At 42.3% G+C, this 288,358-nt stretch overlaps 4 protein-coding genes across 6 annotated transcripts; all 4 read left to right on the forward strand.

Moving 5' to 3' along the window:
• The first annotated feature begins 50,646 nt into the window (after nt 1–50,646).
• On the forward strand, nt 50,647–185,858 carry fgf11a (fibroblast growth factor 11a). Its single transcript, XM_028564676.1, has 5 exons — nt 50,647–50,839; nt 126,932–127,042; nt 149,663–149,766; nt 182,319–182,517; nt 184,320–185,858. The coding sequence occupies exons 1-5, from the start codon at nt 50,647–50,649 to the stop codon at nt 184,457–184,459; spliced, it is 747 nt and encodes a 248-aa protein (XP_028420477.1). The 3' UTR covers nt 184,460–185,858.
• Nucleotides 185,859–198,277: 12,419 nt separating this feature from the next.
• Nucleotides 198,278–228,021, forward strand: chrnb1 (cholinergic receptor, nicotinic, beta 1 (muscle)). 3 transcript variants are annotated; one of them, XM_028564012.1, is made up of 12 exons: nt 198,530–198,589; nt 198,925–199,019; nt 201,768–201,901; nt 205,595–205,639; nt 206,233–206,342; nt 209,102–209,210; nt 209,305–209,449; nt 210,748–210,933; nt 214,969–215,192; nt 217,841–218,016; nt 227,089–227,236; nt 227,476–228,021. In XM_028564012.1, exons 2-12 carry the CDS (start codon nt 198,974–198,976, stop codon nt 227,620–227,622), a joined length of 1,470 nt encoding a protein of 489 aa, XP_028419813.1. In that variant the 5' UTR covers nt 198,530–198,589; nt 198,925–198,973; the 3' UTR covers nt 227,623–228,021. The 3 variants fall into 3 exon arrangements, with proteins under 3 accessions (XP_028419812.1, XP_028419814.1, XP_028419813.1); XM_028564011.1 differs by lacking the exon at nt 198,925–199,019 and having other exon boundaries at nt 198,278–198,589; XM_028564013.1 differs by lacking the exons at nt 198,925–199,019; nt 201,768–201,901 and having other exon boundaries at nt 198,513–198,589.
• Nucleotides 228,022–236,374: 8,353 nt separating this feature from the next.
• Nucleotides 236,375–255,080, forward strand: chrnb1l (cholinergic receptor, nicotinic, beta 1 (muscle) like). The gene is made up of 12 exons (XM_028563697.1): nt 236,375–236,399; nt 236,917–237,050; nt 237,537–237,581; nt 237,982–238,091; nt 238,682–238,790; nt 239,519–239,666; nt 240,194–240,379; nt 241,352–241,575; nt 242,197–242,375; nt 243,963–243,974; nt 253,720–253,849; nt 254,895–255,080. Exons 1-12 carry the CDS (start codon nt 236,375–236,377, stop codon nt 255,033–255,035), a joined length of 1,443 nt encoding a protein of 480 aa, XP_028419498.1. The 3' UTR covers nt 255,036–255,080.
• Nucleotides 255,081–267,634: 12,554 nt separating this feature from the next.
• cldn7a (claudin 7a) lies at nt 267,635–277,122 on the forward strand. Its single transcript, XM_028564615.1, has 4 exons — nt 267,635–267,857; nt 272,818–272,982; nt 275,272–275,356; nt 276,729–277,122. Exons 1-4 carry the CDS (start codon nt 267,635–267,637, stop codon nt 276,895–276,897), a joined length of 642 nt encoding a protein of 213 aa, XP_028420416.1. The 3' UTR covers nt 276,898–277,122.
• The last annotated feature ends 11,236 nt before the right edge of the window (nt 277,123–288,358 follow it).

Consider the following 288,358-nt stretch of genomic DNA (forward strand, 5'->3'; position numbering starts at 1 on the left):
GTCTGCACTCAGCCATATCATAGCACAAGTACCGCTTCGCTACAGCGCAATTTGTGGGCGGAGAAAGACGCTGATTGCCTGATGGGTGTCAGGGTTGATAAATACTACGCAAAATGTGGAAGCATAGCGTGCGCTATTACCGAACTCGCATAAACAGATGCAGCGCAAACTGCGCCAGTGTTATTAAATCTAGCCCTCTGACTTCTAAACATCACTATCAGCATGTGTTCTGTACACAATAAGCTTTTAAATCAGACAAATCACAGTTAAAATCCCTCCAAATCAAAATCAATAAAAGGTTTATATAATACGTCATCATGTTGAGTCGATTCTGAACCAATCAGCTGTTCGATCAGCTGAGAGGCCGGCGTTTCCCAGCATGCACTAGGTCCGCCTGCGTCCGCCTGGCTCTTGCAGTTGGTGAAAAGCATCTGCGCTGCCTGCGTCTCAGAACTGCGGCCGCCTTGGTCTCGTGAGGTTATCGTTGCCCACGTGTGCATGATGTCAGAGCAAGTCGGGATCAAGTCGGACACAAATCTAACCGGCATGCAACGGGTCGGCGATCGCCGGTGATCGATTCTGCGCAGATCTGGCTCATCTCGAACGAGCCTACTGTCTGCTTTCCCGCCTGTGTGATCACCTGCCCCGCCCTAAAGGGTTTCACCTGTGTCTAATTGTCTCCCCGCCTCCCTGAGTATATGCACACCCCCCTCTCACTAGCTTTTGTTGCCAGCTCGTTATACCCCAGTGACAGCGTTCTAGCATTCCCTCCTCATGTTTCTTGTAAGTTAAGACTCTTAAAGGAACACGCCGACTTATTGGGACTTTAGCTTATTCACAGTAACCCCCAGAGTGAGATAAGTCCAGACATACCCTTCTCATCTCCGTGTGTGTTGTAACTCTGTCCGACGGCTCCACCGCTAGCTTAGCCTAGCATGGATCCTGAAGGTAACCGGTTCCAACTAGCCTACTGCTCCCAATAAGTGACAAAATAACGCCAACATGTTCCTATTTACATGTTGTGATTTGTGGAGTCACAGCGTGTATGGCGTTATTTTGTCACTTATTCGGAGCAGAGGCGTTATTTTGTCACTTATTTGGAGCAGTAGGCTAGTTGGAACCGGTTACCTCCAGGATCTGTGCTAAGCTAAGCTAGCGGTGGAGCCGTCGGACAGAGTTACAACACGCACGGAGATGAGAAGGGTATGTATGGACTTATCTCACTCTGGGGGTTACAGTGAATAAGCTAAAGTCCCAATAAGTCGGCGTGTTCCTTAAAGGCCTGCTTTTTATTTATTTATTTATTTTTTTTTTTTTTTAACTCTGCCCTTGTCAAGTGATTTTGGATACCTCAGCTCAGTCCTTTTGAACTCTGCCTATTCTTTGGATGAGCCTTTGTTTTTACAGTTTGGACACTGTTGCTTACATTGTACTTTGTACAATGAATCTCATGAACTAAGTTGCCCGTTGAGTTGTGCATTTGACAAACACCAGGGCCCGGATCATCAAAGTCAATATCAACACTTTTTAATAATAAACGGCCAATGTAATATGTAGGGGAGAGAAAAGTGTCATGCCATGACAGTGCACTGTTAATATGCTAATAATTTGCAAAAAAAGTAGGGCTTTTGTACTTTTCTCTTGTTAATAACTACTTCTTCTATGGTGCTCCTGAGAGTAACAGTTTAAGAAAATGCAGACAGTTTAATATGGCTGCCAAAGGAAACATTACGCACCTGGAAGCCGTCTTTGGGCCTCTGAAATGACCATAGCTTCTCTTTAAGAAGTTTATGCAAAGTCAGTCAGTATTTTATGGTGTGGTCTCACCTGAATGACAGACCACCTGCACCCACCTTCCATCCTTCCAACCCCTTTCTCTCTCCCTCCCTCGTCCCCAACTCCATTTCTCAGTAGCCCTTCGTCAGTGCTGAATTATCGCGCCGTTTTATTATTCTCCAGGGGGCGGCCGGTGCTGACGCAGCGCTGAGGAGTTGTCTTGTACCGTCTGCTTCTCAACCCCCCCCCCCCCCCCCCCCCCCCCCCCCCCCCCCCCCCCCCCCCACCCCCTTCTTCTTCCACAGCCCTGGAGGAAAGGAAACGAGGGTGAGAGGAAAAGGGGAACAGGGAGGGAGGCTACCATCCCCAGAGGAGCCTCTGAGAAAAAGCAAAGGGATGCCCAACAAAGGTGCATGTGATGGAGAAGGAGAATGGGACACATTCAACTTCCAACAAGAAAAAAGATTAGACAGAAGGGGACAGATGGATAAAGAAGCCGGCAGAAGAACAAAATGATCCACCAGAGAATTTTGGCCTAAGCTCTGGCACACATTTGCCATCTAAAATAACTCAATCTTCCTTCGCTCGCTAATCTCTTAACTCTCTTCTTTTTTTTTTTGTTTCTCCTTCTCCGTCTCGTTCTCCGTCTCCTCCAAACATACAGTTCAAAGACCTCCCTGCTCCTCCCATCCTATTCCCACATTAATTAAATCTGTGTGTAATTACTATCGTCGAGAAGGGAATCTGAGGCGAGCAAGGAAAATTGGTCACGGTCTCGGTATCTTTGAAGTGAAATTACTTAAGCAAAGTTTACTGCCAGAATATAAAAGACGCGGAAACTGTAACGACATGCAGGGAGAAAGTGGGAGGCTTGAAATCCCCCCAAAACATTCCAGATTTGAGCTGAGCTCATACCTGTTGGTGGCTCAACCTGAGCTCTGAACTTACTGGGAAGACACAGCAGGGTAAAAAAGAAAAGAAAAGAAGACTGGCAGAGCTGAGAAAAGAGGTTTCCCCCACAGGGATCCATAAAGATTGTGTGACGATCCGTTTCTCTTGCAGAACATTCAAGCTGCCTGTCCTCATTTCATGACCTTACTGCAAGTGTTTCCCCTTGGCATCTTGTATAGCTTATTTATGAAAATAGCCTGTAATTATTCATCAGCTGCTTCAGGGACGGGAAGGCATCGATCTGAAGCCATGACTCTGTTGCTGTGTGGTGAGTTTTAAACCATGTAGACCGTAGAGTTATTATAACATTTCAACGCATTCTCATCAGTGGCTTTCTAGGACATCGTACGAAAAAGCCATGCACAAAAACTCGTATGACATCCTACAGAAATGATGGGTCACGTGATGACTGGTCACCATTGGTGAAATGTACACAACCACAGTGACTCGACTACCATACTCACTTTTTACTCCACTACATTCTTCTGACAGCTTTGATTACAAGTTGCTTTACAAATTGAACACAAAAAAAAACATCTAGTTTATAAAAATATGTTTATTCTAAATTAACCCAACAATATACAGTCCTACAAGTCCTGCTGAAATGATTAGACCATTAAAAATTTGTTGATTGACAGAACTGTTTGGATCGTTTCCAGTTTCTAAAATATGAGGGTTTTTCTGCATTGTACGTTTACTTTTAATACTTTAAGAACATTTTCCTGATGATGCGTACTTTTACTTAACTAACATTTGCAGGACTTTCTCTTGTAACGGAGTTTACAGTGTGGTATTAGTACTTTTACTTCAGTATAGGATCTGAATACTTCTTCCACCACTGCTGGTCACATGACAGTTAAGTTTGGCGGTCTTTATAGTTAGACAAAAGGTGAATGGGAGCCGGTCACCCCCCCCTGTTGGCCCTGTGTTTTATGACCCACCCATCCACTTCCGACCTCCTCCTCACACGGACCAGAGCGCTCTCACATAGCAGCAGTCCCTGTGGTGCATACAGCAAGACATACGTGGAATACATCCAAATTACATGACATGACTTTTGGTAGCTATATGTCATGAGAAGAGCTTGCACATTTGGAAATAGCTTACATGTCTTTGTAACAGCAGTTCATGGAGGCACCAGAGCCTCGGACTGAACTACCTTTGAGCTGTCAGTTGTCCCCTCTGCCTGCAGACTAACCTGCTGCCGTCGTCTTTTCTTCATCCTGCAATAATTCCACAACAGAGCTGTATTTATTATTGCACTTGGTTTGATAGGACCTGTGTGTTTGTTGGTTTGTGCGTGCATGCTTGTGTTGGGGAATCATTGTGGAATCTCCTCTCCTTCATCCATCCCTTTCTCCTCTAGAACTCCTGCTCTCTATACACATGGGAACGCACTGACATGAATAGAAATGTACTCACACACACACACACACACACACACACACACACACACACACACACACACACACACACACACACACACACACACACACACACACACACTATAGAACAAAAAATGTGCATCCTTGCACATGTAAAATGTAGATATAGATGGATATGCACACACACACGCACACACACACACACACACACAAAAATCATTTATACATTTGCACAGAAACACGGGTTCTTTATGCTAAACCCACACATTCAAACACACTGTGTACACACACAGCGTTGAAAATCCACACACAGAATGTGAATGAAATAAGACACGTGGTGAAGTTAAATGGATTTCTAATGTGATGCCCATTCCCTCCACTTTTAGTGTGTGTGTGTGTGTGTGTGTGTGTGTGTGTGTGTGTGTGTGTGTGTGTGTGTGTGAGCATGTGTGTGTGTGTTCTTGCAAAATGATTAGAATTTACATTATGCCCCAAAATGTACACGTGTGCATATTTTTGCAGACACTAAACACACACACACACACACACACACACACACACAGATGAATAAATCATTTGGTGATTGTCAATAACACACAAAGAGATGTGCAAAGAATCAGGCGGATAAACGAATTAATTTAAACAGTCTCCCACTTTTATTCATATGCCCTGTTGACACACACACACACACACACACACACACCAGGAGTATGTATGTGTGTTTAAAACGTGAGCAGCTGCACACATGACAGAATCCCCAAGGTCAGTTGGTGTGTGCGATTCTGTGCGTGACGTTAGATAACTTTATAAGTTGTGAGTGTGACATCTGCCTTTCCCTGTGTGAGAGCCTCTATTACACTGGTGTGGGGTGATAGTAAAGTAAGCTAGCAAAGGGAGAAACACACACACACACACACACACACACACACACACACACACACACCTGGGGTCGAGGTTCTAAATCTTCATCAGCAGAGCCACCTCGCCTGAGGATCAGAGCAGAATAACTCACTGATGAATGGGTCTGTATGAGAGAGAGAGAGAGAGTGTGTGTGTGTGTGTGTGTGTGTGTGTGTGTGTGTGTGTGTGTGTGTGTTTGTGGTTGTGTGTGTGTGTGTGAGAGGATGTATGTTAGTACTAATGTTCCTGCAGGGATTAGCTTCACACCAATCAGGACAGCACAGTGTGATTAACCCCGGCATGATTAAACCAATCACGGATATGCACAGCTTATGCACATCCACAAAGTAAACATCCTCCTTACATGGTACACATACACCTTTGGTCAGTCAGTGCATCATCCCTCAAGCATGGCTTTTCCACTTTTCTTTTTGTATTTTGACCTTTAATTACAGTATTCCACCAGGCCAATAAGTATAACATTTCGAGGCACAAGATCCAGCTCCCTAAACTCATGCCTCCAACTTCTGATAAATGACAATCAGCAATTACTGAGAGGTGACCAAATCAGTAGCTGTTAGCAGTGGTGCTCCTCACTTATACACACTGAAGTGCATTTAAATGGTGACTTAGCTTAAAGGTCCCATGGCATGAAAATGTCACTTTATGAGGTTTTTTAACATTAATATGAGTTCCCCCAGCCTGCCTATGGTCCCCCAGTAGCTAGAAATGGTGATAGGTGTAAACCGAGCCCTGGGTATCCTGCTCTGCCTTTGAGAAAATGAAAGCTCAGATGGGCCGATCTGGAATCTTCTCCTTATGAGGTCATAAGGAGGAAGGTTACCTCCCCTTTCTCTGCTTTGCCCACCCAGAGAATTTGGCCCAACCCTTAACGTACACATGTTCCATCAAAACAATTTCCTTCCCGAGGCTGTTTTGCAGAGGCACCGTGGCTCTGTCCGGTGCTTAGCCCCAAGATGATTGTGATTGGTTTAAAGAAATGCCAATAAACCAGAGCATGTTTTTACCCCATCCCGGAATTCTGTGCGGACTAGCCAGACCCTCCTCCTCCGCAGCGCTGTGAAGGAAGGTCTGGCAATGCGAGACTAGTTCATCAGAGATATTTCTCTTAAAGATGCTCTAAGCGATGTTGGGTGACGTTGCGTCTTGTTGACGTTCGAAGTATTGTCAAACAAAACGGAGGCTAGCTCGCCCCTTTCCCTGTGTGAGAGCCTTTATTACACTGGTGTGGGGTGATAGTAAAGTAAGCTAGCAAAGGGAGAAACACACACACACACACACACACACACACACCTACCTGGGGTCGAGGTTCTAAATCTTTATCAGCAGAGCCAGATCCTCATCCCATCCCCTCCCTTCCCGTGCTTCCTGAAACGCGCATTGTGGAAGTAGCTCTACGTGCCAACGCTTGCCGTGACTTTTATTTTTGATGGACCGCTAGAACGTGGTACTGTGTCTCAGTGGTTAGCACTTCTGCCTCAACGCAAGTTGGCACTGCAGAGATCGATCCCCCGGTCCGGCCAGGGCCTTTCCGGGTGGAGGGTGGAGACATGCATGCTAGGTAACTGGGACTACAGCTGAAAATTAGCCATCTGGCTAACACTGGCGCATTTACAGAAATGTTGATTCATGTGCATTGTCTTAAGCCCGGGACACACAGGGCCGAAAATCGGCCGTGGGACAGTCTGGTGAGGTCAGTGACTAGAGTCTGTTCGGTGTGTCCCGTGCTGTCGTCCATCTGGGGGGCTGTCGGCGTTCATTTTGGCCGACCTGACATGTTCAGTCGGCGAAAGGGCAGTCGGGACTCAACCGGAAATGGCGAGCGGAATGAGCCGACTAGAGTCTCTCAAAATCTGATGAAAATCTTTTAAACTGACCTTTGTTGAGCTGAAATGAAGACAGATTCAGCAACTGCACGGCCTATTTCTCGCTTAAAATGTTTTCAGAAACACATTTCAGTGAACTATTTTAGTACAATATGAGATTGTATTCTGAACGAGCCGCCATGACAGTCTGGCTTTGAATTTCCGGCAAAAACAAACCCATGTGACGCGTTCGTCCAATCAGCTGCTGGATTTCATTTCTTGGGCAACAATACAGAGTAGCGCCGCCTGCTGCTATGGAGACGTATTACGTTTCTCAAGTCGGTGTCGCCTCAGTGTGTTCCGAGACAGTTTTTTGGACCTCGTGGACCCGACTGATCATTTCAACTGGCTTTTCTGCCGAGGGTCGGCCATCTGGTTGGTGTGTACCGTCTTTTAATGAAAAAATACATCCTAAATGTGACTTAGAGACACAACAACAATCATTTAGTATGTGGCAGTAAACAACCTTGAAAGCAATGATGGCAATCTGCCATAAAACAGGAAGAAGAAGAAGCAATGTTGAAGCTCCATGATGGCTGATCAGAAGTGTTTTTGATGCAAAAAAAGGCACAAATTAGTGTGTAGAAATGCATCAGAATGCAGGAAATGAAGTGTTTGACAATCAAAATGTCCTGAGGGAGGACACCCCTCAATCAATGTTAAAGACGAAACCTACGCCCTTGGGTGAATTTGTGTGCTAAATGGTATAGGAGGAAAGTTTCAGCTAGTGAATTTTGGTATACCCCCCCCATACACACACACACACACCCCCGACATCAGTGCTACGCTGGACTGTATCATCACATAAATCCACTACAATGACTCTTCATACACTCTGTTCCCTCCCTCCTGTCTGGGACTGGCACTCTTCCCTCCTCCCACTTTCATTGACAGAATCTGTGGGGGACATCATGTGGTTGTTGTTCTTTTTGTCCCTCATTGAGTGTGTAATGCTTTTTCACCCTCTCTCACACACTCTACAGCCCCTCTACAGCCCCCCCCTCCCCGTTCCATTTCATTCACAGCGCAGTGCCGAGCCAGATGACTCATCCTACGGTGTGAAAGACGTGAGTGGCTATCTGTGTTTATCCTAGCACTCGGTTCTTTTCCAGTCACTCTCACTGTCCTTCCCCATCTCTCCCCGCTTCCACTCCCCCTCCCCCCCACCTCTCCCTTCGTCCACGAGGCACCGATCCATAGCTCGGCTCCGTCACATTTAGACGTTGATGGACGGGAGGGATAAGTGGCTGCGACAAAGGAGCACATTTTATATATGCAGAATCAGATGGAGCTGTCTGACAGTCACCTCATGTCAACCCTTGCTGCAACTGACTGTTACTCTACACATCCCAGCATGCCTCAGTGCCAGAGCCTGGACACGAGAGTCACACAGTCCTGTTACTTTCACATTTCACTTTGCGACAGATCCACTCTTTATAAAGGCTGCTGCCATTTCGGAAGTTTCCCTACCATGAGGAGGATGGATTGTCTACGATGTCATTTTGAATTTGACTTTTAGTTTCGAAAGATCCCAAATATGTAGACTTCCGATTTGCGAAATTGTCTCTAAACATAATAAACAGATGTATTTTGCTCAGCGTTAAATTGAGATTTTTTTTTTAAAGTAGCAGTTCGGTTTAAATTTGACATCCCCACGCACCAAAACAATTTCAATGAGGTCCTCCTGCGGCAGAGTCATCTCAGAAAATCTTTTAAGTGGAAATAAAAAGTAAGGGAAACCCTCTTAGGCCCTCTAAGTAAGCAACAACTAAGCAAAAACTGTTGTAGTGTTAATAATCGGTCAACTATTAAGGGACTACTCCACAGATTTAGCATTGCACTTCCTTGTCTAAACCATAGACTGTATATAAAGATGGTCTGTACTGTATCTAAGTACAAATGTTGAGGTACTTGTACTTTACTTGAGTCTCTTCTTTTCGTGCCACGTTCTACTTTTACTCCGCTACATTTCAGAGAGAAATATTGGACTTTAGACTCCACTACCTTCATCTGAAAGTTACTTTACAAATTAAGATTTTTCCACACAAAACACACGTAGTTTATGAAAATACGGTGTTTTATTATAAATTAAACCAACAATACACAGGCTTAAACATTTAGTGAATTGACAGAAAATTTCTAAAATGTGAGGATTTTTCTGCATTGAGTACTTTTACTTGTCAAACTTTAAGTACATTTTCCTGATGATACTTACATACTTTTACTTTAGTAACATTTTCAATGCAGGACTTTTACTTATTTTTACAGTGTGGTATTAGTATTTTTACTTAAGTAAAGGATGTGAGTACTTCTTCCACCACTGCAATTACAGCTGTCAATCATGTCATCGGGCTTCAGCCCGTTTTTTTAGAGCGTCAAATAACTAATAAAAACCAAACTTATCAGAAAAATGAAAACTTTAACAAATATTAGTGTGATAAGAACTGCCTTAATTGACAGAAACCATCTTTGGGAAAAATGTGTTTGACTTGTACTTGTATTTCTTAGTTTGGCCCATGTCCCATCCGCTAACATGGAGGGAGGAGGGTTTATGATTCTACACTGCAGCCAGCCACCAGGGGGGACATCCAGATGTTTTGGCTTTACTTTACACAGTCTATACATCAACCCCATGTCTAAACCTGGAGCATATTAACCCACAATGCAACTCAAAAAAGATTTGGGTGTGTTATGCTAGTAGTGGCTAATGTAGCCTGGAGCTGCTAGCCTCAAGCAGAGTTGAAGTGCGGACTACAGATGTCTGGTAAACTTACTTTTTGCTAACCCCACACCTCCAGATTTCTTTCTTTTTCAAACAAAATGTCGTTTTCAGACTTCGCACAGATAACCTTTTTTACAACTTTAGTCACATCGCTCACATTCGCAGTAGCCCTGCCCCGACCTGTAAACAGACTTTAATGTGTCAAATTGTTTGACTTCCTCTTTAACGTTAAGATTAGAATGATCTAAGATACATTTTCAAATTCGACTTTGTGAGATACTTGTACACGTTCACTGTTCATGGTTGTAATTCAAAGTCACACTTCCTTGTGTCTGCCCTCAATTATTCATTTGTACACATGTTCCTTTCTATTTAGAGGATAGGGATTTCTTCTGCATGAACGCTCAGTCTCTGCGTTGATACGTACAGTATGAATGTGTTTGGTTAATTGAGGCGCATGATGCATCATGCTTGACTTCCTGAGCACAGGCCCCTATAGAAAGACCTATTCCTGAATTCGAAGGCAGGCACAAGTTTTAGGGCCAACAAATATATGGTTTTAAAGAAGACATCTTCTGTCTTCATTATTTCAATTTAAATTCCTAACATTTGAAATGATACTTGCTGGAAACGACCGTGTTAACAACATTTCATAAGATTCAGACATCAATGTTTAAAACCATCCTACTTATTTGAAATGAAGGCTTAGGGACTGCATGCAAATTATTAGGTAGGGAAGTGGTAAAGAAAGGAGGATTATGAACATATGTAGATATGTGCAGTATATATTTGCCTTTTTTGCGAAAGCAGGTGGGTATATTAACTTTTTCTCACCCTAGATATATATTTAATTTCCATTTTCCCTTGTCGATAAGTAGAAGAAAAGAGAAAAAAAATATGATTCCGTAGCATATTACAGTTAAATGTTAAGATTAGGTAAGGGTACACCATTTTAAATTCTTGTTTATTTGTTGAACTGAGTTGTACCAATACTGTTCAACCAGTATAAGGTTGAACCACACTGCAATCATTTACACACAGTCCCTTAGTATACAGGTCCTGAGTGCATTGATTCCAATGAGAAGAGGGAGAAGTGAACGTGAACACAGATTGTGAGTGATTCTTTCGCCCCCATAGTCAACAAAGTAAATATTTTTCACAAGCCACATATCACCAGAACATTCTGACACTAAAATGGCATTTTTCAGACAGACACATCAGGAAAAAATGAACTTTGTTTGATACCTGTTTCTGTCTCAGGGCCAAACTGAGACAGTTAGCTCTGCTTAAAATGCACTATCTTTAGTATAGAGGATCTTCCATACTGTACATGTAAATGCAAAAGTGTCTGCCTGTCACACATTCATGACACTGTGTACTTCTAAGAACATGAAGTACGAGGCAGTGGGTGTGAACAGCATATTGCACTTAGGATGCCTGAGCTCTGCTGTAATGGTGTGTGTGTGTGTGTGTGTGTGCGTGCATGCGTGTGTGTGTGTCCATGTGTTAAGTAATGCATTCCTTGTGTCCTGTAATTTCTGTGTATGTTTGTGTTGTTTGGTGTTTTACAGTACAGATTCTAAAATGATGGATTGCCCGGAAAAAAACAACAACACATGAATGCATGAGTGCGCTATCACCATCTACCATGCTGTTGTAATAATATAAGTCTCACACCAGTGCCCTTACATAAAAAGGTATTATTAAATTCGGTGTATTACTCCATTTCATACCTCCACATTCTTCTACCTTCATCTCTTTCCATTATCTCTCCACCCAGTACTCTACTTTTTCTCCGATCAGCCTCTTTTCATTCCATTTTTCTTTACTTTTGTGTGTGTGTGTGTGTGTGTGTGTGTGTGTTGTGTGTTTCAAGGGTAGAGCCCGAGATGTATCAGAATGATTGGGTTAGAATTACACCACAGGGTAAATACTCTGCTGTGATTGGTTTGTTTTAGAGGCTTATTATAATAAAGGAGGAGGTGGTGCGGTGCATTTTGGTTATCAGTCCTTTACACTTCTAGGAAGATAAGGAATGTCCACTGGATGTTTTGGGATGTGTGTTTAACTGCCAGTGCATTAGGACATTTGTGCGTGCGCGCACACACACACACACACACACACACACACACACACACACACACACACACACACACACACACACACACACACACAGTTTCTGCCCTCCACATACAAAGAGTGTCCCCTGTGTTTGCCACTCAGGAGAAGGTCAGAGGAGGCATCTATAGAGTGTTCCTCCAGGTAAGCAGTCAGTCATAGTGGAGCTGCTGATCCACACACATCTGCACAGGTCATATCTGCAGGTCCCCAAAGCCCCGAGGCCTCTGAAGGAACATCAATCACTGCAGACCTTGGACACACGAACACACACCTCTACTTTCACACTATAGGACTATAATGTGCGCATGTGGCCACCCTTTTTTCATGGGTTAACACGGCGCTCTTTAATCATGTGAGATACCGTTTCAAATGGAAAAAAAGTCAGTTCATTATTGATGACTCCAGGTAATTTTAGGGCCAGTTTGGGCTTGTTATGTCATACCATTTGATATAGAGATCAAGGTTGTTTCTGATGTCCTCATCAGTCACGCTGACCTCTCCAAACCCTTCTCACCTTGCTGTGGAACATTTTGAAAGCACAAAGACAAACGGGGTGATCTTCCTTTCATTGTGCTTTGCTACTATCTAAATAATATATCAGAAATGATCTTTTATTAATTGAGTGCTATGTTTACCAACTAAAAAGAACTGCAAAGATCACAGATGTGTGTTAAAGGTTAAAACACACACACAGCTGAGCCGGGATGTGTGTGTGCGTTCATTTAAAACGCAGCACCTGACTGGGAACGATACAGAGAGAGTTACCAACAGCCGCTGGGGCAGATGAACTCGCGCTGTCTCTTTTCTGTAAATAGGCTACAATACTTATCTACTCTGCAAAAAGCAAATGTTTACAAATAAGCAAAAGAGTTGGAGTTCTTCATTCTTGATGAAGATGATGCTGGTTGTATTATTTTGCAACAGCATCTTTCATTGTAAATGAGGCATACGTGACGAGTGCATAGTCATTCATCATTAAAGCTGGGCTTTTGGCTTTTCCACCTCAACTTTTCCCTTCAGCGTCTTTGACAGTGACATGTTTACCTGACAGGAACAGCCTTTCTTTCTGCAAGCATTTTCCACCAATCAGGATGCTGCATAGGCTACTGCAATAATGTTTCCATAATCACAGACTTTAACCATCACTCCTCAGTGAACTGCCTCCTAGTCTGAGATCTTTTTCTAGTTAAAGAGCCAGTTATCATTATGGAGTTTCCATGTTTTTTTAGGAGTTTGCTCAAACTAATACATGTAAAAGAAAAAATAGCAATAGCATTAATTCAGTAGAAAGTGAAAATTTCAAACAAGAATAGGCGTCTTAGGTATAAATTCATTTTATTTTCTTTATTTGAAAGTCCGGCCCCCAGAGTGTCTGCTTAGAAAAATTCTGGCCCTTGAAAAAATGTAGTTGATGACCCCTGCTCTAAAGTTTCCTCTATTCCTCGCAAGATTTCCTCATTCTCTGCCATGATTCCTCGGTGGGACAGACTAAGATGCGAGGAAGGGAAGCAAGTGAAGGGAACGTGGATGCAATTTAAGGACCTGGGTCTCATTTATAAAATTGTGCGTAGGATCCTTAATAAAAGTGTACCAAAAATGGCATAGGGAAAAAAATCAATAATTCTGATTTATAAAACCTCACACTTGTAAGCAATGTTGCATTTATAAATCGCAAATTACCCACAAGTGTTTGCGTACGTGGATCAGCCTCTTATCCCGCCCTGTGAACGCCCATTTTTAACCATAAAAAAACACACACTTAGCTGTCTGCCATTTCCCTCTGGAAACAGCCGGTTGCCCCCAGAGTGGCGAGGACCTGTATTTGGACCCTGAAGTCTCTCTCTCCTGATTCTTCCATTGGCGTAGTCCTCCTGCAGGGCCAGCAGTGCCATCATGCAGCATTAGGCGCGGGGGTCAACCCAGTATTTATATGTTTACAACAATTAGAGTGATTGTTAACACCTTGCCAAAATCACAGCATCAACTAGTGTTATCCCCTTTCATAAATCAGTTATGAAAAGTAACTGAGGAAATAATTCAAATTTGTATGTATTTCCAATGCGGTCCAATCTGAAACCCATTTTCCTGGCAGAATGTGACGTAATAAAAACCAAGTAGTATCTTTCAATAAAACTGTAAGCAAGCGAGGTTTCACTCAGTGTTAACTAACATTTCCAAACAACTTGTTTTTTTTTTAATTCTCAGACAAAATCCAGAACCAAATGAATCAAAAGCCAAAGACAGGATAGGATGTACAGTAGGGGCAAAACTTCTCATCGGCTTCATGAGGTTTTAAAACTTCACACAGTAACTGGGAGAGCAAAGCAAACAGACACGATAAGTGCTCTGGCCTAGATTGTATGAGTTCTCTTTGTGCCTCCCAGCACAGTATCAGCAGTATGGTTACTTATGCATGCATAGCCTGGTCAGGGCTGCCCGGATGAGTTTGGCTCAGCTTAGCAGAAGCAAAAGCCATCTTCTAGTGATAACAGCAAATGTACTGAATTTATATAATGTAATTTATATTTTAATTATTTTTTTCTTTTCTTAAAATATTAAAATCCACACATACACACACACACACACACAAACAGTGGGAAGTCTTATGAATCCAAACCTTGTGGCAACGTAGGCCATTCGAACCAGAGAAGTGTTTATAGCTGACTAAAATACAGAGCTAAAATGTGTTAAAAAATATGAAACTACTGCCCAGTACAGTCAGCTGAATTTTTTGTCGCATGTACTGTATAAGCAAGGGAATGAAATACTGACTGACGAGTAGTAGGATATTATTTTGAAAGATGCTACCTAAATCAAACCAACCTAAATCAAACCAACTCTATATATGTATATTGAGGTTTTTGGAATTCATGTTGAAAATAATGGAACTTTTTGGGACACCGATGGGAGCGATAGCATTTCACTTGTTTTCAAGTGCATTCAAGAGGCATGTTGAACAGATTTCTTAAATATTACTCAAAATTGACACCTATGCAAAAAACAGTACATAAACAATAACTATAGAGAGAATTGTTAATGACAAATGAATAGTATTTATTGAATGTATTTAACAATTTTATTGCAGAGGGATTGGACTTATTGCTTAGTGGAAACACGAAAGCAACAGCAAAAGGCACACACTCCCTTCTTCTTCTTCTTCTTCTTCTTCTTCTTCTTCTTCTTCTTCTTCTTCTTCTCCTCATCACAGTCCTGAACCAGGAAGTCTTGTGTTTCATATACCTCCACTTCCTCCTGCTGCAGTACTTCCAGCTCATCATCCAAGTGCACGGCCACATTGGTCTCCAGTGTGACCATCAGAGAGGCTTACCATGGTGAACATCTGCTCAAGAGAGACTCATGGCAAAGCCTTCCTCTCCTCCCTCTCCTCCCTCTCCTTCCTCTCCTCCCTCTCCTCCCTCTCCTCCCTCTCCTCCACGAGTCCCTTTCCCAGCTCCTCTAAGGAAAAGACCTTTAAGAGAAGCCTCCGTCTTCTCCAGAAGTCCCTCTTTCAGCTGAAGGTGAGCCCGGCTGGATGCACCAAACTGCACTTTGTGGTCACTCTGAGGTGAAATGAGTCCAAACAGGAGGTTTTTTTTTCTTTTTTTTTTCGATCAGTCTGAAAAACAGTTAAAATATGGCTTGATTGGACATTTTCAAAGCCTTTAATTTGAAAATCCCCCATCAGAAGGGTCTGATATTACCCGAATGACGGTCTGGGGGTGGTGTACTATCACTCCGAGGTGAAATGAGTCTGGCTAAACAGGCAGTTTAGTTTTTAGAGAAGCCTGAAAAATAGTTCAAATATGGCTTTAATTAGCAGTCTGAAAAAGTTAAAATATAGCTTTAATTGGACATTTTCAAAGCCTTTCATTTTAAAACGCTACATCAGAATGGTCCAATATTACCCAAGTGACCGTCTGGGGGTGGTGTGCTATCACTCTGAGGTGAAATGAGTCCGTCTCAACAGGAGCTTTTGTTTTTAATTTAAAATTAAAGGCTTTGAAAATGTCCAATTAAAGATTTCAACTCTTTTTCGGGCTGATCGAAAAAAAAAACAACCAAAACCTCCTGTTGGGACAGACTCATTTCACCTCAGAGTGATAGTACACCACCCCCAGACTATCACGATGATGATATAATATAATACTATATAATATCGGACCATTATGATGTAGGATTGTTAAAATGTTAAAATAAAATAAAGGGTTTGGAAATGTCCAATTAAAGCTACATTTTAACTGTTTTTTTACGGTGGTCAGGGAAGCCGTCCGACTGAAGAAGGAGTCTTTCCGGGATATGTTATCCCGGAGGACTCCGGAGGCAGTTGCAGGGTACCGAAGGGCCCGAAGGGCTGCAGCCTCTGCCGTGAAAGAGGCAAAGCAGCGGGTGTGGGAGAAGTTTGGAGAAGACATGGAGAAGGACTTTCGGTCGGCACCAAAGTGCTTCTGGAAAACTGTTCGCCACCTCAGGAGGGGGAAGCGGGGAACCATCCAAGCTGTGTACAGTAAGGATGGGACACTGTTGACCTCAACTGAGGAGGTAATAGGGCGGTGGAAGGAGCACTTTGCAGAACTCCTGAATCCGACTAATACGCCCTCTATGTTAGAGGCAGAACTGGAGGATAATGGGGGATTGTCGTCGATTTCCCAGGCGGAAGTCACTGATGTAGTCAAACAACTACACAGTGGCAAAGCCCCGGGATTGATGAGATCCGTCCAGAAATGCTCAAGGCTCTGGGTGTGGAGGGGCTGTCCTGGTTGACACGCCTTTTCAACATTGCGTGGAAGTCTGGGGACGGTGCCAAAGGAGTGGCAGACTGGGGTGGTGGTTCCCCTTTAAAAAGGGGGACCAGAGGGTGTGTGCCAATTATAGGGGTATCACACTTCTCAGCCTCCCTGGTAAAGTCTACTCCAAGGTGCTGGAAAGGAGGGTTCGGCCAATAGTCGAACCTCGGGTTGAGGAGGAACAATGCGGATTCCGTCCTGGTCGTGGAACAACGGACCAGCTCTTCACTCTCGCAAGGATCCTGGAGGGAGCCTGGGAGTATGCCCAACCGGTCTACATGTGTTTTGTGGATTTGGAGAAGGCGTATGGCCGGGTCCCCGGGAGATACTGTGGGAGGTGCTGCGGGAGTATGGGGTGAGGGGTCTCTTCTCAGGGCCATCCAATCTCTGTACAACCAAAGCGAGAGCTGTGTCCGGGTTCTCGGTAGTAAGTCGGACTCTTTTCAGGTGAGGGTTGGCCTCCGCCAGGGCTGCGCTTTGTCACCAATCCTGTTTGTAGTATTTATGGACAGGATATCGAGGCGTAGTCGGGGTGGGGAGGGGTTGCAGTTTGGTGGGCTGGGGATCTCATCGCTGCTCTTTGCAGATGATGTGGTCCTGATGGCATCATCGGCCTGCGACCTTCAGCACTCACTGGATCGGTTCGCAACCGAGTGTGAAGCGGTTGGGATGAGGATCAGCACCTCTAAATCTGAGGCCATGGTTCTCAGCAGGAAACCGATGGAATGCCTTCTCCAGGTAGGGAATGAGTCCTTACCCCAAGTGAAGGAGTTCAAGTATCTTGGGGTTGTGTTCGCGAGTGAGGGGACAATGGAGCGGGAGATTGGTCGGAGAATCGGGCGCAGCGGGTGCGGTATTGCATTCAATCTATCGCACCGTTGTGACGAAAAAGAGAGCTTAGCCAGAAGGCAAAGCTCTCGATCTACCGGTCAGTTTTCGTTCCTACCCTCACCTATGGTCATGAAGGCTGGGTCATGACCGAAAGAACGAGATCCAGGGTACAAGCGGCTGAAATGGGTTTCCTCAGGAGGGTGGCTGGCGTCTCCCTTAGAGATAGGGTGAGAAGCTCACTCATCCGTGAGGAGCTCGGAGAGAGCCGCTGCTCCTTTGCGTCGAAAGGAGCCAGTTGAGGTGGTTCGGGCATCTGGTAAGGATGCCCCTGGGGCGCCCCTAGGGGAGGTGTTCAGGCACGTCCAGCTGGGAGGAGGCCTCGGGGAAGACCCAGGACTAGGTGGAGGGATTATATCTCCAACCTGGCCTGGGAACGCCTCGGGATCCCCCAGTCGGAGCTGGTTAATGTTGCTCGGGAAAGGGAAGTTTGGGGTCCCCTGCTGGAGCTGCTCCCCCCGCGACCCGACACCGGATAAGCGGACGAAGATGGATGGATGGATGGATGGATTTTAACTGTTTTTTAGGCTGCTAATTAAAGCCATATTTTAACTCTTTTTCAGGCTGCTCTAAAAACAAAACGTCCTGTTTAGCCGGACTCATTTCACCTCGGGGTGATAGTACACCCAGTGTACGTGAATGGTCATGTGATATGCGTTTTGGGAATGTTAGTGTTAAACGGAGATAAGTTCTGCTACTGTTGTGTGCACAGAGATTGTTTTCTGGCTCAAAACGCGACACACAAACCAAAACAAAGTAGTGTAAATGCAGCCATAGTCATTTGATCCATTGAAGACGAAAAAATATTTGCAGCACAGCTTTTAATGTAAGTTTACTTCCTAATGCCGACTCGGGTCCAGTTTTTAAACTGCACTTTGGCTTCACAGCACACGGAGACTGACATCCAAACTGTGATAGAAGATCCCAGCCCGTGAAGAGACATTAGCTCTCCTCATGTAAAACAGATGTTCGTCATTCCTCAGCCCTCACTACAGCTGCTGCTCTCCACCACGAAGAATACAAAATGGATAGGCTCTCCACCATATCTATCATTAAGTAATTGCACGCGAAATCAAGCGAGAGTCGTTATGCTGAAAGTGGAAAATAATCTGGGTGATTTGACTCCCCCCCCTCCTCTAGCCCTCCTCTTTCTTCTTTCTCCTCACCAACTGCTTTTTTCACCTTCCTCTTTCATCGTCCTACACCTTTTGCTCTCCCCCTTCCCCTCCTCTCTCCTTCACTTTCACTCCCTCTCTCCCCCCAGAGTGACCAGATGGCCGCAATTTCACGACTGTTGACTTATTTACATTTCTGCAGTCATGGGAATGTATGAATCATGGGAATGTATGAATATTTATGAAACTGGTCTCTTGCTGTGGGGCATCTGCATGCGTGTGTGTGTTTGCGTGTGTGCGCGTGTGCGCTTCTGTGCATAATATCCATAATATTTTGTTGAACTGTTGGCTTCTGTGTGTTCCTCAGCCATACATTTTATATGTGAATTTTTGTCAGAAAGTAGAAGAAGGTGAAACAGCTGTTCTGTGTGTGTGCGTGTGTGTGTCTGTGTGTGTGTGTGTGGTACTGTACTACAGATCCCTCGGCCTCTGAGCTGGGGTTTCTTCCTTCCTCTCTGTGAAGACATGCAGCTGTACGAGAGTACGGGGGAAAGACCGGATGGGGGAAGAAAAAAGCCAATCCATATTTTATGAGAGCTAAAACCTCACGGCACACACATTTTATCTGTTCTCTCGCTGAACACTATTCATACATGGAGAGCTGAAGGATGTTTAGTATGTTTGAGACGGTAAGTTGGTAGCCTGGTTGAGAGATGAGGGTGTGTTTTGGTCTGATGATAGCTTTATGTCACACTGACACACTGTTGAGTTTGCTCTTTTCTTTGGATTTGTTGACCATACAAAAATAATAAATCTCACCAGACTTAGCCTTTAACATTACTTTCTTTTAACCACAGTCTTTACTTTTAGTACACAGTACTTTTAGTTGCCTAAAGTTTAAAAAAAATGAAAATTGATTGTCGTCGATTTCCCAGGCGGAAGTCACTGATGTAGTCAAACAACTACACAGTGGCAAAGCCCCGGGGATTGATGAGATCCGTCCAGAAATGCTCAAGGCTCTGGGTGTGGAGGGGCTGTCCTGGTTGACACGCCTCTTCAACATTGCGTGGAAGTCTGGGACGGTGCCAAAGGAGTGGCAGACTGGGGTGGTGGTTCCTCTTTTTAAAAAGGGGGACCAGAGGGTGTGTGCCAATTATAGGGGTATCACACTTCTCAGCTTCCCTGGTAAAGTCTACTCCAAGGTGCTGGAAAGGAGGGTTCGGCCGATAGTCGAACCTCGGGTTGAGGAGGAACAATGCGGATTCCGTCCTGGTCGTGGAACAACGGACCAGCTCTTCACTCTCGCAAGGATCCTGGAGGGAGCCTGGGAGTATGCCCAACCGGTCTACATGTGTTTTGTGGATTTGGAGAAGGCGTATGACCGGGTCCCCGGGAGATACTGTGGGAGGTGCTGCGGGAGTATGGGGTGAGGGGGTCTCTACTCAGGGCCATCCAATCTCTGTATGACCAAAGTGAGAGCTGTGTCCGGGTTCTCGGTAGTAAGTCGGACTCGTTTCAGGTGAGGGTTGGCCTCCGCCAGGGCTGCGCTTTGTCACCAATCCTGTTTGTAATATTTATGGACAGGATATCGAGGCGTAGTCGGGGTGGGGGGGGTTGCAGTTTGGTGGGCTGGGGATCTCATCGCTGCTCTTTGCAGATGATGTGGTCCTGATGGCATCATCGGCCTGCGACCTTCAGCACTCACTGGATCGGTTCGCAACCGAGTGTGAAGCGGTTGGGATGAGGATCAGCACCTCTAAATCGGAGGCCATGGTTCTCAGCAGGAAACCGATGGAATGCCTTCTCCAGGTAGGGAATGAGTCCTTACCCCAAGTGAAGGAGTTCAAGTACCTTGGGGTTTTGTTCGCGAGTGAGGGGACAATGGAGCGGGAGATTGGTCGGAGAATCGGTGCAGCGGGTGCGGTATTGCATTCAATCTATCGCACCGTTGTGACGAAAAGAGAGCTGAGCCAGAAGGCAAAGCTCTCGATCTACCGGTCAGTTTTCGTTCCTACCCTCACCTATGGTCATGAAGGCTGGGTCATGATCGAAAGAACGAGATCCAGGGTACAAGCGGCCGAAATGGGTTTCCTCAGGAGGGTGGCTGGCGTCTCCCTTAGAGATAGGGTGAGAAGCTCAGTCATCCGTGAGGAGCTCGGAGTAGAGCCGCTGCTCCTTTGCGTCGAAAGGAGCCAGTTGAGGTGGTTCGGGCATCTGGTAAGGATGCCCCTGGGCGCCTCCCAGGGAGGTGTTCAGGCCCGTCCAGCTGGGAGGAGGCCTCGGGAAGACCCAGGACTAGGTGGAGGGATTATATCTCCAACCTGGCCTGGGAACGCCTCGGGATCCCCCAGTCGGAGCTGGTTAATGTTGCTCGGGAAAGGGAAGTTTGGGGTCCCCTGCTGGAGCTGCTCCCCCCGCGACCCGACACCGGATAAGCGGACGAAGATGGATGGATATCTATCAAATCTAGGATCAATTACCTGGCAGACTCTAGAAAGTTACTGCTCCACGCTAAGAAATAGTCCCTCTCATAAAACGAATTGCTGTTTCTACTTATATGTTTTGTACGCATTAAATAAATGAGATTATAACATGTTAATTTAGTATACTTAAGAGGTGCTGCTAGGTGGATTTTGTTGGACAGAACCAGGCTTAGCTGTCTCCCCCTGTTTCCATTCTTTGTGCTAACCCAAGCTTGGTGCTAAGATCAAGATTGCTTTATATTCAACAGACAGATATGAGAGTGGAATGGACGGACTGTGTCTGACTGTCCCGGGACACTCCTCAGGACACTACTAACAGGACAGGACAGTTTTTGCTGCCACTGCTGCTGACTTTAAAACTACCCATGTGTGTAGTATTCTTATCTGGCTTGGTTAAGTGAAGGCACTAAAACGATGTGGTCAGGCTGTGAGAAATATGATGGTGTTCAATGTTATGGAACTATTGTCATCGATGCCAGAATAAGTACTTGGTTAAACTGAGGTGAAGATGGTGGTCATTGTTAAGTCAGTAAGCTTTTTCTGCCATTTTTGAAGCTTTTTTCAACAATCTTTTATAATCTTTTTTCCCAAATGCTATAAAATTGAATAAAACACAGAAATTCAATGAAAGTAGTGAACTGATCTTTCATTTTACTTGTGTAGAGCGTTGTAGGCAGCCGTCCACGTGAGTTTTTTTTTTTTGTTGACAATTTATTTGAAAGAAACCCAAATGTCTGATATCGACATTTTTGGAAAATGGGTCAAATTAGACCCGAGGACGACAGGAGGGTTAATACAAACAAAATGACCTTTCCTCCCTGCACTCTTTTGTTTACTCAACCTCAATCAGCGTCAGTTGGGACTGGTTCTAACTGACGTTGTTTCTGTTGTTGTCAGGTGAAATTATCACAATATTACAAGAAATTTATTTTATAACCTATCCAATCCAATCCAATCCACTTTATTTCTATAGCACATTTTACAAACACAAAGTTTACAAAGTGCTGCACTGAAGACTCAGAACATACAAACAATTCATAAATATATATATATAAAATATAGAAAGAATAAACACCACAGTGGACCACATAACTCACACAGAGTTAAAAGCCAAAGAATAACAGTGTGTCTTTAGACGTGCCTTAAAACACTCAACTGTAGGGGCAGTTCGGATATGGAGCTGCAGGGCATTCCAGAGTTTAGGGCCAACCACAGAAAAGGCCCTGTCCCCCCGAGTCTTAAGTCTTGACTTAGGGACCACAAGCTGGTGCTTGCCCTCTGATCTCAGTGTCCGCCCTGGCGTATAAATTTGGATGAGGTCCGAAATATATGTTGGGGCCAGTCCATTCACAGCTTTAAAAACAAACAATAAAATCTTGAAATCAATCCTAAAACTAACAGGGAGCCAATGCAATGAGGCAAGAATTGGACTTATATGCGCACACTTACAACAATTACACTGCAATAAGAGTTGACGGTGACTGATTGTTGTCGGGATCACTCACCAACCTTTATATCTCCTATATTAGCCAATAAAATATCTACCAAAAGTAATAAACATTACTGTCGTCATATCAAACTCAATCATAATCTTGTGTTCCCATTAGAGCATGAGCTCAGGGCTGCTGCAAAGGGGCCGCACATCAATCAAGTTCCATTCTGTTTCATCAAAGAGAAAAAAAAAGAGATCAAAAATAGAAACTAGAACATCATCGTTATTGCCTCTCACCAAGAAGAAAAAAAAACTGTCACTAAATGAGGCAAAATTTCGACAGAACATTTGAAGAAATGAAAGGATGTTGCGTAGCTGCTGGTGATTTGTAAAATTGTTGATGACACGTCTCTTTGTTTTTCTTCAATTACAATTTTTTATTTTTTTTATTTTTATTATCTTGTGGAGTGCTACTCTCTACACCACTTATATGAGAGGGAACTCAGAGCACAGGTAAAATGTAGTTTTACGGGGTTTTTTCTATATACAATGTGTTTTTAGATTTTCACATGTACAGTATATTCCTATGTGTTTCTGTTGAAATATGGGAGTTACTTAATACTACGTAATACTGCATGAGTAACTGTGCGTGTGAGGAAGACTATCCTCCCCTGAAAAGCGCCCACATAAGCCATTTGTTCAAGCAGGTCCGCGTGCCCAGAAGTCAAGTATCGTAACAAACGTTCATGACTAGTTGTGGTGCCTAAACCTAACCGAGCTCCGATCGCTTCACAACGTTATAACGTGTTCAACACCTTTACCGTTGCGCTCTCAAGCCGAAGATGGATTTTTACCTTTTCCTGAAATACAATTTTAAATTGCCACTATTCAACGAACAGAAATGTACTTAAAGTGCTCATATTATGCTCATTTTCAGGTTAGAGGTTATATCAGAATAGGTTTACATAGTTTCCTTTTTAAAAAAACACCATTTTTTTTTGTTGTACTGCACATTGCTGCAGCTCCTCTTTTCACCCTGTGTGTTGAGCTCTCTGTTTTAGCTACAGAGTGAGACATCTCACTTCTGTTCCGTCTTTGTTGGGAGTTGCACATGCTCAGTAGCTAGGTAACCACTGCTAGCCAGTCAGAAGCAGAGTATGAGGGTGTGCCCTGACAGCAGCTAGGTAAGGACTACTAGCCAGTAAGAATCGAGTACGAGGGAGTGCCATGCTAGCAGCTAGGTGAGCATTATAACGTGTGTTACAAAGTGACACAAAAGTATGCGTGTTTGTCTCTGAAGTAAAGGCTGGACTACAATAGAGCTGTTCGGAGCAGTTGGTGAACAGTGTTTTCTGTTGGAGATGCTAAGTCCCTTTGGGCTGGACTTTGGGCTTTTTCACTTTGTAAACCTATAACCTGCACAAAAAAGATATATAACACAATAAAGGAAAGGGGAAAAGCCAAAAAGCATAATGTGAGCACTTTAAGCTAACTCTTTACTCTAACGTCACTGAGACGAGCAGAGACAGCAGAGTTGGATTCATTTGATTGGATTAGCATTAAATAAAATAAAGTTGTGTGTGAATATTTATCTCTGTTGACTTTTAATAGACTTTGATGAGCGTGATATATTACAGTGACTCAATCTTTTTTTATCCCGCTGCTGTTAAACCTCTCAATGAAGGTTAAAGACTTTGTGTGCATGTGTTTTTATATTGTGTCCGTGTCGGAGCCACAAAGGGAGAGTGCTGACTGTACAAATGAAGGTGACGTGCATGAAAAACATTAGTGCTATTTATTCCACTGGCCGAGAGAGCATGTGCGCACGGCACACACACACACACACACACACACACACACACACAAACACACAAACACACACACCCATGCTGTGCGATGACAACCGAGGGTTGCATGATTTAAGACTTTGGTCATCCTTCTCTAGCATGCCCACAACACACACACTTACAGTACACATTGTCCACACTCCCTATGGAACACACACACACACACACACACACACACACACACACACACACACACACACACACACATACACAGACACAACCTGTTGCATGATAAAAACACATGCCTTTCTGTAGAGCCAATCACATGCAGTGGTGGAAGAAGTATTCAGATCCTTTACTTAAGTTAAAGTACTGATACCATACTGTACAAATACTCTGTTACAGTTAAAGTCCTGCATTGGAAATGTTACTGAAGTAAAAGTATGTAAGTATCATCAGGAAAATGTACTTAAAGTATTAAAAGTAAAAGTACTCAATGCAGAACAATCCTCACATTTTAGAAACTGGAAATGATCCAAACTGGTCTGTCAATCAACTAAGTGTTAAATGGTCTAATGAGTTCAGCTGGACTTGTAGGCCTGTATATTGTTGGGTAGTTAGATTTATAATAAAACATTGTATTTTATAAACTACATGCGTTTTGTGTGCAAAAATCTTAATTTGTAAAGTAACTATTAACTAAAGATGTCATATGAATGTAGTGGAGTAAAAAAGTCCAATATTTCTCTCTGAAATGTAGCGGAGGAGAAGTAGAACGTGGCGTGAAAAGAAAAGACTCAAGTAAAGTACCTCAGATTTGTAGTAGAAATACAGTACTTGAGTAAATGTACTTAGTTACATTCTACTATTGCTCACATCCACACACCAGAGTAAATACCTCTGGGTTCATTAAAGCGGACTGAGGTTAACGCTGTGACCCCTGTCCAGTTATGGTCTGTCTCTAACAGGCAGCAGATTGACAGGGGTCACAGCCGCATTGAAGACTGAGACTTGAATTAAAGGGATAGTCCAGATATTTTAAAGTGGGTCTGTATGAGGTACTTATCCATAGTCAGTGCATACTGTACAGTAGATGGCGGTCGGCACGCCTGGCCATTATGAATGTTATTATGGAAATGGGCATTTCCATTTCAGTATCATCATAAATTAGCTCAATTTAGGACACAACTCCATTTTTCATTTACAAGTCCAGTTTAACAATCTTCTGAAAATAAAAATCTCCTTTTCCCTTCACCTTACGGCAGTGTTATGCCTAAATAACTTGTGAATAAAGACACTCGACACATTGGAAATTATTTGGTATTTCATTTTGGCATTAATGATGCATTTGTAGTGCAATTGTATTTATAATGTGCCCACAAATGGAAAGTGAACTTTCAATTTGATTGAACGATTTTCTTTTAATATTAGCAGCCCTGAGCTTCCATAAGCAGTAACATGGACTGTGGTATATTTTGGGACTCTTTAAATGGACACATTTTGTCATTAATCTTCCTTAAGCCTTCTGATTAAAATAAACTAGCGAGAATATGAATTCAAAATCCATACAAGCAACAAGGAAGCAAACAAATAAATCCAACAGACAGGAGATGACAGCTTTGTATCTTGATCCTGAGCTGTCACTGGCCAGCCAATCAGCTGCTCTTCGCAACCGTTTTTTCCTAGCTGCTGTTTGGCTCAGGGCATGGCCCACTCACAGTGCGTGGGCCTCACACCACATGCCAGAGCTGATCAGCTGTCAATCAAGCTACATGGGGGATTGTCCCCACGGCTACTGCCATCAGATGTGTAATCCTTGGTGATAATGGCTAATCCAATTTAGCAAATCCCTGCTGTTATAAACTCATCTATACAGTGCTTCATACAGTATAGAACATAAATATAGAATGCACATTCGACATCATGCTGTGTGGAAAAACTCTCCCTCTCTAACACACCCTCATGTAGCACAGAGCTAATACCATCAAAGGCCACTCTGCTGTGTTGATCTGTTCCTGTGCCAAGCACGCTGGAAGGCACTGGAGCACCTCCTATAGGACACGATGGGAGCAGAGAGCGAAGGGAACGAGAAAAGAGAAGAGAAGAACAGGAAGTTTCACACCAGGAGACAGTGTAGTAGTACTCGAGAGACTCAAGACCACCTTTTGAAGGTTTCGGCCTCGTCTCGGAATCAACCGCATTTTTACTCGGCCTTTTCTTGGTCTCGGATAAAGAGGACTCGGGATTTTATTTCAAGACCACAACTGCAGGGATATTGCTAAATTGCCTGTGCATTGCTGTAATTAGATGTAAAACATCCTGCTTCAAATGCAACCAACAACCTGGCTCATTTCTAATTTGAAATTTGTTACTGTTAATCACTTCTCCCAGCCCCTTTAACACGCACTCCCAAGAAAGTGAATGCGGGAGACAGGAGAGGCTCTGGCACTGGTCTGCTCATGGTCTTGATTCGGTCTCGCCCTGCCTTAGTCTTAGTCTGGACTCGGTCTGGCCCTGCCTTGGTCTTAGTCTGGACTCGGTCTGGCCCTGCCTTGGTCTTAGTCTGGACTCGGTCTGGCCCTGCCTTGGTCTTAGTCTGGACTCGGTCTGGCCCTGCCTTGGTCTTAGTCTGGACTCGGTCTGGCCCTGCCTTGGTCTTAGTCTGGACTCGGTCTGGCCCTGCCTTGGTCTTAGTCTGGACTCGGTCTGGCCCTGCCTTAGTCTTAGTCTGGACTCGGTCTGGCCCTGCCTTGGTCTTAGTCTGGACTCGGTCTGGCCCTGCCTTAGTCTTAGTCTGGACTCGGTCCGGCCCTGCCTTGGTCTTAGTCTGGACTCGGTCCGGCCCTGCCTTGGTCTTAGTCTGGACTCGGTCTGGCCCTGCCTTGGTCTTAGTCTGGACTCGGTCTGGCCCTGCCTTGGTCTTAGTCTGGACTCGGTCTGGCCCTGTCTTGGTCTTAGTCTGGACTCGGTCTCGATACACTGGTCTTTGTGTTTACTTGGTCTCGGTTTAGGTGGTCTTGACTACAACACTGCCAGGAGACGTCATAATTGTTGGTATTATACAATGAAGATAGCCTGAACAGCGGGGAGACACTTCCATGTTTCTAATGAGGGCTAATTTACCCAGAGGGTCGACTGGGAGGCGTATCTGCCTCGTCAAGGTATCATACCAAGGTATCATATGATGTCACGTGATGACCGGTCACATGACGAATGGTCACATGACAGTTAAGTTTAGCAGTCTTAACAGTTAAAATTAGCCGAGAAAAGGTTACTGTGAGCTGGGTGCAGTATCTGTTACATAAGCTTAGCCGACAAAAGGTGAGTGTCAAACACTGGTCCCCTTGAGTAGTACCCCTGGGACACGAACACGTCTTGTGTTTTCCCCTTAACTTCTCCCAGGACACAAACTCCGCTTCCCCGCTTGAAAGCCCTGTGTTGTAGACCAAAGCAGTCTTCTATAGCAGAAGTCACTGTGGTGCATACAAACAAAACACATGGAATACATACAAATTACAGTGCATAACTTTTTGTAGCTATGTGAGAACAGCTTGAAGTAGGCTATGTAAGGAGAGAATGTAAAAAAAAGGCAGAACATATCTTTCTCCCCTTGTCCACTTTTAAGAACCCCCTTCCAAATAATGAAAGCTGCTCTACAGCTCTTTCTCCGTTTCCCTCGCTTCCTCTTCCATCCCTCGTTTCTCCTCTGTGGATCATGGCAGGCTAATCTCAATCTGTTTCGCTGTGATATCACACAACAGCTCTATAGCTGCAGCGGTGCCAGCATCTCGCTGTCTGCCAGCCGGCACCGGCTCGCGGCACCGGCTCGCAGCTCTGGCGCTCCACACACTCCACACACTCCACACACTCCACACACTCCACACACTCCACGGTTTAGTGGGGTATTCTGTCCGCTGCATCTAAACGCTCAGTTCTGCTGCTCCAGAAGTGTGTCTCCAGCCACTGTGCTGCCCGTTACAACCCCATCATCCTCCAGGTTGCCATTTTCTACACATTCTCTTTTCAAATGCATCGTGTTACACTGAGGTGTCATGCTCTACTTCCTAATGACAATGAGAGCAATTAAGAAAACAAGCAGGGGCGTAGGCTTTTATGCAGGCCTCCGAAAAACCATTATCAATTTTCCAAAAGCAAAATGTGACCAAGCGTCGGTAATGAAGACGCAGTCGAACATTGATTTGGTCTGATGGGTTACATTTAAAGTTGCTAATTTTTTTTTTTAATTCCACTAGTCTTTAGTGGTAGTTTCCTTCCGAATAGCTCAAGTTAATATATCACCACTGAACCAGGTCCTGATGGGAGATCCTCTGTGAACAATTGCTAAAACCTTTTTAATTAGAAGTTACAGTGTGTGTGTGTGTGTGTGTGTGTGTGTGTGTGTGTGTGTGTGTGTGTGTGTGTGTGTGTGTGTGTGTGTGTTTTCGCTCTATCCAAGCTGTCTGTTTCCTGGAAGTGCGAGCGCAGTCTGTAAAACTGTTCCTCTGTTGGATTTCCCAGGTGTGCTCACCTTCATTTCTTTTAATTTCACTGCCGCGTTTTTTATTACCGTTGGCCAGGGCACACTGTTAATTACAAGTTAGAATGAGACGACTTTACGATTAGCTCATCAGAAGATCCCAAGTTTTCCCAACTGCACCAAGAATCTGCAACTCTTTGTTAAAGATCTTTCTAAAAGTTTGAATTTAAGTTCCAATCCTCAGGATAGAAACCACTGATTGACTAAGAAAACGAAGACTTCGCTGTGTCAAAACCTCCTGTATTGCACGTTGTCCTCTTGTTGCCTTCAGGGTCTCGTAGAGTTAAAATTGCTCCGGTTTCGGTAAAGGAAGAGTTAGAAAATGTAATATCCCAGTGTTTGTTGCTGCCAGCAGAAACAGCCTCTTTTCTCACATGCTTCTGGGCTGCCCTTGAGAAAACCATTGTGCAGTAATTTAAAGGTGTGCTACTTAACGCCGTCAGTCGAGAATATCTTTACTATAAAAAAAGTCCTTTCTCTTAAAGAGGAACTAATAAAAAAACAACTGCCTTTTCCTCTAGCTCCGACAAAAGGTGTGACATTTTGTGGGTTTTGTGTAAAACGTCTCAATAACTATTGGAAGGATTGCCGTGACATTTGATACAGACATTCATGTCCGCCTCAGGATGAATTGTAATAACTTTGGTGATGCCTCAACTTTTCTTCTGGCCCCATCATCAGGTGGAGATTTAAATTTTCCAAATGACATTCAGCCTCAGCTGTACTATGTGTACTTGTGTATATGGCTGTACTCTTGTTAAACGTTCTTGCTCGTGTCCCCCCAACTCCCAGGAACAGCCCTATTGAATTGATGGAGTGTCAACCTCCTTACGCAGAATCTGCCATTGTTATTAATCTCATACTTTCACCTTGTAGTCCTGCTTTGCTCCCACCATAATTACCACTGCCACTAAAGGGCACTGAAGCTATAAACCTAAATATGCATCGTAATTGCGGCTTGAACAAACAACTTTGATTACGCACCTGACGCAGAATATGACGTAGTTTCGTAAAGTAAAAAAAAACAAAAAAAAAACTTGCCATTTACTTTTAATTTAAAATGGTACACAAACTCCAGTCGCCTGAGTGAAAGGCTCTATGGTGTTTTTTGCCTCCAACGTCCCTAACCTTAACCCTCAACATAACCATTGCCGCGCTGCCTGGAAGGCGACTTTGGGGGCAAAAAACACCAAATACTGAGTGAGAGTCCTGTGACTTTTTGACTCATCCACATCACCTCCTAACAACGAAAACATACCGGGCGTGGAAGTGCTGCGGATGTGCTGCAAGGCGCCGTGAAGCGGAGCTATTTTCATTTTCAGTTTCTATATTTGCAGTGCGCTGATGTATGTTTATCGGTGTTTTTTGCCTGCAACGGTGCCTTTCAGGCAGCGCTGCCTGGAAGGCACCGTTGAGGGGCACTGGTTATGGTTATGGAGTCTGGATTAGGGTTAGGGTTAGGGTTAAGGTTAGGGTTGAGGTTAGGGTTAGGTGTCTTGAAGGCAGCGGTCGCAGCGCTGCCTGGAAGGAGCAGTTGGGGGCAAAAAAACACCATTGAGCCTGATGTATCTGGTTGTGCTGTGTGTATGTGCAGCGCGTTTGCTAAATGCTGTGCATGTGTTGTCAAATGAATGATGTTTACTTAATTAGCTTGTGTTTTTGTCTATTTGCGTGTGTTTTCTTGGGTTGCAGGGCGTTTGCCCCTATCGGCCACCGTATAGGTATGAGATGGATCCCGAAATACATGAGCACTGGATCAGACAGGTTTCACTACTGTGAACAAGTTTGCCTTTGACCATGAAAATTGTCCTCATTTCCCTCTGGATTGAATCCGTACTGCATTCATCTACTTGTGTTGTCTGTTTATGAACCCCCCCCCCCACCCCCCTCACGTATCTCTCTGGATATTGATGTCATCACTGCACTGTGCATCACCCTCCTAATCACCCAGGAGAAAACCAACCCATGCATAGACACCCAGTGCTTGTAATGCCATTATGTAACAAGTCATCAAACGCTTTGTTTCCCAAAAATGAAGAAATAAAGCTTGTTTGCGAGGGCGCAGTCACTCAACGGTGCCCTAAAATTGGTGTGAAAGCAAAGTTTTCCTCGCCGCGCAGCGTGCGCCCCACTTCTCCCACAACTCTCGGAGGAATTGTAGAAACTTCTAATGAACAGAATGAAGGCAGTGGGAGCCGGTGGGGGCCGCAGAGCCGAGTCTTGTGCTGCAGAGAGATTGTCCGCTTTGCTCAACTGGGTGTTTCTCCGAAAGACAACGGGTCAGTTGTCTTCCTCGGTCCCCTGTGGTTCGTTAAGCATTAGGATCCGCTCGCCGTTTCTTCCTCTCCTCTCTTCTGTCGGTTTGAGTGTCTCTAATGCTCCCTCCCTTGTCAGCTTCCCCTTCTTCATCTTTCTGTTGTTTTTTTTTTTCATCTCTCCCTTTCATTTCCTCTCACGTCTTCTTCCCTTCAGCAGCATATTTCTGTCTCTGGACATAATGGCTCCTCTTGTCTCCTTGCCTCTCTTTCCCTTTGTTTATTTATTTTCAAATCTGTGCTGCCTCTTTGTTATCCTGTCCTTTCACGTCCTGTCCTGTCCTGTCCTGTCCTGTCCTGTCCTGCCTCCTCAATAAAACTTTAATGAACCCTTCCTGTTTTTAACCTCTGCTTATGCGTCTAGACTTCTTGTCCATGTGTGTTTGTGCACACACATGAATTTTCATGCGTGTGTCTGATACACACAGGGTGATAGACTGTACGTGTGGAGGAGAGTGACTGGTTCACAGATGGAGCAACTGCTGTTCAGCTCAACTCTATTGGACATACAGTGTACTCAGCAGCAGGGGCGACACACACACACACACACACACACACACACACACACACACACACACGCAAGCACTGCAGATAAGAGGAAACGGCTGTTTCTTGATCCGTGCATTGTTTCAGAGATTGCCAGAGAGCCTTCTGAACAGAGTCCCTTTCATTTTGCTTAAAAGAGAGGTTTTAGGGGAGGATCAGCTCACAGGATCCAGCCTTAATTGGCTTGGTTCTTTAGGTATGTCAACCGCTTCATTTTAAAGTGTGTGTTTTTACATGAGTGCAGATCCACAGAGGGAAGTACTTTCACCCGCTACCCTGCAAAAGGCAACGAGCAGTAACTAAATGACACAGTAGCCATGTTTACGTTCAACTGTCAAGGACATTTTAAGGGGAACTTTTGAAATGTGGCAAGAAATGCAAATTACAGGTGTGTTTCGATCCAACTGGTCTGGAGCGAATGAACTAGGCTACACAAAGTGTATTTTTGCCAGACGTTGGCGGCTATGCATGGCTGTGATTCTTTCAATAAGCAGAGTAGAAGAAGTAGGTCGCGAACCAGAAACAAAACAAGTCTCCCTGGCCATCTAACCCATCTACGAGAGATAAAATGGAGAGAAGTCTTCAGGAATTTGGTTCAGTTGAAACTAGGTAGGAACTAGAAAGCACAGACCTCTGCCAAGGCATGCCCGATTTCGCAATGTTACAGTAACGCAGTGTGGATTTTCCCAGACAAATGCCTTACCTCGCAAAAGTGAAAAATAATTTGCGTTTCAACTTGTTTTGGATCTGCTCCAAAATGTAGGGGGTTCTTCCTTGGAGTGCAGATCAAATGCTAACTGCTACAGCTAGAGTGCAGTTACTGTAGTTTAGCTTTAGTTCAATAATATACAGTATATATATATATATATATATATATATATATATATATATATATATATATATATGCACTTTATATATGTACATTTACAAAAGTATATATGTACATTTACAAAATTTGCACATTTATAATATAATTCACCATAATTCTGAGTCTGTAAATAATGTTAATAACACATTTCTGTGGAATATTTGGTAAAAATGTCAAAAAGTCAGATCCTGGTCTTTATTCATGTTTGACCCTTGTGTAATTACTGCGTTTTGGTACTGCTCTGTTGGGCAGCATGGCTGTCACTGCTATACTTTAGTGTTGTACTCAAATGTTGGCCGCAAACTCATTTTGAGGGATTTCTCAACATTTCCTTAATGAGACAAGATGAGTAAGAACACACTCTCATCCACAACAAGGCTTTTAACAACTTAATAGCCCAATATATTTTGGGGGCTCTAAAAGAGGGCCAACAAGCTGTCAAATGAAGTGGGTAAATGTAATTATAACTACTATTTCCTGGTGTGATATGTGAAAATCTAACAACACTAGACAGTGGAAGGACACTTTAAAAGATGAGATTTTTTATTTTTTTTTATTTCTTAAACTGAAAGTAATGAATTGAGGATGAGTTGGCCTTATTCATGCTGCAGAACCTGACATGCCTGCCAACACCTGAGACTGTCTAATACACAGTCACAGCAGTACAGTGTGGATTCAGCCAGTTGTGGAAAAAGTATACAGATCCTTTAATTGAGTAAAAGTACTAATACCACACAATAAAATTGTCTGTTATAGTAAAATTCCTGCATTGAAAACGTTACTGAAGTAAAAGTATGTAAGTATCATCAGGAAAATGTACTTAAAGTATTAAAAGTAAAATGCAGAGAAATCCTCATATTTTAGAAAATGGAAACGATCCACTCTTCTGTCAATCAACAAAGTGATTAATGCTTAGGTGCGTAACTTTTTGATATTATGAGTTATGAGTATGAAATGAGTTGCTACAAAGCTAATTAAGACTATCAGACTATCAGACTTTCCCGCGCAGAAACTCAAGTGAAGATAATGACCTCTTCTGAAGAGTCCATCATGCTTTTTTTTTAATCCTCTAGCAACTGTGTGGTGGTGCGCGATCACCGAAGGCTTGCATCATGTCAACTTATTTTATAAACTACATGTGTTTTGTGTGCAAGAATCTTAATTTGTAATGGAAAATATTTGATTGGAACTTATTTGTGAGAAGGTCAACTCATGTTGAGTCCTTTACCTGTTTAATTTAGTGTATTGTCCTTTTGTAATGAAGGTCCTCTATCATTGAATGGCTCTCTTGTCCTTTACCGTTAGGTGTCCTTTTCTTGTCCTTTACCATTCATTTCTCTCTGCTGTCTGAATCGCCAAATCACATTAGTAAACAGCCAATGCCGGCATTTGGTGCTTAGAAAAATACTCAAACAATATTTCATCCTATCATCCCATCTTCTTTTTCAAAATCCTGATAGCTGTTTGGCTTTCTAAATTGCCACTGGCAGGAACAACAACCTTGACCAGGCATCATTACACCTTCACCTCTCAGTAAATAAAGGCACAGAAACAGTCCAAGGTGTGGCTTTGCTAAAATGAATGGCAACTGAGGGAAGTGCAATATTTATGAAAAAAACAAGTCCTGCCAAACCTCAAAGCTAATGAAGCTCTTAATAGCACGCAATGTTTGCTAGAGGCAAAAGAAATGGACTCTGTTATCTGAAAGTACAAATAGTGTTTGTTGAAACCGTTTTGTAGATGGCTCAATTAATATCAGGCGATGAAATAGGGTCCTGAATTCAGGCTTTAATTAAATAGAAGATGTCATACTTTCTTTGTAAAAAAACGCATTTTAAACAGATTGTATTCTTTTTTTCTTTTTTTTACAGCGAAGAAACAAAACAAGCAACAAGTTCAATGCCACTTTATATGGTTGGGAAGACTAATGGCAAACATCGCAATGTCACCCCTTGCACCTTTTCTTTTTTAATTAAACCTAACAGCACCTGTACTCACATTAATTGCCATTTTGGTTCCAGTCTGCAGCCCTGAGCTGTGTATGACACAGTGGGAGTTTGTTCATAGAATCTTGAATGTATTTCTCTGGGCCCCTGTCTTGTTACTTGTCTCGTATTGCAGACAGAAATGAGGGGAGCCATGCTTTACTGCACTCACTGACTCAGATAAACACGGTGTCTTGTCCTTGCACAGCCACAAATTAGAGCGTCAATTTGATGGGACTGGATGAATGATACTTGAAAAAAAGGCAACAAGGTAAATAGATAACTTTATTTCTTTCATTTTTCATAATAAGCAATAAACCCCAACCTAGAGGCCTTTCCACCCCCTTGTGTGGATTTTACTCTGCACTGTGGAGTAACGTGGCGTTATTGTGCTAGTGGCACTGTGTGGCTGACTAGCATTTGTTCTGGGTAAGAATACAGCTCAGCTCCACAAACTGCTGCATCTGGTTCTACCTGGCTGGTCGGTAGGGTTTTGGATAGCAGGCCGTTTCGCTCTCTCTGGTGTAGCTGCATGTTGGATGGCTGCCTGGTGTTTGGACCACTGACTTACTGGCTTGAATGGGTGTAAGATTAGCTGCTGTATAGGCAGAGTTAATCATACAGAGGTTGAGCTCTTTACAGAAGGGACCGTCAAAAGAGGGTCCAGGACCCCTAGGGCAGGGGTCATCAACTACATTTTTTCAAGGGCCAGAATTTTTCTAAGCAGACACTCTGGGGGCCGGACTTTCAAATAAAGAAAACAAAATGAATTTATACCTAATACGCCTATTCTTGTTTGAAATTTTCACTTTCTACTGAATTAATGCTATTCTTTTTTTTCTTTTACATGTATTAGTTTGAGCAAACTCCTAAAAAACATGGAAACTCCATAATGATAACTGGCTCTTTAACTAGAAAAAGATCTCAGACTAGGAGGCAGTTCACTGAGGAGTGATGGTTAAAGTCTGTGATTATGGAAACATTATTGTAGTAGCCTATGCAGCATCCTGATTGGTGGAAAATGCTTGCAGAAAGAAAGGCTGTTCCTGTCAGGTAAACATGTCACTGTCAAAGACGCTGAAGGGAAAAGTTGAGGTGGAAAAGCCAAAAGCCCAGCTTTAATGATGAATGACTATGCACTCATCACGTATGCCTCATTTACAATGAAAGATGCTGTTGCAAAATAATACAACCAGCATCATCTTCATCAAGAATGAAGAACTCCAACATAACGATCGCGTCATTCACGTGCAAATTAAGTAGCCACTTATAATACCTCCATAGATTTACCGCTCCAGCGGAGTTTGGTTTGTTCAGCCAGCAGTGAGGTTTACAAGAATTTGTCCAAATTTCCAGATTCCCAGCAACCTAAAATAAACAGTTAGACTAAACACCGCCGCCTTTTTTTTTTTTTTTTGCTTATTTGTAAACATTTGCTTTTTGCAGAGTAGATAAGTATTGTAGCCTATTTACAGAAAAGAGACAGCGCGAGTTCATCTGCCCCAGCGGCTGTTGGTAACTCTCTCTGTATCGTTCCCAGTCAGGTGCTGCGTTTTAAATGAACGCACACACACATCCCGGCTCAGCTGTGTGTGTTTTAACCTTTAACACACACACATCCCGGTGTGTGGAGCTCGGGCATCGCTGTAGAGAATCCCGGCATGTGAATAGAGATGTAAATACAGGAGGGCTGGGTTTTTGCTCTAAATGCTTGAAATGATAAATAACAGAACGCATTTTTTTCTCTTTACATTTTGTGAATTCATGATTACTCTGCGGGCCAGACCAAAGGCTTTGGTTTTTTTTTGGCTCCAAATTATTGTCAATTTTTTTTCAAAAATTGCTGTCTTAACACAAATCCAAAATATTATTAGCAAATATAAATCCACGCTGATGATAGGCTTAGTGGCCTATAGGTAAGGCAGTCACTAAGGTAGCCATCCACAGATACAGTTAATCCCCAAAGGATGCCAACAAGTATTAGGCTATTTTAATAGTTTAGGATTTTATGCAAAGAAGGTATGTACAAATGCTTTAGGCCGCCCTACGCGTTATTGTAGGCCCAGTTTAATATGCAACTTAATTTCATACAATATGTAGTAGGGGGGTCTCTGCTCCGTCTCTCTTTTAGTTATTGGGTCCTTCGCTTCAAAAATGTTTAAGACCCCTGCTTTACAGGATGTCACTTTTCAAATATGGAGGATATGAAGGTGTTTTCAGTGGCGTAACTGAAGTTCAATTAAAGAGAATAATTACTCTTCTCTGTTTACTTTATAGCCTACCTGTGCAAAAACAAAAACGTTTCTTAACCCTTATCTCTTGGCTTTTGGCTCTATTGTTGTGGGGGATCGCCCTTTTGCTCAACTATAATGTATAGCTTTTCTATTATTTGCCTTCACCCACTTACTTATTATATACACACATTATGATATAATAATGATGATTATTTATCAAAAATCTCATTGTGTAAATATTTCTTTATAAGCACCAATTGTCAACCCTACAATATCGCCGCAATATCGATACTGAGGTATTTGGTCAACGATATTGTGATTTTAGATTTTTTCCATATTGCCCAGCGATAGATATCTATGCCCAGTGCTTATGACACCTGTAAACCTCCTCTCCTTATAAAAATTAATACAAATGAAATTATTTCTTTTTAACCAAACATGTGTATGAAAGTGAATCTCACAAAATTAATTCATATTAAAATAAGTATAATAATTGTAGTAATTTAATGCGAAATTGACCCCAGTTTGACCTCGTCTTTTGATTGGGTGCTCAAAGCTCATGCGTGCTGTCACTCAGAGAGACGCCCACTTCACCGCAGGCTGTGCTAGCCAGCTACGTTTAGAGGCTAGCTAAACTAGCTACACGTTAGCCAAGAGTACAAATAATCTGCAGTTTTTTTTCGCTGTGTGGTAAGTTATGTAACGTTGTTGTTGTTCTGTTAAAAAGAACGACGGAGAAAGTTGATTCTGATGCAGACCAATGTCACAACATTATGGAGTAACTTGGCTAGCTAGCTAGCTAGCTAAGTGACGATAATCTGTCTGCTGAACTTCACCATCCCGCCCGGTGTTGTGTCGAAGTCTGTAAAAACAGAATGAGATTACCAATAACGCCATGTTGTGTATTTAAGGCGATATCAGGATGCTTTTCCCGAATATTAAAGCTCTGTGTGTCTCTTTGACATTGTCTGTCACATCAGCTGCACGCGAACGGAGTTTTTCGTGCTTTACGTCGGCTAAGACCCACCTGAGAAACCGGAGCGGTGGCGAGAAGCAGCTACCTGGGCTCCGTGAGGACTAGCTAAAGATGTGGACATTAAGGCTGTAACGGTGTTCTTCTGTGACCAGTGAGTACGTATTTATTTAATCTGACTACAATGTCAATTAAGGACCTTTTAGTATTATTGTTTTGACAGTTTATGTATTGTGTCATGGTTAATGTGTGTGCCAGCTCATGTCGTGTTTTCTGTATGTTGACCATTGGTAATGAGATAATAAGCCTCCGGTTAGTGCGGTCTTGCAGTTACAGTTGAGCCGAGTGTGCATTCTTGTCAGTGGGTGGTGCCTTTCCGTTAAAACGTGTTTGTCTAGGTTTGTTAGCACAAGGAAGTGATGATGGCTTTCCTGCTGTGAGTCGAATGCTGCTGAGTCGAGAACATTTTTCCGAGTGAAAACGTCATTATTCACGCCACTTTTTGTGGGAATCAGAGGTTAGAGGTCGACCGATATGGGTTTTCTCTGGCCGATGACGATGCCGATCTTTAGAAATCAAGGTCAGCCGATGGGCCGATAAATGCTGCAGATTTTTTTTTGCCCGATATTTTGCCGATATGTGCTTGTTTTTAAACCTCTATTTGAAAGATAAAATGTAACACTAATATACACAGAATTTCTCAACAAAAACATTTATTGAACACTTCACCAATCTACACTTGTATACTTCAATTAAAAATGTATAATTTAAAAACATACTGTATATTGTATAAATAATATATGAAAAATATATTAAATAAACGAAACAGGTAAGAAGAAAATAAACTTTGTCAAATAAACTTGTAAATGAAAAAATAAAGTTTAGTGCACTTAGCAGCATTTATTAAACTTCTGAGAATACAAATCTGCACATCTTCACAGAAAGTGACATGTTATTATTAATCTCAACACTATTTCCTACTAACTCCTGTCGAATCAAATCAGACTAGGGTTATCTAAAGTCAGTTCTTGTTCACCTTGTTTGTTAGATCATTGTTCATTTGTTGAAGTGTTGTATCTGTGTTTTGGGGATCCTACTGTTGCATGTCCTGTTGCACTCATTAGGATCAAAACTCTGAGTTGTAATTTAAAACTCGTCCAGCCAATTTAATAAAATTAAGGGTTTTATTCATGCTCGAGTCCATAGATGCAGTTAATGGATACAGGCTCTGTTAGCAACGATTAGCTCCGTTAGCGGTTAGCTCCGTTAGCGGTTAGCTCCGTTAGTGGTTAGCTCAAGTTAGCTCCGTTATAGGAGTGGATGAGACTGCCACGCACAGGGGTAACAACCAGGCTTTGATAAATGACATTCGGGGAGCTTCCACAGCGGTGTGGCCGCGATGTTTTGTACGGTTTTATTAGTACAGTTAATCCCAAGGCAAGAACACCAGCAATATGCTAGCTACTACTAACGGTAGCGTCGGAGCCTGAAGTGACTGTGCGAGACACACAGCGCAAGAATTCACGAGGGGAGGGGCTGGAGGCAGGTGGTCTGAGTGCGCTGTAAAAAATGTCGCCTATTCATGTTTTTAACACTAGGCTGCCCGCAGATGCGCCTGCCTATTAATCGGCTTGATATACTGGGATATTGACCGATGCCGATTATGTAAAAAAAATGCCAAAAATCGGCCGATTAATCGGTCGACCTCTATCAGAGGTGGGAAACTCGGGCTAGATTTTGCTAACCGAGTTCCCCATTTGGTGACGCGTTGTTGACAACTGACGTTTGATGGAGGCGACTTTGGTTCACTGAACATATTTCAATGACAATAAACTGTTTATTATTTATAAACGCCTCTGCCAAGAAACATACACAGACATATGTTTCAAATTATTCATAAATAAGCCTGTATAAAAAAAACTTTATCAGTGTCCTTTCCCGTTGGTTGTCCTCTAGATAACACAAACTCACACCTGTCCATGTGCTGTTTGAATGCTCCTATAAGAAAACAGCAGCAAATCTTTTGTTATTGTGGCCTCCATATTTTCACACACCTGATGATCTAGGCTACGGCCAACCTTTGGTGGCAATCAGGCAACAAGTTGTTATGCCAAACGCCAATATAACTGAAGAAGAAGAACACGCATCCCGACTATGTGAACGCTGGTGGTTCCCAGGTGGCATGAACGCAGCAATTGTAGCTTCAGCGAGGTGTCATCCATGCATCATCCATGCGACTTGGAAGTGTGTAGTCTTTGTAATTACGTGTTTTCACAGTCTTATACTTCAACAGTTTAACAATAAACTGAGACTTTCTTCGGTTGAAAAATTATCTTTTAAATTGACGAACATCATATTTGTAATCCATGGCTCAATTCAAACGGGATCAAAAAATCATTATTATCTCTCCATTGACTCCCGTTCATATTTTTTTCGAAAGATAGGTCCCATTGGCCGGAAGTAGAAGGGCGTGACTTTGGCTCTCTATGTGGAGTGGCATCTGACTGTATAAAAAGTGTTTTTTCTGTAACTGCGCATGTCTGCATAATTCATGGTGCAGTCAGTGTTTTAGTGCTGTCTGTACAGTCACAGTGGGTTTAATATACAAAAGCATGATGGTTTGATCAAATGGACGTCAGGACAAAATGTTGCTCTCCCTTAGCTCCCCCATCCACAGTTAGCTACTAGTAGTCTGCTGCCAGTACTGGCTGTAACTAGTGACTCATTATACTCCATTACAGGGTTGGAAATTAGCACCCGCCCCCAGCCAAATGCTGGTAAAATATGCAAGTGGCTTCACTCACCAGCCAACAAAACAATGGTAATTAATTCGGTGCTGGGTCAATTTTGGAATTCACCAGCCACTGTGGCAGGGGGACAAAAAAAGCAACCCTGTTCCATTGTCATTATTTTTTCTTTTTATTCAAACATGTCCATCCTAGTTTCCAAGATGTATCCCATAGTCCAAAGTGACATCTTCAAATCAATCAATTTTTTTTCCTGGGATTACATTTCACTGAAATTGTACAATTTCAGTGAAATATTACTGAAAAAAATGCTAACCACATATTAGCAGCATGGTCCAGTCTCGCTTGCTGTCACCAGTTTTATTTGCAATATCTAGGGAGCCCAAAGCCGCGCATACCTGCATTATGTGTTCATTAAATATCCCCGCACAGAAAATCCCTCCATATCAATCCCAATTTCGGGCCCATTTGTCTCGGACTGGTGCCGGTTAATAGGCACTGACTGACACAGAGGGATGGTGCGTTATTGCATTATTTGAGGGAGCACAGCGCAGCTGAGGCATAGTTTACGAGCGTCTAATCCACCGCTGTATCGAGGGATTTAGAGGTGAGCAGGGGGTAACGCACAGATGGTGCAACACCTACACACACACACACACACACACACACACACACTCAGTTCAACACAGTTCATAAAACACGCAAATGACAAACCTGCACTTTTCAAACTCTTGTATCGGCTTTGACATGGCTCTATTTGTGGTTTTATAGATGCACTGTGTGTGTGTTTTCCATCTTTTTATCGGGTATATTTATCTGTGACACCAATTTTTGGCAGGAGGTAGGTTGACGGCTAAAGCCATAATGTTTTAGCACCCTTGGCTCCCTCCATGTGATCGCGGATGTCGGGATGACAAATCTGGAGCTATATGTCCCATAGCTCTGCCCGCACTGTACAATTGTTCTCTATACAGCGTGATTGCTTGAATGTATGCTCCACACTGCTTGATTTTTGTGCATTTCCATCATGCGCCAACCCCAAATACCTTTCTTTGCTTTCTTCGCCAACATCAGTCTTTCTTTATGAATTAGCCTCGGGCTTCTTGCTCTCTGTGTGTCCCAATCTATCCCTGTTGTGACTCAGTTGACTCCTCCTGTCTCTGTACTCATCTCCTCAGATCAGTGCAGATTGGCTGTCCCATACTAATCTATATCATTCGAGGCTGCAACCTCCCACACTTCCTTCTGGCCTCATCTCTTCTTCTATCCTTCGATACACACTCATCCACCCCTCCCCCAGCCGACTTTGCTCCACAGTAAGAACCGATTTGAAAAGTGAATGATAACCAAGCATTGATGTATACAAATGGAGAACTGGTGACATGAGATTTGTTCTCTAGGGCTGCACGATATGACCTAAAATCAAAGTCCCGATTAATTGCACGTTTGACCTTGATAACGATAATTAAATTTTTTTGTGATTCGACAACGGACACTGCATTTTTTTGTGTGTAAAGTTTTAAAAAACGTCTTTTGCTTGATTAAAAATGTTAATAGGCTGTACAATCTATTTCTTAACTGCTAATGAACTTGTTAGTCCTAACTTTGAACCAGCAAGTTGCGTTTTAAGCTCTTTTTTTTTTGCTTGTGGAGAGCTAAGTGACACATGAAATTAAAGCTGCAAGCAGCGATGGACGGGCCCTCGCTCCTCTGCGTGTGTCGGGGTTACCGGTGGATGCCTCTCCTTGCGACTGTTCATTTGCACGGCACTCAGACACCGCAAATCGTCACCAATGAAAAGGGAATTCCCCGCTGAATTCAACAATACCTCACACAAGACTCTACGTCATTAGCTGTGAAAAGGGGCGTGGGGCGGGTCAAACCATCACCAATTAAAAAGGAACTCTCTGCTGAGTTCAATGATACCTCACACAAGACTCTACCTTAGATGGGTCAGCATTTATGAAAGGGAGCGTGGCTTAAACATAGGGGGCGGGCCAAACCATCACCAATGAAGCGGGAACACTCTGCTGAGTTCAGTGATACCTCACACAAGGGTCTACCTTAAACGGTTCAAATGTTATGAAAGGGGGCGGGGCCTGAGTAAGTGGGCATGGTAATACTATAGGGGGCGGCTCAGTATCACACGTAGACCACATTTAACAACTTTTCATCGTTAAGGTGTTGGGATGGTACAGACCAAGTTTGAAGTCCATCGGATGAAATCTGTAGGAGTTTGTTAAAGTATAGCACCTTGACTTTTAGGCCTACTTCCTGTTGCCACTAGGCGGCGCTATAACTTTAAGTAAATATCGGTCTTTATTTGTCCTCAGGGTTGGACTCTTATGAATCCTGAAAAGTTTCGAGCCAGTTGGACAATGTACGTTCGAGTTACACCCACTTCCTGTTTCGGCGGCGAAACACACAAAATGGCTGCTCGCCACGCCCTATGACGAAAAGTTTCTCTTTTAACAACTTTTCATCTTTTACTTCTTAAGATTCAAGGATGCTCCAGTCGCCTGAGATTTACTGGCTAAAAATTCAAACTTTTACGCAAGAAACTCTCAATTCACATTAACCTTCACAGTATATTGTTGTTTGCAAGTTTGTCCTCCTTTGCTGGATTTTCAGACGACCTATTCCTATACAAAATAGAAATAACTGGTATCACTGCAGTATCCTTACCAAATTTTGTACCCCTTTTCTTTTCTTTTCTTGTGGCATTTTGCAGCCCTCGCTGCACCACCGAAATCTAAATATCAGTGAGTTGCCCAGTGCCCAGAGCCAAACGCTCACACTATGATCAGTCATGCAAACTCAAAGTCTGAGGTTTTTTACCTAAATATTTCCCATCCCATCTGTTTCAGGGAAAACAACAAAAACACAACAATTCATGCCTTTTTTTTAACTTCTCAATATTTAAATAGATACAACTGATGCCACTATTTTGCCAAACAGTTTAATATAACTCATATCCATGCAGGTTATTTTTTGAGTCACTTTTTAGTATTGAAACATCTGTTACTTCAGAACAGAAGGGAGGAACCCTTCTCTAAGAGGGGCAGCGTTGCTATCATTAACGGCAACTGATAACGGGATGGAGGCGGAGAGAAGGGGGGGGGGGGACAAAAACCCCCGCCTTAATCAGGGTCATTGGAGCCAGAAATAACAAATGAGCCAACATACCTTTACATAATGAGCCCAAGATTAGACTGAGAGACGAAACAGGACCAGTCACCTCCAGTGTCAGAGAGAGAAATGAAGAGGGGTTACATGAGGAGCCACGATGGGGGGGGGAGAGAGACGATGAGATGGCTAATATAAAGAGGAGGAGAGGGATTAGGATGGGTTACATGTGGAGAGGAGGAAGTTGGAAGACACAATAAGAAAGATGACTGATGCATATTCTTTTTTTTTTTTTGGGGGATGCACGGTGTTTGTTTTTTTAAAAACATATTTTTATTGTTTTATATGCGACAAACAACCCCCCCACCCTTCCCCTTATTGCAGCATGAAAAAAATAAAAAATAAAACAAACTATTACCGACACTAAACATATTGACCAGGAATAGTTAAAAAGCTGACAAATAATTACAAACTTATAATTGAAATAATAATGTAGTAGAGTAGACACATTGGAAAATAAGAAATAAACAAAACTGTCAACTGTGACAAAATGACATGTTTATTTCTTTTCACTTATTGCCCTTCCATTGCCCCCTCAAGGTCACCATTTTTAACAAATCTATCGGCAATGTTAGTCATTTTTCTTACACATCGGCATCGATTCGATGAGGCAAAGTGGTCCGATGAGAACAACCAATGATTATTTCCGTCTAGCTGCTGTCGTGTGTTTCAGGCCAGCGCTGGTGTTTTTTTTTCATTTTTTATTTTTTTTTGGTTACGTGGAGTTTGTGACGCAGCCCAGGATTTATATGCTGAAGATGAACATACTGTGGACGTTTATCGCGGTGAAAAAAATAAGACTCCTTCAACACCACTGATTTGATCACTCATACGAAGAACCGACATCAAGTTTTTCACTAGCTGCTATGTGAATTGTTAACTGCTAAACAGTATCTTTTTTTTTTGATAAAAAAATTCATTCGTCATGAACAGGACGGTAACACAGTTTATTCAAAAGACCTATTTGTACCTTTTACGCCTGTCTGACTCTGCAAATAATTCCAGGATCGATCCGTTGACGCTGGAAATTCCGCCGCATGTCCCTCTTTTCAGCCAGATGTCCGTTACCGTCCTCTTTCTTTGTGTTGGCGTTCTAAACTCCGGTAGATTTCTGAGGACTATGGTTAACTTCTCCTCAGATCTCTGCAGGGTAAATCCAGACAGCTAGCTAGACTATCTGTCCAATCTGAGGTTTCTGGTGCACGACTAAAACAACCTTTGAAAGTACACATTGTTGTTCCACCAAAACAAGTTCCTTCCCGAGGCTATTTTGCAGAGGCACCGCGGCTCTGTCTGTTGCTTAGCGCCGCCCAAGACGATTGGGATTGGTTTAAAGAAATGCCAATAAATCAGAGCACGTTTTCTCCCATCCTGGAATGCTGTGTGGACTAGCCAGACCCTCCTCCGCAGCGCTGTGGAGGAAGGTCTGGCAAAGCGAGACCAAATGCAACTGGACAGTGCAACACAGCTAATGATGATATGCTATTATCATTTGGGACTCTCAAAATTCACCAGTGTTGAACCTGAGGGGGAATCTGTGGGATTCCATTGGTTACACTGTGAAAGTTTGATGTTTTTAAACATGCATTTTTCATGCAGAATCTGTCTTTGGTAAATGTATTTTTATTTATTTATAATTTGTGTAGTGTTAAAGGTCTCCTAACTTTACCACTAAAGAACCTTGTGAATGGAGCTCAGGATGACATGCAGACAGAACTGGGCCAGTCAGTCTGGGTGACAGGATAGAGGATGGAGGGATGGAGTGGAGGAAGGGGAGGGCGGGTGGAAAACAAGGCTGTGGCTGGCTGCCCTGTGGCTGGCCAGGCCTGATCACGGTGTCACCCTCAGAAGCATTCGCCGATGGAAACCGACTCGCTCAGGAAACAGATTGACGTCCAGCCACCCGTGGATGGCATTGGCACAGGCGCACATGTGCACGGACACACACACACACACACACACACACACACAGACACGCGCACACACACGCCGACATGCAGGCTTGCGCACTCAGATGTTGCACCCAAACTGACTCTGTACATATCGTACCTTCTCTTGCCCTAGGGCTGGGTGCCGAATTCGATACATTTCAGACACCAAGCATTTTGCCTGCTTAGTATCGAGTATCGAAAAATGCCTCGTCATTCAATACCAAATTTCAATACCTAATGGGCAAATCTCAGCGTCAGTGAGCCAATAAGCACGCAGCATGCTTCTACCAAGATGTGATGTTTGTGATTGGCTGTCTTAACGTCACACGTCGTAGAGACACACAGGAAACTCTAAATAAAAAGATTTTTGTTGAATTGGATTTTATAAAATTGGTATTGTAAAGGAATTGGTATCGGTACCGGTATCGAGACGTTTTGAGCGATACCCAGCCCTGTCTTGCCCTCTCTGTCCCTCTTTGTCTCTCTCTGTCTGTCTCTGTGGCTCTCTCCTTGGCAGCCCTTCTGACACTCTTTGCACCTCGTCTTGGCCCGCCTCTGCTGAGTGATGTCTTCATTGCAATTGACCAGGGTCTGTTTCCCTCCACACCCCCTCTAAACCAAATCTCGCCTCCATAGTCCATACCAGTTTCCATCCTCTACTTGCTTGTTGTAACGGTGTCCTTTTGTAAGCTGCCGGGCTTTTTCCCACAGTCTAGTGGACTGTCTGCCTCGGCGCTGGCCCAGCGTGTGATTAAAGAGGCGGTGTTGTCGCTGGAGATTGCGGGGCAATTTCCAGACTAGGAGGCTCGGTTTTGAAAAGAGGGAGAGGGTGAGGGATGCCCTTGCGTGGGGAGTTGGGAAAAGATAGCAATGGTGCAGTAACAGGAAAGGACAGGGAGAGTGAGAGAGAGATAATTACGTTATTTAACAGCTCAGGATACTGCAATACGTTAGCGATGTGTGTGTGTGTGTGTGTGTGTGTGTGGGGAAATCCTGCAGGGTTTTCTCTTCTCGTTTCCTGCTAGGCCTGCAGAAACGGCGAGGGAGAGACCAGTAGCAGGTCTGTCTACAATCACACAATCCCACTATCATTTCACATTTGCCTTCTCAGGGAAACGCTGACGGCTGCGGGGGCTGAGGCACAGTTGCTCTGCTGTCCTCATAGTTTAATTCAAAACTTGTATCACAAATGGGAGGGAATTCTATATTTTTACTATTTGCAGCAGTGTGGTCACTTTATCCTTGGAAGTCCTCTTAGTTATTCTTCACCAGTCTAGTGATTACTGACACAATATACCGGTAACTCCACACTTTCTGTGTAAGAGAGGATAATGGCACATTGTGATTTAGCTTCAGATGTTTTTTTTTTTTTTTTTTTTTTTTTTAAGTTCATTTTTTGGGGCTTTTTGCCTTTTAATTTTGACAGGACAGCTAGCTGAGAAAGGGGAGAGAGAGGGGGAAGACATGCAGGAAATCGTCACAGGTCGGATTCGAACCCTGGACCTCTGAAACAGTTGTCAATGAGCACGACACCAAACGTATTGTAATTGCTGGAAAATCAGGTGATTAGGTTTTTAGCTTACACAAATTAGATTGATTGAGTTTAAATCAATGTTTAGACTACAGTGCTATAATTTGTTGATCTTTTCAGATACATAGTTAAATGGGCTATGTATGCTTTTACATTTTCTATATTATCTTAAAAATGCCTCATCATCAAAATTGGCAGGACATTGATTAGTTCATGTCCTTGTATTGACGCTAATGGTGTCATCATGACTTTAATTAAACTCGTTTTTGGGAAAGATTAAAATGGAGACCTCTGCTACTGTCCAATAATTAGTGATGGATGGATGGAAGGGAGATATAAGATACATACTTTTGGCTTGATATGATTCAGTGATGTCTTTTCACTGTGTCCCTACATCTTTGGTCAAAAGCAGATGAAAATGTTGCCATGCTGCCAGTTTATCGCCAGTTATTGCAGCTTCCTCCTCACGGTCCAGCGTTTGAACAGAGACCAACAGAGAAGGTATGGAGAGATGTTAAATGAAGTCATTAAGGGGAAATACCAGCACTCCCCAGCACTCATTGCTGCAGTCCTGCATGCAGGATACATTCTGTTGTATCCCTATGAAAGGGATCTTATTTTTTATAGTAGTTTTGGCCATCTTTTATATCCAAAAAAAAAAAAAAAGAGTTGGCCTCGCTACATGCAACATGCTCACAGTGACGATGCTACCATGCTGATGTTAAGCCTATATACAGTATTTTAGCATGTTAGCATGCAAACGCACTAAACACAAAGTACAGCTATGGGTGATGGGAATGTGTATATCACGGTGGTGCTGGAGGGAAAGTCAAGGGGAGCACCAAGGCAGGAATACTTATCTGGGGACCATGAATGTCTGTACAAAATGCCATGGCAATCTATAAAATAGTTATTGAGATATTTCAGCCTGGACCAAAGTGGTGGACTGACCTATGAACACACTGACTAGCATGGCTTAGAATAATGGACTCACCAGGGAAACGCAGGGAGAATTCAAAGGTGAATTCTTAAATGATTACCGAAACTGTCGCTTGTAAACCTCCATCGTAGACCGACTTGGTTCAACTTTGACCTAACCCTGTTTGCTGCGGTCTTGCAATTGGGACGATTTTGGTCCCCTCTTCTAGATTTACCTCCAAAAAAGTGGTTCACATCACCTGACCAAACTGTTGCCGCGTTCACAACCTGTCTGATCTGACTGCTAGCTCCTTGCTCTATTGTGCTTGATTGTGTTCTGTATTTGATGGTGTGTTTGTGTGACTGACTGACTGCGTATTATTATTTTTTTTATAAAGACGTGTGGAGAATGTGACGGCAGTGACGCACGCTTCCGACTGACTGACTCCGACAGTGTCACGGCATCGATGCGTCCTTGTCGTAGCAGAAAGCACAGCTCTGCCAACCTGGCTTAGTTTGTCTCTTTAAGCCAACATCACATCAGAGAAGGCTGGGGTGGGACGGAAGAGTAAGAGGGTGAAGTTGGGGGGGTGGGAAGCACCCCAGCTCTGACCCAGCCTGGCCTGGTCCGGTACCAGAGAAGGGATGAAGAGAATAGGAGAGACGGGTGTGGGAGGAAGTGACTTTGAATCACAGACATCGAAGGAGGGATCAGAGTGAAAGAGGGGGAGGAAAAAAGGGAGGGAGAAAGAAGAGCAAAGGGGAGGGTTGAGAGAGAGAGAGAGAGAGAGAGAGAGAGAGAGAGAGAGAGAGAGAGAGAGAGAGAGAGAGAGTGAGTATGTGAAGCATGCTGCTGGCGCTCACTCGTAATGCACTGTGAACAAGCAAGAGAGGGAGTTACACACACACACACACACACACATTGACATACGCACATGCTGCCTCTGTCACACACCCTCACACCCGTACACCTTCACACTGTGTCGCTCCTTCATATATACACACACACACACACACACGCTCCCCTCACACGTGTGCGCTGAGGCAGAGAGGTGCCTTGTTCGGGAGACACACACTGTCTCTCTCACACACACACAAACACAAACAGACACACACACACACACACACACACATGGACACACACTGTGCAGCTAGACTCAACAGAACCAGTACGGCTACTGTCACCCACCGGTGGAGACTCGCATGAGCGGCAGCAATACAGCATCTACCGTAAGGCACGGCTACCTGGCAGCCCCCCCCCTCCTCCTTATTCCCCTTCACCTCATCTCCTCTCTCTCTCTCTCTCTCTCTGTCTCTCTCTCTCCCCCTCGGTCTCGCTCCATTCATTCACCCCCTGGTTCTCCCAGCTGTGGGGCGGCGTGCGTGGCTGAAGGACACAACGCTGCGCTCTGCTGTTGCGTGGCGCGCTGCCGACAGAGTTGGAGAGCCCGATCCGACCGGGGGGAGAGATAGACTCACTGCACTCCCTCCCTCTCTCCCCTCGTTCTCGCTGTGTCCCTGTCTGTCTCTCTATCCCCGCGCTCTCTCGTTCATGAATGTCACCTCTATCTCTGGGAAAACGCTGGATTTCTCAAGCCCCCCCTGTCTTTTTTTTTCTTTTCTTTTTTCTTTCTCCCCCTTCTTCTTTCAGGGTGTGGGTGAACGCAAAGGGTGATGCCAGGAGAGCTTGAAAGACAGTGAGGAAACAAGCCGCACTCCGTCCAGCAGCGTCCATCCGCACCCCCCCCCCCCTTCATCCTCGCCCCAACGTGCAGAGCTGGTACCTCAGGTCGGACAGGTCTCTACTTCTTCTTCTTTTTCTTCTTCTTCCACTACTTCTCTCGCTCTGACGTTGTTTCGGATGGGGACATTTTAAAGGTGATGGACAGAAAGAAAAGGAGCAGTGTCGCTCCTGTTATTTTTGGAGAGTTGACATTCGGGCATTTCTTTTCGTCCCGCTGAGTAGGTTCAGGCGTCTGATCTGCAGGATTAAGCGGGTTAAGAGGACTAAACGTGATTTTTATTTTTTTTTTTTTTTTTTTTTTTTTTTTTTTTCTTTTGATTCTTCTTCTTGGTTTCATCATGCAGCGAGTGGTTCCGTGGATCAATCCTTTCAGACGGGGTTGAGTCGGAACTTCATCGGCGCTCCAGGAGGAGGGTGCGGGTGCGCTCGGATCGGGACAGAGGCACCAGGGCACGTCGCTGGGCTACAGTGCTCTGGTTTTCAGGTGGATGACAACATCACTTGTCCCAGCAGAGGAACAGTGACGTTATTGAGGCTTCACCTGAACCTCACCCGGGACAACTAGAAGGACATTTTGAAGGCAAACGCCCATCGCTCAAAACCTCAACGAGGGCCAGTTTTCAGTTTTGGGGCGGGCATTTTTGAGGGAGCCGCCTTCATTTCCTCCACCTCCTGCTCGTTTCCTGCCATTCTTCCCCGCTGCTTTGGTCCGTCCTCAGAAGCCCCCCCCCCCCGCTCCCCCACCCCCACCCCCCTCTCCTCAGCTCTGCACCCCTCCCTCAGCGGTGCTCCGTCGCCCTGGGTGAGCGGGCAGGGGGGTGGCCCACGGTACCCCCCGACACCTGGGCGCCACCAAGCCGCCCTTGGCCGGTGAGGTGGCGGCAGGGTCAGCGCTGGGAAGATGGCCGCTCTCGCCAGCTCCCTCATTCGCCAGCGCAGGGAGGTCAAGGACCCCCAGGCAAACCGGCAGATCGCCAGCAAGCGCAAGCCCTGCCCAAAGAGCAACAAGTCGCTCTGCCAGAAGCAGATCCTCATACTGATATCGAAGGTTCGGCTATGTGGCAGTCGAGGGAGAAAAATGGAAAAAAGACCAGGTGAGACTTCCTCTCAAACTCTCCTGTTTTTTGTTTTTTTTTTCTTCCTCTGTCCTACACCCTGTTCCTCTTCTCTTCTTCTTTGCATTTCCGGCCTGTACCGGATAACTGGATTTTGACGGCTGACTTGCCAGACTACAGAATAATCCTCAACTGTAAAGCCTCAATACAGAACATCCCCAGCCTGTAATTTGTAGTGCAGGACTTAATCTGAATTTGGGAAAACATCCCAGCCCATCACTTCCTGGTAGCCGTACACAACATGTCCTGTATTTATGGTTGCACAGGACATGGACCGAGTCAAATCCAGCTTAATGCTCACCGATTTGTACCCCTGACCAGCCTGGCGTTGTGACCGTAGTGACGACTCTGTCGAGGCGCATGTCAACACATCCACACGCTGGTAATCTGCAAGCACACGGCGAGCGTGGCTCATACACACGGTGATTTACTGTGATATAAAAATGTCAAGAGGCGCCTCATTTGCAATTCTGGGGGCCATTACTCTCCCTGTGCTTCCCTCAAGGCAAGTGAAACACAGAGTGGCCTAATTTGTCTCGTGTGTTTGCATGTTAAATGGAATTGCAAAATGATTCATTTGAAGCTAAAGGAGACAGTGACCCTGTATGTGTGCGGCGAGTGTCTGTGCTACATGTGTGTGTCTATATATATATATATATATATATATATATATATATATATATATATATATAGAGAGATTACAAGCCAAAAATAAAGTAAAGACTACTTCTTCTCAGTGTTGATACTGTATCTTAAGGATGTCAAAATGTCGAGGCCTGACAATAACATGGGGTTTGAGAGGTTCCGTGGTTGTGGTGAGGCAGGAGAGACAGGACTGAACAGTAAAAAAACAACACACACACACACACACACACACACACACACACACACACACACACACACACACACACACACACACACACACACACACACACACCCCCCAGTGGAGCTGGCAGTTTGTCCACGAACGTAATGTGCGTTTGTAGGTCAGACCAATTTGGTGCCAAAGTTTGATTTTATATTTGTAGTATTAGTTTATTGAAAGCTTTATAAAGTTGTTATAGAGAAAGCTTTTTTGGAAGTTATATAGTCTTCCCCTCACTTTTAGTAGTCTTCTTAGCTTCTTTTGATTGGTAACTACAACAGTTTGTTCCCATCTTTCCAATTTTTAAGGTAAACACTATTTGACATACATCTTGGATCACTCTATGCATACAGTATATGTGCATCTTCATGTGAGCTTGTCCTCACCTGCGTGCGCGTACGTGCGTCCATTTCCCCACATCCACCTCCCTGCACTTCCGTGCCCAGAATGTGTGTGCGCTTTTCCGCTCGATGCGAGCGTGCTTGTGTGTCCCATGATATTTATTACCTCAGCGTGCCAAGTTCATCATGGTAATTACGTGGGGTACCTCTAACGTGGGAAGCAGCATCTGCCATCGAGGCGGCTGCTCTCTATATTGTAATTACGGTAGTAAAGTATGTTGGACAGGTCGTGGCAGTGCCAGCTCTTTTGGGGGGAGGCCACGCGTGCGCCATGCCCATTGTTTGGAGCCATTTCCACCCCGATTGGCTTCAGTGCTGCTCCCCCTCTGATGGATTTATTGTGGTACTCGTTGGGACTAGGCATGGGGACTGTGGTTAGAGACCCATTACCAGTTTTCATCATTTGAAGGTGTGATTTACAGGGGTTAAGTACCCTGTGTGGCAGTGTGTGTGTCTTCATCATTCTCTACGTGTGTGTATGTGTGTGGGCAGCATAGGGAAGACACTACTGGCCCCTGGCTGTGTGTGTGTGTGTGTGTGTGTGTGTGTGTGTGTGTGTGTGTGTGTGTGTGTGTGTGTGTGTGTGTGTGTGTGTTAGGGCTGCCACCTCTTAGTCGATTAGTCGACTCATCGGTCGTTTTGGTCTTAGTCGACTAAGATTTCTTTAGTCGATTAGTCATTTTTTATGCTTATTCATGCTTAATTACTCATTTCCAAGAAACTTATGAGCACATTTATGGTAAACACAAGATTTAAAGTGGTGCTTTTGCAGGATTAATTGTGGAGAAACTCAATTTTACAGATGGTTAATTAACTACATTTATATTGTGCTTTTCTCAAAGCACCTCTCAAAGCGCACAGCTCTGTCAATTAAATCAACTAATCGATTAGTCGACAAAATTGTATAAGTGTTAGTCGACTAAGAATTTTTTTAGTCGAGGACAGCCCTTGTGTGTGTGTGTGTGTGTGTGTGTGTGTGTGTGTGTGTGTGTGTGTGTATTCTCATCATGTGTGAGTTTCCTACCTCCTTCGCTGAGCTTCAGCCCGAGGCCACAGTTGACCCCTGGTCAGCAATAAACGCCCAGAATATTCCTGAGCCATAGCCGCCTCCTCTTCCTCCTCCTGGCAGCACTTGAGAGCAGCCTGCTTACAGCTTGCATTCACCTTGCCTCCAACTGGCTTCCATTGTTTCTACCGGCATCATTTTGTTCTGCTATTGGCTTATTCTGCATCCTGTGGCTTATAGTCTCTTGCATTGTCTTGTATTTTGGTTGGTTCCCATTTATTTGTGGCTAATGGCTTTTTTTTCACTGGTTTCCTTTGACTCTGGTAACCTTCTCTTGGCTTCTGTTGACTTTTGTCAAGCACAGAATTTTAAGCAGCAAAGCTCGGAATTTTCATTTTTCATCACACGCTTGGAAATAAAAAATTTAAAACGGGGACGTTAAGATTGTAGTCACCCCAGGCTTATAAGCACAAATTCCAAACCGATTTCACTACAGCCAACTGATAACAGTGTGATACATTATAGCATCAGTACTTGTACCGGCTTATAATTAATAATGCAAGATAAACGCCACATTTTTACTGTGATACACAGGGACAGGGTGTCAGTTATTATGGATGCGCCATTAACGAACATTATTATGTTTGCATCTAGCTTGAATGTCAAATGACGTCCACGTCGACACATGCAGTCCTACCCAAGCCATCCTACGGTTCCCAGGCAGGGAACAGCACCAACCCAATATGACCCCCCTCAGGTTGTCTGCATCGTGGAAAGTGTCACGAGGAATCCATTGGGGAATCGGCAACTTTCTGGGTCAGCTGTGTAACATCAGATTTACATCACATTTAGATCACATTTTTTACATTGTGGTTGTTCACTTACAATATCTGCCATAGGTGAAACTAGCCTACCCATATCAGAGTAGAGTTATTCTACTCTGTGTTCAGTTCTACTTTAAAATCATAATCAGGAGCAGGTAGAGGTAATACATAGCTGGTTACTCAGTAAGAGAATGATGTTCCGTTTTTTTGGGGTCAAATTTGTACTAGTCCACTTTCTACTTCTACTCTACACTACATTTCAGAGAGAAATATTGTACTTTTTACTAGACCACATTAAAGGGGAACTATGCAGTTTTTTTTTTTTAAAGTTAATTTACCTTAACTGAACAGCTTCTGAGTCATTGGAATGGTTATATGACTTTTTTTTTTTCGAGTTGAGTGGTGGTCGTCTCACTCCCTCCCCCGCGCCTGTGAGCGGATAAAACCACCCTTGCTTTCTGAATGTGTCCTGCCTTCAGTCTCCGGGTGAGCTGTTCAAAATCTGCACGGCTTTCTACGTCACTAGCCGAAACGAGCTGGCTAACCGCAACCGTTTGCATTCTAGCGCTAGCCTGCTAACGCTAGCATGATACCTCGTTATCAATGGCAAAGCACTGCTACAACACACACAAGTTCACCATAATCTACAAAAGAATTACTTACATGTGCACCCTCGTTTAGAAGAAGTCTCCCGGCTAATCCTGGCATGTAACTGACCGAAGTTGGAGAAACAGCCTTTCTTTTACTGTGTATGGAGCTAGCTGCCATGATCTACGATCTGAGCTACTGCGCATGTGTGAGTTATATATGTTATATTAGGGTTGCCCCCCTCTTTGACCAATTTCTCATTTTAGTCTTAGTCGACTAAGATTTCTTAAGGCGATTAGTCGAGTGTTATGCTTTTCATGCCGAATGACTTATTTCCAAGAAACTTGGGTCTCTGGTAAACACAAGCTTTCGAAAGTGGTTCTTTTACATCATTCTTTGCAGTGAAACTCAGTTTTACAGATCTGTTGATTTTAAATCAACTAAGCCATTAGTCGACAACATTTTTTTTTTTAGTGTAAGTCGACTAAGAATGTCTTTAATCAAGGTCTTTCCTAATGTTGATATATTTGCCTAGAGGTAATTGATGGTAAAAAACACGCTGATTAACCTTTAAATGTGCTCCATTTGAAGGCAAACAATACTGCTGTAAGATGAAGTCTTCAGTTTGTTTGGTTTGGGTCTATCCTCTACAGCAGGGGTCTTCACCGGTTTTTAAGTCAAGGACCCCTTAACTGAAAAGAGATGGAGCAGGGACCCCCAACTACATGTATTGTATAAAATGAACTGGGCCTACAATAACGTGTAGGGGGGCCTAAAGCCTTTATACATACCTCCTTTTTGCATAGAATACTAAGCTATTAAAATAGCCTAATAATTGTTGGCATGCTTTTATAATTCATGTTTTATTTTAAACATACATGTGGCACAGTGGATCCTTAGGATTAACTTTGTCTGTGGATGGCCTAAGTGTGACTACCTTACCTATAGGCCAGTAAGCAGTAAGGATTTATATTTGCTAATAATATGTTGGATTCATGTTAAGACTTTTTATGTTTTGAAAAAACTTTCAAAAATGAACAATAATTTGGAGCCCCCCCCCCTGTATTGACTCTGAGGATCCCCTAGGCGTCCTGGACCCCCTGTTGAAGATCTAAAGACTTCCCCACATATTTCACCTAATATTAGTCCCTGTTTGAAATTGTGTGCGTGTGCGTGCGGGTCCGTGTACGATTGTGTGTTTGTGTGTCCTCAAACATTTGCTACCTGCTTCTAAGTGACGGATGCGCAGGAGTGACGTTTGTTTGTGTCCCGGCCTGACCCACACACCTTCCGTCGCCTTACTTCCTCTCTTACAATGTCACCCCCCATCTCTCCCCACTCTGTCACCTCTACACACACGCACACACACCCTCTAACCCTCACCTTACCCATACTAATGATGCCCCAGCACTAAAGCCCACTCAGCTTATAACAAGGTCAGCTCGCCCTGCACAAACACTCACAAGCAAGCTAGCCTTAGTGGACACCCATATACACAAGTACTAATACCTATAATCACACACACGTGCACAAATACAAACATAAAACCCACACCTAGGCACTCAGTCGGACTAACACACTAATAAATCCACATGATAATTTAAGCAGTGAGTGTGGGAGAGAGATAATTTCGCCCTGGCTGTGTGTGTGTGTGTGTGTGTGTGTGTGTGTGTGTGTGTGTGTGTGTGTGTGTGTGTGTGTGTGTGTGTGTGTGTGTGTGTGTGTGTGTGTGTGTGTGTGTGTGTGTGTGTGTGTGTGTGTGTGTGTGTGTGTGTGTGGGACTGATGTGATCTAATGAGGATGTTAAGCCGCCTATTGGATATCAAAGGGAAACCAAAATAGCTTGTGTTCGTCCTCTGACTGCCGGCCGTAGCGGCTGTGGAAGCCCTCCTCTCTTCTGTTAACAGGATAGAATAACACTCGGAGTTGTTACCGCAGCACGGGGCAACTGTTCATCCAGCCACCGCAGAACGGTTTGCGTGACTGTGCGTGTGTGTGCGCGCGGGAGAAAATGTGTGCGCGTTTTGTGTCGGAAACAAATAAATGACAGTAGTCGGCACTCACACCTCCGCCAGTGTGCTCATTTTTGTGCCGTGATTCATCAGGCCACATGAGCTCCTCTCATTAACACACACTGATTTATCAATAATGTGCGGCAGCGTTTGGAGAGCACACATTGAACTGGGGGGGGCGATTTACTGCCTCAGAGGCCAGACACTGGACAGGCTACACCAGGGAGGACTATATTTCTCTCCCTCTCTCCTCTTTCCTCTCAATCCATCCTCCAGCTGGCTTTCTCCTCCTCCCTTTCTCCCACACAGCCTCGACCCCCCCCCCCCACCCCCCACCCCAACCCCTCATCCACACCACTCACTTATCTTCTCAAGGACATCTGGCTTTCTTATAACTGTCTCTCCCTCGGTGCGTGCCTGTCTCTCTCCGCTCGGCCGTATTTCCCCCGACTGTGTCTAATCATGTTGTCTCCGGGCCAGGCAGTTAGTCACTGGATGCTTCAATGGCACAAATACTGTAGGCATTGTGCTGCCGTGTTACGCAACCCGTGGTTCTATTGTGATATGATGGATCAGGAGCCCGTGTGATGCACGTCGAATATAGGGAACTCTAATCGTTCAGATTTGGAGTTTGTTTGCTATTGTTCTCCTTCCCTCTCGGCGTACGCAGCCTTCATGTTGCTATGGAGTTATCAAGGGTGTAGGTTTGGTTAGGGAGAGAATTATATTATCTAACAAATAACAAATAGTCAGACAAATTGCTGTATTATTAATATAGTAACACCACTGACAGCTGCAGCAAAAGCTGGATGGAAACTGAACTGAACACTCCTGATTTTAACCCTGAATACTTTTGGGAATCGGGCTCAATTCTTTGCAAGATTGTCGTTGGATGCTTAGTTTTAGGGGACTGGGGGATGACGCCTGATTTAATTGCCTGTGCGATCCGCGATCTGGTTGTCAAACGATCGGGATGGATTTCCAGAATGTTCCAAATGTTGGTCGGCCATCTTGCAGTTTGTGCAGTTTTGCTCGGTCTACTTTTCCACACGGCTGCAGCTGTCCAAAGAGCTGTTCTAAACTCTACTGAGCTCGTTGGACTGAAGAGGTATTTGACATGTTGTGGCTCCTGTTGTCTTGAGACTTTGCCTGAACAGAAATGAAACTCCACAGCAGAACAGCCCAACCATACTGTCTACATCTTCAAGTCATCTCCGTGTTTCCTTTTAGGATTTTTAAAAAGGCAACCGGGATTAAATTGTTTTTGTACAGCCCTATTTCTAATATCTTTTTTTTTTTTGCTTAGGGCTCGTCCTTTCTGTAGATTTGCTAGTAATGCTGTCGTTCTCTTTTGTTTTTTACATTAAGGGCAAAGCAGTAGTAGTGCAAGACTAATACAAATGTACAGTGTCTGCACAGCGTAAGACGGCATGACTCTCCATGATGCAGCGTTCAAGAGCGAGTCTGTTGTGTTAGCTCCGCCTACCCTCTCTGATGGACCAACAACTGCTCTGTGATGGAAAATGCATCACTAACCCGATTTCTCCACTGGGCGCGTCTGGGCTGCGTTCTGGTTTTGGTTCCATCCTCCGCGACGCGCCATACCACACCGGGAGCGTCTCAGTGGCGGAGCGTCTTGCTGCCCGACTCGCAGATTCTATTGTCTCTACAAGTACTTCACAGAACAGTTGCTTTCATCAGTGGGCTGTAGGCTCAATCACCTTTGGGTTACCTCATTCAGCGATTGATAGGACATTTATTTAAATGACTTATTTTTAGAAAATGAAAGATGAAAACAAAATAACAATAAAATAAAGCGAAGAACCCTGTACACAACCTCAATGAATACTAGGGTTGCACAATTAATCACAATTCTATCGAAATCTCAATACGAACTAGTGCAATATCCAAAATCGCAGGGGCGGCACAATATTTGTTAAAGGCAAACTATGTGTCAAACCATTCTAAAATAAGTATCGTAAAAATACACTTCAATCATTTTATATATATTTTTCAATGAGAATGATACAAAAATGATCATTCCCTCCAATATCGTGAATCATACCGCAATCACAATATCAGTCAAAATAATCGCAATTGGCTATTTTCCTCATATGGTGCAGCCCTAATGAATACATTCTCAGAAACGACACCAATTAAATTTGACATGTTTGAAAAAGTAGATCAGAGGAGCGAAAGCCAGCCAGAAATCGGTTTCAGAGTCAAAAGATGCTCCCTCCTTTTGGAAACCGTGCAGGGAGGGGGCAGAAAGTGAACAGCTGTACAGTAAAACCCAGCAAATAAACCTGCTCCAAGCCACTGGGCATTTAAAATTGCTTCATTACATCGATGTTTCCGAAAGGATGATCATGAAAGCATTTTTACAATAATCTCACGGTGGAGGTCCACCCGACTAAACATAAAGATGACCCCACCCCCCCCTCCCCGCTCAGCTCCCCCTCTGACCCTCCACTGCCCCTTTAGTGCCAAGTTTTCTGCAGCATCCACTGATAACAAACAGCAGGCAGAGATCTGATCACGTAGCTCCCATGAAGAGTTTTTTTTTGTGGAGACAATAATATCTAATTCCCAATGGAAATCATCTTGTAGTTGTGAGAACTGTTTTAATACTTTGAGTAGTGGCGGCTCTTAGATCTTTTGCTCATTAGCTACAGACCACCAACCGTCCCCCCATCCATCACCGGTAAGCCATATCGCCACGTGCTTCAAAGCGTGCAGCGGACGGCCTCCGTTGTTTCCTAACAGGTTCCGCCCTCCGTCTCTGCCAGTGTGCCAGATGTTGTGTATGAAATGGTGCCCGGAAGAAATGATTTTTTGACGCTAACATTTGGCCTGTGCGATGATCAATGTGGGCTTTCAGTGCCGCCCCGCCCAACCAATTGATTTATGGAGCGGCACACCATTTGTTTTGATGCGGAGTGGTTTTTTTTTTGGTTTTTTTTTTGGACGGGCATCAATCATCGTTATCAGACAAAATAGAATATTTCCGGTGCCTGTGCCTGATAATTTGTGTGTGTCTGTGTCTGTGTCTTTCCTGTCCTGTACTTCAGTGGGGGCTAAAAGTTTGCTCCTGTGTGTTCCACGAAATAAGTGTCATAACTGTGCGTGTGTGTGAGTGCTAGTGAGGACATTTTGGGCTTATGAAGGCGGCAGCGTGCCCTGGTAGGAATGAGGCTAGCAGCTCGGGCTCGGTATGGCGCGCTCTTGGCATGGCACGGCACTGAGAACACCAAAGTGCAATGAGAGCAGGGCAATGATGCCGAAGGGTTTAAGTTCTGAATATTTTGCTCTTCAGATGACCGCCAGCTGCGAGAGGCACACACCCACAGTGAAACATGTCTGCATGCATGCAAATACGCTGGCATTTAGCTACAGCAGCACTCAACATCTTCTTTTTGCATCAGACAATTTCCGCTCCGCTGGGATTCACCGTCTTGAGAGCCCAAGTAACAAATGACCGGCAAGCGTTGAGTCAGCATCTTGCACACCCCCCAACCACCACCAACTCAACCTTGCTTTTCTCAATGTCAATCCCCCCCCTCCACACACACACACACACACACACACACACACACACACACACACACACACACAGAAACAGCGCACTGTCCCTTTTAGTCAATGATAGTTAAATCGCAATATTAACATGCCGAGGACAGTAAAGCCAGCATTAGCATTTTTGTATGCAATCAATTTGCCGCATGGTTTGTGTGGAGAGCTGACGTGTGTCACCTCACATGGACATGGCGGTTTTAGGGACACACACACACACACACACACACACACACACACACATAAAGCATGAAAACCTTCTGGCTGGATCCCAAACAAGACATAGAGGCGCGCTAAGCCACAGAGAGATCCACAATGGCACTGAGAACACACACACACAACAACACACACATACACACACACACACACACACACACACACACACACACACACACACAAACGTCCTGACTCTCTCTCTCTCTCTCTCTCTCTCTCTCTCTCTCTCTCTCTATATGTGTGTGTGCGTGTGTTTACCGCTCACTCCGTCACACGCGTCACCTCAAACCCTTCAAACCTGCCACCGTGTGATGGCGAGAAGAAACTGGCCTTATGGGAAAAGCCCTCTGTGTGTGTGCATGCTTTCCTGCTTGTGTCTGGATCTGATTACGTTTTAATTTACTTTGATCCCAGAGACTTTGGCTCCCAAGGGTGGTGTAGAATTTACTGACAGGTGCTGTGTGGACCAAGAGGATCAGCACAGCCAAGGCCAGACTCTGACTTGTCATTGAGTGAATATTATTTCACTTCTAACACAGAGGGGATAGAGAAGAGAAAGTGAAGCTGTTCTTATTTGACTGACAGTCTGAGTCTTCAGTAGAATACAAATTCTTTGTCAATGATCATTAGCTCCCGGCAGCTGTAAAAGTGGATGTTTTTGTTTGTTTTAATTAATCTAAACCTGCCACTGAAATACTCCCTTTTTAGTTAATCTTTTTATTTACAACTTCCAGAGTAATACTTTAAAAGGCTGTTTCACCCAAATTACAAAGAAACTTATTTTCTCACCTAGGTTTTTGCATGGACTATTTTCTTCCAAAGTTTGTGTCAACAGTTTTTCTATGAAAACCTTTCCCAGTGAGGTCTGCGGATTATTAGAATAACAGATTCTTTCTTAAAAACATGTTGATTAAATGTAATTCATGAATCACTTATGCAACACAAATTATATTGCATTCCCCTCCGTTGTATATTGCGAGGCAAAAATGTAGAAACCCGTCATGATTGGAACTTTCTACAAGTGACGCTTTTCACACACACACACACACACACACACACACACACACACACACACACACACACACACACACACACACACACACACCACCACCACTACCACCTCTTTTCCCGCAAGTCATGGAATTTGCACCTCAACTTTTTCTGCTCTTTGAGGTTAAAAGAAACTTTTTTCTTCATCAGTCTATCTCTCGTCATCTCTTCGTCATCACCTCGCTACCATTCCTCCCCTTCCCGTCTTCCCTCCACTTGTCCTCCTCTCCTGCTTACATGCACACAGAGCACTTAAACATGCTTGCTGCATTTGCTGTACTTGAAGTGCTGTTGGCACGTCTGTACATGACTAACACTGAATAATGTAACTTGCCTGCGTCTGTAGACTGACAGCAGAGGCGAGCGTTTCGACCCTATAGAGATAATTCTTTTATTTTACTGCATACGTAACATTCCTGGCATTCGCATAATGCATATTCGCATGCAAACGCTGCCGGGTTGTTTTGAAGAGAAATGTGGCAAATTGCATAGACAGGCATGCACTTTACATTTGCAGTTGCTCCCTTGTTCACACTGACGTACACACACACAGATGGTAAAGGGGGGAACGGTGCACACAGAGCTGTGATCTATACTGTATCAACCCCCTCTAGGCTATGGTGTGTGCTCAAAAGCACAAGTGTAGTTATTGACTCCGGACCTACAGCACATGTAAGCCATCAACATGTGTTCTTTTTGTAAGGATTTGTAATGTCTTTGCTCCCTTTTTGCAAAAATAAACAAGTCAGAAACATTGGGAATTCCCAAGAGTGTGTTCGAGCTGTCAATCTTCAGACTGATCGCATAAAGTGGCGTATGTATGACACGCCAAGTCTAATGCCATTTTGGCATGTTATCAAGACGCATAATTGCTTTTTAGCATGTTTATCAACGCCGTTTGGCCTCCATTGACCTACATTATGTGTGAAATATCGCCTAGCGAGTAGTATGAAAGGACTGAAGTCCGCGTAGGGATGGTGGTTGTGGTGGCGGATGGGTAAAACACAGGACTTTCACCCACAAAGGCACTCTTTATCTTATGCCCCCATAACTGCCGTTTTAGCTGAGTGGGAGCTCTCGGCATTAGCTGCAGCAGCTCCGTGTTGCTAGCACCGATTCGGCTCATTTTTTTTGCTATCGGCAGTAGTCATATACATATAGCAATCAAGATTAAAGGAAAACTTGCCCGGAGTTCTCCTTTAATGCTCAAATACAGCCTGTTATTAATATATACTACATTACTATGGTTGTTGTTACACGTTCTGTCCACTAGAGGGACTTCAAAAATCAGCGTGGCCTTGAAGGGGATCTCCGTCATCGCGCATTGCATTTCTTGCACTCAACTTTATTTACATTAATTTTCCACCACGAGCGACAAACCCAAAACAGAGAACTCTGTAATGAAACATGATCTAACATGTGCAGTCAAGCGGCTCTGTTTTAAAGGCTAACGGCACTTTCGGTTAGCACAATGACATCACGTTAGAAAGCACAGCCGAAAAAGATTTGTCATAAACTAAGTAACAATCGTGTTAGCCACGATGCTAACGGCATTGATAACCAAGCCAAACGGTGCCGTTTCTTATTTTTTTTGTGATTTAAAAGCCGCCTGTTTCTTTCAGATTGTAATATATGAAGTGGAAGCTAACTCCGACAGCTGTAGGCCAGCTAACATTAACTTTATCTTTCTCCATGAAGCTCCCAGCTAAGCTCCTATAACTTCATGACGCTTGTTAGGAAACCAGTACGAGCTAATCAATAACCTAAGCATTTTGGCTGGGTGGATGTCGATTTTAATGTCATGTTAAAACTATTTCCCATCCTTCTTCTGATTTCCAGCCACAGCCTGTCTCTCCCCCCCTTTACAAATGTCATGGGGGACCTTGCTGATTGCAGCACCCTGTCTACCTGTGTGTTGTTGCCTCTGTGGTGCAGAAGCACAGGTGCGTGACGCGTCCTTCATTTTAATGTCCCATCAATCTTTAGCTGGAGAGCAGCCAGAGCGCGCGCAACCTCCCAAGCCCATTTTTTTAGTGGTGCCTTATTTTCAATCCAATGTTCAATTTGTTCAATAAAATAATGTTGGAAATTATTTCCTTGCATTTGTTTTAAATTCAACAAGAAATTGGTAGTTTCAGCAGAATACTGAAAGAAATGCAGAACTGAGTACACCTCAATATCTGTTTATTAATCTCAAGCAATATCGTTATCGCGATATTCAACAACGTTATCGCACACTTTTTATTATTTCTTGCAGCCCTACTACTTACATAATGTAAGATATTTTGCATGCAGATGAGAGGAGAACCTCTTTTAAAAGTGGGGCTTTACCTGTGCCATTGGATGATTCATCACGCAATTAAACTGCAGAAAGGGAGGGAAGGAACAACAAGAGAAAGAGATAGAAAGTACTCTCAGCTGTTCCTTGAGCCAAGCACCAAGTCTTTGTTAAAACTTTTGGTGAAAGCCATTGACAGCAAAACGCAGCACAAATTGTTAATCGACCTGCCACACTGCTTTTATTATTTCACCTCTTTAGTTTTGTCAAAGCAGTAACTTATCCAAATCTAGTCAATGCAAACAAAACCACGATTATGGGGGAATAGAGCTGGGCAATATATCAATATTATATCTATCGTGATATGAGACTAGATATCGTCTTAGGTTTTGGATATCGTGATATTGTAATATGGCATAAGTGTTGTCTTTTCCTTATTTAAAGGCTGAATTACAGTAAAGTGATGAACTTACCAGACTGATAATTGTTGTAGTATTTGCCTTTACCCACTTAGTCATTATTTTCACATTACTGATGATTATTTATCAAAAATCTCATTGCGTAGATATTTTGTGAAAGCACCATTAGTCAACACTACAATATCGTTGCGGTATCGATATCGAGGTATTTGGTCAGAAGTATTGTGATATTTGATTTTCTCCATATCGCCCAGCCCTATGGGGGAATCAAACTAACTAAAGACTTGTAGCAGGCAAACCTCCTTGCAACATATGACAATATACAGTTAATGAACATGTATTAATCAACTAATCGATTAGTCGACAAAATTGTATAAGTGTTAGTCGACTAAGAATTTTTTTAGTCGAGGACAGCCCTTGTGTGTGTGTGTGTGTGTGTGTGTGTGTGTGTGTGTGTGTGTGTGTGTGTATTCTCATCATGTGTGAGTTTCCTACCTCCTTCGCTGAGCTTCAGCCCGAGGCCACAGTTGACCCCTGGTCAGCAATAAACGCCCAGAATATTCCTGAGCCATAGCCGCCTCCTCTTCCTCCTCCTGGCAGCACTTGAGAGCAGCCTGCTTACAGCTTGCATTCACCTTGCCTCCAACTGGCTTCCATTGTTTCTACCGGCATCATTTTGTTCTGCTATTGGCTTATTCTGCATCCTGTGGCTTATAGTCTCTTGCATTGTCTTGTATTTTGGTTGGTTCCCATTTATTTGTGGCTAATGGCTTTTTTTTCACTGGTTTCCTTTGACTCTGGTAACCTTCTCTTGGCTTCTGTTGACTTTTGTCAAGCACAGAATTTTAAGCAGCAAAGCTCGGAATTTTCATTTTTCATCACACGCTTGGAAATAAAAAATTTAAAACGGGGACGTTAAGATTGTAGTCACCCCAGGCTTATAAGCACAAATTCCAAACCGATTTCACTACAGCCAACTGATAACAGTGTGATACATTATAGCATCAGTACTTGTACCGGCTTATAATTAATAATGCAAGATAAACGCCACATTTTTACTGTGATACACAGGGACAGGGTGTCAGTTATTATGGATGCGGCCATTAACGAACATTATTATGTTTGCATCTAGCTTGAATGTCAAATGACGTCCACGTCGACACATGCAGTCCTACCCAAGCCATCCTACGGTTCCCAGGCAGGGAACAGCACCAACCAATATGACCCCCCTCAGGTTGTCTGCATCGTGGAAAGTGTCACGAGGAATCCATTGGGGAATCGGCAACTTTCTGGGTCAGCTGTGTAACATCAGATTTACATCACATTTAGATCACATTTTTTACATTGTGGTTGTTCACTTACAATATCTGCCATAGGTGAAACTAGCCTACCCATATCAGAGTAGAGTTATTCTACTCTGTGTTCAGTTCTACTTTAAAATCATAATCAGGAGCAGGTAGAGGTAATACATAGCTGGTTACTCAGTAAGAGAATGATGTTCCGTTTTTTTGGGGTCAAATTTGTACTAGTCCACTTTCTACTTCTACTCTACACTACATTTCAGAGAGAAATATTGTACTTTTTACTAGACCACATTAAAGGGGAACTATGCAGTTTTTTTTTTTTAAAGTTAATTTACCTTAACTGAACAGCTTCTGAGTCATTGGAATGGTTATATGACTTTTTTTCGAGTTGAGTGGTGGTCGTCTCACTCCTCCCCCCCCCCGGCGCCTGTGAGCGGATAAAACCACCCTTGCTTTCTGAATGTGTCCTGCCTTCAGTCTCCGGGTGAGCTGTTCAAAATCTGCACGGCTTTCTACGTCACTAGCCGAAACGAGCTGGCTAACGCAAGAACCGTTTGCATTCTAGCGCTAGCCTGCTAACGCTAGCATGATACCTCGTTATCAATGGCAAAGCACTGCTACAACACACACAAGTTCACCATAATCTACAAAAGAATTACTTACATGTGCACCCTCGTTTAGAAGAAGTCTCCCGGCTAATCCTGGCATGTAACTGACCGAAGTTGGAGAAACAGCCTTTCTTTTACTGTGTATGGAGCTAGCTGCCATGATCTACGATCTGAGCTACTGCGCATGTGTGAGTTATATATGTTATATTAGGGTTGCCCCCCTCTTTGACCAATTTCTCATTTTAGTCTTAGTCGACTAAGATTTCTTAAGGCGATTAGTCGAGTGTTATGCTTTTCATGCCGAATGACTTATTTCCAAGAAACTTGGGTCTCTGGTAAACACAAGCTTTCGAGTGGTTCTTTTACATCATTCTTTGCAGTGAAACTCAGTTTTACAGATCTGTTGATTTTAAATCAACTAAGCCATTAGTCGACAACATTTTTTTTAGTGTAAGTCGACTAAGAATGTCTTTAATCAAGGTCTTTCCTAATGTTGATATATTTGCCTAGAGGTAATTGATGGTAAAAAACACGCTGATTAACCTTTAAATGTGCTCCATTTGAAGGCAAACAATACTGCTGTAAGATGAAGTCTTCAGTTTGTTTGGTTTGGGTCTATCCTCTACAGCAGGGGTCTTCACCGGTTTTTAAGTCAAGGACCCCTTAACTGAAAGAGAGATGGAGCAGGGACCCCCAACTACATGTATTGTATAAAATGAACTGGGCCTACAATAACGTGTAGGGGGGCCTAAAGCCTTTATACATACCTCCTTTTTGCATAGAATACTAAGCTATTAAAATAGCCTAATAATTGTTGGCATGCTTTTATAATTCATGTTTTATTTTAAACATACATGTGGCACAGTGGATCCTTAGGATTAACTTTGTCTGTGGATGGCCTAAGTGTGACTACCTTACCTATAGGCCAGTAAGCAGTAAGGATTTATATTTGCTAATAATATGTTGGATTCATGTTAAGACTTTTTATGTTTTGAAAAAACTTTCAAAAATGAACAATAATTTGGAGCCCCCCCCCCTGTATTGACTCTGAGGATCCCCTAGGCGTCCTGGACCCCCTGTTGAAGATCTAAAGACTTCCCCACATATTTCACCTAATATTAGTCCCTGTTTGAAATTGTGTGCGTGTGCGTGCGGGTCCGTGTACGATTGTGTGTTTGTGTGTCCTCAAACATTTGCTACCTGCTTCTAAGTGACGGATGCGCAGGAGTGACGTTTGTTTGTGTCCCGGCCTGACCCACACACCTTCCGTCGCCTTACTTCCTCTCTTACAATGTCACCCCCCATCTCTCCCCACTCTGTCACCTCTACACACACGCACACACACCCTCTAACCCTCACCTTACCCATACTAATGATGCCCCAGCACTAAAGCCCACTCAGCTTATAACAAGGTCAGCTCGCCCTGCACAAACACTCACAAGCAAGCTAGCCTTAGTGGACACCCATATACACAAGTACTAATACCTATAATCACACACACGTGCACAAATACAAACATAAAACCCACACCTAGGCACTCAGTCGGACTAACACACTAATAAATCCACATGATAATTTAAGCAGTGAGTGTGGGAGAGAGATAATTTCGCCCTGGCTGTGTGTGTGTGTGTGTGTGTGTGTGTGTGTGTGTGTGTGTGTGTGTGTGTGTGTGTGTGTGTGTGTGTGTGTGTGTGTGTGTGTGTGTGTGTGTGTGTGTGTGTGTGTGTGTGTGTGTGGGACTGATGTGATCTAATGAGGATGTTAAGCCGCCTATTGGATATCAAAGGGAAACCAAAATAGCTTGTGTTCGTCCTCTGACTGCCGGCCGTAGCGGCTGTGGAAGCCCTCCTCTCTTCTGTTAACAGGATAGAATAACACTCGGAGTTGTTACCGCAGCACGGGGCAACTGTTCATCCAGCCACCGCAGAACGGTTTGCGTGACTGTGCGTGTGTGTGCGCGCGGGAGAAAATGTGTGCGCGTTTTGTGTCGGAAACAAATAAATGACAGTAGTCGGCACTCACACCTCCGCCAGTGTGCTCATTTTTGTGCCGTGATTCATCAGGCCACATGAGCTCCTCTCATTAACACACACTGATTTATCAATAATGTGCGGCAGCGTTTGGAGAGCACACATTGAACTGGGGGGGGCGATTTACTGCCTCAGAGGCCAGACACTGGACAGGCTACACCAGGGAGGACTATATTTCTCTCCCTCTCCTCTTTCCTCTCAATCCATCCTCCAGCTGGCTTTCTCCTCCTCCCTTTCTCCCACACAGCCTCGACCCCCCCCACCCCCCACCCCAACCCCTCATCCACACCACTCACTTATCTTCTCAAGGACATCTGGCTTTCTTATAACTGTCTCTCCCTCGGTGCGTGCCTGTCTCTCTCCGCTCGGCCGTATTTCCCCCGACTGTGTCTAATCATGTTGTCTCCGGGCCAGGCAGTTAGTCACTGGATGCTTCAATGGCACAAATACTGTAGGCATTGTGCTGCCGTGTTACGCAACCCGTGGTTCTATTGTGATATGATGGATCAGGAGCCCGTGTGATGCACGTCGAATATAGGGAACTCTAATCGTTCAGATTTGGAGTTTGTTTGCTATTGTTCTCCTTCCCTCTCGGCGTACGCAGCCTTCATGTTGCTATGGAGTTATCAAGGGTGTAGGTTTGGTTAGGGAGAGAATTATATTATCTAACAAATAACAAATAGTCAGACAAATTGCTGTATTATTAATATAGTAACACCACTGACAGCTGCAGCAAAAGCTGGATGGAAACTGAACTGAACACTCCTGATTTTAACCCTGAATACTTTTTGGGAATCGGGCTCAATTCTTTGCAAGATTGTCGTTGGATGCTTAGTTTTAGGGGACTGGGGGATGACGCCTGATTTAATTGCCTGTGCGATCCGCGATCTGGTTGTCAAACGATCGGGATGGATTTCCAGAATGTTCCAAATGTTGGTCGGCCATCTTGCAGTTTGTGCAGTTTTGCTCGGTCTACTTTTCCACACGGCTGCAGCTGTCCAAAGAGCTGTTCTAAACTCTACTGAGCTCGTTGGACTGAAGAGGTATTTGACATGTTGTGGCTCCTGTTGTCTTGAGACTTTGCCTGAACAGAAATGAAACTCCACAGCAGAACAGCCCAACCATACTGTCTACATCTTCAAGTCATCTCCGTGTTTCCTTTTAGGATTTTTAAAAAGGCAACGGGATTAAATTGTTTTGTACAGCCCTATTTCTAATATCTTTTTTTTTTTTTGCTTAGGGCTCGTCCTTTCTGTAGATTTGCTAGTAATGCTGTCGTTCTCTTTTGTTTTTTACATTAAGGGCAAAGCAGTAGTAGTGCAAGACTAATACAAATGTACAGTGTCTGCACAGCGTAAGACGGCATGACTCTCCATGATGCAGCGTTCAAGAGCGAGTCTGTTGTGTTAGCTCCGCCTACCCTCTCTGATGGACCAACAACTGCTCTGTGATGGAAAATGCATCACTAACCCGATTTCTCCACTGGGCGCGTCTGGGCTGCGTTCTGGTTTTGGTTCCATCCTCCGCGACGCGCCATACCACACCGGGAGCGTCTCAGTGGCGGGCGTCTTGCTGCCCGACTCGCAGATTCTATTGTCTCTACAAGTACTTCACAGAACAGTTGCTTTCATCAGTGGGCTGTAGGCTCAATCACCTTTGGGTTACCTCATTCAGCGATTGATAGGACATTTATTTAAATGACTTATTTTTAGAAAATGAAAGATGAAAACAAAATAACAATAAAATAAAGCGAAGAACCCTGTACACAACCTCAATGAATACTAGGGTTGCACAATTAATCACAATTCTATCGAAATCTCAATACGAACTAGTGCAATATCCAAAATCGCAGGGGCGGCACAATATTTGTTAAAGGCAAACTATGTGTCAAACCATTCTAAAATAAGTATCGTAAAAATACACTTCAATCATTTTATATATATTTTTCAATGAGAATGATACAAAAATGATCATTCCCTCCAATATCGTGAATCATACCGCAATCACAATATCAGTCAAAATAATCGCAATTGGCTATTTTCCTCATATGGTGCAGCCCTAATGAATACATTCTCAGAAACGACACCAATTAAATTTGACATGTTTGAAAAAGTAGATCAGAGGAGCGAAAGCCAGCCAGAAATCGGTTTCAGAGTCAAAAGATGCTCCCTCCTTTTGGAAACCGTGCAGGGAGGGGGCAGAAAGTGAACAGCTGTACAGTAAAACCCAGCAAATAAACCTGCTCCAAGCCACTGGGCATTTAAAATTGCTTCATTACATCGATGTTTCGAAAGGATGATCATGAAAGCATTTTTACAATAATCTCACGGTGGAGGTCCACCCGACTAAACATAAAGATGACCCCACCCCCCTCCCCGCTCAGCTCCCCTCTGACCCTCCACTGCCCCTTTAGTGCCAAGTTTTCTGCAGCATCCACTGATAACAAACAGCAGGCAGAGATCTGATCACGTAGCTCCCATGAAGAGTTTTTTTTGTGGAGACAATAATATCTAATTCCCAATGGAAATCATCTTGTAGTTGTGAGAACTGTTTTAATACTTTGAGTAGTGGCGGCTCTTAGATCTTTTGCTCATTAGCTACAGACCACCAACCGTCCCCCCCATCCATCACCGGTAAGCCATATCGCCACGTGCTTCAAAGCGTGCAGCGGACGGCCTCCGTTGTTTCCTAACAGGTTCCGCCCTCCGTCTCTGCCAGTGTGCCAGATGTTGTGTATGAAATGGTGCCCGGAAGAAATGATTTTTTGACGCTAACATTTGGCCTGTGCGATGATCAATGTGGGCTTTCAGTGCCGCCCCGCCCAACCAATTGATTTATGGAGCGGCACACCATTTGTTTTGATGCGGAGTGGTTTTTTTTTTTTTTTTTTTTTTGGACGGGCATCAATCATCGTTATCAGACAAAATAGAATATTTCCGGTGCCTGTGCCTGATAATTTGTGTGTGTCTGTGTCTGTGTCTTTCCTGTCCTGTACTTCAGTGGGGGCTAAAAGTTTGCTCCTGTGTGTTCCACGAAATAAGTGTCATAACTGTGCGTGTGTGTGAGTGCTAGTGAGGACATTTTGGGCTTATGAAGGCGGCAGCGTGCCCTGGTAGGAATGAGGCTAGCAGCTCGGGCTCGGTATGGCGCGCTCTTGGCATGGCACGGCACTGAGAACACCAAAGTGCAATGAGAGCAGGGCAATGATGCCGAAGGGTTTAAGTTCTGAATATTTTGCTCTTCAGATGACCGCCAGCTGCGAGAGGCACACACCCACAGTGAAACATGTCTGCATGCATGCAAATACGCTGGCATTTAGCTACAGCAGCACTCAACATCTTCTTTTTGCATCAGACAATTTCCGCTCCGCTGGGATTCACCGTCTTGAGAGCCCAAGTAACAAATGACCGGCAAGCGTTGAGTCAGCATCTTGCACACCCCCCAACCACCACCAACTCAACCTTGCTTTTCTCAATGTCAATCCCCCCCACACACACACACACACACACACACACACACACACACACACACACAGAAACAGCGCACTGTCCCTTTTAGTCAATGATAGTTAAATCGCAATATTAACATGCCGAGGACAGTAAAGCCAGCATTAGCATTTTTGTATGCAATCAATTTGCCGCATGGTTTGTGTGGAGAGCTGACGTGTGTCACCTCACATGGACATGGCGGTTTTAGGGACACACACACACACACACACACACACACACACACACATAAAGCATGAAAACCTTCTGGCTGGATCCCAAACAAGACATAGAGGCGCGCTAAGCCACAGAGAGATCCACAATGGCACTGAGAACACACACACACAACAACACACACACACACACACACACACACACACACACACACACACACACACACACACGACCTCTCTCTCTCTCTCTCTCTCTCTCTCTCTCTCTCTCTCTCTCTATATGTGTGTGTGTGTGTTTACCGCTCACTCCGTCTGCAGCGTCACCTCAAACCCTTCAAACCTGCCACCGTGTGATGGCGAGAAGAAACTGGCCTTATGGGAAAAGCCCTCTGTGTGTGTGCATGCTTTCCTGCTTGTGTCTGGATCTGATTACGTTTTAATTTACTTTGATCCCAGAGACTTTGGCTCCCAAGGGTGGTGTAGAATTTACTGACAGGTGCTGTGTGGACCAAGAGGATCAGCACAGCCAAGGCCAGACTCTGACTTGTCATTGAGTGAATATTATTTCACTTCTAACACAGAGGGGATAGAGAAGAGAAAGTGAAGCTGTTCTTATTTGACTGACAGTCTGAGTCTTCAGTAGAATACAAATTCTTTGTCAATGATCATTAGCTCCCGGCAGCTGTAAAAGTGGATGTTTTTGTTTGTTTTAATTAATCTAAACCTGCCACTGAAATACTCCCTTTTTTAGTTAATCTTTTTATTTACAACTTCCAGAGTAATACTTTAAAAGGCTGTTTCACCCAAATTACAAAGAAACTTATTTTCTCACCTAGGTTTTTGCATGGACTATTTTCTTCCAAAGTTTGTGTCAACAGTTTTTCTATGAAAACCTTTCCCAGTGAGGTCTGCGGATTATTAGAATAACAGATTCTTTCTTAAAAACATGTTGATTAAATGTAATTCATGAATCACTTATGCAACACAAATTATATTGCATTCCCCTCCGTTGTATATTGCGAGGCAAAAAATGTAGAAACCCGTCATGATTGGAACTTTCTACAAGTGACGCTTTCTACACACACACACACACACACACACACACACACACACACACACACACACACACACACACACACACACACACACCACCACCACTACCACCTCTTTTCCCGCAAGTCATGGAATTTGCACCTCAACTTTTTCTGCTCTTTGAGGTTAAAAGAAACTTTTTTCTTCATCAGTCTATCTCTCGTCATCTCTTCGTCATCACCTCGCTACCATTCCTCCCCTTCCCGTCTTCCCTCCACTTGTCCTCCTCTCCTGCTTACATGCACACAGAGCACTTAAACATGCTTGCTGCATTTGCTGTACTTGAAGTGCTGTTGGCACGTCTGTACATGACTAACACTGAATAATGTAACTTGCCTGCGTCTGTAGACTGACAGCAGAGGCGAGCGTTTCGACCCTATAGAGATAATTCTTTTATTTTACTGCATACGTAACATTCCTGGCATTCGCATAATGCATATTCGCATGCAAACGCTGCCGGGTTGTTTTGAAGAGAAATGTGGCAAATTGCATAGACAGGCATGCACTTTACATTTGCAGTTGCTCCCTTGTTCACACTGACGTACACACACACAGATGGTAAAGGGGGGAACGGTGCACACAGAGCTGTGATCTATACTGTATCAACCCCCTCTAGGCTATGGTGTGTGCTCAAAAGCACAAGTGTAGTTATTGACTCCGGACCTACAGCACATGTAAGCCATCAACATGTGTTCTTTTTTGTAAGGATTTGTAATGTCTTTGCTCCCTTTTTGCAAAAATAAACAAGTCAGAAACATTGGGAATTCCCAAGAGTGTGTTCGAGCTGTCAATCTTCAGACTGATCGCATAAAGTGGCGTATGTATGACACGCCAAGTCTAATGCCATTTTGGCATGTTATCAAGACGCATAATTGCTTTTTAGCATGTTTATCAACGCCGTTTGGCCTCCATTGACCTACATTATGTGTGAAATATCGCCTAGCGAGTAGTATGAAAGGACTGAAGTCCGCGTAGGGATGGTGGTTGTGGTGGCGGATGGGTAAAACACAGGACTTTCACCCACAAAGGCACTCTTTATCTTATGCCCCCATAACTGCCGTTTTAGCTGAGTGGGAGCTCTCGGCATTAGCTGCAGCAGCTCCGTGTTGCTAGCACCGATTCGGCTCATTTTTTTTGCTATCGGCAGTAGTCATATACATATAGCAATCAAGATTAAAGGAAAACTTGCCCGGAGTTCTCCTTTAATGCTCAAATACAGCCTGTTATTAATATATACTACATTACTATGGTTGTTGTTACACGTTCTGTCCACTAGAGGGACTTCAAAAATCAGCGTGGCCTTGAAGGGGATCTCCGTCATCGCGCATTGCATTTCTTGCACTCAACTTTATTTACATTAATTTTCCACCACGAGCGACAAACCCAAAACAGAGAACTCTGTAATGAAACATGATCTAACATGTGCAGTCAAGCGGCTCTGTTTTAAAGGCTAACGGCACTCGGTTAGCACAATGACATCACGTTAGAAAGCACAGCCGAAAAGATTTGTCATAAACTAAGTAACAATCGTGTTAGCCACGATGCTAACGGCATTGATAACCAAGCCAAACGGTGCCGTTTCTTATATTTTTTTTGTGATTTAAAAGCCGCCTGTTTCTTTCAGATTGTAATATATGAAGTGGAAGCTAACTTCGACAGCTGTAGGCCAGCTAACATTAACTTTATCTTTCTCCATGAAGCTCCCAGCTAAGCTCCTATAACTCGCGACGCGGTTAGGAAACCAGTACGAGCTAATCAATAACCTAAGCATTTTGGCTGGGTGGATGTCGATTTTAATGTCATGTTAAAACTATTTCCCATCCTTCTTCTGATTTCCAGCCACAGCCTGTCTCTCCCCCCCTTTACAAATGTCATGGGGGACCTTGCTGATTGCAGCACCCTGTCTACCTGTGTGTTGTTGCCTCTGTGGTGCAGAAGCACAGGTGCGTGACGCGTCCTTCATTTTAATGTCCCATCAATCTTTAGCTGGAGAGCAGCCAGAGCGCGCGCAACCTCCCAAGCCCATTTTTTTAGTGGTGCCTTATTTTCAATCCAATGTTCAATTTGTTCAATAAAATAATGTTGGAAATTATTTCCTTGCATTTGTTTTAAATTCAACAAGAAATTGGTAGTTTCAGCAGAATACTGAAAGAAATGCAGAACTGAGTACACCTCAATATCTGTTTATTAATCTCAAGCAATATCGTTATCGCGATATTCAACAACGTTATCGCACACTTTTTATTATTTCGTGCAGCCCTACTACTTACATAATGTAAGATATTTTGCATGCAGATGAGAGGAGAACCTCTTTTAAAAGTGGGGCTTTACCTGTGCCATTGGATGATTCATCACGCAATTAAACTGCAGAAAGGGAGGGAAGGAACAACAAGAGAAAGAGATAGAAAGTACTCTCAGCTGTTCCTTGAGCCAAGCACCAAGTCTTTGTTAAAACTTTTGGTGAAAGCCATTGACAGCAAAACGCAGCACAAATTGTTAATCGACCTGCCACACTGCTTTTATTATTTCACCTCTTTAGTTTTGTCAAAGCAGTAACTTATCCAAATCTAGTCAATGCAAACAAAACCACGATTATGGGGGAATAGAGCTGGGCAATATATCAATATTATATCTATCGTGATATGAGACTAGATATCGTCTTAGGTTTTGGATATCGTGATATTGTAATATGGCATAAGTGTTGTCTTTTCCTTATTTAAAGGCTGAATTACAGTAAAGTGATGAACTTACCAGACTGATAATTGTTGTAGTATTTGCCTTTACCCACTTAGTCATTATTTTCACATTACTGATGATTATTTATCAAAAATCTCATTGCGTAGATATTTTGTGAAAGCACCATTAGTCAACACTACAATATCGTTGCGGTATCGATATCGAGGTATTTGGTCAGAAGTATTGTGATATTTGATTTTCTCCATATCGCCCAGCCCTATGGGGGAATCAAACTAACTAAAGACTTGTAGCAGGCAAACCTCCTTGCAACATATGACAATATACAGTTAATGAACATGTATTTAAATGTAAACTGTAAAACAGTAAACTGAATATCTCTGAGTTGTGGACAACACAAGACCTTTCAGGACATCATCTTGGGCTTTGGGAAACACTGATCGACATCTTTCTTCACAATTTTTTGATATTTTAGAGACAAAACAACTTATCAATTACTTGAGAAAATAATCGCCAGATTAATCGACACTGAAAATAATCATAGTTTCAGCCCATGTATTGGGTGCATGCATCGTTTTCTGTGGATCTCTGGGGCATGGGTATACTATATGTTGAATCCTGCCAGCAGTATCAATGCAATTTACCATACGCTGTATAGAAATGTGGAGGGGTCTAATGAACAAATTGAACTTCAAGTGTTTATTACCACAAGGAATCTGTGGCTTCTAGATATATAGATTTAAGATTTTTCCATGAATTGCTATTGGTAGTTCTACTGTATGTATTTCTCTTGCTGCACAGCACGTGACAGATGTTATCTCAACTGCCTTTCCTCACGATAAAAGTCCTGTAGGTTGGCGGGGGGAGTCAGTTAAAATAATTTCCATCCATTTGTGTCAAATTCTGAAGCCAACGGTTTCACGCTGGATATGTGACTCACACCCAGCAGCCGGCAGCTAAAGGGCAGAAGAGAGACCGAGGCGGTGGAGCACTGCTTGAAATCTTTTGCAAGTTTAGATGTCGCAGGCCTCTTAAGGGCCATTGGGCCATGAAGGGCAGCCATTTCACAGATATTTATCATCATTATTTTTGAAACCATTTCAGCTTTATTAGACGTTTTGAAGTGGTAAGTGACGGCATACCGCGGCGGCCGGGTGCTCACTTTCACAAAGGTCACACGACCGATTCAAGCCCTATGATGCTGTCTACCGTGATGACTCGCTTCTACCCAACATCCATCGCACAGTGCTTTAATCTGTGTTCCATGCACAAATGGACACATTAACAAATGTAGTCATGTTCAGTGTGTTTCGTGTAATCCATATCAGGACTTGCTGGAAATGGAGGGCAAAAGCATTCAAACCAGACAATATAACTTATTCATATCCAATTTTCATCACAAATTTATGTCATACTTTTAAACCAAGGCTCATTATTTTTCACCATGTCATATTGCCGAAGATCTCGTTCTCTCCTAAGACACTACTTACATCAGACGTTAGTGTTCATACTGTATGGTGCAGCATATTTCAGTGAAAATACAGATTACGTTTTGTTCAAAAGTATCCATCTACAGTATGTTGAAGGTGGCACATGGATCCTAGCTTGAAGGCGGACGTGGGAAGATAATGGTGACAGAGACGTAGAGCTACTCGGTAGCCGAAATTGGAAGTGACCGAGAACAAGCTGGATTCAGAGAGCCGAATCACAAGATCGTTGGATCGCAGCTCCATCACAGATTCCTACCGCAAAGTATTTGATTTGTGGGACTCTGTTTTTCACGGCTCGTGTTCCTCCTGCGAGCTGCTTGGCCCAGGATGGACTAAACTCAGGACGGCCTCTGCCAAAGCCTCAGCTGTTCACTCCGCAGAACACAGACTTTGTGGCAGGACGCCATCTTAGCACCCCGGCACTGACAGAGAGCGAGATTAATCTATTGCTTTCATCCATCAGTTTAAATTGCTTTTAGGAAGGCTGCCTTCACTATTTTGCACCTGCATCAAATATCATCTTCATCCTATTTTATTTTTTATTTTGTCAGTCTTCCACTAGTTTTCATTAAATATGCAAACTAAAACAGCTCTATTCAGGCCAAGCTTAAATTGATATTTTAATACTTTATACTGATTTTAAACCAGCTCTGTGTCATCTTTGTGTGGGCAGTGTGTTTAAACGGTGTGTTTGGCTTCCTTCCGTGGCGCCAGTGCACGATCCGGCACATTTTTCGGTAGACCTTTGCATGGCACATGAATTTCAATTTTGGTTTTCAATTCAGTTTCACTTATACTGTGAGATCATAACAGACGTTCTCTAACCCCTGAATATATTGAATGCAGTGCGATGTGATATTAAATCCCAAGTGCTATAATCTACAACATTAGAACAGTGGGCTTACCTATCCATACATGTGTAAGATGAGCAAACGCTAACATATTATAGGGAGCGCCACAAGTGCAGTAGCCTCAACACCACAGAATTGATTTTGTTTTGTGAATAGCAATTAAGAAACCATTGACATAGCTAGCTAGTTACTAGGGCTGCAGCTATCGACTATTTTAGTAATCGTGTATTTTACTGATTATTCCTTCGATTAACTGATTAATCGGATAAATACTATTGCTTTGCATACAATAATAGCATCTGTCAAAACTCAACCTTTTAGTGCATTTAAGTGCCATATTATGTTCTTGGTTTTAAAGAAAACATGTTCTATCTGACGGTCTGTCTCTGGAGACTCCCAGCGAAGTAGTAATCTCCTAGCGTCAGGGTGTGAGACAGCGAGACCGTGGAGTGGGCTAGTTTGTGGTCCGATGAACAGTAAATTCATAAAATCCGGTGCCCTATGTCGCCATTTGCCACCCTACCATGGTTGTCATATTTCACGGAGATGGACCTTCAGTTAGCGGCTGTATCAACTCAAAATTGAGCCAGTTCTAGAGCCAGCGCCGTGTGGCCAGCGGCAGCACTGGGTCTAACCTGATGTGGCAGGGGAGTTGGAGCGGGCTGCAGTGAGTGCATTGTTCATCTGTGCCAGACACAGTTCGCTGTTTAAAGTCATAAGATCTTTAGTAACCGAGTTACATGAGTTTCCTGAGGAATGTTTTAGCCCTACTAGTTGCAGCTGTACTGGTTGGTTTTTTTTCCAACCTGGACCCTATTTCCCCATGCATTTGTGTCTAATAGACTGATGTGAGTAAAAAAAATGTTGTCACTAAAAGTGATTGTTTTTAACACTGACAGGCTCAGATTGTTATTAACCGTGTGTGACAACATTATCGATCTCACGAGGTGACGTCTCGTCCGAAGACAGCGGTGTGGATCATAACGTGGGTCTGGGGAAGGGCTTTCTGGGAGTTTGTTGTTTTTGGAATGCAGAAATTATAGGCTTGAGTTATCTAAAAGATTTTCTGTGCCGTGGTTTAATACTTAAATGATATCGACAATGTGGATGAGGTCATCAATTCGCCTAGTTCAGTCAGTCTATTAGACACAAATGCATGGGGGAAAATGGGGGTCCAGGTTGAAAATGACTTTTTTGAAAACAATGTTTGAAACATTGTGTTTTTACATTTAAAAAAAAAAAAAAAAAAAGAATTCTATTTACACAACTATGCAATGCTTCTTAGTTGACACAAGAACATTTAGTATAACAACAGAAATGGTTTTATTAAAATAAGTGTGTGTGTGTAAATAATTTACATCAGACTTTTTCATCAAATGTGTGTAATGAAGTGAAGCATCTCCCTCCCCACCCCTTTCTCTCTCTCTCTCTGGGACTAAAAGTGAATTGGGAGATGGTATGATTAGAGCAGACAAGGACATACTGAAGGTAACCAAGAGGAAGGAGGAGGAGGAGGAGGAGGATGGAGAAAGGAAGAGAGATATAAGTGGGATGCCAAAAGTCAGGAGGTCTAGGGAAGAGAAAGACATGCAAATCTCTAAATGGTATATCATGCTAGATGGGGGGGGGGGGATCGATAAAGCATAGTATCACGATATTTTCCATCGCAATACTGTAGACACCATGTATCGATCTATTATTATATATGTGTTGGTCAGTTTGTCTACTTGACAATCACATTTTGCAATAAATTGCAGTATATCGCAGAATATTGCAATATGATTAAAATCGCGATAATATCGTATCGTGCCAGAAGTATCGTGATGATATTGTATCGTGAGGCCTCTGGGGATTCCCACCCACTGATGCTAGACAGTGTAGTGCAATCGCCTTACATTGTGTTCCCCGTTTACACTTTTGAGCCTCACTTCACTGAGCATGAATCGAACAGTTTGGAGCATTTCAGTGGTCAGACGAAAGTCTGTTTTGCCTGCTGCTTGCCATGTCTGGATTTTGTAGTGTCTCTTTTTGTGTAGGGTTATTGACTTTTTGTCAGCTCTTGTTTTTCAGGCTTTTAGCTTTCTAAACAGCTGTGATCTCAGGACATCTCTATTTGGGTTCGGAGACATAAAAGCATACCCCGAGCAACCGAGTGTGTAATTCCTATCAGAACTGTCCTGAGAAAGCTTAGTCCCAATCTTCATATATCTAATTGTACTAGGGCTGGATTCCAATATTCAGAGTGATCTCATGAAGTGGTGTATGTATGACACGCCAATTCGTATGCCATGATGTGCGTGTTATAAAGACGCATACTCGCTATTTCGCGTGTTTGTCTACGCTGTTTGGCCTCCATTGACTTAAATTACCTTGTGTGAATTGACGCCGTATGAAAGGCCGATCCGCATAGGGAGGTTGGTTGGGGTGGTGGATGGGTAAAATACAGGACTTTCACTTTCTTTAGAAAGACGATGCAGACTGCAGTCAGCTGTATACAACGTAGACATACACGCAGACAGCTGAAAATGCGTACAGATAACACGCCTCTTGGCTTTAGGAAAGTGGCGTGTATGTTTACGCAAAGTCATGATGTCACGTTACAATATTCAACATTTTGGATATATTCGTTCGTTTGGTAGGTATTTAAATTACAAATTTGGGATTTGAATATTGTTTTGTATTTCTTCTTCTTTTTTTTTCTCTTTCAATACTGTAATAAAGTTGAGACAGATTCAACTTTTGGAGAAACACAAACCCTACGTCACGCTGCGGTTGGCCAGTCGTGTAACCAGCGATCAGACATGTCTGTGTGTTATGAGTAGAGCTGGGCGATTTGTTTCCCTAAAAAAAATCTGCGATTTTTTTATAAAATTTAAAACAAAATAACTGCAAACTGTAAATATATTTTAAAAATATATATATTTATTGTATTTAATTAAAGTGCATCAACATAAACAAAATTGCAAAGGCAAACCCTTTCTCTAAGTGAAAAGTCACTGTGCAGTGTGCAACAAAGAATGTTAAACATCCAAATTATTGATACTTTATTTGGATTAAAAAAAAATAGATTTTTTGAAAATATGAATCGATTTGACCTACCAACTCGATTTTTAAATCAAATCGATTTTTTTCCCAGCCCTAGTTATGAGTTGGTGTGAGAGTCCCGTACAGGAAACATTACTGCCTCTATCGCTGCCACACGACGGTTTTAAACCACTATGAGGGTAAAAAAAACAAAACAAAAAACAACGAAAGGCAAGCACTGAACTGCCCGGGAGTTTGTTGAAAAAAACGCTGCCTGCCGGAAACTATAAACGATATGACGAAAAACTAGAGCCCGACCGATAAAGGATTTTTAAGGCCGATACCGATACAAATATTTGATGATTTAAAAATCCGATATTCCGATATATTGGCCGATATATATTTAAAAAAAAAAATATCCAGAAATGCGTAACAAAACATAAACAAATTTCCCTAACATTAGTTATTTGTAGTTATTTATGAATCCTCACTAAAATAATATGATAATGCAGTTTAAAAATAATAGTTTGTTTTATTGTCTCAACAGAGCAGAGGAACATCAAAATATATTAAAGTTATGAAAAATAAAATGTAAAACAATACAAACTTAAGATATTAAACTTAAAGTATAACAATAACAACAACAAAAATCAAAGAGTGTAGCCAACAGGGATGTTGTAGAGCACCCTCTGGGGGTCAAACTATGTAACGCCAACACTCAGAACTTGGCTTAAGGGTGTTTTGTCCATTTTTATTTTATTTTTTAAATATTCAATTATCAGAATCATTTGTAATTTCTCATTATAAATGATTCTGATAAATGAATATTATCAGCCATTATAAATGCCTATACTGATGGTTAGGAAAATGCCTAATATCGGCCGATATATTGGTCGGGCTCTACAGAAAAAACATTAGTTGTGAAATATGAAGTCTACTTATGCTACATGGGGGGGACGTCACACATGGAGCCGTTTAAATGACAATCCCACCCCCGCACAACCCTGCGGCGATCACTTTTGTTGGTCTGAACGTGCCCTGACTCCTGATCAATGTTCGTGGGAGAGTTATGTAGAGAAAAAGGAAATGTTTTGAACTACTTTTACCTTTTTTTAAAAAAGAAAAAAAGGCTATAAGGACTGGCACAGCTCTGCAGGAGCTGATGAGTCAGGTAAGAAAGGGAGGTAAGGAGGAAAGGAAGTACTAGCACACAGATATGTCTCGGAGAGCCACAGAGCGATGGAGAGATAGGGAAGAGGATGCACGAACTAAAAGCAGCCCTAAAATGGCGAGGAAGAGATGGTGTGATAGACAGATGGAAGGATAAATAGAGGAGGTAGCTGGGTGGAAGCAAGCAGGGAGGTAAGAGGGTCAGGCGCAGCGGAGAGAGATGGACCGATAAGGGGGGACGAAGGAAGGGATAGAAAGATGGAGGGAGAAAGATAATTACCAAAAAGTATCAGGGAAAGGCAAAGAGCGATGGGAGGAGAGAAAGAGGGAAGAGCGAGTCCTGGCAAAGATGAAGCTACCAGCAGTGCTCGTAATTTAGTCTGAAAAATGCAGCTACTTCAATGTATGTGTCTTTGTAATGAAGATTTCAGTGCTGGGTGGAAGACACAGTATAAGTTATGTATATAGAGTGTATGAGAAAGGTTTTAATGTAAATATGTACATAGTGTGTGTGTGTGTGGGGGGGGGGGAGGCCCACTCACTTTGTGTGCGTCTCTCATATTCCATATCAGGCGTATCTGCTGGCTGAGATAAGTTATCATTGTGAGATATGTCCTGCCTGTGACACGTACACACTGTCATCTCCGCGCCATTTGCATAAAGAGGGCTTTTAGCGATGCCCTTGGACCCTCAATGACAGTATTACTCCACACACACACACACACACACAATGTAAGGATGAACTCTATTACAATTTGAATTGAAATATATGTACCAATATTTGGCCTGTGTAAGCTACGTTTAGGAATTGAGTTGAAACTATTTCTTATATTTGAAGACATTTTTTAACTAACGACAGAGTGATCGGCCTCTCTCAGGAGTTTTCTGGAGTCGCATTGTCCATCCATCCATCCATCCATCCATCTTCGTCCGCTTATCCGGTGTCGGGTCGCGGGGGGAGCAGCTCCAGCAGGGGACCCCAAACTTCCCTTTCCCGAGCAACATTAACCAGCTCCGACTGGGGGATCCCGAGGCGTTCCCAGGCCAGGTTGGAGATATAATCCCTCCACCTAGTCCTGGGTCTTCCCCGAGGCCTCCTCCCAGCTGGACGTGCCTGGAACACCTCCCTAGGGAGGCGCCCAGGGGGCATCCTTACCAGATGCCCGAACCACCTCAACTGGCTCCTTTCGACGCAAAGGAGCAGCGGCTCTACTCCGAGCTTCTCACGGATGAGTGAGCTTCTCACCCCTATCTCTAAGGGAGACGCCAGCCACCCTCCTGAGGAAACCCATTTCAGCCGCTTGTACCCTGGATCTCGTTCTTTCGGTCATGACCCAGCCTTCATGACCATAGGTGAGGGTAGGAACGAAAACTGACCGGTAGATCGAGAGCTTTGCCTTCTGGCTAAGCTCTCTTTTCGTCACAACGGTGCGATAGATTGAATGCAATACCGCACCCGCTGCGCCGATTCTCCGACCAATCTCCCGCTCCATTGTCCCCTCACTCGCGAACACAACCCCAAGGTACTTGAACTCCTTCACTTGGGGTAAGGACTCATTCCCTACCTGGAGAAGGCATTCCATCGGTTTCCTGCTGAGAACCATGGCCTCAGATTTAGAGGTGCTGATCCTCATCCCAACCGCTTCACACTCGGGTTGCGAACCCGATCCAGTGAGTGCTGAAGGTCGCAGGCCGATGATGCCATCAGGACCACATCATCTGCAAAGAGCAGCGATGAGATCCCCAGCCCACCAAACTGCAACCCCGCCACCCGACCACGCCTCGATATCCTGTCCATAAATACTACAAACAGGATTGGTGACAAAGCGCAGCCCTGGCGGAGGCCAACCCTCACCTGAAACGAGTCCGACTTACTACCGAGAACCCGGACACAGCTCTCGCTTTGGTTGTACAGAGATTGGATGGCCCTGAGAAGAGACCCCCTCACCCCATACTCCCGCAGCACCTCCCACAGTATCTCCCGGGGACCCGGTCATACGCCTTCTCCAAATCCACAAAACACATGTAGACCCGGTTGGGCATACTCCCAGGCTCCCTCCAGGATCCTTGCGAGTGTGAAGAGCTGGTCCGTTGTTCCACGACCAGGACGGAATCCGCATTGTTCCTCCTCAACCCGAGGTTCGACTATTGGCGAACCCTCCTTTCCAGCACCTTGGAGTAGACTTTACCAGGGAGGCTGAGAAGTGTGATACCCCTATAATTGGCACACACCCTCTGGTCCCCCTTTAAAAAGGGGAACCACCACCCCAGTCTGCCACTCCTTTGGCACCGTCCCAGACTTCCACGCAATGTTGAAAAGGCGTGTCAACCAGGACAACCCCTCCACACCCAGAGCCTTGAGCATTTCTGGACGGATCTCATCAATCCCGGGGCTTTGCCACTGTGTAGTTGTTTGACTACATCAGTGACTTCCGCCTGGGAAATCGGCGACAATCCCCATTATCCTCCAGCTCTGCCTCTAACATAGAGGGCGATTAGTCGGATTCAGGAGTTCCTCAAAGTGCTCCTTCCACCGCCCTATTACCTCCTCAGTTGAGGTCAACAGTGTCCCATCCTTACTGTACACAGCTTGGATGGTTCCCCTTCCCCTCCTGAGGTGGCGAACAGTTTTCCAGAAGCACTTTGGTGCCGACCGAAAGTCCTTCTCCATGTCTTCTCCAAACTTCTCCCACACCCGCTGCTTTGCCTCTTTCACGGCAGAGGCTGCAGCCCTTCGGCCCCGCCGGTACCCTGCAACTGCCTCCGAGTCCTCCGGGATAACATATCCCGGAAAGACTCCTTCTTCAGTCGGACGGCTTCCCTGACCACCGTTGTCCACCACGGTGTTCGTGGGGTTACCGCCCCTTGAGGCACCTAAGACCCTAAGACCACAGCTCCTCGCTGCAGCTTCAGCAATGGAAACTTTGAACATTGTCCACTCGGGTTCAATGCCCCCAGCCTCCACAGGGATGCACGAAAAGCTCCGCCCGGAGGTGTGAGTTGAAAGTCTGTTGGACAGGGGCCTCCTCCAGACGTTCCCAATTTACCCGCACTACACGTTTGGGCTTACCAGGTCTGTCCAGAGTCTTCCCCACCCTCTGACCCAACTCACCACCAGATGGTGATCGGTTGACAGCTCTGCCCCTCTCTTCACCCGAGTGTCCAAAACATACGGCCTCAGATCAGATGAAACGATTATGAAATCGATCATTGACCTTCGGCCTAGGGTGCTCTGGTACCAGGTACACTTATGAGCATCCCTATGTTCGAACATGGTGTTCGTTATAGACAATCCATGACTAGCACAGAAGTCCAACAACAAACAACCACTCTGGTTTAGATCAGGGAGGCTGTTCCTCCCAATCACGCCTCTCCAGGTGTCTCCATCATTGCCCACGTGTGCGTTGAAGTCCCCCAGCAGAACAATGGAGTCCCCCACTGGAGCCCCATGCAGGACTCCAGTCAAGGTCTCCAAGAAGGCCGAATACTCCGAACTCCTGTTTGGTGCATATGCACAAACAACAGTCAGAGTTTTCCCCCCCACAACCCGCAGGCGTAGGGAGGCGACCCTCTCCGTGAACCATCACCTTATCGTGGTGGAGAGGTTTGTGTGTCTCTGTGAACCTGAGGGCTGTGTTGTCTGGAGCTTTGTGCTCCTGGTAGGGTCTCCCAAGGCAAAGTGGTCTCAGGTGAGGGGCCAGACAAAGAATGGTTCAAAAACCCCAATGAAAAAGCTAAGCAGAGATGGAGTGACCCTGCCCGGAGGAAGCCCGGGGCCCCGTCTGGAGCCAGGCCCAGACGGTGGGCTCGTCGGCCAGCGCCTGGTGGCGGGTTTGCCACGGAGCCCGGCCGGGCACAGCCCGAACAAGCTACGTGGCAACTCCCTCTCCATCCCATGGGCCCACCACCTGTGGGAGGAACCGTTGGGGTCGGGTGCGATGCCACATGGGTGGCAGTGAAGGTCAGGGGCCTCGACGGACCAGACCCGGGCAGCAGACGCTGGCTCTGGGGACGTGGAACGTCACCTCTCTGTGGGGAAGGAGCGGAACTGGTGCGGGAGGTGGAGCGCCACGGTTAGATCTGGTGGGGCTTACCTCTACGCACAGTCTTGGTTCTGGAACCATACTCCTGGATAGGGGTTGGACTCTTTTCTTCTCCGGAGTTGCCCAGGGTGTGAGGCGCCGGGCGGGTGTGGGGATACTCACAAGCCCCCGGCTGAGCGCCGCTGTGTTGGAGTTTACCCCGGTGGACGAAGGGTCGCCTCCCTACGCCAGTCGCATTGTACCATTCAAAATTCCATTCATATATCAATAGGGCTGTACCGAATAATTTTTTTTGGAGCTTTGCAGCTTTGGTGGCGGTAATTGCGGCGGCAGCAGCGGCGGGGGGAAACCAACATTTCCGACCGCACCTGAAAGTAGCTTTTTTAACAAAAAAGACAAGGCGAGAGATGAAGCGACTGCTTTCTTGTTGCAGGACACAGTCACCACAAAATCCTGGGCAGTTCATTGCCTCTTTTTTGTTTTTTTACATTTTCTTTTAATCTTTTATAGTGTGCTTTTCTCCAAAAGTTGAATCGGATTCAACTCTTTGCCGCAGGCGTTCAAAACAAACCGAAAGACCTTTGCATTTTTGCCGGAATGTCTGAAGAGTGATGACCTACTCTATGCAGTGTGTGTGTGAATGAATGCTCAGCCAGCCGGTGCCTCCACTGTATTGGCATTATGCACGGCCGTACCGTCTTTATCTTTATCACATCGCCTGAAAACAACACCAGACTGCTACAGTATAACCATATATACCTCTACACACATCACACTGCTACAGTATAACCATACAGACCTCTACACACATCACACTGCTACAGTATAACCATACAGACCTCTACACACATCACACTGCTACAGTATAACCATACAGACCTCTACACACATCACACTGCTACAGTATAACCATACAGACCTCTACACACATCACACTGCTACAGTATAACCATACAGACCTCTACACACATCACACTGCTACAGTATAACCATACAGACCTCTACACACATCACACTGCTACAGTATAACCATACAGACCTCTACACGCATCACACTGCTACAGTATAACCATACAGACCTCTACACACATCACACTGCTACAGTATAACCATACAGACCTCTACACACATCATACTGCTACAGTATAACCATACAGACCTCTACACACATCACACTGCTACAGTATAACCATACAGACCTCTACACACATCACACTGCTACAGTATAACCATACAGACCTCTACACACATCACACTGCTACAGTATAACCATACAGACCTCTACACACATCACACTGCTACAGTATAACCATATAGACCTCTACACACATCACACTGCTACAGTATAACCATATAGACCTCTACACACATCACACTGCTACAGTATAACCATACAGACCTCTACACACATCACACTGTTACAGTATAACCATATAGACCTCTACACACATCACACTGTTACAGTATAACCATACAGACCTCTACACACATCACACTGCTACAGTATAACCATACAGACCTCTACACACATCACACTGCTACAGTATAACCATATAGACCTCTACACACATCACACTGCTACAGTATAACCATACTGACCTCTACACACATCACACTGCTACAGTATAACCATACAGACCTCTACACACATCACACTGCTACAGTATAACCATACAGACCTCTACACGCATCACACTGCTACAGTATAACCATACAGACCTCTACACACATCACACTGCTACAGTATAACCATACAGACCTCTACACACATCATACTGCTACAGTATAACCATACAGACCTCTACACACATCACACTGCTACAGTATAACCATACAGACCTCTACACACATCACACTGTTACAGTATAACCATACAGACCTCTACACACATCACACTGCTACAGTATAACCATACAGACCTCTACACACATCACACTGCTACAGTATAACCATATAGACCTCTACACACATCACACTGCTACAGTATAACCATACAGACCTCTACACACATCACACTGCTACAGTATAACCATATAGACCTCTACACACATCACACTGCTACAGTATAACCATACAGACCTCTACACACATCACACTGCTACAGAATAACCATACAGACCTCTACACACATCACACTGCTACAGTATAACCATACAGACCTCTACACACATCACACTACTACAGTATAACCATATAGACCTCTACACACATCACACTGCTACAGAATAACCATACAGACCTCTACACACATCACACTGCTACAGTATAACCATACAGACCTCTACACACATCACACTACTACAGTATAACCATACAGACCTCTACACACATCACACTGCTACAGTATAACCATACAGACCTCTACACACATCACACTGCTACAGTATAACCATATAGACCTCTACACACATCACACTGCTACAGTATAACCATGCAGACCTCTACACATATCACACTGCTACAGTATAACCATACAGACCTCTACACACATCACACTGCTACAGTATAACCATACAGACCTCTACACACATCACACTGCTACAGTATAACCATATAGACCTCTACACACATCACACTGCTACAGTATAACCATACAGACCTCTACACACATCACACTGCTACAGTATAACCATATAGACCTCTACACACATCACACTGCTACAGTATAACCATACAGACCTCTACACACATCACACTACTACAGTATAACCATATAGACCTCTACACACATCACACTGCTACAGAATAACCATACAGACCTCTACACACATCACACTGCTACAGTATAACCATACAGACCTCTACACACATCACACTGCTACAGTATAACCATATAGACCTCTACACACATCACACTGCTACAGTATAACCATGCAGACCTCTACACATATCACACTGCTACAGTATAACCATATAGACCTCTACACACATCACACTACTACAGTATAACCATACAGACCTCTACACACATCACACTGCTACAGTATAACCATACAGACCTCTACACACATCACACTGCTACAGTATAACCATATAGACCTCTACACACATCACACTGCTACAGTATAACCATGCAGACCTCTACACATATCACACTGCTACAGTATAACCATACAGACCTCTACACACATCACACTGCTACAGTATAACCATACAGACCTCTACACACATCACACTGCTACAGTATAACCATATAGACCTCTACACACATCACACTGCTACAGTATAACCATACAGACCTCTACACACATCACACTGCTACAGTATAACCATATAGACCTCTACACACATCACACTGCTACAGTATAACCATACAGACCTCTACACACATCACACTACTACAGTATAACCATATAGACCTCTACACACATCACACTGCTACAGAATAACCATACAGACCTCTACACACATCACACTGCTACAGTATAACCATACAGACCTCTACACACATCACACTACAGTATAACCATACAGACCTCTACACACATCACACTGCTACAGTATAACCATACAGACCTCTACACACATCACACTGCTACAGTATAACCATATAGACCTCTACACACATCACACTGCTACAGTATAACCATGCAGACCTCTACACATATCACACTGCTACAGTATAACCATACAGACCTCTACACACATCACACTGCTACAGTATAACCATACAGACCTCTACACACATCACACTGCTACAGTATAACCATATAGACCTCTACACACATCACACTGCTACAGTATAACCATACAGACCTCTACACACATCACACTGCTACAGTATAACCATATAGACCTCTACACACATCACACTGCTACAGTATAACCATACAGACCTCTACACACATCACACTACTACAGTATAACCATACAGACCTCTACACACATCACACTGCTACAGTATAACCATACAGACCTCTACACACATCACACTACTACAGTATAACCATACAGACCTCTACACACATCACACTGCTACAGTATAACCATACAGACCTCTACACACATCACACTGCTACAGTGTCAACCATACAGACCTCTACACACATCACACTGTTACAGTATAACCATATAGACCTCTACACACATCACACTGCTACAGTATAACCATATAGACCTCTACACACATCACACTGCTACAGTATAACCATACAGACCTCTACACACATCACACTGCTACAGTATAACCATACAGACCTCTACACACCAGCCTCTGTTATTTGGATCAAGTAGCTTGTAAAATATAAGTTGTGCCAGATTTAGTAGGCTACAGCTTTTATTTTTTTGTTGTTGGGATCTTTTAGGCCTTTATTTGACAGGACAGCTGAAGACATGAAAGGAGAGAGAGAGGGGAGAATGACATGCAGCAAAGGGCCGCAGGTTGGTGTCGAACCCGCAAACCTCTACATATGGGCGCCCGCTCTACCAAGTGAGTTAACCGGGCGCCCCTACAGCTGTTAATTTGATGTTACATTACATTGTCCATTTCATTCGAACTACAGATCCGCTACCCGATCTGGCAAACTTACGTAATGTAATGGACAATTCAGCTTCCAGCCTGTAGGGGGACCGAAGCGGGAAAAGTTACCTAGTGTTGCTTTAACGCAAACTCCTTTTTTAACGTCATACAATTTTTTGACGCGAGATTAACGTGCGCGTTGTGTGATTGGGCTGTTCTGTAGTTTGGGAAATCAGGAAGCGATGCAGCAGTACTGCTGCGGATGGCTAGCAGAAAGCATAAAGTGCTCCGTGATAACCCGCCATCAGCTGTCTGGGTCGCCGTGTCGGATTTAAGTGCATCTCCTTCTACTGTCAGGTTAAAAAAAAAAAATCTAACTTTTCATTTCGATGTAGTTGTCCCCCAGCTAGAATTAGCATGACTAATAGGCTTATAGATCGTAAATGTACTTATTTTTTTTATATATCTCTCTACTACTACTACTCTGCAATCTCCGAGCACTGTTACAAAAAATGAAGACCAAAGCCGCAAGCTGGAGCTTAATAAAACATCCTGTCACATTAAAGTATAGCTATGACACAGCAGTATAAGCTGGGAGTAACTTATACATACAGCGCCTGCTACATGTCAAGGTAAAGTGAACACTCCAAGTCTTAGACGCAGCAGTTTCAAATATTAACCACACACACACACACACACACACACACACCCTGAGGGCTGTGTTGTGTTATGTGGGGCTTTCAGCGGAAGTATAAATGTTAGATTAATGTCAGTCAGGGAGCTGGGGAGTGCTTAAGTCAGAGAAGGATATGACATAAGAAGTTGAAGCATGTGTGTGCGGGTTGCAGTTCACGTTCGAGCACGTGTGAAGTTCAGAAAGGGTCGTGAAGTATTGGGGCCGGGGTTTTGCGTGCAGTGAGTCACTCAGGGGAACCACTGACAGGGCAGTAGAAAAGCGGAGAGTGTACTGCTGTCAATTTATCCCTCTCCGGTTTAATCTTATATAGCCTTGGACACTCAAGCAGCTACTCTGTGGAAGCCTGAAGCTACAGCGCCCATGCTGTAATCTGTAATGTCAACATGATGTACAGCCTGGAGGTTGTCCACTGACAATGACTTTGTGGACTCACACGATGTTTGTCTGGATTTATACATCCAGACAAGCTTTTTTGCTGTGGTATTGTAATCGATCCAAAAACAGAAGTACTTTTTGTAGAACACTGCCAGAGGCCTCCCTGCCCTGTGCCAGACCAAAGTCAAATGAATAAATATACACTGATAATGCTAAATGTATCTTGGCAACCTGCCATAAACAATTGCACCTGACTGCAGTACGCAGATCGGGGTGGGGCCACATGTGGGCGGAGCTAAACGTTTGACTCCGTGGGCGCAATCAGGCAGCACATTCTCAAACGTCAATGCAACACCTTTATAATATAATATATATTATATATAGATATATAGATTATAATACCTTTTATAATATAATATATTTTATATATAGATATATAGATTATAATAAATAATGATATTTGAATTGTAAAAAGGAAAAAAGAACGGGGTTGGGTTTAGGAAAAGAAGAAAGGGGAAAGCAAACATGACTCCTGGGAAATGAGCCCTGGTCTCTGGGGAACGCCAGACAACAACTGACGGTTGTTAAGGCAGAGGCGGCTGCCTGCCCGCGGACGGGTGCTGCCTGCCCGCGGACGGACGCTGTAAAGTACTTATTTTAAATTCTGATGGCAAAAACGGCAGCACTTTGTTCCCAGGCGTATTGCTGCTTCACCATCGCAGCTCATCAAGGCATGCTGTAGTCTGTAGGGCTGGGTATCGTTCAAAAAATGTCGATACGTCGATACGGGTACCAATGCCAATACTGTGACTTTGATACCGGTTCCTGAACGATACTTTTATCGCTACCAATTTCATAAAATCCATTTTAACAAAAAGAAATTACAACATTAAGGCACAAATCCTTTATTTATTTTTCAGCTCCTACTACGTGAGCCCAGTCTCTGTGCATCATATAGAGTTTTTCCTGCATGCCTCTCGTATAACGTTAGACAGCCAATAACAAACATTATGAGATCTTGGTAGAAGCATGCTGCGTGCTTATTGGCTCACTGGCGCTGATATCCCATCAGCGATATTACTCCTTAGGTATTGAAATTTGGTATTGAATGAATAGGAATTTTTTCGATGCTCGATACTAAGGAGGCAATTGAATTGAATTCGGTACCCAGCCCTAGTAGTCTGTTCATATTTGTCCGTCATCGGCGCTGTGTCACATGTTTCGTTGCTCCGACCGGTTGTGGGTCTTATCCAATCACGTCACAAGGCACTTTTTGGATATGTCAACACCTCCTTGGAAATTTCAAGTGATTTGAGAGGTTCCAGACTAACTCGCGTTTGCGATTTGGTCTGGCGATGTCAGGCTGAGGTTCTCGTGGAAAAGAACATTGTAGAAAGGTTTCCCCTTCACTACAATACAGTTCTCATTGGTGCATGGAGTGGCCATTAAAGGAAATTAAGGCCCTTCCATCTCGGTTTCAAAATGTAGCCAAGTCTGTTGATGAGCGTCTGCTACATTAGCATGTTGGCTAGGCAGCCAGACGACCGTTATGTTCCGGTTATTGGACCCGTTTCTGCTCAACCTACACTATGTTTTGGAGTAGAAGCCGTGGGACTAATGAACTCATCACTTTTACTTAAGCAACAGTATTATCATTTAACCTTCTTGTTATTTCTTATCTCATTTTGAGCCATTTTGTGTACATCAGGGTCTTCACTCTACCTCCATGACACACCGGCTGTTTGCTAGGTGTTTAATGGATAGGACAGCTGTAGACAGGGAAAGGGGAGAAAGAGAGAGGGGGCGGACGACATGCAGCAAAGTGCCGCGGGTTGGAACCCGGGACACTGCGACAAGGACTGAGCCTTGATACACACGGGGCACACGCTCAACTAGGTGAGTGCTAGGTGGTTGTGGAGCTTTCACTCCCCTTTTCAAATTGAAGCGTGTAATATCCTTTCCATTTCCACCTTCCTCAGCCACTCTGCTATCAAATCCTCCTTCACCCTAAAGGGGCTTTGACACAACTGTAATTACAAAAACCCTACTCCCCCTAGCCCCCACCCACCCCCACCCGCAGCAATTAGATAGACAAAATGGCTGAGGATTCCCTCCACCGCCTCACCTTCCCTCCAATTAAACCAGAGAGAGAGAAAATGGGATAGCTGATCACCTTATTGAAAACCTGCCTCTCCGTCCCTCTCCTCACCCCCCTCTCCTCACCCCCCTCTCCTCTCTGCCCCTCTAGAAGCCATCATTTATGTACACAGTAAATCTCCCAGGACCTCAGAAGGAAGCAATTAGTCCTGTTTTGCCTGTTGCATCACAGTGATTATGGCTTTCCATGTTGGCGTTGGTTGCCAAATCCTTTGCGTACTCCTCCTTAAACAGCCGTTAAGTCGGGCCACTAAAGAATCTCTGGCTCTTGAGGATTTTGGAAGATGATCTTAAGTAAGCCCCAGTTAATTCACCCCCGTTGGGAAGCATCTGCTCTTCTCAAGGGTCCACAAAGGCAGAAGCGTGCAGCTGCCACTCCCATGATGCTCTCTGTATGTGGCCTTAACCAGTCCCTCCAGAAAAACGTGATAATGCGATCGCATAATTCAATGCATAATCAGCCAAAGTCCGCATATTTATCTTTTCAAATATGGCGCACTTTCGCTGCGTAAATTGCCGATTTCCGCGCAAAATATGCGGGGCTTGCAAGATTTCAAAATCCCCGCATTTTCGTTGCAAAAAAGTCCCATATATCTTAGCAGAAAGTTGAAAAATTTTGCGTTTACTTCACGCAAGAGCAGCCGTTTCCCCCCTGTTGCCATGGGAACAATATGAAGTGACGTAATTACGCGACGTGAACATCATCGAAAAGCAGTGTTGGGGAAATCACTTTTTTTTTCTCTTTTTCACCATCCCGCAATTTTTGCAAGTTCCCGCATATTCATCGCATTTCTTAAGAAAACGTGCCGCGTAATCAAGGATTTTTGCCCACAACAATCACAAAAAAACTGGAAGGACTGCTTGACCTTGACCTGAAATGGGTAAAAGGAAGGAGGATTTTCCAGTGGGCTCAATGAAGTATTTGTAGCTTAGTAAAATGGTATTTTTTATTCATTGTAAAAAGGGGTTTTAGTTAGGGATGTCCTGATCAACTTTGTTGACCCGCCCGATCCGATCCGATATCGAATATCTGCCAGTAGAGTCATGATCAGATACTTGTTGTTGCTCAAATAATAATATTGGGCAGAATATAAGAAAAGTGTGATTATAAGACCCCTCTTTTTTCACCCCAATTACTTGGAAATGATTTAAAGGTCGTCAAGCGGACAAGATGGGGCGGTGGTGGCTTAGTGGGAGGTCGCCGGTTCAATCCCCAGATACCCAGACCACAGAAAAATCTGGGTGGTGAAAGTTTGTCCCTCCCTCATTACCACCACTAAGGTGCTCTTTAACCCAAAACCGCTCCAGTGGAGCTGCCCAGTGGCCAGCAGATCAGACTGTGGTTGTACTGGGCATCTTCCAGGTATGAATGTGGAACTGTGTGACTGTGACAGACAAATGACTCGACTTATCTGGATAAATAAAGGTTTAAAAAACAGTCCTCATCTGTGAGGCCCTTTCTAAAACATGAAATGTAAAACACAGGCAGAATGTGAACCCCACATAATCAGTCACACGCCCACTCAAGAAACTCACCTGTCAGGATGTTGAAGCACTATTCTTTTTAAGCTCCTCACTCTAACACTGGGTGACACCAGTAATTTCTTCTCTCGCTTCTTGACAGCTGATTATTTCCTCCCTGGCAGCGAAACACATTACGCCAGCTGTCAGAGAGTCCCGCATGTTAAACTGGGCTAACGGAGCACTTTTAAGGCTGACTAACTTCACAAGACTACAAACAAACTCAAAGAAAATGTGCCGGCCATGGCACTGAGCCTACAAACAGCCCATAATTGATGCTTGTGTTGACACTGCTTTTCTCCGTTCAAAGGAACCCGTTACGTTATCAATACTTAAATGTCACTGCAGCGCCTCTTGACAGCAGTATTTGCGGTGTGTTACAATTATTTTCCCTAGGTTTAGATTTGGTGAGAAGGTTGTACAGTAGAAATGATTTGGATTTATTTATTTGAATCCTCTGACTCCTGTCAGATGTGTGCGTTGGCCTGTGTCTAACTGCCTGAGCCAGCACGCTCAGACTTTATGTAGAGCAATGTTGATGGGGAGTGTAGCCGATTGTCAGACTTCACTTCATCACAGAAACAATGACGTGTGTGCATGCTTGAATAGTTTTTATTATGTATTTATTTTTTTTACTTAGATGTGCAGTGTTTTCCCTAGGTTTATGGAAGACTCAGGTGCACCTATTTGGCACGCGGTTTAGGGGTCCTCCCTGTAGAAACTAGAAAAAAAAAGAAAAAAAATGAATATTTTACATCATGTTGGGCCGTTATTATTAACATATCTGTTACTGTAACATCGGAAAAGCAGATAATAAATAAATAACACCGAAAATGCTTACACAAAACATTCTTAAGAAGTCCACTGGGGACAAAACTAGTCATTTAGTTAGTTTTGATGTTCACATTCATTTTGTGCGTGCGTGTACATGTATCATAGAAGAACTGTTATTTTCAGCGCTACGTGCAGTGTAGCAGCGCATGGCTACACTGCCTGCGTGGCGTGAGCGTGGCGTGTCAGTTGCTTGGCGGCTGCGTGGCGTTTTCTATGTCTTTGCACACCAGAAACGTGTCTGACGCAGCACTGCTGCTGCTAGCCTTGTCTGTACACATGTACTGTAGGGGACCACTAAGGTCTATATAAAAGAGACTTCAGATACAGTATTAGGGGACCACTAAGGTCTATATAAAAGAGACTTCAGATACAGTATTAGGGGACCACTAAGGTCTATATAAAAGAGACTTCAGATACAGTATTAGGGGACCACTAAGGTCTATATAAAAGAGACTTCAGATACAGTATTAGGGGACCACTAAGGTCTATATAAAAGAGACTTCAGATACAGTATTAGGGGACAACTAAGGTTTATATAAAAGAGACTTCAGATACAGTATTAGGGGACAACTAAGGTTTATATAAAAGAGACTTCAGATACAGTATTAGGGGACCACTAAAGCCTATATAAGGGCATCCAAAGAGCACAATGTCATGGGACCTTTAAACATGAATATATACTGATTTGATTAGAGCAAAGACAACGTTGGCAGTGTTGACGGCAAAATAGGCTACAGAATATTTCGTTCTGTATTGACGTGCAATATTTGAAAATCGATAATTATTATTTTTTCTTTTTAATTACATTTATATCTGCATTTATGTCAAAACCTAGAGACTTTCAAACATCAACATGTCATTTATTAATTTGTATTTGTGTCAGAATGACATATAAACATCTTTTCCTTTTCTATTTTGCCTGGAAACTCTTCCAACACGCTTGCGTGTCGCGTGAAAAATAGGCTCCGCTGCTATTTCTAGCAGGCACGCGTTTTCGCCGTGGCTCGAGCCTGCTAACATGGGAGCTGAAATATTAACGGAGCTGACACGCTCGCGCCACACAGCCGGTGTGCAGCTGGCCTAAATCTTGTCCTGCACCTGAACATCTCCGCAAATCCCTCTCTCTCAACTTTCCCTTCTCCAGTCACCGTGCTCCGTTACTTTCATCCTCTGTTAGATAACACAACACACGGGCAGCCCCGCTCTGCTGCAGCGTAATGGAGATGCACGACGCCAGTACATCGAATCACTAGCAGCGAGCCAGACGAGCTGACCCGCTGACAGAAAAAGGAAGAAGAGAGGTACTAAAGGGACGACTGGGAGAAGAAAAAAAAAAAAAAAAAACGACAGATGGACAGATGTAGGAGGAGATCACCGGGCCTGGCTGGAGATGATGGGGTTGCCCACATGGGTTTTAACGGGTGGCCCGTCTCCATACGCATAAAGGGAATTCTCCCCGTCCGGTTCAATAAAGCAGCTTGAATAATTACAGTGCAGTTTACTACCTGGAGGGAAATTGAATCCCTCAGAAGCCTCGAGAACAGTGCGGGGAAAAGAGGAGGAGGTAGATAAGCAGGTGAACAAAGAGGAAATTATAAAGAGAGGAAGAGCAGCAAAGACAGCGTAATGTCGCTTCACTTTTTTCTATTATCTCCGTGCAGTAAATTAGACTCGCGGGCACGGGAGCCAACTGTAGAACCCACGTGTACGTGCGTTTGCTCTTGTTTGCTGTGATTAGCCGCAGCAGGTTTAAAAAAATAAATCAATAAAAACCGAAACCCGCTGCTCTGCGAGGATGACCCCGTCTCGCTCGGTTCAATTTCCAGCCGACAAATGGACCGCACGAACAACGGGCCGGTGACAACTCTGGCCAGCTGTTCGTTGTCGAGTCGCCGCTGTTTGGTGTGCGCCAATCAAAGAGCGATTGTACTGGATGGGGAACAGCTGCTTCAGTGGGATCAGGGAAATAATTAGGAGTAAGTTTTTGTCAACCGCGTGGCATTTCGGTTGATTGCAGAGCCGGGCGACGAGAACATAGTGGGATGAGGATGTACTGCGCGTGTGTGTGTGTGTGTGTGTGTGTGTGTGTGTGTGTGTGTGTGTGTGTGTGTGTGTGTGTGTGTGTGTGTGTGTGTGTGTGTGTGTGTGTGTGTGTGTGTGTGTGCGTTTTGGTATGGGGGCATGAATGTATGGAGGACAGACTGGAAGAGAGAGTCTCTGCAAATCAGTTTAATTAAAGAGTACCGATGCATGAGATTAGATTGGGAGCCTATGGTGTAAAGGATATGATTACACAGTGAGAGAGACACAGATTGGAGAGAGAGAGACACAGATTGAGAGAGAGAGAGAGAGAGAGAGAGAGAGAGAGAGAGAGAGAGAGAAACCATGTCACACAGCAGACTTCTAAAAGTAGTTGTTGCCTGTGGTGATGCCAGTCCCTCATGGTGCTTCTTAGGTTGCCACGGCACCCAGGGCATTTACTGTCTCGGCAATGTGATACTACCCCCCCACCCCTCCCCCCCTCTGTGTGCGTGTCTTTGTTTGTGTGTGGGTGAAACATCTCTGGCTGGTCTGACGCTGAGAGCCTAATTAGTAGTGTCATACAGAATCTGGTGACAAGATGCAACACAACTGCTGCAGGACACACACACACACACACACACACACACACACACACACACACACACACACACACACACACTACTGTATGTCCTATGTCCTTCATGAGGATATGGAATCCCTCGTTGCACAGGACAAAAATTCTCACACCCCAGGCACCTTCCTTTTTTCTTAATGTCAAGGAATAAAAAGCATTTGCTGCATGGCCAGTTGACATTCAGTTCATTTAGAGCCAATCATGTTTCAGAATATCTCTATAGGAAAGACTACCTGCACTCAGAATGTTTTTGCTTCTTTACTTTTTAACATTTCTCACAAATATGCATTGTACCCTTAAAGGAATAGTGCGCCACTCAACTGCTGTTCCTGTAATTTGAGCGCTTTTGGGGGGATTTTAGCAGGAAGTATAGTGCTCCCATGGAGTCTTTTACTTTACGTTTGTCAAATTGGCGTCATTTTAAAGTATGCCGAATTAGCCATTAGCACTTCCTGCTTGCAATGTCCCCATGGAAGTACAGACAACTGTCACAGTATTTCTTTGATACTGAAAACAACTTAAAAAGCATGGTGATACTCAGGCCAGTTTTGGAGATTTAAGGTGCATCTTTATTCTACGAGTTCTAAGTGGATGTATTGATGTTTATTTACGACGGACATCTGAGATCAAATCCTCAGAAAGCACAAATTGCGCTGAATCTAAAAGTATGTGTGTCTGTGTGTTCACATTTTGCCAAGTTATCAACAAGGACCATGAATTAACGCGCTCTACAGCCAGCCGCCAGTTTATCTAAGTTCAGCATATGGACCGGAAGCAGCTAGCCCGGCTCTGTCCAAAGGAACAAAATCTACCTACAGGCAAAGCTCATTAAGGAACACGTCATATCGTGTTCGGGTAATCCACGTAATCCATGGGTAATCCCGTCTTTATGCAAATCCAAGATAACCGGCTGCTGACTGTAGCATCATATTCATCATACGGACATGAGAGTGGTATGGCTCGTCCCATTTAACTCTGGGCAAGAAAGCATTATTCTAGAGTAGGGATCAACCGATACTAGCTTTTCAAGGCCGATACCGATTAAAGCATAACTCTTGCCCAAATGCAACCTAGGGTCTTTTTTGTGAATGTACCCGAGTCAAACTTTCGTTTAAAAGCATGATTAGGACAGAAGCGCCACTTTTAAGATTGACCGTATTTTAGTTCCATATACATGCACGGATAATTTGTTGTTTTGTCGTTAGTGAAAAACAATATTGACCTTGTAGTCGAAAAAAGGAGCCTCATAAGGAGAAGATTCCAAATCGGCCCATCTGAGCTTTCCTTTTCTCAAAGGCAGAGCAGGATACCCAGGGCTCGGTTTACACATATCACCATTTCTAGCCACTGGGGGACCATAGGCAGGCTGGGGGAACGCATATTAATGTTAAAAAACCTCATGAAGAGAAATATTCATGCCATGGGACCTTTTAATGTTAATGAGCAGGGTTGGGTACCGAGTGCCTTAACGACTGTTATCCACCGGACCGAATAGCAACGCGGATTCCGGTGCCTCATTTCTGTGCCGCTTAAATGCCTGCACTTCTCGCTGACGCTCTCGATAGAGGCAACCGAAACATCGGCGCACGTCACGCTAGTTAACGCCACACTCGGCAGCAGGTAACGTTAGCCTACGGTTAGCTAGCAGCTGGAGTAAACACGGTTAAAATGCTGACCGCTGAACGGTGTAAAAGTGTCTCTGTATTTCACTGTCACCTTTTTCAGCCCTTCTGAGTTTGCAGGTGTGATTCTTCGTGGTTCCTGTAAAAAGTTTTGAAACTTATCTTTGGAATCCAATTAGTTTCAAAATTCTAACAGTGAGCTGAAAAGGCAATTTGGTTACTTAGGGCTAACTGGAACAAACTCAGGGGTGAGTAGAGTCATTTAGTCCCAAACACCGCTCCCAGGGAAAGGAAGCTGATCACACTACATACTCAGATATCACAGTCTCCACTTTTACATGACAGTGTGTGGGGGGGTATGTTAGTTAGGGATATGACCTGAAGAAAAGCAGTGCAGTCCTACTATAGTAGCTTGTGATTCCCTCATTTGGGAGCTGATGCTGACGGAAATGAAGGAGGGGTTTGAGCGAGAAGAGTAATAGTCAGAGCAGATAAAAGGCGAGGCAAAGTTTGCGTCTTTTTACGGCTCCTGACACTCGTTAGACAAGGTTTTCTATCTCGTGTGTGTGTGAGACTTTTAAATAAGTGAAAGAAAACATAATTTAAACCTCATGTGATGTTACGTTACAATGTAACAATATCTGATTTGTATCTAAAAGCCATTGTCAGCCAGAAACTCTGTCAAGCCTCGCACCAAGATATTCCAATTCATTTCTTGACTATATGCGGATGTTTAAATCCGCCACACGCAGAGCTGGGAAGGGTTTCTTATAATAACGCGAAAGCAAATTGATTCGTCCTCTTTTCTATCAGCCACTCTGGATGGGATCCAAGGGAAGAATTGAGCAAAGAGTCCTTCTGTCTTGTTTAAATTCGTCAAGTCATTGTCGATTCACCCTTGCCTCCAGCCTATTACCCATCTGCTCCAACACACACCGACTCTTCTTGTTCATGAGAAACCCACCTGTGTGTGTGTGTGTGTGTGTGTGTGTGTGTGTGTGTGTGTGTGTTGCGGGGGCAGGAGACAGAAATTGGTCATTAACTAATGCACGGTGGGAGAGCGTGTCCACCGCTGCCAGCCTCGCCGTGGTCAGAGGTCACCGACGCAAAAGCACACAAGTCCCTCGCAGGTCCGACTCTCCCTCATCCATCTCTGTCAGAGACTCAGCCAAGAGCGCACGCATTCACACACACGCTCACACACACACACACACACACACACACACACACACACACACACACACACACACACACACACACACACACACACACACACACACACACACAAGCATAAATGCATAAATGCATAGAGACACACGTGTAGGTGTTCTCAGGTGGATACGTGCACATAAACATTTACACGTGGACATGCGTTGCCTACGCACACGCGCACACACACACACACACACACACACACACACACACACACACACACACACACACACACACACACACACACACACACACACAGATGGAGCAACCTCAAAGCATCTGGTGTCACTTTCACATGAATTTTGTTTGCACTCCCAGGGGAGGCGATTGAGAAAGAGTGACAGCAGCAGGTGTCATGACCCATTTTTGTCACAATGTGTGTGTTTGTGTGTGTGTGTGTTTGTGTGTGTGTGATTCATGATGTTCCATCTTGCTTCAAAAGATCTGAGCAGTAACAGGATATTTAGCTGCACACATATGAACACACAAGACAATAGAAACCTGATTCCACTATGGAACTGGTTTCTACGCAAATGGTAGTATTCAGACCGGATTAAAACAAAAATTTCCGACTGAAATATTTCCTTCTGTTGCTCCGGACAGCGGCAGACTCTTTTTTTAAAAAGCGGCTGAGCGGCGCACTCTAACAATCCCTGCTGATAGACGGCTTTTTGTACACGCTCCGAAACGGACCAAAAAAATATCACGCTTTCTCTGTAGTCTACCGTTAGCTAGCTACCGTAAATGTAGGCTTACTTTTGAAATGACATATTTTCCCCTCTGGGCTCACCAGAACAGACATTAAAGCATATTAACCATTCACTGCACGTGACCACTAGTAAACATATTACACCTGGTCTGTTTATCGTTTGGGACAAGACCCTGTAGCCTGGTGGTAGGGGAGGCGGGACAGCCTCCCCAAATTGCACACCGTATACAGTCCACCTACAGTCAATATGCACTGTTAATTGCTGATCCCAAATGCGGCTGGAATCCCAATTTGTAAGTGTGGCTGTGAGTCACTAAAGTTTTAGGACTTAAAAAGTCAGTGTTTTAGCAAATTCGACACTTTGAGCCAATTAATTACACCAGAGTTGTAAACTTTGAGAATTTGGCCAATTTGTGTCTTGTTTTTTGGAGCATTTCTCTCCCATTTTCATGCCTGATATTTATTTCCTCCACTTGTGCGTTGCTGTGAGTTATGGCGTAATGCGCTTTAAGTGTCATCTAGAGAGCGTCTATGGACGGGGGATTGGCTTGTATTTGCCTCTAATGGCTCTTAAGGGAATCTTCCTATTTCTCTCTGTACAGGTCAGCACTTACCAGGAGGAGAGGAAATATAGCACAGCGTTAAAAAGCTCCAAGATGTAAGGTGTCGTTAAGAGAAGGAGGGAAGAAGAGAGCGATGAACTGAAAGAGCGTGCAGAGGAGAAACAAGGGGAAGGGTGTTTTTTCTTTTTCAAGAGCGACTAGAGAGATGTTGGTGATGAAGAGAGAAGTGCGTGGGTGGAAAGTTTAGTTCCTTCTCCGTCTTCCTTTTCAATGATACAACACCAGGGCCATTGGTGATTGATCTCTCCGCTCGCCTCCCACCCTTCTCTCTCTCTCTCTCTCTCTCTCTCTCTCTCTCTCTCTCTCTCCTTCCCTCAGTGATTGCCCTCCACTCTTTCCCCTTCCCTCCGCAAACATTTTCACACAGTTTATCTCCAATGTTTCGTCCTACCACCCAAATATTGACTTATTCATTACTTTTTTAAACAAATTATGAATTCCATGATACGTCTTTTGGTTATATATCACTGTTATGTGACCCGGATAATGTACTAGTAACACAGGTAGCTTTAGCTCAACAGTCCGACCAATAATTACTTACAGTATATTATTACAATTTGGCACATCTAAACAAAATCCCGAATTACCATCAACAGTCAAACCTAATGTCAGCAATTAATTGCGGTTAAACAAAGAATGAAGTCTACTTTAGACTCCCTTAAGTCTACTCGTGCTACATTGTGGGGTTAAATAACACAACAGGACGTCACACAAATGCCCCCCACCTTACTCTCCCTTACCTCTTTCCATCTTCACTTCTTTTCTTCCTGATCCTCCCTCACTCTATCCCCCCTTTCTCCCTCACTTTCTTTTGCCTTCCCTGCTTCCCTCTTCCACCTTCTTCCCTCTCTTCCCCTTTAACTCCCTGTTCCCCATCCTTTTTTCCTCTCTCTTATCCTGTCCTTGTGTAGTTCCCATTATTTCACCTCCTCTTCCTCCTTCACTCCTGGCTCACTCCATGTGTCCTTCTTCCACCAACGCTCCGCCTGTCCATCCACCCCTCTCATGCCTCTTCCCCCTCTCCATTTCCTTCTTCCTCCCATTTTTTCCCTCCCATGTCTTCCGCTCCCTCATTTCCACCTTGATTTCCTAACTCCCTCTTTCCCTCCCTCTTTCCCTCTCTCTCTCTCTATTTGTCCTTCCTCCCTCCCCCAAAGGTGATATCGGGCCCTGGCTTGGATCCACGCTGGGTGGGCGGCGTCTCCCAGCTGATCGTTAGTGTGATTAACATCAGTAAAGACGGGTCCTGGGATACTGAAAACCTCTGACTCACTCAGCTCTTTATCTCCGTCTCGTCCTCCTTCCATCAGGCCTCTGCAGTGTTCCATTACAACACAAGCCAGCGTTTTCCCTGCCGTTATACTGTAAGTTTTAGGCGCAGCACCTGAGCCGTTTTGGACACTACCTAAGCCAAATGAATGTAACTAAAAGACTTTTATCAGATCTAATGATTGTAGTTGGACTTCTTCAGCAAGTTTTGTCTTTAAGCTTGTTGAGTGTTTTTTTTATTTATTATCTGCTCAATCTTTTCCAACGTTTTAGACACAAATATGGTGATATGGGTCCACAATGATGTGATAAAGATACGCAAAACTACCCTAAAGGGTCACAAACCGACTACAAAGAGATGCCAGATGACCACAGAGACCCAAAACAACCCCAAAGAAAAAGAAAACCAAAAATGACAAAAAAAGACACAACACGACTAGATGATGCAAAACCCAAAAAGAGAATCAGCATCACGCTAAGAGAATCCGCATTTATGGGGAAATTGCATTCGTTTTTCATTGAAAAACTTCATATTTTCTTAAGGAAGGAAGCCTAACCCGACCACAAAGAGATGCACGATGACTACAAAGATACATAAAAACGGACTACAAAAAGAGGCAACACAACCGCAAAGAGACACAAAACGACCACAAAAATACCACAAAGAAAAACAAAACGGCCACAAAGAGACAGAGCTTCTGCGAAAAGACACAAAAGAACACAAAATGACACGAAAAGACTACAAAGACACGCAAAATGACTACGAAGAGACACAAAAACGACTACACAAAGACGCAAAACCACCACAAAAGGAGCACAACGATAGACAAAACAACCTCAGAAAGACCACAAAGAGACACAAAGCATGAAAGAAAGAGGCAAAAGTGTCTCAGAGTCTGGTTCTTGCTCATACAGAGATGGTGGGGCCTGTTGCATGTCTGCGCCCATGGGCCCCGTTATAATCTCATAATCCGTCTATGCATCCCATCAGCTCTATCCATCAGCTTCTGTAACTTAACAATACCACACTTCCTGCGCTGGCACTGAATGTTGGCACTGGACGTTAATGGCGAGTTGCAGATTTGTCCAATATTAGTCTATATCGACGAGGTTTAATTTCCGGGATTGTTCAGGTGCCGATGGAAATTCCGCCGGGTGTCCATCACCTTCCTCTTTCATTCTAAACTCCGGTTGATTTCTGAGGACTATGGTTAACTGCTCCTCAGATCTCTGCAGGGTAAATCCATGTCCATCCATCTGTCCAATCTGAGTTTTCTGTTGCACGACTAAAACAACCTTTGAACGTACACATGTTCCACCAAAACAAGTTCCTTTAGCAGAGGCACCCTCCGTCCTACACTTAGCACCTCCCATGACGATTGGGATTGGTTTAAAGAAATGCCAATAAACCAGAGCACATTTTTCTCCCATCCCGGAATGCTGTGTGGACTAGCCAGACCCTCCTCCGCAGCTCTGTGGAGGAACATCTGGCAATGCGAGATTAGTCCAATATGGACATGATTTCTGGTTATCCTAGTCCGGGCTAACCTTTATGGTTGGCCCTGGGGCAAAAATGAGCTGCAGTGCCCCCCTAAACCTTCCACTCTGTGCATTGTGTACAGTGTTTCTGTGCTAGAGAACTGCATGGTCCCATGATTAGCTGTGTGGTATTTTCAATTTAAACACGTGGATTTGGAATAGGCAACACATTAGCACAAAACTCAAATAATAAAGGCCTTAAAACTAGATTTTGACACAGGTAATGAAGTAAGACCCACCTTCTGGCACTTATCATGTCAGCTGATATAGTGCTTTAGTTATGCATGTTCTCAAATGTTAATCTAAAGGTCCCATGATATAGTGCTCTTTAGATACTTTTATATAGACCTTAGTGGTCCCCTAATACTGTATCTGAAGTCTCTTTTATATAGACCTTAGTGGTCCCCTAATACTGTATCTGAAGTCTCTTTTATATAGACCTTAGTTGTCCCCTAATACTGTATCTGAAGTCTCTTTTATATAGACCTTAGTGGTCCCCTAATACTGTATCTGAAGTCTCTTTTATATAGACCTTAGTGGTCCCCTAATACTGTATCTGAAGTCTCTTTTATATAGACCTTAGTGGTCCCCTAATACTGTATCTGAAGTCTTTCTTTCCCAAATTTCAGCCTTCGTGCAGAATTACAGCCACCAGAGCCAGTCCCACAATGAGCTTAGGATGTGCCATTTCTGTGTCTGTAGCTATTGAGGAGGAGGAGAGAGTGGGGGGGCCAAGGTGGAGGGGTGGGGGTGTGGTCTTGACCAACTGCCACTTTGCTCGTTTGAAAGCCATGATGTCTCTCTCTCATGGGTGGGCCAAATTCTCTGGGCGGGCAAAGCAGAGAAAGAGAAGGTATCCTTGCTCCTTATGACCTCATAAGGAGAAGATTCCTGATTGGCCCATCTGAGCTTTCATTTTCTCAAAGGCAGAGCAGGATACCCAGGGCTCGGTTTACATCTATCACTATTTCTAGCTACTGGGGGACCATAGGCAGGCTGGGAGAACTCAACTTAACTCATGTTAAATTAATTAACCAGTTTCTTTTCTGCTGTCTGAACAATTCTGCTGTCTGCATTGTGCGGCCCCCTAGTCGTCACATTATGCCACATGACCTCAGTCTGTCAAAAATGCCAACTTCCACAAACAACCTGGTTTGTGTTTAGTTTGGACGACTTGTATGTTGTAGCGCTGGATCTTTTTGTACTTCTGGAGCAGGACCCGTAAGTTCTTTGTACAAGTGTCTCTCTTACATTTCCTTTTTGACACTTGTGCTCTCTCCCGTCCTTGTTTTTCTGTCTCTCTGTGTCTGATCTAAAGCTGTTTTTTTTTTCTCGTTTTCTTTCCTTTGGTTTATTCTCTTACCCACTTCTCCCTCTCTGATCCAGGTTAGGACTGTCTCAGCGGGCACCTCTCTTTCGCTTTCAGCCATTTCTTTGCTTCTTCTCTCTCTTGGTCTCCAACATCTCTCTCTTGTTTGCCTTTTTCAAACACAGCCACCCCAAGGGTATCTTTCTTCTAGCTTCTCCAAAGTGTCGTCTCCTTCCTTGATTTATGCTCTCCATCTTTGTCTCACTCTTTTTCCTTCTCAACCCATTTTCTATCTTGTTCTTTATCCCCTTTCCTTATCTTCCTCTCCGTACTCAATCTCTCGCTCACTTCTGAGACAGCCGCTTTTGTTTCTGTCCCTCTCTCTGGTGCTCTCTCTCCGACTTAATCATTAGGCCAATTATTTAAGCTTTAAATCATTAAGCTTTAGAGCACAGACTGAAAAGTTTGCCCGTTGCTTTTCTTAATTAATCCACAACGTCTCCCTCTCCCTGACGTATTTAGTGTGAGTTGTCTCACTTTTTGTTTGAGTGGTTTCTTGTTCCTGATGAACATCTTTCCCAGTGTCTGCTCATGGGCCAACGTGTGCCTGTCGTCACGGTGATTACTGTGGTATTCAGGATCCCATCCAACTTTCCATGGGAATTAATGGGAATTAATGGGAATAAACGGGAATAAACGTGAATAAACAGGAATTAACGGGAATTAATAGGAATAAACTGAATAATTTTAATATTGCTTGTTATAATAGTGTTAGTCTATAACAGGGAACTTAAATGTAGTTGAAAAAAATCCCATCTTGATTAAAACAACCTGATTTAATGCAACTTCAATTGAATGTCCTCCCTATATTTGTCAATGACATGCATGCATGCAGTAATACATAACCCATTGCTATTAACCTATGTGTGTTAATTGTATAGCCCACTTGTTCTTGATAGGCTCAAAACAATAGACAGCAAGCTGATGGTTAGCTTAGCACGCATATAACCATAACCATAGTAAATCAGAGGCAGCTTGCTAGCTACCTTCATATGTTAAGCTAAAAGTTAATGGTTTGGGCTACTACTTAGTCTACTGCAGGGCTATTGAGGCCTCACAGATCATTTCTAGAATCCAACATTCAGTAGCAGATTGAAGGCAGTACTGCATTTGAGCCCAAGGACTACATCTCATCCAAATTCCCATAGTTTCCATTAACTCCCATCAAATTTTCCAAATTGGAGTGTTTCCAAAATTCCCCAGCTAAACTTTCCATGGAAAGTTTCCGGAAATTTACCAAAACATTTCCGCCCCTTTGCAACCCTAGTCATGACAGTGCCATGTCTTCGTGACAGTGCCATGTCACTCTTATGTAGATACCTTCAAGTAAAATGTTACCAAAATATGTTTCAGACATTTAGAAACTAAAAACTAAAAAGAAACTGGCTAACCTATTGGCTTCTTTTCATCCTGTCTGATCATCTAGTTCAGCATAGCAACTAGATGATTCCAGATCTCAGCACCAACAATTATATAGTTATAGTAAACAAAAATTATTCTTAAAAAAAAGGAATCTGAATGGAATGTTCCAAATCAATAATGTTCTGTCAGTTGGCAATATCCTGACAGTTATTTAATCTAATGCTTCTATGTCATTGCTGTATTTAGGACTACATTTGCTGAAAGTAATTTAAATAAGGCTTTGCTCTCTCCTAAATGTAATCGCTTTACATGCATCACATTCTTACATTCTGTTTTGTGTATGTCATGGCTTCAAAGTAGGGCCGAGCGATATGGGGAAAATCAAATATCACGATATTTTTGACCAAATACCTCGATATTGATACCGCAACGATATTGTAGTGTTGACTATTGATGCTTTCACAAAATAATTACACAATGAGATTTTTGATAAATAATCATCTGTAATGTAGATATAATGACTAAGTGGGTAAAGGCAAATAATAGAACAGTTACAACAGTCTGGTAAGTTCAGAAAATGACATCACTTTACTGTAATGCAGCGTTTAAAACCAGGAAAAGACACCACTTAAGCCATATTACGATATTAAGATTTTAAAAATCTAAGACGATATCTAGTCTCATATCACGATATTGATATAGTGATATAATATCAACATATTGCCCAGCTCTACTTCAAAGTTTCCCATAATGTCATGAAAGTGGCTGGAATGCAAGCAGCTAATAGGGATAAGAGAGACTAGTTTTATAATGTGGTAATTGTAACCCCATAACATGTATACAATATTCTTACAGCCAGAGCCTTATACAGGCAGCTCTCTTCTTCTCTGCTCTATTGTGTGGAGCTGCTGTGTGTCGGGGTGGCATTGATCTATTTTCTGGAATACAGACTCTGACACATCATAATTTGATTTTTTTCACAAATGTCAACTTGATCCTCCCTTTCCAAGAAAGTATTGTTCTCCTCCACTTTAGCCCATTCCACAGCCAGGAAATGTAACGGGCCAATCACAAGGCTTTCAACCAAGTTCACAGTTCTTGTAATTTTGTGAAATTTCAATTGGTAATTTTAATTACAACAAAAAAAAAAACATGTCTAACCTTGGAGTTGGGTAAAGTTTCAGCAGGATTGCACTTCATCACTGTTGGTTTTCCTAAAAGCTAAAGTTCAAAGGGAGAGGGAGAGAGAGGGAGAGAGATGGAGATGGAACGGGAAAGAGGGAGAAGCAGTTTGTTTTGAAGGCGTCCCCGCCCCTTTCTGTCTCTCCATCCTATGAGGGATGAGGCTGCTGGTGGTTTGGAGATGATTGATAGTCCTTGTAAATATGGCCATTAGGCTGCCATGTAGGCTCTCCCTGCCTTTATATCCATTATTCATTGTCAACTGGGGCCACTGCGAGCCCCTAATTTTATGCAATTTAGCTGCGCACTTAATGTGAACAGTGAAATATCAGAACACGTGGAGCCTCCTCATCCTGAATCAGGATGTTTCTGAGCTTTAGTGTACATGCAAAAAAAAATGCAGCAACAAAAAAAACTTAATTGTGATAGGGAAACAACTACATACCATACTCCACTTCACATGCTCATTTCAATACGTGATATTTTATTGCTTTGGTGGCCGCCGTCGAGCGCTGTGGATGCAATAAATGCTGGGAGATGAAATACTAGCAGTTGTAAAATCCATATGTCCATGGATTAATAGCTTCAGGCGCCCATGCTGGCGGTGAGAAAGACAATATTAGAGTCAGTGGGGAGTAACAAGCTTATTAACTCCGGAGAAAGCGGAGAAGTGTTTCTGGGTCCAGTGTGCAGAGGCATGGCATGGTAAAGTAGCAGCAACCAAGCAGGAATTAGCCCACAGCACTGAGAATAATACTGAAATGACCTTTGTCCACTGGCTGAGGAAGGAACATAGACGATGCGAGCTTGAAGAAAACGAGTGCACAATTCCATCAAGTGTCCCAGTAAGCTATTTCAGTGGGTCAGCATGCACAACACCAGGGCCTCTCCTAAGTGGAATGCAGCCATCATTCATGGTTTTGAATACAGCTGTGCTTCTCCTACTATGACATGTCAACATGTCCGGTCTATTGCTGCTGGGAAGCTTCATTTTTGGAGGATATGACAGAGGGTACAAAACTCTTACTGTAGCGGAGCCGCACCAGACCAAGGACCCCTATCTGCGTCCTGATGGAAGCAGTGTGGAGGAGGGGTAAGTGCAATATTTGTTAGTGGCAAAATATGTGTCAAACCGTACTGAATAAAGTATGGTGGTGCTGCAGAGATGTCCATACGGACTTAAGAAAAGATCTTTCTTTGGTACAGATCCTCGCAAAAATGACACTATAATCATTTAACATATTTAAAATTTTTATATTTTTCAATGACGACAGTGATACAAAAATGATCATTCCCTCCAATATCGTGAATCATATCGAATCGCAATATCAGTCAAAAATAATCGCAATTAGATGCTTTCCTCATTTCGTGCAGCCCTATTGCACAATACACTAAGTTTGTGCATGAAGATGCATGCATATTCTGGTGTTCTACAAGCAGAGCTGCAAAGATCAATCGATTTAATCGAATTGTTGCCTACTATTAAATTAATAATTAATCTGTGACAGTAAACTGAATATCATTGAGTTTTCACCGTTGTCTGACATTTCATAGACCAACCAACTAATTGATTAATCGAGAAAATAATCGCCAGATTAATCGACCATGAAAATGATGGTTAGTTGCAGCCCTAGTTAGTAGTACAGTGGCAACGGTGCAGACACAGACTAGAAAGATTTCACTCTTTCACTGCAGGAACAGCATGCAACTGTAAATTGCTGCCGCTCCGTTGCTTGGCCTCAAGGAGTAATTACTTGCAAAAGTCGACTGTACTTTGTTTCCACCTATCAGGCAGCACAAAGGACATTCTGTCTGCCAGATGACTGAGAGTTTTGTGTTATAACATGCCTATTCAGTTCTGCTTGATGGCTAAAGAATGGAAGGAAACTACCTCTGCAGCACTTAAAAATCGATATAAATGTGTAAAGATTACCACCGGTTGAGATAAAAAAAAATGAATCACGGTGCATTTTTTAAACGGCCTAGGGCGTAATGTACTTTTGATTTCACTTTTCTGACTTCAGACATCACGTCTTCTTATTTTATGTATGTGAAGAGATTTCTTTCTGTTTATTTTGTTATTTTGATGTGGGATTTGTTTTATATATCTACTACATTTTTTTATTTTTATTTGTCATTTAGGATAGACTACAATTTCAGTTGCACTTCTGATAAGAGGACACATCTGTTGTTTTGCACAGTTAATATAAAATAATCTTGAGAAAATCCTATCATGAACTTAAAATCGTGAATTGTGAGTTGAGCGTATCGTTATATCGCTAGCGCACTGTTCATTGTGACATATGAAGTTTTAGTCTGTGGATGAAATGTGCAGAGTTTTAGTCAGATTTTATCATGCCCTTTAAACTTTTTGAATTACACCCTCCTACATTACATCCCTATGTTAGAGCTGCACGATTATGGCCAAAATGATAATCACGATTATTTTGATCAATATTGAGATCACGGTTAATTATCGAGATTATTTGTTGATTTAACCAAAACAAATTTTATTGTCACATAGGCTAATTATAACTGCTTTTACATCCATATTGTGCTACATTCCTGTTAATACATCCATATTGGGCTACGTTCTTTATTGAAGGATACTGTGAATGAGTATGCCATTTCAGCTGTTGTGCGACCGTTTTCCATACATGCACGTTTGCCGTAATGTATCTACCTGACGAAATAGCAACGCAGATTTCATTGGCTCATTACACTGCTACTTACATGTCTGCGTTGCGCTCTGATGCTCCGAAACCCACGTTAGAGGCAACATAAACATCGCTGCATGTCAAGGTAGTAAACACTAATAACACGTTACACAGCAGGTAGCGTTAGCCTACCGTTAGCTACAGTAAACGCTAATAACCCGTTACACAGCAGGTAATGTTAGCCTACTGTTAGCCACAGTAGTAACTGGATTAAACACAGCTAAAATGCTGACAGCTAAACGGTGTAGTGTGACTGTATTTCCAACAGCGGGATGTCCAACAGTCTGCTGCTAAAGCTATGAGCTAACCGACACAAACTCGCACTATGGTCACTGCTGTTGTCTGAAAAACAAAACAGATGGGACAAAATGTTGCGTTTACTGGTAAACACTGTGACCGGCTTATGATGACCGACTGCTACCTGTTGTGGAATTTTCCTCACGGTACTCTGTCCTCTGACTGTCTACATCTAGAAACTAAGCTGCGTGGTGCAGGGAACAACTCTGATTGGCTCACGGAGGCACGTGATCAGACAGTGATTTATGGAGCGCTAGAGTGGCTTTGCAAAAACTTTGATAAGGAGCGTTCTATGACGCATTTTAAATATCGCTCGATCACGCAAATTTGATCGTGGGAAGCCAAAATCGTGATCGTGATAAAAATTGTATTAATTGTGCAGCCTTACCCTATGTTAACATTACATCCACGCTAGGGCGTGACAAAATAATAATCTCAATTATTGTGATCAATATTAAGATCAGGATTATATACCACGTCCTTGTTGTGCTACATTCCTGCTAATTAATTCCTAATAATTAAGTAGGGCCGGACCCAAATATTAAGATACTCGTTTGTTTGGTAGGTAATCGGTTTTCAAGTTTGGGATATATATATATATTTTAATACTGTAACAAAATTCTTAAAAATGAATGCCTTTAATTACTGTCGGGATTAAGCTATGGGCAGAGGACTTCCGCTAGCCACTAGCCACTAGGCTAATGCCAGTGTAAATACTGAAACAGTGCAGCGTTACCCCATCCATCTCAGCTGAGAACGGAGAAACGTCTGGCGGGTTATAAACGACCAGTCGGATGCGTGGAGAGGTCTGATGGGTTACACCGCAACAGCCTGGTGTTGTTTTCAGGCGATTTAATAAAGGTAACCCGAGGTAAACGCAGTGGACGGCCGTGCGTGATGCCACTGCTGGCACGCCACTCGGTCCTTACCGAGTCACGTTGTCAGTTTTGGAAGCGCTTCATTTCATAAGCAGTTTTTTTTAGGAGCGGAGCACGCATTTTAGACGTCGATATCGCAGTCAATCATGTTCATTTAATTGTGGCAATCCAACGTCCAATGTCGTCTTAGCGATAAATATTTGATTAATAGTGCAGCGCTGATCCACACTAGCTTGGTTTTCTATAAATGCCTGTGTACTGTGGTTTGTCCCGGCCGTTTTGGTGCCGCCTCTTGTCTAATTCTCAAGGGATTGTAGATGAATTTAGTCCATAAATCTGTTTCTTCCGAGAAGCGCTCATGCCAGAACATTACTGGCAGAGACAGAACGTTATTAAATGCAAGATACTCCATATTAACAGTAGTGCATCAGGTCAAGCAGTTAAATCATCTTCTGAACAGGACATATTATTGGGCTGCGGGGAATACGGTCTCACTTCTCGGGAGATACAGTGTGGGATTCCACGGATGCATGCAGACGTTGAATAAGACTAGTTAGTTTTGGTCGTGGAGAAACCAGACACCAGTGGGTCAGATTTGGAAGCCAAAACGGGGCATTGAGCCAGAGCCAAAGCTGTCAGAGTTCCTTCATGTTGGAACATGTGGAAGGGGATGAAAAATTCACTTCAAACATGTTGATCTTGAGTAAATCCAAAGGGACACAAACGCTCTTACATTGACGTAGGGGCTAGCTGTTGCAACTGGAAGAAACAGAGTCTGGGGTCTGCGGCTGAATAGTAGGGCTGCCACCTCTTAGTCGATTAGTCGACTTATCGATCGTTTTGGTCTTAGTCGACTAAGATTTCTTTTGTCGATTAGTCATTTTTTATGCTTATTCATGCTTAATTACTTATTTCCAAGAAACTTCTGAGCACATTTATGGTAAACACAAGATTTAAAGTGGTGCTTTTGCAGGATTAATTGTGGAGAAACTTAGTTTTAAAGATGGTTAATTAACTACATTTATATTGTGCTTTTCTAGTCTTAACCACCTCTCAAAGCGCACAGCTCTGTCAAATCAACTAATCGATTAGTCAACAAAATCGTACAAGTGTTAGTCGACTAAGAATTTCTTTAGTTGAGGACAGCCCTACTGAATTCCATACTACACTAAGTTTTCATTAGCACACACACACACACACACACACACACACACACACACACACACACACACACACACACACACACACACACACACACAAACAAACACACACAAACACACACACACACACACACACACACACACACACACACACACAAACACAAACACAAACAAACACACACACACACACACACACACACACACACACACACACACACACATACCACCAGTGTGTTAGGGTGTTTTCACATATAGTCCTCTTTAAACGAACCACACTCAGTCCTCTTAAAGTGGACCAAAGAGTGGACCGACAGAAAAGGGACTCTTTTTGCGTTCACTGAAAGGTGACTCAGTTCTCTTTCTAGTCCACTTCAGCTCCGATGGGGCCTCCCGGCTCAAATACATTGGCAAAAGACAAAAGGAACCTGAAGCGTGTTGTGTTTACAATGCACAGGTAAAGAGAACCGCAACATGGGCTTTCACATCTGCCTTATTTAGTTTGGTTGAATCGCACTAGAGTTGGTTTTTTCCCTCCTTGGCGCGGTTCGTTTGGGCAGGTGAAAACCCAGCAGTCGCATTCGGGTGCGCACCAAAAGCGGACCAAACAAGTGTACCGAGACCTGCTTGATGACGGGGTCTCGGTACGCTTTCAGTCCAACTCTGGAGCGGTTCGTTTGTGGTGAGAACGTGATCCGACCTCGAGCCCTAACTGTTGGTACTCCTCAAGTCTAGCTAATGTCTCCTGTAGTCAGGTGTGCTTTTGCAATCTGCGATATGGCAGATCATGCAAACTGTAGCAGCTTTCAACGTTTCTCTCCCAGAAATGGACTGTGGTCAAGCTCGCTGTCGCTCGCATCTCTGTGTGCAGAGTGAACTTTCTTGCACTTGCTTGTAATGACGCATTTTGGTACGCTTGGATTTTTCCAGGTGTGAAATGAAACCGATCCAAGGGCAAACCGCTTTAAGTTTACAAAGTCATCAACTGGTTTGGACCAGCGCAAACGAACTACAGGTGTGGAAACGCCCTTAAAGCGAACCTTATGGAGTACGGTTTGTTTTAGAGAGGTCTGAGTCCCTTTTGGAGGGCTGTTGTTCTTCCTATTAACATTTGTCTTTGTAAAGTCTGGTGTAAATGGCTAACTCTTAAAGTATCACTTTCCCTATACAGTGTTACCACCTCGACTTCACCAGCAGCCTGTACACACACCCCATTCATTTGGGCTGCTGTGATGCATGAAGCTGCTGATTTTCTCAAACGACGTTTTTCAAGCTTTAATGCTCCCAAACGCTGAAACGGTTAGTGAACTACAATGACCATGATTCATCAGCGCTGCGTCAGTGGTGTAGCACATCTGTTCTCCCCGGAGTCTGCCTGCGTCGGCGCTGACACAGACCCAACGGAGAGCATTTGGGATGACGTCTCGACAAACAGATGGAAGTATAATAATCAGCAATTGTCGCAGTGTTGCCAGCCTCAAGTGGTTTGACAGACTTCAATGCCTGGAAGAAGAAGAAGAAGAAGAAAATGAATTACCGGGCTCGCTAAATGAACAGTCAGTAGCAAGTCGGCAGTGTATCCCAGTGCTGCTGCTGCTGTTGCGGTGAACTGGCTACCTGTTGGAAACATGTAAAGGCAGAGAGATTTACCCTCACTTTTCCCCCGATATCTGAAATGTTATCTTATTTTCCTCTCCATCTTCCTCTGAAAGACATGTCAGTCATTCAGGCGAGTCTCTGTTGCTTTTAAGTGACGTTTTATTCCTCTTCGCCCTCTTTTCACCGCATCACTCCTTCGCCCTCTTTCAGTCTTTAGAAAGTGCAAAAGTAAGGACTTCTGTGCTGATTGGATATGCATTTCTGCGATGCGATAGGGAGGACGAGAGGGAGGGAAAGAGGGGAAGAGAATGAAAGGGAGGGAGAGAAAGAGGGAAGGCAGTTGGAGGAGGAGAAAGGGTGAAGAGAGGAAAGTGGAAATGAATAAGGTTGGGCATAGCCAGATAAAGCTGTTAAGGAGGCATCAGGCAAACATTTGCTGATGGACTCCTACTGACCCTCCCCTCTTTGCAATGTGTACCCTGTGGCCCCCAATTACCGTTAATTCCAGTGCAACCGGTGCTCTTATGTGGGAATAAAATGTAATTTGTGTTAGTTTGTAGTAAATTAGTTGAACACCGCTATGTTTAGGAATATGTACCATGTAAATACAATAGCTCTTCAAACTCAAAAACTGGATTTAGACTTAGGTCCCCTCTGCAAGACATAGACACAAAATTACCTGATAATGCTGGACACGCCTTATGTGATATTTGTTATTTTAGTGACGCAAACTCCAAATTCCATTGCAGATAATCAGATTACTAAAGAAACAATTGACATGCAGTGAATCTGAGGCTGGTAACCCAGCCTTGGGGAGAGGGAGGAAACGATAGAGAATGACACATAAGCTAAAGGAGATGAAGAAAGAGACCGTGATCTAACCACCCCCCCCTCCCACCTCTACACCCTTTACTTTCCGCCTCGCTACATATCGGGCACACTACTTCCTCCACTGGTAATGAACGTTGGCACCGGTCGTAAATCGGGCCCTGCCGAATCTTCCAATATGGAAGGAATTCCTAGTGATACTGGGCCAGATCGTAAATAGTGAGAGGACACTTGAGAGGAGAAAGTAAGAAAGAGATGGATGGACAGAGGGAAGGACACAAAAAAGTGTTTGTGTGTGTGTGTGTGTGTGTGTGTGTGTGTGTGTGTGAGACGGAGAGAGAGAGTGATGACAGACAGACGTTGTCCTTGGCAGACAGTCTCTGCTTCTTCAGCCAAGCCCATTCTCTTGAAGGTGTCAGACACACACACACACACACACACACACACACACACACACACACACACATTTAGAATTGGAGTGTGTCATGGGGGTGAAAATAACACTTGCTGCTGCCCAGTTGTCTTCTGACTTGAGGCAACGGGCAGCCGGAGGGTTCAGGGCAACTTTTAATGGTTGAAATTCTTAATAAATCAAATTAATCCTGCTCTTTTTTAAGGTCACTCTATTATTGGCATTGCATGTTTGTGGGATTAGAAGCACAAATCCTCCTCATGCATTAAACACACACACACACACACACACACACACACACACACACACACACACACACACACACACACACACACACACACACACACAAACCACGTGTTGTAGGATATTAGGGCTGTCCCAAACGATTGCTTTTTAAACGATTAATCTAGCGATTATTTTTTCCGATTAGTCGACTAATCTAATGATTAATTTTTCAATTATTGATTATTTTCCCATTGCTCTATTATTAACAATTTACACAAAAATAATTTCAATAAGGTTCTCTATTTATTAAAATAGTTTAACACTGCACTGTTCAAGTAAAATGAATTAGTAGTGCAACCTGAAGCCAAATGTAGGCTATCAATCAATCCAACCACAAAATAAAGTCACCTTCAGGAGGAATACTAAAATAAAACTGAAAGTAAACAGAGCGCGCGCTCGTCCTTTCGTGCTGCTATCTCTGACTCACTAACTGGACCGTCGACCTGACAAAAAACTGCATGAATGCGGAGAAGCTCGGCTAGCTTCCGAGCTAAGGTGGGGCTACAGTTTAGGTGTCCCTAGAACCTGCGTATCTAACAGTAGTTCTGCATTACATTAGTTCTGCATTACGTTAATTAATTTGCACGCAAGTTTTATTATTTATTTTATTTATTGACGCGTCGACGCAAATTATTTGTGTCGACGCATTTACATAATCGATGACGTCGACTACGTCGACGAATCGTCCCAGCCCTATAGGATATGATAACTCTGATAACAGATCTGTTGTCTGTTGATTAATGCTATGCAGTCTACACGAGCATGTATTTGTTTTAGTCCCGTGGTTTTAATGCCATTTCAGACGCCTTTTCACACTGCCAGGAATAAAACTGTCGGGGAAACTATGCATTGTTGTTATTTTGGACACATTTTGGACACTTACCCTATGTTAACATTACATCCACGCTAGGGCCGCACGACATGAAACATGTTAACATCGGAAGCTTTAATTCCAAAATGTCAGACTGAGTTTTTTTAAGCCTTCTTCAGTTAAACCCTAGGCTGGATTCAGGCTTCAACTGCCCCCTGATTCAGGCACCCGTCCTCAGCCAACCGTTGTATGTTTCGGGACACTGATGCATAAACGCAAGGCACATACAGTACAGCGGAAAAACGCAGGGTGCTCAGCAACGCAAAAGCAGCGAGCAAAGCTCTTTAAAAAGCTGCCCCAGGCTGCTAAAATGCACTCTGATCGGGGCCCCACTCTGCTGATGACACTCATGCAAACCATTTTTTTAGCCTCAGCTCTCCACCACCCCAACCTCCTCCTTATGTGATAAGCTTTGTGTATTGCTGATGTACCAATGGCCCCCTTTACACCTTGCATTAAAATGTGCTTTAGGTGATTGCATTGCAATTGGATTGAGCTTTACTACAGATAGTGCAGGCTTTTTATTCACATTAAATACATTGAGGGCGGATTGTGATGTGCTAAACCACCTCCAGAGGTGGTCAGGGACGCATTGTGACCACATTGAACACGTGTAAATGCAAATGCATTTTCAATCCACATACAACTACTACCAGCACCGGCCTAAGTCCTGACACCGGGGTGCGCACAACTTTCAGCCCAGACACGAAGAAGATCTCCATGCAGCAACAAGAGCAAAGTTCCATTAGAGAAATAAACTCCTAGTCATTAGGAAGTCAGTGCTGGGAGCTGAGGCGAGAGTGGCCACTCCTGGTGGACGGTGCACCTCCGAAAACACCCCGAAACTGCATCTCAAATGGCAGACATCTATCCGTCCTGTGCTGTAGGATGCTGCCTGTCATTGCTAGAAACGGTTAATTCCTTAATGCGATGTCTCTGGCTCGATCATAACTCCAGCAGGCCACCCCATTATGCATGTGGAAAGTTTTCACATCTTGCCCAAATCAAGTTTGACTTCTGCATACATTATGCACATCACCACCCTTAGAACCCCGCAGATATACCATCTAAAGTTTACCAAGGAGCCAAGCAGACTGCTGAAGAAGCTGCAAAGGTCATCCCACTGGGGGAATGGATTGGTGTAAAAGACATTATCACATGCCCTGCTGATTATTCGTGCGTGACTAGTGATGGAGCGCAAGGATGTTAGTTCACATCATCCAACTGTCTGACATTTTGCTATATCTACTGGCTAGCTTTGATAATGAACGTTCCTAGTCCCCAAAGGATGATTTCTGATGCTTCTAACTCCTAACCTTTGTTTGGCATCACAGTCAAACGCCAAGATAGCAAGTTTCTGTTCTTAAAAATGGATATCCACATGGCCCAGTGGATCAATCCCAGTGCCTTTTGAACATTAAGCTTTTTTCCCATTGACACCATTTGATCAAAATGTTGGCGTGGAGACGTCAGAATATATAGGTCTCAGGTTGTGTTGACATTGTAAGGACAGAATCGCAGAATTCACTTTGGAAAATCTTGTCTAACAAGCTGTCATGGAGTAAGGCGAACTACTGTAAAGCTACACCCCAAAGCAATATAAGTCTATAGAGTTTAGTCAGTTATGGTAGAAAGGGTTTAAACAACAATTCTCTTGTATTTTGGTTTCATGTTATAGGTAATGATAGTCGTTTCTTGCATTTTCACTCGAGACCTACTGTCACAACACTCCACACACATTGACTTAGGCAGCGTGTGGGTGTGGCTGTGGCTGTGTAAAGGCTCTGTACATGCCCCAGTAGTTTTGCATGTCCGAGCAGCGCTTTTTGGATTACAGCATCGTTACCAAACAGGGACGCACGAAAGCCGATTCACGCCAACATGCGCCCTCCTCTGTGCTCTGCTCTGGACTGTGGCAGATCTGTTATGCAGCACATGGCTGTGTGGTCTTGAGGCTTAATTTGGGATTAACATTCAGGATATTACCGATTACCACACCCCACATTTGACCTTCTGTGTCTAGTTCAGCCACCGCTGGATGGATGAGCTTTAATCTTTGAGTAGTTACAGCGACTCAACCTCGCGGCCGAAGCCAGAACGTCCGATGAAAAGCTTTCAAAACATGTTGTGTCACGCTGTCGGAATGAAAGGGAGGATTACACACCAGCATTTCTTTGACCAATTTGCATCCAAGGCTTAACTCAAACCCTAATGAGCTTCAATTCAACTTCTCAAGGATTGCAGAAAAATTTGCTAGCTTTGCAAAAAAAAAAAAAAAAAAAGAGTATTTGTATAACATTTTTAATCTAACATTATGTCACCTTCTCTTCAAATAAAAAACAAATCCCGTCAAATTGATGATAATGAGATTGTATGTTGGGAAAACAAAGTGATGGGGATACAGTGCAATAGAATAATATAATCACAAAGCCAAAAAACAATTTCAGACCTATCTGCATTGATTTTTGTAAAATATATAATTTAATGCTTTCATTTACACATCAAGGGCAATTTACTTGTTATCCTCTGTTTCTCTGGAGGGAACTTTGGGAATCATATTGAAAGACATGGGCATTTAACAGACATGGAGGGTCTACAAAAGGTGTCAAACAAGCTGTTTTCATAATAATAAAAAAAGACCTACTGTATACACATTTTGTAACTGGCAGTAGTTAAACTGCTACAAATATGTGACCCATTAAAATAGGGGATGAAGGCTGAATTCCTTTTTATCTGATTCTAACAACAAGGCCGTGGTTAACCAGCTCAGAATGATGCGAGTTATTCCAACTCCCAAGTTGGATTAATATGAGGTTGTCCTGTTCTTTTCTCATGATGCCAACATTTCCTGAATACAGCAAACACAAAAAAAGACACACTTGCATTATGGGAAGTGTGGGATTACCGTTTTTATGTGGCACGACTCAAATGATTGGGTGTAAATGTCATGGTATCTCAGTCTGTTGTTATATTGAATTTTTAATTCACTTTTTCAACATTATATTTTGACTTCCCCTCTAACTTTATGAAAGTGCCATGGATACACAAAACATACTCAAATATAGTGTCTTCTCCATAATGTATTCATTTTCTGTGTATAATTAATTTTGAGTGTACATTTTGGGATTGTTACCTTTTGCAGTGCTCTCTCTCTCTCGCTCTCGCTCTCTCTCTCTCTCTCTCTCTCTCTCTCTCTCTCTCTCTCTCTCCCCTGCTGTCCACCAAGGGCCAACTGCCAGCTGCCCCCGTACTTCTCTGTCTCATCCATATTTGATGCATCTCATTAAAACTTGATCGTGGAAACACTTCAGCATTCTGATATTCCTGCTGATCCACTATTTAGTCTCCCTCAGCACTTTGGCGTGAAAGGGCCCCCCCTCAGTCATGCTTGAGAGAAGAAACTTAACACAAAAACAAAGTTTGAGAAAAACACCCCAAATTATCTCTAGAGCGGTAGCGGATGACGGAGTCTGATCGGTTCGGCAAAACAAATAGTTAGCCCTGATGTCTCCAAGTGCACCGCGTAAATGGCGATTGGTATTTCAGAGCAGGGCAAAACGACGACAGGAGATGGCTCGTTAAACATTCAGTGTGATGGTAAAGTTGGTCTGGTTTGTTTCTTGAGTTTTTGCCACCTTACACGCAGGGAAGTGAGCTTTCTGCTCAGTTCAAGTGCAGCACCCCGCTGTAGTTACACTACAGGGTGCTCGTCGCTTCATATTTCCAGGTAGCTACCCAGAGCCGATCCGCCCTATACGCTCACTACGCAAGCTGCGTAGGGCCCCGCAAATTACTCGAGGCCCCGCCTCCCCCTTGTGTCATAGCGTGTCAATTAATCAGCATCCATGACAAAATGAAGCAAAACTATCCTTCTGGTCAAGAGAAAACACCATGAGAGTGAATTGCGGGAACAACAATCAGGTAAACTTGTGTTCTCTCCTCTCCAAGTTTGATGTCAGCAAAGTAAAGTTATGTTTATGTGCATTTCTATTGTGTTTTTTTTCGGTCTTGCTAACCTAGCTGGGCAGGCAGGCAATGCATGTCTTGATCTGTGTCTAGCTGCTAATGCCAATCACTTCCAGGGCTGTGTTTTGTGACTTTGTGCCTGACAAAGGTGAGAGTAAAATACATTATATATAACGTTTGATAAACGACAAAGTGCAACGGTGTTTGTTTACTGCAGCTCGGAAAAGATAACCACGTTGGGTGTGTTATCATGCGTTAGGCGCGTGCACGAAATGAAACGCACATTTTTCAAACAGAAATATATGTGAAGACCAGACAGACTGTAGGCTACAATATATGGGCGTGAATGATGGCACTTCTCATCAAAGTACACATTATACATTATACATACACTGATTATCTAGTCTCAGACAATGTGTAGTTAAAAACTCTAAACAACTGCACTAATTATGCAAGATGGAAAGCAATGTATTGACAATTTGACATTGATTTATAAGCTATATTGAATTTAAAATGTTAATTAGCTGGACATACTGGTCAATAGGGATGCACATCCCTCAGTAAATTATAACCATAAATCAAGAATTGCTTCAACATACATAATAAATAATAATAAAAAAACTTTAACATGCTATGGCAAGCCATTTTAGCTTTTATTCGTTCACAGTTTATGCATTTTTGATATCAAGACTTAGATTTTTTTTACTATTTGCAATGTGAATTCTTGATTATTTTTACTAGTAGGGCCCCTTAGTTATTTTTTACCTACTAATGTCTATTTTTGATATCAGGTATTACATGTTTACTTGTACAAAAGTTAATTCTTGATATCACTCACAGGGATTATTAATATCTGCATCACTAGTTCACTATTTAAATATTACAAGAGCCAAGCCATAGTATAAATAGTATTTTATATTTGAAAATGTATAAAAGGAAATTGGGAGCCAGTTTAATTGGGTCGGATGCAGCTTATAAAAATGAGTTCTCTATAATTTGCAGGTGCTATGCTTAAGTTTGTCAGTAGAGGACATGCTGGATCATCAGCCAGTACAAGCACAGACTCAGTTGTTACACATCCAGCCTCCACAGCCAGTACTAGCACAGACCCAGTACAGCCAGCTTCAGCAAAAACAGCACAGCCGTCTTCAGCAAGTACTAGCAACACAGACCCAGGTGAACTGGTGACTGTGTGGCAATGGCAAATGGTTTACATAGCTCACGGCACCACGGGTCAGGTAGAGGGCCCCTTAGCAGAATTTTGCTTAGGGCCCCAGGGAGGTCAGGATCGGCACTGTAGCTACCACAAAAAGTGTACCTCTGTGAAATAATCACATCCTACAGAAATAACTAAACAACTTCAGGGGCCTATTCACTTTCAACTACACCTTTTTTTGTAAATAACTGACCCCAGATACCCTGAAGAAAAAAATAACTGTCAACATAGCATCATGACTTTGCGTAAACATACACGCCACTTTCCTAAAGCCAAATGGCGTGTTATCTCTAAGCATTTTTGAGCTATCCGCGTGTATGTCTACGCTGTATACAGCGGATGTTATCGCGAGAACGTGCCGTGCTATCGCGAGAACGTGCCGTGCTATCGCGAGAACTTTAAAAAAAAATAGTAGTTTTAAGCTATTAAAGGCTTTAGTAACACAAAAAAACCCCGACAAAAACATGAAGGTGACCAATGTCACACGCTTAGGAAAACAATAAACGGCTGGGTTTAGGAAAGAAACATTGTGGAAGGCTTAAAAAAAAAAAATTATTGAAAAACACCACACGTGGGACGCAATCCCGGCTCTCCTGGGTGAAAGTCCTGTGTTTTACCCATCCACCCCAACCGACCTCCCTCCGCGGACTTACGTCCTTTCATACTACTCGCTACGGCGAAAATTCACACGTAATGTAGATCACTGGCGGCTGAACGGCGTTGATAAACATGCTAAAAAAGTGATTTTGCGTCTTGATAACACGCCAAAATGGTATAAGAATAGGCGTGTCATACATACGCCACTTTATGAGATCAGTCTGTAAGCATGAAGTGGCAGCTCAGTTCTGAATTGGGTGCTGTACTGAACAAACTTCAGTCCGGGCTGGGATTCTGAGTCTGGGCCAGGGACGGCACATGGCTTTCGCTGCAAACACGGTGGTGGCTGAGCCGTAATGGCGGTGGCCTGCACTGCTAGCCGCGAACTGACAGTTGTCATAGTGCTCCCACTGCCTAGCGCAGTGGTTCTCAAACTTTCTTTTACATCGCATACCACTTCAGAAAATATTAGGCTCTCTAAGTACCACCATTATGGCCCACATCAAAATAGAGTAGCATAGGCCTATATCAGTTTCAGCTACGGGTAGTTCACACAGGAGGTAGGTTCATTCCTAAAACCAATATTTGTTGTCGACAGCCACGCAGTACTTCCTCCGTCCCGCTCCAACTGAAGCCAAATTTGAGGCTTCTCGGTCATATCTTCTTACTGTTTTGCGTAATTTGCCGCTAGCAGTTGCTGTGGAGGCTCAAAATAGTCTCCTCTTCATAACACACTTCTCTTCCTAATAGTTCAAGTTTGAAGCCACAATTGCAGTGTTTTGAACCGTTGATTATACCTCTGCTTACTATAGTGCCATCACATCTCGTAACTAGTTATGGATGTATGCGGCGCCCCGTCCATGAACCTAACTATATAGCAAGTTGATATCGAAACAAAAATATTACACTTAAACATGTATTTGTAGTATTTCTATAGTATTATTATATATATTCTTTTATATATCAGAGATTCCATCCACATACCACTAGAGGGAGCTGCCCCTCTGCTCTGTATGGAGGTTACCGCTGATCACTAGCAGATCACAACGGGAGGGGGAAATGGGGAGCGCTAACAACAACAGTTAGTTAGTTAGTTAGTTAGTTAGTTAGTTAGCTCACAGCGGTAACGTTAACCTGTCCCGACCAGAGCGCCAGCCAGCGGTACATTGGACACGAAGGGAGGGGCAAACGGGTTTCATCATTCATTCCCAGGTCATCAATGCCAAAGGACAGGACTAACATGCACGTACGTGCACGGGGGCGGCAGGACCGGCTACCAAAACCAAAACAAAGAACCGAGAGGCTCGGATTACAACACGCACAGAAGGCAGCGTGACTTCATTCTCCGCTCAGGACGCCATTACCGATTACTGATATTAATGTTCTGAATGTTGAGTACAGCCCATTTTTTTTAACCTTAAATAATGTGAAATACTAAAACTAGCAATACACTTTACTAATAAGCAAAATAAAACCCCAAAAAACAACCTTTTATACCTCACAAATGCAAATATGAAACAACCATATGTCCCTATAAAATCAAATAATTGAAGCTTCCCTTTCTCTTGCTATCTTAGCACTAACGTCCTGCCTAATTACCTGGTTGACGTTGTTTGCATCCCCCAGTTGTGATGCTCGCCCCATTGTGGGCAGCTACTTGCGCACACATGTACATGAGGGCAAACACTAGGGGTGGTAAAAAAATATATATATATATTGAAAATTGTATGTATCGTAATTTTTTTTGCACAGTATTATATAACAATAATATTATTTATTTATTTTTTTACCAATGATTAACCCAAATCATTTTCTGTTTATACGGTACCGCCGACGTCGACTACATCATATCCGTTTCCAGCAAAACAGAAAGCAGAAAATGCAGAAAGTCCACGTTATGTACTTCTTTAAAAATGAAATGCATGTCAGACCGACTGACTGACTGATGTGTAATGTGCATTCTAATTTTAGAAAGCAATTAGTTTTTAGAAATGTCTCATGATATATTGTCTCTGGGAGTGTATTATTCAACTTTTTGTTTTTTTTTATCAAAGAAGGAAAAGAAAATCGCAAAACTCAAATGCTGTCGAATCGCAATACAAATCGCATGGGCACACATGTATCGTGAAGGAATCGGATTGGGACAAAAGCATATTGTCCCAGACCTAGTAAACGCACACACACACTCACACACACACACACGTACACACAGCATGCAAACACATGGACTGTACCTTGCCTCACTTGAACACGTGAAAGATGCTTCTCCTTAGCAGACGCCGGGATCCCATCAATCCTGCTGAAGGCCACAGTCACACACCAACATGCAAGTGCACACACTTCACTGTTTGACTATTTCACAGTGTAAATATCAAGACGTGCCTCTTGTTTAGTCAATGTGTGTGTGTGTTCCTGTTCCTGTTCCCCGGACACTAACGTGTGCTTAACCCTGTGTTTGCTCTGCAGAGCCCCAGCTGAAGGGCATCGTCACGCGGCTTTACTGCAGACACGGCTTCTACCTCCAGATGCTGCCGGATGGCACCATGGAAGGCACAAAGGACGAAAGCAGCTCCTTCTGTAAGTGAACAGTCGGACGCACAGAGATCAGACAGCCAGTTTAAAGAAGGCGTGCATTTCATAGCTCTCTAACAGTCACCAGTGGTTCTCAACCTCCTCGAGTTGCTCCCTAGTCTAGAATATGTCATTTCATATTTATTTTTTTTGTCCCCCAACCATCTGGCAAACCCCCAGAAATGATCTTGCGATCCCCATGGGGGGGTCCCCCGACCCCCAGGTGAGAACCACTGATTTGTACAGCACTGGGAATTCCCACTGCTTTGATGCCAAAAGGACATTTAAAAAAAAAAGAAATAATAGAAAAGGGAGTTCCTGGTTGGAGAGTGGTTTATCTGACTAACGTCTGGACAGCACATGGATGCAGGATAACACTGCCATGCTTTTCTGGTCTGATGATGATGATGGCATACATAATTGCTACCTGGATGTGTTGTCATGGTTTCCCATATTCCTATAGCACTATTTCGGGGCGAGTATATGCACTCAGCTTGTAACTGCAGTGTTTTAAAGTCACTTAATAGCACCGGGAGAACCCTCTGGGGATCTGAATCAAGACTTAAAGCTCTGCCTATTAGTACAAAAACGTGTGACACACACACACACACACACGCACACACGCACACGCCACAACCATGTAAACACATCTCACTCTGCGAGAGGTCATCACCTGGGTGATTACTGACCAAAAACATCACACACTCCTGGACTACCCTCCAACCCTCCCAAAGAGATCAATTTTGTGTTATAGGATATCCCTGATGTGGAAACACACCATATTTTTCTGTAAAAAAAAAAACAAAGAAGTTTGGATGGAAACCATGAAGCCTGCACATTTTCGGATTTACGGTCTTCAGAGAGAAGAACAAGAATTCCCACTGACTCTCAGTTGTACTTCCCTCAGCATTTCCTTGAGATGTAGCCGTGTTAATAGCTTTTAATAACCTGGATTAAACCTCCAGGCATTTTTTGTGAGGTTTTCCCCTTGGCATTTGTCCCGGAGAAAACATTTAACAGTATTTTTTTTAATGTGATTTAGACATTGCCAGGATTATGTTTGATGAGTGGAAAACTTGCAGTGGGATTGGGACGAGTAAAGGTGACTACACAGCGAGCCGATAATCGGCTGTGTGACAATTTTAGTACAATATGAGATCGTATTCTGAACAAGCCACCATGACAGTCTGTCTTTGAACAGACCCCCCTCCTCCTCACCTCTCCCTCTTATGTAACAGCACACCTACACTGAGGCAAACATTGCTGCACTGTGAACTTTAAACGTTCTCACGACGAGTCTGAAATATTCATCACGTAATACCGTTGGGCACATCCGAAGGTGAACGGTGCTCATTTCCAGACCTAACAGTGCTTCCTAGTGTGTCGGGATGTTTATATTTTTTTCATCAAGTCAGTGGGGGTCACCTCGCAAAGTGCGTGCGTGGGTTTGACTTATTGTTTATTTTATAACAACTTTAATTCCATCAAACCCAGGATCTGGTTTAATGTTGTCCTGGGCTCTTTGCATTCTCAGGGGACTCTGTGTGTGTGTGTGTGTGTGTGTGTGTGTGTGTGTGGGTGTGGGTGTGGGTGTGCGTGTGGTGTGTTGGTGGGGGCTGTAAAAAAAAACTCTAAAATTGTGCACTTTTTTTATTTTTCTTATCAAAGTCTCGTTATTTAGTTATTCATTCATTCAGTCATGCAGGAATTGTTGAGTGATGGACATCAATGTAACTGAGTATCAATCAGCGGCACTATCATCTACCTGACTGCATAGAATATTGAAAGGGTACAAACAGCTGTGTGGGCATACTGTAACACACTGACTGTCAGGCTAAGCTTCTGTACTCTCCCTGGGAGCAGAGAGCTTTCAGTATATTGCAGACTGGCCTGGGAAAGACCCGACAATTCAAGTAATTCCCCCAAGTGCAAGCATTTAGTGCGACAGTGGTGAGGAAAAACTCCCTTTTACATGTCAGTCCATTATAATTTCATTATTTTTTTGTGTGTTGCTTTTTAAAAGCCAACAGCGATCATATACTAGTCAAGTCTCTATCGACGACGTTTTATTTCCGGGGATTGTTTGGTGCCGCCGGAGGTTCCGCCAGATGTTCCTCATTTTCAGCCGGACGTCCCTCAGCTTCCGCTTTCTTTGTGTTGGCGTTCTAAACTCCGGTCGATTCGGGAAACGTCCTCCGAGCTAATGAAATTGTATTTATCTTCTTTTTTTTTTTTTTTTTTTTTTGGAGTAAAATTCTCATTACGCAATCAACGGCCATTTCAATTCCAGAGCCCACCTCCCTACGTGCACATGCACAAGTTCCTTCCCGAGGCGATTTTGCAGAGGCACCGTTGCTCCGTCCGGCACTTAGCGCCGCCCAAGACGATTGTGATTGGTGTATAGAAATGCCAATAAACCAGAGCACATTTTTATCCCATCCCGGAATGCTGTGTGGACTAGCCAGACCCTCCTCTGCAGCGCTGTGGAGGAAGGTCTGGCAATGCGAGACTATGTAGTGTCAAAACTGGATGGACGATGAACGATTATGTGAGCTACTCTGACCACTTTTCCCATCTGTCCAGTGCATAAATCCTGGCCCTATTGCTGTGTGAGAGTTTGATTAAATACACATTGATTGAGGTGCCTTGTAAAGGAAAATATCAGCTTAAATGTAGGTCTGAAAACTAGATTGTGACACAGACAGTCAAGACAGAGATAAGGTCATAAAACAGGCCCTTGTGTCAGTCGAAATCTCGCTTTTAGTGGTTTCTTTTATGGTATTCCCATATAGAGTTATGATGAATCAAATAGCCATGAATCAATTACCAGACAGTGAACCTGGGGCTCTTTGAGCCCTGGGGGTCTGGGGCCCACTCCCGCTGGTGATCAAGCCTTGCACCATGGTTATCAATACACATTTATTTCTCATGATTTTCCACTTATATGGGACAAGTAAAGTTCTATGGGTATCCACCAGTCTCCACTTTGCAGACATCTGCATTGCTATTTCGTCCGGTAGATACCGTTAACGTGAACAGAAAATTGCGTCGCCTGTATTTTTCGCGGCAAACGTGCATGTGTGGAAAGCGGTCGCACAACAGCTGAAATGGCATACTGCTTCATAGTATCCTTCAATAAAGGAAGAGGAATGTAGCACAATATGGATGTGAAAGCAGTTATAATCAGCCCATGTGACAATACAATTTGTTTTGGTTCAAATCAACAAATAATCGTGAAACTTAATCGTGATCTCAATATTGATCAAAATAATCGCATTGGCACATAATGCATCAATAATTATAATCCAGTAATATAATACACATCAGTTTGAAATGGGCCCTTCTGTATAATAAGTACTTTTACTTTTGGTACTTTAAGTATATTTTGATGCTACTACTCTTTGACTTACTACTGTAACTACTCTAGGGCTGTCCTCGACTAAAGAAATTCTTAGTCGACTATCAATTAAATGATTTTGTTGACTAATCGATTAGTTGATTTAATCGACAGAGCTGTGCGCTTTGAGAGGTGGTTAAGACTAGAAAAGCACAATATAAATGTAGTTAATTAACCATCTGTAAAACCATCTGTTTCTCCACAATTAATCCTGCAAAAGCACCACAATAAATCTTGTGTTTACCAGAAATGTGCTCATAAGTTTCTTGGAAATGAGTAATAAGCATAAATAAGCATAAAAAAATGACTTATCAACTAAAGAAATCTTATCGACTAAGACCAAAACTACCGATTAGTCATCTAATCGACTAAAAGGTGGCAGCCCTAAACTACTCTACTTCTTCTACCACCGCATGCAACATTTGAGACCTCACAGCCCCGTACAAATGTCTGTAAAGGGGGGGGGGGCACTAAAACTGGGCTAATGGACAATGGATGTGTTTTTTTTCTGATCCAAACATGTGAAACAAAATAAAATCCTGAGGCATGCAACCCTTATTGCACCATGTAACCTTCCCCTGCCCTTCACCTCTTCAAAATGTGTGTATGCATGTGCGTGCACTAGAGAAGTCCTAAAAAAAAAGGGCCAAATCAGCAGCTATAATGTGATAAATAATTCAGGGAGCAACCACATGATTCATGACTGAGGCCCTCGCCCTGACAGAGTTCTTGGCCAACTGTGGTACTGATCGTAAACGGGTGTGTCTCTAGAAGTATACATCGACGCAAGCACACCTTTTTCAGACATGTACAGTACTTGTCTAACAGAAACATTCTCAAAGTACAGTTGCCCTTTTAAAGGGCCTCTCCCAGAATTACCGTCTCTCTCCCATCACCTTTTTCCTCCCCCTTGTCCCCTGACTTCTCCCTTTTATCCCGTGATGACATGGACCCAGTGGTCTGCAACCTCTCTGACCCCCCAGACAGAAATGTGTCGGGAAGGCGAAAGGTTGGTGTTGGGACAAAAGTTGGGAAGGAGGGTATGGAAGCCTTGAGGGGGCGGGGGGGTGGGGTGGGATGTAGCAGAACAAAAATAGTTACAAGTGTGGCTTTTTCTTTATGGCCTTGCAATACTTTTATCACTTTTTTTTTTCTCCCCCTCAGGGCTCCCATAACTAGGCGATAGAGGAAGTTGTCACAAAGCTGGACGTGATTGTATATTAAAGCAAAAAAGCGACAAAAGGAAGGAAACGGAGAATAAAAGGGATCAGAGAAGAGAAAAAAAAAAAGAGGGCATTGTGGAATACGCCAGAGAAAAGTGAGCTACCGAGACAAGGCGGGTTGGCAGAGGAAGAGAGAGAAAGTGAGAGGGAGGGGAGAAATGTGAGGATGACAGAGAAAAGAGGGCTAGAGCGAGAGAGAGAGAAAGGAGCAATAGGGAGCAGGAGGAGCAGCTGGCACACAGCTGATGGCTCCTCCATCACTGTGTCTCCCCCCTCTGGTGGGAGGTCAGAGGAGCTGCCCCCCCCCCTCTCTGCACCTCTCCTTTTCTGTTCTCGGCTCTTCCAAACTGTTATGTAATGAAGCTGGAAGAGGAATGAAGGCAGCAGAGACGAGCGTGGTAAGGGAGTTGAGATTTATTGTCTATTTATTGGGGAAGAAAGTGCTGTTAAAAGACTATACTATTATAAGGGCTGCACAATATATTTATTTTTTATTGTCATTGCGATACTTGCACAATATACACATCGCGAAAGGCTGCGACCTATTGCAAAAGACACTCCGAATTTTTTTTCTGTTTGTTGAAAGAAAATGTCAGTGGCAAACTGCATGTTAAAATGTAACTCAATCAAATGCATTTAAGGTGTAAAATCACCACTAGACATGGTCTCAGTGTACTTTACAATTAAAGGAACACAGCGATAACAGACAGCAGCAAAACAACTGAACAGCATTAAAGCAGTAATAATAAACAATACAAAACCAGCAACATAAGAGAACAAGTGAAGAAGCTGCTCGATGGTGTTTTAAGCCCCATGCATTGACTTCAAGGCAGAGCGGCAACCGTTGACTTCAAGGCACCTAACCTTAACCCTAACCATTGCCTAATCCTTGTGCCTACCAGGCAGCGCTGCCTGGAAGGCGTTTATGGGGGGTTAAAACACCAAACACAGCAAAAGCATTGTTTGTGCAGGACGCAGAAAGGATGGCATGTTATGGTTGGCTGTAGTATAATGAGTAGAGATGGGTTTTCAATCTAGATTGAAAATTGTCAACTGAGTAAGCTTCTTTAACATGTAGTGGGAGGCCATTCTAAAGATGAGGTATGAGAATGCTCTATCACTAACAGATTTGTTTGTGTACTAGGGGAATAAACTGTCATTGTTTTTTAGTGGTGCCCTTTTATATTGAATTCAATTTGTTCAGTAAAAGAATATTGAGATTGATTTCCTTTCATTTGTTTTAAATTCAACAAGCATTTTGTTGTATTTTAGCAGAATACTGAAAGCAGCAGAAATGCAGAACTGAGTAGACTTAAATATCGGTTTGTTTATCGCAAGTAATGTCGTTATCTCGATGTTCAACGTTTCCTCAAATCGTGCAGTCCTATTACAAATTTTGTGCGTTTTAGCCAGTTTACTATGGTACTATAAAGCTTGTTCTTTACAGTTTGCCAACCATTTTCCTAACTACTGTGCAGACAGATTTTTTTTTGTAATGCCGTTTCCTATGTGTGCTGATGAATGGGTAAGAATGGATTGATTTGAAAAGTCTGTGTGTGATTAAACCCATGGAGTGGAAAGTTTTAATTTGTAGCATTTCAAATCATTCTGATGACATGAGTTGTTAATTGTAGTGTGCCAAAGCGTCTTTTTTGTGATTCTGTGGGGGCTCAAGGCTATAGTTAGGAATGTTAAAACTCTGCACACTGTGGCTGTTACTTGAGGAAGTCTCCGGCTTTATGAACTCACTTATATGAGTGGAAACATAGCTTGAAAGGTACAAAAATAAAGCCATGCTTAAAAAAACAACAAATGAAAAAAAAGTTATTTCATGTTTTACAAAAATTAAAAAAATAAGACTAGAAGAACATCTGAAAAAAAAGTAAATATTAGAGATGCAGTAATAATAAATATAATTTTATGTAGCATCATTGTTTCTGCTCATGACCCGTCCATTTTTTGTGTCAGGCCCCTTGGAGGCCAACGCGCTGTTTGAGGAATCGCAGCTTTAAAAGCCCCTGAAGACATGGTTTCTAATCTTTTTCTCCATAGCATAAATTATTCATGACTAAATAAACAACAAACAACACTGAAGTTTGAAAAAAAAAAAATATTCCAAGATATCATTTATTTAGAGATTTTGATTGACAGTGTTTGTAATAGAAGCAAATAACTGATTCAAATGTAGCTACACTTTGGTTGGTGCGCGGTGGGTGCCGTAGTGCCAAATATTGGGCCAATCAAAACCACCAATAAAGTGGCAACGGAGGTGAGACAAGGACAGGGGTTTGGAGGGTTCTGTCACTAAACCGATTAGGAAACAAACCGGGAAGGAAACCGATATCAAAGGTAAGAAGATATAAAAAAAAAAAAAAGAAATACACAAAAGAAAGAACAGAGAGAATAAATGCACCGAACAAGTGATGATGAGGGATGGAGCTGCTGCCTTGATTGTCACTGGATTTCTGAATTCGGTTTCTCAGCAAGGAAGAGAGAAGGAAAAAAACAAAAAAACAACTGAATGCGACAGGAAGACAGACAGTTTGACAGACGGGAGAAGAAAAGGAAAAAAACGGAGGACGGAGAGATGAAAGCTATTGACTCTCAGTGTGTACACCGAGAAGCCGTGAGGAAAAGCTTCATTCCCCTGACTTTTATCCACTGTAATTACCATCTCCCACTGTTGAGAGGGAAATTTCACTTATCTCTTTCTCTGCTCTGGAAAAAAAAAAAGTCTGCTCTTTCTCGCTCCGTCTAACTTTCCCCAGCGCTCGATAACGCTCCCTTCAAAGAGGGCAGAAAGGAATCCAAAAGACTTGAAAGGCAAGATGAGGGAAAAGTTGGCTCCGTGTGAGAGCCGCAGCTTTCAAGGAGGGAAGAAATGTGAACATCGAAAGCAAATGCTCCGTCAGCCAGATGAGGAGGGTGGGGGGGTTGGGGGGGGGGGAGTGCCAGGGCAGGCTCGTGAGGATGAGAAGCAGAGCACGAAGAATACCAAACGAGGAGAAGTAAGGACAGAGGATGCAGAGACGAGACGAGTGATGAAGAAACAGGCAGAGAAGGCTGCAGGGTAAAATAGGACAAAGATGAATGGACTCGGATGGAAAAGTATTGGTTTCACAGGATGGCGGGGCGGGGGGGCGATGACAGCAAGTGAAGAGGGAATTGAAAGGGAACAAATAAGGAAGAGAAATGGAGAAACGTATTAAAAAAAACCACACTGAGATAAGAAAAAGGTTGTTAATTCATGACAAGGCAGGGTTGAAAAGACAGAAAACACCAGGGAAAGAGAGAAGAAGACAGATGGACTGAAAGGGAGACCGATAAAGGCTCAGATGAATCGGCTGTGGAGAGGAAAGCCTGGGGGAAGAGGTGGAAGGTAAATAACGGGAGAGTGAAAGGTAGTTGTCTTGTCATCAACCACGAGGGAAATCAGGCGTGAAGCTCCTCTACGCGTCTTTTTTTTTTTTTTTTTTTTTTTTTTTAAAAGTCCTTAAAGCTCATTTTTTACATCCCAAATGACAAGCGTGTGAATTAGTTCCACACGTTGCCGACGCAAATCGACTTGTTTTTTAGCAGTCCAAGTGTCATTTTACTGATGGCCAACTGATTGGCCCATAATGCATTGCACTGCACATCCATGGTTAGATGGCAGTCATGTACAATTGGTAAAACTCTGTTTGCCGACCACCAAAGAGGGAGAGGATGAGTAAATTGAGTAAACTCAAGTCTGTAGGTATTTCTGATGACTAGTTAAAAGGCATAGTAATAATTAAACATTTAAAAAAATTATGTATATAGCTCCTTTTCATACAAGCAATGCAGAACAGCTTTGCAATAAGGAAGTTGCATGACAGACATACTTAAAATTAACATAAAAACAGGGATAGAATACCAAAATGAATGGATATTAAGAAAATAAAAGACTCTTAAAGCAGTAGCGCTAAGCCTACAACAGGCGGTCGTTCCTGTAATGAATAATTTGGGCTGAAAGTGTTCAAGAGCAGGTGTGTTCCATTTAAATCCCTCGCTCCTGCCCCGTCCACTATCGCTCTGCTCTCCAAGTAGCCTCTGTGCAACATATGCTGTTACCTAATGGTTTGAAACTACTACTACAAACGCAGCAGCCCATGTCTTGTTTCAAGATGTAGATATTTTGGGCTCTATTTTAACGATCTATCCGCACAGCGTGAAGCACCTGGCACAGGTGCGTTTAGGGCGTGTCCAAATCCACTTTTGCTGGTTTGACGGAGGAAAAAAGGGTCCGTGCGCCGGGCTCATGGCTCAAAAGGGTTGTACTTAGTGTCTTCATTAATTCATAGGTGTGTTTTGGGCGTAACATGCATAAACCAATCAGAGTGTCATCTCCCATTCCCTTTAAAAGCCAGGCGCGTTTGGACCTTGGCGCATTGTTATTATGATGGCAGATTTGCACCGTAATATTTTTATTTGTTGTCTTTTGCATGTGTGTGTGCTGCTGTACTTCCCTGTGTGTGTGTGTGTGTGTGTGTGTGTGTGTGTGTGTGTGTAACAAGCATAGTGTGTGCGCGCTGTGCATAAGCCTAGGCGCATTTTACTAATTTGTTAAAATAACAATGAAATGCTGCGCTATTGACTTTAGGTTTTTGTTGGTTAATGGCACGATCACTTCCCATTGCCTCAAGATGGCAATATGCCAAGAATGCACCTGAACACACCTCCCTGTAAGACCAGCACACCCATGGGCGCAAAGATGGTGCATTTGCTATTTAAACAACGTTGCGCTGGAGGGGGAATTTTGGCATTTTGGTAAATATTCACTTATTTTGAATTTGATGCCTGCACCACGTTCCAAAAGAGCTGGGACAGGGGCAACAAACGACTGGGAAAGTTGAGGAATGATACAATGCAATATTACATTACAATATTGTATTGATTCTTTGGACAACACGATATTTGTGCATATCACATACTCAGCCTTTGAATCGAATATAATTTCCATTAAATTTAGGGGCCTGCGATCAATACGAGGCAATATATGTCCATTTTACACAATCGGTTCCATTTATACCAACTCATGAAAGACAACTAAAATATGATTTGACATACATATTACTGAGCTCCTCCAGACATTTAAATGAAAAACAAACTGTTTTTGATAAAAATAATAAATATAAAGTGGGATATAAAAATAAAGGCCCATCTTAAAGATGATTATATGTATGGATATTTTCACTTTGCATCCATATATTGATCCAGGTCGATGTATTGTAAACACCCCTAGTAATTTTAAGCCTATAGACAGGGAATATGGAATACTTTGATTACTTTCAGTTTGTTGCATGTTTGAACTGCTGACAACAACGCTGTCAGTCACCAGTGAGGGGAACTCCACTGTTAAAAAGCTACACTGCCCTACAAAGGCAAAACGACGTAACATCATATTTGGGCAAAAATGAGTTAATGTCACTTTTGGGGTATTTGAGACCTCCTTTATCATGTGAATAAATATCGTGAGTCAATTTGATTGTTTTAACGAGAAAATAAAGGGCTATGACAACCGTAACATCCAAAACCATACCACAGCAGAAACCACAGCAGAACGCTATAACAGCTGTTACGGCTCTTTGCCTTTGTTCCGGCACGCTGAAGTTGAGTTAAGGTGTTCTGACTTTGTTTAGCCAGGCATCAAGAGAGATGTTACTGTGCCGCCGTGATGTTACTGTACTCTGGTCTCGTCATACTGTCAAAGTTTGCCGCTTTTAATTGTCACCAAACCCCGTAACATACACACGACATATCTTTCAAATAAAGTGGCGATGATTCCTATACTGTCAGTGTCAGTGAGAGCCCGGAGCTAGCTAACTTTAATCTGTCACGTAGCGCTAACTGCTGACACACCTCCTCACTTGGCGGAGCCTCACATCAGATGCTGAAAACGAATTATTAAATACACAGGCATCCTACCTTTCCATTCAATCCGATATAATCCATGGAAGATAAAATCCATAGCAAAGCATGTCATCTGCTGTATCCAGAACAATCTTACACAAATCCATAAAAGCACTAAGCTAGTTATTGCTAACGTCCGTACAAAGTAGGCTAACCTAAATCTTATCTCAGAATTAAAAAGTAGTAATCCAAGTCAAAAACAACCAAAGGTCTTCTATATAATTTAAAACAAATACCATGATGACTAGACCTTGGTTAGGTGTTCTTATAATGGATGTAAGTATGGTGAACAGCAAGCACATATTGATTATATGTCAGTTACTGCCTTTTGGCTTTGCATGACTCCTTTTTTTTGGCACATGATACAAAGGCGGAGTACAGTAACTGCCAAACAAGGGTCAAAGGTCAATTTTGAACTCAAGATTTTTTGCACACAAACATTTCTTCATTATAGCAACTAGTTGTCAAATTTTGGGAGTTCTACATATAATACTTTTGTATGAAACTCACACTCTAGCGAGTTAAGGTCTTTTGCCTTCGCAGGACAGTGCAGTAAATGATTCATTAGTTCAGCTTGAGGATTCTGTGTTAAAGGATGTTAATGCACTGGCCACCCAGCTCTCTGGTCCCTTTTACCAAAGAGGACTTGGTCTCCGGGAGTCTAGTTTCACATTGCCAGACCTTCCTCCACAGCGCTGCGGAGGAGGGTCTGGCTACTCCACACAGCATTCCGGGATTGGAGAAAAACATGCTCTGCTTTATTGGCATTTCTTTAAACCAATCGCAATCGTCTTGTGCGACGTTATGCGCCGGACGGAGCAACGTCGCCTCTGCAAAATCGCCCTGGGAAGGAACTTGTTTTGGTGGAACGTGTGTACGTTCAAAGGTTGTTGTAGTCGTGAAACAGAAAACTCTGATTGGACAGATAGTCTAGCTAGCTGTCTGAGATCCAAAGAGCAGTTAACCATAGTCCTCATCAATCCACCAGTAGGCCTGTCCTCGACTAAAGAAATTCTTAGTCGACTAACACTTTTGTCGACTAATTGATTAGTTGATTTAATTGACAGAGCTGTGAGCTTTGAGAGGTGGTTAAGACTAGAAAAGCTCAATATAGATGTAGTTAATTAACCATCTGTAAAACTGAGTTTCTCCACAATTAATCCTGCAAAAGCACCACTTTAAATCTTGTGTTTACCATAAATGTGCTCATAAGTTTCTTGGAAATGAGTAATTAAGCATGAATAAGCATAAAAAATGACTAATCGACTAAAGAAATCTTAGTCGACTAAGACCAAAACGGCCGATTAGTCGACTAATCGACTAAGAGGTGGCAGCCCTATCCACCAGAGTTAAAAATTACAACGCAAAGAAAAGCGGAAGGTAACTGACATCCGGCCAAAAAAAGAGTGACATCCGGAGGAATTTCCGGCGGCAACGGAGCAATCCCTGAAGTGGAACGTCGTGGATATAGACTACCTGGAGTCCAATAACTGTGTTTTGTTTAGCCCGTTGGACAACGAGCGACAGAAGACAATTCCATTTTTAGAAGTCTAAGTTCCTATCACGCCGCAATGCTTCCGTCCAGTCAGATCCATTCCACTAGGAGAAAGAATAAAGAGCCTGCGCCTGTCCAGAAGTTAAACTCTGCGGGACTTCTCACGGACGACTATAATCCTCTTCTCATTCCAGTGGAGACCAACTGGGCTACACAATACAACCCAGCAGAGCGCCAGCCCTGTGTGCAGGCCTGCAGATGCCCTCTGCATAGCTCAACTCTGTGTCTCTCTCTCTCCCTCTCACCCCATCTCCACTTTCTCCGTGCTTATTTATTGTGTAGATGATCTCAAGCCTCAAATTGACTTGTGGGATTGATTTGGCAACGCCCTCCACCCTCCCCCTTCATTTCCCTCCACCTCGTCTTCCTTTCCCTCCCTCGAAAGACTTTTGATTAATCCAGCGGCCTCCTATGTGAGTTGCAGAGAAAAAAAGCGAGTCAAACGAAAGGACAGAGAGAGAGAGAGAGGGGGGATGAGGGAAAACCAAAGAGAGATGGGTTGCCTCTTATTATCCAAGCTGAAAGTTATGTGATCCATTTGATAAGAAAAGCTCTTTTTGATTGAGGATGAGAAAAGAAAAAAAACTTTCTTGGGAGGGAAAATAAAGAGAGAGAGAGAGATGAAGGAAACAACTGACAATGGAGAGTGTCTGAGAAGTAGGGAGTAATTGACCATTCGTTAAGCCCTGCTACTGTTGCTACGCCTGCCAAGCTTTCCATTCTTACACAGTACATCGTTAACAAAGGAACTCTGGTTAACTAATGAAGCTACCATTAGTTTGGTGGCATGGTTGAAAGCATTTTCTTCCAGCTGAGTAGTATTAAAATAAGAATCCCGTGTGCGCTCAGTGAGTAGCAGGCTATGTGGGTTCATCAACACCACAGCAAGACTGCTGGTAAATGTAAGGCTACATCCACACTAGGCAGCGTTATTAGGGGAATGTGCGATATGCGGTGATGCTGATGGATATCGCGATAACGATATTACTTGCCATCAATAAACGGATATTAAAATGTACGCATTTCTGCTGCTTTCAAGATTCTGCTCAAACACAACAAATTACTTGTTGAATTTAAAACTAGGGCTGGGTATCGTTAAAAAAAATTCAGTACCAGTACCACTACCAATATCGTGACTTTGCTACCGGTTACTAAATGGTACTATTTTTGATAGCAATTTTACAAAATCCACTTTAACTGAAAGAATTTACAATAGGTCACATTGCGGCACACAGTTGTATTTATTTTTCAACTCCTACTACAGTACGTGAGCCCTGTCTCTGTGTGTAACGTTATTCCTGCCTGCTTCTACTGCGCGTAACGTTAAGACAGCCAATCACCAGCTTTATTAGATCTTGGTAGAAGCATGCTGCATGCTTATTGGCTCACTGACACTGATGAGATTCACTCGTTAGGTATTGAATGACGAGGCATTTTTCAATACTCAATACTAAGGAGGCAGTTTGGACGGTGTGAAAAGAAATGAAAGGAAATCATTTCCAGCATTCTTTTATTGAACATATTGAACATTGAATCTAATAAAAAGGCACCACTAAAAAAACATGAATGATAGTTACATTTTAAAGTGCAGTTTTCTACTGATATTTACTGATATAACAAAGTCTTTCGCGATATGTCGCAGCCTTTCGCGATATGTCGCAGCCTTTCGCGATATGTCGCAGCCTTTCGCGATATGCTGTAGCCTTTCGCGATATGTTGCAACTTTTCACTATATGTCGCGGTCTTTCGCGATATGTCACAGCCTTTCACAATTTGTCGCAGCCTTTCGCGATATGTCGCAGCCTTTCGCGATATGCTGCAGCCTTTTGCGATATGTCGTAACCTTTCACGATATGTCGTAACCTTTCGCGATATGTCGCAGTCTTTCGCGATATGCCGCAGCCTTTCGCGATATGCCGCAGCCTTTCGCGATATGCCGCAGCCTTTCACGATATGTCGCAGCCTTTCGCAATATGTCGCAGCCTTTCGCGATGTGTTTATTGCGCTAGTTGATATCGCAATGACGTTAAAACAGCTATATATTGTGCAGCCCTAATCCACACTACTACTTTTTGGTTTGAAAACAATTATCTTTTGCTACGTTTACGCCTTACGTCACACTACCCTGTGTTTTTTGAGCCCCTAAAGAGGCGGAATTTCGGAAAAACTGCTGAGCCAGTTTTAGTTTGACAACTCCGGGGTTGTTTGGAGTTTGGCAGGACGAAAACGGAGACAATTGGAAATGACGACACAGTAAGTCTTCGGTCAGTGTTATCGGTTAGGTAGGCTTTACGTTACATATCTTTGAGGAACCGTTCCACCTCGCCGCTGGTCCAAGCTAATAAATCCCCTGCTCTTACTTTTCGTTATTTGTTCTTTTTTCCCTAAGGTATTTTCAATCCTTGATTTTCAACTTCAGAGTATTGCCGTACAATCTGCTTGTTGTTTAACATGCATCCCTAGTGCATGCGAATGGTCCTGTGTTATGCGTCGCCAGTCGTGTTAATGTGGACAGAAATTAGTTCTGCTACGGAACTACAACGCTTGCGTGTACGGAGATCGTTTTTGTTTCCAAACACCGTTTCACAAATGGAAACGCAGTAGTGTGGATGTAGCCTTAAAGACTGAGGGAAAACTAGAGAGAAGGGAAAGGGGAGGGCAAGGAGGGTGGCGGTGTGTGTGCGCGCCATGCTCTATTTGTCATCCCGGCCATGGTCTTTGGTGACACCTTGTTCATTTGCCAAAGCGACTGTTTGAGATGCAGGCATCGATCGAGCAAACAGAAGCTGGGCCCTGAAGATAGAGACTGAGGGAGAGAGAAGCGTGTGCAGTTTCATTACCAACGTTCAAATCGCACCTTCAAACCGGACAGACATCCCTATCTGTACTGTGTTTAGTGCAGAAGTGGAAAGTAATACAGTAAGTACTGTACTTAAGTACAAATTTGAGGTACTTGTACTTAACTTGACTCTTTTCATGCCACTTTCTACTTGTACTCTACTACATTCATCTGACAGCTTTAGTTACAAGTTACTTGCAAATTAAGATTTGTGCACATAAAACACATGTAGTTTATAAAATACAATGTTTTATTATAAATTAAACTACCCAACAATATACAGGCCTACAAGTCCAACTAAAATGAGTAGCCTATTAAACACAGCACTGTTTGGATCGTTTCCAGTTTTCTAAAATGTGAGGATTTTTCGGCATTGAGTACTTTTAATACTTTAAGTAAATTGTCTTGATGATACTTACATACTTTTACTTAAGTATCATTTTCAATGCAGGACTTTTACTTGTAACAGGGTATTCTTACAGTGTGGTATTAGTACTTTTACTTAAGTAAAGGATCTGAGTTCTTCTTCTACCACATGTCATTTATATTGAAGTGACAGATTACAGTTAAAACTGACCATATACCAAGTGCCCATATTATGAAAAAAAATCACTTTTTCTGGGATTTGGGGTGTTATTTTGTGTCTCGGGTGCTTCCACACTAGAGCTTAGATCGGGCCCAAAAAAAATCCAGCCCGTGCACGTTGTGTCCGAGCCCGGCCCGGCCCGACACATTAACTGGAATTATGAGCCCGAGCCCAATTTCAACCCGACACTTTTTTAATCCGTGGGCCGTCATAACTGACGTTCTCAACTACGCTTCAGAGTTGTTTGAACTGCAGAAATCTGTTTAAAATGATCTAAATGAATAATGCAACAAGAGCGAAGCATGTAAACTGCGCTGTTTGTTTATTATGAATGGAAAGGATCGCAAATGGATCTGAATGAAGAAACTTAAAAAAAAACTCAACGTAGGCTATTTCTATGGGAGGGCTTGCCTCCTAGCCTCGTGAGACCGTCCTGATCTCGCAAGCTCCAGTTTTCCACTCGCAGATCAGTCTGGCATCTTGAGGCAGAGAAAATTTGGAGCCGTTAGCCAAACGACCGGGCCAATGAGCGTTGGTTTTGAGGTGGGTTAGGTGGTGATAGACCGATGGTTTATCCAATCAGCTAACCAGTATTATCAGCCAGAGGTAGCCCTAATTCTGTTAGCCGCTCGCTAATGCTTTTTTTCTCTTGGATCCTTCTTTTGGAATATGGTCCGGGAACCTGAAATGGTGCCTTTTATTCCTAAATTCTCGTTACACAAACGGCAAATCTCCTTTACCGACATGTTGCTTGCATGCTGAGCTTACGAGCTATGCTTTGCCTGCAGCAGCAGGGGCGGGCTTGTGGTTGTATTTTCATACGCTTCGTGGATCTGATTGGTTGATTTGGCCCGTCTATCACCAACATAGGTGATAGACAGATGGTTCATCCAATCAAATAACCAGTATTCCGCCCCTTCCCAAAAGTTCTCCAACGGAAAGTTCCCAGATGGATATGCCAAGCAAATGCGAAGCAATCCATCTGGCGGAGTCAGGTTACTTGCCTCCCCCTCGGGGAACCTATGCTTGGAGAAGTAACAAAAGAGGGCGCTGAAGGCTGACTATCATCTTTTCTGCCATGGCGAGCCTGCTTCATGTGTCTGTTCATCATCCACTTCTCCGTTTTATTTCCTGTCATAGGCGAACAGCGGCCGCACTTAATGCACTCAACAAAGCCGACACATATGTTGTCACTGCCCACGACTTGTTTAAAATGGTTCCATACTTCCGACTTTCCTCCAAACTTGCTCAAAGGTAATTCTCCTGTTTTTCTTTTTTTCTTTACATCCTCAAGCTCCATGTTGCACTTAAGCTCCACAATACAGCCCAGCAGCCCCGGTGTGATGTGTGCGAGAGGAGGAGACTCGGCGCATGATACATGTTGCATTTTGTAACTGTAGTCCAACTTGTGTAACTTTTTGGACACATTTGTTACTTTGGCCTAAATATAGCCTATATAGATACTAGTTCTGATTATGGCATAGCTCTCCCCACCCAATTAGGCTAAAGTAATGATTAAAGAAAACACAAATGCTTGATCAAGGGCCTGGCCCGGACCGAGGATAGTGGCGAAAAATAACAGGTCGGGCTCGGGCTCGGGCTCGGGCTCGGGCAGAGAATCTAAACTCTATTCCACACGCATACAAACTTGGGAAAAACCTGAGTGAGATACGGGTTTCTGAATGTGTCCTGCCTTCAGTCTCCGGGTGAGAATCTGCACGGCTTTCTACGTCATTAGCCGAAACGAGCTGGCTAACCGCAACCGATAGCAATGGTTCTCAATGGCAAAACACTGCTACAACACACACAAGTTCACCATAATCTACAAAAGAACTACTTACATGTCCCTGTTCTGCAAAGTTGGAAGTGTGCCCTTGTTTAGAAGAAGTCTCCCAGCTAATCCTGCCTTGTAACTGACCGAAGTTGAAGAAACAGCCTTTTTTTTACTGTCTATGGAGCTAGCTAGCGGATAAATGCTCCTTACCTAGCTACTGTGCATGTGCGAGTGCCAACAAATATGATACAGAAGTAAGATGTCTCACTCTGTAGCTAAAACAGAGAGCTCAACACACAGGGTGAAAAGAGGAGCTGCAGCAATGTGCAGTACAACAAAAATATGATGTTTTTTGAAAATGAAACCATGTAAACCTATTCTGGTACAACCTCAAAATATTAATTATGAACCTGAAAATGAGCATAATATGAGCACTTTAAACATTGAAATGTACAACTTTTTAAATAGAATCCAAGCTTGTAAGTTTTCCTTAAGTGGAATGGATGTTGCCTGAAAACTAGGACAAATAAAGTTGTATGTTCTTTTTAGTTTTTAACTAATTACTAATGACAAGAACAAGACTTTCTTGAAGCTTAAATAATTCACTTCAAAACTCAATAGTTCTGACAAGGTTGAATTTGAGTATACATTTTTTTCCCCCATTATGGTCAGCATTGACTTTCTATCTCCGTCTGATAACTTAACTTCCATCCATTATGTTGGCAGAACTTTTGATTTGAAATTGATTTGTTTAAAAGAAGCTAATGGCTCCATGAATCTAAAACATTCTCCTGAGACTTCATCTTTCATCTGAGTAAGAGATCCGTCATTTTGACAACCACGCTGCCACCTCATAATGCATTCCTATCATTTGTCAAAGAAAAGCAAAAAACCTCACACATGCTGCAAACTCTTACAATGATGCTGCTTTTGGTATTCTCACCAGAGTTTGGTAGTTCAGTAAAAGCTGATTCCAAGACAGCGCTATCTGCTAGTGCCTTTTTTTTTAAATGACCAGTGACACATTATTTAGGATTTTATAATGTTGGAGTTGTGCAAACACAAGTCGGAAGTTTCCTGGTCTTCATTGGCAGACTTTTGTCATGATCATCCTAAAATATAGCTAGTAGTTTGATTTTCTCAGTAATCTATTCCATCTGCTGACAAAGAAAGAAATGTTGAAAGCTCCAGAAAAAGTTAGTAAGAGGGCCTTGAGTTATAATTTCTTTTTGTCAACCTACTGTTTCAAAAGTCAATGATTACTATTTTCAAGCTCCACCTGAAATTTGAAAGGAATAGTTTAAAATACTTAAAGGACATTTAAGGAATAGTTAACACATTTTGGAAAATACCCTTCGGCAACCGCCTAGATGCAAACACTTTCTTGCAGTTCTTGCCGTCCGGCGGTTACTGCTAGAAGTTCAGCACGGTGAATTCTGAGGGCCCTATCTTTTACCCGGCGCAGCGCAATAATATGTATCCAAAATAATCAAAGCCTAAGCTTGTTGGTAGTATCCTAATTCTGATGTTTAGTAAATGTCTATGTTTAAACATTCGATTCCAGTTCCAAAGACTTAAAGGGCCCTATCTTGCACGACTCAGTTAGTGTCTTTGCTAGTTTAAGACCGACGCAGTTGTCAGTTTCCCGTCCAGCGGCCACGTTGTTTGAATAGCAAACGCACCTGCGCCCATCTTTGCGCCCATGGGTGTGCTGGTCTTACAGGGAGGTGTGTTCAGGTGCATTCTTGGCGTATTGCCATCTTGAGGCAACAGGAAGTGATCGCACCATTGACCAACAAAAACCTGGTCTAAAGTCAATAGCGCAGCATTTCATTGTTATTTTAACAGTGCATTAGTAAAATGTGCCTAGGCTTATGCACAGCGCGCGCACACTTTGTTACACACATACAGGGAAGCGCAGCAGCACACAAACATACAAAAGATTATGAATAAAAAATATTACGGTGCAAATCCACCATCATAATAGCAATGCGCCAAGGTACAAACGTGCCTGGCTTTTAAAGGGAATGGGAGATGACACTCTGATTGGTTTATTGCATGTTACGCCCAAAACACACCAATGAATTAATGAAGACACTAAGTACAACCCTTTTGAAACATGCGCCCGGCGCACAGATCCTTTTTTCTGTGGTTAAACTAGGGTTAGGGTTACACCTCGCATTCACACGGCTCTTTCAGAGCCCCTAAACCAGAGACATTTGAAAACACTTCTGAACCCGTTGTTGCGGTTTCAACGGCCAAGGAAAAAGATCCATCCAATACACAAAAAACAGTTTTACTGGGAGTTACGTGCTGTAACTGTTTCTCAGTGACCAACGGGCAGCCGCAGTGACTTCCTGGACTCTCGAGAAGATTCCAGGAAGTCACAAGACCTAAGTCGTTACAGCACATTAGTCCCAGTCCACAGACTGAAAGTGGTATCGATTTTCGAACTAATTCTTGGCAAAAACAAGCCCATTTTCCCAAAATGTTGAAAGATTCCTTTTAAGTAATGTAATTACAGCTGTTGTGTGTTCAGCCTTGTGCAGCTTGTCTGTCGGTGGTTGTTTTTCTCATCCCAGGTCCCAGTCCAAACGCTTCAGGGGCTTTAATCGTCATGGTAGCATTTGGCCATCATGACAGTGTGACCGTGGAGCAGCTGGCAGCGGAGGCTGTGTCAGTTTCACTCGGCTCACCGTGTCACATCTTATGAAGGCACTGTTAGATGGCATGCACTCGAGGTGGTCTGAGAGGGATAAACACACACGTGCAAACACACACACAGGGCTGGACAATATTTGTTATTGCCATCGCAATATCAACTGGTGCAATATACACATCACGAAAGGCTGGGACATATCGCGATAGACACAAAAAGGATTTTTTTGTGTTGGTTGAAAGAAAATATCCGTAGAAAACTGTACTTTGAAAATGCATTCTTTGGTTTGGTGCTGCCTTTTATATTGAATTCAATGGTCAATTTGTTCAATAAAAGAATATGTTTATATATATATATATATATATATATATATATATGTTTATATATATATATATATATATATATATGTTTATATATATATTTATATATATATATATATATATATATATATATATATATATATATATATTTATATTTATATTAGGGCTGTCAATCGATTAAAAAAATTAACTAATTAATTGCACAATTTGCTGTAATTAATCGCGATTAATTGCTTTTTTAAATTGAGACTGAATCTTATAATAATGGATATTTAAATGCTAAATCACTTAACTTTGCAAAAAACCAAACAAGGAAAGGTTCCGCTAAGTTCAGAATGTTTAATATCTTTCAGAACAACAGCAGCAACAATTTGGCTTATTTAGTCCTGCTGAAGGCTGCTGAAACGGCTACAAACTGTCTGACTTGAGAGCAGATTTTTGTCACCGTCCCCGGCTGCTGTCGCCTGCTCTCGTCTACTTTACAGGCGAGGAGCAGTTCATCTCCAACGAGCCGAGAGTTCAGTCGGCGGCAGGGCAGTCGGGACTCACCCGGAAATGGCGAGCGGAATGAGGTGACTAGTCTCAAAATCTGACGAAAATCTTCTAAACTGACCTTTGTTGAGCTGAAATGAAGACAGATTCAGCAACTGCACGGCCTATTTCTCGCTTAAAATGTTTTCAGAAACACGTTTCAGTGAACTATCTTAGTACAATATGAGATTGTATTCTGAACGGCCGCCATGACAGTCTGGCTTTGGATTTCCGGAGAAAACAAACCCATGTGACGCGTTCGTCCAATCAGCTGCCGGTTTTCATTACTTGGGCAACAATACCGAGTAGCGCCGCCTGCTGTTATGGAGACGTATTATGTTTCTCAGTCGCCACATGAAGTAAACAAACACAGCTGCGTTAATTTCGTTAATTTTTTTTAACGAGTTAAATATTAAAAAATTAACGCGTTAATTTTGACAGCCCTAGTATATATATAATATGTATATGTATATATATATATATATATGTATGTATATATATGTGTGTATATATGTATATGTATATATGTGTATTTTTATATATATGTGTATATATATATATATATATATATATATATATATATGTATATATATGTGTATATATGTATATATATGTGTATATATGTATACATATGTGTATATATGTATATATATGTGTATATATGTATATATGTGTATGTGTGTGTGTATGTGTATATATATATATATATATATATATATATATATATATATATATATATATATTCTCATATCGTGCAGCCCTTACAGACATGGATTTGGACTTGGACAGACAAGCACCTAACAAATTACATTCAGGCAAGCCCACTTCTGACAACAGATTCAAACACACTTTGTGTGTGTGTGTGTGTGTGTGTGTGTGTGTGTGTGTGTGTGTGTGTGTGTGTGTGTGTATGTTCTTGTTTAACTATATTTGTGGGGTCCAAAAACCGGGAATACAGTATACTTGTGGGGTCCGGACAACTTTGTGGGGCCAAAATGCTGGACCCCACAACTTCAGAGGACTGTTTGAGGGTTAAGACTTGGTTGTAAGATTAGGGATAGAATTAGGTTATGGTTAGGGTGAGGGTAAGGGTTAAGGTTAGGCATTTAGTTGTGATGGTTAAGGTTAGGGTAAGGGGCTAGGGAATGCATTGTGTCAATGACGGGTCCCCACAAAGATAGTGAAACGCACTGTGTGTGTGTGTGTGTGTGTGTGTGTGTGTGTGTGTGTGTGTGTGTGTGTGCTTGCGTGTGTGTGTGTCCCTCGCTCCAGTGGCTCAGTTGAAGTTAGTTTATATGGAGAGTTATGCACATAAGAAATCCAAGGTTCCACAGGAGGGGTATTCAGCAAACTGCATTACAAAGCGCTGTTTACTGTGTCGGGACAGACCAAATGAATTCAAAGCAAGCTCGGGCAATGTCGCCGTCTAATGTATTCCTAAAGCTCTCCGCTAAGCTACACTCTCTCGCTATCTTTCTCTCTCCAGCAGGGGGATTCTCCGTGCAGTCACTCCCACCCCATCCCCAGAGCTACCAGACTTTATTCCTCCTAAATTTCCCTCTCCTAATCCTTTCATGCCTCTCCATCTCTTTGTTTTTTTTTTTTTTTTTTTTTTAACACACTTCCCATTCCCGCCTCCGACTGATCTACTGTACAACAGGGAGGATGACATATCAGACTGCTGGAAAGCAATTGTCTTGTTATGCTGCGAGGAAGCACCGTGAGCACTGTTAAGAGAGAGAATAATTGCTCTAACACCACTCCTCCCTCTCTGTTTTTTTTTTTTTTTTTTCTTCTTCTTTTTCTTCCAGTGCAGTTCAACTTGATTCCTGTGGGGCTCAGGATAGTGGCCATCCAGAGCACCAAGACGGGGCTCTACGTTGCCATGAACAGCGAGGGCTACCTCTACACTTCGGTACGGTCAGCACATACAGTACAGTAACACCGTAAGCCTTTAAAGACTCCAATCACCATGTGATTTCTAGAGCTGCAAAGATTATTTCATTAGTTACCAAATATTAAAGTAATCGCCAAGGGGTTTGTAGATAGGGAGTAAATTGTGCTTGCGAATTTGAAATTTTACTGCTACCAAGGATCTATAAAAGAAGACGGTTTGAGTTTATTGCCAAGTTAGGGCTCAGCAATATATCCATATTATATCAACATTGATATATGAGGCTAGGTATCATTTTAAATTTTTGATATTGTAATATCGTGATATGACACAAGTGTTTTTTGTCTTTTCTTAGATTTAAAGGCTGCATTACAGCAAAGTAACAGGGTTTCTGCGGTTCTACGTCCATGCAACGCTACCTCTTATGCTTCCGCAGCGCTTTTTTTCTTCTTTTTTTTTATCCCGTGGTGTTGTAGTTCTTTCTTTTGCTAGTCTAAATATAATTTGCTGTATATTCATAGACTATTATTACTCTGTTTCACTTTTATTCAATTTGAATAAATTAATTTACTACAACTCTGCATATTTTTATGTTGTGATATAGGTCTTATACAGTCCCTCCAGGTTTTCACGGCCTTTTTTTGATTGTTGCTGCCCAAAATGCCTGATTTTGCGGGAGCTTTTGGAAAAAACGATAAAGTTGCGATGTCTCCTGTATCTTTGTTGCAATGAAGTTGCAAGAGACAGTGAAAGTTGTAAAAAAAAGATAATTTTTTTGTTGTATAGTTCTTTTGAAACAGCGGCAGCTTTCAGCGACTTTAGAGAAATCGTTACAGCGTACTTTGATGTTAAAATTTCTACAGGTTGGCAGGACTCAATGAAATGTCTTTCGCTGTACGCTTTGTTGCTAAATGTCAGATGTTCGAGTCACACACATCTTGTCTTCATATCAGAAACGAGGAAATGAATTTGGCGACGTGCGCGTGTTACGTCATCCCATCCTCACTCCCGCTTGGTCAGTGGCTCTCAGAGTCACACACTGATACAAAGTCTGGCACGTGGGACTGCTGGGATTGGTAGAAGTTGCGGGAAACTCCGGTTATTGGTCAAATCAGCGGAAAAGTTGCGGTCATTGGTCAAAATTGTGAGTCGCACCAAATTCACTCCGATTGGTTGAAGACTCGTGAATTGTTGCGATCGCGACATCGCGAAATCCCGGAGGGACTGCTTATATTTAATTCATAATGGACTTCAAAAGTCTTACATTTGACTCGGTGAAACCTGCAGAAACCCTGAGTAATGTCATTTTCTGAACATACCAGACTCTTCTAGCTGTTCTATGATTTGCCTTTACCCACTTAGTCATTGTATCCATGTTATTGGTGATTGATATCGGGTGATGACTCAGAAATGATGTTGGGAGACCTCAAAGATGACAACATGTAGGCTGAAATATCCAACCTATCAGTGATTATTTATCAAAACTTTCATTGTGTAAACATTTTGTGAAAGCACCAATAGTCAACCCTACAATATCGCAGCAATATCGACATTGATGTATTTAGTCAAGAATATATATGTGATATTTGACTTCCTCCATATCGCCCAGCTCTATGCCAAGTAAGTACTTACAAGGAATTTGCCTTGATGGTTGGTGCATACATAAACAAACACACATATTGGGGACATTATGAAATAAACAATAAATACAGAAACAAATATATACAAGATAGCTGTTTAACATATGGAGGAAAAAAAAGTGGCTGAATAGATTGAGTGCAGAATGTGCAACAAATATATAGTATGTGCAATTGGCAAAAAGTTAAAGAAAATGTATCTGATTCCAGCTTCTTCAATGTGAATATTTTCTGGTTTCTTCACTCCTCTGTGACAGTACACTGAATATCTTTGAGTTGTGGACAAAACGAGACATTTGAGGACGTCTTCTTAGGCTTTTGGGAAACACGGATCAACATTTTTTCACCGTTTTCTGACATTTTATAGACCACAACAACTAATCGATTAGTCGTGACAGCAATAGGCCGATTAATCGACTATGAAAACGATCGTTAGTTGCAGCTATAGATATTACACTGCCGGCTTTGGATTTGCTTGTGTACAAGGCAGTGTGTGACAGCAACGCATGCATTCTATATGTTGTTTGTAGAGTTTGTTGAAATGGAAGTAATAGAGAAATATATGTTGGGTTACATGAAAGCTTTTAAAGTCAGTCTGTGTGGCAGCGTTAGTTACAGTAGATAGATGTGTGTGCTAGCCTCTAACACACTACTTGTTGCTGCCTTTAAAAGTAACGGAAGAACACAATAGGCCTGTATATTTATCATTTATTGTCATATTAGAGCTGAATGTATGTAATGCATGTACTGTAACTTAGCACACACAGTATGATTTACAAAAAAGGGATGATAAAGTTACTCCGTGTGTAGGATACCGCTGGGCTCGTGCTTAAATCGGATATATGAAAATGTTAACATTTGTGTCTCATCTGCTTTGCCAAGGCTTCATTTTGGATATACATATAGTATATAGTAACTGTCAAGCAAACCCAATACAAACCACGTCACCATTCATAAAAAAAAATTAAAAAAAATGTCACCCAGTCTTCATTCACAATATATGTTCACCATGTTATGATAATTAACCATATGCATATTAATTATATGTTACTCCAGAAGCTTTGCAGATACCAGTTTTGCACTGTGAACTGTTAAAAATGGCAACACACACACACACACACACACACACACACACACCATGACATGACACAGTGCTGAGACAAAGTCTTTTCACTCTGACCTGGTTCCCTTTTACTCACCCAGTTACAGGCTAAGGTAGGGAAACTGTGGTTAACGTCTGCATGCGTCTGTGCTAGCAGTCTCCCATTCTCGGTCACAGCAACACTTGTAAAACTGCTACAATTTGTAAAACAGCTCACACGGTACTTGCAGAGAGTTGTTTTGCACTGATGTACAGAGGAAAGCGGAGGCAGATGGAAGAATAGGCGGAGAGACAGAGGGTGGATCAGAGTGCACTCTATCAGGGTGCGGGGAAGCTCTTTTATTTCTGCCTTTCTCCTCTTGGCACACAGGCAAAGTGTGTGAGATCTTGTTTGAAGTGCATCGGTGCGCTCACTTCAAAGTCCATCTAACGCTGCCTGCATGCATACTATACTGCCAGAGACAGGGAGAGCAGATGCAGGGTTTCCATCAGGTGGAACAATGCAAAATCAGCCCGGGAAAGAGCACACATACACTGATATACACGACGGCTGCCGCCGCATATACAGTATTAGAACATCTTTAAGTTGAAACCCGCACATTACTTAATGTCTGTCCTTAATTCTAGCAGCTTCCCACTTTGCCAACCACAAATTGCAGTGAGACGTAACAGAAGTCTTGAAAGTCCAAAGCCCTTCTTGGTCCACAAATCACATAACATGACTTAAAGTAGTTGGAAAATCTGGCTTGAACTGAGTTCTTGTTGGCTCTTTAAGTTTTGTTGCTTGGTGATTGTACAGTCCTGAGCCTCGGTTTCAAATCTCTACTTGTGATTACTTGGGACTTGGGAAATGTCAATATTATTTTAAGCAGGGTCTTAAAATTGTGGTCAATCAGACCATAGGTTGTGCCAGAGACGAAGACGCCCCAACTAGTAGTTTCCTGTATCTGTGCCTCGTGGGCTCCGCCATGGCCACGCCTCTTTAGGAGACTAGCGGCAGGTCCTGAGTGCATTGATTCCAATGGGAGAAGTGAACGTCAACACAGATTATGACCGATTCTTTCGCCCCCATAGTCAAGTAAATATTGGAGCCATTCTTCACAAGCCACATATCTCCAGCACATTCTGACACTAAAATGGCATTTTTCAGGGAGGACAAATCAGGAGAAATAAACTTAGTTTGAGACTCGTTTCTGTCTCAGGACCAAACTCTTGTTGAAATCTGGCCGCACAGAGAAGCTAACGTCTGTGAATGTCCTAACAAAACAATTTTTTTTTTTTTTTTTTGCTGTGTAAATATCTGTTAGCAGAAGAAAATACTAATGAATTATACGTATCGTATATATGTATCAATTTTCATCCATCCACATGACGTTCATTACTTTTTCAAATGAGGCCACGCCCATTTAGGAGACCGGAAGTGTGTACCGTGTCATATCATTGGCATTTTAGTGATCTTTAGTAAACTTTTCACTTGTTGTAGAGATCCTGGACACCCTGGCAAAACAACATACAGCATCAGGGAAAGTTGCTAAAGCTTTCCGAAAATAACTGAAATTTGATCATTATTATATTATAAAAAGTTTGTCTGAGTCAAAACTGAAGTAAACACAGAAATTAGCTCCCTGGATTAGCTTGCCAACTAGCAAACTAATGCTCCATATTAATCTGAAGTAATAATGGATATTTATTATGCATTCTTACACATAGCATTAATCTACTCCCTTTTAAAATCCAACAATTTCTGAGTTTACTAAAGACCAGCATTTGAAATGTCAGATTAAATTTTCTTTGGGAGGCTTTAGGGAACGCTGCTTGCCTCAATAGATGATGTAATACCACAGTCGTGTTTATGCTCTTGGTAAACCCACTTTGCCAGACCTTCCTCCACAGCGCTGCGCAGGAGGATCTGGCTAGTCCACACAGCATTCTGGGATGGGCTCTGGTTTATTGGCGTTTCTATAAACCAATCACAATCGTCTTGGGCGGCGCTAAGCACCGGACGGAGCAACGGGGCCTCTGTAAAATAGCCTCGGGAAGGAACTTGTTTTGGTGGAACATGTGTACATTCAAAGGTTGTTTTAGTTGTGCAACAGAAAACTCAGATTGGACAGATAGTCTAGCTAGCTGTCTGGATTTACCCTGCAGAGATCTGAGGAGCAGTTAACCATAGTCCTCAGAAATCCACCACAGTTTAGAACGCCAACACAAAGATAGCGGAAGGAATATCCGGCAGCACCGGAACAGTCCTGGAAAGGAAACGTCGTAGCTATAGACTATGCTCTTGGAGGCAAAATTATTGAAAAGTTTCAGGATTTCCTTTGTCTTTTATCACGATAAATCGTCAGGAGCGTTGTTTGAACTTGCTGAAATGTCAGAAGTAGCCCCAATCCATATTTTAACCTAACTCTACCCCTACTGTACTATGACCCCCCACCCCCCCTTTTCACCTAATGAGCCCCAGAAAATGGTCCTTGCACATGACTTTTCCAGGGCTCGGAACATCCCCCCTAGACAGTAAAAACCTTGCATGCATACACACACACACACACACACACACACACACACACACACACACACACACAGAATATAGAGTCTATACTTACCCAGGCATTCTCCTGACAGAAGAAAGGTGACCCATTTTCACTAAGGGAAATAACCAGAGAGAGCGAGAGAAATGTTCGAGAAAATCCCTCTGAGATGAGAAAGCAGGGAGGACAAACGAGAACTTTTTCCCACCCCTCTCACCTTAAACTACCTGCTCTGCTATTGTTCTGTGCAAATGTGGACACCAGAGAGGGAGAGAAAGAGAAGAAGGCCGAGAACAGAAATAGAGGATGAAGCCATGCATTCGCTCTCGCTGCCCTCAGGGTCCGGAGAGAGGCAGTGCAGAGCCTTAACACCATGTTATGCAACTGTTAGCATGTGCTGGGAACAAGGCCCCTGCGTCATACCCTGAAGGGTGAGGGGATTTTTAGCAAGCAGTCAACAAAATAATCTCAATATTAAATCTTATTTTGAACATGTGGAAATTTGGTGTGATTTAGGGTTGGGCGTATCAATTTCCTTTTGCTTTCTGTACTGTGGACTGTGAGAGAAGGACAAGAGAAAAAGAAGCGGTACGAGTAGCAAATGGGACAATATAGGGGTTGGCCAAACTGATTGACCTGAAATATAATGTTAAAGGATGTTGCTGTTCTCTTTTAAAGCTGCTATACTGTAATTAATATTTGCATAACAACAGATCAAATGATGCGCAAAATATGTGTCAAACCAGTCTGAATGAAGTATTGTGGTGCAGGCCTACAAATCCTATCCTACAAACTAAAGAAACATTTTTTTTTGTTTGGTACAGATCCTCGCAAAACTCCCACTATAATCATTAAATGTTTTTTATATACTTTAATAAAATGATCATTCCCTCCCGATATCGTGACTCATATCGCAATATCAGTCAAAATAATCACAAATGGATATTTTCCTCATATCGTGCAGCCCATTCGGAGCGCTCTCATCAGCCTCGTTTCAAAATGGAGCCGAAAGCTGCTTTCAGCTAAAAAAAAACGCTCTAAATAAATCCACTCGCTACACGACCTGCCCGCCGCCAAACGACAGACGGACAAATGCCATGTTTCCATCGTATGGTACGGCTTTGGTCGACTCAACACATTTTGGTTACACTTTAATTGAAGGGATCTAGATATAAGAGCAACATGACACTAGAGCTGGGCGATATGGCAAAAATCAAATAATCACGATATTCTTTTACAAAATAACTCAGTGTCGATATTGTGTCGATATTGTAGTGTGTAGTGATTAATGATTAGGTGGGTAAAGGCAAATAATAGAACATTTAGAACAGTCTGGTAAGTTCAGAAAATGACATCACTTTACTGTAATGCAGCCTCTAAAACCAGGAAAAGACCACCTGTGTCATATCACGATATTACGATATCCAAAATTTAAGACGATATCTAGTCTCATATATCGATGTCGATATAATATCGATATATTGCCCAGCCATACATGACACTGTCATGGACGTGTCATAAACATTATAAACAAGTCATAAACATTTATGACATAACGCTTCTTTTAGTAAGTGTGTTTTTTTTTTTTTTTGTCATGACAAGTTAAGATTAAGGCTACAGTTAGGGTTAGAGTTAGGGTTCATGTGTCATGACCGTGTCATGTGTTCATGACAATGTCATATGTTCATGACAGTGTCATGTCACTCTTACGTAGATACCTTCAAGTAAAGTGTTACCCAACTTTATTTTGGTACCAGTTCTTTTCTTGTTTGCTTTCCCATTGTGACCGGTAACGGTAGAGGTCAGTGTAGATGGGATTTTCAGCTGATCGCTGTAGCGATGCCACGTGGAACTGCCGCGAGATCATCCCTACGCAACACTCAATTCCTTTTTCTGTCATCGGAAACTAAACCGGGGAACATCTGCACTTTGTCAATTGTACAGTGTAGTGTACAGCGTTGTTTCGCAGGCTGACATATATATATATATATATATATATATATATATATATATATTTTTTTTTTTTTTAAACTCGGTCGAGCGAATAAAAAAAATGTGCGGTCGGCAATGCCGGTAGCTTGGCTTATTTAGAAATGGCGGGTTTGTGCTGGCGGTTCTATCTGACCAATCAGTGGTCTGGTCAACTTCACCTTCTACTGTCGACTCAGCTCGCTTGGAACCTCGACCGAGGTGGTACCAAAATATTATCGGGTACTATTCACAACTTTTTGTTAATGGTAAACCAACAAAGAGAGTCGAGTAGAGTCGACATGCAGTGGAAAAAAACAGCAAAAGTTAGCATTTAACTGGTAAACGTGGTGAAGCATTTAGCAGCTTTTAGGTGCCAGATATTTTCTTTAGGATTTGGTGCAAAGTACAATAGCTAAACGGAGATTAAATATTGGTCTTAAATTGTGTGTGTAATTTAAAAATAAGAAACAGCTTGCCAAAAAGTGTAGCCTACAGCTTTGTTTCTGCTGCCCTAGTGGACCAAAAAATTAAGATAATTCAGGTTACAACCTGTCTCATACATATTGTTTATATACTGCTAATGTTATTGCCAAATACGTTTTGAGCGAAATCCTAACTTGCTGGTGGGACATTTATCTACTCGTGCAAACACTATGCTTGTTACACACAGGGACGCACAGCAGCACACAAACATGCAAAAGATTCAAAAAAAAAAAAAAAATTACAATGTCAAATAGTATTATGATAGGATCTGCTCGCGCGCTTTCACTTCACGCACGAGCAGAGCAATTTCTTCTCCTGAAAATCTCTACTTCCTGCTTAGCAAATCCTCATCATAATAGCGATGCGCCAAGGTCCAAACGTGCCTGGCTTTTAAAGGGAATGGGAGATGACACTCTGATTGGTTTATTGCATGTTACACAAAAACACACCTATGAATTAATGAAGACACTAAGTACAACGCTTTTGAGCAATGCGCTCGGCCTTTTTCAATATTTAACCTAGACAATGATCTTTCCCTCACCTTAACTGTGAGTGCCTTAACATAACATATATAAAAAAGTGAAAAAATGTTTTAGCTGCTAAGGGAATGATTTGCAAATACTACTACTACTACTAGTAAGCTCTTGCTATGCCAAATAGGTTCATCTATAATGGTTTCCTAATTATGCGGATTCAAAAACGTAATACAGGCAGCATTATGTTGCAAAGCAGTCGTACACAAGTATTTTCTAGGTGACCGTTACAACGTGATGATTTGCTTGTTAGGCTCAAGAGAGTATTCCCCAGCAACAGAAAACCTAAAAACTAAAAAAAACATGTAACCGAGGTGGAGGTCTTCCCTTTTACCTTTTTGTAGCAATAACAAAGGCTCGCTCCGGCTGCGGCAGTGTTCCAGTGGCTACTCAGCATTAATCTTTCATGGGCTTCTGTGGCAGATGTGTTCCCTGCTGCAACCCCACACACACACACACACACACACACACACACAAGCAGATAATTACAACACTTGTTTAAAGTATTTGTAAAATGAAGTACCCTCTCCCAGCTGTACATTTGCCAGTAATGGCTCAGAGGAAAGTAGTTTTCCAGCTCGGCCCTTCTTAAGCATAACTTATCTTGATTTATCGGTTGCATCATTCCAATTCCAAGCTCTCTGTTGTTTTTTGTTGTTTTTTATTATTATCTTCAGTAGTTTCTGTTTGTTCTTTTCTTATTCATGCTCTCTACTCCTCCGCTGCCACAACTCATTTTCCCCATGAGGATCCCCGACATTTTATCTAATCACCTGTTCTCATTTAACCAGCCTGAAACACAGCGCAGCAGTGTTTATTTATTTCCATTTGTTGTTTAATCTATGATACACTGGAAGAGATGAGAGGTCCTGGATCTTCTAGTTTCTTGTGCAATGACCAGCGTTGGGTGTAACGCGTTACAAATTAACGTAAGTAAAAAGTAGTGTAATGCGCTACTACTGAAAATGTGGTAACGAAACGTGGTTCCTTTTCCAATTCGGCGCAGTGTTACTATCCCCAGGGACAGATTTGACGGCGACGCTGCCCTCTCAGCTGCGCGCTCACAAGCTCCACACGGGACGAGACGGAGGCTGGTAGCAGAGCAATCACGGCAAGCGAGAACAAAGCTGACTTTTTGAGAGCAATTTTTAAGCTTCGTGGCTTTTTTTTCTGGCGCTCTGAGCCAGGCAGACACAAAGCTGATAACCTCACAGGTGGATGGGGTGGAGACGGACTCATACACACACACGCAGCGGACCGCTGTGGACTTGTGTGTTGATCGCACGGACACGCAAGGATTTCCAGAAAAGAAAGGCTGCATGTGTCTACGACAATGCACGGACCATCGTGGCTGCACGACCGCTACATACATTACATAGTACACACCAACACCGTGTAACGCCGATGACCTGCCGATGTGCATTCAACCCGCGCTGGACTCGTCACCCTGTGAGTAGAGAATCCAGTGTGCAGTGTAGTTCAGACACTTCACTGATAAACCAGAGTTTGGCTTGATGGTCAGAGATAGGATATGTTTAATTAACTTCAGTCTCTGCCAGAGACGTCCGCTTTTAAAAGTAACGTACAAGTAGCGAGTAAAGTATAAAGTTACTTTCCATAGGGAGTAACTAAGTAACGGATGACTTTTTTTAAGAAGTAACAAGTAACGAGCAAACACTACTTTTTAAAAGTAACTTCCCCAAGGTTTTGAACCAGGTTCCATTAGTAGAAATGTAGTTTTAAGGGCTGCTAAGAGAAGTAATGTTTTGTGGGAATCAGTGCTACCGTTAGCGAGCTGGTGTGACTAGGTTCCACTTTGTGAGGGGAATAAAACGTAACGTCATATGGGGCCTACCAAATGCTAAATGATGTAAGGGACAGATGGCTTAAGTAGTCGATAGCTATGTGGGGGTGGAGCCTTATATCACCGTTTGTACGCTTTAACATCAAAGGAAGACACAAAGAAGTTGAAGGCTCGTATGGTAGCGGAGGCAAGTCAACTCCTGCCATGAGAAAAACAAATCCCATCCAGAGGCATGACGCTTAGAGGCAGTTCCGTAAATATGTCCAAAGACTGTTTCCTTCTCACACATATGCTGCTGTCTCATTATACACATGAGTAGAATTCAATTCCCAGTTAGACTTTAATACACATTCAATATCAACTCTACGTACATCAAGTTTGATTGCTTTCGTTTGCAGTGGTGTTTCCCCTGCAGACACACAACATGAATTATAGATCACACACAAGCACCCCCCCACTGACATAGATTTATTATTTATTTTCTTTTAGATCGCGAACTCGTATAAAAGAATGGGGCAGATGGACGTGTTTGTGCTAGTTACAGACCTAAAGGGGCTTCCACACCTGCCTCACATACAGTAGTTCAGTTGAATCGCACTAGTGTTCGGTTTTCCCCCTCGGTGTGGTTCGTTTGGGCAGCTGTGAACGCGCAACACGTTGTCGCTCCCGTCGCGTCAAAAAGCCACACTTGGTCAGGTGTCTTTGGCGTGTGGTATTGACGCAAAAAGTGTCCTCTAGCGTCATATTTAGACGCGCTGGGTCGGGACTCTTGGTGTCACTTTTTGACGCCCCTGGTTGCGACGTACGTTCAACAGACATGCGGCAAAAGAAACAGGGAACAGAAAAGATGGTGGGTGGGGTTATAAAATGTACGTTTCGGCGACACGCGGGACAAGAACGGGACACAAACCCCCCGGTCTCTTGGGTGAAAGTCCTGTGTTGTTTGACCCATCCACCACCCCAACCAACCTCCATACGCAGCATCGGTCTTTCATGTTACTTGCTACAGTTGTCGCTCTTAACACTACGTCATCTAGCTGTTGCTATGCCCGGTCTGTTCCATACGGACGCTGAAGGCTGCTTTTTGCATCGGTATCTAACGCTAGCGTGCGTCAGTATTTGACGAGTTGGGACTGAGAACGGGTTGGAATGAGGCAATCGCACTCGGGTGCGCACCAAAAGTGGACCAAAGAAGCGTACCGAGACCTGCTCGATGAGGGGGTCTCGGTACGCTTTCAGTCCAACTCGGGAGCGGTTCGTTTGTGGTGAGAACGTGATCCGACCTCGAACCGCACCAACTATGTGTACTCCTCAAGTCTGAGCTAACTGTCAACTGTAGTCCGGTGTGCTGTGCAATCTGCAATATGGCAGATCATGCAAACTGTAGCAGCTTTCAAGACTGCGGTAAAGCTCAGCGTCGCTCGCATCTCCGTGGTCGAACCAGCCGCCTCTAAAGTTGGAGACATACACCGGCACGGCAGAGCAAAGTCTCGGTGACTATGTCTGATTATTTAAATGAAATGAGCTAATTTGACCAGGGAGATGCAAGAAATATACACTAGTCCAGAACACGGGACCTTCTTCCTGTATTTACTATCTTGCTCCCGCCAACAGCGCCAACAGCGCATTTAATGTTCTTGCGTGGTTTTTTTAATGGTGCATTTTGGTACGCTTGGATTTGTCCAGGTGTGAAACAAGACCCAAGCAAGGGCAAACTGCTCCAAGTTTACAAACTCCTCAACTGACTGGGACCAGAGCAAACGAACAAGAGGTGTGAAAACACCCTAAGGCTTCCCACAATAGCACGTGCTATAACTTCAGACAATCACCTCAAGTGACCAAAATAGTTTGTTACAATGGGTAAGGTAATGGGTAATGTGTTTTCACAAATTCCAGCACATTTCTAAAAACTACCTTTAAATAACTAAAAAAAAAAGTACAATCATGGTATCATATGTCTGTGTGAAAACACCCTCAGACCCCAGAGGGTTAATCTCTTTGTGGATTCGTGAGCTGGTAAATAAAAAAAAGGGGAGTAAGAGCGAAATGATGGCGCGAATGTCCTTTTGTCCTTTTCATGAGCCTCTTGTTTTTCGGGAGGATGGAACAAGGCGATCATAGAGGCGAGACAGAGAGCAGAGGAGTGAGACACTGCAGAGCATCGGTGTATCTGCATTTACATTCAAAGGTGCAGGATGGAAATTGACTTTTGCAATTTTTGACCTTTTCATCACACGCAATGTAATGCTTCCTTGTGTGTACCCATACAACACGTGTGTGTATGTGTGTGTGTGTGAATTTGTATTCAAGGCCAGGGCTTAAACTCCTTGAGGATAGGAGGGGGGGCGGGGGTGGCAGGGCAATTTGATTGACAGGACAGGCTGGATCTTACCACTAGTAATAACAAACAGGGCTGATCTTAGTCACTGTCTTGAGAGGAACAAAGATGGAAAGAGAGAGGGGCAGCAATGGATGCTGGGAGGGAGAGAAGGAAGAGAAGGATGGGCTGACAGGCCCAGACTCATAGCGAACATAACGTCTCCGCTGGGAGCAACAACCGCCGCCATGCTCATCTTTCTTCCCCTGTCTCACTTGTACAGCTTTTACTCGCCTGTCAGTCTGTCTCGCTCCCCGTCCGGCCATTTGTGTCTGTTGGCCTCTCCTGTGGTTTGTCTTTTTCTTCTCCTTTCTTCTCTTCCATCACTGTTTTTTTGTCACGTTTTTTATTCCAAAATATATATATATATATATATACCCCCGATAACAATTTTATAAAACCAGGGTTTTCCCTATATTTATAAGTCTCAGGCGCTGCACCAAAGCTATTTTGGCCATCACCTAAGCCGAATGAATGTAACTAAATGACTTTTCTCAGATTTAATGATTGTAGTTGTTTATTGTCTGCGCTAGCCTTGCCAACATTACATTTTAGACACAGAAATGGTAATAATAATGGTCCAAAATTGTGTGAAATTGCATTTTTTTTTTTTTTTTTTTTTTTTTTTTTTTGAAAAGTAAGATTTTCTTGAGGGCCGATCATAAACCCCCGACTAAATACATGTACCTTCAGACTTCAACAAACCTAGGGAACACACTTAAAACAACACATTGCACGTTACGTCACAAATCTATTTATTTATTTTTCAGCTCCTACTACGTGAGCCTCGTCTCTGAGTTTTTCCTCCCTGTCTCTACAACTTGTAATGTAGACAGCCAATCGCAGACATTACGAGGTCTTGGTAGAAGCGTGCTGCATGCTTATTGGCTCACTGACACTGATGAGATTTACTCCTTAGATGTTGAAATTGGGTGTTGGATAACCAGGCATTTTTTTGATTCTCGATACTAAGGAGGCAATTCGGTCGGTGTCTAAAAAGTATTAAATTCATTACCCAGCCCTACCATACACAGAATATACCTTCAGACAAATCTGATTTCTAGACGTCTGTTTGTATCTATTCAAGGACTGAATCCATTCCGTAAGCTTATATGAGCTGACACTAATGTAGAAAAGACGTGTAGATGTACTAAAACATTTCTGAATGTTTTAATAGTTCTGTGACTGCATGTTCCTGCATATTTTGACAGAGGTAAAGCATCTCCTCGGATATCAATCAAGGCGTGCTAAGTGATGTCTTCCATGTTAACGCTGGCTCGGCAAAACCGCCACGGTGCCAAAACAGTGACAGCTGTCCCAGGTGAGATGCTAATGCAAGGGCATAATGCGGCAAGTGCATGACAGTCGTAGGCGGCATGCTTTGAGGTAACGTTCTGCGGCATAGCTCCAGAAATATGACTCGCACACTGATTTAGAAATGTGAGACTTAGAAGGTAGAGCCGGCCTCCGACGATTATGAAAACAAGAGATTCGAGATTGCCGATAATTGTGCCGCATTCCAATTTTGCAACGATGCTCCTGTTTTCACTTGTGTTGAAAATCCAGTGTGCCCCTTTTTACGTATGTATGTCATTTATTCTTTTTTTTACTTTTATTTGTTTTTCCAGTCCAATTGTTTTTAAAGTTTTTTAAGAAATCCACTGTTGAAAAGATTCTTAAGTTGAAGGAATGCATGATGTTTCCAAAGTCAACGAGTTATCATTTTAAATTAGCCTGGTTATAATTTTTGCCTAAGTCCAGTGAACGTGAGACCTGGGAATATAAACTATATATAAATACAACTAAACAGTCAGTGGTGGAGAGAGTATGATCTTTTGTGATCCCGAATGTAAAAGTACTCCAGTAGCAGTTGAAGACCTGTATAAAAAGGGGGACCGCTACAGTGTGAGAGAGAAAAGACTGAGCTTCCATCCAGTCCTCCTGAGTGACCTACATCTTAGTCTGAGTGACCAACATTTCACTTTGCCCGCAGTGGGGTGATAATAATAATCCGTAATAACTAAAGCCTGTAACTCTGGCGATGCACCGACTGAAACTTTTTTCAGCGCAGAGCTGGATAGTCCAGCTGTAAGAGGCCAGATGGGCTGTGTGTATCCATCTGTCTCTACACATCCCCAACAACACACACACCTCTTCATTATTCCCTCACTTCACCTCTGCGGTACCTTTATTCATCTGGCCTGCCGCACATTCTTTTAAATCCCCAGCCTCTGCCTCTCGTTCCGTCATGTCGAACGCCCTTGCACATCTCACATCACTAAAGAGAAAAATCATTAATTGTGGTCAGCAGTCATGTGTCCATTGTGTCTCCACGAAGTCAGGCATAATGAATGGTTTGTGGAGGTCTTGATATTAATACAGGCACATTGGGCCAGGTCTATACAGCGGCTGTGTAATGCTCCTGGGCACTCAGCAAAGGTTAATGGCAGGGGGGTGGAGGAGGGGGAGGGACTCCCTATCATGGCTTTATTGTCTGAGGCGCTGGGACCCGCTTACCTGTGGGCACCTCCTGAAAATTGCTTTCTGATAAAAAATAGTGCTCAAGCCGCGGATCTGGCCCACTTTATTAGCCGTGTGCTCTGGAAAAGCCTCCTGGGTAGAGAGACGGCAGTGGGGAGGGAGGAGTGATGTGTGGATGGTGGGAGGGGTGGTTTTTTTGAGATGTTGTCAAAGGCACACACACACACACACGTCACACACACACACACACATTCCCACTCCCCTGTGCAATTTAGCCACCCTCCACATCCCCACAAACACACATGTGCAGCCAGGTATAAACAATTTGACAGAGGCAGGCAGACATAATTGGGCCGGACTCCGATACCCGGGACCAGCTCTGGCCAGACTCTACGCAGTTAACAGGGGAAAGTTGGGCAAAGTAAAACTTTCCTCTGCCGGATGTACACTCGGAGGATAAATAAAACGCATCGCCACTCGCGACCCAATACTGAGAGTCATTGGCGGCGTGGAAGGGAGGCAGAAATAAAAAAAATACATTTTCTGCCTCTTTTCTCGTGTAAATTTCAGGGGAGAGACAACACACAGCTACAGCAATTGTATTAATGGCATGTATGGATGCCTGAGGAGACATTTCTAATGTATAAGATGTAACAACTTTTCATATGTAATGCATAGGGAGTCCAGAGAGAGTTTAAAATGAGTTCAACAACGGAATGAGCTTCACCAACATTACATGCAAGCCAAACATCTCCTTAAACTACATCCAAGTAACAGTACTCAATGCAATACAATATTACAACGCTTGTTGCCCCGGCTGAGAAAAGATGGTGGACGTAATCGCTTTTCAAATCCATGTTTAAGCCTTAAAGTGCCCATATAATGCTCACTTTCAGGTTCATAATTGTATTTTAAGAATAGGTTTAATTTTCAAAAAACGCCATATTTTTGTTGTACTACACATTGCTGCAGCTCCTCTTTTCACCCTGTGTGTTGAGCTCTCAGTTTTAGCTACAGAGTGAGGCATCTCGACTCTCTTTGTTGGGAGTCGAACATGCGCAGTAGCTAGGTAAGGACTACTAGCCAGTAAGAATCAGAGTAGGAGGGAGTGCCATGCTAGCAGCTAGGTGAGCATTATAACGTGTGTTACAAAGTGACCACGTTTGTCTCTGAAGTAAAGGCTGGACTACAATAGAGCTGTTTGGAGCAGTTGGTGAACAGTGTTTTCTGTTGGAGATGGTAAGTCCCTTTGGGGTGGACTTGGGCTTTTTCACTTTGTAAACCTATAACGTGCACAAAAAAGATATATAACACAATAAAGGAAAGGGAAAAAGCCAGAAAAAGCATAATGTGAACATGAACTGAATACCGGATCCCGAAATGGCCACCTATTCAGTTCAATGGAGTTTTTTGCCTGGCTCATACACCCAAAAAAAAGGTTTACTTCCGTGATATGTGGCCCACAGAATATGCGCAGTAGTGTTTGTCCAAAGACTTTATGTTGTGGTGACGTTACAGGTTTTTTTTAATTGCTTTTCTCTGCTAGAGGGAAGTTTTTCACATGTAAAAGTCTGTGGATTAAAAATTCTGAATAGAAAGAGTGCTAACCGACCTTGCAGTTAGAGGTGTCCTGGCAGCAGTTTTCCAGGCGTCTCTTTTACAGTGGTGGTCTATGGGGGAAATCCTTGGATTCAGGGGGATTTTCCACTGGCCAGTGCGAGTGGCCACTGGACAAAATTGTCTGCAAGGCTGAACGCTCTCCCTGGGGGCCTGACCCCGACCTCCTCCCTGCGCTGACTTTTTGGCTCTATAATAACATCCTCTTCTTCCTTTCTTTGCTTCCATCATAATTACTGCGCCTGCTAGAGAGCTCTGTCACTTGGTAGTAAATGTCTCTTTTGGGCACTTGCTGAGTCCACTGATTCTGTCGTTCTTGGGAGGACAGTCTCCGAATCTCTCACGGCGAGTGCAGCCGTGCTGACCTTTGAGCCACTAATTCCTGCAGTCGACCAATAGCGAGCCGTCCTGACGGTGCTGACCTTTTGTGGAAATGTGGAAAGCACAAAATTGAGGATGCTAACGTTGAAGGTTATTATCAGCGTTGCACCATCCGCTGTTATGTAAGCGTCCTCTCTCAGAGCATAAACTGCTTCTTTAAAAGAGGAAAGGTTTATGCAGACAGTTACGAGACGAGAGTTTATGGGACTAATGTGTATTTTGAATAAACTGTGTGACGTTATTGTCCCATTAGCGGAGCTAATAAGCCAACTGTTAACAAGCCTGTTAGCCTGGTCAGCTTTTTTTTGTCCTCTTCAGTAAAACCTTTCATTGGATCAAATAATGGACAATCCCGAGAACAAAATGCCAGGGGGGTAGTACACAGTAAATGCAGAGAAAATAGAAAGAACCCCGGAAGCTGTTGTGACTGAATAGTGCTAGCATGTCCCGGCTGGCTATAGCAGTTAGGTTACCAGTAGTCTGGATCGACGAGAGCATTTTTCCAGGATAATCGCCGGATGTCCCTCACCTTGCAACACGTTGTTTCGGGAAACAACAGCAAACTTGGAGCTAGCAAGCTACACTCTAACCCTAACCCAATGGTAAGTTTTGAAGAAAATTTGGATAGTTCAACAAGGCACGCTGCTTAGTTCTTTCGGGGAATGATTGTAAAGATTTACAAAGAATAGGTTTACGGCATTTACTCTGTTATTGGGACGTTTTGGGACCGATTGGCGGGATTGATGTGGACGAAGTAACGTCACACAGGTGAAAGCAAATTCCGTTTAACCACGTATGCAGCTAATTTAAATAGCTCAGTAACAGTTAACTTCATTTTATATCATATGTGGCTTTTCATTTTAATGGGGTGCAAATGTTCCACCAAAACAAGTTCCTTCCCGAGACTATTTTGCAGAGTTGTTGTCGCTGCCACCGGAGTTTAGCGCCGCCCAAGACGATTGTAATTGGATTAAAGAAATGCAGCCAGCTGTGGAGTAAGGTTTTGGCAATGCGAGACTAGCTTCCCAGCAACGGTAGTTAACCAACTACTTCAGCAAGTAGTCCCTATGTCACCAAACTTCTAGAACCAAATATTTCCCTGGTTATCTTCCTCTACCATGTATTAGGCTACAGTTACATTGCTACGTTTTGGTATAAAAACATATCTTTTGCTACATTTACACCCTGCATTTCCCCTGCTCTGGTGTATCAGAGCCCCTAAACCGGAGACATTTGTAAACTCTTCTGACCCCGTTTTGGTTTGGAATCTGCGGGGTCGTGTTGCAGTCTCAACGGCCGCAAACGGAGACCTTTGGCGACACTGACCCCAGCTTTTCGCTGCCTGGTTGGGTCACGACGTCTCGTTCGCTATGACTAAGCTAGTAGAGTTACCATGGCAACTATCAGCAACGGGCTGAGTAGACATGCTGCCTCCTGTTTACCCCAGCATGCGTGCGTGCCCAGTATATGAGAATGTTGATGAGATATGTGGTATTAGGTGTGTTAGTTTAAACAGAGATTAGTTCTTCTACTGGAGCTAAATAGCTATTGTGTGCACGGAGCTCGTAGCCTTAATCTACCGGTTCTCCCTGCCTCTAATGTGCTTGTCGTTCATTTTTTCTTCCTCCCCTCCCCTCCCGTTCTCTGCACTGTTTGTGGCCTCTTCTCAGCTCCCCACTGGGGACTCCTTTAGAGAGGCACCGGCCGCTAAATAGGAAACGCCTCTGCTCACATGAGCAACCTCCGAGAGGAGGGGAAGAGGGAACAAGGGAAGGGAGAAGTGGGAAAGGAAGGACAGGGGAATTGGCGAAGCAAGATGTGGGGCATCGTGAAGGATGAGGATGAGGAGGTGGAGGCGGAAGTGAAGTGAGACAGGATTTCATATCCACTTTGAAATGCCGCAGCTATGGCCAGAGCCAACGCAGGAGCTTTGCTACAGTCTGACAAGAGTTACGGCTGTCCCCATCAGCTGAGGGAGGCAATCCCCGTTCTGCATTCTGATCAGTACTAACAATCCATAAAAAAAACACACACACACACACACACAGGGTGAATACACACAAAAAGACAGGGCTGCACAAACACGTGTATACATAGACACGTTTTATATGATCATTTATAGGAAAGCAAACATAAATGGGTAGAAAAGGATACAGTACACACACTTTTTATTGTAAATTTTTGCCTGACTGGAGTTCTTTATACGTTTCATGCTGTGCCATTTTGCTGCCATGTCTTACAAAGCCAGTTATTTGGGATGGATGGTCTGTGGTGATAAAGAGAGTTGCCGCATCCATCATCATAACAGCGAGCAGTTCCTTTTTCTGTGGAGACTGGCAAAGAGAAGTCGTGTGAGAGGGAGGGTGTGTGTGTGTGTGTGTGTGTGTGTGTGTGTGTGTGTGTGTGTGTGTGTGTGTGTGTGTGTGTGTGTGTGTGTGTACAGTATGGGGATGGTCTCTTCAAGACATTTAGTTCACTGGTTTTTCTGCAGAGCTATTGTGAAGAGTAGGTCACTGGATTCATGCAGGGCTAAGGAAAAAAGTTGTAGTTAACTTCCCCGTTAACTTCTGAAAACAGACAACAATAACGCTCTTTGGAGTTTTGTTTGTGTCAATTTTTTTATACATTTATTCAGGCACCACAACTACTTTAGTTTAGAAAAACATTTTGGTTTGGGTTAAAATCGGGCGTTAATTCACTTCCGCACGCGACGCTGAACGTGACGTAACTTGTTCTGTACTTTGCTCCCGTCATAATTACTTAAAGCGCCGCCACTATAAACACGAAGAGGAGCTGTAGTTGCTGCTTGAACAAACAATCTATGGGAGCGTTTTTAGGTGGAGGACAGTCTTTGTCCACCTGATGATTGCAAGTCTAATATTCACTCTCTTTTAGCTCTGTTTTGGTCTCCAACCAACTCCTGATGAAAATATGTGGCTCTGCAGCTGCTAAATGCTCCACTATCTTTGTCTTTCGCCTTACTCTGCCTTTTGGTGCTGGTCAGATTACGTGCAGTTGGGCGCTGTAAAACCTAAACAATGACCTGAAAGATGCTACCAAAGCTCTGTAAAGCTGAGAGGAACTGCAGAGTAAGGGATAGATCTACTGTATAATTAGACATATTAGGAAGTAGGTAAAGGTAATGACATGACGTGTAAGTTATTTGGCCAAAAATTCCAGCTGGCTACAGAGAGAGAGTGCAGCCTGGATAGCTCCATAATGCCAAAAACACACCAAGCGGCGGCAAAGTGGAGCTCGCAGTGATAATCAAATGTTTTTGGGAGACGTGTTCATGTGTTTCAGGCAAAGGAGAAATTATTTGTAAACATAAATCAAAATGTCACAAGAGTCACAGGATCATGTTATTGATTGGCTGCAGGTATTCTCTGGCCGCACTTTACCCCTCAAAGTTGAACTATCCCCCTACTTTTACGTTTGGCCGAGCTCGGAGCGGCGGCCGCAGCTTTCCACAGACACGCATGCCAGCTCGCAGCCGGCCGCACTTTGCCGCTGCGTTGTGTGTGTTTTTTGCCAGTTTCTTGCTTCCTGCAGCAGGATCAGCACCTTGGAGAGCGCCACAGCACAGCCTTGAATAGTAGTTTGTAAAAACGATTATATTTAAAGATTAGATTATTATGTTATTGCATTTCGTGTATGCTGCCTACCAAGTATGTTAGCTCATGCATTCTCTTCCTCGTAATGCTTTTTTTTAAATATTTTGTCTTCCTTTCCTTTTGCATTTCTGGTAGTCAAAAGCTGCACTTGGTACCTTTAAGTTCAGCTAAATGCTTTCTTCTATCCTGGAGTAGTCAGTTAACACAACATGAACAGTTAATATTTCTATAATTAAATAAGATCACTTCTATCTATATATATATTTATTCTATGATTAATAAAAGTGGCTACCATTAGCACAAGATATAGAGGTAACTGTAAGTTTGGGCTGCATGTCTGACAGTTTGGCTTTAATGCAGCTTCTTATGCAGAAATCATTACTATAGGTACCACTTTTCCTCATTCCAAACCACACACACACACACACACACACACACACACACACGTGACAGGTGGCAGACTGGCAATTAGTCAGGTCCCTCAACACAACTTTTCAACAAGGTCTTCTTACAGTATGACCTGAGAGGACCAAGCTGCCAACACACACACACACACACACACACACACACACACACACACACACACCACTCCTGCCTCCACCTCCTCTCCTCTGACCTTCCTTACCCGCCCATCGAATCAGAAACCGCTTGTCTTTTTTTCTTTGAGTCAGCACTCTTATTTCCTTTCCTCTCCTTCATTTCCTTTCTCTTTCTCTCCCTCTTTCACACTCTGATCGACCCCCCCCCCTTCCACACACACACGCGCACATACACACACACACCCCTTGTCACACTCACACAACACACACACACAACAGACACAAACATCTTCCTCCTCTGATGTGGCAGTAAAAGCGTGCAGACACACGTGGCCCGTAGGAAGGAGATGGGAGGTAATGTGAAGGATGGGGGTAGACGGAAAAGATGCTGAGAGAAAGAGGGGATGAGAAAAAAGAGAGAAAATAAAGGAAGACAAGAGAGGAGTGGACAAGGAGAGTTGGAAAAAAAAAGCAGAGTAGAGGTAAGGCAGGTTATCTCTGGTTCCCTTTGGAAAATCCCCAAACGCACAGCGAGAGTCTGGCAGTCAAGGTGAGCAGCAGAGGACATCCCTCTCTCCCTCCCTCCCTCCCTCTCTGCTTCCTCCCCCTTGTGCACCCGCCTGCACCCTCTCCAACTGTTCTCATTACAGTGTGCGTGCGTGTTTCTGCTTTTTCACCTCCACTCATTTGTCCGCATGTGAGTTTGTGTCCGAGTTAAGCCCAGTTCAGACCAAAGACGTAAAATAGAATGCCACACTGTTGAGCGCTGCTCACGGTGCTCCATGGCTGTAACACAACAAGCACCGGCTTTAGGTTTACCTAGCGGCTGTGGAAAATCAAATTTGCGCATGTTAAATTTCAAAACCGACGATCGGATTCGATTCTCGATGCCCAATCCTAGTCAGAGGGTTGTGTGTGAGTCTTAGTTTATTCGTTCTTTTGTGCAGTCAGATTTTATCCACCATGTCTGTTTTGGGATGTTTCTTTTCTCTTGCTTGTGTGTGTGTGTGTGTGTGTGTGTGTGTGTGTGTGTGTGTGTGTGTGTGTGTGTTTTTGTAAGATACCATTTAGTCTGTGTGTGTGTGTGTGTGTGTGTGTGTGTGTGTGTGTGTGTGTGTGTGTGTGTGTGTGTGTGTGTCAGAGCTCTGGTCGAGCTCCAGCCCTCCTCAGGGCGTCCCTGTAAATGCCAGAATGTTGGCACAGATGAGGACCCCTCTCCGTCTGAACTGCTAAAAACTTTGTTCTCTTCTCTGCCGGTCAGCAACTCGCAGACACTCACAAGAGTTCACCAGAGCACCGAGAGGCCGAGAGGTGGAATCTCTGACAGAGGAAAAAGACCTTTCAAGCCACCCGTTAGGTTGCTGTGAGGTCGTTGCTGTGATTCGTGGTGAGCTGGGAGAAATGTCAGATCGTTCCAAAATCATTGCTTCCTTGAGAAGGACTATGCCATTTTGTGAGTCGAATTTGGAGAAAAAAATGTCAAGCCTAGATTACAGTGTGCATTTGAAATTACATCCTGTAATCCAACAAAATACTGTGCCGGTTTAAGCTGGAGTAGTTTCCCTAGATGATGCTCTGTCTGCTAGCTATGACTGCTCATGCTAACTCTTCTTAACTTGGGAAGCAGAAGTAGACCAAATAATTCCACCCTAAGGTTTGATCATATCACATCTTCTTAGCAGATGGAGTTTGCTCAGCTTTAGGGGGGGGGTTCTGACCATTTTAAAGCTGATATAATCAATATTTTTATGTTTAGAATGGATCAAATGTCTCTGTGCACATGAGGAGCCCAGACAGAATTAGCACCCAACTCTGCAATTCCCATTTTAGCGTCTTTTAGCTCATTGTTTCTGCTTTATGACCCCCAAAGTTTTCTCATCAGCCTTGGTTTCAAAAGCAAAAAAAAAAAAAAAAAAAAAGCTGTAGAGCAGAGATTCTCAGTTTAGAAGATAAAGAAAGGAACCCCCTCATGTGTCCCTTGGAATGATGTGGCCCGTTTGTACACTTTTCTCGTCCTAATTATGTGAAAGAACAACAAGAGAAAAGTATTAGAAGCAGATTAGACATGGATTAAACAGGTTTGCTGATTCTAAGAGTTATAGATTTCTTAGATAAGAACGTACTCTATGAACTATTATAGATTTCATAATGAACATTATCCATTACTTTTGTGACTCTGAATTTCGTTGTACTTCTATGTCGTGATATACAGTAGGTCTTGCTTTTCATTCATAAAGGTCTTAAAAAGTCTTAAATTGTACTTGTTGAAACCTGCAGAAACGCTTAATATGATCTTATAGAGAAGAACTCACAATACAAGGCATTTCAAAGTAAGATGAGTGATTAAAGACATTTGTGCTTATCTCTAGAAATATCTTGAATTTTGATTTTCTTTCATTTAATCCAGCAACATTATCTACTTAACTGCTATGTAATTATTTCACAAAAGAATTATGTTATAGGCATAATCTCTAATATCACTGTATAAAAAAGGGTCTAAACTGGATTAGAGCTTGCTAACTCCCAACATACACCCACACACACAACAGCTACATTGAAGGTATAATTCTTTTCCTGATGCTCTTAATCTGTTATTATTACAAACAGCAATACATCTCAGATATGATCAGCTCTGTTCTTTACATCAAACTCTACATATATGTGCAATACATTGAGTCAAAAAACACTAATCTATTAAAATGTGCCTGCTATGAACTACAATCGTTGGCCCTTCTTGTCAATTTTTTGCAGCGTGCTATCCCACAGTAATACAGCACACTCACACACAGCCAGAGTAAGGATGACACATCCCTTTTTTCAGAGTGAAGCATTTGCTAACAGCACTGCTTACAAGTTGTAGTGCGAGTCAGCCAGACAAATGTTGCTTTTCAGACGCTTTTGCTGCTGCGACTGTTGGACTTGACAGAGCTTGTTTTTCACTTAATACGTGCAGATGTTTTTCTAACACTTGAAATGGCTATAGGTTATCCACCCGAGATAACAATGCTGGCTCTGAAATGGAAGGTTTTTTTTTTCATGTAGACTGTTTCTGAGTTTCCTTCCTTTAGTGCTGAGTGATGGTTTCTACTAGGACTGAGTATCGCCAATGATTTCCCCATTTGATTACATTTCTGATTCAATTCTGTATCTATTCAAGTAGGGACATTTCACTTACAATACCAATTTTGCTTGGATATAAAAGAGATTCTCAGATAACCTATGCTGTAAATTGTACAAACAAGAAGACACCCTGAAATATTTCTATAATGCACCAGGTTGATAGCCTGACAAGCCAGACCCACATCAAGATGTTGGGTCTGGGAACTCACCATTGACGGAGCTCAATCCCTCTGCACGCAATAGGATGCAAACACATCTTCCTTTTTTAAGAATGACTTTAGTGCCGTTCTTTGTTTTTTTCTTAAAGAAAAGATTAACTCCAAGTCTTCCAGAGTTGCGGCCAAAGCCGATTCGAAAGGCTGCTGTTCGCCAGCAGCAGTATGGATCAATATCAGTGCACTCAAAGTGATTATTGATGTTATTTGACCAATATAGTGATCATTATTTTAACCGAGACGCGGTGCTAATACGTTACCAGTGCCTCAACGACCGGTATCTACCGGACAGAATAGAAACGCAGACTTCGGTGCCACTGAAATGCCTGCTCATCTCTCTGATGCTCTGAAACGGATGTTACAGGCAACAGAATCATTGCTGCACGTGATGCTAGTAAACACTACACTTGGCAGCAGGTAATGTTAGCCTACCGTTAGCTAGCAGCTGGAGTAAACACGGTTAAAATGCTGACAGCTAAACGTGTAAAAGTGTGATTGTAATTCACTGGAGAGGATTCCAACAGCGGGACGTTGACGTTCACTTGAAACAGGTAGCCTAAGCCTCATGGTGCATTCAAAGTTATTGTAAAATACCCTTTTCCCATCTCGTGGTTGTTTTTGTCATTTACCAGCAATTTCACGTTACTGGTGAAATAAGTTCTTGTTATAAGTTATTGTTATTACATTTTTAATCAATCATTTAATCTTGACCATATGGCCTTAGCAATAAACAAGCTGTTTTTAAATGTTTTGTGCTCCTTTTCTTCTTCTTTTTTTAAATATATATTTCTTTTTCTTTTTAAAAGCATCGGTTCAGGCTTCGTTTAGGCACCGTCACCGTTTTAAAATAATATTTTAGCACCGGTATCGGAAAAAACCCAAACAATACCCAACCCTAGTTTCTACAAAGCATTTGAAAGAGCAGTGCTGATGGCAACACAGCGGGGCTACATGTTGTGCATAAATTAACGCATGATAATTACTCCTATCTTTAGACAATTATTTTGCAAGCTCCTGTGCTGCTTTCCTCAGCCGTTTGTCCTCAATTAAAGTTGTTGTTTTTTTGTCTGCTCATTTGCTCAGATAATAATCAGAGTTGCTGCTGAACAAGCTTGTGTAAGCCTAACCTTGCTCTGTGTTCTTTTAGTGCTGATTCTTATCCTTCTGACAAGAGTCGCATCTGCAGGTAAATATTTCATCATTCACTATACAGGGACAGCAAAAGGCCCCCACTTTAAACGGTTATCCTCAGCCCAAATCTTGTATTCCCACTAGAGTTGGGCAATATATCGATATCATATCGATATCGTGATATGAGACTAGATATCGTCTTAGATTTTGGATATCACAATATGGCATAAGTGTTGTCTTTTCCTGGTTTTAAAGGCTGCATTACAGTACCAGACTGTTGTAACTGTTCTATTATTTGCCTTTCGCCACTTAGTCATTATATAGTCAACACTACAATATCGTTGCGGTATCGATATTGAGGTATTTGGTCAAAAATATTGTGATATTTGATTTTCTCCATATCTCCCAGCCCTAATTCCCACTGCTCCATAGTCTTTTCAGTAGCTTCATGATTAAGCACAAAGTAGCACAGAAGCATAAACTTGTATTGCACTGCTATTGACTCATCTCAGATCGTCAGATATTCTCAATGTAAAGTTATGATAGAATAATGCTTTACGTATAATTGCGTCATACACAAACTTTCTTCTCGGGGCCATTGAATCCCACTGAATCGAGGGCTTTTTTGGATGAAAGAAAAACAGCTCTCAGTTCATCATCAATTCAGTATGTTTTTTTTTTTTTACAACCCGAGCCATCCCTCAAAAAAGGAAATGTTTCCCCGCAGGATATTTTAATGACAGTTTCTTCCTTGTTTTTGGGATTGTGAGATGAAGAGACAGGAGGGACAGGACAGAGACAGCAGGGCTGGAGATGGGATCTGACAGACGGCCGCTTGACTCACTCGTTGTGAAGCAAACTTGACCTGTTGGCCTTTATCATGACATGACCCTCATTACTTCCCCTATGCAACAAAGACACATGATTGCTTGTACAAACTTGTTTTTGAAAATAACTGTGTGTCAATCACTGCTCAGGAGCACGCATTTCATAGCGTCCTCCCCTCCCCCGCGCATGAGCTGCAGATAGCTTTCCTCCCCTTCCCCCCTCCTCACACGCGCACCATCGTGTACAGCTCTCCCTTGTGGGGGGAGGGGCTTAGGAGACCGTTTGGGCTTTAGTGGAAAGGGGGGAGGGACTGAGAAGTTGTCAATGTTCAAATGTTTTGGCTAAGTCCTGGATCTTCACAATCCAACCTACGGCATCTTTAAGTGGAATGAAGTGCAATATTCCCCTCTAAAATGAGGACGACTGTAATGATTCAGTCACAGAAAAATAACATACAAAAAGTTGAAGCTGCAGTGAGTAGAAAGCAAAAACAAAGAAAAACGCCAAAATTTGAAGTAGAGTAAGACCTCTTCCTGCAGCTCTCCCTCTCCCCTCTTTGTCACACGGGCAATACATGCACAGAACAGCCAAGAGGAACTCTCTCTCTCTCTCTGAAATGACCTGTGATTGGCCAAAGTCTCCCATCACAGGCTAGATTTTCTAAAGCCTGAAAACAGAGCCAAAGGGTGGTGCAGAAGTCTAGTTTTCTCTCAGACCACTTGAATCACTATATGCTGAAAGATTTATTATATAATTTTGGGCCAAACAATGGCAAAAACATTTTTTTTTTAAAGGAATCATTGTCAAATATGTATGTAAATTGACTACTAACAAATGAATCTATTTAAATAAAGTAAAATGGCATTACATTTGGTGAGGGTGCGTCATCGATTTGTGTTGGACTTGAAACACAAAGATTGGACTTGGGACTTGTTGGTCTTGACAATGGATCTCCCTGTCCTAAATGTGGACTCGGCTGAGAACTTCATAACACAGACATTGTCCCACGCTTATTGGCCTATCTGTCCGATCCATCATAAACATTGGCGCCGGCCTGCAAAAGCCCATTTTGCTTGAATGAAGGCCATCCGTCCTCCCAGTGTGCATTTGGTGAGCGGTACATCTGTGACAGGAGAGCCAGTATTGATCCGTTGTAGTTGCTGACACATGTTACTGCTGACATCATTTACAGAGAGCTGTGAAAACACAACACATCTCTAATGCCTTTCCCTTGTCGTGTACAGTGAGCACACATAACAGGCCCCGGTCATACGTGGGCCCTATCGACACGCGGTAAAATCCGTTTGTCCTCTGGGATGGGGTCGATAAGTGGCCGCGATTGAAAGCCGGCGGATCAACCTGTGGTTTGCTCGATCGCGGAGTGTAAATCGTTTTTAAGTTCTTCACACCCGGTAGTGTCGCCGCGTCGCGTGTCCAATCAAAGACTAATCCTGGCTTTTTTTTCTTATTCTCTGGACTAATGCCTATTGACTTTTCACATTGAATCAATTCCCCAGCTGAGTGCATGGGGGGGATCAATGGTTAATGGCAGCCTGCGAAACGGGGCGGAATGATATCTTTAGGTGTCCATGGATGGAAATGAGACGAGAGGGGGGTGTGTGTGTCATTACTGGAGAATAATCCTACTGTACCTTCTCTCAGTCTCCTTCCTCGCCTCTAATGCCGTCTTTTTCGCCATTTCATTCTTCTCTCCTCATTCTCTCGTTTCGTCCTGTCCTCTCTCTTCTGTCTGTGGGGGGTGAGCGATGACGGGAGGCAACCAGTCCATCCGTCACTGTTGGTTGTGTGTGTGTGTGTGTGTGTGTGTGTGTGTGTGTGTGTGTGTGTGTCATCTGGCGCCGGGTGGCCTCCCACTGATGTAAGAGGGATCCGTCATGTCTCTCTGTCACAACAGCAGACACGCATGAGTGGATGAACAAACACACACACACACACACACAATCTTCTTGCCTCCTCTAAAAGGATCTGTGTGTTTTTTGAGAGGATTTCTTTGTAAATGTAAGTGTTTGCTTATGGATATTTTTTTTACTGGCCCTGATTTTATCTGATTAGCGAGTGTGTGTCTGTCTCTGTTTTCCTGAGTGGACTTTGTTTTGAAATGTCTCTATGTCCATGTTCTTGCGGTCTCTTTCTTTTTTTTTTTTAAATCTACTCTGGCAAATACTTTGATGCAGCATGGCTGAGTCAACAATTCTGTGAAATCAACACAAAGTCAGTTAAAAACAGCTTTTAGGCCCTGGAGTTGTACAAACAAGCAATGATATCATACTGCATTTTTTTGCTTGTTTGTTTATATCCGTCTGCATCCTATTTCGTAGAATGCGACATGATGGGACGTTTCAGCAAATTCTGCCTAAAATATTTAGTAAAACAAAACCACACACAGGGTTTGGTGCATAAACAGCAGCACAGAAAGAAATCCTTGTGTGGAGTCGTAGCTGCACTGAGACCTCGAGTGGTTTTAGCGTGCTAAGAGAGGCCCTTTGGGGACAGCTGAGCATTATGGAGTGGCAAGTAGACACCGAGTTCATTTTGTGCAGCAGGAGACAGGAGCTCCAGACCAGACCGCCTGTGTGTTTGGAGCAGCCCCTGCTGGACACAAGAGGAACCGCAGCGGTGAGAATTAAGTCTGGCTTGTCTTTCAGATGAGGGGGAATGAGAGCTATTGGACTCAGCTGACAGTAGTGGAAGAAGTATCCAGGGGCATGGCACAAAATTCTGGGGCCTGTAGAAAGGCATTTCTATGGGCCCCTCCCCACGTCCACAGGTTTATCTGTGTTTTTTGCCCCCAACGGTGCCTTCCAGGCAGCGCTACCTGGAAGGCACCGTTGGGAGGCACTGGTTAAGGTTAGGGTTAGGTACCTTGAAGGCAGTGGTCGCAGCGCTGCCTGGAAGGAGCAGTTGGGGGCAAAAAACACCATCGAGCCATCCACGGCTATTCATTCTAGCATCTTTTTGGGCCCTCCTCACATGAGGGCTCTGGGTACTCAGTCCCCCAACAGTCCGACACCCCTGGAAGTATCCTTTGCTTAAGTGCTTTTTCAAGTCCTGCATTGAAAATGTTACTTAATTAAAAGTATGTAAGTATGATCAGGAAAATGCACTTAAAGTTTTAAAAGTGAAAGTACTCTATGCAGAAAAATCTGTATCTTGTTAGTTGGACGTGAAGAGGTGTAAGGAAGCCCTGTTCTCAGTTTGCGATCGAGAGGAAGCGATCAAATCAGCCAAGAGTAAACGCTCTGCAGACAGATGTGCGTCCGTCGCCTGTGCGTCTGCTGTGTGTGAATAATGGCTCTCTATAAATGACTGCTTAATAGTGTGTTATCCTATTAAGCTGCAGCGCTTGATGGCACGAGTGTGTGTGTTTGGGACTAAGTACATGTGGTTGGCTTCGGGCCAGGACAAAAGATGGGAGATGGGACTGATTGAATTAAAATACATTTAGGTATGTGGCGGTTACAGAGACAGGTGGGTGGGGACAAGCAGGTCAAAAGTTGCAAAGAAACTCCCGCAAACTGTCTAACTTGCAGAAAATAAATAAAAGTGAAATAGTCTGCAATGTTTTTGTACTAAACCTTCTTCAGGCAATATGTGACGGTTGAAAGTCCCTACAAAGTAGTCGTTTTTTTATATATTTAAAAATGCCAGATGAAAAAAGAGTATAATGATGAAAGGTTTTGGACAAAAAAAGAAAGAAATGAAGTCCCTGCATGCTTGCAGAGGTGAGTGTGCTTGAGTCTTTCTGTTTCCCTGCTGGGGGATTCTGTCCGTGTAGCACCACGCTAAGCATTACGCAGAGTTAAAATACATGAAATATTAAAGGTGTATTTTACAAGGGGAAATGATAAATGAACGATTCTCTGAAAACGGAGCAGATTTGTGCTCAGGTTTGTTCCTTGCCTCCTTATGTTTTAGCATTTAAAGTGCTCATGTTATGAAAAACTCACTTTTTCTGGGATTTGGGGTGTTATTTTGTGTCTCTGGTGCTTCCACACGCATACAAACTTTGAAAAAAAATCCATCCATGCTGTTTTGAGTGAGATATGGTTTCCGAATGTGTTCTGCCTTTTGCCTTCAAAATCTGCACGGCTTTTTACGTCATTAGCCGAAACGAGCTGGCTAACCGCAATCGTTGGCATGCTAGCGCTAGCATGCTACCTCGTTCGCAATGGCAAAGATGTCTCACTCTGTAAAACAGAGACCTGAAAACAAGGTAAAAAGAGGAGCTGCAGCAATGTGCTGTACAACAAAAATATGGTGTTTTTTGAAAATTAAACCATGTAAACCTATTCTGGTACATCCTTAAAATACAATTATGAACCTGAAAGTGAGCATAATATGGGCACTTTAAGGCTTAAACATGGATTTGAAAAGCGATTACGTCCACCATCTTTTCTCAGCCGGGGCATCAAGCGTTGTAATATTGTATTGCATTGAGTTCTGTTACTTGGATGTAGTTTAAGGAGAGCGAATCTGCTCAACCTCTGTGTGGGCAAGTGTTATGTCTTTGCGTTTGTTTGCTGTCAACACTGTAGACACTTGAGATGAGATGAGGACACAGCTCGACAAAAGACACAATAGGTGACTCTCACTTCAGAAGTGAGAGTCGCGGCGGACCTGCAGATTTCTGGGAGTTAATTCCACTATGTGGTGCAAAAAAAAAAACACAGAATGCTGCTTTTCCATGTTTAATTCTGACTCTGGGAACAGAGCACAAAATCTCTAGAACAAAAACACGACCACTGGTAAATTTTTATTTGCATCTACAAACAAAAAAATATAGAATCAGAAAGCAGTACTGTATGTATGCACAATGGTGCATACATACAGTAAACAAACATATTGAACATTGATATGAAATAAACAAATACACAAAGAAATACAAAATAGATTTGAATCCTGGCTGTGATGAAACATCAGGTTCATTTTCTTATCCAGTTTCTCTCTGAGTAAAGTCTAAATTCTTATTAAATGAAGATTCTCACGTCAAGTACAAGTACCTCCAAATTGTACTGAAGTCCTTGAGTGAATGTACTTACAGTAGTTACTTTCCACAGTTGCTCCACTGGTCCTGGCAATGTGACCTCTTTTTTTAGGCTGTGAAAGCACAAACAAACTTGACCTTTGCCATATATGATCTGTTCCAGTAGGAAACTGTGGAAATGTCCTTCCAAAATGTTGGAACACACACACACACACACACACACACACACACACTGCAGTGCAAACACGGTTAATGATAGCAATCTGTTATTACACCTTCCGAGAGACTCCAGACCTTTGGATTTCACTCTGTGCTATTAGAGCTAAGTTAATGGGTGGGCGAGGAAATGAACGGCTGCCTAAGTGAATGGATGTGTAATTAAAGAATGGGGCGATACAGTCGATGTAATTAGCTTGTTTATGTGCGGTACAATGGATATAGGCAGACGTTAGGGCCCTGCAGTGGCAGACAAGCAGCGAGAGAAGACGGAGAGCGTGGGGGAGGAAGGGTGGGTGAGAAATGAGAGAGAGAGAGAGAGAGCGAGAGCAAACTCCTTATTCAGGCCTTTTCCGTCACATCAAGGCTCCAAATCAATCCTGCAAATTGGTTTGTTCCTCAACAAGGTTACCAAATGACGACGGGATGGGGGGAATGAAGTGGAGAAGGAGAGGCAGAATATGAGAGAGAGGGAATATGTGAGAGCGGTAACGAGAGGGAGATAGAGGGAGGAGGGTGGGGGATGTCCCGGACTGGTGTTGACGTACTAATGCAGTGCTGTTGTGTGTTTGTGTGTGGGTGGGCGCTGAAGGCCAACAGTTAAACCATAGAGGGGTGAAGGATCCGGGCGATTGTTGTTTGTTACAGGTAAACCGAAATCGGCTGAGTTATGGCATCCCATCTCACAAACCGCTTGGCAAACAGGCAGTGTGCACATGTTGGGATGAGTGTGTGTGTGTGTGTGTGTGTGTGCGCAGTTTGTTAACGCAGCCACAGCTGCTCCTGTAACCCTGTCACGATGAAATGTGGGGCCCATTTCCTCCCATTCCCAGCTGAGTCCAGTGGAATTGCAGAGTAAATATATAAATAATAGAACAGATAACAACAACAACAAAAATAGCAGACACACCAAATGTGTTATTCTTCTCCTCTGACCTGATGTGTGTGCGTCTCTCTCTCTCCGTGTGTGTGTTTGTGTGTCTTTCAGGAACACTTCACGCCCGAATGTAAGTTTAAGGAGAGCGTGTTTGAGAACTACTACGTCACCTACTCCTCCATCCTGTACAGACAGACCCAGTCGGGTCGGGCGTGGTACATCGGCATCAACCGAGATGGACAGGTCATGAAAGGGAACCGTGTCAAGAAGACGAAGGGAGCAGCGCACTTCCTGCCCAAGCTCATTGAAGGTACTACAGATTGGTATATACTGTGCACGCTGTTCCAGAGTCAGGGACCAGTGAGTGTTCAGGGTTCCTGAGAGGTCTTAAAAAGTCAGAAATTTCAAAATCAAAATTTTAGGCCTTAACAAGTCTTAAATTCGCTGAAGTGTTGCATTTCGATGTACTTTTATGTTGTGATATAAGAGGTCTTAAAGATGCAGTAGGTAAGACTTATAAAACTAACTTTCTGTCGTATTTGCTGAAACTGACCCTATGTTTGAGTAGAACTACATGAAGCAGGTCATTAAAAAAAGAATATTGCTCCTCTGGCACCACCTACAGCCTGAAGTGCGATTTGCAAAAAATTCCACAGCTCCCTGTTCAGATGCACCAATCAGGGCCGGGGAGACGGTCTTACTGTGTGTCAATCACTGCTCATGCACACGCATTCATTCTCCCTTGTGGGGGGAGGGGCTTAGGAGACCGTTTTGGGCTTTAGCGGAAAGAGGGGGAGGGACTGAGAAGTTGTCGATGTTAAAATTTTTTGGCCAAGTCCTGGATCTTCACAATCCTACTTACGGCACCTTTACATTCATAATGGTCTTAAAAAGGTCTTAAAAAGTCTTACATTTGACTTGGTGAAACCCGCAGAAACCCTGGTGTTGTCACCATACTTCAAGAACGTAGAGATTAACGTTGGATGATCAGTCAGGTATTCAGTCATCATTGTGTTATGGAATTAGCAAACAGACTTTGATTTAAGCGTTAATGTTCAATCTTGACATTGAAAATAGACATTGGAAATATAAGGCTGACAAGAACAGTCTCATTTACCTCTAGAAAGGAATAAAGTGAGTGGAGCTGGAGCTGTAATTGCTTTAATAGCTTTTACAGGCAAATAATACACATAACCCAGGGCAATATGATGACATAACAAGATAACATCACAAAAGAAAGAGAAAAAAATCATTAAGATCCCTTGAGTAATTTAAAGAAAAATTTACATACCGGTACATTTAAGAACTGCAATATACATGTGGGCAAATAACTTAAGGGTAATGAACATTGAGTCAGACAAGACGGGGGTATTCACATGCTCTTTATACATTACAGTTACTTGTTGTCTGCTAGAAATACAGTACAGGGTGCCCAGATAGCTCAGCTGGTAGAGCGGGCGCCCATATATAGAGGTTTACTCCTCGACGCAGCGGGCCCGGGTTTGACTCCGACCTGCGGCCCTTTGCTGCATGTCATTCCTCCTCTCTCTCTCCCTCTCTCCCCCCTTTCATGTCTAATAAAGGCCTAAAATGCACCCAAAAAATAATCTTTAAAAATACAGTGCTGTATTATGTAGGGCTGTCCTCAACTAAAGAAATTCTTAGTCGACTAACACTTATACGATTTTGTCGACTAATCGATTAGTTGATTTAATTGACAGAGCTGTGCGCTTTGAGAGGGGGTTAAGACTAGAAAAGCACAATATAGATGTAGTTAATTAACCATCTGTAAAACTGAGTTTCTCCACAATTAATCCTGCAAAAGCACCACTTTAAATCTTGTGTTTACCATAAATGTGCTCAGAAGTTTCTTGGAAATAAGTAATTAAGCATGAATAAGCATAACAAATGACTAATCGACTAAAGAAATCTTAGTCGACTAAGACCAAAACGACCGATGAGTCGACTAATCGACTAAGAGGTGGCAGCCCTAGTATTATGTTATTTTATTATATTGATCTGTACTGTAGTCACCTAAGCTTTAGGTGACTACGTTATTGGTAAACAAGGTGCAAGTCTAACTTAACTATTTGCACCCGTCTACCTCCCCAGTGGCCATGTACCGGGAGCCCTCTCTACACGACGTTGCCGAGCAGAGTCCGCCCAGGAAAACGCCCAAGACCTCCAGCGAGTCGCCCGTGCTCCAGAACGGCAAGAAGGACCCAAAATCCAAAACCAAAACAACGTCCTAGCGCTTAGAGACGCAGGTGGGGAGGAGGGAGGGGGGCGGGGACAGGAGAGGACACAGCGGACACCTGAACGCGGTTGTTAGGGCTACCCTATGCCGCCGACACTGACCCCCTTGAGAACTATGCGTACCACAATGCAGTGGTGTAAAGCTGGAGGGAAAAAAAAGAAGGAGCAGATCTGGGAAGAGTTAAGCTCACACACACACACACACACACACACACACACACACACGCACTCACACACCAGCCCATCCACCTTCTTATTGGATTGTGATTATCAAAGCCTGGGATATAAAAGCAATAACTCCACGAAGAGTATAGCATGTCAGCGCAGCGTGTTTGACCTGCTGGAAAGGAAGTCCTACACACACCCTCTGGCCATCTTCAGCGACATCCTTCCAGCCGACCAAACGTCCTAGCAAAAAGTCTTCCTGGTTCTACCACCAACGGGTGCAACGGTCAACTCTGTCCCTCTGCAGCGCACGCTCTACAACTGGGGTTGGTTTTTTTTTTTTTTTTTTTTTGCCCACAGGGCTCCGTGCTAATGTTAGCCGCACACGAAGCCATGCTGAAGCGAGGCAGTCACAGAGACCCTTGCAGACTTTTTGTTCTGCAGCCATCTGCTCAGTCCACATCTTCTGTGTGTGTCAGCGACTTTGTGTGATGGCCTAGATACTTGTCAGCCCTGTGTGTGTGTGTGTGTGCGTTTGTTTGTGTGTGTGTGTGTGTGTTCCCTTCTTCTTCGATCCACCTTTGGTACGATTTGATTAGTTTGCGACATGGACTCAATTTTCCACTCGGCGGCACAAGAAAACCCCTCCCGTCCTCCCTGGCTCTGTTAATGGAGTCTGGGGCTGATCAGAATCTTTCGACCCTTAAACGAGGGGCCAAGCGCTCCCTCGACACAATGCATAACCACACACACACACACACACTCATTATTACACTGACATTTACGCGCACACGCAAAGGTGTGTGTACTGTGCGCACACACTTTGGCGTCCCGATATCCATGAGCAACGATGGCAGAAAATGATCTCGCAACTTAACCCACTTAACATAATGACATGCATTAACAAACACACTCACACACACACGCCGACGTGGTGGTGAGTGTGTGTGCAGGTTGTGGGAGAGAATGAGGAAATCATCAGCGTGATGGGGTACTGATGGAGCCTGACGGTGTAGCTTGTGATTGCACTGCAGGAGCTGTTCTTACTGTGGCTGGCCAAGCATTGCACAAACCCCCCCCCAACCCCCGAGGCCTGCACATTATCTGTGGACCCTCTATCACTCAATGTGCTATTCTCGTCTAAAAATACAAAAAAACTCAAATAGTTTTTAATTGCTACCCCATCGCTGTCCCCATGCCATAAATATTCCGTGTAATGTATGTACTTAAGACAGTTACCCTAGTGACATCACTTGAGTAATGTTGGGTTTGGATTGGAGACTTTAAAGTCTAACAGGAAGACTGCAATGCAAACTGGAGGTGTGGAGTACAGCAACACAAAGACCTAAAACTAAGCCCGAAACCTGGGGCCATACCGGCATCTTCGAGACATGACGTGACCCAGCTGGTACTGCCAGTTGGGCAACCAAAAGCCGTGGTTCTGCCCAATTTAATTCACTAGTCCAGGCCGATCGCTTGGCCTGTTGTGTTGCTTGCAGCTTTCTTAAGAACCGCTCATGGAGATTTTTACACTCGGCACTGCGCTTCCTCGGGTGCAGAGCAACACACCTGCCATGACATAGTTGCGTCACACGCCCAGGTAACGTAGCTGATGTATTCATTCACAATGTACAGTTTAATAATAAATAAATAAAATGTATGACTAAAATATTATGAAGTACTATGAATTATATTACCAGCAATATCATCTTTTTTTTGTTTTAGTTTTTTTTTGTTTTTCCAGGCAATCCTTCTTTCACCAGGCCAACATTAACCACAATGCCACTCGGCCACCGATCAGTTTAGTTGGAGATTGTGCTGTATTAATGCTAGTAGAGCAGAGATGAGGAGCGGGCTGCGGAGGTTTAGTGACCTCCCTTCTTTCTGACTCCACACCCCCAGATTTCTTCCATTTAAAAAAATAAATAAATAGTTTTTTAGCCCCACCTGCCGTCACGGACTTACGTGACATCACTCGAGGCAATCATTCCGGCAATCATTAGCACAGCTCCTTCTGGAGCCACAAAAAGGCTTTATACAACTTGTTTTGAAGATATGCAGTCATACTTCCCAATGGGATTCCTGTTTCAAATAAAAACCAAACATGAACCCAACCCAAGCTGAAACTCCACATTTCCCGGGTCGGTAGGCAAGAGTAAGGAAATCTGGACTGTATTTATATAGCGCCTTTCTAGTCTTAACTACTCAAAGAGCTTCAGCAGAGTACAGGAACCGTTCACCATTCACACACATTCGCACACATTTGCACACCGATGGTGCAGCATCGAGAGCAATTCGGGGTTCAGTGTCTTGCCCAAGGACACTTTGGCACGGAACTGCAAAGGCCAGGGATCGAATCACCAACCTTCCGATTGGTAAGCGACCGATCTTGCCACCTGAGCCCCACAGCCGCCAATATGTGGGTGTGTACCAGACACGGAAGGTCTAAAAAAAAAATAACATGCCAACACATTGCGTTATGGGGGGCTTGACCCATAGTAAGGACTAAAAGTCTGAATTTCTCAGCCTCTGCTGCTTCAATTTTGAGCATTCATGTTTTGAACCCGTCTCTTGCAAGTCCCCTAACTTTACGGAAGTGCAATACTAAATCCCTGGAGCGGTCCTTTAAGTCTTTATTTACACATGGATTAGTCAACTAAGCGCCTCTTGTTCGTGACATGCAAAAACACCGTGCTTCACATGGATCGCTTCCTCCGATTTTTGTGTGTGTCTGTTTCTAATTGTGTTCAAATGAATTGCCATGAATCTCTACTGGAGACTTAGGTTATGATGCAAAGGAATTCAAGCCTACTTTACTCGTCATTTCACACGTCTCATACGTTTCTGATTGAAGAGGCCATCGATCAGGATTACTTTGACTGTGACTGTTTTGTTAGGAGGACAAATTTGAAACCAAAGTCATATATAAATAATAGAAATTGATATCCGTAGTAAATGATAAGGATGGTGAATATAAAAGATAGATGTGTTATATTTACTTTGATCACATTTTCTTCAGTGTTTAATGTGGTAGACTCCCTTTGGGAAAGAAATATTTCGCCGTGCTCATTGGAGAGACCTTGTCTCGTGTGTTTCCATTTTGTTCTTTCCGTTCAACACAAAAAGCAATCATTTTTCATATCGAACTTTCTCGGTACAATATGCCAGGCGGGGTAATTGTTTCTGCCTAATGTTTATGTATTGTGCGAAGCGAGAGGGTCCTATGTTTTCAGGAGGTAGAGGCGAGGTTTAGATTGATGATCAGGGCTCGGAGAGAGGGGCCATCCAAAGTAAAGCGAACCGAGATGGAGAGAGATTCTTGGGGGGGGAAATAATTTGTGGTGACGAGCAGAAGAAAAAAAAAAGGGGGTATTTATAATGTGGACCGCGTTCCCTGAACACACACACACATTCATAATCCTCTGTTCCCCTGTAGCCTGTGGTTGTAAATAATAATAGCTGATAACCTGTGCAGAATAGAGGCGAGCTGCTGAGTAAATTAATCTGCTACCTGAGAGATGAAGCAAACTTTACGTCTGTTTTCCTGGAGGAGAGAAAGAGCACAGATTAGTTTGCGGAAGGAGATTGAAAAGAGGTAGCTTGAGAGGGGGTGGGGGGATGGAGGAGGGGAGGAGGAAGTGAGGATGGGTGACGGAGAAAGACAGCTGATTCGACAAATAAACTAAAGAAAAGAAAATGCGAGTTATTTCCATTTTTATTTTGTGACACAAGCTACTGTTATAACCTCGCATACACACTAAAGACCTTAATTAAACTGTTTAACAGACCCTCAGGTCAGCGTGTGCGACCAGTCACCCACCCCGTCGATCGCTAAATCCAGAATACATTTTGAGTATTATTCGCAAAAGTAATTACACAAATGTTTAATTAAATAAGGCCCACTGGAATAGAATTAAGGGATGCGGTTCTGTAAAAGGAAAGGAGGAATCCAGCAAACCGACAAAGCCATGACTTCTGTTCCAACTACTACTGTGTGTTTTAAGGGCTGGGAGATCTACGTTGCAATATTTTCTTATGTATGTGTCATGTTTTGTTGTTTTCAGACTTTAAATAAAAATAAAAAAAAGAGTCAAAAAGCTGTTAAGAAGAGTTAAGGGCTAACGTTTTAGTTTATCGATCTACGTGGACTATGGAGATAATGAAAAAAAAATGTAGATACTGCTGTAATTTAGATAAAGTTCAGATTAGTGGGAACCGTGCACACAAGCCTGCATTACACACTGGAGGTGTGGAGTTTTACATACGTGAGTATTTAAGAGGCATAGAGGTAGGGCTGGGCAATATATTAATATTCTATCGATAGCGATACACAAGGCTAGATATCTAATTTTGGATTTTCATTTAAATAATTGTGATTAGAGGTCGACCGATAAGGGTTTTTCTCTGGCCGTTGCCGATCTTTAGAAATCAGGGTCCGCCGATGGCCGATAATAATATAATAATATTTGGCTGATACATGCTTGTTTTCAAACCTCTATTTGAAAGATACAATGTAACACTAATACATACTTAAGATACACCAAATTTCTGAACAAAAACATTTATGAACACTTCACCAATCTGCACTTGTATACTTAAATAAAAAATGTATAATGTAAAAACATATATTGTATAAATAATGTATAAGAAATATATTAAATAAAGGAAACTGGTAAGAAGAAAATAAACCTTGCCAAATAAACTTTTCACTGAAAATATCAGGGTTTAGTGCACTTAGCAGCATTTATCAAACTTCTGAGAACAAAAATCTGCAAATCTTTGTTTTAGGTCTGAAGAAAATGTATAACACTTGAACACAAAAAATCTTCACATTGGCTTGGCTACTTAAACATTTTAACAACATTAGGCTTCCCGCAGATGCGCCTGCCCATTAATCGGCTTGATATGCTGCCTGTCGTTGGGCAGTGGTGGCCGGCCGATTAATCGGTCGACCTCTAATTGTGATTCCGATCCCCGTTCTTCCTTTCGATCGCAGCTCTTATCGATTCCCCATTTTGATTCTTTGAGGGGTGGAGTTGAAACGGGCCACATGCTTATTTCACAGATAAGAGGAACATTTTATTTTTGATTCGATGGGGATTTACAGTTTTACCGGGCTTTTTTAGCCACACTTTAGAGCGCCGCTTTCTGTGCTCCATGGCTGTAACAGAACAAGCGCCTGGGCCGCTACGGAAACCAACACTACATTTGGAACCGATGATCGGATTCAAAACCAAATTTTCCAAACGATTCCAATAAAGAAACGATTCCATTGGAATCACAGTTTTTGAACCGGTTCCGTATTGGTACCGGTTCTCGATGCCCAATCCTTTCCTGGTTTTAAAGGCTCATTACATTACAGTAAGTGATGTAATTTTCTGAACTTACCAGAGTGCTCTAGCAGTTCTATTATTTGCCTTTTACCTACATTATATCCACATTACTGATGATTATTTATCAAAACTTTCATTGTGTAAATATTTTGTGAAAGCACCAATAGTCGACCCTACAATATTGCTGCAATATTGACATTGATGTATTTGGTCAAAAATATCGTGATATTTGATTTTTTTTTTTCCATAGTGCCCAGCTCTACATAAAGGGGCTAATGAAAGATGAGTTGCATTATGGGAAATGTAGGATCCCGCTTTTTATCGCGGCTTCTGCATGACAATAAAAGTCAGGATATCTCAGCCTCTGCTGTTTCAATTCCGACCATTGTTTATTTAATTTTTTATATGCCTCTGGTTAGTCCCCCCAACATTATGGAAGTGCAAAACTATATTTCTTGAGAAGCCCTTTAACCTTTCAAATAAATGCATAAATTAACTGTACAAATGCACACAAAAAAAAAATAACACACAAGGTGGCATTTTAGATAAGACTTTATTCGTTTCAGATCTTTTTTTTAGGGCTACAATCATCCTATTTCCTGCCTCAAACTCTGTGTTAAAGTGACTTCAAAGCAACGAGGGCCAAGACTCTTTCAAACCGAGCCATCAGATCTCGGGACTGAGCGTCAGTCAACGCTGGCATCTAGTGAGTTATGGATTCATATCTCAGATTGCTGAGATATTCATACTGTGTGTGTGGACTCCGTGATAAACATGCAATCGATTACGAATGGTCCATCAGCCACTTAATAATTGCATCAGTCATTAGTATCTGTTCATTTTGCCAGTGTAGAATACGCAGCTTGCTTAGCTTTTTAAGATGAGCCGTTTTATTTGAATACGCATCCTCGTTATGTTAATATTAATATGTGGCCATACTTTTCTGAACAGTCTGACAAATAGTCTCCTATTTTATTTTCTCCATACACATCTGTGATCTAATTACTGTAATTCTTTACAGAAGATGTGACAGATGTCGTTTGAAAATCAGATTTAGATGTTCGATGTTGCCTGTTATTGGAGTTTTATTCATATATTTGGGTAGGGGAGGTAAGGGTAAAGATTTTAAAAGAAGATGCGTGAAAATGTGTATCCCTCTGTGTTTGCAAAAAAAAGGTAGATTACAAAATCATTTGTTGCGTGTGGAAAGATGTTATAATGATTGCAAAAGTGTGTGTGTGTGTGTGTGTCACAGACTCGTGTGTGTTTTGCAGTGCACCCATTTGTCTTTTGTGAAGAAGCCTGAAATCAGCTTCTCTGTTCCAGGCCTGTCTGCTCTCCGTCCTTCGAGGCTTCACTTCATACTCTTCTGTGTGAAACACGGGGCTGTAAAGAGAGCCGTTTATCTCGGCGGCCGTCCTTTTCGGGCACATGTTTGATTAGCGACCCCGCACCCCACCCTCTATTAATTTACTGCTTTTAATTCACTGAGAAGTGTCTCGGGATTCAGCTCTAAATGTTAAATATTGGCCTTTGGGCTTGGCGTCGCTGTTTCTTTTGAGTATATGAAGAAAAGAAAGAAGAAAAAAAAAGGTGGGAGAGATGTGTGTGTATGGGTATCGGGGGGGGGTTTAAATGATGTGTATCTGATTCCGCTGCACGCTTCACACACGCGCATGCACACTTCTCTCCCCGGGGGACTCCCCTCCCTCCCGTTTCTTGCGAGTCAGGGCCCTCCCTGCTTACTGAGCGAATTACAACTGCAGTGGGGGTCACCCGGGGTTGTGAAGAACTCACAGAGAGACAGAGATGGGGGGGGGCAAGTGCCACATATTGTAGTGTAGCTAACTTGTGCCCTCCCAGCCTCTCTTTGAAGTTTCACCTCCTCTCTCTGATCCCTCTTGCAAACACAATTTCCCGTTAACCTGGAGGCAGTATGTATCTGCGTGTGTTTGTGTCTGTCTGTGTGTGTGTTTTCTAGATCTTGCTCATTAGCTTTGGTCTGTGTGTGTAATCGTTTTGTAACTGTGATTGAATATCTATGTGTCCAATATTTGCGAGGGGGAATAAATTATAGGCAGAGAGAAAGGGAGGGAGGAAAATAGAGGGTAAATCAGAGGCCAAATCAATGGGTACGAGTCCTTGGGCAGAAAGCAATAAACTCCATTAACAAGGTGCAGCCACATAATTGGGAGAGTGTGAGAAAAAAAAAAAAGGATTAATATTGATATAGAAATCAACTGCGTGTTTTATTAGAGCTTTTATTTTTCTAAAACGTTTCCCTTTTTGTGAGCTTGGTTGCTGTTAAGAGTGTGTGTGTCTGTGTGTGTGTGTGTGTGTGAGAGTGCGTGCGAGTGCATTACTTTGAGGTGGAGTCCCTTCACCACATCTGCAATGCAGCAGAAAACACAAAAAAGAGAGGGAGGAAGAGAGAAGCTCACGTGACAAAAGAGTGACGCTGTCCTCAGACAGATTTTCTCTCTCTCTCGCTCTCTCTTTCTCTTTTTATTTTGCTTTAGCTGCTTTATAAAAAAAGTGCTTTTATACTGGAATCCAATTCACCTTGTGTCACATCCTGTATAGTATTAACCAGCACATTAACTTCATATATATATATATATATATATATAAATAAATAAAGGGATTGTGTTTTTAAAAGCACACTCACAATCCCCGTAAACATCTGTATCACACACACACACACACACACACACACACACACACACACACACACACACACACACACACAGCACCCTGCACCAAGCCGGTGCAGATGTGGCTAAATGGGGGTGACCTTTACAAACCGATCATTGAGGGACTTCACCTCTCACAAGCTAATGCACCAGCAATGTTTTAGTAGTGACCTTACACTGTACGCTATGCTAAAATGTCTTAATTTAACCCTTCTTTCAAGTGTTTTTTTGGTTACAAAAATAAACAAAAAAACCCAGTATGGGATTGTGTTTTGGGGTATTTCTCAGTGGACGTACTGTGACTTGTAATGAAATATGAGGAATTCTGATTGTATTGGTATGAATCATTGTTGGTCTGTCCGTGTGTGTTTGTTGATTTGACGTGTTCATTTAGCTGTTTGAAGTGCAAATCTGTGTCTGTTCTCTTATCACGTGTTGGGATGTTAAACAATAGAGCTCAATCTATAAAGAAAGGAAGAATTAAGTACGCCAAGACTGTAGAGTCTCAAACCTCCGGATCCCCCACAATCCTCCAGCACTCACCTGTCAATCAAAGGCCGACTGACTGACCTCTGGCCTTTGATCACTTAACAGGATTTTAATTGGCGGCATGTGGACTGCTCATTCACCGTCTTGTCTCTCCCTCAAAAACACACACACACACACACACGCACACACGTCTTCTACCTGTGTGCGTGATTCTGTGATCGATCTTTAGGGATTTTTTTGACTCTTTTATTTCCTTTGCTCTTCTTTGTACTGCATGGACGATCCAAGTTATTGTGACAAAGTCTTCCAGAAAAAGATGTTAAGGAAATCACCATATTCTTACTTTCCTTCTTGTCTTCCAAATGCAAAAAGAGTGCTTCAGTCTTCCAGCTTACAAAGCCACAATGACACTATTTTTGTATACAAATGGGGCAAAAAAGTATATCTATATATAAAAATATATAAATATATCCACGCAAAATGTGGTTGGGGTGCAGTAAGGTCCCCTGTTGCTGGCAAGGTGGAATAATACCACTACTATGCGCCATCCGAAACCCATGGATCCCTTTTGGAGGAAAGAGCTGAAAAGGACTAGAGAACCATTGGGACTTGTAGTTTGAAACTCCTGGGTTGGGGTTAAAGGATCACAGACAGGCGGGACTACAAGCATGCATGCGCCAATCATTTACTGGACACCTTCAAAGAAACTTTACCCAATATTTACTCTTTAACCCCTTAAGCCCCCCATCCTCAACACTTTATTATCCCAAAACTCTTGTCCCTGCATTTGCAATATGATCTGTATTTATTTCTATAATAACTTACACAAAGTCAAGGGAGACGTATTATTGGATATAATTGAATAAAACAAACTAATATATTTGTATGATTGTAACGCTGGTCTGCTGAGAGTTTTTCTTGGTGTTTTGATGTCATTCCTACTGAAAAAAACAACAACTACATTTAAAATTGGATATGACAGTACTGAGTTAATATAATCTGATTTACACTATACGATCGTATGATCTGTCATGGTTTGGGCCGGGCCCCTTTGGTCGCTTTCAAACCTGTAGTTCAGTTGGTCTGGACTAGGGGGATTGAAAGTTGGACTATGTAATGGCCCCCCCTATCAGAGAACATCACAAATGTGACAGGTGAAGGTCTGAGAGTTCTGAAAGGTGCATCATTTTTTCTGTTTTCTAAGCAAATTTATGAGTGTTTTCTCCATGTTTATTCATATAATACAATGATATCTTTGGAAAGTGTAAGTCACTCTGAATCTAAAAAACAATGTGTGTATTATGTCTCTGTTTTCAGATTTGACTAAGTTATGACTCCGAGGAGAAGCGCGATTTTTGACGCAAACTGCGGCAATCGGGCGCTAAGGGTTTAAAAGTGCCTTGAATGCCTCCACTTCAGCTCTCCCTGGGGATGCGCAGCTAACAGTAAGCCTCTGGTCTGGACCAAGGGAAAAGATTATACATTCTTGGCTTTAGTTGTAGTTGCTTTCATGTTCACACCAAACAAACCAAGAGGTTTAAACATGAAGTCAAATCCATTGGCAGAAACGTATTCGTTGGACGGTTTTGTCATCCTGTGTGGAAGCATAGGAGAAAATCAAATTCCAGTTACTGGGTTATGCAGCACCTATAAAGCACTTAGACTGCTTCTTTATTTAACAAAGTCTAAAAAATTACTAATAACTGAACTTACTCGGAGCATTATTGCTCAAGACTCCAACTGGACTTCAAATGCTAATTATCTTTCGTAACCATGATCCCTAATACACATTGGTAGATTACTTTCTTGGCAGTTTATGGACAGCATATGGCTTTAATAAAAGTTTAGCTTTTCAATGTACATGCTAAAATCTCATATCCTCTAACACAAAATCATGTAGCTTTTGCCCCACAAACAGCTCCAGAGTTTGATTGACAGCTTTTGCACCAGGCCAAGCTAACTGAACCAACGCACCAAACCAGATCCAGGTTAGTTGTGAGACAACCCTTAGTTCCAGTTGAGCAAAGTCTTAATGCTAAAGCATACAATTATGTTTTAGACAATAGTGTGCTCCAATTTTGTGGAAACAATTTGTGTTTCTCCTTTTCCCGTTTCAACATGACAGTGTGCACAAAGCCAGCTACATTAAGAAATGGTTTTCCCAGTTTGGTGTGGAACACCTTGACTGGCCTGCACAGAGCCATAAACCCCATTATAAAGCTTTAAGATTAATTGGATTACCTTGTCTCCCAAAATCAGTGGCCGACCTTACAAATGCTCTTGCGGCCCGGTCCCAACGTCCACTTAAAGTCCACGGTAAATGTCCACTTATTACCTTACCAGGAGAGTGGAGGCTTGTATAGCTGTAGATTAATGCCTGTGGTTTTGGAATAAGTTCAACAGATTAGGGTGTTTACATGCTTTATTTAGGTGTCCACAAATAGTGTACTATGATCACTGTCAACTGAAGTCTGACTCTGAACACAAAATTCAATTGGCAGACATTTAATTTGAAATCTCAGATAAGACCAATTTTATCTCTGTGGGGTAGTTAGCTAAATAAACAACTTTGACTGGAATGAAATATAAGAATCCTCTCCAACATCAAACTATATAATCTTATTAAAACATTTGTTACATTGACATTAGTCTATATCCTTGATGTTCCGCTTCCGGGATTGCTCCATTGCTGCCAGATAATCTGCCAAATTTCACTCATTTAGGCCGGATATCCGTTGCCTAGGGCTTCCTTTGTGTTGGCATTTTAAACTCCGGTGGATTTCTGAGGACTATGGTTAACTGCTCCTCAGATCTCTGCAGGGTAAATCCAGACAGCTAGCTAGACTATCTGTCCAATCTGAGTTTTCTGTTGCACGACTAAAACAACTTTTAAACGTACACATGTTCCACCAAAACAAGTTCCTTCCTGAGGCTATTTTGCAGAGGCACCACGGCTTTTCTCCATGCCAAGACGATTGTGATTGGTTTTAAGAAATGCCACTAAACCAGAGCACGTTTTCCTCCCATCCCCGACTGCTCCCTCCAGCGCGCTTCGGAGGAAGGTCTGGCAAAGCGAGACTACATTTAAATCTAAATGATTACTTTAATCCTGTTACATATTATTTGTTACCCATGAAAATAACAATCATGGGTAAGCGATCAATCTAATTTAACCTAACTACTTCTGAATTAAGGAGTGATCTATTATGGTTGCCCTAGGAGAGATCCCTGGATTTGAGTTACTGCCAACAGGGGCTTTATATACACTCCCTTATGACCACAAATTTGATGTGTGACTTGACACTAGCTGCTAGCTGTTAATAGTTAGCTTCTATGGTAATTAAATTGGCGGCATGCCAAATGGCAGTGACAGTGGATCGTAAATTACGGCAGTGTGGATGGCCGACGAATGTGAGTGAGAGCAGAGTGGCATGAAGAGACGAGTAAAGGGATACGCAGGGGAGGATAGAGATATTTTACTGCAGGGGCCTTCAGGAAATACAGCAGCGTGGCTGTTAAACGGTTTGATCAACTTAGCGTTATACTGTAAGAATAATGGCTGCTGAATCACCTCTAAATGTCCACTTATTACAGTGGGTGACTAAGACCAAGGAAACGTTTTTATCATCACACAAGAATATAGACTAGACATTATGTAACAAACCAGATTGTATTTATTTCCATTCATGGAATCAGCAGCTTGGCGTTTTAGCCACTAAACTGTTTCTTGGCTAGCCTTTTCATAGTATTGCTAGAAAGCTCCAGGAAATGTATCCCTTAATGGAATTGTCCCCCATATTATGCTCCACCACCCGGAGGTGTTCCGTGTTTAAAGGAGCGAAACATCTGTGAAGGGTGGCTCCCGGCTGGGTCGGACCAAAAGGCACTGGCGGAAGTGTGTCAGGCAGAAATGCGTTGCAGGTGGTCTCACACTGTGCTTACAACTAGTACAGTGCTCCCAATTCAGAGATACGATTTACACTTCTGGAGAGCTGAGGAACTTACCAAGGTCAATGACACTTCCAAAAAGGCAAGATTCCAATTGATATACGCTGTCAAGGTAGCTAATGTATCTCTAGGTGACGAACAGTTTTATTTATGAAAAACACCCCCTTTTCACTTTACTACATAAAGTTTCAGTCCCTCCAGAAAAACGTGATTATGCGATCACATAATTCCATGCATAATCAGCCAAAGTCCGGATATTGATGCAGGGGCTGAATTTTTTCAAAAACGCCGCACTTCACATATATCTTAGCAGAAAGTTGAAAAATGTTGTGTTTACTTCACACAAGAGCAGCCATTTCCCCATTTCCATGGGAACGTTATGAAGTGACGTAATTACGAGACATGAACATTGAAAAGCAGGGTGTTGGGGGAGAATCACTTTTGCAGTTTTTGCAAGTTCCCGAATTTTTGCAAGTTCCCGCATATTCCATCGCATTTTTTAAGAAAACGTGCCGCACAATCAAGGATTTTGCCCGCAACAATCACAAAAAAACTCAGCATTTTTCTGGAAGGACTGATAAAGGAAACACTACAGTACTTCCTTGGCACTGGACGTAAGTTGTGAGGTGCAGAATCCAATATGGATGTAATTGCTAGGGCTGAGGAATAAGAGAGAGAGAGAGAGAGAGAGAGAAAGAGAGAGAGAGAATGGGGGCCTAGCTCAGGGGGAAGAACCAATGGTCAAATGTGTATCAATGTACCTGAAGGTGTCATAGCTAGGGACCACATGTAGTAAGACTCAGGGCTGCGTCAACAGTTTGATGTGGTATTGTAGCTTAATTGTTTCCCTTGTGGTTCCTAGTGAAAGGGAAGAAGGTGGGAAGGCAGGAAAGTGGATTTTGGAGAAAATAGGCACTTGGAACAGGGAAAGGATGAACACAGGGCATGTTCTTTGTGCCTGAGCCTAGGTAGGAACAGTAGTGAGTTTTCATCTGAAGCATTTTATTAAACCAGCCTTTCCCATTCCATCATATCACTATGCCTACTATCCTCCAATGAAATTTAACCTTCACTGTTTTTCTTGACGAACTGCCTGGAAACCCAACAATGACTTCTGTGGGTAGCCTACCTCGGCCACAGTTTGAGAACCAGTGGTGTGTGCGGTAGGCCAAAGTAGAGCCTGGTCCACACCATTAGACTGACTGAGGGGGTGAACAGTGACACACACACCCCTCCTCCCCACGGATGTAATTGGAGCAGACAGCAGTTGGCCAGGCTTGCCTGACTGACAGACAACAACAGTCCAAACCAAAAGTTACACTGAAGAGTTCCAGTGAGCTGCACTGGAAAAGGAATAGAAAGGAAGAATTAAGTTTGGATTAATCGACGGAGGATCTGTTTAGCGGAGGAGAGACCTTTTTGGTTTGGGAGGTCGCCATGAAAGGCCTGGATCTGTTCCTGCTGACATGTTGCTTATGCTGCTCGAGCACATTGGGAGGTAAGGCACAAGCTGACACAATACACCACTACACGTCACTTCACTACACTAATATCACGTAGAATGCCACATGGAACGAAAAAAAAGTTATAACCTAAAGTTCACTAGAATCCACCAATATTGTGGGACACTGTACATTCTTTAGGACTACTAAACGTTAACAACAGTGATATTTCAGTTGGAGAAGGATCAGAGATTGACTATCAATTGTGCTTGGCAATACAGGTCTGGCCCATGTAAAAAGGATAAAGATTTTCCAATAATAAATAAAACTAACTTTTGTTAATCTCTTATGCTGATGTTGATTTAGTGTTTTTGAATGCCTTTCCCTACAGCCTCATTGACAAAACTGAATCACAGTAAAGCATTCTTAGCTACATAGTTATGTGTCACAGCAGCAACACAGCGATGAAGATGTGTATAAAGTCTGGTAAGTAGCCTAAACACACCACAGACATACTTTGGGAATATTAATCACATTATAACGAGACTGAGGGCCCTATCTTGCACCCGGCGCAGCGCGTCGCAAAGCCCGACGCACGCCTATTTGCTAGTTTCAGACCGACGCAGTTGTCAGTTTCCCGTCTAGCGCCCACGTCATTTAAATAGCAAACACACCTGTGCCCACCTGGCTTTTAAAGGGAATGGGAGATGACACTCGGATTGGTTTATTGCATGTTACGCCCAAAACACACCTATGAATTAATGAAGACACTAAGTACAACCCTTTTGAGCCATGCGCTCGGCGCACGGACCCTTTTTTCCATCGACAAACTAGCAAAAGTGGATTTGGACACGCCCTAAACTCACCTGCGACAAGCGCTTCACGCCGTGCGCTTATCGTTAAAATAGGGCCCTGAAAGTCGACAGTCATGTCAGCAGCTCTATGAGGCAGTACACAGCAGCGTTTTGAGCTAAATGCTAACATGCTCGCTGTGACATGCTAATGTTTAGCAGGTATTTTACAGATAATTTACAGGTATTTACCAGGTTCACCCCCATGGGAGTTGTGTGTGTTAGTATGCTAGCACACTCATTGTGACATGCTAACTTGCTTATGTTTAGTAGGTAATATTTACCAGGTTTACCGGTTGGATAGCATGCTAACTTGTGCTAATTAGCACTAAACAAAAAGTACAGCTGATGTGAATGCCATTAGTTTTGCAGGTATTTGTTCATTAAAAAAAGAAAATTAGAATTTTGACCTCATGATGACGCTAGAAGAACAGTCAGGGGATTCATAATGTCTATCTGAATTATTTCTCTCCAGGGACCTTGAATATCTTTAGCGAATTTAATGCCACTGGATCCAATAGATGCCATTATATTTCACTCAAAATCATTAATGTCAACCTCATGGTGGCGTTTAAAGTCAGGGAATCTGAAAGGATTAATTTCATCCTTAAGTGAACTAGCCTGAGATAAAAGAAATAACTCTACAAAAATACAGTAACTAAATATCATCAGACATTAAAGCCCAAACAATAATTGACAGGCAACCATTTCACCAGAGAAATCAATTTTTCAACAACGTTCTCGTCTTGAGCATTTGATTTGATAACAGACCGCTGTTTCCTGAACAAGAACATTGCACTCAAACCCCTTAGAGAATGATGTAGCTCATAGTGAACCATTTTTAAATCATGTTTATCACTACTCAGCAAGTGCACTCACTTGTTTTTTTAGTGAAGTTATTGTGTGGGAAAACAGCTGAAAGCACATTTTAAGTGCCTTTTCGAATAGGATGACTCATCCATTCTTCTTCTGTCCTTTATCAAAGTGACTTCAGAATAGCAAAGCTTACAAATGACCATTCAAATTTGCTCTGTATTTTATTGCCATCATTTATATTCATTGCAAGTACCCTTCACATGCCCAACGCTGGCCTTCAGCATAGTCTTACCTCATCTGATGTCATTCTACTTGAATCTGTCTTGTTTTCCAAGTCATCCTATCTGGGCAGAGAGAAGAAAATGCTAAAATCTAGCCTTCTACAACAGCCTCCTTCTACCCATGCAGCCTCGGCCATCAGCAGCCATGCTTCCCTGTGCCTAGCTAATGGGGGTGCCTTGCTTGGTGATCGTTGTCATTTTTTCCTGTCAGCTCGGATCCTGCCGGGGCCACAGCTATGCCAAACGTGATGAATGCGGCATAAACCAGAGCTGCTGATTATAAATGTGTCTAACCTTCCAACACTGAGGAGGAAATGGGTGGAAATAAAGCAGGAGTTATGTCTGAAACTGCTGTTGAGTGGTACAGGCCTGTAGTGAGACCCCTCTATAACTGCTACTGCTGTTTATGGTCTAAGGGGTATTTACTATATGGATTTTGACAGTTTTGACAGAGCGTTCATGTGGCATATGTATTGCAGCTGGGCTAAGTGTTGCAGTAAATATGTTGGTAAAGGATACATTTCTAACAGCATTTTTTATTGTTATTTTCCATGTTCATCATCCTGAATCTGCAAATTGCATTTCACCACATCATTGCTCCTTTGCAAAATGTCAAACTCTGCCCAACTTAGCAAGTCACTGAAAAACTCTCCACAAGCCGCTGCTTGACTCTCTCACCCGTACAACGCTCATTTGAATCGTGTACCTTTTTAGGCAATGTGAGTGGGTGGTGACGAGGCAGAAAGTGGGACTCTTGTCTAAATTAGTTAGAAAAACGGGAAGATGTTCCGTTGATTTCATCAACTCCCCTAACATATACACAGTGGTTACAACTAGTCTGGCTATCTCCTGCTGGGCGACACATCCGGCTGTAATAAACTCATTCTGGGAAGCATCCGCTAACTGTAGACTCGGCCGCTGAGCTAGAGGGTTCATTGGTGGCACAACACACCTTTCCTGCCAGTCAGTTAGCTTCGCCCTCACTTGTCACCAGTGTGATGAGTTTTGCACGGAGCAGCAGAAACTTTAGTTAAAAGTGTTTGGGTTCATTTTATGAATTTGAAGATTGTGAGAGAGACAGGCAATGGACAATATAAATGGTAATTGGTTTACAATAGTAGCCACATTATAACTACCACCGTCTGCTGATGGGTTATGGACAGCTACTAATAAATGAACGATGCAATAATGGCTGCCTTACTTGGCTGATGTCTTATCTGACTTTTGAATTAAAAAGGACTACAAGGAAAGGGTTTCTCAAGACCTCTAATCTATTTGTCATACAGGTTCGTCTGAAGTAGAGAACGCTCTGTTGAAGCAGCTCTTTACCGGCTACAACCTTAAGGTGCGGCCAGCATCCAGCCCTGAAGAGAGGGTGGTGGTCCGTGTGGGTATGGTCCTCTCCTCCTTCGTTGGACTGGTGAGCCACGGGACCCTAACATTTCACGTATATATTTACATACGTACATGCACAACCACAATGTGAAAGACAGTGGCAGATGTACAGGATATGATAAAAACAGAGGCTTGTCCACCCATGATTTCTACGAGCTAAACGGTTAAATAAGAAGTGCTGTTTCCTTGTCTGACAAACCTTGTTTTGAGCTGAGTTCAAAACATTTCAAACATCAGAAAAAGAAATAGCTTAAGGATAGTCTGGCTATTTTTTAGGGTTACTATACAATTAACAAAGGCTTCAAAACCCCAAATTGTACAATACCTAGTTTGGTATATAGTCTGTTTTAATCAATCTATTTCCTAAATGGCCACCAATCTTGTAAAGTTGAAACAAAAGCCCCATTCGCCTGAGACTGGTATTACCAGGGCACATCATCCATCCATCCATCCATCCATCCATCCATCCATCTTTGTCCGCTTATCTGGGGTGACCCTTCAAAATTGGGATTATTGAGGGGTTTATTGTGACAGTCACTAATGCTTCATTTCCACTGCATGGTTCTGCTCAACTTGACTCGACTCCACTCACTTTTGGTAGCAGGTGCTTTTCTCTATCTTGTTTTCCACTGCAGATAGAAGCCTACCCCCTCAGTGTAGGCGGGTTTCTCAGCTGATCGCATGAAACTGCCGTGACTTCATCTTTAACGCCACACTCGCTGGATCCTTTCATTGGCAAAGATGTCTGCCCTTTGTCAATTGCCACAGTGTAGTGTACGCCGTATTTTTACGAGCTTTGGTTTTTTTTAAATCTGGGGAGATGTGAATAAAAAAAAAAAATGCAACTGACGGTAGCTTGGCTATTAAAAATGGCGCTTTGGTGCAGGAGGTCCCGTGTGACCAATCGGTGGTCTACCATTTTTAAACTCCACCTTTTTAGTATCGGCTGAGCTCCCTTGGAACCTCGAACCGAGGTAGTACTAAAAAAAAGTACCAGGTACTATCCAAAACGTTGGCTAATGAAAAACCAAAGGAGAGGAAGTGGAGTTGAGTAGAGCCTGGCCCGTACCATGCAGTGGAAAAGTGGCATAAGAAGGTGACCCTTATGTGACCTCTTCAAAATTGTGATTTTTGAGGGGTGACAGTTAACTCATCAAATCTCCTTTTTCCTACATGTTACTGATCTTTAATACTATAACTTATCCAGAAAAAAACTAGGGGTTCTCTGCCTCTGATAAAGTACGTATTTAAAAATCAAATCTGATTTCCACAGACAGATGTCTCTGAGGAGGTTTTATAAGCACGGTGGTTGCTCCCCCATGCAGAGGACCACTGTGCTCCAATAGTCGCCCGGATCGTGACAGGATAACAGAATACCTAATACCTGTAAATGTCGAGCTGAAGTTTTAAATATTCCAAACTGTGACTATATCTGAGAGCCATCTGGTTCTGCAGTCAGTGCTTGCTAGGCCTGCTGAGTCAAATGGCACACAGACGTATCCTACTGATGGGGAGTACTGGATTTCTATCCACCCATGCTGGTATATAGTGTTTTAGCAGCATGCGCCGACTGGGCTTCTTTCTAAGTGACTGCATATAAACCAAGCACACACTTAAGCAAGCAAACATACACACACCAGGTCACTTTATCTGTTCCTTAATTCCCCCCTTGGCTGTTTTCTTCGTAGCACACGCCGACACACACGTGCCCCACACACACAGTGTCACATTTACATGCTCATCTACAGTGAGCATGCTCCTTACACCTCCACTCAAGGTCAGTCTCCGTTCTGGAGTGGAACGATGTTGAAAATTGACCCACTTGGATATGCTCCGTCCCCGTCTGCCCAGAACTAGTCAGCTGGATAACAGCAGTGTTATTATTAACATCCCCCCCACATAAGGGACACCCTGCGGTGAATTCAAACAGTTACAGGAAGAATCAGTAAGGGATAGGTCTGTAATGGGATAGTTATTTGTGTGTTTGTGTGAGGGTGAGAGAGAGCGAGATGGTTTAAGTCAGCCTCCCTTTACCCTGCCCCACCCCTCCCTGTTTGTGTCCCAGCTGTCTGCCTGACATTCCTCCCAGCGTTTTAAATAGCAGGCCCGGCTCCGGGAAGCTCCACCTTCCTGCTGGATAGACAATCACATACATGCACGCACGCACGCACTGAAATCCCGCCACCTCCATGTTAGCGGATGGACTAAACTATAAAATCCAAGTACACCTCAACTTATTCTTTCTTAAAGATGGTTTCTGTCATTTTAGGTAGTTTTTATCACGCTGATGTTTTGTTTAAGTTAATAATTCTGATATGTTTGGTTTTTATTAGTTATTTGATGCTATAAAAACGGGTTGAAATGTCATGACTGAGAACTGTGATTGACTCGCGATTGGTCAGGCAGGTGTATGGGCGGGACTTTGATACCGCGGCTCCACCGCCCAAACACTACTGGGCAGTTTCTGGCTCCAATATTACAAGATGGCGGCGCCCTTATGCAGATATTTTGGCTTCACTTTTTGTACAGTAGAAGGAAGTATGATCCATCTTTTTTCACAGTCTATGGTTTCGATCAACATGTAGAGGCTGTGCGTGTATACAGTCATGTGAAAAAATTAGGACACCCATGCTAAAGTTGACTAAAAAAAGGAATAAAAAAAATCTTTTGGAAATTGATCTTAATGCCTTAATTAAAGAAATTAGGAAAAATCCAGTCTTTAAGGACACCAATTTTCTTTGTGAATGAATAATGTATCGTAAATAAATAAATGTTCTTCCTTAAAATACAGGGGGCATAAGTGAGTACACCCCTATGTTAAATTCCCATAGAGGCAGGTAGATTTTTATTTTTAAAGGCCAGTTATTTCATGGATCCAGGATACTATGCATCCTGATAAAGTTCCATTGGCATTTGGAATTAAAATAGCCCCCCCACATCATCACATACCTTTCACCATACCTACAGATTGGCATGGGGTACTTTCCATAAAATCATCTCTCAATGCAAATCAAACCAGCTATTAGGAAACTGAAATAAAACCATCATCTATCACCATACATCTAGATATAATATAGTCATATTATGGTTTTTGGCTTTTCCCCTTTCCTTTATTGTGTTAGATATCTTTTTTGTGCATGTTATAGGTTTACAAAGTAAAAGAGCCCAAAGTCCACCCCAAAGGAATTTACCATCTCCAACAGAAAACACTGTTCACCAACTGCTCCAAACAGCTCTACTGTAGTCCAGCCTTTACTTCAGAGACAAACGTGGTCACTTTGTAACACACGTTATAATGCTCGCCTAGCTGCTAGCATGGCACGCCCTCATACTCTGATTCTGACTGGCTAGTAGTCCTTACCTAGCTACTGCGCATGTGCGACTCCCAACAAAGATAGGAACAGAAGTGAGATGCCTCACTCTGTAGCTAAAAAAGAGAGCTCAACACACAGGGTGAAAAGAGGAGCTGCAGCAATGTGCAGTACAACACAAATATAGTGTTTTCTGAAATTTAAACCACATAAACCTATTCTGGTACAACCTCTAAATACAATTATGAACCTGAAAATGAGCATAATATGAGCACTTTAAAAGTGTCCTGTGAAAAAGAAAAAAAAAGCTCTTTGCAAACTCTATTAACAAACACTTGTGCCCCTAGTGTAGTTAGCTGGAAAGTTGCCCCAATAACACATTCATTTTTTTCTACTTTCCGTTCCAGAATATGAAAAATGAAGAAATGAGCGTGGTTGTCGTCATGAATCTGGTAAGTGTGTTTGTGTGTCAGCTCCTTTCTCCATACCTAGCATTTCTTACTGTGTGCTTGTTGCGCTGAGGCTTGCAAATGCAGAGTTTTTTTTAGTTTTTTTTATAAATGTTGCTGGTACATTTTGAGCCTTTTCCAACACACAATGAATGACCTGTCAGACGGTTGTGTGAGACACACAAAAGCTGCTTGTTTTTCTAAAACAGGAAGTTGCATTCAATTATTTTGACCACCTCAACACTGCAAATAAGTGTATTAATGTGATAATGACCTTCTTCTTTGTGTACAGCTCAGTGCCAATGCACTACACATTAACCAAGCAAGAGCACTTGGGAGTCGTCCTGATAATACATTACACAGTGTATGCAAATTGAAATATTATGCAAATGGGGTTTTGTTATGCAAGGACAAATGCACAAGGGAATCGTCCCTGTGGATTCTAATTACAGCAGTGGAAAAAAATGAAAAAATAAACTGATGAAATGACAAATTGGTTACATATGTAATTGTAAAGTTTCCTCCTCCTGTCATTTTGTTTCCCTCTTGTCCCTGCCCTTTTTATGCATCTTCTTCTTTTTTAACTTTTGAAACAGGAATGGACAGATCATCGGTTGTCATGGAAACCCAAGGAGCATGATGGGATTGAGGTGATGCGTATCCCCTCTGCGAAGGTTTGGCTGCCTGACATAGTTCTCATCAATAAGTAAGCACAAGCACTGCACTCACATTGGCATGAATTAACCAGCGCTAAAGAGCACAGGAGAAACAATTTGGTCACTTCCCTCCTTTTTTTCTTTTTCTGCTTTTTTAGATATTTTGACTGGGATGGTTTCTGCGTCGACCCTAAGGGGGTTTAGTTTTGACCCTCCTGTACATATTGATGCAAGTGCTCCCTTGGTGGCAGACATGTAGAATAAGACATTGCAACAGTATGACAAATGTTTTATGAGGACAAACGTGGGCTGGGCACAACTTGGTTTACTCCAAAAAAAAAATAGTTCTCTCTTTCTCCTTCCGTTGACATGGGGCTAAGGTCATGTTATTCAGTCAGAGTTGATATGCATCCGCCCTGCTCAGTCCACTGCTCGTGTCGTACAGCTAAGTTAGTTTCCGTTGCCTGTTGGTTATAGAATCAACTCTGAGTGTACTCCTTGCACCTCAGCGTTCTCCTGGCTCAAATCCCTGAGTTTGTCTGACCCCCATCCATCCATCCACGAACTCCACCCTACGTGGACTTTCTACGTGGACTTTCTCGGACTTAATTAGAAACGTAATCAGAGGCAAAATTAACCTGACTCCGCCAGATAGATCGCTTCGCATTTGCCGGCATATCCATCTTGTAACTTTCCGTTGGAGAACTTTTGGGAAGGGGCGAAAATACTGGTTAGCTGATTGGATAAACAATCTATCACCACCTATGTTGGCGTTAGACGGGCCAAGTCAACCAATCAGATCAAACTCTTGCCGAAACCAGTCGGGAGAAGAGTAAAAACATCTTTTCCTCCGAGAAAAGCCTCCAGTGCCGTTTTTCGCTCTCCTATCAATGAAGGAATACTTTCTAATTTGGATAAAACGTGCGCGATAGCTACGCTCATCTCATCCGTGGAAGCTACCATGTTGTTTAGACTGCTCCCCGACTGAACAGTCGCCTCTCGTTGCGTCACACCTAACCCGCCTCAAAACCAACGCTGATTGGTCGGTCGTTTGGCGAACGGCTCCAAATTTTCTCTATCTCGAGATGCCAGACTGATCTGCGAGTGTGTGGGAATGTAATTCTTAGGAGACAGAGCTGGTTATTGACTTATCTTAATGTATATTTAGCCAAACTAGTTTTCCGTGTTTGTCATTTCTCCATTCAAGAAATACAGATACAAAATAAAGATAAGACAAAGTGCTTTGTACAGTAATCAAAACAAGTCAAGTGCAGCCACAAAGTACTTGTTACCATATTGATCATGCACGAGCAGCAGATTGTTTGAACGTGCAGCCGCACCCAGCGGTTAAAGACCAAGCACAGTACAGTACAGTGACTACTGTATATAACGGAAAAACTCTATGTCACAGCATTAAATTAGAGAATTTAGATACTAAGAACAGCAAGCGGGGTCTCTTTTTCTTACACCCCGGCACACATACAATACACACTCCAATTACAACGGCTGTAAATATCCCCACTGCTCCATTCATCAGCACTTTATAGGCAATTAAGCAGCATGGCTCCCTAAAAAAAAACCGGAGCTGATGGCAGTCAGCTACTTCAGCCTGGGAGGCGCTCACTTGGAACCACACCTCACACACACACACACACAGAGACACAAATCCAAAAGTGTGTATACAATTCTGTGTGTGTGTATGATCAATGCTGGCCATTTAAGCAGCGGAAGCAGCACCTTCACAGGGACAGTGTGTTAGGAGGGCCCGCTTTAAGGACACAAGCTTCTCCTTGTTAAATTAGCAGAGCCATAAAAAGCCAAACGCTGCACCCTGACAGACTGCTACATCTGGGTCTAATTGACTTGATGTCTTTGTTATGAGTTTAACAGCCCAAACAGCTCTGTATACATCCAACATTAGTGCTGCACTTAGAAGTGTCCTGTGAAATGTGTCGAGTTCCTGCATTTCATCCGTGCCAATTATAATGTTTTAGTGGAGTCTTGCAGGACGGGGGCCGCAGCCAAATGTTGATGTACTGTACTACCACAGCTGTGCTGAGAGAATGGAAAGAACACTGTGACTGCAATAATCAGACATACCAGATCAAGTTTTTATATATATATAATTACTCACTCTGACCACAGCTTCACCCTATTTTTCCTTGAGGGTAATTTATGATAACTCTGCTTTATTTCAAAGAGCAAAGAGACCGAAAGGTTGACTGAGAGGAAGTATGCAGGATGACATCAAACAAACGCTTCAGGCCAGATTCAAACCTGGGATGCTGCTATTACATGATATGAGTCAGCAGTACTTTAAACTGCCTGTCACATTTAAGTCTACTGGAAATTTCTTGGACCCAACTTTTGTGATTGAAATATCATCTATAGGCCTCATATTGCCAGCCCCTACTGTCACTCTTGATCCGGCTGTTTATTCTTTGTGTCCGTATGTGGAAGTACAGTCTGTAGTTGAAACCTCCCAAGTGATGCATTTTTGGCATCAAACCTGCCTGTGAGTAGGGAGAAGTAGGGATGTTTACCATAGCTCATTTACACATACTACCAAGATTATTATTAATATACAATGCTGGTTGAATATTGGCAAAGTATCCCTTTAAGCAGGGAGGCTGTGATCAGCGATCTAATAACCGCTAAAAATGAGTACTTGCACAACATGAAGTGAAGAAAGAAGCAAAATACCTCAGTATTAGTCTATAAGGAACTTGTTTCGAGTGCAGTCTTCTACTGTCCGTAACATACAGGTATAAGAAAAGTTTTGAAATCATACTTTGTTCTCTGTTTGCAGTAATGACGGGGTGTTCGATGTGGCCCTGCATGTCCATGTGCAGGCCTATAGTAATGGCAGAATAACCTGGACTCCCCCTGCTCTCTACTGCAGCTCTTGTGGAGTTAAGGTGAACATCAGCACATATACAAACACAGACTTAACATTGTCCTCCTTCCGAGTTCATGTTTCCCATTCATTTCCCTGTCTGTTTCTGTGTCTAGGTAGCGTATTTCCCGTTTGACTGGCAGAACTGCACCATGCAGTTCCGTTCCTACACATACGACTCGACGGAGATCGATGTGCAGTACGCACTGGACTCAAACGGCAACGAGATCCGGGAAATCCAACTGGACGAATCTTACAGTGGTGAGAATTTGGTGGGGAACACATAAAAAGAAGGGTTGGATGGACAGATAGATAGAGCGGTAGAGAGTATAGGAGTGTTTTAGGAAGAAAGTAGTCTCACATTGCCAGACCTATCCCTACAGCGCTGCGGAGGAAGGTCTGGCTCTTCCATGCGTACATTCTGGGATAGGAGAAAAAAAAACTCAGGTCTCAGCGACAATGGCTCTGCAAAATAGTCTCGAGAAGGAACTTGTTTTGGTGGAACATTTGCACCCTGCAAAAGAAAACACAACATACAGTATTAAAGGTCCTATGACATGTTGCTTTGTGGATGCTTTTATATAGGCCTTAGTGGTCCCCTAATACTGTATCTGAAGTCTCTTTTATATAGACCTTAGTGGTCCCCTAATACTGTATCTGAAGTCTCTTTTATATAGACCTTAGTGGTCCCCTAATACTGTATCTGAAGTCTCTTTTATATAGACCTTAGTGGTCCCCTAATACTGTATCTGAAGTCTCTTTTATATAGACCTTAGTGGTCCCCTAATACTGTATCTGAAGTCTCTTTCCCTGGGCAAAGCAGAGAAAGGGGAGGTAACCTTTCCCCTTATGACATCATAAAGGGAAGATTCCTGATCGGCCCATCTGAGCTTTCATTTTCTCAAAGGCAGAGCAGGATACCCAGGGCTCGGTTTACACCTATCACCATTTCTAGCCACTGGGGGATCATAGGCAGGCTGGGGGAACTCATATTAATATTAAAAAACATTTTCATGCCATGGGACCTTTAAATTAAGTTAACTGTTTACTCAATATAATGGCCATGTGTATTTTGTCCACAGCAATCCCTGCCAGTCGTTCCCAAAACGTCCCAGTTAGAGAGGAAATGCTGTAAACATATTCTTTTTAAATCTTTACAATCATTCCCTGAAAGAACCAAGCAGGCTTGCCTTGTTGCACCATCCAAACCATTTCCAGCATGCAGCTTGCTAGCTCAACGTTTGTTGTTGTTTCCCGAAGAGAACAAAGTTATACAACGGCAACACAGAGAGCGGCGCAACCGGCAGCGGCGGCGATTATCCTGGAAATTAACTGTCGTTGATCCAGACTAGGAAGAAAGGGAAAAGGATATAAATAGAAGTATATATTCATTTGCATGATACAGTGAATTTCCTCTCTATTCTTTTTGATTTTCTCTCATTAGACTCATTTTTACTTGCTCGACTGTGTTTGCACTTTCACTTCCTCTTGTGGTATGCAGATCTGTTGCCCTCGTTTTGCTGATCTGAATTTCTTAAAACGTGAACGTTTCCCCACAGAGGGCGGCGAGTGGCACATCCGACACAAGCCGTGCAGGAAGAACATGAACGATGACCTATATGAGGACATGACTTTCTACCTCATCATCGAGAGGAAGCCCCTGTACTACGTCTTGAACATCATCCTCCCCTGCATCCTCATCACCATCATCGCCATCTTTAACTTCTACCTGCCTCCCGACGCAGGTAAACCAACGATACAGAATAATACCAGTTTGCTACTGTATGAGACGGTCTGGCTCATAATGCACACAGGTTCCACTTTGATCTAGCGTCGGTTAGGATTATACTGCCTTATCATCGCTCTCTAAAACTGCTTATATCATTTCCTAAATGTGTTGAATTGGCCAATCGCACATTTGTCCAATTATTGTCCCAAAAGGGATTCAGATGAGATAGCTGTTTCCCATAGAGCACTGCTGAAATCAGTTAGCTCCAGAATGAAACAGTAGAAATCCGCTGAGAGTGATCATCTTAAGACTGTACGGTAACGCTTTACTTGAAGGTATCTACATAAGAGTGACATGACAGTGTCATGAACACATGACACTGTCACGACACATGAACTCTAACCCTAACCCTAACTCGTCATGACAAAAACTGAATGACTCTTAATGGCAGAAGTGTTAGGTCAAACGTTTATGACTTGTTTATAATGTTCATGACACGTTCATGACAGTGTCATGTCACTCTTATGTAGATACCTTCAAGTAAAGTGTAACCGACTGTACTTTGTCACACATGGTTTTAAACATGATTTATGTAATAGACGTGTTTACATGGATTCACTGGCTCAATTTGGATACTTCCGTGACTGCACTTACATGTAGTAGACTGTGTACACTTGTGCAGTGCGTACATTACGACAGGGTATTGGTGTCTCAAATTGCAGGCGGACATTATGCAATAACCGGAAGTGAATCTTCTTCTTCTTCTTCTTCTTCTTCTGTTTAATGGTAAATTGCAGCCGTTGCTTTTTGTTGAAATGGATTTTTATAAAATTGGTATCGTTCTGGAATTGGTATTGAAGTCATAGTATTGGTGTTTTTTTTTAATTAACTACAGTGGTACTTATCGAGAAAAAAAAAGCACATGTATATATTACATCTGTAAAGTTTGTGTTTCGGAAGCTACGGGACTGCCAACTTATTTTTAAAGTTGTGAATGTGGCGGGCGAGGAATCTGCAGCGGTTACTATTGAAACGGCAAAACACAAACTTTACAAATGTAATATATACATGTGCTTTTTTGGATAAGTACCACTATAGTTAGTGAAAATAACAAGCCAAGTATTTTTTCTTAAATATTTAAAGGAAAGAAAAAAATATCTAAAGAAAAGCATACAAATTCCAGACTAGGGGTACTACAGATAGAAAACAAGTAAGAAAAAAAATCAATAAAAATATTACAATAACATATTGACACTGCGATTAGCCTATACACGTATCATAACTAAATTTGCAAACTGTTCTCCATCAACAGAAGTTGTTTGAGATATTTAAAAAAAAATCATGAGGAGTGACTGCGAGGGGAAAAAACTCTTCTCTGTTCCTAACCGAAAACCGGCCAAGGTTAGTTCTGTAGAACTGACTTTGAAGATCAACAGACCTGGTGTGATAACAATGGAAACTTTGAGAAAAAGGATAATGGCACGGTCTCCATGCTACACTAATACTAGTAATAAGGCTTTCCTCTGTGTACACATACAAGTACAATTTTGGCTGAATTATGTGCGTCCCCTTCAAAAATTGAAAGGGAAAAGAAATTGTAGTTTTATTGACATTGATATAAGGTAGAAAGTGGCGCTACATTGCCGTTACAATCATTCCCCGGCTGTAATGACTGTGCAGAGACGCCAAGAGCGGAAGACCTGAAAACACTGACCAATCAGAGCAGATGGGCGGGGGGGCTTAAAGAGATAGGCACTAAAACGGAGTGTTTCAGACAGAGGGTGAATACAGGTATGTTCAGTCAGACAGCATGAGAAAAATAATGTGTTTTTTGAACATTAAAACATTTAAACATGTTCTAGTAGAAAGCCAAAATACAAGTATGAACCTGAAAATGAGCATGATATGGGACCTTTAAGCATTCTCCACCTGAAACAGCATTTAGATCATCATGTGGGGACATAGATATTATGTAGAATCAAACGGTTAAAAGAACAAAAGAATAAATATGGAAACACATCTGAAAATTTTACAGATTTCTTTTGGTGGCTAGTTCCGGGAGTTGGGGTAGCTCCGGGGGAATTGGGACACCAGACCACAGCTAAAATCCTGGTTACAACCCTGAAGAGGGCATGTGTATGCATAAAGCTTTCTCCTTTTCCTGCCCCTGTGTTTTTTTTAATCTTTCACCCTCTGCTTGTGGGACCTCTCAAGTTCTGCATACATAAAGTATGATCCTCCCCTCTGACATGGAGACAAGTCAAGGACTGTGAACAATTTTTCTTCTTTTACAACATGTTTGCTGCCAATCAATATTATTTGTGCACTGTGTCACAAAAACTCTGACATGATGCACATTTGTGTTGATGCAATGCGAGGAAGTGAGTGAGGGAAATGCCTCTGCTTTGACAGTTACTCTCTGTTGGGAGCGTGCGCTGCCATAATGCACATCAATTTCCAATTACCTAGCAACTCTATCCAGTCTGTGGTAAACCCAATTTGTAAGTGACCACTGAATCCTCCTGTGAGGCCCTGCTCTATTGGTCAATCAGCTTCACTTAGAATGGGAGATGAATTTTCTATTGGAGTCATTACTGGTGAATTAAACGGGCTGCTGCTAAGATAGCAGATCAGCTGAAGGAGGAACAAACCTTGTCGTGGTGAAAAGATGAGCCGTAACACAGACCTAAAGGAGTGAAAACAATTACAGACGTTGGCTGTTAGAGACATTGTTAAATATGTTGTAGGGTTGGGGGCGAAAAAAATCTAAAATCGACGATTTTTAGAATCGATTCTTTTAATCAATTCTATAATTTAAATTTTTTATCAATAATTCACCTAAATATTTTCTGTTCATACAGTACCGCCGATGCAACTACATCCTCATATATCGGTTTCCAGCATAAGAGAGCGAAAGTGAAAATGAAAGTCCATCTTATGTACTACTTTACAAATGAAATAAATGTCAGACTGACTGACTGACTGACATGTGATGTGCGTTCTTCTTAGAAAACAATTAGCTTTTAGAAATGTCTCATGATATATTGTCTCTAGAAGTGTATCGTTCAACTTTTGTTTTTCTTAAAGAAGGAAAAAAAAATCGCAATTCTTCGTGAATCGCATATGTGAGGGACCAAGCAGTAAGGCACATGGAGTCACAGATCATTTTAAAAAAAGGGTGTTATATTTACCCAAAAATAGCAAGAATTATCAAACCACAAAAGGAAAGATTCTGGGCCCATAATAGAGGTCAACTAAACAGAACTTAACTAAATTACTTAACAGACCAAACTTAACATACAACTGACCGGACCTGACAAACATAATACCTGAATAACAATATTGGCTGATTAGAACAGCTTTGACACAAAAGGGGAAACTAACAATAAAACTGTACGAATTAAACTAAAAATAACAATCAAAACAAAACAAACACTTATTCCAAAAACTATATACCTTACTTAACATGAACCGAAACTGAATTACTTAATATAATGTTATTCAAGCAAAAAATAATGTAAATAAAAAATGAAGCTCCCCCATGACACAGCGAGCGGTGGTAGTGTCCAATTAGGCCAGCTCCCCTATAAAACAGCTCTTGCTCCAGCAGGCTGCCTGGAAAGATCTCTTAGTGTGGAACGTCCAAACTGGTGAGCTCAAAAGAAATAATGGTCATAAGAAAGAAACAGACAATTCAAGAGTAACTCCATGTGCGCTTCAAAAAGATGCCATGTACTTTAAACTAAACAAAGTACTATATGTATGTGAAACAAAACCATAACCTGTACATTATTTGTAATTAATACATGTTTTAATGAAACAAAAGCATGTATGTATAATGTGTCTGGGAAATGATATGACCCAATCTTTAAGAAAATAAATGTAAGTGCAAGAGGTTACCACTTTGTAAGATGGCTGTGTGGTCATGGCTGTGGCCATCACAGCAATCACAACACAAATCGCATCAGCACCCGTGTAGTGTGACAATCGGGACAAAAGCATAACGTCCCAGCCCTAATTCATTGTATTTTCATTTTTTCCCCCATACCAGGAGAGAAGATGGGTCTGTCGATCAACGTGTTGCTCACCCTCACCGTGTTCTTGCTGCTGCTGGCTGATAAGATCCCAGAGACTTCACTCGGTGTCCCCATCATTGTGAACTACATCATGTTCACCATGATCCTGGTCACGTTTTCGGTTATCCTTGGTGTGGTCGTCCTGAACCTGCACCACCGCTCACCCAACACCCACGTCATGCCCATGTGGGTCCGTAAGGTGAGCTCCCTGATTCGGGTACACCCCTTCTTTACCATAAAGAGACCATAAAGTCTCCATAGTATATGCCTACTATACAATGTCAAATGTAAGAGCTTTGTTCATCTAACTTTATATATTATAACAACAGAACTAACTGGTCAATAATAGAAATAAGACAATGTTTTTCCAACTAATTATAACAAATATGTGGAATTAGATCCAAAAGATTTACAACCATTTCATTGCCTTGTGGGCACCTGCATAAGCAGCCCTTTCTCTAAAATAAAAAAAATGAATAACGAAACGCAGTATGTGGCGGCCGGTGTTGATTGTGTGGCGCACCGCCACAAATTAGTCTATGTGTTGGAAACACTGGTACATTACAACACTGGTTCTCCACAACCTGAACGTCATGTAAAACCATTAACCTCCATCAGTGGCTGTTGCCCTCACTGTACATTATGTGAAGCCAATTACAGGCCTCAGCAGCAGCTCTACACTTTGCTCCAAGTTCTGTCACCCTTTCAGGGAGCACCCACCTCAGAAAGGCTTATACACCGGTGATTTGCATGGTTTAATGGAACTAAACTGCTTGGTACTGGATTGATGGGAGGAGAGAGCATTAAAGGTTTCTGCTTCTTTTCACTGCTACTTTTTCTGACTATCAGTGTCATGAAATGTGGAAGTGAAGGATTTATGCACAGAACGGCAGTAGTGCGAAATGTAAAGGCGTTCAGGTACCCTGTTCTTGACTCCAGAACTTCTTGTAATGCAGTGCAAAATGCAAACAGCTGAGAACAATAAAGGTGCCTGTAATGGGGTTGTAGGCCCCGTTGAAAATTACTTTTGTAAGTATGCCAAATAATCCCAATGTGTCTTTAATGTATCGGTCTAAAGCAACAGAAAAGTGGACACTTTGTGGACACCAGTGTTCAGTCTCTGGACCGACGTCATCTCTGCTGCTTTTTCTTCCTTCTCCATCATGACGGTCTTATTTTCTTTCTCAAGTCACTAAGTCTCGCATTGCCAGACCTATCTCCACAGCGCTGTGGAGTAAGGTCTGGCTACACCACACATACAGTGTTTAATGGGATGGGGAAAAAAAACACTCTGGGTTGTTTGCATTTCTTTAAACCAATTGCAATCGTCTTGGTGCCACGGTGCCTCTGCAAAATAGTCTCGGGAAGGAACTTGTTTTTGTGGAACATTTTCACCCGATAAAAGAAAACGCCACATATGATATTAACTGAAGTTAACTGTTCATACAATACAGTAACGTCAGCTATTTAAATTAGCTGGACAATTGTGTATTGCCGTGTTGATTTTATCCATAGCAAATCCCACCAATCTGTCCCAAAACATCCCAGCTAGAGAGGAAATGCCGTAAACATTTTCTTTGTAAATTTTAACTATCATTCCCTGAAAGAACCAAGCAGGCCTGCCTTTGTTGCACAATCCTAATTTTCTTCAAAACATGCCTGCCATGACCGAACAGCCGATGTGAGGCAATTATCCTGGAAATGTCCAGTTGTCATTCCAGACTACCAACAGTAGTCAAATTTAAGTGACATACATTCTGAAAACCGCCATAAGTATCAGAGTGTAGCCATGCTAGCGTCGTTTAACATACACACACACACAAATATAAATATACCAGGTGTTGCAGTATGCTGGGAAACAGGAGGATAGAAAGCTCACATAAGAACATGGACATATGTGATGAATGAAGGCTAAGTCACCCTTTTGTCTTTGAAACTATAATAACATACGATTCAATAAGTCAAGCTGCTTCGGCTCATTCTACATTCTCCATTGTAGCTACAGTACAGTATGGTCCCTGCCAGGGGCCGAGTATTGACACCCATCTGTCAATAAAGGCAAGCCAAGAGTTACTTCAAAAGAAGGATACCCAAGCACTTTGAGGTGCAAATAAAAGAGCCATTAACAGAGGCAAACAGCACTTATGATATTGATCAGGACTAACATTTGGCCCAAGTTTTGCTGTTATATCAAGTCAAATTCCTCTGCTATTACTTTAAAGGAGAGCTCGAGGTCTGACAGCCAAGGAGTGTCAAGGAGTTTAACAGACATGTATCTCTATTTTAATTACACCCATCTGGGAGCTGCCCACTACAACTACCGGTCTTTACTTAAGAGCTCCACTGGAACATCCAGAGTTTATGTTCTTTGCTTAAGGACACCTTGGTGGTTGACATTGAGGAATTGGAAACCATTACACATTTGGTTTCCCTACCCGCATCATTCAGCTTCAACTGTTCTCAAAGGTTATCTCACTGCTAAATTCAACATTTTGACTCATTTCTCAGCCTTAATAGGCAAATACATGGCAATTACATTTCAGCTGTCCCATCAATCACGGAACAGGAATCCAAACAAATGGATTTTTTTATTACCAGGAAAGACGGCAGATTTTGGAGGACTGGGCGAGCCAACAAGCTAGTGACTGAAAGTGGAAAGTTCAGTTAAATAACTGGTTCCCGTTGTGGTTTTGAATCAAAGAAATATGCATGAAAGAGTATTTTTCCATTTGGAATTTCCAGTTTTAAACTCACATCGCGTCAGTGGAAGTGAAAGCGCGAAGAAATTGATTGTACTGGATGTTGTTGAGGTAACTCTCGTGCTTTTCATCTTTCCTTTCCCCCTAGATCTTCATCCACATGCTGCCTCCTTACCTGGGCATGATGCGGCCAAAAGTAGAGACGCCCCTCTCCCTGGAGACCATTCCCCGCCGAGAAAAAAAGATAGTCACCATCAGCAAGGTGGCTGATGAATACTTCATCCGCAAGCCCGACTCCTCCATCCTGTTCCCCAAGCCCAACAGGTGAGACCAGCACCCGCTCTGGGGTCCAGGGACACATGGGTGTATGTATGGTAGGGCTGGGACGATATGCTTTTGTCCCGATTCGATTCTTTTGCGATAAATGGGTGCCAATGCGATTTGTGTTGCCATTTTCATTTCTTGCTATTCTAGAAGTATTGAGTATTTGTGATTTTCTCTTCCTTCTTTAAAAAAACAAAAGTTGAATAATACACTTCTAGATAAAATATATCATGAGACATTTCGTTAAAACTTGTTTTCTATAAAGAATGCACATCACAAGTCAATCAGTCTGACATTTATTTCATTTGTAAAGAAAAACATAACACAATTTTCTGCTTTCGCTCTGTTTTGCTGGATTTTTTTTATTCCTAATGTATGGTAGTGATGGCCGAATGAAGCTTTGTGAACCATTTTTTCTTTATTTTCTGAGCCCACTAGATGGGGCTCTCTCTTCAACAAGGGTTGAAAATACACTGAATTCCTTTAACCTTTGAACCTCTTTGAACAGAGAGCGCCATCTAGTGAGCTCAGAAAATAAAGACAATGGTTCACAAAGCTTCATTTGACCATCACTAATGTATGGGTATGACTTTTGGTCTGCATACATGGCAGATTTACACAAGCTTTACACAAAGCTTTCTCTCTTTGTGAAAGTGGACTTTCAGACTCACTTTGTGACCTCAGCAAATGCAAAACACTACACATATCCACCTGTAATACATAATCCATATGATGCTCTTTAACGTGCAGTAGACGTGATTCGAAAGTAATTAATAATTGGTTGGATTGCAATATGAAATGAAATTCAATAGTAATATCTCCTCCCCTGTGTGTAGTGTTCATGGAGTTTCAGGTTAAAGTCTGTGTAAGAAGGTATCTTTGAAGTCAGCTGTCTTTCCTGTTTTCCAGCAGCTTGCATTTGTCCTATCAAATCCAATTCTCATTCTACATTAATAAACATCACCAATCTTAGAAGTTACCTAAAAATATGGAGAGACAGGATGCACAGTTATACACATTTTTTCTTCCTACCAGTGCGTCAGTTGTCTAGATTAAGAAATCGAGATGACAGTGAGGCGCTTTAGGCTTTAGGCTGCCATATAAAGTTATTCTCATTTTTGGAGAACTGATCAGGGAACAAATTATTTAAGAAGTCAAAGTTAGCTCATCGCTTTCTGGCCTTTGGTGTGGACTGTGGGAGGTGCTTGCATCAGGACAGTGGTGCATTTAGATTCAAATTGTGCGGTATTTTGCTAGAAAAGTACAAAAAGCAGCAGCCTTTAAAAAGGGATATAGACAACAAGTCCTCCAACCCATACGACCACATAGGTTGTTGGTTCCTACGCTCTGATAAGACCCACGGGAGCGTTTTATGAATTAGGTAGGAGATTAATAGTTCCTAAACGTAATCTCAGCTCTCGCAGTTTGAAACACGTGGTTAACGTCACAGTTTGGTTAGATTTAGGCAACACAAATACTTGATTAGGTTTGGGTAAAGATCATGTTTTGGCTAAAATAAGTCTTTGTCGCATAACTTGAGTTACATGCGTAATACGAATATGAATACCTTTATAGTCACTGTGCTTGTACAAGATTCAGTGTGTGTGTGTAAGTATGTGATGTACGTACGTAACTCAACTTACAAGTTAACTTCACATCTGGTGACTTTTGGTTTCACCAGGACACGACCAGCGGTCTCCTGGGTGAAACTCCTGCTTTTGTTTGACCCATCCATCCCCCCCGACCTCCTCTCTACGGGGACTTTGTTGCTCTTTATATAGTCTCGCGTAGCCAGACCTTCCTCCACCACAGCGCTGGTGAGGAAGGTCTGGCTGGTCCACACAGTATTCCGGGATGGGAGGAAAACATGCTCTGGTTAATAGGCATTTTCTTTAAACCAATCCCAATCGTCTTGGGCGGTACTAAGCGCTAGACGGAGCAACGGTGCCGCTGCGAAATAGCCTCGGGAAGGAACTTGTTTTGGTGGAACGTGTACGTTCAAAAGTTGTTCTAGTCGTGCAACAGAACTGTCTGGATTTCTGGAGGATCAGTTAGTAACTATAGCCCTCATAAATCGCCCCGAGTTTAAAATGTCAAGAAAACGCAAAGAAAGCGGAAGTTAACGTACATCCGGCCGTAAAGAGTGACATCAGGCGGAATTTCCGGTGGCACCGGAGCAATCCCGTTCATTCATATCGACGTTAGAATCCAAACACTTACAGTGGGCCTGGGCAATATATGGATATTATATCGACATCGATATATGAGGCTAGATATCGTCTTACATTTTTGATATCTTAATATGACACGTGTTTTCTTTTCCTTGTTTTACTGGCTGCATTACAGTAAAGTGATGTCATTTTAGCTGTCTATTATTTGCTTTTACCCACTTAGTCATGACATCCACATTACTGATGAGTAATTACCAAAAATCTCATTGTGTGAATGTTTTGTGAAAGCAGCAATAGTCAACCCTACAATATCACAGGCAAACCGCTAATCTTAATGTTGTGAAGTCCTGCTGTAGTGGTGTCTTAATGTTGTGATTTTACAGTTGGGACTATTGCTCTAGTGTGTTAATGCTGTGAAATTGAATTGATGTTGTTGTGTTTTCTTCATGTTGTGGTTTTTGTTGTCAAAGTGGTGTTTTTACGTTGTGGTTTTTGTTGTTGTTGTAGTGGGCGAGATTTATAATACTGTGAAATGGGATTGTTGCCCTATGCTGCTGCTGTTAGCGTTTTCATACTCCAGTGTTAGGTTTCCCTTCTGACAGAGATGTTATTGTCTGTTTCCTACCCAGGGACTACAGATGAAAATGAGCTTATAGCTAACTCTTGTACTGCTAAGGAGCTGTGCATTGTCCCTAAATACTGAAATCGATATATTTGGTCAAAAATATGTGCATATTTGATTTTCTCCATATCGCATATAGCTCTAACCTCCAGTTAAACCCATAGAAAAATAAATAAGCGACAAACCTCTTCTATCTTCTATCAGCCTAACCCTAGTCTCCATACCTTGTCCACAGGTAATGGGTGACCTTGCTCAGGTGAATTTGGTAAAACGAACAACTGCAGGTCCTGCGACTCAGCTACTATGTGCTCTATTAATAACAAAAGGTCTTCCTCAGAGTCTGTAGCTGCCGCTCCCTCTCTATCCTTCACCTTCTCCTGTGAGAAATGGAATGTGTCTCGAGGGAAAGACTGAAGGCGGCACAGAATCATCGCTGAAATAATAATGACCCACACAAATCGACTGCGACACATTAGAGCGGGACGTTGCGTGTCTAGGCGAACTAACGGGTGACAGAAAAAGAAGGGGGGGGAGGCCTCTATTAGAGCAATTTGATGAGACAGCAGTATCTTTTCTTGAACCCATGGTACACACACATTCACAGTGACCTTCTTAATTGGGTTTAGTGCATGTCTTGGCACCACACAGCCAGTTTTAGTTGAATTAGTCTCCTGAATAGTCATTTACTTCTCGCTGATGAAGTGCTGCTCTGAGCCATGCAGGAGGGGGAAGGGGCCGAAAGGCCAAATTGTGCCCCCCCCCCCTCTCTCTACCTCCCTCTCTTATCTGTCTTTCGAACGAAGAACGAAGAAAACATGTAGCCAAAGCAGTTTACAGAAAATTCATATATAGTACATATCACATATTAAATACATACAGCAGGTGTCACATTAATTCTATACTGTACTGATCGCTGTACACACAACCTTACAAAACAATTTCATTGCACTAGGGCTGGGTGATCAGAATCAAATATCACGATATTTTTGACCAAACACCTCAATATCGATAGTGTCGCAATATCGATATTCAGGTATTTGGTTGACAGTGGGTGCTTTCACAAAATATCTACACATTGAGATTCGTGATAAATAATATCATATAATGACTAAGTGGGTAAAGGCAAATAATAGAACTGCCAGAACAGTCTGGAGAGTTCAGAAAATGGCATCACTTTACTGTAATGCAGCCTTTAAAATCAGGAAAAGACAACACTTATTCATATCATGATATTACGATAACCACAATTTAAGACAGCATCTAATCTCATATGACGATATTGTTGTTTTTTGATATATTGCCCAGCCCTACATTACACGATAGAATGTTACGGTTTTGTACAATATCATATCGTTACTGTACAATACTAAACCATTCTGTCCTTTAGGGATTCTATAGTCCCTCAGGCTGTGGCAGGCAGATACATATTTAGCTTCCAGCGGAGCTGCTGACCCTTCTCCTAGGAGAACTTCCAGCTTCTTTTCTGGTGTTTACATTGGGAAGTTTGCTATTTTTGGGGGGATAATTTTCCAAAGTGTAAATCGCTTAGTAAAGAGAATTTTTCACAGTGGAGGAGTCTTTCTCTCTCTCCCTCTTTCGATCTGATGAGTCTCCACCTCTCTTAGGTCACAACCTCTTCACCTGCCACACTCTGCAAGTGCTGCATTGTAAACCCCCCAAACGGCTGCACTGAATACCAAGCAGCTCTATACTCTGCCCCGGCTGTCACTTTACACTCTTTTTTTTTTTTTTTTTAAACGTTTGCCAGTTAAAGACACAGTGCCGCACTGCCCTCTGGTGGTCAGCTGCCTAGCCTGGCTGAAACTAATTTAATCTGTTAATTTTTTTTTATATGATCTAAAAAAAAAAAAAAAAAACAGCAAGGTGTTTAATATTTGAGGTGTTTCATAAGAACAGATGTTTGAAAAAGGCAGCTGTTCTGCAAGGAGAATAATGTTAATTTGTCAGGGTGTTTGTGAGTTTGGACGTGGTTGTGGCAAGGACCAAGGGTAAATGGGTTTGTGAAAAGTTTAAGTGACTTTGTTAAAGGGAAATACTGCTCAAAATAAAAAAATAAAAAACAATACATTATATCACGTTTAATATACGGCTTTTATAAACCGTACACGCAGGTACACACTTAGGAAGCAATGCCCCATAGCTGAATGAGTGTTCTTTGTGCGCACGTTAACTTATTTGCTACTTCTTTTGAATTTAATACGCCCAGAAATTTCGTTACATTTATTTTATATTCGTTACCCTCAATCCTATGTGTAAAAATAACATTCAGAAAATAGGTCTGATTTTCAACACACTTTTTCTTTTTAACCTTTATTTATCTAGGTAAGTCGATTGAGAACAAATTCTCTTTTGCAACGAGGACCTGTCACATTCACACAGTTCCACATTCCTACCTGGAAGCTGCCCAGCACAACCACAGTCTGATCTGCTGGCCACTGAGCAGCTCCACTGGAGCGGTTTTGGGTTAAGGGCCTTGCTCAAGGGCACCTCAGTGGTGGTAATGAGGGAAGGACAAGCTCTGCTCTTTCACTTCCCCCCACTTTGACCTACTGCACATGCCGTTGTTATGTGTACACTGAGGTATTACAACAGACATTTCGGTTCAACACACACAAGGTTTTACCAACAGACAGTATAAAAGAAGTCGACGCAGCCACCGTGACGTCACCCGTTGGTTTGTGGTCTACCGTTTTGAAGCCTCGAGGTTGGCATTTTGGCCGTCATGATTTTTTTTTTTTAAGCCTTAAGTGACCATATTTGGACAAGAGGATGGAGGTGGAGCTACATTAAATGACTAGCTTAGTTAGCAAGTTGCATCCATGATTCACGTTAACTGTGATATTAATTGGGAAATTGGCTTGCGTAAGACAGACTGTACTTAACGGAAATAATTAACAGCCGTCTTCTTAGATTATTTGAATACAACCCAACCCTGAAGAAAACATTTTTTAGGAAACAACAATGTTACAGTTCACTTTCCAGAACTGAAAACACACTGTGAAAGGGTCAAAGTTCTGATACAAAAACACAGACAACACTCAAAAACCGCTATTTGAATGTACACAGTGATATGGTTGCTAAGCCTGTATCGTGATTGACAGGTCTCCGTGGTAGCGACCAGCCAATCACAAGGTAGCCACTCCCAAAAGCATCCCCTGCTATATTATATATTTAACTCTAACTGGGACCTTAATTTACAAAAGGATCACCATGCTGTATTAAAGAAGACTTGAAAGTAGCGATTGATACCATAATCTCGTATGATGAGGATGAAAATGTCTACTGAGGTAATAAATCAAGTGAGAAGTAGGATCATTTCTCATAGACTTCTTTACAATCAAACTTCTTTTTGCAACCAGTGGAGTTGCCCCCTGCTGGCCATTAGAACAAATGCAGGTTTTAGGCACTTAGGCTACGTCCACTTCTTTTAAACAGTCTATGGTTTAACCTCTAAATGAAGCCATGCCCCATTGAACATTTTTGTATAAGATTTCACAGTAGAGAAAGAGACAAGAAACATGGGGAGAGAGAGGTTAGAAGACGATGGCCAAAACTACAAATATACGTAATAAGCCAGAATTATCCTTTCATTTCATTTCATCCTTTTACCTGTGACATCCTGCAGAGAGAGCCGTGCTGTATCACTGCTTAAAGGTATAGGAGTAGATCTCTGTGTCTGACGCTCCACTGGAGGCAGCCAATGAAAAATCCATGTGTCATTGCTCAATGACACTCTGTACAATTATGCGTAGAAATTCAGCAGGGAAAATCAGAGCCCAAAAGATGAATGAGTTATGCTTTGAGTTTCTTCAAATAGCTGTGGGTATTGAAGCGAGACTACATAGAGATCCGTCCTCTTACAAATGAAAAGTTGAATTCATAAGCAATCAAATGTTCCTTTCCTCAGTTGAATACACTCACGGGTTTTGCGGCTACGGCCTTACATCGCTGATGTTCTTTGTTATGATTTTAATCAAGAAAGTTTGAGCCACTGTTAGGAGGAGAGTTACTAGGACACTCGCAGCAACCGCTGGCACACCATCACAGCTGTGACCAAGGGCAACAAGTAAACAGAAACATGCACATGCAGTACTGAGCACGCACTCGCACACGGAGCAGCCCAGTCAGCAGATGCAGAGCGGTGACTCCCACACCCAGGAAGCTCCGCTGACCTTTTCTCCCTGAATGACAGAAGAGTGCAAAGGAGACGTGCAGCCTGCCTGCCTGCCTGCCTCATAAACAAATGCTTTACTATTTTACAGCGTTTAATTAGTCTGCTGGGCCGGCTCGCAAGTCGCTACATTCTGCAAGCCTGTGGGCGTTTGTTTAGTTTGGATGTGGAAACTTTATGTACTGTTCACTCCAATTCTCCTCGATCAATCCTGGGATGTATTTTGATAAGATTATGATATCAAATATTTTGCATTATGGATATTTGTCTAGAGCTGTCAAAATGAACACAATAATAAGTCCTCTAATTTTGTTTCACGTGCAATTAAGCCTCGGGCCGCTCTGTAGTTTGGGAAATCAGGAACCGATGCAGCAGTAACGTTGTGGGAGGCTTGCAGAAAAAACCTAGCCTGGCTATCACCAGACCAAGCTCAATCTTTTAAGATTGAACATTAGTCCGGGGGAGTCTGCTCTGTATTTTCTACTGCACAAGAGGCCATAGTTCAAATGACTCTGTACGCAACTGGATAGTCCTTCAACCAATCAGACCAACGATCCGGGTGACGTTGCAGCGACAGCGGCACCAACAAGTCGCTGCGCTTTGGTGGCCGCTATGTTGAATGTAAACAAGAAGCTGCTCGGTCGCTTCTCTGTCGTCATCGTGTTAAACCCGATGATAGCGCGCCAGGTGGCTAAGCCAGTTTGTGATTGGTCCCCGCAGATTTGTAACTGAAGCAGGATTGAAAAAATGTACAGGTTTGCACCCTGAGCTGCAGGGCGAAATCAAATCGCCGGCAGATCAGGCTGGGCTTACCCAGTCTATTAAAAACCCTCATTGAGCAGAAATGGATAGAGCTGTTACTATTCCAAATTTTGCCGTGCAATTAATTGTCTCAGAAGTAATTGCGATTAACAATATAATTGTCTTTTGGTCAAAATTGTTTTTTTTAAATTTATTCATGCATTACTTTTGCAAACAAACTAAAGTTTTGAATGAATCCCAGAATACATCTTTTGGTTATATCACTGTTATATGACCCAGATAATGTAATAACACAGGTTAACAGCCTATAAAGTAAACCACACCTCTTTATTGTCATACAACATTCACATTTTTTTTCTTAAATGAACATTAAACTGATAATTACCATCAACAGTCGTACCCCTTAGGACCTTAGTTAATTTTAGCAATTAATTGCGGTTAAACAAAGGATTGTCAATTTTGTAAAGAAAACATTGCTACAGGCCTAGAAATAGATAAGGAAAAGGGACTTTTGAATGGCATGTTGAGTTCCGAAGCCCTTCCAGATGGTTCTCTCAATAAGACTAAAGTTATTTGCATGTACTGTCAATGTGAAGTAACTTACCACTGGAGTATGCCTCCCCCTCACCAAAGGCAGGCCATGCTGGGTAGTTTGCAACAGAGATGCCTTTTTTGTCTTTTATTCTGGAGAATATATTCTAGAAAGTGTTTTTCATTCTTTTGCTATTGTTGCAATAATTACATATACATACTATATTAATTACTTATATTTGCATAAAGCTCCCATGTTTATAAGAGCAATACAAACTTGAAAAATGTCCCTTTTGAAGTACACTTAGAACAGATAAAAAATGTGCGATTAATATCTTTTGATTACTTATCGAGAATGTATGCATTAATCACGAGTAAATGTTTTAATCGATTGACAGTCCTTATATTTATTTCTGTGACATTAAAGGTAGGATTGTGAAGATCCAGGACTTAGCCCAAAAATTTTAACATCGACAACTTCTCAGTCCCCCCCCCTCCTTTCTGCTAAAGCCCAAATGGTCTCCTAAGCCCCTCCCCCCACAAGGGAGAATTAATGTGTGTGCATGAGCAGTTATGGGCCCTGATTGGTGCATCTGAACAGGGAGCGGTGGATTTTTACAAATCGCACTACAGGCTGGAGGTGGTGCCAGAGGAGCTGGATTCTTTTTTTTTTTTAAATGACCCGCTTCATGTAGTTCTACTGAAACATAGGATCAGTTTCAGCAAATATGACAGAAAGTTAGTTTTATAAGTCTTACCTACTGCATCTTTAATGTTTGTGTCTTTTCGTTGAGGTTTCATCCCGAGGGCATGTGTACAGATCTGAGAAAGTTCATCGACGGTCCCAGTAGCTACTTGACACTACCCGACGAGCTCAAGTCGGCCATAGTTGCCATCATATATATCGCCGAGGCTCTTCAGGCTGAGAAGGACTACGAAGCTGTAAGTTTGCCTATCCGAGTTAGCTGCAATGCTCTTGCGTCTTTTTCTTCCTCACTCATGTATTCCTTTTCCAAAGACCATTTTGTTCCTATATATATATATATATATATAAATGATACCCAGTCCTAGTCCCGCCCTCCCAACTCTACTTCCTTGTATCCACTCATTCACTTCCTGTCTTCTTCTTTCTTCCTTCCATTCTGTTTTTCACATCCTCCCTTTCATCCATCCTGGTCCAGCTGAAGGAGGACTGGCAGTATGTGGCCATGGTGGTGGACCGCATGTTCCTCTGGCTTTTCGTCGTCTTCACCACTGTGGGCACCTTGGCCATCTTCGCGGATGCCAGCTTCAACCACACCCCCACCGACCCCTTCAAAGCTCCCTGAAGGAGCGGGACGTTTGGTCTTCTTGAGCTGTACCCATCCTGATTTACCACCACAACAAATAGGGACAAAATAAATTGCTGTACTTAACTGCCAAAATGATTCTCTGGGTGTGATGATTCACCATCAGCCAATCATTTAGAAACTCTGACAGGTACTCCAGGCAAGAAACTTGTCCAACGTACAGTACCTCACATGTTTTCCACACTCATCTGTCATCAAGCACTGCCAATTTACTTTAATTTCACATGACTTCAAGATGGTAATTTGCCTTTAGTGGAGACAGAATCAAATGTTAAAATAAATCTTCACAATATTCCACATGACGATAAACTATTATTTGTATTACAACATTGCCATTTTTACGGAAGCCCGGAATAAAAAGAATTCTGGTGATTCATTTCCTAAGTCTAATCTAAATGGTTTTCTCCTGTTTACGACCTAAAGTGGAAAGATAATAATCTTTCTAAGTTTGGGAAACAGGTGGGGAAAAAAAAGTTTTGCCAGATGAAAAAATACATTTTCCTAGTTTCCACCTGCCAAAAATAAATTGCACAGATGAAATAAAAACTTAAAAAGCAAATTAGAAAAATTATCCTGGCACAACTATTTCTTTCTCACCTGGCAAAACGTTTTTCCCATCTGTTTCACAGATTATTAGGGGTGCACCGATCCAATATTAAGATCGGATATCAGTCCTGATATTGACAAAATAGCTGGATCCAGTTTTGTTAGTTGTTTTTTTTCCTCTGTCGCACATGAGTCGCATGCTGGAAGAGTTGAGTGTACAAATAAATAAGAATTCAATACATTACATGCATGTTATTTTGTCTTAGTCAGGAAAGTCTGGTGCCTTTAGTCTCCTCCACATGGTGGAAGGAAGGTATAAGGTGGAAGGTATACAGTGTATTATTAATTCAACAACAGTATCGGATCGGTATCTGGTATCCACAGATACACAAAGCCCAGGCATCGGTATCGGGACTGAAAAAGTCAGATCGGTGCATCCCTAAAGATTATCTTGTTATAAGCTTAATTTACCTGTTTACCCTGTAAATCAAAGTCCTGTGAAACCGCTAGCTGCACTTCTTCAAGACCAAAGTTGACAAAATGCCAAATCAGGTCAATTAAAAACCATGAGCAGAAGAGCTTGTATCTTTATTCTAACTACCCTTAGAGGATGGCATGTTGTTTGCCCAGCTGAGATTTGTCAGATTGTATGCTGTCAAGAATTCCTTTTGTTTGGTTCCAAATGATTGAACATCTTGAGGTTTCTTCACAAAGACACGCTTCGCTGCCAAGAAGTATTTGCACATATCTCTTGACATAGTTCATTCATTTAACTAGCCAAAAACTGGATTATTGATTGTATATGTGTGCAGGGGCATTACTCATTGCATGGAATATACCAACCAATCCAATGTTAGCGTACCTGACATGGAAAATGCATAAATCTAAGCTATGTGTTTTTTAGTGTATTAGCTACAGGAGGAATCTGGGTCTGAGTGTGGATCCAGAGTTGGATATTCATATGGGGTGTTCACACATAAACACCAAGACAAAGCAGATGCTATAATGAGCACGCTGTATGACTTTCATTTCCCTGTCAGAATGTGCTGGAGTGTGGCACATGCTTTGTGGATATTTCTGAAACCACAGTAATCCCCTTTGTATTTTCGGCACCGGTGTATTTGTGCGTTTGCATCGAGAGGCTATTCTTATGTCGGAGTGTGGAGTGGAGTACGCCAACTCAATTCACCAGCTGCCTGTGGAATTCCCATTATAGAGGAGACCTGTGCCTCTCGCTGACATACCAATCCGTTCTCACTCCCAACTCGTCAAATACTGACGCTTGGTCAGCGGCTCTCAGCGTAAGATAGCGACAGAAAAATCACCCCTTTAGTGTCTGTATGGAATGCACCGGGCATAGCAACCGCTCAACCGCGGTGCTGATGACGTAGCATTAAGAGCGACAACTGTAGCGACTAGTACGAAAGACTCCGTTTAAAGCGGCAGGTTGCGGTGGTAGATGGGTCAAACAACACAGGACTTTCACCCAGCAGACCGCGGCTCATGTCCCGTTCTTGTCCCGAGTGTCACTGAAATGTACATTTTGTGACCCCGCCCACGATCTTTTCTTAAACCTAACTGTCCCGTTCTCGTGCCGCATGTTGGTTAAACATGTGTTCCGAGCCAGATCGTCAAAAAGTGACGCCAGGAGTCCCGACCAAGCGCATCTAAGTATGACACCAAAGGCACCTGACCAAGCGTCGCCTTTTTGCCGCGCCGGGAGTGAGAATGTGTTGGACATACACACGCGTGCCACACGTCCTTTTTCTCTCACACGACATAAACGCACACCTGCCCTTTTATTCTTCTGTTTCATTTTGTTTGTTTTTTTAAAATAAAGATCTGAAGGGAAGATTTCAAAGGCTCCATCTGTTGTCAGAATGCTGCCCTGAGAGTTGCAACCTTGCTCGCCTTGCTATTAATAATCTTACACACACACACACACACACACACACACACACACACACAGGCATTGGTTACCAGACACCCCTGCATGGGCTTCCCTGATATTTTTGTGTGTGTAAATGCACTTATGCATATACGCAGTAAGGGCTGTAGCATTCAAAGGGTGAAAATCTGCAGAGACGTTGGACAGCTCATTGTGGTGACAGTGCTGATAGAGCTTTAGTATTAAAGACCTGCCAGCATTATCGGCGCACGTGTTTTGAATCACACTCATTGCGATCCTCAGCTTATTATCTAACGTTTTGACCTTGCATGAAACTGTAGCATCAAGAAGACGGGCTGTTTAACCGATACACAGAAACACGTTAGGTCGTTTGTAAAAAGCAGCTTATTATGACCCATAGTTACGGCCCTAGTGAAAATGACGAGAGCAAAGGAGGAAGTCAGGTGACATAGTACAAAGAACGACAAAGTTTGTGTAGGGAGGAAGTCTAGGTGGTGGATGGGTCAAACAAACGCAGGACTTAAGAGGCGGCTGTTCGTGACCCGCACAAAACTAAAAGTCTTAACTAGTGAACGTAGTTAAGTCATGTTCTACGTCCTTAACCACGTCTCACAGTTGCGTAACTAAGTTAAGTTACGTAACAAACTTACTTATTTTAACCCAAACCACAATTGTATTCCTGAACCTAACAGAGTAGTTTTGTTGCCTAAACCTTCCCAAACTGCGACCCCTGATTGTACGTTTAGGTCTGAGGATGGGTTGATCTGCTGCCACCGGTACGGGTGCTAATTTTGGAAATCCTCCTGTAGGTCGTATTAGAGGGTAGGACCAAACGAGAGTGAGCCAGCAGTTTATATCAAACTTTTTAACATCTTTAGATTCATCGTCTGTAGGGATAGAGCCCAAGAAGAGATTAACAAATCTATGTCAAGATTGAAAACGAATAAAATGCCAGGAGCCGATGGCTATCCATCGGAATGGTATAAGACCTTTAGAGAGATATAAATAACTGTACTCAAGGAATGTTTTAACTCTATATCATGGGGGTGGGGAGACTCCGTTGTCCTGGAGACATGCGGCCATGTCAGTAATGCATAAAAATGGGCAAAGATAAAACTGAATGTAGTTATAGACCCATATCTGTCCTAAATATGATTTACAGATTATATGCATCAATATTAGCAAAACGATTGGAAGACATAATCCCCGAACTGATAGATCAGACAGGCTTTTTTAAAAACAGGAACAAACGAGTGTATCTTTGTTCATGGGGTTCTATACTCGATACATGGTCTTATGTTTCTCAGGTTAATATCCTCTTAAAGGACAATTCTGGCGCAAAATGAACCTATGTGTACCTATTCTACCGTTCGCTGGGACATGTTTTCATGCTATGCATCGAATGCGTCTCTAGCTTGAGACAAGCTATCGGCAAACCGGTGGTTAGCTGCTAACGCTACCTTTCGGGGGCAGAGGGTAAATCACTAACAAGGCTCAAAATAGCACCACACTTCAGCGGTAGCATAATGAGGGTCCCTGCATGTAAACCAAAGCATTGAGAACTTTGTAAGTGTACAGACAGTTTATTAAAAAGATAGATTACAAAGACCGTTTTGTTCACGTTTACAAGCGGGTGCCATCTTGAAAACGGTCATGAGCAGTCGAATCACGAACGCTGTGTACGAGCTATGTTATTGGTTACTGGTTGCAGCTAAACACCGGTTTGCCGATAGCTTGTTTAAAGCTAGATATGCATTTGATTAGCATGAAAACATGTCCCAGAGAACGGTAGACTAGGTACACGTATGTTATTAACCCCTAGGTTCATTTTGCGCCGAATTGTCCTTTAATATGACACATTAAGGAGACCGTTTAAAGGTTTTTATGTTCTCAGCAATTGTTTTTTCCCCGTGTTTAACGTATGTTTCCCCGGGTTATTATGTAAAAATCACCCACCTACAGCTCAAATCCTACTGATGTGTTACTAAACATCTGCCCTCAAATTTGCGACTTGATTTTAGACATTGGTATCTCCACAGTGGCTGAAGGGATTTTTACTGTCCGTGTCCCTTTGTTCTTTTGCAATTGAACTTCCCAATCTCTTACAGTTTTAGTTTATATCAAAAACATAGGACACTGGGAACATAGGGATGACCCCGGGGGTAAAAACGACCAATATGGTCCTATGGGTTGGAGGCCTTGTTGGCGCTGATTGATGTATTTACAGTATACTGAGAGTGGCGGTATGCAGGAGGGCAAGTCGGAGACCTATTCTCAACCTGTGTCTGATTTATGGCCTGTTTGTGTTTTTGCACTGGAAACCCTGACCAGCATTCAGGATAGAGAACAGTATGACCTTCGATGCAACAGAAAGGAGGTAATAGAAAGTCGAAAGTAGAGACAGAGAGTAGGTGATGGAAAGTAGGTAAGTATTTTTCTTATCTTGTGTAACAGACGAATAACTTTACGACTCTTGAAATGAAGACATTGTCTTTTATAAAAAAGCAACATGAAGGATCCAAGAAGTTCATTCCCAGGCCTTCACCTCATCCATCATAACACTTGTAGTCCTCACGTCTCAGAACTTTCCTCACCATTTCTGTGGCAACAACATCCATCTCTATTTTTATATCTTATTCGACATGCTTATCTTTTCTTGCCTCAAGCTACCCTCAAACTCAATATCAGCAAGACCGAGGTGCTCTTTCTCTGCTCAAACTCCTGCATCCTATAAGTCCTCTCCATCACTTCTGACAACACCGCACTGCTCCTGCCAAGAAGTTGGCTAATTCTTGACTTTGCTTCCGCACCTTCATCCGTTGTTGGTTTTCGCTCCGCAGCACCTGCCGAGTCTTTCAGCATCTCTCATTTTAATTCCCAAACATATATTCGCTTTAATGGCTTAGAGACATATTAAGTCACACCGTGTCAGCGTCCCACTGCTGAATTATGTCTTTTCTGCTCTACTACCTGCAAATTATTATTATCTTTATTTTGCTTGTCACGAAGATTCTGGTATCACTAGAATAATGTCAGGGCTGTGGATCTGATCCCTGTTCCTACTATTGCTTGTAATTTTAAGAATGACTCATTTCCCTGTTGCACTATATAAAGGTTATTACAGGTTCCATTTCAATTCTGATAATCAGTTTGTTCTGAAATCCTTGTTAGTTTAAGCCATGTGCTGATTTCAGACCATTAATCTCAATGTCCCAGGTCAGATCCAATCATTGCTTATCCTTTACCCCATCCCACCCCCTCTCTATGCATGTATATTGCTGTCTGCCACAGTTTCTTTTTTGTTTGCACCACTGGAAGGCACCAGTTGGGAAGTTTGGAATCTTAAAAATCGATAAATGGTAGCTTTCATTCATTGTGCATTTTCCTGCAGCTGCAAATTACTTCAAATAGGAAAAGTGAACACAAGTTCTTCCCGTGAACTATTGAAAGAATATCTCCTCCAACCCTGATGATGATGATGATGATGATGAATAAAATGATCAGTGCGGTTGTATATTGCAGCCAACAGAATACCCCTTTGCTCACCTCTCCTTTTCCAAGCGTGTAGTAGAACCTACGGTTCCCTTCAAGTTACGTAAAAACGTGAAAAGGCCATCTCTCGGGCCTAATGTTTGGTTTGTCCGCTCTGGGCTATTGTAGAAACATCATAGTGGTGCAACATGGCGGGCTCCGTGAAAGAAGACCCACTCCTTATGTACATATGAAGGGCTCATTCGAAAATAACAAAAACGCAGACATTCTTAGTTTCAGGACAATTCATTTGTGATTATACACTAATGAAAACAGAATTATTGATATTCAATTTCTGCCAATAGTTCCCCCACACTGCCCTTTTCAAGGGTCAATTCTGTTGAATTAGATTCATTCTGTGATTATTTTTAATGAAAAACAACTGAAGGTGTGACAACCAATTCTGCCCTGAGATATGATGCACAGCTTGAATTCCACCATTGTTACCAGACACTGTGCAGCACAATGGGAATGACTACCGCTGCACCAAACGAGGGAGACTGGAAACGAATGTGTGAAGGGATGAAAGAGGTGGAGGAGATTTGATTTAACAGGAAAGAAGAATAAGAGAGGGGAATTACAGGATGAAGGAGGCATTGAAAGTGAAATGAGCCACCTTTTTAACCACTTCAGCTCCAAACCACCACCGCCAGTCAACTCTACGCTCCACCCCGCCCACTTGTTCTCCCCCCCCCAAAAATATCTCCATTGTCATAACCCCATGCCAACCCCACCCCCCCCCTCCACTTCCTCTTCCTCCCACCCACCATCCAAACAGTGGCGAACACCAACAGGTGCCTGCCCCGCAGGCTTCCCAGTACAAACGCATTCCGCCCTCTCGTCACTCCCAGCATGCACACCCAATCAGGCCGTGGATTCACCCACGGAGCCGTGGCCACACAGACACCAAAGGGACAGGAGAGAGAGCTGAACAGTGTGTGCTGCTAAAGGTGCCAACCAGCTGCAATCCAACTGAAGGTGTACCTGTAGCTAAGAGCTAGAAAGGGGGGGTCTTTTTGAGGACGCTCCATCTAGATTCCAGGTGAAGGCGTCACAGTGCCTAAAGGAAAGTGGGGGCCTTTTGATTGCACTTAAAAGTGTACAATGCCATGACTGTCATGATTGGACAAATGAAGATGAGGATGATCATTCATGCCAGGATGAACGCATTAATCATCGTATGCAGCTGCCTTTGTCTCACTTATACTGGTAAGGTCCTTTTTATGGAATGCTTGTTGCATTTGTGCTGCCAATTTTCTCAGTTTCAGATATCCTAAAGTTCCCAAGATAAATAAGATCAAACCAAATGTATTTTCCTTGATCTAAATGTCTAAGACATGTAGCGTTTGTTGGCACTAATATCAACTCTAAACTTTTTAACTCTAAACGAACCTCATGAATTAAGACGTATATGCTGACCTGTAAAGTGACAGGAAGTAATGGAGAGAAAAGAGGAGATGGGAAAAGAAAAATGTTTGATTGCCTTTGACTTTGACCCAATATCATAAACAACTAATGCCTTGTGCTTGTTGGCGACCTGTAGTGCAGACCCATTCCTGTGTCTGTCCTAACACTACTACCTATTACCTGTTGGGCTGCCCAGAAGAGAAAACCTTTGCACATCCATTTCCATTTGTAACTTAAGTACATTTACTCAAGTACTGTACTTCAGTACAAATTTGAGGTATGTGCACTTTACTTAAGTCTTTTCTTTTCATGCCATGTTCTACTTCTACTCCGCTACATTTCAGAGATAAATCTTGGACTTTTTACTCCACTACATTCATCTGACAGCTTTAGTTACCAGTTAATTACTACAAATTAATATGTTTGCACACAAAATGCATGTAGTTTATAAAATACAATGTTTTATTAATAATTAACCCAACAATATACAGGCCGGCAAGTCCAGCGGAAACGATTAGACCATTAAACACTTAGTTGACTGACAGAACTGTTTGGATCGTTTCCAGTTTCTAAAATGTGAGGATATTTCTGCATTTTTTTAATACTGTGTTTATTGGTTTTCAGAACACATACGTTTTACAGATCAGAGAAATGCAAATATCCCTTTTTTTTTTTTTGTGCAAAAATCAAGAGAGACAAAAAATTATAACGAAAATCTGAGAAAATAAATCACAAAATACATGAATAAAATGCATACATATATACCTACATGTGCATACATTAATAAATGCATTATAATCAATAAAAAAACTAGTTCTTATCTCAGCTGAAGGGCTTTGACTTGGTGGTTTGTGCCCTCCACAGGGGTTGTTGTTCCTGGCCCTTTGTGGGTCCTACAGCAAGGGTGATTTTATAACTGTATTGCCCCGAAGAGAACAGCTAGACAAGACAGACACAGAGGGGGAAATCCCAAATGGAAAGAACACCTTAGTCTTAGTCTACTGTATGTCCCGTCAAAGATAATAGATTGGTTTACCTTGTTCCACTTGAAAAGCAAGAATAAAAAACCACCCAAAGACTGTTCTGTTCTGTTCTGGAATATATAATGAATCATATTAACACATCATTGTTAGTTAATCAGAGTTTATTTTGGTCCCTGATGGAGCTGGTATCCGAGACATCTCTTTGATCCCGTCCCCCTGCTGCATATCAATTACATTAGCTCAGTCACCTTTGCTACCCAGCGTCCAGCACCTGCCCGCCTGCCGGCTGCCTCCTTTGCATGTCCTGTCTGTCCTTCTCTGTCTTTTCCGCATGTTGTTTGGTCACACATTTGGAATGTCTGTCAGCCCGTCATCAGCAGGTAGTGCAACACATTTTTTTTGCCGTGTTAAATACTTCACATTTAATGTCCCACCGTTCCTTGGGGTGCATGACAGGTCATTTATAAAAACCCAATTTCTGTTGCTGAGGTTCCTCTGTAGGATTTGGGGCATCGAGAACCGGTTCCAACTTGGAATCGTTTCAAAAATTAGCATTATTTAAGACAAGCAGGCTTTTGTAAAAGTCCTTTAAAAATCTGTGAAACCAGTTAAAGTCAGTATGAAATGTTACATACAACCAGTGCAAATGGGTGTAGGGCAAACTTGTCAAAGTCAAGGCCTGCGGGCCAAATCCGGCCCCTCGCATATCAGTTTAGGTTCACAATCAATTTTGGCCCGCCTAGATGTGCAGCAAACCAAAAAGACGGGAATTATTTCTTTATCGCTCTTTACTTTTCAATCACCATTTTGTCAGGTGGTGGTGGCTCGGGTATCACTCCCCCAGCCCCCCATCCCCCTCATCATTTTCTGTCTCTTTGCAACCATCCTTTCATCCAGGAGCCTCTGAAACCGAGCGGAGGCTCCATCAGAAGCTGTTTAAGAACTACAACATGAAAGTCCGACCGGCTCGTTACTGGGAGGAGAAGGTGATGGTTCGAGTGGGGATGACCCTCTCTCAGCTTGTCAGCTTGGTAAATATGTGACATTACACACTCTCATACATGCAAATACACCCTTATGAATTACTCAAGTCTTTTATATATCAGGTTGAAACAAAATATTGAATGGACCAGTGATTTCTTGTTTTTGATTCATCTGTCCAGATTATTTTGTTCTTGATTTTGATCGTGATCACGGAAGGTTTGTATCATGTGGATGCACTGTGTTGTTGACATTATATGTACACATAATTCCCCATGGGGGGGCAGAAACTACACACTAAAGCTTTAAATAAAAAAAGTTTTTTATAAAAGTTATCCTGTGACAATGCAGTGCTATCCTCCAGCAGTCCAATCCCACACACACACATTGGCCAGATCCCTGCTGGGTGCATACTCAATTAGTTCCCATAGAGCAGCACTGAAAGTAACAGCCCTGTCATACAAAACAAGAGACGGTGGCTCTGCTAACTCTTCGTCTCTCCTCCTCCCTTTCTGTGTCTCTTTATCCTGCTACAGAACGAGAAGAACGAAGAAATGACAACCAACGTGTTCATGAATCTGGTATGAGTATGAATTCATCTTCATCACTGTGCTCCGCTACTCCGACTCCTCTCTCTCTCTCTCTCTCTCTCTCTCCCTCCCTCCCCCTCTCTCCCTCCACTGCTCTGTCGCTCTGCCCTCAAATGCACTTGTCACTTTTTATAACCACAAATTATGTCTTGCTTTGTTCTCTGACTCGCTCTTTCGTTTCTGTCCCTCGCCCTCGCTAATTACAACTCAGGACAAGTGTTTGTGACAGTGTGCGTTGAGCGTGTGTCTGTATCAGTGGGATTTAAATGACAAAGACAGGAGAAACTACCGCGGAGATGACAGCGACATCTCTTCTCGTCTTCTCCACTATGGCTGTTATTCACCTTCTTTCTCCTTGCTCTCCTCCCTTCCTTGCTGCCTTCCTTCCCAGGCGTGGACAGACTACAGGCTGGCGTGGAATCCGGAAGACTATGACGACATTGAAGTTTTGAGGATTCCTCCCAACAAGGTGTGGCGTCCAGACATCTACCTCATAAACAAGTGAGTGTCGTCCCATCTGCAGTCACACAGTCATCCATATCATCCATCATCATAAAGTAACCAACAGAGGATTTGCCCACGGTCCATCCATGGTCAAGACTGAGATATTTAAACGACTATTGGATGGATTACCATGACATTTTGTACGGACACTTTACAGTCCCCACAGGATAAAGCCTACTGACTTCTACTGCCGCCACAACCATGGCATCTGTGGTTTTGAGATGAAATATATGGCATTAGCTATTGGCTGACTGCCATGAAATGCATCACATAAATTCAACTAATGACATTCACATCAGCCTTAGTTCTACTTTAGTGCTAATTAGCAAATGTTAGCATGCTAAAAAGCTAAATGATTGATGCTAAACATGGTAAGAAATGTACCTGCAAAAGATTTAATTTTGTCATTTTGACCTATTATTGTCACTTTATTGTATTTTATCTTTTATGACTAGTGCTCTCATTATGGCTTTTGTTTTTATTGCTGAGCTGGCCCGTTCTACTGCCAAATACATTTCATTTTACCGTTGACCCCATGTTAATATTGAAATAAAAAAAAAAGACATTTGTCTATTTCCTCCCTACAGTAATGACGGTCAGTTCGACGTGGCTCTGTACGTCAACGTCTTGGTGTACAGTGATGGGACAGTCAACTGGCTTCCCCCAGCCATCTACCGCAGCTCCTGCTCTATAGAGGTACCGTCTCCAGCTGTATGGCAAGCCAGGAACAGGGACAGTTTATGGCTTGATTTTACTCATTTTAAATACGTGCCACACCCTAGGTTTTACTTTATCTCACACTTTCATCAGTTGTGGAATCTAACTAACTACATTTACTCAAGTACTGTACTTAAGTACAAATTTAAAGTACCTGTACGTTACTTGAGACTCTTCTTTTCACGCCACGTTCTACTTCTCCTCCGCTACATTTCAGAGAGAAATATTGGACTTTTGACTCCACTACATTCATCTGACAGCTTTAGTTACTAGTTACTTTATCAGTTAAGATTTTTGCACACAAAACACGTGTAGTTATAAAATATATTTTATTTTAAATTCAACTACCCAACACTGTAACAGCCTACAAGTCCAGCTGAAATCATTAGACCATTAAACACTTGGCTGATTGTTTGGATCGTTTCAAGTTTCTAAAATGTGCGGATCTTTCTGCATGGAGTACTTTTAATACTTTAAGTATATTTTCCTGATGATACTTACATACTTTTACTTGAGTAACATTTTTAATGCAGGACTTTTTACTTGTAACAGAGTATTTTTTACTGTGTGGCATTAATTTTACTGACGTAAAGGATCTGCATACTTCCTCCACCGCTGACTTTCCTGGACCTTTATCCTGAATGCCATATGTGTGAAACTTCCCTTTGGAGAATGATGCAGCCATTTTGTAATGTCCACCCCCGCAGGTGTCGTACTTCCCATTTGACTGGCAGAACTGCAGCATGGTTTTCCGCTCGTACACCTATGATGCCTCTGAAGTGGAACTGCAGTACTTTCTGGATGACGTGGGCAACGAGATCCAGGAGATTGTTATAGATGAGAATGCTTTCACCGGTTGGTGCCTACAATGACCTTTTTTGAGCACCTTATGATATTATCTGTATATACCTTATCCCTGCTGTGTTTTTAATTATTTTCCACACTGTTTTTTTTGGGGGGGAGCACTAATAACCAGGAGGTCTGGGGGGAATTTTGAGCGTCAAACACTTAATTTCCTGCATTCTGGTGTCTTTATTTATGTGAAGGAAATTATTATTCTGCTGTATTGTTGTTGTAACTTTCTGCATATTTAAAACATCCCACGTTTTTCTGGATGTTTTAAAGGAATCATGTACCGTCCACAGTCAATAACAAATCCATTAGAGAATGAGACCTTGTTAAAAGCCATAAGCTCTAAAGTTTAAATCTGCATAAAAGACATTTAAATTCACAAGAAATCACATCTTTAGTTTTCTGTAGGATTTGGGGCATCGATAACATATCCCTGCATCTCCCCGAAATCTACACTTATGCTTTTCCACCATTTTACTGCATGTCCCAAAGATTAGAGTAATAGAGAGCATACGTCTCTTTCTCCACAGAAAACGGAGAATGGGCCATCTGTCACAAACCCTCCAGAAAGAACGTCAAGGAGGACCTTTACGAGGACATCACCTTCTACCTCATCATAGAGAGGAAGCCTCTCTTCTACATCATCAACATCATCGTGCCCTGCATCCTCACCAGCGTGTTGGCTATATTTGTCTTCTACCTGCCTCCTGGTGCAGGTCAGCACATCTGACATGCTTTGACACTGACTGATCATGTGTCTGATACAGACTCCTTCATGAGGCAGGGCAGCCATTGTGCACGATCACGGAAGGCTTGTATCATGTGGCATTGTATCATTACTTAGAATTCCTCATGGGGGAGACAGAAACTATGAACTATAGCTTTAAATCAGACATCTGTCTGTTCTTTACCAACAACCAGCATACACTTGCAAACATGCCTTTGGCCAACATTTTTAAAGATTAAGCCATTTCATCAATTGCATTTTTTTCACAGCAAAAGGTCTTTTTATCATGTCTTAGGTCCTTTTCCAATGGCAAGCACCATTTCCAAGCTTCCCATTCGTTGTCTGTTTAAGCAGCCGTGCAGTGCTGTGCAATACAATTCTGGTGGCTTCGCGGTGACTTTCGTGTGGTGGGGCGCCAAGATGGCCGCTTCTTATTTGCATAGCGTTGAATCCAGGCTACTTTATGCAAATGAGGAGCAGGCAGGTCGACTCGCCGCCTCTCATAAACTTTTGAAAACATCAACTAAACAATCTACTGGCTGTTGTTGATCTAAAATGAAGACAGATTCAGCAACTCGCATAAAATGTTTCCAGAAACACATTTCAGTGAACTATTTTTTGTAAAATAAGAGAGTTTTCGAGCAGCCATGTTGGTCTGTTTTGAAATCCAGGCGAAGACAGCCTCGCGTGAAGTGTTGGTCTAATCAGGTGCAGCCATCTCGGTTATAGGCCGGTGTAGCCTGTTTTCTTTGCCTGTCAGTGTTCAGTGAAGAGACACTGATTACTGCTAGTGGCAAAACCCGCTAGCGTGCAATGCTGGGAAGCGGGGCGATCCCTGCCTTCAAAAAACGCCACAGTGGACACGTAGATATGGCGTTTGTCCTTTTCGACATAAAACAGACCCCAGCAGAGTAATATGCGTTGCTGTGCTGTTCTAATTCATTCTCCCTGTTGTCTGCAGGAGAGAAGATGACTCTCTCCATTTCCGTCCTCATCGCTCTGACTGTCTTCATGCTTCTGCTGGCTGACAAGGTCCCCGAGACTTCCCTCGGCATTCCAATTATTGTCAACTACGTCTTGTTCACCATGATCCTGGTCACGTTCTCTGTCATCCTAAGCGTAGTCGTCCTTAATCTGCACCACCGAACGCCCAGCACACACATCATGCCCAACTGGGTTCGAAAGGTGAGGTTAGGTTTAACAAATTCAGTGAACACCAGTGTTGTGGTCGAGACCACCTAAACCGAGACCAAGTCATCACCAAAACCAGAATGTTTCGAGACCGAGACAAGACCAAGACTTTGAGGGTTTAAGGCCAAGTCAAGACCAAGACAGGGCCAGACCGATTCAAGACCAGACCAGTGCCAGACAGCCAGAACTTCTTCTGTCTCCAAGATTCACTTTCCTGGGAGTGCGTGTTAAAGGGTCTGGGAGAAGTGATTAACAGTAACAAATTTCAAATTAGAAATGAGCCAAGTTGTTGGTTGCATTTGAAACAGGGTTTACATCCAATCACAGCAATGATGTTAACACATACATCAGACAATGCACAGGCAGTTTAGTGATATCCCTGCAGTTGTGGTCTTGACCGGTCTTGAAATAAAATCCTGAGTGCTCTTTATACGAGACCGAGACCAGACCGAGTAAAAATGTGGTCGATTCCAAGACAGAGACCTTCAAAAAGTGGTCCTGAGACCGGTCTTAAGACCAAGACAGATCTCAAGTACTACAACACTGGTGAGCACCCATGTAGGCTATATCAAATACCCCGATTTCATGGATTTTGTTTTTACCTCAAATTTACAGGTATTCATTCACTTCCTGCCCAAGTACATCGGCATGACAAGGCCAAACCCAGAGGAACCTCTGGTGAAGGAGGAGTCTAGTGAGGACTTGCCCATCCAAAGCTTCAACGGCAGGCAGCCTGGAGGAGAGTACTTCATTCGAAAGATCAACCCTGATCTCGTCTTACCTTGGAGAGGCAGGTAAGGACACATTTACTAACGCGTGACTCAATCGGCTTAATGCTCTCTCTCTTTGTAAGGTGTTTTCCTATAACTAACTGCAAAAAAAGTTAGTATTAAAAGAATGTTAGGGTTCCCCCAGAAAGGTTGTTAAGCCCGGTGGCAAGTGTCTTTTTTTTTTTTAAGTTTAAAGTTTATTTATTTAGAGAAACATTAACCCCAAGGGGAGAGATGCATAGTACCAGGTTTTAGCTCAAGAGCTAATTTTTCTGTGATAACAGAATCATGGAAGGAATTGTGAAATTGAGAATGTGAGAGAGCTGTAAGACAGATTCAATGGGGTCCTACATTCAAAATGCAGTAAATATTTTTGATATTTGATCTCAACTGCCAAACATATACAACCCATCCCCCCCAGTGGGCCACCTGGCTTGCAATACACTGGTGGAAACCCTGTAATGTACAGAAAAGAAAGCATGGGCTGTCCAAAAAGGCACTTTAGTTGTTTTTTACCGATTTCGGTTTATGAGAGTATTCCAGAACTTGCTGGAAACACTCAATAAGTGTTGTATTTATCAAACATAACCCATTACAGTAACGCTTCGGATTTACAGCCTTCAACTTACAGCGAAATTCTTCCCAATTTACAGTGAAATGACGGTACCACAATACAGTACGTACCAATACATGCATTTAGATACAAGGGAATAAGATATGAAGTTAATAAGAATTAATACTCTAGGTATTTTTTTAACTAACAGGTATGTATTCTTGTGAGGTACAGTATGACCTACTGAGCCACAATCTGACACAGATCTCTTAAAGATACCTCTACAATGGGGCTGTTTTAAAACAAAAAACACCTTATTTAAAGAGTACGTTGGTCTCTACTGTATACTGATTGCTATGGAATACATACATCTGACTTTTTGTTCTTTCAAGAGTAACAGATTAGCATATTTGAAGAGCCCAAGTCCCTTTTCCGTAAATGTAATAACAGCAATCAGACTAAATGAGACTTCTGACACCAAGGATGATACGGAGACAGAAATGTAATAAAAATGCATTTTGTTCAGCCTTCTTAAAAGCCATAAAAGTCATATATTCGTCCCATTTTTATAATTTTTTTGTGTGCAGAGAGAAAAAAAATTATTTAATAAACCACAAAATACTGAAATGTAATGTCGGCAAAAGAGCTCTTGGGTTGAGTTATTGAGCGAGACTGCCAAAAAGGTTATACTGTCTATATTCTTCACACCTGTCAAGACTGTTAGACTCCATACACCCAAAGTAATACCCATCAGAGTCATTCATCCAGATTCAGCCTCTTTCTCGGCTACAATGTGCTGATCTGGACATTACCCTAGCAGAAAGCCATTTCTATTAATGTTAATAAAATCCAGCACAGGCATGAATCTTCTTTTTAGAGTGGCCCAAAGTTTGAATGTTGGATCCGATGCCAGCCTAGCTATTATAGTAGAGTACACAGTGTGCTATAGACTTGGCAGAATTACAGCTATCACCACAGCAGTGCAGAGAATCTGTAAAGGCAGTAACAGTGTGTGCACTTCCTTCAGCCTCTCATATTTAATACCATATTTAATACAGTCACATGAAAAGGTACTCTGACGGATAAAAAAAAAAAGAGATTAATGACATGCACTCATGTATCCTCGCCTATAGCTCCTCAGAGATGCTCCCTCTGTGCTCGTTTCTCGGTCCTCGGGGCAGAAATAAGAGCTTTGAGACGGCCTTCACCGAGGAGGGACAGGACAAATTTCGGTTTGACCGAGGAGTCGAGGAGCTGTCAAATAAGGGCTGCGAGATGCAGCCACAGAGACTACAAAATTAGATACATACATACATGACAGGGGTGACAAGAAAACAAGGACTAATTACACAAAGACAGGCTGACAAGGAAAGACCTGCAGGGCAAGACTACAGAGACACATGAGGGACACATGAGCACAGAAACGCAAAAACTATCACATGGTCTAAAGTAATATAAAACTAAAAGTCCAAAGGCCACTGGCCATAAAGCAGGACCGTGACGTATCAATCTGTTATCTAATATGCTGCTTTAAACTGTACTGTCCCTCCAACCATGTTGGCTTCAGTCTGGCTAATCTGCCAGTAGGCTTGGGCCTTGCCACCCAGCCCTGGCATCACAAGCAGCCCCACTGTCCTGTGAACCAGGTCCTTTGCTGGGCATCTCTCATCCCGTTCCAAAGGCATCATATTCAGCCCCAGCTAAGCCCCACACCCGTGGCCACAGTCGCCAGCCACTAAGCCTCTGTTTAGGTTGGACATTAGGCGGTAATCCCTCAGAAAGGAGGTGGAGCGATGGGGAAGAATAGATACGGGTAGATGAGTGGAAGGGAAGACCGGCGATGAGTGATCGGGGCAGAGGATTTTGTCTTTGTTTTTTAATGTGGAGGAGAGCGTGGCCGGGCACCATCAGCCAGTCTGTGTCATGCACTGTATTCTTTTCCTTCGTTCACCTCTCTTTATCTTTAAGTCTGTCAGTTAGAAAGCCAGGTGCTGTCCTTTACAACACATTTACATCGCTGGAAAGTATAACAAATTACAATAACTCGCGTCACTGTAATTGAGTAGTTTTTAGAGGAAATTTTAAATGAGCTACTTTTAACTTCAGTAGATTTTTATACCGCTAATTTTACTTGAAAAGTTCATCCAAGTAGTAGTACTTTTACTGAAGTAGAATATGTTTGTACTCTTTCTACCGCTGCACACTTATGAGAATCATCTGCATGTTAGATGTAGCATGCTCGTAGATCTCCATTTGAGTGTATTAAGTTGGTGTGTGTGTGTGTGTGTGTGTGTGTGTGTGTGTGTGTGTGTGTGTGTGTGTGTGCACAGGGTGGGTAAGTGTCATGGTGAGAGAGGCTCCATGTATCTGCAGTAATGAATACAAGCCGTGGAATGTGTATGGCATGCAGAGCACCGCATAGCTCAGACCTGAGCTGTGGATACGCACGCACGCACACACACACACACACACACACACACACACACACACACACACACACACACACACACACACACACACACACACACACACACACACACACCATTCCTGCAGGAGCTCTTGGCCGCTCGTTTTTATTGTCCTGCAGTCCATCTGTTGTCACGCTGTCTCCCCGTGTCTCTGATAACTTGTCCTGCTCCTTCGCTGACGCCTTCCCCTCTCTGGTGCCAGAGTTTCTGGACATTATTCACATCATGCACACCCTGTATACACTACACTACATGCATGGACTGTATACATGTACTGAAGTGCCAATTTGACAGGTGCACTGTGGTATCAAGCCAGACTCCCTCACATAGAGCTCCCTCTATCTCTTATGTTTTACTGTTTTGTATTCCTAATAGTGTCCTGTATTTTAACGCATGATACTGAATTATAAAAAGTCATTGATTATAACTTAGAAGAGCGCAATATGTTGTAATGTCTGCTTTTACCGAAATTTATGTTAAAATTGAAGACGATAAACATACAAATCATTACACCATATACAGTAGTTTAGTGTGTGTGTGTGTGTGTGTGTATATATACATATATATATATATATATATATATATATATATATATATATATATATATATATATATATATATATGTGTGTATATGTATATATACACACACACACAAGATTATTCTATTGCTTGTGCTGCATGTTATCTTATCTTCTTTGTTTACTGTATGTTACAGATTCTCATGTGTGCTGCATGTGCAATGTTGATGGATTAATCAGGTTGTAATGTAAATGTCTTAAGCCCTATTCGCATGGGACTAGTATTACCTGGGGATCTCTAGTAATGCGTAATAATTACCGAGGTTGTTTGTGATCTTAATCCCGTGCAAATCTGCCATGTCTGTACTTTGTCAAGTAAAGGTTCCACTGCAAATGACCTACTATATTTAGCCAAACACAGACGTTGTGTTATAATATTGGTCCAATCCGAATCGGCATCTCTGTGATTCGGGGTTGTATTGTCTGTTTTGAAAGTTTTGACAGAGCCTTGACATCATACCCTTGGGATTGTGTCAGTATATAACGAGAAACGAAAGCCGGACAAATCACAGATGTCTGGGGGCCATATTATTCAAGAGATGCCACAGATCACGAGACAGCAGAAACCATAGCAACTGACGGAGTTATCGATGAGTTTACACTTACTGATGCTGCCGTGACTCTGTCATTTTGAAATTAAGTTTCTGTATTAGGAAGATAAGATAATATAGACTTTATTATCACACACTGGGGAAATTCCCTTGTAACAGCACCTCAAAATCAAAATTCAAACATATATATATATATATATATATATAGATATATATATATATATACATACATACATACATACATACATACATACAGATACATAATATATTACCCCTCTCAACCCGTTCGGTAACATTTTTTCATTCTACAATGGCCTTAGAACGCTGTCGTAGCAGAAGCAAAAATAGACTCTGTGGCAGATAGTTTTTGGAGTGGTTTTATATATATATATAACCACTCCAAAAACTATCAAATACTAACAAATACACATTAAATAGACATAGGAAAAATATACAAAAAGTATTATGAGAAATATAAAAAATAGAATGAGTTATAATAGTAATATGTACACTATGAACAAACTTATTATAAACAGAAAGGTTAACAAAATATATACACATATATATATATATATATATATATATGTATGTATATATATATATATATATGTATGTATATAGATATACAGATGAGTAAGGTGCATATGAATAGAAATGACATATTGCACAGTATACACGGAGTACTAAATGAATAAATATGCATAGTGCAGAATATTGTCAAGTGATGGCTCATGTGGCGGAATCAGCTAGCAGTGCTAAATCATGATGTTGTATTAAAGAGTCTGACTGCTGCTGGAATGAAAAATTCTGATTAAATATGCTCAGCATTACATATTGTGTTACATAATTGTGCTCTGATTAGAATATCAGAGTTTCATTGTGATCAGTGCAGTTGAAGAAAAAAAAACACTGTTCCCTGAACTTATGAATCAGACTTTTAAATACACAAACATCAAAAGATAAAACATGAAACATCTATTATAATATGTAAAGTGCTGACACTGAGGGTATGCAAAAAATACATCCCAAGTTTTTACAAGAGGTGAATGGGGCGATGGGAAGCACAAGGCAGCAGGAGCAAACGGTTAACACCCTATTTAAGTGTTTGCTTCAACCTGTGGAACTGTGGTCAGACACGAGCGTCTGTGACCTGACCTGCTACACAAGAGCAGTATATGTTGTAGGGTCAAGTAAGCATAAATAAGTTAAAGGGAAAGTTCAGATATTTTAAAGGCTGGGTTGCATGAGGTACTTATCCATAGTCAGTGTATCAGCTATAGTTAGTCTCGCATTGCCGGACCTTCTTTTGGAGAGCTGCGGAGGAGGGTCTGGCCAGTCCACACAGCATTCCGGAATGGGAGAAAAAAACGTGCTCGGGTTCATTGGCATGTTTTTAAACCAATCACATTTGTCTTGGGCGGGGCTAAGCACCGCACAGAGCCACGGTGACTCTGTAAAATAGCCTCGGGAAAGAACTTGTTTTGGTGGAACGTGTGTACGTTCAAAGGTTGTTTTAGTCGTGCAACAGAAAACTCCGATTGGACAGATGAAGCTAGCTAACCCTAGCTTGCTGTCTGGATTTACCCTGCAGAGATCTGAGGAGCAGTTAACCATGGTCCTCAGAAATCCACCGGAGTTTAGACCGCCAACACAAAGAAAGAAGAAGGTACCGGACATCCGGCCGAAATGACGGACATCAGGCGGAATTTCCGGTGACACCCGAACAATCCCGTAAATGACACATCGTCAATATAGACTAGCTAGAGTAGATGGCGGCCGGCCTGCCCACAGTTTGGAGAGGCATGTAGAAGTACCGACATGGAAGCTATAAGCAATTTGCCGCTGTCGACAGGGGCAGCAGCTAAATGTATTTTGGCACCCTCCCAAAAAAAAAAAAAAAAAAAAAGGCCCACCTAAAAACATCAATATCAGTTTAAGTGTACGCTATATTTAGAATATCTTCATTGCTTTACCTTACCGTAAGAAAGCCTTTTCCGGCAGGGGAACTGAAGCCGTTATATCCAGGTTCGAGGTATCGAGGTTTTTAGGTGGGCCTTTTCTTTTTAGGTGGCTAAAATATGTACAGCAGTACATTGCTTAGCTTCTGTGTGGGTACTCCTGCCTGCTTCTCCAAACTGGGGGCGTGCCGACCCCCACCTACTGTAGCTAACACATTGACTATGGATAATTTCCTCACAACCCCACTTCAGATTTTCCAGGACAATCCCGTTTAAATAGTAAGTATGAATAATAAAGGTTTGAACTTGAAGTTGGCTTCATCAACTTATCGGCTAAACGTACAGTATATTCTGTGTCACTCTTAAATTTCACCTGATCATCTGGTAGGTTAACAGAAAATAAAAAAAAACTTCCTGCACACAATTTTCAAGTCTGTATTTGGTGTATAAGGTCTGAAAGGCAGAGGTGAAAAGTGTGTGCAGGAAGGTTTTAAAAACAAAAATGTTTATGGTTAACAAAGACTGACATAGGGTAAGAAATGTATCTTGCGTGATTATTATTGTAAATATAATTATTGTAGTTCTGCCATTTAGCTTGCCCCAATATTTGTTCCTATGATTGCAAGGATACAAAAGACTAGAGATTGGTTGAGCAGTTATGCAGAAAAGCATGAAGGCACTACAACAGGGGTCTTCATCCTTTTTTTAAGCCAAGGACCCCTTCACTGAGAGAGACAGATCAGGGGCCCCCTACTACAGATATTGTATAAAATGAAATTGCATATTAAACTGGGCCTACAATAACGTGTGGGTGGCCTAAAGCCTTCTTATATACCTTTTTATTACATAGAATTCTAAGCTTATAAAATATGAATTGTTGGCATAAATCATATTTTAATGTCAAGCATACATATGGCACAGTGGATCCTTAGGATGAACTATCTGTGGATGGCTACCTTAGAGACTACTTTACCTATAGGCCAGTAAGCCTATCATCAAAGGTTTTTCCCCACAAATAGGCCGATTTATATTTGCTAATAATATGTTGGATTCATGTTGACATTTCAACCCCCCTTCGGTGACTCTTAGGACCCCCCTAGGGGTCCCGGACCCCCCTTTTGAAGATCTCTGCACTAGAAGAACGCTGTCAATAAGGCTCTCTCTCTGCTCGTGTGTTTTGGTTTATGGAACAGCTGTGTGAAGGGAAGAATGAAGGGGTCAAAGGTCCTGGCATCACATGAATGTTGACCCAGTGTTGTGTCAGAGAGAGTGTTGTGCTGCTGCTATCACTCAGTGTCCAATAGAGCAACAGGAAGGGGCCTGCAGCAGTTCTGCTTAGGGGCTGGGTACCCAGTTCAATACTTTTTAGGCACCGACCGAATTGCTTCTAAATGACATGACATTTTTCGATACGAGTGTCGAATGCCATGTCATCCAATACCCAATTTCAATTTTCACCAGAGTCAGTGAAAACTGTTATTTATTGAGCCATAACAAACTGCAATAACTTACCCCTGAAAATCTGGTTGATAAGTTGAAAAGTATATGCAGAGGAATATGCATAGATTTCGGTGGGGATGCAGGGGATGTGTCCTCACCCGATATTTAGAAGGCGTAGATTTGTCCTTTGTCCTATGAAAGACGACCCACTCGCCAAAAAGAGGTTAAAAAAAAACATGTTTATAGCCTTCTTACTTGGGCTGCTTCTTAGGGTTGTGTTTCTCCATAAGTTGAATGTGTCTCAACTTTATTGCAGTATTGAAGGAAAAACCGAAGAAAAAATTAATATTTAAATCCCCAAAATTGAAAACTGAACACCTAACCAACAAATGAATATCCGTTTAGTCGGATATTCAGATCCAGCCCTAACTTCTTACCAAAAAATATGTTTTCCAACAATTTCAGACACAGGAAATGAAGTGTTTGACGCTCAAAAGGTTTTGGGGGAGGACCCTCAGACTCCCCAGTTATAATGTGTCGTCCCCACCCCCCCCTCCTCCACTCCAAGGTTGAAACTAAACCTAAGCCCTTGAGCAGAGGCATCTATCTGGCATGCAGATGAAAGATTGAATACTGGAAAGTACCTGGAGTAGTCTTGTATAAAACAATGTTTGTTCTGTGTGCGAACAGGTTTTGGATGGTGGGTTATTTATAATGTGATAGTTATTGAGTATGACTGTTAGTTTGGTCTCTTGGTTACGGGAAGTGTGTGTGTGTGTGTGTGTGTGTGTGTGTGTGTGTGTGTGTGTGTGTGTGTGTGTGTGTGTGTGTGTGTGTGTGTGTGTACACATGAATGTGTATGTATGTGGGCGTTAAGTTTATTGCATATTGAAGGGATGTTGCATATATTCTTGTAATGGAATGTCTGCAATGTAATGGGTATGTATGGGCCTGTAACAAGTATTACATAATTGTCAACTTTTTTACGTAATTGCGCTGTCTTTGGTTAACCACAATTAATTGCTGACATTAGCGAAGGTCTTAAGGGGTATGTTGGTTGTTGATGGTAATTCTGGATTTTGTTTAGATGTGCCAAATTGTAATTATTGGTTGGACTGATGAGCTAAAGCTATCCTACTTGTTGGCACTTGACCCTACACACGTTCATAACAACAAATATGACAAGGATGGGCATGCAGTTAGAAAAAATGTTTTAGAGGCGTGGTTTACTTTATAGGCTGTGTACCTGTGTTACTAGTACATTATCTGGGACACATAACAGTGATATATATATATATATATATATATATATATATATATATATATATATATATATATATATATATATATATGTATATCTCACTGTTATTAATCCATCTTTTGTTATATATATATATATATATATATATATAAAACCAAAAGAAAAACGAATGAAAAGATTTATGCCGTAATGTGTAATGTTGTCATTTTTGTTTCGTTAAATAACTAGTAACATAAAGCTGTCAGATGTATTTCTCTCTGAAATGTAGCGGAGTAGAAGTAGAAAGTGGCGTGAAAAGAAGAGACTCAAGTGAAGTACAAGTACCTCAACATTTGTACTTAAGTACAGTACTCAGGGGCGTCGGACTGGGGGTGGAAATGGGACTGAGTACCAAGAGGGCCCAGAGGCTAGAATGAATAGCTGTGGATACTGGGTGGGGCCCATTATACAGAATGCCTTTCTACAGGGCCCCAGACAGTACTTGAGTAAATATACTTAGTTACATTCCACCACTGTGTGTGTGTGTGTGTGTGTGTGTGTGTGTGTGTGTGTGTGTGTGTGTGTGTGTGTGTGTGTGTTTCTGCAGAGGTGAACAATGCTGTGCTAGTGACTCATGACAGTTGCAGCATAAATCGGAGCTCGTTGAGCTCATGTAAAGGCTGTTGCTGCATTTTTAACTTCTTCTAGAGGATATACGTCCACGTATTTGCATGACCTCCTCAAATAAGAATGTGTTTCTTTAGGGAACAGCGTCTTACTTTGTCAATTTGTTCACTGGTATTAAAAAAATAAAAACAAGACTTAAGAATAAAATGTTAAATCAATAAATGAATAGTAAAGATAATTGCAATTTTTTTTTTTTTTTTTTTTTTTTTTTTACAGTTAGTACATTTCTTTCCATTTGTAATATTTACAACATGAACCTTTCTGTATTGTAATTGAGCATAGCAGGGCTGTAGTACTCAAGTCCGGTCTTGGACTCGAGTCCGGACTCGCTGGTATTCGGACTCGGACTTGTCTTGGACACTGGTCTTGCCAAATATGGCTTTTGGTCTCGACCGAATCCAGGTGTCGTTTTTGCCGCTACCTATGTTTGTTTACTATTGGAGGGAAAGTGAAACACTGGCCATCTAATAACCAATCACACAGGTTATCTTCGCAGGGCACGCTCTGCATCTGCGTGCCCTGCTAATTTGCATTGATTCACACACTTCCAAATAACAATATAATACAATACAATATTTTTTTTTCAGGGAAGGCATAAACCAACCATAGGGTTTATAACCAACCAACCCACTCTGTAATACTGGTCACTTCTTTTCTACACTACTGTACATCTGGAGTGAAGCTATATTGTCATTTAGTTACTCAAATGCTCAGTACTAGTACCTAGAAGTGGTAATAGTAGTGGGTTGGTGTTTGTATATCAGTTTTAACACTGTTATTATGAGGTATCACCATATATCATCATTCTGTTTTCTTTAGATTATATGATATCAAGGGGAATGTCTTTACTTAAAAATCCTGGGTGTTGTGACATTGTTTTTGCTTTTAAATCAACAAATAATAACCCCAAATGACTGATAATGTCATGGATGCATTAGACTTTTTTTTTTTTTTTTTTTTTTCCTGTCCTGGACTCGGTGCTGACTCGGACCTGAACCTTTTTGGACTCGGTCTTGTCTTGGACTCGAACCTCTCTGGACTTGGTCTTGACTTGGACTCAACTAGTCGTGGTCTTGGACTTGTCTTGGACTCGACAAAGGTGGTCTTGACTACAGCCCTGGAGCATAGTGCTTTTTTTAATGTTGTAACATAAATGCACATCTCTATAAATGTTTTTTTAATTCAGCTGGTACCGTGCACCGTCATGTATAATTTTCCATGTATATATTTTTCTATTTTTTGTTTATTTTACTATGATGGCATAATGCATAGCAGAGGTGCAGTCTTATCTTTTCTTATCTTCATATAATGAACTTACTAGAAATAATAAGAATTTAACCTGAAGGGACTTTCTTATGCACAAGATGCTATGAATGTGTTCTAAAATAGTAAAGTAGTAAATATACTGTATATAAACATACATAAACACAGATAATGGGATAGAATAAGGAATAAACAAATGGGGGGGGGCAATAAAAGGAGACTTGGTGCAACGCATGAATCATAAGTTGGCAGTTACTAATTACAAATTAAAAGCATAGAAATATGAAGTATGAAGTTTAAAGTGGTTAGTGCTTTGCCAAAGAGAGAAACTAAACTTTTGTTGCAGGTATTTATATATATATATTTTTTCAGGCATAATTAGATATTTTTGGAAACCGGTAGCAGCATATGACTATTAGATTATAAAGTGTTGTAAATACCTACATTTCTTACAGTGCACGTAAAAGCACCAGCACATAGCACAGTTGTGTAAACTATCTTGGAAACTTGGACAGAAATTAAAAAGACAAAATTCCTTGTTGCAGCCAATGCCAATGTTTAAAATGCCTAAACCCCCCACACACACACAAACACACACTACTTTCCCACTTCTTTGTTAAGGTGTGAGAGCACAGTGCAGCTCCAGCGGCTCCCAAACACTGACAGCTACTGTCTGGTCCTCCCTCCCAACCTGAAGTCAGCCATCTCTGCAGTGACATACATGGCCGAGCAGCTGAAGAAGCAGGACACAGACGACACGGTGAGAAATGGCCACGCCACGCCACACGCTGTCAGGCTGCTTGTTATTCAGTCTGCAGCCTGCCGCTCCTGAGCTTGGGGTGTTCCAAACATCCCCCAACGATGTCCATGTGTCATTGCATACATACAGTACATCGCTGAGTCAGTGCTCACCACGGCTGCACAATATCTCTCTTTTTTTTTTTTTAATCGTCATCGTAGCCTCGCTTTGCCAGACCTTCCTCCACAGCGCTACAGAGGAGGGAGAGAGCTCTGGTTTATTAGCATGTCTGTAAACTAATCACAATCGTCTTGGGCGGTTAGGGTTAACCGGACGTATCTTACGTTCACAAGTTGTTTTAGTGAGGCAAGAGAAAACTCCGATTGGACAGATAGTCTAGCTAGCTGTCTGGATTTACCCTGCAGAGATCTGAGGAGCAGTTAACCATAGTCCTCACAAATCCACCGGAGGTTAGAACGCCAACACAAAGAAAGAGGAAGGGGACGGACATCCGGCCGAAAATTAGGGGACATCTGGCGAAATTTACACCTGAACAATCCCAAAAATGAAACGTCGTCGATTATAGACTATCATGATGATCAAGTGGCGCAATAAACGCATCGCAAAATACTGCAACATATCGCCAAAGTCAGACAGAGATTTTTTTTTGTTGTTAGTTAAAAGAAAAATGTTAGTAGAAAACAGCACTTTAAAATCTAACCGTCATTGCTTATTTTAGTGGTGCCTTTTATGTTCTATTCAAATTCAATTTGCTCAATAAAAGGTTTGAAACGATTTCCTTTCATTTGTTTTAAATTGAAAAAGCAATTTGTCGAATTTAAAACAAATGAAAGAGCAAGAATGAAGAAAAAAACATCAATTGAAAAAGCAGTAGAAATGCAAAACTGAGTACACTTTAATATCTGTGTATTTATTGGAAGCAATTATCGTAATATTCAACCATGTTATCGCATATTTTCTATATTTTATGTCGTGCAGCGCTAGTGCTTACAGTAGGTGTGTGTGCGTGTGCGTGTGTGTGTGTGTGTGTGTGTGTTCCCTCTAGATGACAGGAGACTGGCAGTTCATCGCCCTCGTGGTGGACCGCCTCTTCCTCTGGTTGTTTGTCATCATCACCACCCTGGGCACCCTGGCCATGTTCTTGGACGCCAGTTTCAACTATATGCCCGAGAACCCCTTCCCATAGCAGACAGAACGCACACACACACTCGGAGTTTGAAGAATTGCTTGGTCGTTAATTCTTGTTATCGGTGATTTCGGAGATCACCGGATCTGACTTTCCATAAATACCTTATTACCTATTCCATATATATCTGTTCTCTGAAATGTTTTATTTAAGGTTAGGTAGCCGATAGTCTCGCATTGCCAGACCTATCCCGACAGCGCTGTGGAGTAAGGTGTGGCTACACCACAGATGCATTCTGGGACAGGAAAAAAACCCGCTCTGGGTTATTTGCGTTTGAATAAACCAATCACAATCGTCTTGGGCGGTACTAAGCATCGGTCGCAGAGACGGTGGCTCTGCAAAATAGTCTCAGGAAGGAACTTGTTTAGGTGGAACATTTGCACCCTGCAAAAGAAAACTCCACATACTAATACACACATGATTCATAAATACACACACAGGATACACAAATGCGCACAAAATTTACAAATTCACACACAAAATTTTAAAAGCACAGAAGATTCACAAATGCACTGAGTGTTCCCACATATACCTTCTAAAAACTCTATACATGGATTCTGTTATCATGTAGGTTGTGTGTACATCAGTGCCTGAAATGGGCCAGTACTCCCCAGCACGGAGTACCAGCAACGGATTTTTGTCCACATAAGTACCCTTATTTCTATTTGATATCAACAGTATTATTGATAGGCTTATCTCATAGGCTGTATGGCTATACACACACACACATATATATATATATATATATATATATATATATATATATATACACACACACACACACACACACACACACATACATATATATATATACACATATTTATACATACACACATATACATATATATATATATATATACATATATACATACATATACATGAACCTGGATATTTTCGGAGATGAAAGGAAAATTGGAATGACGACGACTGGTTCATTTACTGGATAATCTCCGTAACATCCAGCAGCTCAAAACTCGTTCGCTTCGGGAAACAACAACAAACTTCAAGCTAGCAAACTGCATGCTAAAAATGGCAACAAGGCTATGGAGCTAGAACAGTCTCAATAAAGATAAATGCACACACAACATTCACATATGCACACACAGGATTCATAAATTCACACACATGATTCATAAATACACACACAGGATACACAAATGCGCACAAAATTTACAAATTCACACACAAAATTTTAAAAGCACAGAAGATTCACAAATGCATACAAAATTCATGAATGCACACAAAATTCAGAAATGCACACACAATTCAGAAACGCAAACAAAATTTACAAATGCACACAAGATTCAGAAATGCACAGGACAAGATTCAGAAATGTATTTCTGATGCACACACAAATATATCTTGATTTACAAACTGCTTGTGGTCTGTGAGCTGTGAAGTATTTGTGTGAATTTTGAGACTCCCCTGACGTGGCTCAACTCACAAATGCATTTTTTTAAACAGGGAATGATCTGCAACCAATCAGATATCTCCCTTGTTTTAGCCAATCACAAGAACGCACCCCACGTGGGGGATTGTTTACTTATAAGCCAATTGAGAATGAGTAGGCGTCGTCAGGGCACAGCGCCCCGCTGTGTATATATATATACAAATGCAAACAGTTTTTCAATGTCTATCTTTCCATCAAATTGTGACCTGGAGACAGGAAACTTCTAGCTGAATAATTATACTCAGATGCTACCTGTTTTAATAACTAGTTAGGTATACAAGCTTTTAAATGACATTAACGAAACGTGTATCTTTATTATAACATTTATTCAAACATGACTATATACTGTACACAAGTATATTTAACATGAAGCAACGATCAGACTCAGCTGCTGATGATGGGGTTGCTTCCAGACTGCAGACAGAAGGAGAAAGCTTTAGGTTAGTCCAGTAGTTATCCAACCTGTCCTGGTAAGATTAAAATTGTATCACAAGTATATTTAAGCCTTCTGTAACATTAAGGTACTTCATGTAACTGTGTAGTGGTGTAGTTTATTCATCATGGTCTTAACTGGCAACTGTTGACCATTTAACACACTTAACATGTTGGTTATGTTGGTTGTAGCATTGTAGCTTGTGCGTTAACAGTACTATTTAACCTTTCTCACTTTTAGTTTACTGCATATCATACTGCCTGTGGCAACCTGCATTAGCTGGTAGCGTTTACCTTGTTGTAGTTACTGATCATATTTTGCACTGCTTTTGTTTGAAAGCTAGAAGCTACTGGACAATGAGCTAATGTTACATACATGCAGTAAACTACAAGCTAGCTAATGTAAACTGTTAGCTACTGTAAGCTTAATGTAATTTAGATAAATTAATGCAATTCTCCTTACCGGTAAGTGTTATGACAACTACAAAGTACAAACATCAACGTTTGAAAAGTTTTTAATTCATTGACATGGGATAAATAAGAGAAAACGATAGTCTATCAGTGTCGGTAACATTACCTACCTTCGCACATTGCGGCCAAAGTTGCCGACAGAATATTCTCCTCCTGCAAGCAGACTGACGCTGATTCACTTTCTCCATCTCAACAAAACAAATTAAACAGCCCAGTTCACAGTTCCACATCCATTTCTTCAAGTGTTTTGAAATGGAGCATTCACACTGTTGCCCCCTATACAGTCTATAGTTGCCCCTGGTTACCGATAGTGTAGGTATGCCAAAAAGGTGGACGTGCTCAGGCCATAGGAGATATCTGATTGGTTGCAGATCATTCCCTGTTTAAAAAAATGCATTTGTGAGTTGAGCCACGTCAGGGGAGTCTCAAAATTCACACAAATACTTCACAGCTCACAGACCACAAGCAGTTTGTAAATCAAGATATATTTGTGTGTGCATCAGAAATACATTTCTGAATCTTGTCCTGTGCATTTCTGAATCTTGTGTGCATTTGTAAATTTTGTTTGCGTTTCTGAATTATGTGTGCATTTCTGAATTTTGTGTGCATTTATGAATTTTGTATGCATTTGTGAATCTTCTGTGCTTTTAAAATTTTGTGTGTGAATTTGTAAATTTTGTGCGCATTTGTGTATCCTGTGTGTGTATTTATGAATCATGTGTGTGCATGTATGAATCCTGTGTGTGCATATGTGAATGTTGTGTGTGCATTTATCTTTATTGAGACTGTTCTAGCTCCATAGCCTTGTTGCCATTTTTAGCATGCAGTTTGCTAGCTTGAAGTTTGTTGTTGTTTCCCGAAGCGAACGAGTTTTGAGCTGCTGGATGTTACGGAGATTATCCAGTAAATGAACCAGTCGTCGATCCAGACTAGGTAGCAGAAGAAAACATGTCATATTTGCATAAAGTAGAACCATGTACACGTACAGTGCCTGAATTGGACCAAAAAAAAAGTGCCAGTATAATTCAGCAGTTGCTTGACATAACCATCACATGTGTCTTGGATATATTTATATTCATACGTATTATCTTGTAGGGGTGACCCCAGAATAGTCTATTTTATCTAAGGAGCCTGATTTGACTGCCAATCTCTCAGTCGAATCGTCGCAGTGTGTAAAAAAAATAAAATAAATGTGGTTATGAAACAAAGCATCATTCCATCATTAAATCATGATATATATATATATATATATATATAGTCTGTGTTTGTGTAAAGCTATAGACCAGGGGCGTCAAACATACGGCCCGTGGGCCAGAACGGGCCCGCCAAAGGGTCCAATCAGGCCCACTGGATGACTTTGCAAAGTATGATAATTGAAAAGAAGTAATTCATTCCAATTTTCCTTTCATCTCCAAAAATATCCAGGTTCATGTATATGTATGTGTATATATATATATATATATATATATATGTATGTATATATATGTATGTATATATGTATATGTATATATATGTATATGTATATATGTATATGTATATATATATATATATATATATATATATATATATATATATATATATATATATATATATATATATATATATATATATATATATATATATGTGTATATATATATGTGTATATATATATATATGTGTGTGTGTGTGTGTGTATATATATATATATGTGTGTGTGTATGTGTGTATATATGTGTGTGTATATATATATGTATGTATATATGTGTATGTATATATATATGTATGTATATATATATATATATATATGTATATATATATATATGTGTGTGTGTGTGTGTGTTTATATATATATATGTGTGTGTGTGTATATATATATATGTGTGTGTATAGCCATACAGCCTATGAGATAAGCCTATCAATAATACTGTTGATATCAAATAGAAATAAGGGTACTTATGTGGACAAAAATCTGTTGCCGGTACTCCGTGCTGGGGAGTACTGGCTCATTTCAGGCACTGATGTACACACAACCTACATGATAACAGAATCCATGTATAGAGTTTTTAGAAGGTATATGTGGGAACACTCACTGGTTTTGCATTCTTTTTTGTCTAAATCATGTATTTAACACATTGTCATATCCATTATTTGAGTCTAAAAGCTTGAAATACATTTTTCTCTAACGCGACGAGACTTGTTTGTGCCTTTGTACTTTGTGGAACATGCAGGAAACTACTAATTTGTGTTCGACTTTGCAAGAACAGCGATTACACTTAGTGATTGTTATGTTGGCCTGACGTCAGTAGAGGGCAGTAACATAATGTTAATTCAAAAGCTGAGAACACTGCTGTTGAAAGGGCTGCAAAAAGTACATACACACACATATAGAAATGCAGTACCACTAAAGATTTCCCATTCACTTGAATGAGAAAGTGTGTCCAAACTTTTGATTGGTACTGTATTTCTATAGTTTTTGTAAGGAGAAATGTTTTTTTTTTTGTCAAGTCTCCTATCACAAATGAACACAAGAAGGTGTAACACTTGTGTTTTGGGGTCCTGGAGACTTTTCATAAACATAAGTCACATCATTAGGTAACTAACATGGCCAACTATTCTTTATTCTTTTATGTTTTCATTTGTTTCGTCATAATTTGTTTATGAGAAAAATAACTCTGTTCCCTGTTGGAACATATGATATAATTAAAAAAATAGAAGTACTATAAAACACTGTTTACAGAGACCAGAATTTGGTCGGATGTTTGTAGATGCCTTGAAGCATTCTGTGGCTTTAGGAAGTCAACAATGTTCTTTTACAGCATTGGCCTACTTTGGATCAAAACAGCACTGACATAATAATGGCTTAACTTTACCCAGTGTTTAAAGGCAGAGTCACCAATCAAATCACTATTTTGAGCCAGGGGTGGTGTTATTTACTCAGAGTAAAACATGGTATGGTTGTCAACTGTTTTAATCTACTCTAGCCCTTCTTAAACTTACATGTCACTAGTTGTTGGGGGATGTTAATGTGTATATCCTTTTGTATCATTTTATACCAACAGCAATACATTTTGAGATGGGTATTTGGCTTGTTAGTATTGAGGATGGATTACTAAACATGCATACAGTACTAAGCACAGGCCAAAGGGCCCCTTCAACACTATACCTGGTACTTTTCTGTGTGAAGTGATTGGTAGAATGTCTTGCTGGAAAGTCAATCAAACAACCAGAAAGAAACACAAAACAACCAGAAAGAAACACAAAACAACCAGAAAGAAACACAAAACAACCAGAAAGAAACACAAAACAACCACAAAGACACACAAAACAATCACAAAGGCACTAAAACAACCACAAAGACACACAAAACAGCCACAAAGACACACTAAACAACCACAAAGACACACAAAACAGCCACAAAAAAACACAAAACAACCAGAAAGACACACAAAACAACCAGAAAGACCCACAAAACAACCAGAAAGACACACAAAACAGCCACAAAGAAACAAAAAACAACCAGAAAGAAACAAAACAACCACAAAGGCACGCAAAACAACCACAAAGGCACGCAAAACAACCACAAAGACACACAAAACAACCACAAAGGCACACAAAACAAACACAAAGAAACACAAAACAACCACAAAGAAACAAAAGAACCACAAAGGCACGCAAAACAACCACAAAGGCATGCAAAACAACCACAAAGGCACGCAAAACAACCACAAAGACACAAAAAACAACCACAAAGGCACACAAAACAACCACAAAGGCACACAAAACAAACACAAAGAAACACAAAACAAACACAAAGAAACAAAAGAACCACAAAGGCACGCAAAACAACCACAAAGGCATGCAAAACAACCACAAAGACACACAAACAACCACAAAGACACATAAAACAACCACAAAGAAACACAAAACAACCACAAAGAAACAAAACAACCACCAAGGCACGCAAAACAACCACAAAGGCACGCAAAACAATCACAAAGACACACAAAAAAGCCACAAAGAAAGGCAAAACAACCACAGAGGCACGCAAAACAACCAAAAAGACACACAAAACAACCACAAAGACACATAAAACAACCACAAAGACATACAAAACAGCAACAAAGAAACACAAAACAACCACAAAGAAACAAAACAACCACCAAGGCACGCAAAACAACCACAAAGGCACGCAAAACAAACACAAAGAAACACAAAACAACCACAAAGAAACAAAAGAACCACCAAGGCACGCAAAACAACCACAAAGGCACGCAAAACAATCACAAAGACACACAAAAAAGCCACAAAGAAAAACAAAACAACCACAGAGGCACGCAAAACAACCAAAAAGACACACAAAACAACCACAAAGACACATAAAACAACCACAAAGACATACAAAACAGCAACAAAGAAACACAAAACAACCACAAAGAAACAAAACAACCACCAAGGCACGCAAAACAACCACAAAGGCACGCAAAACAAACACAAAGAAACACAAAACAACCACAAAGAAACAAAAGAACCACAAAGGCACGCAAAACAACCACAAAGGCATGCAAAACAACCACAAAGACACACAAACAACCACAAAGACACATAAAACAACCACAAAGAAACACAAAACAACCACAAAGAAACAAAACAACCACCAAGGCACGCAAAACAACCACAAAGGCACGCAAAACAATCACAAAGACACACAAAAAAGCCACAAAGAAAGGCAAAACAACCACAAAGAAACAAAACAACCACAGAGGCACGCAAAACAACCAAAAAGACACACAAAACAACCACAAAGACACATAAAACAACCACAAAGACATACAAAACAGCAACAAAGAAACACAAAACAACCACAAAGAAACAAAACAACCACAGAGGCACGCAAAACAACCAAAAAGACACACAAAACAACCACAAAGACACATAAAACAACCACAAAGACATACAAAACAGCAACAAAGAAACACAAAACAACCACAAAGAAACAAAACAACCACCAAGGCACGCAAAACAACCACAAAGGCACGCAAAACAACCACAAAGACACACAAAAAAGCCACAAAGAAAGGCAAAACAACCACAAAGTAATGCAAAACAACCACCAAGACACGCAAAACACTTTTTTACAAATATGACCATTCTTTGAATGTGTGCCCCAGTCTTACCCTCCCATTTAAAAGTTTATAATCCAACCAACAGTGGTATAAAATCTAACACTAACTACCCATGGGTGCTAGGTAAGGTTAACCCAGTATTACATCGGTGCTATATTGACCCAAACTGGGTCAAAACTGACTTTCAGTATTTCAGTAAGTGTTGGTTATTTGCAGTGCATTGCCTTGTAGCTGATTAGGTTGTCATATAGTATACATTCCACAGTCAAACACTGTAGCCATTTTCATGCTCACTGAGGCGCAGCATAACGCCAAAGAGTCTGATTGTATTCATTGTGTCCAACTGTCCAAATATGGGTTTTTTTGTTTTTTTTTACCCTGCATATGTAACACTAGCCAAGAAGCTCTTAGGAGAAGAGTGAGTCCACAAGAGGGAAAACACAATCTATTGGTCCCGTCCTGCTGCTGCTGCACAAAGGCCAACTGTTGTTGCATAAGAAGACTGAAGGTGAAAAAGACAGGGGACACGTAGAGAAGGGCGCCGTCCCCCTCATTTGTGCACTCGGAGCTTTTCAGGGAAAAGCCGTGGGCGCAGCGTGTTTTATTGCTAATGCCTCAGTGACTTCCAAGGGCACTTACAGGGCTTCAATCATTGGATTAGCACTCCACTCGCTCACTTCAGACCCAGAGGAGGCCTCAGAAATGGGAGGGGACCCCGAGAGAATGTTGTTAGTGCCCTTCTTTGGGCTGATTTAGCTGTTTTTTTTTCCAGCTCCTATTGAGCGTTAAGCAACGGCTAAACCAGCGAGACAAATGTGTGTTTACGCTTTTTTAAAAAGAGAGTAGTAAAAAAGGGAGGGGGGGGGGGGGAAGAGCAATGTTCTTTTTTGTGTTCTTTGCAATCCAAGTCCTGGGTGGAAAAGAAGCCAAGAGGACATCAGATAAATCAGGTTACCTGTGGCAACAGCACTGCTAGGCCTGGGACTGGCCCTTGATCTTCTTCTTAATCATCTTCCTCTTCTACATCTCACCCAGCATTTTGTGCTCACCTTTCTTTCCTTCATGTATGTTTTTTCTTTTCCTATCACCTTTCCTTCATCTTTCAAATCCTACCCCGATCATAACAACTCCTTCAACCACTCAAACCATCCCTCTCCTCCTCTTCCTCCTCAACTTCTGTATCAAAGTGAAACAGATTCCTTTAGGTATGGGGTCATTCTTCCCCAGCAACAATGGGGCATTTGTTGCCCTCAAGAGACTTGAAGCCTGTTACCCAGGCCTGGATACAGTATATGGGGGGAAAGAGTTATAGTGAGAGAGAAGAGGTGGGTGAAGGTGGGAGGAAAGGGCAGGAATGTGAGAAAATGAAAGAACTGAGCGGTGGAAGAGGAAAAGAGGAGTAACAGACCTGGGAGACTAATCTAGCAAAGCCTCATTACATTTTAAATTGGAAAATCCAGCCAGTAGGTGAGTACATTCCCATTAACCTGGCAGTGGGAATGACTTCTTCCAGGCTTATGGGTTATTACTTCCTCTCCCATTGCCGTAGCACTATTGTTTAGCCACAGTGTGAAGTCGCACGCTGCAGTGCCACAAAGAAACACAAAATAACCAAAAGGAAACGCAAAACAACCACACAGAGACCTAAATCAACCACAAAGACACACAAAACAGCCTATAAGGAACACAAAACAACCACAAAGACACATAAAACAGCCCCAAAGAAATGCAAAACAACCACACAGTAATGCAAAACAACCACAAAGACACGCAAAACAGCCCCAAAGAAACCAAACAACCACAAAGACACACAAAACAGCCCCAAAGAAACGCAAAACAACCACATAGTAGTGCAAAACAACCTCAAACACGTAACAACCACATAGTAATGCAAAATAACCACAAAGAAACACGTAACAACCACATATCAATGCAAAACAACCACAAAAAAACACGTAACAACCACATAGTAATGCAAAACAACCACAAAGAAACACGTAACAACCACAAAGAAATGCGTTAACAACCACATAGTAATGCAAAACAACCACAAAGAAACACGTAACAACCACATAGTAATGCAAAACAACCTCAAAGAAACACGTAACAACCACATAGTAATGCAAAACAACCACAAAGAAACACCTAACAACCACATGGTAATGCAAAACAAACACAAAGACACACAAAACAACCACAAAGACACAAAACAACCACAAAGAGATGCAAAGCAACTCAAAAGAGACACCAAATGACTACAAAGATGCACGACTTCCTCCAGGCTTATGGGTTATTACTTCCTCTCCCATTGTTTAGTCACAGTGTGAAGTCACACGCTGCAGTGCCACAAAGCCTGGCCTCTGATATGGACAATGCTTATTATTGTCTGTTTGGTTTTTGCCCATTCACAACTAGCATGTTAATGGACCTGATGGAACAAACCTATCAGCTCTGTTGAGCAGAAACCTTGTATCTCCATATTTTGCCATTTCAATTTTTTTTCCGTTAATTAATTTAAACAGTAACGAGACGATTTTAGTCTGACTTCGTCTGATTTAAATAGCTCAATCAAATGATTTAAAATTAGAGGGTTTTTTTTTTCATTTCCTGGAACACAATGGTTTTTACCTGACAGCAACGCTATTGTAAAATATTAGTAAATAGCATGACGTATAAAACGGTCACCTCCCAATTAAATTAATGGGAAATTAATTGTATTGTAGATCCGCAACCTTAACTAAAAAAGTAAGCACTTTGAATTATTGCTATTTCGCTAATTGTATGTTTGGATGTCGTTCGTTTCTATTTGCAGTGACTTTAACACTTGTTTTCTGTTTGTACAGCGTAATGGTGTTCCTACACTTTGTATTTATTTATTCATATAATGAAACAAAACATAATGAGAAAAAGTCACACTTTATTCAATACACGGTTGATTATTACAGTTTTGTCTTTAGTAGAAAGGTGACGCCAGTGTGTCATCATTTTCCAGATGACTTAAATGGTCTTCTTCTTCAACATTTACATTGCAGTCAGAGCTCTGAACCAGGAATTTCCTCTGCCATGTAGCTCTTTCAGTAGTTTTTCCAGCCACCGATCTGACTGAAGATGTGTCGGCACAAAAGCTTTTTCTGTGTGGACTAGCCAGACCCTCCTCCTCAGTGCTGTGGAGGACGGTCTGGCAATGCGAGAAAATCCTATTTCATGTTACTGTAATAGAGTAGTTTTTTGGCGCAGCCTACTTTTACCTTTCAAAGTAGTTTTTAAAAGCTGTACTTTAGCTTTTACTTAAGTAGGTTTTGTTTGAAGTATTGTACTGTGCTACATTTAAAATCACAACCGTTACTGAGTAAAAAAAAATGTAAATAAAAAGGTCTCTAACATTGTTTTGGCAAAGTGTCAACTAAATAAAATTGAAATAATTTTTGTGGCTTTTTGAGTTTTTTTGTTCTTTTATTTAGGTTTCTGCTGCTTCTTTAGAGTTGTTTGGCACTGTGCCCTTATCAGATGGACTGTGATCGAATTAAATAAGTATAAATAAGATATTAAATAAGTGTAAATATAAAAGAAGTATGTATCTCTCTCCTCCCCCCCCCAACAACAACCTTAAGTACTGTACTTAAGTGAAAGTCCCTCATCTTTTCTAACTCCCATCACTATTACTGTGAATATGTCTGCTTAAATTCAATATTTATTTCAACTATAATGCTAAACCATATTTACCCCAATAAAAGCATCATACCTAATGAAGTCTCTCCCCCCCACACACACACACACACACACTCACACCACCAATCTGACAATTGTGATTTCCATTGGATCAGAGTACTGTCACTTGGCTTCTGCCAATCTTCCCAGCCCTTGTCACATGACCAATTCATGTTTCCATGACAACTATCCAAAATTCTGATACCATGGATCCAGCACTGGAAATGTTTTGTTTTTTAAAGTAGGCAGACTGAGCCAATAGAAGATGTGTATCGTATTCGGATATTGTTAAAAATGAAACCAGTGGCCAGGATAGCTCAGTCGGTAGAGCGGGCGCACATATACAGAGGTTTATACCTCGATGCAGAAGGTCCAAGGTTTGAGTCTGACCTGGGACAATCTCCTGCATGTCTTCCCCCTCTCTTTCCCTCTTTCATTGCTTTCATATAATTAAAGGCGGAAATGCCCCAAAAAATAATCTTAAAAAAATGAAACCAATTGAAACTTATAATTACATTATGTTCTTCTATCCCATCCAATATTTCCTATATCCCCCCTTAAACAAATCCTGGAATCGCCCCTGGTTACTTTCCACCTCTGAGTACAAGTACCCTACCTCAAATTTGCAACCTTTTTGAATTTCTTGGTCAAAATTCGAACCTTTTTTTTTTTTTTTTTTTTTTTATGGAGGGTTTATTTATTTTCCATTTTACCCTCGTGATGTTTTCTCGTCGACCGAGCAACTTTTTGTTTCGTTGGGTCTTTTTCGACATTTTTGTCGACGTTCTTTTATGATTTTTCTTTTTTTTTTAAATGCTGTAGAATGAAATAAAAACCCCAAATTCAAAGAAAGAAGTGAACTGATCATTTATGTTACTTGTGAAGAATAATGGTTATCTTTTTTTTGAATATTTGGTTGAAAGAAAAACCCAAATTTGTGATATAGAAACTTTTGAGGACAACAGGGAGGGTAAAGTACAGTGCTGGACTAGAATGTCCTTAGTTAGCCTACACCCAGCAGCCCTGATGCTGCAGAGGGTGACCCAGCTGAAAAGGTTCGAGAACTGATAAAGAGAGAAGTGTCGAGTGCAAAGACAACCTGTTGCTTTGCTGGAAGCAGAGGGGACATATTTCCCAGCAGCAGCGACCACCACAGAGCACTGCAACACACACACACACACACACACACACACACACACACACACACACACACACACACACACGCATCTCGGATGCCCAGCCCCGACTCAAGACCCCCGGTACACAACTTCCCTGCGACACGGTTCCCATCACATATTCTTGCTTCACTTAAAGACACATTTCTGGAGCTTTTACGGTTCGCGAAGAAGAAGAGGAATACAGGATCCGCCGAAACCCCCAAAGTATATTTTAGAGAAATATATATATTTTGTATTTTTTATTTTTTATTTTAAACGATGGCCAACTCTGGTGTTCAGCTGCTGGGCTTTTTCCTGTCCTTAATTGGCATCGTCGGACTGATCATCGGGACGATCCTGCCCCAGTGGAAGATGTCCGCGTACATCGGGGACAACATCATCACAGCGGTGGCCATGTACCAGGGGCTGTGGATGTCATGCGCCTTCCAAAGTACCGGACAGCTCCAGTGTAAGATCTACGACTCCATTCTGCAGCTCGACAGTAAGTAGCCTACTAAACCACACTGTAAAAAAAAATAAAAAATAAAATCCTGTTTCCAATTAAAAGTCCTGCAGTGGAAATGTTAGGCTGTTTAAGTGAAAGTATGTAAGTATCAGGGGCAATACTTATCGTAATGTACGTATTAAAAGTAGTCAATGCAGAGAGATCCTCACATTTTAGAGACTGGAAAAGATCCAAACTGTTCTGTCAATCAACTCAATCAAGTGTTTAATCGACTACTCATTTCAGCTGGACTTGTAGGTATGTTGTTGGGTAGTTTGTGCAAAAATCGTAATGTGTAAAGTAACGAGTAACTAAAGCTGTCAGATGAATGTAGTGGAGTAAAATGTCCAATATTTCTCTCTGAAATGTAGCGGAGAAGAAGCAGAAAGTGGCGTGAAAAGAAAAGACTCAAGGAAAGTACAGGTAGCTCACTATTTGTACTTAAGTACAGTACTTGAGGAAATGTACTTAGTTACATCCGATCGCTGTCCATGACCGAGTTATGTCAAGCCATCATCACTGTGTTTATTGCAGCAGGTTGTCTTTATGTACGAAATCATGTACAAAACTTTCTGCATGTTCAAAACATCCCACGTGTTATGGGATTTTTGATTTTTTGATTTTTTTTAAGGAATGGTGTACATCTCAACAACACATCTCTCAGAGAATGATACCTCGTTTAAGCCAGAAGCTCCAAAGTTTAAACCTACTTCAATGCCTTTAGTTTTCACGCTCCTGTTGTGTTTTTTTAACCCAACAGTGTTGTCACACAAAATAGACACAGCTCTTCTTTTTCCGTACAGGTTTTGAGCCCCCTGAACAGTTTTTTTTTTTTTTTTTTAACCTCTTTTGGGGAGTGGGTTGTTCATATGCTCCATTAGAACACTCCTCCACCTAAATGTGAGACCTCAATGGGCCACACTGTTACTGCAGATAACCATACTCAAGTTTTGTAACCTGCTCATCACACCATATTTATTAACCACACTCAGCAGTTATACTGTCCACTGTGAGTGGGGGGGGTGGTCGTAGCACAAAATTCAGTCTGAGACCCCAGACTGTGAGCTGCCACCACAGTGGGACATTTTCTTCTTTATAAGTGGAGGAAAAAAACTTTTGAAAGGAATTGGAAAGAGTATGTCATTGTATTCAAACAGGCGCAATTAAGCTTTAACCTTGTATAAGAACAAGGAGAGATCTATTGTACCAGTTTGTAGCACAATTGCTAGTTTCCGCCCGTAGTCCCTGAATCAGAATATACAATTGTAAAAACACATTCACCCGTAATTTACAATAATACAAATGTGCAAAGTTGCATCGATAAAATGATCATGGGCTCAGTCTCTATTTCTTTCTTCAAGTATTCCTGAGAATCCTCACCCACGCTTTGTCACATTCTGGGAATCCCTCCCAGCCCACCTTACCTCCTAACATTTCCCAAGCACTCTCACTGTTACTACAGTAGAACATTCCTTATCCAAATTTCAAGAGCTACTTCCATGATCCATCTTCGAGAAAGACGATTGTTTGCGGAGGCATATATGAACTCAAAGCTGTGTATGTTGTCACTATGGCCGTGCTTTTGTGGAAATATATATACCCCCGGTGATAATATGCACAACTCCGTAACTTGTTTTCCCCGGGTTATCCCAAGATCTGGGCGACTGACAACTTTGTAGAAACTTTCTGTTCTCTCTTTCGCCGCCATGAAATAGAAACCACATTGTTGTTGCTTATTACTGAAGATGTTGCCAAAATAATCAGCTTCAAACCTTGATAGGAAGGTGTGACCATGGTAACCGCACTGCTGCAGCACAAGCATCTAAACTGTCTGCTGTACCGAACATCACCCGACACATACACACAATGGCTTCAGGATGTTTCCCATGAAGAAATGCACATTCATTCATAGCAAACTGGGAGCTAATGGTTTTAACAGTTTGGGATAATAGCTGTGCAGTGATAAGAGACCTGCAGACTTTGGGCCTCATTTGATGACATACAGTATTAGAGGAAGCAGTGAGGCTTTGCTTTTGAAGCCAATTGCAACCAATTTCTTGTAATGGATTTATGAAATTTCTTTTGTGCTAATTTTAATTGAAAACGGAGAATGTCTCTGCTGATATATCTGATAGAATCTATTTTTTTCTTTTGTTTAGAGATGTAATTTACAGCCACTGTCTTGTGTGCCCTGCAGTATATACAGTAGGCTTACTGCTGAGACGGTTTACTAACCTGGCAACCAGCCTTGGGCCCCCAGACCCTCAGGGGCCGCAAAGACCCTTTTTCATCGATCTGTGATCATATGATATGTGCACATTTCTTTTGGAAGGAGTTTGACTTACAAAACTATCACTAGAAAAAGAAAAGAGTTCATTTGTAAAAAACAGATAAAAGACATTTTGAAAAGTGAACAAACCAACACTAGTTTGATTGATATTCCCAGGGTTGGACACAAAAAATTTAAATAAATAAAAACAGATATAGTTGTCTTTGAAAAATTGAACCCTTTGTTGAAACAAAAACAAGCCTCCTTTTGTAAAAGGCCCTATTCAACGAAAGAATAGATTGTGCAAATTGCTAAATAAATGTGTGTTTTTCCAAATGACTGCAAACACATTAACCGGGATCCACAGCTCATTATTTCCCCCAGGGCCCCTGCAGGGCTGTGGAATAGCCTCCCTGTGGAATCATGATTGGGAAAAAATATATATATTACTAAATAGTACAGTTATGTATGACAAGCTTCATATAAAGTAAGACAACTTATATTTATTAACCAATGTTGTAGCAATGTAACCTTTACTTGAGAAAATTTACAGAAGCCTGTCCAGCTACTGGACACAGAAAAGAGCCTCATAACCTGACATATTTTTTTGTATTTTAAAGTGGTCATATTATGCTTTTTGGCTTTTTCCCTTTCCTTTATTGTGTTATATATTTTGTGCATGTTGTAGGTTTACAAAGTGAAAAAGCCCAAAGGGACTTACCATCTCCAACAGAAAACACTGTTCACCAACTGCTCCAAACAGCTCTACTGTAGTCCAGCCTTTACTTCAGAGACAAACGTGGTCACTTTGTAACACACCTTATAATGCTCGCCTAGCTGCTAGCATGGCACGCCCTCAAACTCTGCTTCTGACTGGCTAGTAGTCCTTACCTAGCTACTGTGCATGTGCGACTCCCAACAAAGATGGTAGCTAAAACAGAGAGCTCAACACACAGGGTGAAAAGAGGAGCTGCAGCAAAGTGTAGTACAATAAAAATATGGTGTTTGAGCATAATATGAGCACTTTAACATAACAACATATTTGGCACCACTAGGGGAAGAGTGGGTTTTTACCATCAACGGCAGCTACATTGACTATTTTTCAAGGCATTTGAAAGGGTAACCCTTTACTTGAAGGTATCTACATAAGAGTGACATGACACTGTCATGAACACATGACACAGTCATGACACAGTCATGACCTAACCCTAACCCTAACCATAACTTGTCATGACAAAAACCGAATGACACTTGCTAAAAGAAGTGTTGTGTATGTCGTGTATGTATGTCATAAACGTTTATGACACGTTCATGACAGTGTCATGTCACTCTTATGTAAGTAAAGTGTAACCAAAAAAATGGCTTAAAATGTGTACATCATATGGGACAAAGACATGATAGTTGCCACTAAAAAAAAAAGTGAATCTTGTAGAGCCTGCATCCTGTTTAGTATCTAATTGTTCTCCAACTGTCTTCATCATTCTGAAACCAGAACACACAAATGTTGAGGATGACTCATTTTCACTCCTGCTGCCTAAAAAAAGAGGCAAGACATGCCTGATGTTACTAGTTTTCAGTTAGGCTAAAGGTAAGGTAGGAATATGGAGTAAACGGCATTACTAATCTTGAATCCAAATCTTGAATCCAATTCTTGTTTTACTATGTTGGAGTAGAGTTCAAAAATTGAATGGCAATATTTCCCCATGAATTGAACTTTTGCTCCACTGGATTTGCCTTTCCGGTCAGAGAGCTCGAGGGCGCACCACCTAACTTTTTGTATCTTAAATCTGTGTAACGCATGTACTAAAAAGTAATCACAACCAAACCAGTATCTTCTGCGTCCCTTTTTTTCTCGTACAGTAAATGGCAGCAGATGTGCTACATTTGTGAAGCCACTGCAAAGCTGCCATAGACGACTCAGTAGCAATAATGACAGCAGTGTGATGTAGCTCCCAGCCAGGATACTGTGCATCCTGTATCCCTCTCTCTCTCTCTCTGCATTTACTATATAATCCACCCTATTGTTCCCTGTGTAGCAGTATTTTATAGAGTTAACCCCCCCCTACTCTCCCTCTTCGTCGCACCATCCTTCCCTCTGTCTCTCTCCACCCACCCATCCCTCCCTCGCTGCTGGAGGGTTTTGTTTGTTTGGGCAGGGTAGTGATGGGATGGCTAAGACTGGCACAGACTGGTTCTAGGTGGACAGAGGAGGAGAGACAAAGGGGGGACTCACCCTGTGATAGGTTTATAGGGTGGGGGGGGGGGGCAGTATATGAGGGGGGGCACTGACAGATGAGGATCCTAACAGTAGTGTTTCAGATGGGAGGGGAAACAGTGAGTGTGAGATTTGGTGTTTCTGTGTGTGCTGGTGTGTGTTCATGTGTATCCCATGGTTTCTCTTCCAGGAAAAGATCACATTCAAATGTCCTGACAGGCTAATGTGAGTGTAATTCACAACCTCTGGACACACATACAAAAAAGCCTGGCTGATGGGTCAAGGCTTGTCTCTCCTCATCATTTATCAGTTGGTGCTTCCACATTGCACTTTATCGTTTTTTTAAAAAGCTACACTCCCACGATCCACAAAAACAAAAAAGGCCATGTATTCACTGCCTCCCTGAACAGAGAAAAACGCACCTTTCCTCATGCATAACTGTTTCCCTTCTCTCTGTCTGCCCCCCCCCCCAGGTTCGCTCCAGGCCACTCGTGCCTTGATGATAGTTGGCATCATTGTGTCCGTCGCAGGCCTGGGTGTGGCCTGTATGGGAATGAAGTGCACCACCTGTGGAGGGAGCGAAAAAGTGCGCAAGTCCCGCATCGCCATGACAGGAGGCATCATCCTACTCGTGGGAGGTGAGGATGCCATAAATTGTTGATTACCAATCAAGCACTATGAGGGGAATTTGATTGCATATATAGATGGATGACAAATGAAAGGGAAAAGCAACATCAAGGTGTTGTTCCACCACGAGCTGCAAGTACAGCTTCTGTGTGTGGAACTCTGGAGGAGGGATGAACAGCGTCCTTCGTGCTGTCTTAACACGTCAGTCAAACATTTCCGGGTCTTTAATTGGATGGAGACCATAGACTGTATAAAAAGATGGACAACGTGTCTCAAATACTTCCCACTGTACAAAACTGAAGGCAAAATATACTGGATACGGGCGCGGACGTCTTGTAATTTTGGGGCCAGAGTCTGCGCAGTGGTTATTTTCAGTGTCGATTGTTTTTTTTGATTAATCAATTGGTTGTTTGGTTTCTAAAATGTCATAAAAGGGTGAATAATGTCAATCAGTGTTTCCCAAAGCCCAAGATGATGTCCTCAAATGTCTTGTTTTATCCCCAACTCAAAGATATTCAGTTCGCTGGCTTTAAAAAAAATTACCCAAACCGATTAATCCACTATCAAAAAAAGTTGGCTGTTCATTTAATAGTTGACAACTCGATTAACCGATTAATCTTTGTAGCTCTAAGATCACAAAGAACCCACAAACTTAATGGAACCCTATAGTGGCTCTACAGTGGAGGGAGTCCACCAAATTCTTTTGGAAAAATCACCTGGGAACCATGAATGTCTATACAAGAGTTTGTACCAGTCTAGTCTGGCATTGCCAGATTTTTTGGCATCTCCTAGTTTACGTATATCCACCACGTTCCACTTCCAGGATTGGTCCGTTGCTGTCGGAAATTCCGCAAGATGTCCCTCTTTACGGCCGGATGTCCGTCACCTTCCTCTTTCTTTGTGTTGGCGTTCTAAACTCCGGTTGGTTTATGAGGATACGGTTAACTGCTCCCCAGATCTCTGCAGGGTAAATCCAGACAGCTATAATCCTCACCAATCGGTCCCAAAACGTCCCCGAATTATTCCTCGAAAGAACCAAGCAGACCTGCCTTTTTGCACGATCCATTTTCAGCGTGTACTTCAGCTTGCTAGCTCGGAAGTTCCGCTTGCTGTTCCGAGAAATCGACCGGAGTTTAGAGTGTAAACACAAGGAAAGCGAAAGGTAAGGGACATCCGCCGGAACTTCCGGCGGCACCGGAACTATCCGGTAAGTGAACCGTCGTTGAACCAGACTAGTTCCAGTCCAACTCGTACGGTAGATTTGGAGATATTTCACTCGATAGGTGAAAACTTTGACCTGCTCGTGGGTGTCGCTAAATGTCAGGGGATCCCCAAAGTCAGTAGGATTTGTTCTCTGGGCACCATGGATATCTGTATCAAATGTTATGGCAATCCTACTACCAGAACTACACTGCTAGTGTGTACTAAAAAACAACAACAACAACAATTTCCGCTGAGAAAAATAAAACTGAAAATTGACATATGAACAGCAGAGGACCATCTCTTTGGAACAATCTACCGGCATCACATCTACATTATCATCATTCAAAAAACATTTGAAACGGTCTAATCAACAATGACTAAAGATCGTATTGTAATGCATCCCATTTTGTACACTTACACCCTATTTTATTGTCTCCACTGCTGCTTAGTGTAACTAGTGTTACTTAGAGGGCTGGTATCTTCATAAGAATTGTCTTGGCTTCTAACCTCCCCTGCATAAGGTTTTACCTTGTATCAAGCTTTATTCTTGTATTTTTAAAATAATATGTGAATAAAATAATCTAAACTAAACAGCTAAAACGGTAATATGATACATTAGAAAAGAGAAAAAATCATTTTTTTTGGTCTGTGTGGCTCTGGTGAAATGACTCTTCGCTGAGCATGCCACTGTATGGGACCAATGATAATCCATATTGTTGTCGATGGGACCTTCGATAATCAATACAGACCTGGTTACATAACATTTCATCAAAACTCGCTTCATCGTCACATTCTTGCCTAGATCTTGCGTACATCATACAGTAGGTAGGAGGACGTTTGATCCCTAGTCCAAAAAGCTGTCCTCCCACTCCTCCTCACTGAATGATTGAATAGGTCCAGTACTCCTGGCACTGATTCTAACACAGGAGGTCTAACTGGCTCTGGAGAGAACAGAAACACTAAAAGCTAATTGTGCTGGAGTCAATAGCTCGCCGTCTGGTGACTATAAAGAGGGTAAAAGCATGTCTACCCTCTCAGGTTTTGATGATGTGCTGATGGCCTGATTGATCTCTGTTGTTGGCCTTCTCTCCTCTCAGGGCTGTGTGCCATCGTAGCGTGCTCCTGGTTCGCTCATAATGTGATCCGGGCTTTCTATAATCCCTACACTCCAGTCAACACCAAGTAAGTAACCCCTGAAAAACTCAGGGCGTTCAAGTACTGTGACTAAAGGAATAGTTTGACATTTTGGGATCTTTGCTCATTCGCTTGCTCGCCAAGAGTTAGATGAGAAGATGGATTCCACTCTCATATCTGTCAGTTAAATATGAAGCTACAGCCAGGACAGTAAGCTTAGCTTAGCTTAGCATGAAGAGAAAACAGGGGAAACAGCTAGCCTGGCTAGCACTTCTAAAGCTAATTATTTACCATGTTATGTCCACAAGTGTAACTACGACAAGTTGTGGTTTTACGGCTATGTGCCGGTCTATTTCTTGGCCTGGTGCGGTGACAGAGCTAGCCTACCTGTTTCCCTATGTTTCCAGTCTTTAGGCTATGCTAAGCGAAGTCTAAGTCTGCTGGCTGTAGCTTTATACTTAACAGTCAGATATGAGAGTGGTACTAATCTCTAATTCCTGGAAAAAAAGTCAATATGTGTATTTCCCAAAATGGCGAACAATTCATCTGAGTATTACTATTTCTACTAATACTACTACTACTACTGCTACTACTTAACATATTATTTTAAAGCACGGGTCAATTTTGTTTGGATTTTAACTTCTAATCTGCACTTTTTGCTCCATTAAAACTATAGTATATTGTTACTTTGCATATTAAGACTATCAATAAATTAAAAAAAACACATTTATTTCTATACGTTAACAACCATAAAGTAGTTCAAATGAGCTGCTTCCACATTGATGAATCATCATTAAAAATCAAATATTATACAGTAGTTCTGCATATTTCATACTTTGGTATTTTGCTGATAATTCTGTAAATGTACTGAACCGTTATTTGAAATGAATACATTTGATATACCGGTAATTGTATTGCTGCTTAAATTAAAAAAGTTATTTCTTTCTGATCAAAGAAATAACACATTTTTCATATTACACATACAAAGTTCTATATATATATATATATTTATATGTAATAAAACACACCTTTGATCAATGTAATACACTCTGGGGGTTTTCTGCTACAGTCGTACTTGGTCTGGTATGACCAGAAGCTTATGGAGGCTAATCTTAGCTATTGTTATCAAACTAATATTTGCTGGTTTTATGAAACCTCAAACCCATAAATTCAGTAGTCTCACTTTAAGTAACAGACCTGAGTACAGCTTTCACCATTGCCGGTGGTTTGAACGTTTGCACGGTTTAGAAATCAATTTACTTTTAAACCGAACTGATGAGGTAGACATGTCGTCTTGTGTGTAGCAGCAAAACGGAGAAATCCATTCAGCCAGAAGTTCAATTTGTCACTGAAAAAAAAAAAATCCAAACCTTTTTTTATTTTTGAAATAATTGCTCAACACCATCTTGTGTTTCCCCAGGTTTGAGTTCGGCGCCGCCATCTTCATCGCCTGGGGCGGCTCCCTCCTAGACGTCCTGGGCGGGGCCATGTTGGCCGCATCCTGTCCACGAAAGAAACAGGCGTCTAAGTACCCGTCCATGGGCACTACCCGCTCTGGTCCGCCGAGCAGCACTAAAGAATATGTCTGAGAGCGCCCCCTACAGCTTTGGACTCCAACAGAAGCTTAGCCCCCCCGCGCCCCCATTCCCCATCCCTCCTCTCATTTTTGCAGCGAAGAGTAAAACTGAATGTGTATACGGGAAGTTGTGAATCATAGAGGCAAAGAATTACTGAAATGGGACTTTCTTTTCTTTCTTTTTTTCGTCAGGCAGACCTTCGATAACCCCTCGATTATCACGCAGCACTCTCAATTGTTTCATGAATGATGTCTCTCACCCCGACCACACATTCCACGATTGTTTACAAGCCACCTTCACAAATCCATTATAATTAGATCTCTCCCCCCGCCCCCCACCCCCTCCCCCCCTGACTTAATAGACAAGCCCTCGGGGCGTTAACCTCTCGAATTGCAGCCTAAATGGTGGGTTTTAGCCAACAATCGCACCTTCACGTTAGCACCAACGTCTATTAGCGTTTGCCGTGTAATTGAAAGTAATCAATTCCGCGCAACAGAGACACGGGGTGACAAAACAGTTTTTTTTTTTTTTTTTTATATGAACCGTTTGGTGGTTTTTAAATAGACGCTACGATGGGCAGGGTGTGAGTTCACACACAGGGCTCAGTGTGTAGGGCGGCCTGTTATCACACAGGCCTTTTACTACAGCGCTCGCTGCAGGCCCTGCAGCCCTTTCGTACCAGTCTGTTACAAACCCTGCTCAGATATGAAATATTTTCTTAAGTAGTCACTGTGCCGTTATCACTCTAACAGCTTCCATATCGGCCACTATGAGATTAAACTGCCTCTATTTATTTTGACAAACGTAGGACGAAGTTGTGGCTTCCGTGTAGGTTTATATAATAGGTAGATCACTGTGGCCCAGTTTGAGCTTTCAGAGATTATAAAGTCACATTTTGTATTAAGATGAACAGTGTCAGCTGTTTTTTTTTATGTTTATGTCATAGTTTTATAAAAAAAATTTTTGGCTCATTTAGCAAATAATGGTGTAATGAAAAAAATGAGTGAAAGGACATGTCCAACAGTACTTAAATAAAAGATATTTGCAACATTGTTAATTGCGTGGTGGTCATAGCTGATTAGATAGTATTTGTTTTTCTACATTGATAAAACACTAAACTGGTATTTATTTATGCAAAAACAGCAAATGCTCCACATGACGCTGTGTTCTCCAAACTCTCCATACAATCAACATCATTTACTTCGATCCAAAATGACAAAACTGCAAAATTGTCACTTAAAGGGGCGCTATGCAGTTTTGGCTATTTCTTCACTGTTTTCTGGCTTTTTGCTGGCAGGTTTCTCTATAGAGCTCCCCCTACAGCTTGGGAATAGATATTTGGCAACTCGTGTCTGACTCCAAAGCTGTTCAGTTCAGGTAAATTAAGCTAAAAAAAACTGCATAGTTCCCCTTTAATGTGGCAAAAAGAAAAACAACCGTATTATCATTAAAGAACATCAAATCATACACAAAATATTTGTAGGTGCCCCTCCACTCAAAAATGTGTTGAGATTATTGATTCGGCCCTCGGATGAGGAAATGTCGGGGGAGTTTCTAGTGACTTCTCAGTGTAGTAGTGCAGAGCCCTTTTGAAAAAGAGAAATAATTGCATATTCACAGATTCTGGGTTTTTAAATGAGGAAGGAGTAGGTGTAATTTTAAGATAATTTTTTTTACATTCTAGACACAAATTATTATTTAAAGCAGACTATGTTTGTATGTATGTGTAAAACATGTCTGGAGGGGATCTTTTAGGCATGCAGAGTCTGTTTACTACTCTACTATTTATTGCCTGTAATTGGCATTAGGCCACATCACACTACTGTAATATTAAGCTTAAAAAAATGCTTTAGGTGATAAATCCAGCCTTGGCATGACTGCTGTGGTGTCATCGCAGGTAAGTGTGACTGAAAAACTCAGAAAGAGACTATTTATGTTTTTTCGGATGAGCTGTTTTTCCCACTTTACATTTGCTTCTCACCTACATCTCAAATACGCTCCCTATTGTATTTTCTTCCGTTTATTTGGGGACAAACAGCAGGTGAAAAAAAAGAAATACCCTGATATGTCCCTTTACATGTGACGGTATACTGGTTATGAAGTCAAACGTTTAAACCTCTGCATATGTTCACACGTTGGGCCTTCTTTTTTTTTAGAAGAAACAATTGTTAGGATCAAGACTTTTTATGTGACAGTCGTGTTAAAGTTCCATAACTGTGTGAAACAAACGCAAGCGTTAGCAGTCATGTGAATGCGTATTTAGTTTTAGAACATCACTGGCAACCAAGTGCATCAAAACAGATTTCCACAAAAGATTTGTCTTTTATTTCCCAAGATGCATTATGAAAAGTTGACCATTTGCATGCAGATGGTAGCCACGACCCCAAAACAACACCCTTTGAGTCAGAGAATGGGCTGTGAAGCAAAACCAAAAAAAGTTAAAAGTGAACTAGTAACAACTTCACAGCCAACTAAGTAACATGACGTCAGCATGAGCCTTTACAGACAGTAGCGTGTCATTCCAAGGTCCACTGCAATCTTTTAAAAATGGCCTCAAAAAAAAAAAAAAACAAACAGCAGTGTTCAGATTGTCTCAGCGGTGAGAGCTAATCACAGAGAACGGCTTGTTTTCATGATCTCATACTGTAATTAAGTAAAGGAGGACATTTATCTTTAAAAAGTGTAAAAATAAAAAATAAAATGCCATCTGGGTGTGGCTTAACAAGCAGATTACCGCTGTAAATATGAACACAAAGTATTTGTTTCATTATGACGTGTCTGCGCGTAGAATCCATTTTAATTAGCGACCTGATACAGCGTTAAATATGACTTGGCAATTGATTACAAAGAATTAGAACTGTACACGTCTTTAATCTCAGTTTGTCTGGCCGACTGGGAAACCCCCGCCTTTGAAAAACCAAACCCCTCCATAAATCTGTTCGTTTACGATGTTTTACCGCCGAGTCTGCAGCCCAAGCCAACAATAAGCTTAGGAAAATGTTGACTCGGCGTGATCTAAAAGAGCATCACGGTGGTATGATTTGAAATACTATTACATTTAGCCCTTTAATAACAGGATACCAGTTACGTGTTTTGATGCTTTCTTTTTTTTTTTTTTCAAGCAGACTCCATGCATAGAATTCTGCAAAATGTCACTGCACATAACAGGCATTCCCACAAAGTGCACCATTTGGAAACATAAATAAATCTCAGTTATAGATGACTGAAGCAAATTTCCATTCAGAAACGAGTAAAAAAAAAAAACATGTAGAACCCATAACAACACGACCAAAGTGTTTCTTCTTGTTTTTTTTTTTTTTTCAAACAATAAATAATTAGCAGTAGTTTTTCTTTCTCCTTTCTACAGAAATTAGCGAGCTTTTTATCCGATGGATATTAGTACACCACTTGCATCAGTGTGAGATGAGTGATAGTCATTGCACAACCAAAGCTTAACATTCCACCTGTGTGTTACACATTTCTCTCTCCTCCTCCTCCCCCCCCCCCCGACACACACACATACACAACCAACCCTGCAGACAATCAGGAACCCTCACCGAAAAAAAAATAAAAATACAGGCAGGGCGAAGGCTGCTTCTCATCGAACCGTTCGCTCAGTGCAACTTTAGAAATGTAGCCCTTGTTAAGTAGCTCTGAAAAATATAGACACTTCCTCTGAATCCTTCTGTCCAGCGCTGATAATCTACTGCCTACCGAGGTATAGAGCAGAGAGCGATGCAATACAATCCATTCACAGTCAGACCAAAGGTTAAGTTAAATAAACACTATGTACAATCAGGGCCTATGGGGCTTCAGCTGCCGCTAAATGAGCCGTTTCGGTGCGCCTGGTCGAGCCATCGGAGGCTTCGGTGTAGGACACACGACAGGATCAAAAGGCCAAGATCACCGCCGGGGAGTTTTGGCATCCTGGGAGATTTTTTAGTTGTCGTCGTCGTTGTTGGCACTTCTTGGTGAAGTTTTAAGAGATGGGCGACAGGGACACAGGACACTGCCCGTTGTTGTTCATGATGTCATCCAAGTCTTCATCGTCCAAGTCCACTGGAGGAGGAAAGGTCAAAAGTCAGAAAAGGTGTGCCTCGAAGTAAATAATGCATTGATATGAAATAGAATGGACAAATAGAATAGCTTACATCTATTTTGTCCATTTAGAGATTAGTAGATTCCTTCTCCTAAAAAGGGACAGTTCATGCCCAAATCAAAAATACATATTTTTCCTCTTACACTGCAGTGCTATTCATCAATCTGGATCGTTTTGGTGCGAGTTGCCCAGTGAGTTGGAGATATATCGGTCATAGAGATGTCTGCCTTCACTCCAATATAATGGAACTAGATGGCAGTCGGCTTCAAAGAGGCAAAGAAAAATACATTTGAAAAGCTCAACAGCAATGTCTCTTTCCAAAGATCATGACCCAGTTACTCAAGATAATCCACCCACCTGGTTGTGAGCAGTTTCATGTAGGAACTATTTTCTTTTTAATAAAACTACACTCGCCAACAGTATCACCACGCACTCATGGAAATCTCTACAGCAGCTATCTCCAACACTGGGCAACTCGCACCAAAACAATCTAGACTGATAAATAGCACTACAGCTAAAGCCACCTACGCACGATCAGCGGTAGAATTGCAAGGTAGTGTGCAGTTAGAGAGGCAAAGCACAGCGCAGGTATACGTTGTCATTGCTTATGGCTTTTTTTGCGCCTTAAAAAAAAAAAAATAAAATAAAAAATAAAGGTCAGCGACAACCGGGTCAAAGTTGAAATCATTTGAGCTACTCTTGAGTGTGGCGCTGAGCGGCAATTTGGCGCCGGTGCGCAGCCCCAAGGGTAGCGCTTCCTCCCGAGTTGTCGCCAACGCTCTCCCCAGAGGAACACAACGGCACAGCCAGCGCAGAGTGGTTTTAGTGCGAATCATGTGTAGGTGGCATAAGAGGAAAAATTATTTTTGGGTAGAGCTGGGCAATATATCGATATTATATCGATATCGTGATATGAGACTAGATATCGTCTTAGATTTTGGATATCGTAATATGGCATAAGTGGTGTCTTTTCCTGGTTTTAAAGGTTGCATTACAGTAAAGTGATGTCATTTTCTGAACTTACCAGATGTAATAGTTCTATTATTTGCCTTTACCCACTTAGTCATTATATCTACATTACAGATGGTTATTTATCAAAAATCTCGTTGTGTAAATATTTTGTGAAAGCACGATTAGTCAACACTACAATATCGTGGCAGTATCGATATCGAGGTATTTGGTCAAAAATACCGTGATATTTTTATTTTCTCCATATCGCGAAGCCCTATTTTTGGGTGAACTGTCCCTTTAATGGAATAGTTTGACACGTGAGAAAAGTTGGTCATTCGCTTAGCCAGGCTAGCGGTTTGTTCTCGTTTCCAGTCTTTATGTTAGGCTAAGCTAACCGGCCGCTGGCAGTCCCTTAATATTAAACAGACAAATGTGACAGTGCCATCAATCTTCACGTCTAAAGTCTCGTCAACAGAGTGAATAAGCAGATTTCCCAAAATGTCAAACTTTTGCTTTAAGCCTAGAGGTCTGGCATGTGCATAGTTTTGGCATCGAGCACGTCCTAGTTATTGTTTTTCAAATATGACCTATTATTGACAAGGAGCTAACTTTTTTGAGCAATGTTTGAACTGCTATAGTTATAGTTGTGCTTTTAGCCACATGCTAGACAAGATGCTACCTTTCAAATAAAGCCACAAAGACTGTGAAAGGGTGAACGTGATCAGGTTTATTATTTATAAAATGTGCGATTCCCATCCCTGCTTCAGAGGCTGTAGTGTTTGCAGATTAAGTTAATACGATACTCAATGTAATTGAGCACAGCCTCGCAGACATTACGGGCTGAAACTATCAGCTACGTCTGAAAAAAAATCTATTCAAAATTCAACCAAATACTCTTCAAAAAATCCCAATCAAAATTTGCCTCCTTGCTTTCGGAGGAAAAAAACAAAGCATGGAGGTAATAAAAGAATGTGATCATTGTTCAATCGTAGATGTTATTGCTCTCCAGATGATTACATCATTACTGCAGCCCTACAAACCTTGCATACGCAAATAATGAGTTACCATTGTGCATTAGTGTGCATCCACAACATCTGCTGTGTGGTCTGGGCACATTTTAGATTTAGATCTTTTATTGTCCATAGGGAGCTTTTTTTTTTCCACAGCCAGTAAAATATAGGCCTACATCTATTCAAGGTTATGCTCTTATTGTGGTCTCCAGTATACAAACGTTTAAAATGTTTTCTTTGCTGGACAGGGATTCTCATTTTTGTACATCGCGGATCACCACGCCATTTTAAAAAAAAAAGTCTGCTTTAGGTGTCCCTATGACTATAGCTACGTCATATAGTGATGTAGGAATGGATTTTACTCCCTTGACAGATCACTTAAGAAAATAGTGTGTAGGCCTAGAGCTGGGCAATATATCGATATCGTGATATTAGACTAGATATTGTCTTAGATTTTGGATATCGTAATATGGCATAAGCGTTGTCCTTTCCTGGTTTTAAAGGCTGCATTACAGTAAAGTAATGTCCTTTTATGAACTTACCAGACTGTTCTAGCTGTTCTATTATTTGCCTTTTCCCACTTAGTTATTATATCCATATTACCGATGATTATTAATCAAAAATCTCATTGTGTAAATATTTTGTGAAAGCACCAATAATCAACACTACAATACTTTGGGGTATCAATATCGAGGTATTTGGTCAAAAATATTGTGATATTTGATTTTCTCCATATTGGCCCAGCCCTATATAGGCCTATCGTTTCTGAATATTACTGAAGAAGCATCTTCTTGAAAAGAGCCTTCAAAATGAGTTTTTGCCTTTTCGTCTCGGTCGTTACAATTAGTACTCATAGTGCTTATGCCATCATGTAGCCCTATTGAAGTGCCAGTCCCTCACCTTTCTTGGTTCGACCTATCTGCCCCAGCTTGGGTGCCCTCTGTCCGAGTCTCTGAGGGTTGGCTCCCCCTCCGTCGCCGTTGACCTGGGGGTGTCCCGGGTTATACTGCCCAGCCGGACCCGGCTGCCGGGGAGGCCCGCTGGGCTGGATGAGCTCTGGGATACCTGAAGCTCCGTACATCTCTGGAAGGCGCCTTCTGCGGATTGGCCGCTAGATGTCCGCACAGCCCAAGCTCTGCGTCGTGTCGAAAAAGCTTCTCACTTCCGCAATGGCATTCAACAATGAATGTGTGAACGACAGGCGACAGAATGTTGGGAAAAAATAACAGAGACAAAGTCCTGGCAGCCTGGGAAAGAAAGTAAATAACGTTAGTCAAAAATAGCTCTCATACGTCAACGAGCGGCCAGCTTCTTGGCACGTGCGCACAAACACTTCTCCGCTGTTTAATATCGAAATAAACGACGTAACTCGTTATGTGTTTGCTACTGTTATTAAAACTAACAGGTGTAGCAAATATGCCTTCCTGGCCATTACAATAGCCGAGCAGCACAATAACGTGTCTTCCGTTCGGTCTACTCACTGTAATAAACTGCTTTTCCGCCCGCTTCAAAAGGCAACATTAGGCTAACAGGTCGCTTCCTCTAAAATCCTTTAGGAATACGTTAAATGTGATTTGAAAAAATGACCTCACCTTTTCTTCACCGAGGATGCAGTAAAGAGCTGGATCCAGTAAAAGCGGCTTCTGAGACCAGTGTTGTTGTTTATCAGAGCTCTCTCTCCTCTCTCTCTATCTCTCTCACTCTCTCTTGGCACACACACACCACCGAGGAAGCGTCGATTTAAAGGGGCCACTCGTCGTTTTTTCGGCATTGGGGATTTCCTCGTATTGTGTCTTGACTGAGTTGACTCATAGAGGCATGTGCGCACGTCACCGTGCGGTCGATAGACGGGACAGTGCTGACATTTGGGATTATACAGTGGAGGAGGTGTACTTGCCAAAGTTTCGCGAGCGTAGTGCGTGCGCACCTTCATAGAGTGACTCACGCGCCAGCCAATGACAGGCACTGTTCAGTAATCCCCCCCATATAGTCTATAACACATGCCTTATGTCAGAGGCAGCGGTTTAGGTCAGCTCACTTAAGTGCAGGTATATAAATACATAATTATATTACACACAGGGCTGATTCTAGGATCAGAGCTTTAGGGGGGCTCAGCCCCTAATGAGAACGACATGGATGCAGTGCCTTGCAAAAGTGTTTTCTTTGAACCTATAATTGTTTTCCTTCGCAAACACTTGAAGCACTAAAATTGATTTTTTTTATTATAAAAAAAATTAATTTGTTTTTAATTATAATTTTTAGGGGGACTGAGATAAAATTGTTTGTTTTTTATGAAGAAAGAAACACAAATATTGAATTATTTTCTGTATACTGAATACTAGGAGGATTGTTTATTTTTTTCACTGTCTGGGATATGTCAATGATTAGCAGCAACATTGATTTTGATACATTGCATTTTTAGTTTAACAGTCTATGATTGCATCAAACACTGCACTGCTCTACAGCAGCAATACCCCTAGTGTATAACAGGAAAGTAGCATGTATTTGCCCCATAGGGATAACGTAAGAAAATGGTTCAATCTGGTAGAAAATAAATAAATAAACAATTACAATTATGAAGCCAGGGTCCTAGAAACCCTGAATGCTTGATTTAATGCCACAATGGCTGTGGGATCAAAAATATGTTTCAATGGGAACATTTTGTCCTTAGGGTCTGGGTGTCTGTATGTTGACAACACAGTTTTTTGCAGACCTGTTATAGAAGGTGAGGTTGAACTTCCAAAAATTCGAAAATGTATGCAAAATGCATACAGCCAAAATGATTGAAAAATGAAAAAGCCTAAAATGTCCCAAGTGATGCACAAATTATTAACCCCTTAAAGGTCCAATGTGTAGGAATTTCTCCAATCTAGCGTTGAGATCATATACCGCAATCAACTCTCTCGCGCCTCGCAGTTCAAAGTACGTAATACAGCTACGGTAGCCTTCACTCTTCAAAAAGCCGGTCTCTTGCTCTTTTCAATATCCTTTTTCTTTTTCTGGGCGCAGAAGAAGAAAACTCCTGTTCCTGAAATTTGGATTTTGAATACGTGTGGTCCTCCATGTTTCCTTCTTCAAACTTGCCGTGGCCGGGAAGCTATGATACCCATTAGCAGCAGAAGCAGTTCCTGTGAGTTTATCATGTGACAGCGAAAACGTGAAAGGCGGAGCAGTACGTCCTGTATGTCCCTTATCGGCTAATGTATTTCAAAATGGTGCATGAATATGGAGCGTCTACCCCAGCTCATGCAAATGCAAATGTAAAATTTCAAGCCAAAAGGAATACTTGGAATTGATGGTGGTGGTAAATATTCATGAAAAAAGGACAAGTTTGTGAAGGGGCAACACAGATTTTGATAATGAACAACTAAACACGTTACACACTGGACCTTTAACATGTAGTTGTTACCACTCATTCCTTTCCTTTGAGTTTGGAAAGTATCAACTTATTCCACATTGTCGGACAGTGGCCAATTCTGTGTTGGCTTACTCTTCATTGAAGCTACACGATGTATACATTTCCCCTCAAGTTAAAAGTTCTAGGTTTGAACCGTGTTTTGCTGAACAGCATAAGTTTGTAATGCCTAATGATTTGCTCTCTCGTTGCCTATGTTCTCATGATTTCAGGCAAAGGTCAAGCCAGGAACATTAGCAATCTGTTCTTTATAACCAAGGGTTGGCCTCTGTGGATTGAGGATAGGACTCTGTATGTTAGGTTATGGTTAGGCGATGCAAGCAGCGCTGCCTGGAAGGCACTAGGGTTAGGGTTAAAATGCTAGGCCCGGGATGGGCGCTGCGGGGGGCACGGGCACAAGGGGACCACAGTCGACGGTCGCAGTGCTGCCTTGAAGTCGACGTTGGGGGCTTAAAACACCATTGAGCCAAAAAGGCATCAATAACGGACTGCTAAAAAAAGTGTCTCAAAGGTCACAAACAAAAATACAACTCGTCCTTGGACAAACTGTCAAAATATACAAGTGTTAATACACAGATATTTCTAAAAGTGTGGAAACAATTGATGTGAGGCTGATTTTAGTTTATTTATTGTCACTGAAACCAGTAACCTTCTACCTAACATACACCGACTGCACAGGAAAAACTCGGGTAAAGCTCAACTCCATGTTTGTGTTTGTAGGAATGTGTTATCTCCATTATGCATCACATTGTGAGGATGAATTCATGCACGGTTGGGAGATTAATCACACAAAAACCCCCTTAGCGATCTTGCCAAGACTGATCTGCCCTTAGATCAAACTCTGCAGACCCACATGTGCGTGGACAGGGTTGGTATATAATTCTCTTCTCCTGCAGAACACCCCAACAGTTTGTTTGTGAACGGAGCGAACACACAGCCATCATGTCCAGGATCCTAGGGGTTACTCTCCTGCTCATCATTCTGGTTGACACCTTCTACTGCAGCTCTGGTAAATGGAAAACTGAATTTGTACTGGAATTGTTTCTGCATGAATGCATCTTTAAAAGATTATGTTTTGGGCCTGTTAAGGCCCTTATTGACAGGACAGCCTAAGAAATGAAAGGGGTAAGAGGGGGAATGACATGCAGCAAAGAGCCGCAGGTCGGAACCGAACTCGGGCCAGCTGGGTCGAGGAGCAAACCTCTTTATATGGGTGCTCGCTCGACCAGCTGAGCTATCCGGGCGCACTGCATGAATGCGTCTTATGATTTCGCCAACATGGACAACACAGGGAATTATAAAAGGCGGTTGATGGGTGATGTATTATTGTTCCACGTTAATGATTTCTTGCTACTTGTTTCCACTGTGTACAGATTCCCATGCTAGATTTCCACTGTCCAAAATGCACATCGGCAAGTGCAGGTGCAAAGGTGAGTGTCCCGTTGGTCTTTCATACATTAAGGTTAAACATTTACAATGGTGACAATCAGCGTATACGACAGCATGTATGACTTGACCATCATTTATTGGCGAAACTAAGGTTTCAGCTCTTCTGGACCTTGAGTGCGGGAGTGCGGGATCTTCCTTTGTTCAAGTCTAATGTCATATTTGTGAATGTGAAAGCATTTGCATCGAAGAATTGTTGGATGTGGGAATTTTTTCTTCCTAATCAAAACATCAGCATAGAAAAAGAGCTTGATCATCAGGGCTTTTATAATAACTGTGTTGAGGGTCTCCTATTGGCTTCAAAGATTTTGGTTTTCTCTAGACTTCTCTGCCATTCTATCAACTACTACAGTCTGTTGTCAGGTAAAGCAGACAAACAGGCATCGAGTGTGATTATGAGTTTCTATGCTGTAAATTTCAGTGACCACCTCTGTTTTCATTACAGTGTTACCCAACGGAAAGATAAAGTGTCACCACCCTCTGCTTCCCACAAACCACGTCGAGAAACAGAATCAGATCAAATGCATCTGCAGTGAAGAAAACCATCTCAGT

The sequence above is a fragment of the Perca flavescens genome, chromosome 19 (genome assembly GCF_004354835.1).
Source record: "Perca flavescens isolate YP-PL-M2 chromosome 19, PFLA_1.0, whole genome shotgun sequence".
NCBI lineage: Eukaryota > Metazoa > Chordata > Actinopteri > Perciformes > Percidae > Perca > Perca flavescens.

Excerpts from the sequence above, each read along its gene's own strand:
- cldn7a (XM_028564615.1), top strand. The coding sequence starts at position 267,635 with ATGGCCAACTCTGGTGTTCAGCTGCTGGGCTTTTTCCTGTCCTTAATT. Across the intron at positions 267,858-272,817 it reads CTCCATTCTGCAGCTCGACA|GTTCGCTCCAGGCCACTCGT; the intron begins GTAAGTAGCCTA and ends CCCCCCCCCCAG. Across the intron at positions 275,357-276,728 it reads TACACTCCAGTCAACACCAA|GTTTGAGTTCGGCGCCGCCA; the intron begins GTAAGTAACCCC and ends GTGTTTCCCCAG.
- chrnb1 (XM_028564011.1), top strand. The coding sequence starts at position 198,529 with ATGAAAGGCCTGGATCTGTTCCTGCTGACATGTTGCTTATGCTGCTCG. Across the intron at positions 205,640-206,232 it reads TGGTTGTCGTCATGAATCTG|GAATGGACAGATCATCGGTT; the intron begins GTAAGTGTGTTT and ends CTTTTGAAACAG. Across the intron at positions 218,017-227,088 it reads CTGTTCCCCAAGCCCAACAG|GTTTCATCCCGAGGGCATGT; the intron begins GTGAGACCAGCA and ends CTTTTCGTTGAG.
- fgf11a (XM_028564676.1), top strand. The coding sequence starts at position 50,647 with ATGGCCGCTCTCGCCAGCTCCCTCATTCGCCAGCGCAGGGAGGTCAAG. Across the intron at positions 127,043-149,662 it reads GGACGAAAGCAGCTCCTTCT|TGCAGTTCAACTTGATTCCT; the intron begins GTAAGTGAACAG and ends TTTTTCTTCCAG. Across the intron at positions 149,767-182,318 it reads AGGGCTACCTCTACACTTCG|GAACACTTCACGCCCGAATG; the intron begins GTACGGTCAGCA and ends TGTGTCTTTCAG.
- chrnb1l (XM_028563697.1), top strand. The coding sequence starts at position 236,375 with ATGTCTGTCAGCCCGTCATCAGCAG. Across the intron at positions 236,400-236,916 it reads TGTCAGCCCGTCATCAGCAG|GAGCCTCTGAAACCGAGCGG; the intron begins GTAGTGCAACAC and ends CCTTTCATCCAG. Across the intron at positions 237,051-237,536 it reads TCTCTCAGCTTGTCAGCTTG|AACGAGAAGAACGAAGAAAT; the intron begins GTAAATATGTGA and ends ATCCTGCTACAG.